The 231,759-nt window shown below is 40.5% G+C and overlaps 8 protein-coding genes across 21 annotated transcripts; 3 read left to right on the top strand and 5 right to left on the bottom strand.

Annotated features, from left to right (window-relative positions):
- Window positions 1-5,473: 5,473 nt before the first annotated feature.
- On the bottom strand, window positions 5,474-18,774 carry mcm7 (minichromosome maintenance complex component 7). Of its 2 annotated transcripts, none has more exons than XM_086024398.1 (15): window positions 18,549-18,774; window positions 16,894-16,973; window positions 15,220-15,384; window positions 15,024-15,148; window positions 13,821-14,001; window positions 13,606-13,743; window positions 12,911-13,060; window positions 12,701-12,815; window positions 12,482-12,613; window positions 11,556-11,639; window positions 11,248-11,459; window positions 10,902-11,167; window positions 9,553-9,721; window positions 6,232-6,341; window positions 5,474-5,928 (listed from the first exon to the last, which is right to left on the bottom strand). In XM_086024398.1, exons 1-15 carry the CDS (start codon window positions 18,577-18,579, stop codon window positions 5,712-5,714), a joined length of 2,175 nt encoding a protein of 724 aa, XP_085880524.1. In that variant the 5' UTR covers window positions 18,580-18,774; the 3' UTR covers window positions 5,474-5,711. The 2 variants fall into 2 exon arrangements, with proteins under 2 accessions (XP_085880524.1, XP_085880526.1); XM_086024400.1 differs by lacking the exon at window positions 18,549-18,774 and adding an exon at window positions 17,456-17,583.
- A 476-nt stretch (window positions 18,775-19,250) lies between these two features.
- On the bottom strand, window positions 19,251-33,691 carry stag3 (STAG3 cohesin complex component). Of its 2 annotated transcripts, XM_086024299.1 has the most exons (31): window positions 33,551-33,691; window positions 33,097-33,180; window positions 32,903-32,990; window positions 32,556-32,780; window positions 31,854-31,950; window positions 31,575-31,651; window positions 31,253-31,457; window positions 30,876-31,027; window positions 30,442-30,639; window positions 29,381-29,479; window positions 29,066-29,145; window positions 28,809-28,916; window positions 28,588-28,675; window positions 28,352-28,454; window positions 28,094-28,197; window positions 27,705-27,797; window positions 27,482-27,574; window positions 27,041-27,238; window positions 26,653-26,717; window positions 26,457-26,544; window positions 26,299-26,376; window positions 26,127-26,219; window positions 25,857-26,019; window positions 24,486-24,613; window positions 23,875-23,976; window positions 22,512-22,645; window positions 22,286-22,408; window positions 21,725-21,891; window positions 21,021-21,216; window positions 19,981-20,061; window positions 19,251-19,904 (listed from the first exon to the last, which is right to left on the bottom strand). In XM_086024299.1, exons 2-31 carry the CDS (start codon window positions 33,144-33,146, stop codon window positions 19,793-19,795), a joined length of 3,588 nt encoding a protein of 1,195 aa, XP_085880425.1. In that variant the 5' UTR covers window positions 33,147-33,180; window positions 33,551-33,691; the 3' UTR covers window positions 19,251-19,792. The 2 variants fall into 2 exon arrangements, with proteins under 2 accessions (XP_085880425.1, XP_085880426.1); XM_086024300.1 differs by lacking the exon at window positions 33,097-33,180 and having other exon boundaries at window positions 33,551-33,680.
- A 400-nt stretch (window positions 33,692-34,091) lies between these two features.
- Window positions 34,092-35,761, top strand: rnaseh2c (ribonuclease H2, subunit C). Its single transcript, XM_086016877.1, has 5 exons — window positions 34,092-34,144; window positions 34,547-34,701; window positions 34,787-34,899; window positions 35,007-35,126; window positions 35,554-35,761. Exons 2-5 carry the CDS (start codon window positions 34,548-34,550, stop codon window positions 35,575-35,577), a joined length of 411 nt encoding a protein of 136 aa, XP_085873003.1. The 5' UTR covers window positions 34,092-34,144; window position 34,547; the 3' UTR covers window positions 35,578-35,761.
- Window positions 35,762-35,921: 160 nt separating this feature from the next.
- zbtb3 (zinc finger and BTB domain containing 3) lies at window positions 35,922-41,785 on the bottom strand. 2 transcript variants are annotated; one of them, XM_086016772.1, is made up of 3 exons: window positions 41,625-41,785; window positions 38,732-39,546; window positions 35,922-38,326 (listed from the first exon to the last, which is right to left on the bottom strand). In XM_086016772.1, exons 2-3 carry the CDS (start codon window positions 39,541-39,543, stop codon window positions 37,390-37,392), a joined length of 1,749 nt encoding a protein of 582 aa, XP_085872898.1. In that variant the 5' UTR covers window positions 39,544-39,546; window positions 41,625-41,785; the 3' UTR covers window positions 35,922-37,389. The 2 variants fall into 2 exon arrangements, with proteins under 2 accessions (XP_085872898.1, XP_085872907.1); XM_086016781.1 differs by having other exon boundaries at window positions 35,922-38,323.
- Window positions 41,729-45,887, top strand: trpt1 (tRNA phosphotransferase 1). 9 transcript variants are annotated; one of them, XR_015082592.1, is made up of 8 exons: window positions 41,729-41,849; window positions 42,498-42,579; window positions 43,089-43,258; window positions 43,368-43,545; window positions 43,887-43,943; window positions 44,025-44,135; window positions 44,215-44,332; window positions 45,682-45,887. XR_015082592.1 is itself a non-coding variant. In XM_086016806.1 (8 exons), exons 1-7 carry the CDS (start codon window positions 41,793-41,795, stop codon window positions 44,303-44,305), a joined length of 765 nt encoding a protein of 254 aa, XP_085872932.1. In that variant the 5' UTR covers window positions 41,729-41,792; the 3' UTR covers window positions 44,306-44,332; window positions 45,682-45,887. The 9 variants fall into 9 exon arrangements, 8 of the variants coding, with proteins under 8 accessions (XP_085872932.1, XP_085872971.1, XP_085872940.1 ...); XM_086016806.1 differs by having other exon boundaries at window positions 44,196-44,332; XM_086016845.1 differs by lacking the exon at window positions 43,887-43,943 and having other exon boundaries at window positions 43,349-43,545; window positions 44,073-44,135.
- Window positions 44,531-56,693, bottom strand: fermt3b (FERM domain containing kindlin 3b). Its single transcript, XM_086016762.1, has 15 exons — window positions 56,416-56,693; window positions 55,642-55,766; window positions 54,799-55,032; window positions 51,911-52,027; window positions 51,451-51,619; window positions 49,799-49,901; window positions 49,576-49,683; window positions 49,277-49,411; window positions 49,120-49,166; window positions 47,811-47,935; window positions 47,503-47,609; window positions 47,196-47,417; window positions 45,901-46,025; window positions 45,630-45,771; window positions 44,531-45,017 (listed from the first exon to the last, which is right to left on the bottom strand). Exons 2-15 carry the CDS (start codon window positions 55,763-55,765, stop codon window positions 44,838-44,840), a joined length of 1,938 nt encoding a protein of 645 aa, XP_085872888.1. The 5' UTR covers window position 55,766; window positions 56,416-56,693; the 3' UTR covers window positions 44,531-44,837.
- A 915-nt stretch (window positions 56,694-57,608) lies between these two features.
- Window positions 57,609-218,700, top strand: macrod1 (mono-ADP ribosylhydrolase 1). 2 transcript variants are annotated; one of them, XM_086018155.1, is made up of 10 exons: window positions 57,609-58,120; window positions 59,057-59,152; window positions 59,250-59,357; window positions 152,184-152,213; window positions 175,458-175,574; window positions 204,944-205,065; window positions 208,727-208,757; window positions 210,935-211,008; window positions 213,845-213,926; window positions 217,677-218,700. In XM_086018155.1, exons 1-10 carry the CDS (start codon window positions 57,748-57,750, stop codon window positions 217,709-217,711), a joined length of 1,068 nt encoding a protein of 355 aa, XP_085874281.1. In that variant the 5' UTR covers window positions 57,609-57,747; the 3' UTR covers window positions 217,712-218,700. The 2 variants fall into 2 exon arrangements, with proteins under 2 accessions (XP_085874281.1, XP_085874291.1); XM_086018165.1 differs by lacking the exon at window positions 175,458-175,574.
- Window positions 90,348-144,267, bottom strand: flrt1b (fibronectin leucine rich transmembrane protein 1b). 2 transcript variants are annotated; one of them, XM_086018140.1, is made up of 3 exons: window positions 144,150-144,267; window positions 101,972-102,815; window positions 90,348-95,854 (listed from the first exon to the last, which is right to left on the bottom strand). In XM_086018140.1, exon 3 carries the CDS (start codon window positions 95,837-95,839, stop codon window positions 93,647-93,649), a length of 2,193 nt encoding a protein of 730 aa, XP_085874266.1. In that variant the 5' UTR covers window positions 95,840-95,854; window positions 101,972-102,815; window positions 144,150-144,267; the 3' UTR covers window positions 90,348-93,646. The 2 variants fall into 2 exon arrangements, with proteins under 2 accessions (XP_085874266.1, XP_085874258.1); XM_086018132.1 differs by lacking the exon at window positions 144,150-144,267 and adding an exon at window positions 135,728-136,556.
- Window positions 218,701-231,759: the final 13,059 nt, after the last annotated feature.

Genomic DNA, 231,759 nt, shown 5'->3' with positions numbered 1-231,759 from the left:
TATCCAATCAACTTACCATGCATGTTTTTGGAATGTGGGAGGAAACCGGAGTGCCCGGAGAAAACCCACGCAGGCACGGGGAGAACATGCAAACTCCACACAGGGAGGCCGGAGCCGGGATCGAACCCACGACCTCTGAACTGTGAGGCGGACGTGCTAACCAGTCGACCACCGTGCCGCCCTCATCATATTCCATTATAGTTCATTCAAATCTTTTAATATGATATTATTATTATTATTATTATTATTATTATTATTGAAGCCTGATGTGCTATAAAAAATAAAACAGGGCAGATCAGAATCAGCATCCAAAAAATCATCTAGAATAGTTTACTTGCATCTCTGATTAAAAAAATAAAATGTTGACCAGTCTCATCACCAACTTCAGACTTATTATTTTTTACACTTATGGGTGATTTCATAAGTATCAGATTTCTATTTTTATTTCCATTTTCCATGTATGTGGATTAATAACACAAAATAATTATTTATTTCAATTCACGTCGGGGTCATTGGTTTGAAAATTTCCCCACTGTGGGATCAATAAAGACACTCTTATCTTATCTTCTTAATGTTAAATTAACAACATCTTTAGATTTTCTTTTGAAAAATAAATTATAATCATATATATTAGGAACATGAATGTAGATTAATATAAAATAATGGTTTGTTTCAGTGAATGTAAGTCAAAAGCAACTTTATATATATTTTTTTAAAAACACAAAAAAATCATGTAAAAAACACACAAACCTACTGTCATCTTCTACTGTCATGTTTACAAATTCAACATGGGTAATTAAACATCAAACTTCTAATTTAAAAAATATATATAATAAACAAAGATAAATCAGATTAAGGCACTGCAACTTCTGCTTTAAAAAAAACTTTGAACTCATAGAATAACAAGGTTAACAAACATCAACTTTATGCTTTAAAATATATATATATTTATTTAAATCATATAGATTAATTTCACATCTACAAAAATACAGTTTTTTTTCCAAATCATGTAGTTTAATGAACAGCAGCTCTCTATTTTTTTCCATAAAAGTAGAGTATGATAATATACACATTTTTCTTTTAAAAAACATAACTTAATTAGGTAGCCTATAGCCGTCAAATGCTGTATTGTTTATGTAGTAATTAAATGGTAACTGTAGTGTTATTGTGCTAACTACAAGCACAATATTACACACATCGCTTGATGAATTATTAAATGCAAGTCAATAAAGTACAATAAACATTTTAAAAGCACTCACCTAGTGCAGAAAGCTGTCCTCACTGCTCGGACTGTGCCAGGCAGGTTAAATAGTGAGTCAGGGTCATCCAAAACCTGCAGCGGCTATCCAATAGGAGTGCTCCCACATTTGGGGGACCAAATCCTGCAGCACACCTCCCTTTTTGTCAGTACACCTTTATACACGAGGCCTTTGGCGACAATTAAAAGCAAAAAGCAGCCAGTAAAAGAGAACTCGTGGTGGAAAGGAGGCCATTAAAGCTGAGACCCCTGCTGAGAAAAGTGCAACTGGGAGGGAAAATGCTGTCGACTAACACGATTTACTTGCCAAGATTATGGGGCGGGGGGAAAAATCAAAAGATGTCGACCTCATGCTATTTCAAATTTATGGACGATGAGACTCTGCACCAAAAAGGTGCTTATTAGTTCTTGGACATGTGGCAACACCTGCTTTTGTTCCTGATCTTCGAGAGGGGGCTAACTTCATTTTTGTCTTTTTAAAGGGAAAGTCAAGATAAACATTTTTCTTTGGAATATGTTCTAGTTTAAATATGGCATTATGATTAATATTGCAATTGGGGAATAAGAATTCCAGCAATTTTCATAAAGCTCATGGTGCTGACACTTCATCCTGTACCGCCCTCTGCTGGGGACTGAAATTGACGCCATAGTGCATTTGGGCTCACCTGTTTTCTAGATTTGGTCATGTGATGTCGCAGTCCAAGGTCGCTTTAACGTCAATTTCAGACGGACAAAATGGCAGCACCCTGAGGGAAACTGATTAATTAATCTGATTAATTCTTACTCCACCAACACAATATCTATGTAACAATAGTGGTCTAAGTCCAAACACGAGTCTATCTCTAATAGGTCTCATACAGTATATTAGTGCTATAACTAATGATTATTTTAAAGAGGAAGTTAACCCAAACATTTTTTTCAAGAATATGTTCTATGCAGGCCCACTAGTGGAATATGAATTAAGCAGCAAAATTCAGCTGTTTTTAGCGATCTCGGAAGGGTGGCCATTTTGTCACTTCTGTTGACTGAAAATGACATCACAGTTGCTCAGGGCTCAGATAACGATCAATCATGGCAAAACTGACGAGCTCTAACGTCAAGACTTGAGTCACAATTTGTATTAGAAAAAAATGGTCCCAGCATTATTGGTCACACACGTTTAAGGTCCAAGAGAATTACTAAAAGCTACTTTCCAATTGAAGTATAAGTTTGTACAAACAATGTGTACTCCCAACTGTCATAAAATACAATAATGTGTTCTATGTAATTATCAGAGGTGGGCATTCCGTCAGACTGCCGGACCAGTCAGTCGCGCACCTTTTTTAAAATGACGGACTGACAAATCCGTCAGTGTAACCGTCACTAACCGCGTCCGTCGATGTTGGTCTGTCATTCCGTAACTGACTGACTGACTGTTAGGCACTGGCGGACGCCCGTTTTTATAACTTGTTTGGGGGGGAGGGGACTGACTATGACGGACCAACGGACTTCTAATAGACTTGGGCTGACGATTACAATTTAGTTCATCACGAAAAACGTCAGACTGACAAATGACGGACGGGTGCCCTTGCTGCTGACGGACCAGCAAAATTTTGTAAAATGCCCACCTCTGGTAATTATAATAGTGTCTATCTTTAAATTATTCATCAATCAATTATCAATAGTGCTTCTCTTAAAGTATTATTCCATTACTTTACGTATTTGAAAATGTTCATTCTTCTCAAGGCGATAGCAAACACACATGGTTACATTTTTGGGGCAGCACAGCTGATTAGTAGTTGACTGATTTTAAATATATTTTTTATACAGCTGTGCTATTACCTTTATAATTCACTAACTAGCTGGGATAAAACAAATTGTCCTACTTCCTGTATGTGGTTTTCATTTGAAGTTACCACCTACAGTTCTATAGAGTATATGGCTAAGGACCCAAAAAATGACTTTTATACACCGTCATGCTGTCTGCAAATAGAAGCAAATACATAACATACACCCAGAAATTTGGACTAATGTGTAACACGTTTACTTTTACATGTGTAACATCAAGTGGGAAGTTTCAATTTGTGCGTGAAAAAAAAAAAATCTACATACATGTGTGAACACGTATAGTTGGAACGTTTACATTTGTGAGTAAAAAGAAAACATCTGCCTTTTACATGTTGTTGGAGAAGAAGTGCTGCAGGGCATTTGAAACAGACTCGGAAATGTCATGTAATTGGTAGCTGCGACCACACGCAGTAGTGAGTTTTCTGCAAGCAGCCGTTTTGTAACAGGGTTCTATTTTGGGGCCCTTGCAGTTCTCGTTGTATTTGCTGCTACTGGGTTCCATCCTTTGAAAACACGGTATTTCCATTAACTGCTATGCGGATGACTGTCAAATCGATGTCTTGCTGAGCTAAAAAGACGCTTTTCCCTTAAAGCAGAAGTCAACCCAATATTGTATATTTTTTCAAGAATATGTTCCCAGCAGCCCCATTAGTTGAAACACGGCATTCTGATTAATTTTGCATTTGTGGAATATAAATTAAGCAGAAAAATGCACTCGTTTTTATCCATCCCTGGGGGCGGCCATTTTGTCTTCTCTCGACTGAAAATGACATCGCAACTGCTCAGAACGACCAATCACGGCTGACCTGTTTTCTGAATCTGAGCTGTGATAGGTCATTGTGAGCAGTTGCGATGTCATTTTCAGTCGACAGAAGACAAAATGGCCTCCCCCAGAGATGGCTAAAAATGATTAACACTTATTCCACAAGCGCAATATTTATCAGAATGCCCTGTTTCAACTTGTGGGCTTGCATAGAACATATTCTTGAAAGAAAAATGGTTGCGTTCTTCCCTTTAAGCCCACTTTTATCCTGTCTAGAGGACATCAACGCCTGGATGTCACCAAATTTCTTACATTTCAGCAAAAGGAAAACAGAAGTTATGGAGTTCGTTCCCAGTGGCTCTTCTAAATCCCACCCTGTTGATCCCTGGCTTCATATCTAAAGCCAAAAGTCTCAAACTTGGGTTTTAAGTTACGAACAGTGATCTTAAATTGGACCAGCCAATCAGCGCTGTTGTTAGGTCCATCTTCTTTCATCTTAGACAGCTGGCTAAGGTAAAGGCCCTCCTTTCTCATCAGCACTAAGAAACAGTAATCCATGCTTTTGTTCTATCCTGGCTAGATTACTGTAATCTAGCCAATCCTCTCTCAAGCTTCCCCAGTTGGTCCAAAATGCTGCTGCTCGCCTCCTAACTGGAGCTCGGAAGACAGAGCACACAACACCAATTTTGGCCTCCCTTCACTGGCTACCAGTGCATTTTAGGCAGAGCTGGGCACTTGACCCTTTTTTGCCGGTCCGGCCGCAACCCTCCAGCCTTAACCTGGGTACCCGTGCCCCCACGCCCTTATTCATAAAAATTATCACCCCTGCCGCATTCTGCCCTCTGCGACCTGTCGCCAACAGCACAATGCGTCGGTCAACGTGAATCAATGCGGCAGTTGTCGCTGGCGCCGACGCGGGAGTAGAAAGAAGTCTAAAAAGAAGCCTTTCGCTGAGTAGGCTGAGATGAAATTTGGCCGCCTCGCGACCACGTCAAACGCATGATGGCCGATTAGTGTGCCGGACTAAAATCCACTTCCGGCCAAGCTTGGTCCAGCCCTTTTCTAAAATTGGTCAGCCCCCGCCCCAAAAATGAGCATCCGGCCGGGCCTGAGGGTCCAACTGGTCCGGACTGCCCAGCTCTGATTTTAGGGATCATTTTAAGATGCTTCTATTTGTTTACAAGTCTTTAAATGGCCTCACCCCGGTGTACCTCTCCGAGCCACTCCACTCCACTCCTATGCACCTTCTTGGAGCCTCAGGTCTGGACGGGCTAAGCGGAGCCTAAGAGGGGATCGAGCCTTCTCTGTCGCTGGTCCTTCCTTTTGGAATGACCATCCATTGGATGTTAGGCAAGTCCTCTCTCTGTCCATTTTTAAAACACGTGTGAAGACAGTTCTATTCTCTGGCTTTTGATCCGACCAGAGACCGAAAGTTTTGGGCTGTTTTCCGTTGTCTATCATATATAGTGTTTTGTGTTAATTTATTGCTTTCTCTTGTATAATGACTGTTTTGTTGTTGCATGTAGTGCTTTTTTAAAACTGTAGCTGTTGTGAAATGCGCTGTAGAAATTAAATTGTATTGCATAATGTGAACAGTTTCCTTGTTAGTCACACACAAAGCAAAATAATGAGTGAATGATAAATTTATTATAGCTTTGCGTCACAACAGAATAATCATTAACATTGCAGTACAATGTTTAAAAATATACAGAATTGCTCAAAGAAGCACTGGAATGTAGATCCGACTTGGAAGTAATGACATATGTACAAGCGGAACTCCTTAAAGCGAACACTGAAGGCTCAACTCTTACTGGAGACTGTCGAAGGAAGAAAAACGTCTATTTTTTGTGTCTCCTGCTGATCTCAGACGAAGGTGATGCGGGTCCGAGCCTGGTTGATCTGCCACACGTTGAGCTCTTCGTACTCTTCCAGGGCCTCCTGGAACATGGCGGGGGTGAAGCCCCGCGACACGCAGCGTTGCTCGGCCTCCGACATGCGAACCACGGCGCCTCGACCCGCCGCGCCCTCTGTGGCCAGCTCGCGCACCAAGGAAAAGATGACGTCGGCCGGACGCTGAGTCCTGTGGACCAATTATGAGAAATGATTGCCTTAGGACCAAAATGTGGAGTGGAGGCAAAAAGACACTTTGCCAGCTAGCATTACCATAGAGCACCTAGAAGACCATCTAATTAAAACATGTCGACATGCTGCTCCTCCCATAAAATAACTTTACAGCTTCCTCCAGGACAGGCGGCTTCTCTAACTGGTATGCGAGAAACTCGTAAAAGATTTTTTTTTTTGAAGATCGAGGGACCTGCGGGCACTGATTATAAACGCAGGGTGCCTGCATTCGTTAAAAGTTGGGCATGTGTTGGCGACAAACCTTGTGTTGTTTGACTTGTCGGTTTGCAGCGAGTCTTTGGACATCTCCATCAGCCTCATAGCTTCGTTGACGTCCTCCTTCTCCACGCCGTCCATCAAGCGGAGGCGAGCCTGCACGGGGAGAGGGCGTTAAAAAAAGGAAAAATAGAATGTGAACTGAATGGCGAAATTTGATTTTAGAACTGAAGGGGTGGAGGAGAAAAACTACAGGAGTGCAGGTACCTCAAATCTCAAAAGTCAGGAAAATGTGATGACAGCATATTACATGACCCGAGTAGACCTTAGGATACTTAGTCGCATCCTAATAGATGGTGATGGCGTTTGGATTAAACTTCCTGTTTTTGCTCCCATTTACTTTGATAGGCCAAGAGTTATTATAGCTTGGGATTTTTTCATTATAGTTTTATGTCACTTCGACTTATTTTTTTTATTCAGTTAGTTTTAGTTTTTAAGAGTTGGTTATTCTTGTTCATTTTTGAAAATGCTTCATTTGAGCTTATTCGTCTTAGCTTGTTTTTTTTTAACTAATGTCCAGTGCAAAACATTTTTTTTTACTTAATTTATTTTTTTAAATCACTGAATATTGTGTAATAAAGAATTCCCAAACGACTGTTAGACTTTCCTTCTTTCACATGGCTGGACAGTAATACCAACAATACCAATATGGTAATACCAAAATGAACACATTTAAAATTAATTGAGAGTGGTTGTGTATGAAATTAACATTTTCACTGATTATAGTTATAGCTTTTCAAATGTAAAATGTAGATTTTACTTTTTGTTTCTTTCATTTACAAATGTGTTTTTTTTTTTCCAATTTAAGTTTTGCTACATTTGTTTTCATTAACTATAATAACCCTGGCTAGAACTAGCTCTTTAGATCATGCGAATTAGACAGATCTATGGGCCGGATCGGATGGTAATATATGTAGCATTTTTATGCAAAAACCGTAGTAGGCTGTAAAATCTCAAAATTTCCATGTGTTGAATATCAGCATTTTTTTGGAGAATTTTTAGGGTTTAATTATTTTTTCCCCATTGCAAGTGACGTACAACTCCATTTCAACAGTCAGGACGTCGCATGCAATGTTTTTAAAGTGACAAGAGCCTCACATTTAATCTGTTTTTATCTTACACACCATGTGATGTCTAACTAAAAATGTCCAAATTGCACAAGACGTCGCATTTTTTTTCTATGTAATCACTGCCTGGATAGCATATTGTGTCGTTTCACAATTGTAAATCAAATAATTCTTTTAAGCCCACTTGCACATTAATGTTGGGGTCAAAATTATACTGTAATTTTCTGACCATCGGGTGGGACTGTATTGTTAGTTTATTGTAATTGCACCATACGTGCATTTGGTACATTTAGCGCTACTATGATAGGTTCAAACTGCACACGAAACGTCAGGTAGCACAACGTCTCGCTGGCTTTTGTTCGCTATTCACCTACACTCGAGTTGCTTGGAGCAGAGGATCCTTCGGCAGAGGGGAAACAAAAAATGGGAACATCGCTAGTCGATCTGGCGACCGTTGTTTTTGTTATTACTTTGGCTTATGCTACATGCTATCTTGATTGACAGTTCAGTTGCAAACAAGTCAGTTCTACGTTTGGCGAACAAAAACACCCATTAGCGCTTAGATACAGATTATGTGAACATGATTGTTGAAGAGAGGGGAATTTAACTTTATGTTGACCTCTCTGTCCCATAGACCGCAATGATAGTCCCATTAACATTGGAATCGCATTGCCAGAAACAAGTAATCCTACTTCCGGCATAACAAAAATAGCCGCCTGCTCGCGATTAGATGCACGCCACTGAGAACGAATGTAATAGAAAGGAATTTGACTTAAAGACAAAAAAACGGAAAAGCTGACATCCATCCCTTCATATGGCGCCTTGGATAACAAGGGGCACCTGTAATTTTGGGAAAAAGTGAGAGGACTTTCAAGCGCGCCTTACGGCCGGGAAAAAAAGTGGTGCATGTTGCATATCTCAATTTTTTGTGTCTATTTGACAAAGTCATGCTACACTTATAAAACATTAAGTCACAAGTTAGTCACTTGTGTTTCTCCTCCCCATGTAGTACTCTTAATTATTCCGATGACTACATTTTACTTTTACTTGAGTAATATTATTCTCAGGTAAAATTACTCACAAGTGAATTTTTGGCTACTTTAAAGCCCACTGATTATACAATATGTTTAATGTTGCATTCTAGTGGTTGGTTTTCATTTTACATTTGTGTTAGTGTTATTTTACATTTGTGTTAGTGTTAAAAAATGAGACACATTAGCATACAGTAAATAATTTCTGATGGCGATCGTTTAAGTCAAGTGACCTTGACATCATTTCCCAAAAGTTAGCGACTTGAACAAAATCCAACGCGGTCGTATTGTGACTTTGGAGCTTCTTGATGACGGCTGCGCTGTGCCGGCACTGTCAGACCGAGACAAGTGCAATGCCCTCTGGGATGGCCGGCAATTGCCCAAGTCTCCGCCTCTCAACACCAGCTAGTCTCTCTGCAGGTCCCAACAAAGATTACGACGTAACCTCCGAACGCGCTCAGTTTTGCATGGGTTTGCACAGCTGGCACAAAGGCTGACTGCCCACCCTGCAAAGCTGAGCGTTGCTTGGACCATCGCTGAAGTTCAACGTCTAGGGAGAATGGAGGAAGTCTGACACCTGGTGGACACGCACATGCAGCACATCGCCGCCCATCTGCAGGAAGTGCTGCTTTTGCAGTAGGTCCATCATGCTACCTGCACAAACAGCACTTTTCGCAGCCAGAGGCAATCCAAATGTGAAAACATCTTGGGAAAATTGGAGGATTCACTTTACAACATTTGTTTTTGTCATGTTTTTTTTTTTTTTGTCCAGCGTGGGAAACAAGTGCTCACTGTGCAGTAGATTGGCTTTAACACTACCTGCACTGTAAGCACTTTAGCTCACACTGAACCAGTGATGAAACCAATTGAAGAATTGTCAAGTGTACAGCGAAGCTCTATTCTTTGCAGTGGAAATGTTCCAAATTCAGGAGACACACACACAAAAAAAAAAACCTATTGTACCCCCTCACAAATTTGTACGCAAGTCCAAATGCGCCATAGTGATCACTAAACTGTACTACTGTCACTAAACTGTGCTAGTGCAGTAGTAAAGTCTAATTACATTAAATGCATGAGAAAACCCTTCCAGGAAATAAATAAAACTTAACAACAGTTATACATGGTCCTAATTGAGCATTCTTAATTAGAAATGGGACCACTGCAAAATTGGACATCCTGTAACCAAAATTCTCCCAACAGTGTTCTCACCAGCGCGGTGGCGAGGCGGAGGATGGAGAGGAGGGTGCGGGCCGAGGTGAAAGTGGTGTCCTTGCTGACCCGCGCCTCCTTCCTCATCTCCACGTAGGCGGCGGTGATGTAGTCGGACAGCGACTCGGGTACCACTGGCTGCTTCTTCTTACACACAGAAATGTAACGTCTGCGGGGAATTGGACATTGGACAAAGACACAGATTAGTGATTTGTGAATCAAAACAATCCTCACTCCAAACGCTTTTCTATTTCCACACCCATCCCAAGACACAACCATGTGCATACATACCTCAGAGCAGGGGTACGGAACTTCGGTTCCTCGAGAGCCATATCCTGCCTGTTTTGGATCCCTCCCTACTACAACACACCTGACTCAAATGATCAGGATTGTTTCAGACTTCTACCGAGCATGCTGATGAGATGATCATTTGAATCGGGTTTGTTGTAATAAGGAGGGATCCAAAACACGCAGGATATGGCTCACGAGGAACTGAGCTCCCTACCCCTGCCTTAGAGTATTGCGTACACTTTTTTTTGTTTTAGCCAAAGTAATCTGCTGTTGATTTGGGCTACATTTGGGGGAAAAATGATTTTTTTTTTTAAACAAAGATTCACCAAAAATGGGAGGCAAAATTCAATTTCTAATAAAAAAAAGGAGATATTGGATTTGTGCATTTCTTTTTCAAGATAAAACCCTGAACTGAGTTACTTAATCCTAAAAACATTTATGATCAAAACGGGTAATTTTCTGAAATAAAAAAGGGGACATTTTCTTTTTAGATACAAATTAAAAATAGAAAGACATGCTTTGATTTGCTATCGAGTTAAGGGTTTAAAATCCGATGTTAAAAACTTTTTTGAGTGGTACATGCTTTCATTGGACAGCAATGATAGATGTGCAAAAATTAATCGACAACTGGTAATAAAATAGGTCAACAACTATTTTGACAACCGATTAATCATTTGGAGACATTGCACAATTAAGATATGTCCCAATCCTCAGATTTTCTTTAGCCTCTCAAAAGTAAATATGCTAAAATTTAAGTTTAAAATAAAAGTCCTCCATTATCGTTTTATGTGATCAAAACAGGACATTTGCAAAATTCTGTTTTCCCTTTGGAAAACAATGATGAATATTTTTTGCCTTTTTTCTGATATGCTCCAGGCCAAACCAGTAACTGATTCACAATCAATTTGTGCATTTTCCGCACTGCCAATTTGATGTCTTTCTTTTAAATATAGGGATGAAATTAAATAGGTAAAAAAAATTGATTAATTGATCATTAAACTCGTCAGACGCATCCCTGGACGATATACAACATCGCCAAAGCAGGTCCCCACACACACCTCATGAGCTTCATGTCGATGGGGGTGAAGTGCGTGGGAGGCTGGCGGCAGTGCTGGTGTACGTAAGTGATGTGCTGGGCCAGGCGCAGGTCGGCGTCGGCATCCGGCTTGTCCTGGATGAGCCAGAGCAGGTCGAAACGCGAGAGCAGCGCAGCCGGCAGCTGGATGTTCTGCTCGATGCTCTTCTTGGGGTTGTAGCGGCCGTACGCCGGGTTGGCGGCGGCCAGGATGGAGCAGCGGGCGTTTAGGGAGGTCATGATGCCAGCCTGTTTGGTGGGTCGGCCGTTAGGACTTCTCAAAAGCACAAAAGAAGCGAAATTCTAAAACAAGCGGAGCGAGGGCTTACCTTGGCGATGGAAATGGTCTGTTGCTCCATCACCTCGTGGATGGCCGTGCGGTCGGCGTCGGCCATCTTGTCAAACTCATCGATGCAGCACACGCCCAGGTCGGCCAGCACGAGGGCGCCGCCTTCCAGGGTCATTTCGCCCGTTAGGGGGTCTCGCATCACGGCCGCCGTCAAGCCCACACCTGACGAGCCTCGGCCTGTCGTGTACTGGCCTGAGGACGTCAATGAGAGGCGGGCGGGGTTACCGATTGTCATGCGTGATATTTGCTTGCTGACAGAACAACTTCAAAACGATGTTGTGCACTTACTGCGAGGCGCCAGGCGGTCGATGTAGGACAAGAGCTGCGACTTGGCCACGCCAGGATCTCCCATTAAGCAGATGTTGATGTTACCTGAGTGGATATGACAGGATGAGTGTCATGATGAAGCATGCATCTTTATGTACTGTATTACTTAAGCCTTTGAGAAAATATTACATCTGTGTCCTTTTTTTATGTCACGGAAAACCCATATTTTGTAGTACAAAATCTAAGCGAAGTTAACATTTGGCATTTTATAGGCTTTTCATCTTATTCTAGTCATTCCCTATAAAAGGATTTAACCCGAGGCACAACAAAACATTTGCAGCGCGTTAAGAAAATCAATGATGAATGATCAATTTAAGTGGATAAAGCTGAACAACATTGATGATTAAATATTAACAACGCAAGCAATGTGTTGATTTTGTCATATTAATTTGGTACTGGACTGGTTGTCGCCAGCGTCAGCGAACTTCAGGTGGCCCGACACAGTCATGCAGTGCCTTGGGCCACCGCTTTTGTAGAACGTTGCTCGGCTCGCCATGCCAATCCTATGTTTGGATTAAATATATAATGAAACACTACAAAAAGGGTTATGTTTACTGTTTAAAAACCCTTTAAAAAACAGCCACTGAAACATGGACTATTTGAACATTAACACTGCACTTAAATAGGGGGGAAAAATTATTGATTCAACTCAAATGCACAGCACAAAAAATGTGCATGAATGTTTAAAAACAGTTACAAGAAAGGCAATGCAAACATATTATATCGAACTTAAAAGTTAAATACAACTGAATTGTTTGCACATCACTAGAGGGAGCTATTGTACCACATGTTGAAAATTGCTCGGTGGCTTCAACAGTCTGAGGGAAAACCTTTCAAAAAACAGCTGCATTAGCGTAAACACGGCTTAAAAGTGAATGAGCGCTCACCTCTGATCTTCATGCCTTTAGGGGCTTGTTGCACACCTCCGACCAGCAGCAGAAGCAGAGCCTTCTTCACATCCTCGTGGCCGTAAATCTCCGGCGCGATGGATCCAGACAGTTTCTCGTAAAACCCTTCTTCTACAAATAAAAACAACAAAACATTTCACGCCCCGTTGCCTATCCAGTAACACGGGGCATGACACCGCATGGACGCAAAGTGTGCACCGGTGATGCTGCGCAGCTCTTCTTCACTCAGCTCCTCGTTTCCTAGCTCATCGTCCTCAGTCTTGTTCATGAGCGTGATGGCGTGAGCTTCCATGAAAGTCTCCGACAGAAGACCCTACGGACAAAATACATTTGAGGATGAGAACGCGTCGCCCAAAGAGATCTAAACCAACCCCATTGGTGGAAGTAATGATGACGTGCCCAATGTACCTGCATGGCCTGTCTGAAGCCGGTGCGCAGAAGTGGCAGGAAGATTCCCGTGATGGCCACGTGGTCGCCCGGTTGGGCAAGTCGTGTGTTTTCACCGCGTGCGTACACGGTCATACTTCTCGGGATGTTACCAACAGGCACCTGGTCACTCTGTAGAAAAGGTAATTATAGTTAATAAAAACGAACAAAATGAACTAAAATGGGAAAAACATTTTTGTCGATGAAATAAAGTAAAAAACAGACTCCAATTTTGGGGAAAAAAAGACAGTTTATAAAAGTAGGTAAAACTAATTTCAGAGAAAATGTCCTTTGTTTTCATCTTTGTCAAGTTCATACATGGGGTTTATTTTATGTATTCATTTGAGTATTACTGTTCGGCCGTACAAAAGAAAGAAGGACAGCAGTCGTTTGGGAATTGTAGCTTTCTAACCATACTTCCTATGACTTTTTCTGTAGTTTTTTTTTTTTTAAACCTTGCACTCAACAAAATATTACATACACACATACATACATACATATATTAAGAAAAATAATAAATAACAAACCGGGTCTAAAAAACAATTAATGCTGAAGTTAAAAAAAGAAAATCGCAATGAAATAAAAACTATGATAAAAAAAATTCATGAATTATAATAACCCTGCTCTGTAGGTGAAAAAATGCCGACGTCCCATTTAAGAGTCAAAAATCTCCTTACATGCTCCTGGATGCGAAGCTCCTGGAATTTGACGAACTTGGAGCCTCTGGTTTGCAAGTAGAGGCGACCTCCAGATTTGTTGGTGGTGCACTCTTGGCTGGGACACATGACGAGGGGCATGAAGGACGCCGACTGGATCTGGAGGGCAGCGAGACCACAATGAACGGAGGTGCAGCTTAGCGCCGACCCCGCAATTTGGGGAGAGCGGGTCTTACCGGCTGATAAGTCTCGGCGCCGCACTGGTCACACGTGTACGTGGCCACCGCCATCATGGGCTTGACCTCAGTGGCGCGCGTCACAATGCCTCGGACGGTCACTAGGTGCCCGATGCTGTCGGCCCGCACGTCGCGCACCACTTTTGGCTTTGCAGTGCTGGGCGGCTTGAAGTAGAGCTCACTGTGGAGAAAACATTGTTCATAGAACGTGTTCACTTGATTCGACTTTTGAATTACAAAGAAAGAAAAAAAAGTCTGGAATTTGAAAATTTGGAATATAAATGTTGCTGTATTATACAAAAAGTCCTCTGTTTACGATTCGAGGTTAACAATGGCAGACAACAAACTAGTTTACGCAGCATCACAAGAAGGCCGGCTTTATTATTATGTTATTGAAAAAGAACACTATCGTTAAAAAAAAGGACAGTTACAGGGCACATCGGTTTTTCTTTTGTTATATTTTATTAGCGCGATGGCATAACTGCCAAGGCCATTTTTAACTTATTGCCAAAATAATGTGGAAACAAAAAACACGCTTCGCAAATTTTTTTTGTTGTTGTCCAAAATGATTAACTTAGGTAATTATGCTATTAGGCTAACGGTTCATGTAAGGATAGCGGTACAATGATTAATCGACATCTACTTGATTATCAAATGAATGAATTACTTTGAGAATTGATTGATCGTTCTGAGACACTCTTTAACTTAATGTCTAAATCCTAAAATATTCAGCCTCTCAACAGTTGATATTCACAGATTTCTGTTGTCTTCCATGAAAGCAGACGGATTATCTTTTTGTGTCGAATCAAAATAAGACATTTGCAAACATCTGCTTTTACTTTGGAAAACAATGACCATTATTTTTGCCAATTTTAATGACACGATACAGGCCAAACCACTAAAGGAATAATAATAATTTGATGTGTGTGCATTTTATGCACTGTCATTTTGAAATAGTGTCCTGTTTTTGAATAAGGAGGAGAAATTCCGTTTTTTCCAGACATTCATTGATGAACAGTCTAAATAATCAGCATATTACTCAACTATTTAAATCATTAGTTGCTGTCCTAGGTAAAGCTAATTAAATAAGGGTATTTCATACAAATATTCGCTGTGATTATCCCTTTTCGGTGAAGGCATGCTCAGACAAATTCAGGTTACGTTGTACTTTTAAGGTTCCGCTGTATTCTCTGTGAAACGTACAATCTCCTCATGAGCTCCGCCGGGTACTGGTTTCGAGCGTCATGCGTGTCAGCAGGGTCACGTGATCTCTGTTCCATCATCAGCCGGTGCTCGATGTACACATCCAGCGCATCTTTGGCCACAATCTGTATACGTTAACTTATTAGTATGACTTATTAAGACACATGAATCAGACCGCTCCACTGGTTCCACTTACATCTCGTTCTTTGTACTCAGGCAGCAGTTCGTGCACGGCGTCTGCAAAGAGGCCCGTGTAGCGCTTGGCGTTCTCGCAGACGCTCTCCACCAGCTCTGGGTCTTCCTCAGCCACGTCATCCAGGTCCACATAGCAAGACACCTGCTCTCTGTGGGCCAGCGCCACCTGGAGGCACACTAACAATGAGTGACAATAACACAATTCCTCACAAGCATTGTTTTAAAAGCTTCTCCGGCATTTTTTAGCCAAAAATTAGTATTTTTTCATTATAAGGTTAGTATTATACTATACTAACGATTACTTTAATAATCGATTAATCTGTTGATTAGGGGTGTACGAGTCCACGAGTAATCCGAGCACCTCAATTTAAAAAAAAAAAGCTAAAGGAATTTTTTCTGCCATGTATACCCGTTTATTCTGTGTGCACTGCCGGGAAGACAAGCCAAACCAGCCGCAACATCAATTGTTCATGCTATACATGATTGTAACATGCTGCCAAGGCAGCGAGAAGGCCGCTGACTTGACTTCCTGATTGGAGAGGCTCGACAGATGGAGGCCGGTTTACTTGTTGCCACTAACTGTTGCCGCTAACATCACCCTCGAGTCAAATTCAACCGCTAATTAAGGATGCTAAAAAAAAATCTAAAGATATATGCTGACATTGTGTAATGCGGAACCTCTTACCAGTGTTAGCGGCTAATGGCTAGGAGCTAAACAAGTGCCTGAAATAGGCTGGTAAGACTACTGGACTACTTTTGAAAGGCAGTTTAATAGGCGAAAATGACTTTGCACACCTTGATGGTGACAGCCTGATGTTTTTTGCTGTTTTAACCTACCAAATTCAAGTAAAAAATGTTGATTATCGAAAAATGAAAACCAATTGGTCTGGTCGTTCATCAAGGTAAATATGTAAATTTCTCCTCCATATTCATAACTGTTCTTTAATCAAGCAAATTTTTTCATTTAATCAAAATACTTAATATTTGATAGTATTTTCAGTAGGCTATATGAATATCAAAATATTTTATGGCTGCAGCTGATTTTTAAAAAAAAGAGTTTAAAATCTATACCTTTATTAATCAAAAAACGGAATATTTCAAAGTGACAGTGCAGAAAACACTATTTACAATTCAGTTGCTGGTCTGGTCACTAACATGTCAGAAAAATCAAAAATGTTGATCATTGTTTTCCAAATTAAAAGCATGAGTTTGAAAATGTTTCCTTTTGATTCAGCACAAAGATAATCAGTCTGCTTTCACGAACGGCTCCAGAAATCTGAGAATATTTACTGTTGTGGGCCTGAAATTCTGAGCATTTGGCCAATTTTAAACAAGTTTTCTGAACGATTAGTTGATTATCAATATATTTAACCATTATTTTATTAAAGGAAAATCCTGTAAAATAGAGTATCTTTGCATAAATTTATGATCATGTTGCATTTTATTAACCACAAGCAATTAACAGGACAAAAAAATGTAATCACTTCAATCCAGGGGAGAGGATTCAGGTCTGTTGAAAGAATTCAGCTAACAGGTGGAACCTGCACGTATTCGTTTTAAGCAGCACTCCATTTTTCATTAAAAATGTTTTTAACACATATGTCCATTTTCTAATCACCAGACACCCTTTCACAATTTCTTTGAAATGTTCCATAACATTACCACATGTACTCACAAGTTGTGCGCCGTATTTGAACACCTTCTTCCCATTGTCATCTTCAGAGTAAAACTCCTGCAGGAATCTCTTGCATTTATCTGTAAAGGAACGTTTTGTTCTCATTACACACATTAAAGTCACACACGCACAAACACACACAGACGAAATGAAACACTGTTCACTTTTTTCATGTGCAGACATATTACAATGGAATTGGAGCGCTTAAAGATGTTGATGAGAAGCTGCAGTGGGCCTCCATGCTGGGAGCTAATTTGTTGTTCTGCGACGACAAGACCACCCCCCCCCCTTTGTTGAGTAACATGGCATCCTGTAATCTCGATGAGTCACTACCACATTTAGTGCCTTATAAAACTACCAACGAAGGAACAAAATCAGATTCCCAGCCACTGCGCTTTCTTTTATCGCAGGTTTCGAGGTTAAATAAAAATCATTAGGCTAAGAATCTGCTTCCGGATGAGGATGGCAATACATAACATGCGCGCTCACTTCGGTGTCCATGTTTTTTGGGCATAAAAAACACAGCGCGTACTTCTTCAAAGCGCCGCAAGTACAAACGAACCTTGAGTCCCGCGTCACAAGAGAGCGTCAACGAGCACGGGGCTAAGAATGGAAGCAGCTTGCTCACTTTGACGACATAGTTGGGATCTCGCCGCGCAGCTTTGGCGTTTCTGAGCTGGATGATGTTTTTGTAAACAAAGCAGCACATGGCTTTGGCGGCTCGTCACCACTGATATCCCTGCGCAGCTGCTCCGCGAGGGAAAATAGTGCTGCTGCCGTTTCCGATCCAAAACTGATTATCAAAACTCCTTTTTTTTTAACAAAGACCTCGCCAACACTCGAATCAGAGCGTGTATAAGTGTAAAACTGAGCTAAACGCAATTTTGGGTTGCATTGAATACATTGAATTTCTATTATCAACTGCTGCATTTATACGACGTTCGGGAAAATTATACTACTGACCAGTAAATTTTACTCAAAGTGAGTCTTTCAACCAAGGACAAAAAATTCCACCGCATCTAATGTTACAATATACACAAATTTAGGTGATTATAAGTGCGTAGAATTACACAGTTAACCAGATTTTTTCTCCAAAGCGAGTTTGTCAACTTTCAACAGGACACATTCGCTACCACGCTATATTTTTTTAATAGCAAGCGAACATGTGTTAGCCAAACTATTTTCAATCCAAACCAGACTATTTAGAGGGTCAAACTGGCCGACAAGTAACTTTGTGGCAAGTTACTGTTGAGGGTTGGACATGTGCTTGCTTGAACGCCTGCTCTCTTTGTTCCTGTGGCCTCATCCGGGTCACAGAGCAGTCACAACCCCCACCACACCACCTACCAAGCATGCCTGGCTACTAAACGTACTGGTGGTGGTCGCCAAGTTTGAGCAACTTCGAAAGACGCATTCAGTAATTTTCGGGCCGCGTACTCATTTTACAATACCCTTTTCTTTTTTAAATATCTTATGCGTGCTGTGCGCACGAGGATTGACTACAACACACAATTCTTGCTACCAAATCAAACACGTTTAAATTGGAATCTTGAAACCATTCCATTTCAAGTGTTGAAAGCGTATCGTGACAATGAGTTTCCAAGACTTGTTTAGGCCAACCTGTTGCACCCATGCGGCTGCTGAGCGACTCCTACCTTTCTCCGCCGCGTAATCTTTGCGCGCCATGTCTGCTGCCGAGCGGACTAAATTCCACAATCCCGGAGATCGAACGTTCCGATCTTTTCCACAAATTCCGCCGTTTAGTGCCGCACTGAGTGACCGCGTTGATGCTGGCGGAAAGTCGTTGGTTGTCCTCTGGAGCTCGCCGCTGAGAAGTGGCGCGAGTCTGACGTCGTCGTCGGCCAATCGCGTCGCAGGTTTCAGCGCGGAAGAGGCGGGTCTTCTCCGCGGCGGGAAAGTCGCTGGGTCACAGAGGAGTCACGTGACTCGTCCCACTTCCTGCTGGTTGCGAAAGGCGCGAACGGCGGCGATTGGGTTTCATACAAAGGGACAACCCGCAGTAAAACACGTTTGGCAGTTTTTTTTGGGTCATACAAATGCACACTTTCCAAATAACATAATCTCAAAGTCTTAATGGAACTCTTGCTTAAATACTTGAAAATTCCACATTTTCACCCATTGCCATACACACATCTTAATAAACTCCAAAGTTTTGAAAGTACGTCCAACTGTTGAATGTTACTTATTCCATAATTTGCTTTTCTCTAACAAGGAGCAGAATGGCAAAATTCAGTTAGCAAATATGGTTGCTTGCTTTATAAAAGGCTACTATCGTGTATATGATTGTGTTTCTGGTGTTGCTCGGTATTACAAAAACTGCAAATTTCAAATATGCCTCATTTCCTCATGCAACACATTTTATTTGTACATTCATATCAAACATCCATGTGCTGAAAAATATTATTTCATGTCATCTGTTTAATAGTTTGAACATGGTTTGTTTTTATACATGCACGACAAACATCTTCAATTCATTTGAATAACTAAACTTTTTGAAACGCATATGATTAAATTAGCAAGAAATGGCACGCATCCTCTGCCAAATAAAAAACTCACAGCAGCAGGGATCAAAATATAACATCTTTTGAACATTTTTCCTACAGTATCAAATCAATAACATTAGGATTTTTTTCTCTTATCCATTTCATTCTGCTTGTCAATGCTATGGCAATTCATGGCCAAAATCATTTAGGAACACGTCTTAACTTATAACATACAAAGTACACACGTTATCAAAAATTCATTGTGGTCTTGTGTTTCTTCAAACATTACAAAGGATACTTTCTTAACAGGGGGAAGGCTGCATGGAGCAAAACAACAACAACAAAACAAAAAAGCGAGGATAATTCAAGTCACATTGTCACACAGTATATGGCAACTAATTGATATTGTTTTGTTTTACTGCCATCAATGAAGAATCACTTTCGTATTCGTCAGACTCGGCTTCCTCCTGCTCTATCAAGTAATCCTCGTCCTCGATCAGCGAAAGTCTGCAGACACAAGAAAATATGCAGATGTAATAATTGTGGCGCGACACAATACTTAAGATTTCCCAAATCGCCTTACAAGGTGAGCTGGGTGTTTAGTTCTTTCTGATCTACGGCGGAGGTCAATCTCTTGGTGGGCATCAGGTCTGCCATCTCGGATCTGAAAAGCGTGGGTCAGTCTCAAATGAACACCAAGATCCATGTGAGCCATTTTTGTTTTTCCACTACTGTTTTGTCAGCTAACTTGAGTCTACTATCAGTCAACACCAGAGGTACGGACTGGGGAGCCACGACTGGGGGCCATAAGCAACCAGTCAGAAGATTTAACCCGGACTACAATACAATTCTAAAAACAAGCAAAACCTGATAAGAACTGTTGTAAATAAACACATATAACCCCTTGATGCCCACTGTACATCATACCTTTATTAATCACAATGTTTCATAAATGAATTTTACCTTCTAAGTTTATAAAAAGAATGAAATGGCCCCTGACTGGAAAAAAGGTTCTCCACCCAAGTCTAGACATGTATCCCCTTCTTCCCCATTTTCCTTTGCTATTGAGTCTTTTCTGGAACATGTCTTTTTTCCAGGTCTCAAATTGGCTAAAATTAGCTTTTAGCCATTTGGTCGTACTGCCTGCTAATCAGTGGTGCTTTTGATAACGTATTTTTCCAAGTGTTTTAGATATTGATGGACCTTATTTAGACCCATTACTGGGTACATATCGCTGGCGTTGGACCAAAACCTTGTACCTCCTAAATAGTAACTTTTTAGGAGACCCCAAAAATGGCAAGTTTGTTCAACCATTAGCATTGCATCGCGAAGTAGAGCAAGCCATTTTCAACACTTTAGACTGGTCAATAATACAGAAAAGTAACACCCACGTGTGTGCACTCGCCAGCAGTATAGATTTTTTTTTTAAAATATGAAATTCACCAAAATATGACTCATGAGGTTTTGGCCCGACGCCAGCGATATGTGAAATCAGGCCTTGGTGGCAGGCTATTTGTAGAATTAGAAATTCCTAACACAAAGTAGCTGTTGTGGCCAGGCTCTGGCATGTGGCTACTATTCAAGAAACAATCATGAGATTTAAATAAACAAAAAAACACGCACCCCAAGAAGAAATCATCCTCAAACTCCTGTTCAGTTAAACCGCTGCCAACATCGGATTGCATGACGACGTCTTCCCTGGGCCCAACCTTCTTGTGAGGTTGCTTGAGGGTAGTGGAGGTGAGGACTGGGGTGGGCAGCCCACTGTGGATACTGCTGCTATCCGACCAGAATTCTTTCTTGGAGCTGGCCACAGAACCTAAATGAGGCACAAGTGAGAGCCTTACCCACCTGTGTGTCTTTGTTCATCAGTCTTTTCAAGCAATTTCAATGATACATTTTCAAGCTTTTATTGTACATTTGCCGATTCATCCAAAAATGTGTTTGTACAAAGAGAAGCATCCACCGCAGTGGGTGGCTCCCCCATCTGCAGTTCAGTCAATAAACGCCCCGTGCCATTACAGTACTTGCGGCGTTGAGATTCTACATTTTTAGACCCAATCACAAAATTGAAGCACTTTAAATGACTATAAACTAAACTAAAATGTCAGGTTGATGTGAAACCGCAGCCAGATTTACTGTTGTGGGCTATGAAACTACCATTGACACTTTCAAAATAAAGTCATTCAGTGTTTGCATGCACCTGTGTGGAAACCCATTTGCATGCTTTTCTGCCAGAATGGTTCAGCTTTGAAGCAATTCTAAAAGCAGTTTTCAAATGAAAAATGAATGTCAAATAAACAGTATCAATATGATTGTTTTCCAACCTTGAGCACTGGTCTTCTGACGTTTGGCGACAGCGATGCTTTGTGGACTGACGGCTTCAACTTCCTCCCGCAACTTGGCAGGCCTGCCTTTCAAGGAGTGCTGATACATGCTGACTGGTTGCCAGGAGAGGGCAGCAGCGGGACACTGAGATTCCAGGAACGCTACCCTGAAAGGGGATAAAGATCTAGGTCTGCAGCAACTGAATATTATTAGTATCAAGCATCCTACCAATTAATCAAGTAATTGGATGACCACCGATTTTGAGTGTGTGTCAGCAAATGGCGATGGCTGTTAGCTCTGGTTAGGTGTTGAGGGACTGGGCATGAGTTGTGGCCGACTGCAGTTTGTGTAAAACGTTTGTAGATGTGGATGCAATCAAATAATTCGAGTAAATCAATTTATCATTTAGCCCTACAAAGACCAAATTCAATATTTGTATTTTACAATAGCATTTCTTTAAAAAGCGTTTTTCCTTCCTAAAACAGTATTTAATACATCTGAGCACACATGCAATCCACACTGAGTGTGGCGTGGTCATGCGTGTGAGGATGAGAGCTCACAGCAGGTCCTTGTCCTGTGGCAGCAGTTTAAAACTGAACACGCTGAGAATCTCCAAGAAGGCCACATTAGGGTGCTGCTCTTCGCCTTCTTGACGTGCCTGGAAGGCAAAACGTATGCCGTCCCTGATGGCGCAAATAACAAACACCACCAACCATGTGAACTCGCACCTATCACCAGGTTTATGGCAATGCTGTTTGTTGTTTTGTGCGCGTGTGTGTTACTCACATGTGCAGTGCTACCAGTGCTTTGCGAATATTTTGAAGGTTATTGTCAAAAGTCATGGCGAGCTTCCTGGCCAAATCTGTGATCTCGTCAGTATCCTTCCTACTGCTCCCCTCTGTCAGCATCTCTGTGAACAGCTGGATAAACATTTATGGGCAATCATCAAGGGATTGATCAATTGTCAATGCAAAAGTGTTGTCATACGTGATTTAAACATACTTTGAAATTGGTTTTATAGTCAGTAGCTGATTTCACACTGCCTGCAAAATTTTTCACCGGTAGTATGGAAGCTCTGACAGAGGCAGGATGCCGCCAGTGTGTACTGGAATTCCTGATGCTGACTTTTCCCAACAGCTCCTCTTTTATTGTCGTGTGTGTGTGTGTGTGTGTGTGTGTGTGTGTGTGCGTGTATATATATATATATATATATTATTAGTGCTGTCAAACGATTAATTTAAAAAAAATAATTAATCGCAAAATGTTCCATAATTAATCGCGATTAATTAAAAAAATAAAATAACAAATAAATAAAATAAAAGTATATTTTGATTCAAAGACTGTTCTAATAGCTTTCTCTGATCCTTGAAAACAATTCTTTTCCAGCTTTTGATCCGACGTGAGAAAGCATAAATCAGTGATCACAAATCACATATCTTGCACATATCACTTCATCTTTTCATGTTTCATTATACAATGATATGTAAACAGGTGGACGGCACTTGATCAATAAACGTATCCAGACACTAAAATACATTTAAAAAAGTATATAAAAAAAATAAAGCCTACCAACCAACTAAAACAAAGCATATTTTTCCTACCCCAAAATTGCATTCTACAAAAATTGCAATGTCCATTTGAATTTTCTTAATTGTTCAGCCCTTTCTCTGAACCATTCAATATTATTTTTAACATGTAATAATTGGTGCACCGTGAGTATCTTTAGGAACATTCTAAGGTGTGCATCTCTCCAAAAAAGACGATTCGATAAGTTACGTGCGAAACAATTCAAATACAGCTCGATCTGAAAGTGGCACGATTCGATTCGGTTCGACTCAGTGAGATTACGATTCGATTCGATATAGTATGGCTCAGTTCGATAGTGTATGATCCAATGACTATTTAGTTGTTGTATTACACACATTGGAATGAATTTATCAGTACTGTAAATGTGCCAATTCCTTCTGAGATACAGCTCTCCAAAAAAAGATGATTCGATATGTATCTCGATATATTTCAAAGTGAAGCGATACGATTCGGTTCAATTCGATGCACTTGCGCCTTTTAAATCAAAAAACAGTTTTCTGTTTTTTTGTTGCACCCCTGCTGCTAACCGAAACTGCTGCATGAGCATACATGCATGGGATACCTGCTGCATACTGAGGCAGAGAGTCCGGGCGCTCAGTACAGGATTGATGAGCTTTGTTTGCGTTATGGTATCTTTGATGATGTCACCAAAGTCCTTAAAATTCTGTGGGAAAAAACAGGAAAAACAGAAACTACTTAAGAAACAAAAACAAGAGCAGTCAGTAGAGCGCCGTCCTCCTCCAAGGCCTTAAACATTTGGCACCAAAGAATTTGAACATTTCGGTCTATTAGCTCTCTCCTACCATAATGAAAATGTTAAGCTTATTGAAAATGGATGAATCTAGTAAAGCCAATTACTGCCACCTTGTATTATTTTTTTCTTATGAAGGATAAAATGATTTATTTTTTATTTAACATTTATTATTATAATAGCTTTGTGACATCGTCAAAGTGCTGATTCTTAACAGCACAAACATTATTTTGGAAGAAACATGCCATCATGACAATTACAGGTGGATTCATCAAAAACAAAAACCCAATCCTATGAAGCATCCTCGGTAGATTCTGCGTGGCTTCTTTTCAGAGATCTTCAGATTAACATTGTCTCATCAGATTTGAACAACTCTGCATATTTACCGCACGGCCAATGAAGGATGTTTTTTGGAGTTGTACCTTGTCGTAGTACTTGAAGACGGTTGTGGCAGCGGTGAGGTCCATCACGCCGAAGATGACCAACTTACAGTAGCCGGCAAGCTGGTTGCGCTTCTTGTGAAGTTTTTTGATCTCCTCCTCCTGCTGTTCTGTTGATGAAAAACAAGCCACAGTGGAGTAGGTGTGAAAGGAGGAAAAAGGTTCAGACAAACCAAAAATACCACCAAATCAAAGAGGTAATTACAGACATCTGTAATTTTTTTCCTGAGGGCTAAAATAAATTTGTGTCTATTTGAGATGTGGCATTTATGTTCAAATTATCTTTCAAAGTGGAAAGAACTGGTCCACACTGGTCAACAACTTTTTTTTAATCAGAGATGCAGGTAAACTTTTGTAGATGATTTTTTTTAAGTGCTGATTCCGAACCTGCTCATGTTTTTTTCTCTATATAATATACTGTGTAATATAGTCATATTTAGTAATATTTATGAATCAAGGGTTGGGTTCAGCAATAGGTGGATTTTCGTTCTGAAATGTTATAGCTATGAATTACAATACATGTCAAAATATGTATTGCGCAAGCTCTTATAGGTCAAACTTAAAAAAAAAACGAAAATATCTCAAAAATCTGTTGTGCCAAAAAAAGTTAAAGACATTTTTTAAATCAGCGCAAAAATACATTTGGGAACACACTGTATCGTAATGTTAGCATTTATTTCAGGCAATAGCATTTTCCAATAGTAAACAAAGAGATAAACAATTACATACTGGTAGGTTATTTCATATTGTAATTGATAAGAAAGTGTTTCACATACAAAAGAGATAAAGAATATTGCCTGAAAACGAGTTGGAAGACAAAATTCTTATTGAATCCCAACCCCCTCTCACGCCAATATTATTCCAACAAGCTTCTTTGGCGTTGCTTACAGGATCTGGTTCCAAATTATAGCCTATGCATTGCTTGTCTTAAACAATAATAGAAAAACAATTTTGCGACTAAGATGTCCAAATCTTGTATTATTCCATAAAAAAATGAAACAATACCACCAGTGGTAAAACTAGTACGCCAACAAAAATGGTAGAAAGAAAGGGACAGAACCTTCCAGACCATGTGGTTAAATAGCAATTTAAATTTGAGAATATTTTGACATTGACTGTGGATAATGTTAATCACTTCCTTCCTTTATCACACATAAAACCATTTCTGATTAGAATTTGCCGTTGACCACTGTAATTGAAGTACGGGTCTATTAGAGTCTTCTCATTTTCCATAAATGACTAAAAACAATCAAGTAAAGCTTCTTGTTTCTGAGGCAAACACTAGGCTACCTGAATGTGACAGAGATTGGAGACATTTGGACACAATTTGGGCGACATACAACTCTGAAATACCTTCGAACTCGCTTTCGTCCGAGAAGATGTAGTCCAGAAGGAAAGCTGCCATCTGTAGACGCAAGGAGTGAGACGGCAGGTAGTACAAGTTTTGAAGGGCGGGTTGAGAGCGGACAGAATTGGCACTGTAAAGCACCAGGAGGTCACACAGCAACTCAAATGCCTATTGTGGGGGGAGCAAAGACAGTCCATTTGAAGAATTGTACTCATTCACTGTACTTAACTTGTACACATGTTATGTCAAAATAGTGGCGGTGCTGATGCTCAGACCTGATCCCTGATCTCAGCTTGGCCAAGAGACAGGCACACTTGGCAGATTTGGCAGAAGGAGTGCACCTCCTTCTTCAGGCGTTTCACTTCCACCTGAGACAGATAACAGGAAGCATTCGTAAAGTCAAATGGTAAGAATATTCTGAAAAATGCTTCGTTGTCACTCGAGCACCTGGGTTGGAAGAGAGGGCAGATTTACTTTGGCCCACATCAGGTGAAAGGCTGAGCACCTCAAAGCTGCCACCACGAGCTAAAACAAAGCCAACGGACACTTTTGATATTTACTGTTTTCATTATGACACAACACTGTGAGAAGAACTCATCACAGACTTCCTCGTCAAGATGTCTGGACTTCATCCGGCTTTGAAGAAGGTCCATGCAGGAATCAAACAGCCTTTCACCTGACAGGTTTTTGGCACTGAAACAAACATAATTGTGCGGGATTATATTTAGACCCCCCACACTCCCCACCATGCTTTCTTAAATGGCTAGCTGTTATAAGTAAATACTCTAGTGTGATCCATACCTGACTAAGGCTGCGATCCTTTTCAAGGCCATGGCAGCACTGAAAACATCATCGTCAGTTGGGGCCTGGGTCCAAACACAAATGCAAGCGACAGACAAGACAAGAGACAAGGGCGCTGCAAATTTCATCACCTCAAGTAAGTACACATTAACAGCAGACAGTAATGCAGGTTAATGTGAGACTAAAAGAGCTCCCTTGCCCTATGCTGACCTTCCTCCGATCCTGTGGTGGTGTAGTACACCTCATTCAAAAACATTTTCAAAATTCCTTCAATAAAGACAATATTTAACTTTGACTTGCAGCCTTGGGAGTGGTTCAGAATTAGCCACTTTTCTATTGTGCAACCACAAACAATAAATGCATCGAATGAAAGTGTAGTCTGTCCAACCTGCATCAGGTCACTGTAATAGGAGTTGAAGTGCTCAGTCAGGCTGTCAAACAGCTGACTAAACGCCAGGTGAGAGCGGGAGGAGGAGTGGCTGTCGGAGCAGAGCATGTCAACCAGTTTGCTGCACGCGTCCAACACGGCGTTATCAGTGTGCTTCTCTACAATCAGGCATATTTGATGCAGCAGCTGGTCCAGATGCTGTTCACGATCAACATACAAATGTGAGAAAAAAAAGCTGAGAAAGGAGAAGAATAAATCGCAGGTCCAATGTAAAAGAAAAAAGGTGTTTTACTAGAGAGCTTTCATGTAAGTGTAGCCTAGGAGAGGCGCAACAATTCAAGGTGATGTAACGAAAGAAAAACTGGCACAAAAGCCACGGCTCTTCGGGTAACACAGTTAGGTTAGGAGCTTTCGTTAGTTGCTAGTAGGAAAATGGGACACCTTCTCCATCCACTGTGCGCTGCTGTACATGTCCAGGTCGAAGTAGAGCGGCGCTTGGAGGAGGAGCCTTACTTTCCCTGTGTCTGCCGAGTACTGCGCAGAGGGAGCAAACACACATATAAATGTTCAATCTCGAATGGCAAATGAGCCGCAGCTTGAGGAAAATGCACAACATAATATCCCACGTTTGTTTTGGGCTCGACAAAGTAACCGCGACTGTTACCTTGGCCAGCAGCTGTGTCATTAAAGGGATGAAATGTGCCGTGATACGCTGCCTGTCTTGTTCCCGGGTCTTCTTTTGCTTTGCACTCAGGTCCTTAGTTGGAACAGATGAACACAAATCAATTTTGACAAAAAGTCTTCGCATAACTAGCTTCGAGTAGATTGATGCGGTGAGGGAAGACTTGTCTTGCGCCTGCTGCACACTGGAAACGTGATTGAACGGAGTTCAACTGTTGCACACTTAAACTATTTATTTGCAATTAGCTTTCATGACCGCTGGCAACCCATTTTGCTGCATTCCGAAAAGTAGATAGCACATGAACGGCTTTGCGGCGTCGCAGATGTAATAGCAAATGACAAATGGTATGTCTTTCCACACGAGGTCCCCACCTTCTTGACCGAGATTCTCCCAACGGGTGGGGTCGCCTGTGCTGCCCGTTGGATCGCACATGTCATCAATTCGATGAGTGCGTCCTCCTCCTCGTTCATCAAACCTGACCACACAAGAGCCGATGGTTTAGAAGCTCGAGAAAAAAAAAAAAAAATCTTTTTTGTTGTTGTTTTCATGTGTACTGAGGTGATCTCTCAAAAGTGGACCGGAGCACAAATTTGGGCTGTTTGTGAGTGTGTGTGATTTTAATTCCTCACCATCTTCCTGTAGCAAAAGATTTGTCATGCACTCCCAGTCTTTTAATTCGGAACCTGCAGCATTCCACAGGCTGTCCACCAGGTAAGTTCCATGCTCGTGGAACTGTCCACAAGTGGAAAATAGGAGTAGGTCAAGGAAATGTATTCATCCGATACAGTTTTCTTGTTAAACTAAAGGATAAAAAAAAAAAAGTCTGAAAAATAAACAAAGAGAAACAAAGAGGAAAGGAAGCTACCTCACTCTGGATGTAAAAGGCGATGAGGACTTGGAAAAAGGCAGAATTGGTGCCCCTCTCGTTCTCACTGTCAATTGTACTTTTCAGCCTACGACAAACATGCAACACAAACAACATCAACCACTTCTGGGGAAAAAATAAAATTTACATTGTTAAAACAGATCTTACTGTGGCTTTTGCACATTAATATAAAAGGAATTAAATGAGGGGGAAAAAAGTACTTCATATATAGGAACAAGCCGGCCGTGGACGCCAAACTGCGATTTGCAGCGTAAACTAGAGGATAGATTTGAGCACAGTCCTCCTCCTGCAGGCCTTCATCCGTGCCCCTGTACATGCACACAAATCAAGTTCAGTTGAAGTTGGACTCCTGTCAGGTGTACTGGCCTTTTTTTTTCCTTTTAAGAAGACACACGTAATGTGTAATTTCAAACTTTTGTCATTTTTATCAACAACACCCTCTCAATGTGCCACTCACTGATGGATTTGCAGCAACAGCTTGACCACTTCCACAGCAACCTCATAGTCCTTGTCCATCACCATGTTGAGCATCCTCTTCTACACACACACAGACACACGAACTGCATTTACCTGGCAAACCACAGTTAAAGTGGATAATTGACTTAATTACAGCATTAACATTAATTCACCCCTGATTTGAAGCCCGGCAGGAGGAGATTATAACAAGACATAGGGTCTTAAAAAATGTATGCAGTATGAATAAAATAAATCGTAGATAAAAAAACAAACATATGCCAAGCAAACAGCTAGTCAATCCAGAGGGACATCTCACTTTAAATCTTCTGGTGAAAAGTTCCAGGTGGCCAATAAACCCCTTCTCCTCATAGAGACGCTGTAGGCTTCGCACACACTGCAGACGCACCACACTTTTCTGCAGGACAACAGACAGAAGAGAATAACTAGGGTTTACTTTAAGAAACTCCAAACAAGAGCACTCTATTAAGGCTTAAAGAGGGAACTCAAGGCAAACATTTCTTTGCAATAATAAATTCTACTTGCCTCCACTAATCGAAACATACGGAAGAGGATTAGGGACAGTGGGGGGAAAAAAATAAGGTTGGTAAGATTCTCACTTTTATTTCTGAATTCTGACTTTATTCTCAGAATTCTGACTTTAATGTCAGAATTCCGACTTTAAAGTCAGAATCCTGACTTTATGCTCAGAATTCTGACATTAGATTCCAACTTTAAAGTGAGAATTCTCACTTTAAAGTCACAATTCTGATTTTATTCTCAGAATTCTGACTTTAAAGTGGGAATTCTGAAAAGTTGAGAATTCTGACTTTATTCTCAGAATCCTGAGAATAAAGTCAGAACTCTCACTTTTAAGTCAGAATTCTGAGGATAAAGTGAGAATCTTGCCAACCTATTTTTTCCCTAATCCTCTTCCATAGAAACATGTTATTTTGATTGTTGAAATGGTGCAATAAGAAATAAGCAGATTTATCCATCCAATTTCATCAATATGAGGGTGCAGACATTTTGTTCAGTATTGCCCACTACGGTCAAATCACATTGGCAACGTCATGGCTCACCTGCTTCTTGGGTTTGGTCATGTGACGTCCGCAACGTTAGCCCGAAAGCACTTTGACGTCATTTTCAGTCTTAATTCTTATACGACAAACATAATATTAATCATAATACCGTGTTTAGACTCGTGGGAGCACATAGAACATATTATTGCAGAGATCATTTTTGTTGTTGTTTAAACATTTCCAAATTCATTCAGGCTCCTATAATGTCTTAATTTTTGTTTCCTTGTATCCAAAAGAAAACTCATTTTAGTCATTTAGTCTTTCAAAAAAAGAAAGTGAAAGTGACTATAAGGCTCACCTTGTCGTTCATCATCCAGCCCAGATATTTGAGAGAGCCATCATTGAGGAAGCTATCAGGGTCCGTTTTGAGCCACACGCCCAGCTCCTCCATGCAAGCGGCCCTGAGCTCGACCAGACGGTCGCGGTAGCGGTGCACAAAAATGCCCCGAAAGGTGGCGTTCATCATAGACGACAGCTCCTCCTTGTTTTCCAGCAGCTAAGGTGCAATCATACAGTAGCGTAAACAGTACACATGCGAATGTGTTCAACCGGAGTCACCATTTTTTTTAGCCCTTACAAAGATCACAAATAGCAGGACTAAGAAACCAATCTTTTATGACGATCCAAAAAACTGGCACTAAATTGCGTACTCACAATAAGAGATGGAATGACTGTTGGAAACAGGTGTAAAAGTGGACCAGACCAGTGTGTGCGTGTGTGTGTGGTTGTCACCTCACTAATGGAAGCCTTGAGCTCTTCCAGTCGCTGAGAGTCTTGATCCTCCATGTCCTTGCCCTGCTCTAGGGTGTACCGCCGCTGGATGGTTTGCAGCTGAAGAGACACTGCCACAAGCACCTCCGCCATTCCTGACATCAGCTTCATGGCTAACAAGAAACAAAGACACATCTTTAGTCAACCTATCTTACTTGAGGTCATTGAGCTTGCACGCCACATAATAATCATCATACAAAGAATTGACTGGTGAAATTGAGTGACGATTGGGAACTCATCCGGGCACCATTATTATGCTTATATATTACTGTATAAAAGTTGCAAGTTGATACATGCTGCATCTTTTGCGAGAGTCGTTCCAGAAGCGATGTTCTCACCTATCAGGGTGCTGGTGTGTCTGAACGCTCTGACTTGGGAGTCAGACAGCCCGGTGAGGAAAGACAACAAGGAGGGGAAGAGGTAATCATCATAAATGAGACTATTTTGACACAAGCGCACCAGGATGCGGGCAAACTCGCAAAGGCCCGCTCGGAATCGCTTCAGCGAGGGGCTCTTTCTGGACAAAGGGTAGCTCGCTGAACTCTGGAAGAATAGCAAAGACATAGCTTTCATCCCATTCTTTTTTTCCCCCCTAACATATCAATATCCACTTAAACAAAATAACAACAAACTTGCCTAGAATGTTTCTTATTCCCTTACCTCATCAAACTGTCTGGTTAGCGTGGCGATGATTTCTGCATTTTGCATAGAGTCAAGCATCTCTCTGCTAACCACTCCTGGGCAAACAAAATAAGAAATAGTCAACCTTGCCCCTGGCGGGAAAAAAATGCCTGTATTGCCTCTGATAAGGTACCTACAGGATATCTATGCAAAATAGCCTTTGTTGACCCTTTTAAGTTTTATTCAACAATATCTTGGCTATCAGTTGACGCATAGCGCCCCACTTCCCATCATCTGGCCTCCCCCCTAATCCCCGACCTCTGCATCCACAGCACTGAACGATGAAGTTGATGAGCACCAGCAGTCCCTGCTCACGCCTTTGCTTGTAGTAGTCCAGCCATTCGTCAACCACCGTCTATAGAAATGGAGGAGGATAAAGGCAGCCAGATAACTGGATTATGAATAATGTGTGCGGGTGTATAAAACAATGCAGTTGAACCTCCAAAGTTGAAACAATCCATTCTGTGGTGTTGTCTTCACAGAGATGTGTCAAATTTACAACACATTTTCACTTTATAGCTACCCTAATGAAATCATGACTTACAAAGTGTTGAATATTTTACACTCTATTTAATTGTGTTCTTATTGTATGTTTTGTAGAGTACAAGCCTGTAGAGTGCTAGTTTTCTTCTTAAAATAAATGCATGGTACAATTTCTTTGGCCGGTTGGCCTTGGATGGCTGGAACAGATTTCCATTTATTTCAGTGTGGAAGATGATTTGAAATGGGTTATGAGCGTGGTCACAGAACATTTAAACTCACAAGTCAAGGTATATTTTTTTTAGTATGTTGCTGTGGGCATGATAGTTGTTGTGGGCCATCTTGGTGAAGTTGGGGGAATCACAAACTTTCCAGATTTCTGGAATGGAGAATTTTCATCCAGGCTGACAGCAAAAACTTCTCCTATCTCATAGTGCTGTAGCACATGACAACATTGGTCACGATGAAGTATTTGCTCACCACTAGGTCACTCTTTCCTGAACTGACAGCATTGTAGATATCTTTTGCACTGATAGCGTGGTCACCCCTGTTCCCTGCTCTTTCACCAGGCTCGAGTACGGCCTGCCCAGCTGTGCCTTGGGAAGACTCCCGCTCCTGAGAAGCTTCTGGTGTAGAGAAAATGGGGCTACGTGTCAGGTCGGGCGATGCTCTCAATGCATCTTTGCGCCTTGGCTTCTTGGGTTGCTTGTGATGAAAGAGAGACGAAAATTTGAGAGATTTGAAGACGACTGTTGAATCAGTATTAACTATGGCAGGATGAGGATTGACAATTGCTGAGAACCAAGGGTTTGAATTCATTTACTTACCAGTGGGCTCGGCTTGGTCTTTTTTTTACGCTTGGTGGTTTTTACTGGGAGCTCAAAGTCGCTATCTGAATCAGACATATCATCTAAACTGTAGAGGTAGAAGAATGCAAAATATTAAAATTAATGTAAATAGTGTAGGTATACAGTTACACAAGGGATGTCTTTTAGCCTTGTACGTCCATCATCACGCTTACCTAACTAAGTCGGTACTTGACATGGTTGACAAAGAATGTGGAATTTCCATTGGTTATAACTTTGGACAGTTTTGCTGATCAATGCTAACACAAAGCACAAAGAGAGAAACAGAAATGAGCTCGACCAAGGTTATGGGATGCAAGTCTTCCATTTTGTGGAATAACTTGACTTGAAGCTACTCAAGGAATTTACAATTGTTTATAAATTACGAGCACAGGTATCATAAAGCATTTTACTAAAACCGGAGTTGAAATACAGTACGGTACATCGTTTGGTTTTGCTGGAAGACATCACTTGCAGGCAACAATTCTTTGCCACTTCAGCTTCAAATGTATATTAGCTCAATAGCCACAACGCCAACATTACTCATAAGTGTCACTTAACCAACTTTCTAACCAGTTAACAATAATCGGGAAAATTATATCACTACTTTAATTTAAAATGTATGCTTACCCAGTTTACGTCCACCTTTACCCAACGACAGCAAGAGCGCGGAAAGACTACGATTAAACCTCGAGGCCCCGGATTGGCCATAGCCTCATCGGCAGAAGCCGTGATTGGTCCTTGGTCAATTAGTCTTGATTCCAATTGGTAAATCTTGTTACCTGGCAGTTTCCTAAATTAGGCAAACACAGTCAAGACACTCATGAATAATTATTTACAAAGCGTACCGCCCCCCTACTTTTAGACTCTTCTGTATACTCAATTCTGCCTTTACTCTTGACACACTTCTATTAAAAGTTTTTTATCGTTGTTGGTGTTTTTTTTTACAATACAAAAATATCATAAGCATCAAATTTACAAATGAATACTTTTAAATTCATCTCTAACATACGCTTAATAAAAGTAGCAAATATATGCACATCATTACAAAGTACAGTACAGTAATTTGATTACTCATCAAGAGGGGGAGACATTGCAACACTCAACTAAATTATGCCGCCAAACTATATTTAGACGTAGAAGAAGAGTTCCTCGTCCAATCAGAGCCCTGATTCAAATCGACCCGGAAATCACCCAGATTCAGTTCAAAACAACACGAACAAGGTAAAGTCTGAGAATTTTAGTAGACTGGCGTCATTGTATTTGATAAACATGGAATTAGGGATAATGTATTGTCGGAACGTAGTGATTGTTAAAGACACTACAAGTGAATTCGTAGAATATTATCGAAGATATGTTAAATATTACATGTACTATATTTAAAAGTGAGAATATTTATGAACATAACACTGTTAATTTCAGCAATGTCATCCAAATTAAATGTTTTACAAAAGCATAAATTTTATAAACTTAAATTGACATTCTCTAACCTTTTGAATGTCCAAGTGTTCACTATCAGTACTTTTTGCACATTTTGCTCTTCTCTAACAAGGAGTAAAAGGGCAATATTCCCAACAAGTGTTTGAATCGATCAATACATTTTAAGCATTTGTTCCCTGGTTGCAGGATGTCGTGTTACAGCAGTGTGACCCATGTTGATGCATCGTCTGCGGGCAAGGCACCTCGAGAACCGCTGCACTTGATGCCCTGTGAGATTGAACACAATGGAATTGCACAGATTTCGCAGTACTTCAATGCTGCCATGAAGGACCACAAACATGGTACAGTAAATAGAAGAGATGTCTGTGATTACGTATGCCTATTTTGTCATGTTAATCGACTTTGTATGCATGTTTCCCATCACAGAGAAGACAGTTTCATTCCGGGGTCGTGGCCTCAAAGGGCAGGAGCTTACCTGTCCACAAGGCTACACTGGTATAGTGCTAAAGGAGCTCAACAAGTCCAGCTCAGATCAGGAGGTAGACACGACCAATCTCACTGTTACGTTCATGTAAAGATCATGGAGAAGGATGGCTTGTTAAAACAAATGACTGTGCTTCTTTCATTCCTGTTTGTGCATGTTTAGGACAGGACCCTGAAGGTGTCTTGTGTGTTTGACAAGGTGACCTACTGGAACCTCGAGACCCCTCCTAACTCGGACGACGCGGTGGTGATGGCGATGGACTGGCCTGATCTTGCTGAAGCGGTGAAGATATTAATTCTATTTACAGTAAACTTTAATATTAATAAACCTGCGTCATATTCATATGTGACTCCACTGTGGGAGTAGCACATCTGCATTACTGTTCTGAGGTTTGAATTTCAGCTCTGGGCTTCCTGTGTGCAGTTTGCTTGTCCTCATCATGCCAGTTTGGGTTTCTTCTGGTTATGGCCACATTCCAAAAACATGCTTGTTTGGGTCATTGAAGACTTGAAATTGTACATTGGTGTGACTATGAGCATGAATAGTTGTCTCTATGTACCCTACCAACTGGTAGTTTAGAGTTTGCCCACAACCCTAATGATGGCACTCAGTATAGAAAATGGATGGGTGGATTCCATCGACTTCTATAATGTGGTTAGAAATGTTTTAAGTTGTCAGTAATGTTTGATAATGTTTTGTCTCTTTTCAGATTCATGGAGCTGTAGAAGACTAAAGGAAATCCTGCACCGGTGTGAAAGTTTGGCCGTACATGTGCATATTTGGATTAAAATAAGTTTGCTGGTGACTGGCCATAGTCCACAAAAAGTGGGTTACTGGTTGTTACAAAGCAAAAAGTAAATGCATAGTTTGTATTTGATAATTAATTTTGTATTGAAATAAAAAACAAAACTACTTAATTGGAATGTCTATAGTATTTCATCTTCACAGTTTTATTATATTTGTGGATAAACACAGTGCTTAGCTTGGTACCAACTAAATTGTCCATGACTAACCAGTGAATCATACTGTATTTTTTTCATGTTATGGAACATAAATAGCTGGAAGGACTCACACAGACACAGTCACTTATGTATATTTATATGGTATTCCAAAATTTCAGAGGGCCAACAAGACTGATATAAACTTAGGGCCCCTGGTCACATTAAAAAAATAAATAAAATGGCCTTTTTGTCTCATTGCTATCATGTTGATATTTTTTTACTTTGGCATATTTAGCTATTTAGCTGTAGTCTTGTACTCACTTGCCAACTTACTAAGCACACAGATAAAACAAATGCAGTGCAATACATCAGCTGGGTAATACAAATACATGATCTTTTTTGGTGAAATCAGGTATTCCTAATATTTTGTCAATCACATACATATGACCAAGGATTGAGAAAATGAAAGACACCGTTCATCCCAATCCAGTAAAAAATCAACAGCACAATGAATTACATAATCTAAAACTATCAGAATGACATTCACTGGACTGACGAAACTAGGAAGGTAAAAACAAAACACATTTCAAAGAGATGTCATAGTGGGAGGAGATACAATCCCCTCTAATTGTAAGAGTGAAGCCAAATGCTTTCTTTTTGAAGTTCAAAATATGTCAAGCTTGGTGCACGGTAAATGATTTATTCTCCTTCAATAATTTATAGCACAACAATTAAAACAGTATTCCATCACATTTTTCGTAACGCAACACAATTATACAGTCACAAACTTAAATGCATCTTGTACAGTATACACAATACAACAATGGTATATGTTTAAGGCTTCTGGTGCATTTAACCACTTGAGGAGAGTGAATTACATAGGAATATTTCTATAAATCAGAATGTGGCGGAAATCTTCATTTTAGAAGTTCCTTTCAAAAATTGAAACTCCTATATATATTAAGTATACTGAAATATTTCATGATGTTATATACGTATTTATATATTAGATGGAAATTTATCTGTATTTTCCCATGTCTAATGAATCTACAGTATGTAATCTTTAAGTTTTTGGACATAAGCTTTCTATATTTATTGAGTTATTGATTTATTGATATTCACAGATAAAATGTCTTTCATATCAATTCACGGTTCATTTGCCTTAAGTGTAAGCCAAACCTAAGACCAAAAAATGAATGCATTATAAAATTTTATATTGTTTATTTGACATGTGATACAGAATTTATTTCTATTAAAAAAATACATGGGAAAAGTACTTTGAAAAAATAATTGCATAGAAAACCACAACTGCAATATGTGTGGGCAGGGGGATTGCAATTACATTCTTTTTCAAAATCGTTCAGCCTTAATTCAGAGAGTCTCTTTGTCAGCCTGGTGCCGTCTAGCAGTGTGTTCAGTTCCCACTCGGTGACGGTGTGAATGAGAATGAAAGGTTGTCTGTCTCTAAATGTAACCCGGTGCTTGAATGGTGACCAGTCCGGGGTGTTACCCCACCTCTCGCTTGATGTGAGCTGGAATAGGCTCCAGCTCCCCATGACACTTAATAGTATAGGCGGTATAAAAACTGAACGAACGAGGCTCTGCTAGCTAAGCGGGGGTGGTGGAGATTGTGGCATTAGCGTGTGCTCCACATCAGTCTTGCTGCGTTTGGCTGGCAGCGTTTGGTCGTGAGCCTTGCGAATGTGTCGATAGAGATCTCCTGACTGGGTGTAACTGCGGTAGCAGTAGCGGCACTCGTAGGGGCGCTCCCTCGTGTGCACGATGGCGTGGCGTCTTAGCGTGTACGTGCACGAGAAGGTTTTGCCACAGACGCAGCACGTCGGTACATCCTCCACGATGCCCCCCATGGTGTCCTGAAAGTCTGCTAAAAAGGCGGAGTGCTCCGAGTGTTGCGTTGTGGACGGTGGAGGGAGTAACGAAGCGGCCAGCGTAGAAGACGCCGAAGGGGAGAGAGGGAAAGTGTAGCCGGAAGTCATTTGGCGGGAGGAGAGTGTGTTCAGCTCCTCATCCTGGATGTCATCTTCAAAGTCGTCGTCCATCGTCGGCTCGCTGTCTTTGCATTCCTCTTTTTCCTCCTGCTCCTCATCAGAAATGACAATGGCCTCCACTTTGACTTTTGCATTGTCACCATTATTGTCCTCAGTCCTGAAGTCTATAGGGCGGTGCGCACTCCCACTTGTCTCTCTCTGAGTGGCAGCTATGTTTTGAGGAGTCTGAGGCACAGAGAGGTGGCAGCTGTGGCCTCCACGCTGCACTGAGACGGCGCTCTGGATTTGAATTTGGGGACGTAAACATGAAAGTGACGACTCGTTTTGTGCATGCGCCACCAAGGCCGTGTGTTGTTCTTCCCCTGCAGTAGCCCTGCGATCACACACTAAAGATTCCGTTCGATTTTCTTTCTCACGGGCCCGCAGCAGATCTGGTGGCTTGTTGGATTCTGATTGAGGAGGAGCAACTACTGACGGATAGACAGCCTGGATGTCTGAGACCAGGGAAGATGAGGAAGGCTGCTGGTTGCTGCTGTGGTGAATAAACAAGACAGAAAAATGAGATTATTTGGAAATAGTAGTATATTCGGTTAATTAAAGGCCATGACACCTTTTTCAGCAGTCAGATTTGACAAAATATCTCTCCCTCTCCCTCTCCCTCTCTCTATGTGTGTATATATATATATATATATATATATATATATATATATATATATATATATATCCTGTCCTAAATTCACCACCTAAATCATTTGTTCCACGAAATTGTATTAATTCCTCTATTATTTTCATTTCGTAACGTTTCTCTTGGCTACACTGCTCTTTTACCCTAACATTTGAAAAAAAGATAAATCTGTTCTTGGGACTGAATGGCTGGACTGTCAACGGCAGTGAATGAATTAAGGCAACACTGAGGGTTTAGAATGCCGACTTGTACCTGTATATCTCGGTGGTGCTGCATGGGCTGCAGAGAGATGAGCCTTCACCCTGACTGCCAGCTCTCAACCTGTTGGGACCTCCCGACTCCTGCGTTGACTGCCCCACAGCGGGTCCCTGCACCAGATGATGAGGGCCATCCATGCCAGGCTGCGTGGTGTCAGCGACATCAGGACTCAGGGGGGTCTGAACTTGTGCCTCTGGTGAGCCCGCATCAATCCTGTACTCAGATTTGACATACTCAAACGTACTGCGTATTAGGGGAACTGATGAGGGGGTTGTCGCCATGGCAAGGGGAATCAAGCGATCTGCTGTCATGGTTACCACAGGCTCAAGGCCAACATCCCCCCCATCCTGCCTCCCTGTCTCTGTTACCTTCCTGGCCCCAATGCTCTCCTCGGAGCGAGTGCTATCCGCCTCAGCCAGAGGGCCTCGTCTCTGTAGTCTTCTTTTGCACACCCTCACAACTTCATTCATGTGGAGGAAGCTCGCCGCTGCCAATATATCCTCCAGCGGCGGCGACTTCTCCAGCTGCAGCACCCCTTCGTAAACAAAGTCAAGGAGCAGGCTGAAGGCGGCCGCCGTGACAATGTCGCTGTCAAGTGTGACAGAGCTGCTGGAAGCGTTTGCACCAGCACTGCAGAGTGAATCCGAGTAAAACATGTGGAAGAAAGGCGAGCTGGAGGCCAGAACAGCTCGATGAGCCAGGAAGCGGGATGAGCCCACCAGGACGGTGCAGTCGCACAGGAAGCCACGCTGACGCTGGGAGCGCAGAGCAGACAGCAGTTGCTGGGAATGTTGAGGAAACTCCATGATCTGACAAACAAGGAAGACGAAAAAGAGGATGAGAATATATGGTGAAAAATTATTAACTCATTCACATTGACGAATTTACTTGTTTTTTTGCCATTCAATCCCAGGAATTTATTTATATTTTTTTCAAACGTTAGGGTAAAAGAGGGTCTGAAAATGTCTGGCAGTGAATGAGTTAATTACACTCAAAAGATATTTTATGAGTAACACGCACCTGACATGTAGAGCTTTAGGCCTTCTCTGCACAATTCAATTACTAATGTGCACATTTTTTTGTATGTATTACAATTTCCAAGAGTTTACATGCACTGGACTTTTTGGGGGGACTTTTGCACTTTGTGTGCAAATTTTTATTTTCTGATGTTTTATTACAAAAAAATCAATATGACGTGACATGCCACATATGTTTACATGGCACGGTTAAAGATTTATGTAGTTTTACTTCTTACCGATTCAACATTGAATTGAATCACAAACCTGAAAAATGGAAATCGAATTGATTCGCAAATTAATGAATTAATCTAAGGTTCCAGGACCCAAACGATATGGATTTTTTGGAGATGATTTTTGGCAGGAAAATAAATACAGATACTGATCAATCGGCCCATTAATTAACTCATTCAGTACCAGACTTTTTCAGACCCTCTGGGAAATGACACATAAATACGTCATTGAGATGGAATGAGTTAAAACCTTTATAACGCATAAATTAATGTATTTCAATGGGCATCAATTATATGCGGATTTTCACTGAACGCGGGCCAATCTGGTTCCTATTCACCACTAATAGCAGGGGTCAACTCTAAATATATGGTAAAAAAAAAAAAATCCTTTTCGGTTCCCAGACTGCATTGCGTGGTGCACTGTGTTTAATTAATGACGTTATGTGAACATTGATCCTATGATTTTAAGTTGTGTGTAAAATAGTGACATTGGGGTCAAGAACTTGCACAACATGCTTTGCTCATCTAAACATTGTTTATAAAAAATAAGATATGTTTTGTTTTGAATGACATGTCCAAGGAATTACCTTATCAACATATTTCATTATATATATATTCTAGGATAAAAAAAAAATGTTTAGATTTATGTGTAATAAATAATCAAAACTGGGTTACTTGAATACTGTTGTGCTGCTGTAAATGGTTGGAGTACATAAAGGTAAAAACAATCAGCAAATATCGTCCATTTGACAATTGTGGCTCTCTGAAGGACCCTAATCGGCTGAGTTAATTGGCCAGCCGATTATTCGGTCAAGCCCTGTTATTTACAATGCCCAGGCCTAATTCTAATTGACTTTAGGCAAGAAGTGGGGTACAACCTGAACTGGTCACCATACCCTGAACTGCTGCCCGGGCGTGTGGTGTCAAATGCAGAGGTCAAATTTCTTGTACACGTGTACGTGACAAAAAAACAGCAAAAACATTTTCATAATAAATGGGAATCAGCAGACACCTGCCACCGTTCAAAGTTTCCCTTAAAGTGTCTAATGTGCTGTTACGTGAGTGTAAACAAAGTTAATTTAAGTCAATGTCAGATTTCGTCTTAATTTATGTTTGTTTTGTTTTTTTTTAAATATCAAATTTATTATTGTTTCTGTTAAAGTGATGCTTTTGGGCAAAATTGTAATTTCCACAGTCTCACTCTATATTTTTGTCTAGTTGGTTTGATAAAAACATCACAAGTCACACAGTTACTCCGTACTTAAGTCGTTGTAAAACTTGAATAGTTACTCTTAAGCAAGTACGGTACTATTACAATTTGTGGATCTTCTACCCACCTCTGCCTAATCAACTCTGCTAACGCATACCGAATGTGCTATACAGTACTGTTGTGGGCAAAACACCTAATGGAACGTAACCAAATGGAACACAAGACAAACCACTGCTTGGGCAACACGTGTAGCATACAAAAAAAACCGACAACAAACACAACCTAGTAATTTCCGTTAACATTTTAGCTACCTTTGTCCCTCCACCACTGGCTTCCCTAGTTGCCAAACTCTGCTTGGATAACACGCCAGCTTTTTAAAGTATGTTCTAAATGTGAATAAACAGACCGAGATGATGATCTGATCTTACCCCGCAGCAGCCGTTGTCTTCACCGACGACAAACCGCAGCTAGCAACCAGCAAAGACCTCCAGGCCGCGCCGCACACACTGGAAAAGCTAGAGTGTTGACAGTGTCACGTGACGAGGGCACCCTCTATCACGTGACCACTCTGGTAAGTGAACTGCGACTGCTCTAAAATGGATTCCTACGGGGGAAGAAGAAGAGGAAAGCAAGAGGGACGTGGTGGTGTAGAGGCGAGTTGCGACCACTTTCTTTGGAAGAGAGGGCAAAAGTACTCACAGGCCCAACCTCAATCCCCACACTTGCACCCTACGGTCTTCGCTGAAGTGTACACTTCGTCGAAGTGCACGATGGGTTCGAGGGCACAGGTTACAGTGTAAAAAATTGCAGAATTGGGCCACTTCGTGTGTCATCATCGATTTGTGCCCCCGCGTCGGCTAGAATCAGGCGACACGGGTTGTTGTTTTGGCAATGTTGGTATGGGTTAAAATTATATTAAAACTTCAGTAAAGTAGTAGTACAGTAAAACTCGAGCTCAGTCTTCCAGTCGAGTTTGCCATGGCTATGAACCTATGAAGCCACTTCGTGGTTCGAGTTTCGCGGCCTCAGTGTAACGCGGGTTTTCAAAAAGTATTCATCAAAAAATACAAATGAAAAATACAGCCATATTACAGAAAGACGCATTGTCTCAAAGAGATGAGTTGACTTTGTACATACCCACGGCACTCATAAAGGAGTGTTACTTCCTACCTCTCTTTTGGAATAGTGGCCAAACATTACAGGCTCAATTCTAACCAGTGGCATATGTTCTTTGGCCTTGTGGTCCAACTAAACAATATGATGTATTTTGATTTTAAAAATGGTTTGCTTTCCCCTCCCAGGACAGAGATGTCAGGTTGTCTAAATCCGTGTCCTATGTACTTCGCCATGGTGCCAACCAGATGGGTCTATATTTAAGTTCGGGTGAGTTGAAAACCGCTGCCTCTTTTTCTGTACCGAATGGCCCAAAACTGTGATATACCTGCACAATTTAATGATATCCAATACAAGAACTGGGTAAAAATGTTGTATTTATTGTAGCACGGTGGCTTACTGATTAACATCTAAAGGTTTGAATATAGGGGCCTACTCTATAAGACCAAAACAATTATGTATTGTAAATTTGTTAGTGTTTTTTTGTAATATGCATGAATGTATTGCTGGTGTTTGTTAAAACAATACATGGGAAAAATTTCTTGAATAGATAATCACATAAAGTTTTAAAGAATTGAGGAAGCCACGACCTTCGTGAGAATAAGCAGTTCAAATACTTGTAATTGCAAATTAAACTGCAATTAGAGTATTTTTTCAAAATAGTTCAGTCCAAATAAGCAGTGTAGAAAATCGATTTATGGATTTTATTTCATTGTACTAGTGGTGATTAGTAGACCTTCTGCTGTTATGTGTCCCAAAGTCATATTAACTTTTCATAGATGGCTACATGTTTGTGGAGGATCTCTTGGCTCACCCGCAGTTCCGCTCATACAAACTGGAGGATGTTGAGAGGGTAGTGGCCGGGAATGACAAGAAACGTTTTAAGCTTCGTCCTCACCCGGAAGATGGCCGCTTGCAGATTAGAGCCAATCAGGGACACTCACTACAGGTATGGGCTGAAGTCAAGCTTGGTTTCCTGCATATATTTGACCCAGGAATCGCTAGTGCCCCAGTTTTAATGAATGCAGTGTTAATACAGTTTGGATGTGTGAGGCCAGGTAACGGATTTGGAGCTGAAGCCGGTTTTGGCCGGTTCTCCCGACTGTCCTGCCGAGGCTGTTCACGGATCCTACATGCGCAACTGGAGCGCCATCCAGCAGCAGGGCTTGAGTCGCATGAGGAGGACGCACATTCATCTAGCCCCAGGCTTGCCACAAGAAGACGGCGTAATAAGTGGTACACTAAGCTTTACTCTGTGCCTTTCATCAAAAGACACACAAGATTTCAGATTAAAGTGTTTTTATTTAAAAAAAAAAAAAAAAAAAACAGGAAACTGAGGCACTCAAAGTGATTCTGAATGAAAAGGCCTTTAGTTTAACATGGCCAGTTGGAAAAAAATAAGGGCCTTTTAATTCAGAATCACTTTGAATGCCTCAGTTTCCTGTGTTTTTGAAGTGCTGCATTGATCCCTCAACTGAAGAGCACCAAAAGATATCTTTGAGAAAAACTCAAAACATCCGAGAAGCACTCCTGTATGCTTTGATTGTTTTTAATTTTTGGGGGGTATTTTTAACCAGGTATGAGGAAAGACTGTGATCTAGCGATATTTATTGACGTACCCAAAGCTCTTGCTGGTAAGATACACACAGTTGATTGACATCCATTACAGGTCAACCAATTCAAAAAAACTGACATGATTGAATGTGACTGCGCAGATGGTATCGAGTTCTTCTGGTCAGAGAACCGTGTGTTGTTGACAACAGGGAACGTCGAAGGGAAACTGCCCCCGTCGTACTTTACCCGAGCCATACAACTCAGGCCTACGAGTAAGACATTCATCAAATGGGTCAACTGAGTGCATTTTTTTCCATCCTCAATGTGAGCAGATGTGTCCTTTCTTTGTAGGGCGCATCCTGCCACTGTGATTCCAGCAGAAGACCGATCAACAATTCCATCCATTTTCTATATTGCTTATCCTCATTCGGGTCTCGGGTAAACTGGAGCCTACTCCAGCTGACTTTGGGTGAGGGACAGGTTACACCCAGGACTGGTTGCCAGTGTGTCGTAGGGCACGTAAAGACAAACAAACATTCACACTCACATTCACACCACGAGACAATAATAGTCTTCAATTGGAGTCATAATAATAGGCACAACTAAAATGACCTTTGTGTAAATGGCAATGACACCAGATGCCTTGACAAGAAGCCGTGAACACAAATGAGGATGGAACACGCTCAATGTACTTTATTTAAAGTGTTAGTGGTGAACATGTGATGTTGGTATCTGTTTGTCTTCTTACATGGAATTCATTTGCTATTTGTGTTGAGCTAGTAACAATGAGGTTGATGTTGGTGATGCGGTGTTTGTGTGTGTGTGTGTGTGTGTGTGTGTGTGTGTGTGTGTGTGTGTGTGTAATCTTTGTTGCTTATGACATTTGCCATACTGGAAGGAAAATGCCTATTGTCATGGTTTTCTGCCTACAATCCAAAAAAGATCAAGATCGTTTGGTGTACAGTATTTGAGTTCTAGAGCGCCTCGTGTCCGCCAGTGAGCTTGTGGAAAAGCTCCTCGTTGAGCTTGTCGCTCTTGGCGCGGCTGCGCGTCGACATGAAGATGTAGCCCCCGATGAACTCGTGAACGATTTTGCAGTCGGCCGTCATGCAGCTGAACGCGATGTTGATGTTGCCCTCAAACTCTATGGCTACCTGTGATGTGGTTGAAACCACACAAACAACAGCAGCGATGACATTTTTCCCACAGAATAAATCCTTTGCATTTAACTGTAATGTTCATAACCACGGAAGCGTATTGCTGCCACACCAGGAAAAAAACCCCCCAAACCTTATCATGTAAAACGTGAAAATTATCATGTTAAAACGTGAAAATTATCATGTAAAAACGTGATAATATCATGTAAAAATGTGAAACTTGTCATGTAAAAACGTGAAAATTGTCGTTGAAACAACACAGGATGGATAACACGGCTCATTTAAACGATTTGATTAAGTTCTATTTCATGTTTGGGTTGAGACATGGCGAGATTTTACAGTTATTAAGAACAGTGGATCACGTTTTTACATGCTAATTTTCACGTTATTACATGCTAATTTTCACGTTATTACATGCTAATTTTCACGTTTTTACATGATAAGTTTTACGTTTTTACATGATAAATATCACGTTTTTACATGATACGGTTTGTGTTTTTTTTTTTTTCCTGGTGTGGCAGCAATACGCTTCCGTACATAACTGCAGCGGTGGCTGGTGAACTTTTCGCCAGGTGGGTGGGGGTTTTGGCTATAAAATAAAAATCGCACCTGTCGAATATCCCAGTTGACGTTCCACTGCTTCATGTTGTTGTACCGCCAGGTCTTCACTACATCGCCCACACCCAGGTCAATCCGGATCAGACGGTTGGGCGCGATGCCCAGTACCTCGTCTTTACGGCTTCCTTTGAACCTGCCAGACAAGAAAAACAATTTGTTTCCTCCTCATATTGTCGAGCCCTTGTTGATTAGATATGTACAGTATGATAGTACTGTCTTTATTAAAATAATACAAAGGTATAAAACAAATGTGTGCCGGAACCTGACTACTACATATGAGAGGCCAAAGTCGGGCAGGGCCTGCCAGATCTGCAGGAAGCGCGAGACTGCATCCACCAGTGAGAGCTGAGCCACATTCTGGTACGCATCCAGGATACGAGGGGTCAGCTGCATGATACAATACAATACAACTTTATATAGCGCATTTTATACTAGCTACACCTGTAACAAAGCACTTTCCAATAACAATAGCAATAATATATCAAGAGAAAGCAATAAATTAAAACACAAAATACTATATACAATAGACAGCAGAAAACGTCGGATCAAAAGCATGAGAATAGAAATGAGTCTTCAAACGGATATTAAAAATGGACGGAGAGGAGGCTTGCCTAACATTTAATGGAAGGTCATTCCAAACAGAAGGACCTGCAACAGAAAAGGCTCAATCCCCTCTGAGACACCGCTTAGTCCTTGGCACCTCCAGCAGCGTCTGGTCCGCAGACCTGAGGCTGCGGGAAGGTGCGTAGGAGTGGAGGAGCTCGGAGAGTTACCCCAGGGTGAGGCCATTTAAAGACTTGTAAACAAATAGAAGCATCTTCAAATGAACACTAACATGCACTGGGAGCCAGTGAAGGGAGGCCAAAATTGGTGTTGTGTGCTCTGTCTACTGAGCTCCAGTTAGGAGGCGAGCAGCAGTATTTTGGACCAACTGGAGACGCTTGAGAGAGGACTGGCTGACTCCAAAATAAAGTGCATTACAGTAATCTAGTCGAGATGTAACAAAATAATTGATTACTGTTTCTAATTGCGGGTGAGAAAGGAGGGGCTTTACCTTTGCCAGTTGTCTAAGATGAAAGAAGCTGGACCTAACAACAGCGCTGATTTGCTGGTCCAATTTAAGTTTGACAGGTATCTTTTACTGGCAGTGGAAATAAGACTCTATTTTGAAGAGTAGTTTACCATCGGTCAAACTGCCGATTCTTGTGAATCCTTAAAAAGCATAAGAGATTCTAATTTATTATGGAAATATTATTACCAATGATGAGTAAGTTTAGTGTAAAATAAATACTATTATTCTAAAGTTGTATACAGTAGGGTTATCTATACACTAGTTTTAAGACGTGTGGTTTTTGGAAGATAGTTATTTGTTTTAAGAAATCAAATTTTCCTCTTCTCTTGAAAGGTAATTTTGCCATCATAAAGGAATACATGTAAGCGCGATTTTTATTTTTTATTTTACAGTGTATAGCATTTCATAAATTGACACAATGATTAAAAACATTTGAACACAGATGACAGGCAATCATGTTTTAACCTATTTTGCTGTTTTCCCACCTGTTTGGTTTTATACTTCTTATGGTAGCGGGGTGACACCAAACTGAGTGTGTTTATGCTTTCGTCTGTCGTGGCTGCGTTGCCATGAGAACTTGAGCTGGTGTTTTGCATCGCCAAGAAGGAGCGGATGCTGCGTATCTCGCTCTGGAAGCTGCTGTCTGCGAGGCTCTTCCCTTTGGAGGCCAGGCGACATGCAGCCATCCACCGTGCATACTGCTCCTCCTATAGGCCGAAGACAGAAATGTTTGAGACTGACACCCCCCGTTATAACCTTGAGATACACCTGGAGTCGATGGTTTGGTCTCACATTTTCACAGCGGAGATAGACTTCGTTCATGCCCTCTGGAGCTGGTATCAGCAACCTGATGAGGAACTTCTGAGCTGCCATGTTGACATCTGGCGCCACTTCACAGCCTGCGTGTCAAAGTGAACTACGACTTGATACGCATTTATGTGTGCTGTGCCAGGCTAACAATCAGGTTCAAGCGACACCGATGTCGAATTAACTAGAGAATGTACAGTGTGTTTCACGTCCTGATTAATTGGCATAAACTCAAATGCTTTTCTGTGTTTCTGTGTCAGAATTCTCTTGAACGATACAATACAGCTCTGTACCTTTGAGATTAATCTGTTGAATAGGCTCGCCGATGCTCTCCTCTTTGTTCTTGAAATAGGAAATGGAGGTGTCCTGGAACTTGAACCAGTGCTGCTTGTATCCCTTCAGAGTCAACCTCTTTGGTCTGAAACACATTAGCAGTATCATTTTGGCAATCCATTTTGACATAAGGTAAAAAAATATCAAGACATGTGAGTTTCGGATATACAGTATATGTTGAGAGAGAGAGAAATGCTCCGGGGTTTCCAAACGGCGGCCCGCTACTCAATTTTTAGCTGCCCACGGCATAGACTAAAATAAACAGTCTTCAAACGGATATTAAAAATGGACTGTGTCGTTTGCCTGCATTGTACAAGAGCGTTACTTTCTATACTGGGTCAGTGCAGTGCATTATTTTCGTGTGTTGCATAGATTAAAGATGTCAAAGTGGCAACCTGACAAGTGGCTGCCATCGTTTTGAAATTTTATCTAAAAAAAAAAAACATGCAAGAACAAGTCAAAGGCCACTAAAATCCTACATCACAAATCTAAAAAACAATTTATGACTAAAGTACATTATCATTTCTACTGCCCACATTGCTCTTCTCACGAATCAAGTTTAATTTGTGCAATTTAAGAGTTTTTAGGGAAAGTGACGCTGTTTCAAACACATCAACTAGGAGAACCCTGCAGAATTTTGGCCCTTATCAGCTTGGTGGATATTTTTAACTGAAACCTGTCAGCCAATTGGAGAAAGGGTTCCCCGGGTTGCAGAGGAAACTAAAGGGTTGATGTGTTTTTCGACCACATTTCCTATACGATATCACACAAAAAACGTTCATTTTTTTCACACGCCTAAAAAATCTATATCTGCAGAATCCATCATTCGATTTTCCAAATTCTTGGTGTGTTGTACTCCGATTAAAGTTGCCATTCCAACCAGTCAAATTCCGCATGTTTGTCAGAATCTTGCCACGTTGCTAGTCAAAGCGGCCCTTGCTTCCTTTGATTTTTTTTTGTATGTGACCCTTGGAAGAAAAAGTTCCGACACACCTGCCCTATAGGAAAACTTGTTTGCGGTTCACTATTGGCAAATTCACCTATTTGTGTTTTTTATGCTCGTTTCAGTAACACTCAAAGATACCACAAGACGGCCCCAGAGTCCTGTCTAAATTGGAGCTGGTCTCTTTGAAACTCTGTTGAAGTTTTGTATTTTGGGAGGAATCTTGGCTGTCATTTTCTCTCGTTTTTTAGTTATTGGGCTTGTTCCCTATCCCCACAAATAGTGGAGGATTACTTTATTGGGTTTGAGTTAGTATCGAAGCGTACCTGAAGATCTTCAGGTAATCATGAAGTTCTGGTGCGGTCATGTTATCCTGTTGAAAAAGAAAAGAAAATGTTTCAGCTGCCTGGCGTGAATTCTTAATTGCTCAGAGGGCTGATGACATTGAATGAAAGACAGCATTATGCATTCATCGTGTCTGACCAGCATTTCGGAGGCAGAGCTGCTCTCGCCCTCCATCTTAACCTCCAGGGATTGTAGTGCCGACTCAAGGTCGTCCATGGCTGCGGCCGAGTTCATCGTCTGAGGCTCTGACAGTGACACCTTGCTGACGTGATACTGCAGGAGCGGATTTGAGATGCATAAATCCATACACACACACAAACACACACACACACACACACACACACACACAGCAACATCCCATTGACACTGTTTAATATGGAAACATTATTATTCAGCCTTTCATGATTTTTTTTACACCCTGCAGCATTGTGCTCTACCTGTAAAGCTCCAAACAGCATCATCTCCTCCTCTGTGCAGTCGATGTCCTCCAACAGTATGGCCCAGCGAGCCTGTTCATACAGCTGGGTCAGACGCACCACATCGTACTGAAAATATACAAACATCTCTTCTGAGCATGGATTCTGAGAGACGGAAAGAACACTGCCAACACGTACAATTATTCTTGTGTTCTAGAACAACAACATGGACATGCCGATGCACCTTGGGTTCTATATCATAGAAGGCAAAATATTTGAAGCGAAGCCACAGCCGGTCATTTTCTTGGATGCCCTGCTGCATGAGAGAACGGGACGAATCCAACCACCTGAGGGAAAGAGTTACAGTATATCATGTCAAGGTATAAGGTCACCTGCATTTATTTGATTTATAGCAGGGATGGGCAACTGGAGGCCAGCCCCCAACCACACTTGGAATGGCCCTTGATTAATTTTTGAAAATAAAAATGTTTACTGTTTTTTTATCAGTTTTAAGTTGTAATAATAGTGTTCACCACTAGATGGCAAACATTGCTCAAGAGCGCCTCCAATACCAAGACTGTATTTCTTGCCAGGACCAAGTTAGGTGAAGAAAATCCTGTCTATTGGGTAAAATAGAAAGCAGATTATATGTTCACTGAATTTAAACACAAACCTGTCTAGGCAGTTTACTTAGAGATTTATCATCCCTGAAAGATTTCAGCCTAATTCGCTACTACAACATCGATCTCAAAAGTACATGAACAACGATTTATTTTTCATAAGAACCATTAAAGGTTAATTTGAAGGGCATGAGGAGAAATTTGTGTCCTCCAAAAACATGGATATATTCAACGCTTTTGTGTTACAAACACATATGGTGGCTTAATTGGACAAGTGGCTGTTGTGAGCATCACCCGCGATGCAGAGGGAACACATTAGGGATTAACTTTAGTGTCCTGGCTGTACTGCATTTTGTGAGTTTTGTAAAGTGAGTGAGCCAGCCTATTAATTTGGGGCATTAGTACTGTATAATATTAAAATCTTTGAGTGAGTTGATTTTTGTGAAAACATACACATGGTTTGCCGTTTTGTGCCATCTTTGAATGGGAATTTTTATGCAAGAGAGCCCTTAGCACAGGGAAAAGAAAATAGTATGTGGTTATTTTTGTTTGCTTCAAAGCCCTTGTTGTTGAGGAGTGGATCTTTTATATGCATTTGAGCATTAGACTATATTAAGAAACTCTTCTGTACATTCAATAAAACAAACAGACACGTTTTGTCTTTCTTTTAAGGAGAAGTCAACGCAAACATTTTATTTTCAAGAATATGTTCTATGCAAGCCCACTAGTTGAAACAGGGCATTCTGATAAATATTGCGTTTGTGGAATAAGTATTAATCCACTCGTTTTTAGCCATCTCACGGGGCGGCCATTTTGTCTTCTGTCGACTGAAAATGACATCACAACTGCTCACAAAGACCAATCACGGCTCAGATTCAGAAAACAGGTCAGCCGTGATTGGTCGTTGTGAGCAGTTTTGATGTCATTTTTAGTCGACAGAAGACAAAATGGCCGCCCCCCAGAGATGGCTAAAAACGAGTGCATTTTGCTGCTTAATTTTTATTCCACAAACGCAAAATTAATCAGAATGCCGTGTTTCAACTAGTGGTCCGGCTGGGAATATGTTCTTGAAAAAAATATGTTTGGGTTGACCTCCGCTTTAAATTGGAATTTTTGTCATATACGTTGCCTGAGTAGTAAGTGGGAGGTCCTGTTTGGGCACTAGTAGCGCTGATGAAAATTTGTGGCCCCCATTTGCAAATTGATATCTACTCCTGTGCCATATTCCATTCATCAATGGGATCAACATAGAAGCGTGCGTGGACGGTGAGTGTACCTGCCGTTGATGTGGGCCTTGTCCACCACGCTGGCTGGGCGGTACTGCTTGGTTAGGACTTCAGGGGCAGGAGGAGGCTGAGGGACCGACAACATCTTGTAGATGGCCTCCAAGTGAGGCGAGCCGGCAAAATGAGCGGGCATGCCATTGTACATACTGGGTCGGGATGCTGCAAACCAAGAGTAGTGAAAAAAGTGGTTCTGGTTCTGAAAATATAGTTGACAAAGTTCATTTTTAAGGTATGTTTACACAAGAATGAATGTTTTATTTCATTTTTTTTAAGGGAACAAGCGGAGAATACAAAAATTGAAGGGAACCTTGTAATTATTTTGGCTTTCTTTCTTACTTTTCTGTTAAGCATTAGTTTGTCCTCCACAGCGGGCGACTCCGCTACAGGCTCTAAATTCCCTATACAAATGGCAATATTGATGGACTAGGCTCCAGTACTAAAGATGAGTACCTGAGGAGAGGGGCACCGCAGTTAGGTCAAAAATCTCCTCTGTCGAATTTTTCTCCTTCTTCTTTTTCTTCTCCTCTACTGGCCGAAGGAGTGAGAGCTCCTCTGGGTGACGGATATCTGTGGAGGTCAAATGCGCCATAATAGAAAATTCATCTCACCTTTATCTGATTCTTTTTAAAAAGATGTCGGTGTCTGACTCCAGCTCAGATGACTGTTAGCTCACATCAGGGTCGTTTTTTTCTGCGCTCGTACGTATGCGTGCAGAGAATAATTCAATGTGTTCAATGAGCAGAAAAAAGTTACTTTAGTAAGTATTTCTTGAAAAGTTTCCTCACAACTGTGTGTTATATGTACAGCAGTTCTAATGGGGATACGGGCCATTGTGGTGTTACTTGGAGAGCTAAGTTTTATTTTTTATTTTATTTTATTTGTTCTTTTAGGTGGTACTTGCTAATGTAGCTAAAGTTACATTGGCCAGCGCTACTGATTCTGTAGGCTTTGGGCAGATTAGAGTAACATGGTAGCACATAGGGACTAAAATGGAATTTAAAAAAAGCAGTGCAGACAAGAGAAACACTGCAAAATGAAGAGAAAAAACTGTTGGTAATAATTAAAACAATTTCAACGAACAAAATGATTTAGGTCTGTCCCAACATGAATTTTTAACCTCAAACTGACCATGGAACCGTGAAATAACAGCCATCAGATGTATAGACACAAGACAAATACTTGAGGGAAATTTAGGCAAACATGTCCAACTGCTTGGTGCAGCTGTAGCATGTGTGACTCCCAATTCGAGGTTATGCGTTCAAGTCACATCATTGCCAACTGGGGCTCAAAACTATGCATATATAGTGCTGTTTAACATTCAGTCAATTGGCTGTGAAAAATCACAGCTGATTTTTCACTTGTTTGTTTATCAGCTCGCAAGGGAAGTCGGGAGCAACTTCTAACCTGTTTTGTCATGCAAGCTGTGTCTCCGATTGCGATCCATTTATTCATTTCGGTAGCTATCATCGTAAGCTTTATGCCGCAATCTGACTCCAGATCAGGAGGTTATATATTCAAGACACCTCAGGGTCATTGGAAATGAGTAGACAACAGAGGGCAGAGATAGGCTATTGCAATCAGGGAGGTTCTCAACATTCTCAAACAGCACAGAGTCTGAGGACAAAAGTGAAAGCATCATTTGTGGCAGCAATTCATCACCAAGATGCTGAATTACACTTGTCAATTAGTGTGCGGATCCCCTGCCTGCATGTTGACAACATTTAGGTGTGTGCCAGCTATCAGCTAATGCTGATAGCACTGTAAGTTAATGCTAATTATTTGTGCTAACACTAAAGCTCTGCTCACCATTAGGCTTTGACATGATTGTGTTTGTATGTGGTCTGCCAGCCCAACTCCACCCAATGCTTGAAAATAGTGGCTCTTTGCCCAGCCTAACTACCAAATAACGCCTTTAAGTGATTTAGTAATCTGCTGTAATATGTTTTCTTGAGTGAGGGTTAAAAATATATGCCTACGAGTACTGATATATTATGTCTACGTGTGTCAGAGTGAGGTAAGACCTCATCAAACACCAGGGGTGTCTTGAACGTGCGCATCAGACTCCACAGCCGAGTGTGGCCGCATTGGAACACACCATTTCGGCTGTTACGTTCCATTGGATGGCGTGTTGTCGGTCGAAAAACTGTGGCCATTCCTCATCCAAATAAATGTACACATCCACTCATTCCCACTTCAGTCTCTGTAAATATCCCGACTGGTGTTTCCTCGCCCGTCCTAACTGTGATCAGCAAAGAGGCAATGTTTTTATTTATTTATTTATTTTTTTAGCAAAGAAGCAGTGTGCGCTCATCCCAGCATAAATCTATGTAGCTCTGCTCACTTCCAAATGTCCTCATTCTCATATAAATCAACAACACAGAGGTTAATCCTTTTGATATGTTAAAGTGGGCATTAGTAGGGATGTCCACATAGATTTTGGTGCCAATTAATCACTGTTTTTGGACATTATAAGCAATGAAAGTACAATGATTTCCAATAGAGAGTTTGTAATTGGTTCCTCCAGTGACTCCGACCGAACAAGGATAGAACGGTAGAGGGCGCGGCCATTCTGCTCATTAACAAGGGGCGTTATTCATGGAGTCACTTATTTCCTAATTTCTCCAAAATGAATGGATAACATAGAAAATGACAACTCTTTTCAGTTTCCTGATTAAAAAAATATACAAAATGAACTTGTTAGTGAAAACAATGGCAAATCCCGGCCCCACCATCCCTCTAAGCTTCCTGGTTTCTTTCTGTCCTTTTAGGTTCATTTCTCTGTTGTCTCAGTTCATGTCACGTCAATTATTTTCCCTTGTTTGTTATTATTTACTTTGAACCTTGTTAATTTGGGCTTTTGTTAATTAAGTGTTTTTGAACTATCAAACCTTTTTTTGCCTTAAATCAAATTATTTTGAGTGCACACCTGCCCCGCCTCATTGCTTCCCTGAATTTGGGTCCTCATCCATGCCAATCCGTAACAATATATACCCTTTAATACCTTTTATAAAACATTTCTCATATTTGCAAAAATCTTGCAAACATATAATACCCCATCACCCGTCTGTTATAATAACTGGTAAAACAACAGAGATGTACATCAGGTGCTCAGTGGCCTCCCACAAGACCTCATTAGGTTTCCTGTGCGTATGAACATAAAAAAAAAAAAAATCTTACTTCACCTTCTCTTGCCATATAAAACTGATTTAGCGGTGCAAAATAAGCAAGATATTAGTTTAGTATTCACAGCAGCAGCTTTCACTATGTTGTGGAGATATGTTGATTATACATTAGAATGCAGTATCCGATAAATATCGGAAATAAAGTGACACACTCACTGAGCAGCGCGCAGATGCCCATCACAGTCTGGAAGACAGGATTGGAGAAGCAGGCACAAAGCCTCAGGGTGACGCCGTTGGGCAGGCCCAGCCTTAAGGGCTTATGCTGGGGCATGAAGAGCAAACGGGCATCAGCGTGAATGCCGTATTTCTCCAGGGTCCAGGATGTCCGCAGCAGCCATTGCTGCTTCTGCTCCCACCACAGCGCATGGTCCGACCAGTCACGCTGAATCTCTACAGGACACACACATACAGTATATTTGAATACATTCATGATGTTATATTTTCATCGCATACTGAATAATGAAGTTGTTTGATGTAGAGGAGAGGTAGAAAAATGTTTGGGCTCAATGACCACATTTGCTTTTTAAAACAGGCTGATGGGCAAGGCCATTCGAGGATGAGGTATGAGGTGATAAAGAATATAAGTATTTTACTAATGGACCTTTATTACAAAAATGCACTTTTTTGCACTTATAAAAAGTATTGCATGTGAATTGTAACCTAATAAAATATTTTGCATCAGTGTGAGGATAATACAATACAATACGATACAATTTTATTTATATACAAGATCTTGTTCCTTTCTCTTTGCTTTGAGACAAAGCAAATGTTTGTGGTGGGGTTGGGTGCCAGTTGCATGAGGCAGATGGTAACTGCCTGTTTATGTGTGTATATAATATATACACATACACATATACTATATATGTGTGATGCCGCCCAAGGAGAAATAGTAATACACTTATTAAAAGTAGCTAAAAGTGTGTATGTACTGTATTCAAGGTGTCCATTCAGTGTGTCTACTGTGTGAATGCATCTGAGACAAAGAGACAGACGACTCACCTGTCTTCTCCACCAGCTTGAGGATAACGCCTCCCACATGGAGATCAGAGGTCACACTGAGGCTGACAGGTGGAGCGTCAGGCCCCAGATTCTCCACTGTGATGGACAGTTCCCACACCGCCATGCTGGGTGACAGACAGGTGATTGAAGGGGACATTTTTGGGATACATCACATGGTATGTAATACATGTGTAAGCCTGGCATAAGGCATTCTTTTTAATATTACAACACCAACGGCGATTCAGCTAATAAAGTTTAAGCGCACATTTGAGGCTTGGTCTCACATGATACACACACTTGATGGGTGAGCCTGTCCAATATGACAAACGCTTCCTGCTTCTGCCTTAATCGCCAGGGAAACACACTTCCGCTTTTTTTTTAAGCCACAAAAGACGAAACGTTCATTCAATGGCAATAAGGTCATCAACTGCATGTGAATATATGAAGACAAATGTAAATACATGTGCGGAATGAAGGTGTATTTTTGTCTAAAGATTTAGGATGGTAAAAGACTGATATTGCTCATGACATGATTCACATACAACGAGTAGATGACACATCTAAGCCTCTTTTAGGAAGATTAAAATGTATCTCTGTTGATCTGTTTTTGAATAAAGATTAAATACGAAGGGTTTGAGGGAATTTGATCTTCTTGAATGAATCAAAAAGACAGACGTACAAAACAATTCATACACATTATCCTTTTTACTTACTCAATGTCAATGTCTGGCCTGCACACACATACACATTTATACAGATATATAAGGACAATACCGTCAGTCTCCTCTGTTCAATTTTGAGAAATGGAGGTCAGCAAGATAGCACCTCTGTCAGATCAGTGAAGAAGTCCAAATATGTCATGTAAAAGTGTGCTGAAGCAGTTTCTCCTCTCTTTGGCTGGGTGGGCTGTGGTCTGTAACTGTGTCTGTGTTGCATGTTCCTTTTTTTTCTCTTTTCGTTTTGTCAGTTTCCGTCTGGCGGAAATGTACAAGAGGTAAGCCTACAGCTTTTGATTGACAGGCTGGTCATACATAGTTTGCAATGTGGCCTGTGGATGATATACTGCATAGGTGTGGTACTGCATTACTCATGGATTCATACACAATATCTGATATGGCATTAAAATATTGAAACATAAGTAAAAGAGAGAGGGTAAGTGATGAAATTAGCATTTTTAAGGTGGTATAAATACTAATGAAAAACTATGTGAAGTGTTGTGCTCCGTGTGTCCTTAAAAACATAAAACTATTTAAGTATTCGTCAAATAATGTTTAATTATGACATTTGACAAATACGTTTGTTTGACTATCATAATATAACTAAGCGAGAAAATTGCCTACAAACTTGACAAGTTCTAAAAAATCATTGATGCACTAGGTCATTTTTCACCTCTAATGTCAAGCTGCATTTATTTGAATTCTAATGTTAATAAGACATTTTGCTTGACTAATCAAAAATAAGCAAATAGCCCACACCTCGATCAACCCCAATGTTATTATGTTTAAAGGTGTGAGTATTTCTGTTATTTCAGTTGGTTTTCTTAAGGATAATTAATGAAGTAGTTAAACCAGAGGTGTGCAAAATTTCATTTCCCCCCCCATCATCTCGGAATGACATGACCCATAATTGAAAAAATAAATAAATAAATAAATGCGGCCTTTGAGCAAGCATTTCCCTACCCGAGTTAAACAAACAAAGTGCACATTATTTTTAATTTTGTATTTTGTCAAGTGTCATAAAATCTCCTACAGTCCTTAAAGGGATCGCTAGTTTCTCATAGTTGGTCGCTTCGATTCAGAGTTTTGTTAAAAAGGATTTACAGTGTAAAGTGAGCAAATAAACACATTTCACATAAAATAGAAAATGTAGGTACCATTAATCGATAAATTCTGATCCCTGACGCGGCATTTTCTCCAAAACATTTCGCTACAATTTATTCTCCCCCACCCTATGAGTGTAATGGTACATTCCGTGTAACCAAAACAAAAATGGCACACGAGAAGTCGATGTAGGCTAGCGAAAGCGAAACCAGACACCTGCATTTGTATTTGACACAATCATAACCTCTGTGGAGCGCGGGTGAAACGTCCCACTACCGAATGAGACATGGCGATACAAATATTAGGCCTACTTTCACGTATCAGAACCCCGCTACTGTTCACAAGCGGGCCCGTGTCCCGTGTGGCCACCACCGGTGTCAGGTTCAAGCATATTATTTTAACTCCTGGAAGTGTCCAGCTGGGACGCAAGCCAGCGACAAGTATCGTCCACGGCCATATTAACACCGCGAACTTTACAACCACCACAGCAGTCAGGAGGTGCAGTCAGGGGAATTGTTTCTCCTCTCCGCCAGGGAAGCGAATTAGGTCGGACACTGTCATTGGCATCGGTGCGCTCACAGCGGCTCTCCACACTGGGGCGATGGCAGCCATGAAAGTTGACCTGAACTCCTCTCAGGGCGACTGGAAGGAGATCAAGGGTGAGGCTGACTGGTGCGCCTTTCACGATGTCATTATTTTAATGTTCTTGTCTGCATAAAATGTGAGTGAAACGTTTCCCTTTGGAAAATCATAGTCCAAAGTCAGATTGTGTAAAAAAGAACTTTGCCGCTATTACAGAAAACCCATGAGTAATTGAGCATCCCAAAAGGTTTGTAATTGCCTAAAGATACCACGAGATGGCAATAAAGCACAATATGAAGTTCTACAAATCACTTCAACATAGTTCCTTGGCACCAAGGCAAAGCCAGCGACACCACAAAAACACTTGCACCCCATATCTACCGACACGCTGCAACAGAAAAATTGCGACCCTGTATCTGTTATTGAAGCTTTACTTAAAGTGTACTGTACTCAATTAATATTTTTTTTATTAAACTGCAAAGATATGGTTCGCTTGTCAAAAAGCGATAATAAAGGAGAGAAAGTGCATGTTTTTCAGTGGCTGTTGGCCATGATTGATCGGCCCATTCGCTCACTGTTTTTTTTCCGAAAACAGACGTAAACCAGAACAATTGCAGTATGAAGCTGTACATGACGACAAAAACTTGACATGTGAGTCAGGCTCTTTCTACATTATGATGACTGGGAAAGTAGTGCTACACCCAGTGAGGAAGGGATGGAATTGGCAAGACTGGGAGTTGTGAATTACAAATACGTATGGGAAACATTCCATTGTTAATATTAATGTGTAAAGCAATTACACGTTCAATTCTTTAACAAAAATCACAAAGGCATGTGATTTTTGTTGCATGTTTCATTTTTTAAACCATCTTGTCTTAAGAGTCTTTAGTGAACCTAAATGCTTGTTTTTGGAATGTGGGAGCAAGCCATAATATGGGTACAACATTTTATTTGAGTGAAATCTATGCTGAAATTGCTCTAAATCTGATTATCTATTTCATTGTTTCTCTCAGAATTTCTACTATCTCAGCCTGTGGAGGTCAGACGTAAATACTACAGGACTGACTTTGCACAGCTGGACAACATCCCAGCTTGGACTCACGCTGGAGGTCTGTCACTAAACTGAATTCCTTTTATTACATTTATTACGCTATTGTTGGTGTAATTTACCAGTTTCATAATTGGTCCTGTCTGTTTCCGTGTCAGCTTGTCCTGAAGTGAGTCACTATCCCAGGAATCAAAAGCTTGATGGGAAAATCTCGGTCTACAGTGGTAACATCACAGTGCTGGAGGTAGATGCCATTGTTAATGCAGGTACGCGAGTCTGTAAATGTTGCTTTTAGCTCACTGAATCTGTATAAAATGTCTTCTATGTTTGACATACCACAGAGGAAAGTGTTATTCACAGTCATGCCAAATTTAAATGATTTAAAAAATTGCCATTTAAGGGATAAAATAAAGCTTTAAAATAATTAAAAAAAAAAAAAAAAAAAAAGCTCTTGTGGCCACTCTCAAATGTGGTGGCCGTGTCTGCCCTGCATGATGCCATGCCCTGATGAAAAATGGATGTTACACAATACTCAATGATTTCATGTTTTCAGCGATTACCTTCAATCAAAACTCTGAATTCACTTTACGGGGTCTTTGTTTTATCTGAAAAGAATTACTTATTTTCCACAAATAATGTATCCTTAATCATCTATTTATGCCAGCGACATATAATGACAAGCAAAACAATATATTGCTCGTCAACTAGATGGCAGAGGGTGCAAGTAATCTGCATATGCACCTGTTGCCAATCCTTGCAAAAGAATAGAAGCTTTGTGTTCAACTAAACAGGCCCCATTTTTGCGCTAAGTCAATTTGTGTGTAAACAGAAAAACGGTCATGATCGTCTCAGTATGTTTACTTTGTCAGTATGTATACTTTTGTGACATTTTTGTTTGGTGGAGTAGAGTTGAGCTTTTTTTTTTTCGAATGTAATGCTCAATTCAAGATGTGAAACACTGCCTTAAATTAACCTTTAGATGGCAGTGATGGACCGCTCATGAGCCGTTCCCTTTCCCCACAAGGCAGTTTGCATTTGAGAGAAATGTAATCTGTGTCTTGGCACAGGAATGTGTCAAGGGAGGGGAAAGGCAGGCCAACATGCCTAAATGATGCTTGATGATGAGACTGTAGCAGAAAATGATAGATCTCCATTTGGCAGCTGACTGTCAGCAGGTGCCAACATCCAAGTGAGTGTGTGGAGAATTCCCACTCATTTGCGGCATCACTGCTGCGTGTGTAGGCAAACATTACAAGTGCACACAAACAGAGGGGATTATGTGCTTGCATACAGCATGTGATGGTAATTTGTGTCCGCGATGACAACTTTTGTGTTTCGCGCTCGTTTTACAAGAGAGTTTACAGCGTGGCAAATGGCAAGAGCGCCAGTGAAGTTAAGTGTCATTCAGTTGAAATGCATTTCGAAAGAAAACATGTCTGTCAGACACACAACTCCGACAGAAAGCAAAATGGGAGATTGGAAGAGGGAAGACAGTAAGATATAAGTGAAGGCAGAGCGAGGCTCGCATGTAAATCACAGAAGGCATCACCATGGCAACAGGCAGGTACAGGGCGCCCTCAAAGGATTTTTGGGCTGCGGCGTTGAACCATCCTTTCTTTTGTCTGACTGATTTGCTGTCCCGCTGACATTCTCTGCACTCTCTTGTTGACTAAGAGGCCGACCTTTTCACGTGCTGACTAACTGATTGACTCAGAAGCTTTGAGCGAGGTCACTTCGACGCGTGACGTTCAAATGAGACAGTGGCTGGACAGTTAAGGACAAGAGGGCAATTATAAAAACAGTGAGTTATTTCAAAAATAAAAAAATAAACACCAGCAAACTTATTCTCCTGTGGCAGAGCTGCCGGGCAAGCAGGAGCGTTGGGAAGCAGTTAAAGTCGCAGTTGACATGCGGCTCGGACTGTAGTTGTTTTTGCGGCTGCATCATTTAGCCTAAGGCAGGCAGCAAACATTCACTTGAAGCCAACTGTGGCCAATTATACGCCATACTAGCTGACTGGTAGACCAATATAAGATAGGTTGAGTTCTTCATGGCCCGAGGACTCACAGAAACACTCCCAAATGTGTCCAATATTACACACCAGTGGTGACTATGCATTAAATGAAGGCAGAAGACACTTGCCTTAATAAATATTTTATATTTAATATAGAGAAGTGATTCAAATTGATGTGTGTGTGTGTGTGTGTATATATAAAACTGTCCAACAATCCTCATAGTGCTGGGTGTGTATTTTTGAGTGTGTGACTCTCTCCACTTGGCTTTCCAGGGCTCCATTACCGCATTTCCATTGGCAGAAATAGGCACCACAAAGTACGACAAAGTTATTGTTTAGGGTTGAACAATTAATTGAATTCAAATCGACATGGCAGTGTAGTAGAATGCCATTTTCAAATCGCAAAGGCTACAGTTTTAGAAAAAAAAAGTCATTGCGGTCAGTCGGTAAGCTTTATTTTTTTTATATTTTGTCAATATGTACTGTATATTTTATTCATTTATATAACGCCTAAATAAGTTTAGTGCTTGAAGTGGAAGTCAACGCAAAAATGTTTCTTTTTCAAAAATATGTTCGATGCAAACCCACTAGTTGAAACAGGGCATTCTGATAAATATTGTGTTTGTGGAATAAGTGTTAATCCCTCCGTTTTTAGCCATCTCTGGTGGCGGCCATTTTGTCTTCTGTCGACCTAAAATGACATCACAACTGCTCACAACGACCAATCACGGCTCAGATTCAGAAAACAGGTCAGCTGTGATTGGTCGTTATGAGCAGTTGTGATGTCATTGTCAATCGACAAAAGTGACAAAATGGCCGCCCCAGAGATGGCTAAAAATGAGTGCATTTTGCTGCGTAATTTAATTTTCCACAAACGCAAAATTAATCAGAATGCCGTGTTTCAACTGGAGGGCCTGCTGGGAACATATTTTTGAAAAAAATATATTTGGGTTGACTTTCACTTTAAGTGCAGTCCATACGTTTACATATCACTCTTTCATGAAACATGAAAAGTTGAAGTGATACAGCCACAGATTAGTTTGACATACAGTATACTTATGTTTGTCACACTGTTTGGTAAAATGTTGTGAAGTTGTCATAGTGAATGCTTAAGAGTGTAAGTCAAATTGTTTAGTAAGTTAACAACTGTAATTGAAGTAGATAGATAACTGTCTTTTACATTCATTTGTGGTTTATTTGCCATTATTTTAGTGTAAGCCTAACCTGTTTTTGCTTTGTAGTCTTTTATGTTATTGTAAGAATGCTTGGGAAGAGGACCTTGACAAAAATAAACGCATGTGAAATTGTAGTCGCAATACTGAGGAAAAATGTTTTGTTTTGCCATATACTGCACACACTTCTCAAGGTTTTTTTAATATCACAATCACTGGCCTGTTTCACTTTCTTGATAGTCATACATAGGCCTCTTTTACACCCCCCCCCCCCCAAAAAAAAAAAGCTGAAATACGTGATGCCTGAAGCTAATTCAATTTACACTGTGTGAGAGAAAAGCATAAGTAAGCGTTGGACGTGGATGTCAGGAAGCATAATTTATAAATCTGAGCAATATACAGTTTGTCTGGAAAGTTTGTTAACCGTTTTTTGTTAGTGAACTTAGATTCTACTAACCACCTCCACCTTAATTGCTCAATCGCTGGAGCTGTGGAGAGTGAGAGCCTGAAGCTTACTCATACTTTAACTCACATCACTGCTCACAAGTGAAGACAACAAAACGGCCCAGCAATGTCTTGGACAGTATCTTAAAAAAACACTTTATTTGAATCTGCATTGGTTTAGCCTAGAGAATGTTACATAAATATATTGTAGCAATATTTTTATTAGTCAGTGGGGCAGTTATGCTTGTGCCCTATGAATTCTGCCTAGCACCAAGTGTAACAGGTGGCTAGCGAAAGCAATCTTAGCAGTATTGTTGAATTTGAATAATCACAGGCTATCTTGTCATTGCCATTCACAGCATTGCCATTGGAAGAGAAAAGTGAGTCAATGGGAAATGGTCATTTTCACATTTGAGTGACAGCATCCAAAGATTTTTTTGCATTAAAACCTCACTGCATCATACGCGTCAATGATAGCACATTTCCGACATTTGTCAGCACGCCCTGATTGATCAGGTAAGCGGGCCGTTGCAGATATCTGGGCGGGTCCTGCATGTCATTTGTGTCGCTCTCAATAAAGATTGGATTTACAGTAATTTCCCACTCCGCCTCATTCTCCTCCTCCTGGCCCGCCCCCTCCCTCGTTGCTTCTACATTTTAACTGCCCCTGGCTTCTGCCCACGCCCATAAAACACTACAAACATAAAAACCCACAAGCACTTAAGAGCTGTCCTAGCGTGGAGGTGGGCGGCGGGAGGTGGGGAAGGGGAGGTACGGTGCGAAGGGGGAGGAGACGCTAGGCTAAAACATCCTCCTCTTTACACCCCTCAATCACTTGGTCCGTAGAAGGAAGGAGAGATGGAGGGGAGGATATATTGTCTTTGATGGGCTTGCTGATTAAGATGGATTGCACAATGAAACGTCGATGAAGTGAGGAGTTCTCAGGGATTGTCTACGTGAATGCGCGTGTGTGTGTGTGTGTGTGGGGCCACAACATCTAAAACCCCTTTCTAAAATTGATTCATGCAAATGTGGCCCGCAGTAATAAGCTATATTTTTAAATTGCAAAAGTTTGATTCCTTAATTGCATTCCGGCACTTACTCCTCCCAGTTCCCAGTGCAGTAGTTGGTGTATATTTGTGTTTGACGCTAAATGCCATTTATTGTGGCCTGAGCACCATTTGCATAGGATTAAACTTTAATCACGGAAAAAGATTTAAAAACTGAACTGTTTTCTCTGCTCTCTATTTTCATATAAAGCCCTCTTTTGCAGTAGCACTCTCAGTGCGTGTGTGAATAAATGCTATGGCAAAGTCTGATAAATCTTTCAGGCTAGACCATTAAAATGGGAAAAATGTGTCTCTAAAATTAAGCCCTGCGACATCAAGTGATAAAGAATATATCTTTAGTGCTGCTGCAGTGCTTCATCTTCACCATTTGAGACACAATATATGCTGGCACACTAGGGCCAAACATAAGTGATTGCAAACATTCAGGCCTGCCTTTATGCACATGCTTTTGCCGAGGGTGTGATACCGTTGTACATGGGTGTATTGTAGGTTTGTGTGCAGTTACCATGTTGCATGTGTGTGTATGAGATATGCTCCCTCTAGCTTTTCTCTGTAGGTAGCAGATAAAGCTGTTGGCCGCTGCTGGAAACCCATTCAACCTGGCAACAGCTGAGAGATACAAGATTAGGCCCGGTAGTTTTTTTTTTTCCTTTCTGGGCCGCAGGTGCCCGACAGGGTGTAGCGACAGCCACTGTCGGTGTGTGTGCTTGCACTCAACGCTAACGTCCTTGCTGATAAGAAGTCGAGAAAGCGAGTGCAGATGGGAGGATGAGGCGGGTCAAGGATTGCACTAAATGCACAGTGTTACAGGTACCTCCAGCAAGCATGAATAAAAGCGCGTCATTTAATACAACATGGTCGGCCAGAAGGACATTGTCAGGAAATTGACACTTTTCCATCAAAGCTATGAATTCGTGGGTGTGCATGTTCAGTTAGAAGAAGTGAATCTGACAATAAACATGTATTGGAAGCACTGGCAAAGCATGAAACAAACATTCATACCATTTAAAACTTTCTCATTCCCAAATTTTCTCAAAATTTAAAAATAAAAGCCCCAAATGAAGACTTGTTTTCCATATTTCTTCCTGTTACCCTATTTCTTGAACGATATAATACATTCTAACTTCAACTTTTCAACTCATTCCCATTCCAATTTTTAAGATAAAAGCCCATTTTAGGACATTTTTACATGTTGACTTCCCTTTTTCACATTTCTTGACCGATTCAGAGCATTTCAACTTCAAACAGCTAATTCAGCTAATTTCTGTGATTGTTTTTCATATTTTCAAAACAAAAGCCTAAAAAGAAGACATTCTATGTATTTACTGCTAATTTCTACATTTATTGATGGATTCTAACCATTCCAATTTCAAAGTATTCCTCTCATTCCCTTTCCCAAAATGCACAAATTTTCAAAGTAAAACACCTAAATAAAGACCGTTTCAGACATTTACCTTCAATTTCCCCAATTCTCTACCCATTCAAAACAGTCCAACTTGAATAAATTCAGCTCATCCAGGACCGCAAATGACATTCCATATCATTCCCTATCGTTTCACATAATCCCACAATTAACTCTGCAGCATTACAGGTCAACCTCAACTTTTCAGTATTCATGTGCAATTTCTATAGGAATTACATCATCTAGTTAATGTATAGCCTTCATGCAAAACATGTAGATCTGTTTTAATTATAATTGTAAAACACAACTGAATTCACCAGTCACATCATTAGACACACCTGAAATAAATTCAGTAGAACCATTTCACAATGGGTGCTTGATTAAAAGTTCAAGAATTTTGACCGTCGTAATGTAAAAGTGCATTATAATTCAGTATTATCCACCAGTATCAATTCATTTGTTTCATTTACAATCCAATAAATGTCTGCCAAATTTTTCATATTTATAAATATGATTATGTTTTAAATTTGACTAAATTAATTTGTGCAGGTTCAAATGTGGAAATGAAGGAACTTTGAAGTGCCTTAAAATCAAAATACAAAATATTAGATACAGAAAAAGAAAGGCCTCGAATAAAGACATTTTGAGTTGCTGCATTACAATTGTAATTAATATTAACTAAACAGCTTTAATGTCACTTTTCTTTCCTCAGTTTTCTGGTTTTAAACTACAGCATTGTGTTTGCAATGAATTTCCTTACCTTTGTTTCTCCACCACTTGCCTGTCTCACACACACCCACTCTTTCTGCTCACAAAGCTCCGAATTGATTGCGCTTGTATTGCAATGGATTGTGCTGGTGTACCTAATGTTTAGGCAGGTGAGTACACATATTTCACATGTATTGCAATTGCCAATATACTGTATAAGCCGTAATTGGATAAAATGTCACATTTTGAGTGACTGTCGAGAGTCAAGGCGTACTAATTAAAAAGGCTTTTACTGTGTGTACTAGTGCGTCTCCTTTAAGTAAGAAGGTCAGCAAGAGACTTCATCAAAGTATTGTTTTCCCTCATTTCACCGGAGGTGTTCTCTATTTCAGGCAGGTACGCCTACGTCGCGGCACAAGAGTGAGCGATAGATATTGTAATCAAAGCTGTTGTAAAGTGAGAGGGGGCTGAAATAAATACATGTTTAAAAATAAAATGCTTGCTTTGAAAAACATGTAATACAGCTGGACTTGAACATTTCTGTCAAGCTCAAGGAGTTCTGTAAAAATAAAAATACAACCCAAAACAGCAATAATTATGTTAGTTTCTCTTGAGTACAAATGCTCACGGCAATTTTGGACCATTTTGATTGAGATTATTACCCGTAATCCCTTTGAAATCTGCTTGATGCTTGTTATCAGATGTCATTGTGAAAGCGACTACAGTTAGTATTATTAAGGCAGAAATATGTAAGATTATTTTTGAAAGTAAAGTAATTGCTTTAAAAACTCTTCAATCAATATGAGCGGTATTAAAGACCAATGTCTTTTAGTTTCGACCCTGTTTATACATTGTCATTGTTGTTTAGCAAATTACCTCGTGGTTTAAAAAAGTAAACTCCAATTGCACAGCGCAAACTTCAGACAAGGCTGAAGGGTAATTTCTTAAATCTGTAACAAGATCATAACATTGTGAATTTCTTGTGGGACGATAACTACTGAATACAAAAATGATAAAAAGGGGCGGCAAAAATATCAATCAAATTGTATACCTTTATAGATAAGGGACATTTTTTAGCAAGCTAAATGTCTTATGATCTGAGGAATTATGTAAATTTGGTGAAAATTGTGTTTGCGATGTTATCGGGTAAAAAGAAATGACGGTTAACATGTTTGTCTTGACTGGCACCTTTTTTGGGCATAATCCTGCTAAGAAAAAAACAAACAAAAATGTTAGAAAAGTAGAGCATCACTGAGACAATTATACTTCACATTTGTAGGGTGCTTGTTTTAAAGTGCTACACAAGGATTAATGCTGTTTTCACCCTTGTAATTTGCTACTCAAAAAGAACAAGCAGACCCACGCCAAGTGGTCTCAGTCCGCGTGTTTGGCGTGCACCAGTGTTTGAAGGACAGCGTTCACACTTGACCCAGCAAATTGCACTGGTCAGAGCACATTGCATGAATCTGTTTTAACCGATTATGGTTGTTGTGGACCAATGAGGCCTTTTCTGCTGGCCTAAACACAATCATAAGCACTGACCTCCATTTCAAAGATGAATTCCTTAAATGTGTACCATGAAATTGTTTTAATTTATTCCCAACAGTCTATTCTCATTGTTTTGCAGTGTTTCTCTTGACTGCATATACTGTATGTGGATGTTTTTTTTTTTTTTTTTCAGTCAGATTTCAGCCTCTACATGCTACCTTGTCCGGGGCCTTCAGAATCAGTCATGCTGGCCCACGGAATGTAAATGAAACTATATTAGCAATGGGACTGATTCTCTCACCAATCAGATTTCAAATTTGTCCTCACAGCGCCAGCCTGAGCCAGTGAGCTGGCCCTCAAAGAAATGAGCATTTTTCTGTCCTCCTGTTAGTTGGTCAGAGCAAAACTTGTTACAACCAATGCAGACTAGCGAAACACATCTGTAGCGCTCTGCACATATTTAATCCGTTTAATAATTGGCACCTCTGGCAAGTGTGATATTTTTATGTGCATTTTATTTGGTCATGTACTGGGTCAAAAGTAACTCAAAAGTAATTCAACAGTGGATCCAAAAAATACTGGGTTATTTATACCCGGGGCTTTGGGTTGAGGATATGACCCAGCACAATTGGTCAAGATTGTGATCCATACTGACGAGTTAAAGCTACCAAGAAATGGTTTACCAGGTTATCAGTTTACACCAAAATCACTTTACGCCACACTGAAAAAAAAAAGGTCTTTTGTATGTACTTATTTTGAACATGATTAAAATTTAGCAAACCTATGTAATTTTCTGTCTGAAAACAAACAAGATTTTATGTATTAGCACATTTTAATAGTGTAAAACCGTGTAAACCCTGTAGTGTAAAACAACACAACATTTTTTCAATGTGTACATTGACTTAACACCTAACAACCTGACTTCCCCAGTCTGGTAACATTGTCTTGACCGACCCAAGTTGTCTCCAGTTGCAATATTTTCCACCATCTCAGCAAATTTTAGTATTCCTCAAGGTTGCGTTTTATCCTCAAATGACTACCACTTTGTCATCTGGTCACTTATCTGAGCTTTTAATCGCGTGGGGCATTTGTGATCCATCGGGCCGTCCCGCTAGTAACGCGGGTCTAAGTAGATGACGGAAAGCCCAGAAGAGAGACCGTTCGTGTGGCTGCGGTCCCAACGGGATGCTCAGCGTGCGCTCCCTATGCCTCTCTGCGCTGCACTTACCATACATCTACCCTCGAGCTCTTGTCAGCTCCTCTTAAGACAGTCTCACATTACAAGATGCAACATGTCATACCAAGTTTGCTACTCCAGACAAACACTATACATATCCAAGATCTAAGAAAGAAGACTTTATTTATTGATGCCTGTGTTGCGTGACGCGTTGAGATGAAACAAAAACCCTTCTTCCACTTTTTGATACAATTCACATGATTTCAATGTGTTTCTACTGCCCGAAGACTGCTGGGATAGGCCCCAGCACTCCCTGCGACCCTTGTGAGGATAAGCGGCATAGATAATGGATCGATATATATATATATATATATATACATATATATATATATATATATATATATATATATATATATATACACATATATATATAAAAACATACATACATACAGTAGATAGATATAGATATACGTATGTATGTATTACAAGATGCAAGTACAAATGCAGATCAAAAATAGAGAAGGAAAAAAAACATCGGAGTCAGGTACAGTATATCACATTGAGATCAGTGTTGAAAACCAGAGAAGCATTTCTAACATATGGCATTGTAAAAGTTCTTGAATGAGATGACATTTTATCAGACATTTGTCTGAATGGGTTAACCGTTTTTTATTTGGCTTGTCACTTATTCTAAAATGGTGGGAAATAGTCTTTCCTTAGCTTTCAATTCGACCTTTAAAGGCTATTTTCTATATCGGTTAATCTTCCGTCAATTGTTCACGGTTTGAAATGTCAGAAAACGGGATGAATGAAATACTGGGGGGGGGGGGGGGGGGGGGAAATGCCCCTCCCCTCAAGGGAAAGGTTGAGTCTAAAAAATGTTGCCAGTTGAAACAAGGCAGGACATCTGTGCAGGTAATTTGATCCAAAACAGACCAATGGTTCCATTGAGGGGGCCTTCAGAACAAAGCTAGGCTGTGTGCCGAGATGATAACACAACAGACATGCTGGCAAGGATACTGCAGAAAAGGGACTTTTAGAGGGTAGGTGCATGAAGCCACTGCGGTTACATGATGATTGCACCTACTGAGATGCAGCATTAGAGGGCAGATTGAAAGCAGCGAACACATCTAAATTTGGAGAGAGCTTTTTGCACACTTGGCTGCAATAGAGACAACAAACAGCATTCAATGTAACTCTTAACATTACCCTGGGCAAAAGGAAAGCTCTGAATGGTAACTGCAATCATTCTTAACTACATTCTGTTTACATATTAACTATGTCATCAAAACAAATTATGATAATAGATTTGACCATCCTGCCCGGTATACCTTGGATTTATGAGTCTACGTCAGTGATTTTTTTCTGTGTGTAGGGCACACAGCACACTTTTATTTGTTCCCATTTTTGTGTTTACAGTCAAATATAATCATGGCGCAAAAACGTTGATCTATTGAACCGTTTACACACTTTTTGGGTAAAAGGATAGTTAACAGTTCCCACACTACTTAGTACTCCCTGATTGTACTTGTGTCTGCTTGTAAATGAAATGCATGAAAAAATCCAGATGTTCTCTATGATACGTCGTATTTGTCTATGACCCTACTTTTCAATTCAAGTCCATTAAAAAAAGTAATTTGTCCGCAGGTGGTAAAACTAGAGACACAGAGAGTAGCTGTAGGTGAAAACAGACAAATCACATTATATCAAATATATTTAAAAAAGTGCCAGTCAAAGTATTACTTTTAAGTCATCCAGGTGTATTTGTCGTGTGAAGCCCCCTTTGTTCTCAATCGTGACTTTTCTCAAGTATAATACATTTCAAAATGTTACATTTATGGCCAATAAAATTCAGTCAATGTTTATATAATAGCCTGTAATAGGAGACGCGCTTTATGTAATGACCTGCGTTTAACCTCCTAAGACACTTGAGAACAACTCTTCTTACTTAATGAGCCTTATGATTGCAAAATATTAAATTAGTTTGACATTACACTTAATTACTTTGCTCTTAATTAACCACTTCATGGTGGTGAATATGATCATGAACGTGTATCACACTTAAGTTGTAGTTCTCAAAAGTTGTATTTTGCAAGTTTGCTGCTTAGCCGTGTCTAATCCTATTTTTAATCTACGTGCTCCAATCTTTACCACTTTACATCACAGCTCTGGAGTCATGTTGTTATGTCCACTCTGTCCTCTCGTGTCTGCGTCTTTGCCAAAGGCGCACTTCTGAGGCTGCGGTGGCTGTGTGAATTAGCCGCTGTATGACTTTAGACAAGGCCACTGCTCCACTTTTTCCAGTCCAGATCTGTCCGAGTTAATCACGCCACGACTGTCAGAAACATGACTTTACTGGTCATTTGGGCGACGGCGTTAATGTCCTCAGCGTACTGAAAATTTGGAGCTTTCAAGGTTCACTGCCCTGAGTTTGTGTGGGATGCTGCGGTGCCGTTTGTGTCAGGGAAGATGGATGAAAAACCACAATGCTTCACGCTGCTTTGCACGTCTCCAGAGTTTTGTTCGCCCCCGCCGCCCACCCCCTCAACGTCCCCCCTCTCCCACTTCCATTTAGACATCATCACAGACAAACGGTCTTGGGTTTACAGCTTGAGACAGATTTACACCCTGACATTGAGAAGTTAACGTATACCCTTGCGGAGTTAATCCCTAATGTTGTCCGTGTCAGTAAATAAATGAAAAAAAAACAAAAGACAAACTGTTGGAGTTTGCAAAAAAAGCTCATTCTTGCTAATTATTTTTCTCCCACTCCTCCCTTGTTAAGAGCTTTCCCACCCCTCCAATCAATGGGCACTTTAGCGAGCAGGAAGGTAAAATGGACGTGCTAGCCTCATTAGCCTGATTGCGCCGATACGGGAGATGGAAAGAGATGGAGTGAATCGGGGAGTAAACGAGAAAAGGAGTCGACTGGAACATCAGCACTTGGCCCATCAGAGCCGCTGTCATCGAGCGAAAACGTGCGTTTTAATGTGTTGATTTGTTTTTGCCCAGAAGATCATGCTATTGGGTCGGGGATTGATGAAGTGGGGCCTGGATAAACTGTCTATGTATAATTTGTTTACCTACGGCTGTTACTGTTGCGCTCTGGAGCCGAGCCGTGGCTTATATGCTCACCCTCTGAACTGTCACAACAAGTCGGACTAATAGAGGCTGCAGACATGTTGCCTGGGTAACACAAGAACTGAGACCAAGTTTCCCTTGTGATTGCATGTCGAACCACAATAGAACCTGCATTGTGTAGCTGCGGGATAAAGGTGTTAAATGCATGACACATTTTCCAGCCACATTTCTCATTCAAATTAAGCATTGTAATAATAATTATACATTTTATTTATAGTGCAACTCACTTTTTCATTCCTTAGAGTCGGAAAACTGCTACAATCACACAGTTGAAAATATACAGTAAAAATGTAAAAGATAAAATCATGAGGTGCATTAACGCATTCACTGCCATTGACGAATTTGTCTTTTCACAGTCGGCCATTCAATCGCAGGAACTTATTTATATTTTTTTTCAATTTTTTTTCAAATGTTATGGTAAAAGAGGGTCTGAAAATGTCTGGCAGTAAATGAGTTAAAGGTATCATTCAGGCGGGATGGTCCGTTTTTCACGAACAAGATAAAAACATTTTAATCAGGATTTTTTTTTATTTTGTTCCCTTTTAAAAGTCAAGAACTCATTTAGAAATAAAATTTACTCATTCATACACTCCCCCTACAGTTGCGAATTATAAGTGACTTTGAAGCCAAATGAAAAAAACAGCATATCATGATTTGTTCCCTTTTTGAAAGAGAATTACTACAAATTGCTGCTGTATTTGCTCAAAGCCCTTGTTAAAACCGGAATAAATATGGTCTATCGATCGTCTTTGTGCAGCCATATCAAATGTCATCCCAACCTCTGATGAAAAGAAAAAAAAAAAAATCCATGAATAACTGCTGCTGGACTGAATAACAAGCATGTCATTTGAAGCATTATTTAACATTAAAAATGCTCAACTCAATGTGACCTAGGTTTTTGATATTTTCCTTTGAGAATATCTGACAGTGTGACAGTCATGTGCACGTTGTAAAGCAGCCAAACTGTCAAACTTGTATTGTCATTCTTTGACTCGCTTAATGTACTCCCGGGGATGACTAATGATTTTACATTTCCTGCTCTTTGTAACAATAATAGTGAGCTGCCTGGCCGTCTTTGCATAATATTGGCTCTCCTGACAGCCACATAATCAGTTTAGCATTAGGATGCCGGTTGGGTCTCCAAAGTATTTGATGGCTGTGTTTCAGTTGTTTGAACTATGTGGATGAATTAAGGGGACGTCCTTGTGTAAAAAATATACGGTATCATTTATTTTAGTCTTTATCATAGGTTGATAAACTGACTTTATTCTGTATGTTCGGCGAAATTAGGGCATTGTAGCATAACAAGTGGTACGTTCATGAGTTACCCTGCCGGAGCCCAGATTTTAACCCTGAACCTCTGCACTGTGACCAATTGCCCATCACATAGATGAATCCATTATTAAAATAAACGTGCAGCCCAGGTTATGTTATTACTATATGTTTTAAAAAAGTGCAATTCTATTGACTGCTTTTTTTTTTAGGAAAACAATTTGGTTGGAACAGATTAAAGGGATGGTTGGGTCGGGATGGCCATGTTTTCACAAACAAGTTCATTTTATATATTCTTTGAACAGGAAAATGAAAAGAGTTGTCATTTTCTATTTTATCAATAAATTAGGGAGAAATTAGGAAATAAGTGACTCCATGAATAACAGAGACCGAAAAAATAACAAGCCGAGCTCCAAAAGGGGGCGTCCCAATTTGTTGAAAATCTAATCACAATAAAAAGCCCTTAAATCACTACAGAGTATTTTGGGGCGGGGTCGGGGGGATGGTGCATTTTAGTACTGATGTCATTTTTACATGCAAACCTATTATATAAGTGCCAATGTTAAGCTCATCCAAGTGTCACTTTAATGGCATCTCCATTCATTTTAATAGGGAAAAATGCTTTGAGATGTGAGTGTTTTAAGTTATGAATGTGGTCACAGACCGATTTAAACATCAATGCACTACTGTACACAATTACAGTACAATTTTACCACGGTCATAAAGTGGAACGTCGAGTTACAAACGCCCCTTTTTATGTACAATTTGAGTTACACACCAAATTTTGGTAGAAAAATTATCTGTATTTACGTACTATTTTCAACACACGAACGGTCTTGGCACGGACGAGTGGATGGATCTATGTTGTTTCTTCTCGCACTGCGTAACCATCATTGGCAACGGGCATAATGCATTCCTGTAAACTTGTAAACTACTGTACTGTAGTTGTATCCCCCCGCGGCATAAGGCGGAAACGGAAAGCTGTTGCATATACCATACAATACAATACAATTTTATTTATGTAGCGCATTTCACAACAGCTACAGCTGTAACAAAGCATTTTACATACAACAACAAAATAGCCATAATACAACAAGTGAAATCAATAAATTAACACAAAACACTATATACAATAGACACCACAAAACAGCCAAAAATCTGTCAATCTCAGGTCGGATCAAAAGCCAGAGAATAGAAATGTGTTTTCAAACGGGTTTTAAAAATGGCCAGAAGAGGAGGTTCCACCTCCACTTGCTTGATCATCCAATCACAAATGCAATAGCTGTAAATTTGTGAATGACGTGCAATACATTCACCAAATCACAGATGCCATGTTATAATGGAAGAAGAATTTTTTTCAGCGGAACACCTCTAGTCGTCCTCCCCTTTTCCCCTCCTTAGTTAAAGTTAATGCACAATGAGTATTTATCATGTTTATTTTTAAAAGAGTGTTTTATTTCTTTATAATAGAGTGTTTCACTTATTTCTAAATTGCATTCTATTTATTTTTAAACACACACTGGTTTTAAAAAAATATATAACGTAATATTTGAGCTGTAACGGATAAGTTGCATTTCTATTCATTCCACACTCCATTTCAATGGTAAATATTACCTCGACTTATGAATGTTTCATGTTGCAGACAGGCTCACGGAACCAATTAATTTCATAAGTTTGGCTTCCACTGTAGATTGTCGTATGGCGAAATCATATTCACACAATGAATGCTTATTCTGAAATCTGGTATAATCATATATAATATCTATTGCAGATGTGAAATGTACCTGTGTATCTGGGCAACCATGCTAAAACATGAATGGAAATTGCAAGCACGCGGTGGGGTTTATCCTCATTATTTCAGTAATGCATCCTAATGCATGGTGACAATAAGCCTGTCTCTTTGGTAATCCTAACATGTTGAACAAAGTGGCATGCGAGTTTGAGTGTAGCCTTCAAAGGCTTCAAACCAATCCCGAGGCCCAGCTTCCTCTTCCCCACTGCCGGCAGATCATTGTCATTGTCTGATCGCATGTCCTTATCGCAGACGAAGCCACCACATCACACACTCACATATACCTCCGTGGCGGCGCACAGGAAACACGACAAACACCGCACACAATTACCGTCTTATAATTGCCTATCCGCCTATTGTCTATCCGCCGTTGTTGTGAAGAGGCATCTGATAGAGGAGCGCTGTGCGGCGGCCCAGCTGCATTATCAGAGCTTAGGAAATGACATGACTATTTATGGGAGGCATTTATCCACTTATCCTATTGTCGCTATTGTCCAAAGCTAGAACGGGCAGCTCTGGTCGGAGGAGCTCTGACAAACATGCTGATGAATCATACAGAGCGCCCTTTGGTCGATAATGAAATGCTTTCTCATCAGGCTTTTCTCAAGCGTTACTTTTGTTCTCTGCCCGAACTTTTGTCTTTGTTCCGTTCATTTTCACACATCATTTGACAAGCGTGTAGTTTAGTTTTGTGGGTCCTCACGCTGTTCGCTCTGTGCCTGTTTTGTTCAGAGGAAGTTTTGAGTTTCAAGGCAGCGCATATTTGATTTGTTTATAGGGATTCATAATCACCTCCCTCATTAATGTGTCAAACGCCCCTTTTTTCTACATAATATATATTCAGCACGACAGGTCTCAGCAGCATATTTTATCCCCAGTTGTGATAAGAAAAACTTATGCATGAAAAATCCTGCCTTTGCAGCAATGCCGTATTTACTACAGATCAAAATGCCCAATTCTGATTTTGTGCCTACTATATCCGATTTGTTATTTTCAAGTGAAACAACTGAAGTGACAGTGTCAATGTCAATTGATAACAAGGCAGTAAACAAAATACATACGGTGGTGCCCCGACTTAATCATACACTATAGTATCAAATCATCTTACCACACTCAGTTGAATGGAAATGAGTGACATTAATCCATTCCAGCCCACCAAATACACCAACACAAATATTTGTATGTTTTTATAAATAAGAAAAACATCACTCTACAGTATTGTACTTTATAAAAACATACAGTAACAAGTAGGGCTGCAACCAACAACTATTTTATTACTTGATTAATCTGTCGATTATTTTGCCACTAAAAATACATGTATTAATTCCCATACCTTTATTCAAAAACAAGACATTATTTCAAATTGAAAAGGCATAAACGTAAAACTATGTTTCAATTACTGGTTTTGTCTTTAACATGTCAGAAAATACATATTTCCGCAGGCAGTTGAGTGGTTGTTGAGGTATATTCCTGATAGGGAACTAATCCCCAAAAGATTGGCGCGTGGTGCTGACGAATGTTCCTGATCGAGATGTATATGCACCGCTACAAGTATTTTTATTTATTTATATATCTATTTTAATCTACTTGTGCAGTTCGGTACTAGATGGACCACTACTATAGTCTATTTGAATGTGTTGCTGCACCGTTCGCATTCAAATATGTTACTTTAAGTGTTGTAAAAACACAGCGACATTGACGCTAGTTTAATTCACTCGTGTATGGCTTTTTGCATTGTGTGTTAGCATTAAGCTAGTGGACGTCTCTAACATAAGCTTATATGGTTTCTGTTTAATTTGACCATAGACTTCAACTGGTAGTGGCAACGAACATCTTAAAGCCTCTTTTTTGAAGAAATGTTCGCTGCCACCATGTAGTGCTTCGGTCCCCAACCACGGGTCCGTGGCCTGGTACTGGTCCATGGGGAATTATGTGCCGGACCGCAAAGACAGATAGAAACATGTTGAGCATGTACGTCGGCCCCCGCATCTGCCTCGCGTCAGCGATTACCTTACAAATTTTATTTCATTTGCGACAAGTAAGATCCCTCATTATGTTGCCTTGTAGTTCCACACCACTGCAAACAGTTAAATAAATACTTCTCTTACTGACAGTGCCAATCTAAACTGAACCTTGTTATCGTCATAAAGGCAGAACGTTTGACACAACTCTTGTATTGGTCCTCATTAGATGTGATGTTTTGGCGGCTCAGAGTACATCACAGCCTTGTGTAGGGTGCAATTGAATAAATATGTGAGCACGAATCCACTTACATGTTGTATTACGCCAAAGTAAGTAGACTGTGCCGTTGTATCGCAACTCACATGGTTAGACGACAATCCATTTGGGGATTACATTAGTCTAAAGCACATGCTGTACCGTTGTTAAATGTGACACACAATCCATTTAGAGATTAAATTAGCCTAATGTTGTTGAGTGAATAAAAGTGATTACAGTCTATAACATGCTGTACATTTTTCATCAGCTCATATCCAGCCATTTTTATACACACATTAAGAGGATTCCGTTCAACTTGTGTCACAATGTTTTCATTCATGCGCGGTGTTTGGTAGTCCCCCGGAATACGTACATTTGTTTTAAGTACCCATACAAGGACGCATCTCTGAGTTTAATCTTCACTCTTAACATACCGTGCTGTGATTAAAGAGGATTATTTATCCCTCTGCCCAGGGCGCTGTGCTCATCAACTAAACTGAAAGCAAAATGCAGGTGTGTTGCCCGCCATTAAAACAAATGAAGGCAAGGTGATGTATTGGGATTCCGAGGATGCCTCAATCACATTTGTGCCTGTAAGATGTAGTCATGTGATCTATTCATCTGCGTGCGGGCGTTCACATTGTCGCATTGTTGTGTGGTTGCGAGGAAAGTGAAAGTGCTCGGTCAGCATTTTGCAAGTGTTTGCGTGTTTTTATGTATTTTTAAAGATACTCATGCATTGTTAATATGCTTACAACCAGCAGAGGTTGCATAGCTGAAGGATAATGCTGCCTGCTGTCGATACACTTCTGAAGGTTACCAAACACTTGTGGGGGGGGGGGGGGGGGGAGCAAGTTGACAAAGTACCGCTTGTTCATTTCAACTGAGTGTGGATCACTACGGCGGCTGCATATTTTGACATTTATCCTGAATGTCATAATGTAGAATGTACGTATCGTACCCATACAATACTGTGTCCAATATTGTCCGACACAAAGATTTCTGCAGTGTTGTTTTTCTTTTTTCTTTTTTGCAGTATATCTTTGCTTTTCTCAGATTTGCTCTATTATAATAAATAATAACAATAATAATAATAATAATAATTTCACTCTAAATCAACTAAAGCTCGAGTAGAGCTATTTCCTCCAGCTGCATTTTTCGTGGCAGCAGTACAGTATGCATGTCATTATCCAACTACAATGTCCTTTTTGGTGGCACTTAAATTGTGTTTTAAACACAATACAAAACCTGAATGGATCCCCATTGCACTGACAAATAAACTGAGGTTAATAAAATTGACACAAAAAGATTTAATCATCCTCCAATTGTTTTTTTCCCCTTCAACACATATTAATTGGCATGATAACTATATTGCATCTGCTGCTTCTAATTAGATTTCTATGTTAGTCTGCGTGTCAGCAGGATAATGCCAAAATGAGCTTGCTGATTTTTATTACTTTTGACTTTTTGCTGTTATGAAATAAAGCAGTAAACCACAAGCCAGATCTTTCATCTCTAAAATTATCGGAGAATGTGCTAGTATTATTTTGCATTATTGCTTTATGCTGTTTTTAATTGGTTTCTCCAGAAATATTACTTTCTAAGCCATTACAGATGTTTTTTTCATTTTAATTTCTTTTCTTTGGCTCTTAACAAGTGGATGGTGATAAGTGTTGGGCAAGATACTTTGAAAAAGTAATTAGTTATAGTTACAAATTACATCTTCCAAAAAGTAACTTTTACTGCTTTGTAAAAATAATTAGTTACTCAGCTACGTAATTATATTTTCTATTATGTTATATATTTAAAATAGCTGAATGAAGAATAAGAATGATATATTTTAGAGCATTTGGTATTTATTCAAACTCAACAGATTGCAACTTGCCACATGCAAAGAAATAAAAAAATGTATAAAAATTAAATGCAGAAAATAAATAATATTCACACACTGAATTTAACTGCTAAACTAAGACACACAAATGGAAATTTCAATGTAAAAAGAAATAAAGGAAAATCTGGCCATTACACAGTGCTCTCTGGATTTGTATATTATTGCACAGTAAACTGAGCTTCATCCACTACTTTAACATTCAGTAGGGACAAACATGTTAAGTTATATTTATTTTACTGCTATAAAGTGTTCTCAAGGTTGTTTGATGATTGGGAAAAAACGGTCATTCACTTGTATCCAAATACATTATCTCTAGAAACAGCCACTGGCTTTCTTTTAAATTTTCACCAATGTTGGCGTCAGCTTGATGTTGGAAGCACACATCTGTATGATTGAGCCCATGAAGGCGTACACTTGTCCCCAAACTTGTGTGCAAGCACATACCTACTTTTACTGATGAGGCTCATGATACGAGGCTCATGGATTTAATCCGTCTGCTTTCCCTTACTAGGAACTCATTGTTCCCCACGCCATGCATAGTCATGGTTCCATTAAATAAAATTCACAGATATCCAGAACTAACACACAACAGATCTGCAAAACATGCAGGACCAAGTCCAACTAAAAAACAAGGTTTCGCTGAGTTTAATTTACTAGATAATGCCTTTTTCTTTGCCATTACCTTGACTTGTATCTCATGTACTGATTTGCATTTGCTGACTAACAGCCAATCAGAATAATTGTCACCGACACAACTTTGTATAATGGGCCTGGTGGCTTATTCATTCAATTCATATCGAAAAAGTACCTTGACACAAAAATTTACAAATTCTCCACAATTCTAAACACTGCTTTCTAATTTCGGTTTGTTCCCACCTTCGCCGTGAATGTGATGAGCAAGATTCTGGACACGTATGCATTCCACATTATGAAACCATGACTGAGGACCGCACATGAAACAATGACATCTGAAGCAGGTTGTTTATGAACTGTGATGTGAAGGAAATTGTGTTGTTAAGTACTCACAAAGTACATCTGAAGTACAGATGTAAAGATGGCATCACGATCCTTCATCCTGACAAGGCATGTTACATCATCAGTAACGGCAATGGCATTATCCTGATAATTTATGTAATTTAGATTACTCTGTTACTCAAAAATGTATGCTGTTATACTTAAACGCTGTTATTCCCAAAACTGTTGGTGTTGCAACATTTGTGTCTTTATGCCAGTACAAGGAATCCATTCCAGAAAGTCTGATTTAAACATAGACAATAATATGAATCCAATTACTCTGTTCCAGACACCCCCAAATCTTAACAAAAATACAATACATAAAAATAACTATATATAATCTAATGGCAACCCCCCCCAAAAAAAACAAAGAACAAAAAAAAAGTTTATCTGCACCCATATGTATAATGTGGCACCTTGCAGTAACACTTCAAAAAATGTGGCTCTAGCTTTAATAAATGAATGCTTTAACATGATATTAGTCATTCTTATTGTAACTCTTAACTTAAACTATGTTCTCTGTAAAAGACAGTGAGTCAGTTTAATTTACGAAATACATGCACCTCTTGGCGCATGGTCTGGATGGTACCACCTCTGCATCAATTTGAGCTAGGAAAAAACCCTGCAATGTGTTTGACTGATAATGTCAGGGTTCTGGGTGTGAGGAAGGCCCAATTGCAGAGACCTGAGTCGAGTTGAGAAATACAGTGATGTGTACCACCTCTGCATCAATTTGAGCTAGGAAAAAACCCTGCAATGTGTTTGACTGATAATGTCAGGGTTCTGGGTGTGAGGAAGGCCCAATTGCAGAGACCTGAGTCGAGTTGAGAAATACAGTGATGTGTTTATTGAAACAGGGATGAAGGTGTAGATCGGAGAGCAAGTCCAGAAGTTGTTTTGGGAACAGGCGGGATTCGCGGCCCAGCGTTGGCAGGCTGAGTGCAGGATAACCTGAGAAGCGATATAAAAACAGGTTCAAATTTCTGAAAGTACTTGAAAGAGTTCAGGATAGTTGCTTGGATGCACAAACTCTGAATCGAGAGTGTTGATCTGGCGACAGGGTGGTGGTTGGGCCCATCTTAAGTAAGATGCTGATGGTGATACCGTCTCGCCACACCTGCACCAAGACAACCATAGACACACATACACACACACACACACGGAAAGGAAGGGGCGGGGCTCAAGGAGCAGAACCAGGGAACCTAACAGAGAGCATGCGCAATCGTACTTACTGTAGTTAACATCCTCCTTAATTCCTCAGGGAATCATACATAAAGTATATCTTAATGATATAATTAAGGCATGAATGTGAGGCTAATTTCTTGTTGAGGCATCAAGCAGTGACACCAAAGTGACTGTTGGACATTCTTGTTCATGCAGTTTGTGTCCTCTTAATCCCTGGGGGTTGTCTTGTGTGTGCGTGTGTGTTTTTTATTCTCTCTCTACCTTGTTGATTCCTGTGATGTCCTCTCCAGCTATTGCTTCAGAGGATCTCAGGCCACAGCTTAATGTTTTGTTGTTGCTGGATCACTTCATAGCTCTGAGGTAGCTGGCCGTTTCTGTCTTTGTAGAGAGAATGAATCACTTGTTTGTTTTCCAGCTCGGTCCAGATCCTTGGGGACCATCAGTCCCCTGTCGCTCAGGGGTGAACAGGTGCGCTTGTTTACCCGTCCCTCTCGTTTGTTTGCGGTGGTAATGTCCACTTTCCGACGATAACTTCATGAAGGGATTGCAAATGCAGACTGGGGCTCCAAGACGGATTAGATTTAGATGTTTGAAAATCTGAGCATGTGTGATGAAGATTGATTTTTCTTTTCCTTATGGTGTGTGCCTTTTCGGCCAATGCGTGCTGTTTTAAATCACTGCTCTATATGTTATAGTATCATTGGGCTGTAATGTCCTTGCACTTTTATTCTTACATTGTGTCAAGCCACATTTCTCTCTTTTTTACCTTGTCTAGTCAGAGTTTAGTCACACTGATGAAAAATAGGCTGTCACGCTTACTTAACTTTGCCTTTCACTCTATGAATTAGATACCTTAATTACAGTCGATTTGGACTGTAAACTGACATGTTAAAGGTTGTGTGAAAACAGTTATGTGTGAAATATATGCATATATATATATATATATATATATATATACATGTATATTTCCTAGAATGCATATAATAATAGGAATGCATTGACCTTTTGCTAAAGGAGCATAATATATGCAAACACCCGAAGATGCGTCACTGCTATCCTGCTAAGTCTTTAAAGCGTGGAGAAGGTGAAGTGGCTGGAAGAAAAAAAAACACAACTGGAATTTATTAAAGTACATTTTATTGCACCGAGCTAAGACGAGCTTCTGTATTGAAAATGGCTGTAATCAATAGTTGGATAATAATCCCTTAAATGACAGTCTATAAAATCCCACCCAGAGAGAATTATCGCCCGGCTGCAGCTGCTTTCGGCTTTATGGAGCTTCACAGTGCGCTTCGTGTCATTGTTTAAGCTGCACTGAGGCAACTGAAGTCTTTTCTGCTAGTTGAACTCTGGGTGCCATTTTGGGCCTCAGCAGGAAGCTGTTCTTAGTAAAAGAAATGAGGAAGAATCCACTTTTCACCCTCACCTGCGGGGCACAGTCACAGTGGAACATGCAGTTGTGTAAGTGTTAGATGTTTCTTTCAGCAGCACATGAAAAAGAGCAAAAGAAATGGAATTTAACAGGTATATTACCTGCTAAAATATAATAAATGTTGACATGAAAATTGCTGTTATGGGCTTAACACCTAAACTTAAGTGCCTTAAGTATTATGCATTTTTCCCCTACTATTTGAAACAGTTCCCAGCTGTATGGTTCTCACGAAGTATGTTCTGGCCTGACACTTAAACACTGACCCACTTTGAGAATCAATATTTTTTTCCCTTTATAATCAATCACCAGATTTCATTGCTTGCTACATTGCACATCTGCAGAGATAAAATGAACAATCTTACTGAGATTTGTGCTGTTGTTTGTGTGTGAGTGTGTTTTGAGAGGTGAAAAATAGCCGTTGCGACCACTTCCTGTGCATGACATACCATGTAAACAAGAGCCCTTTATACCCTTAAAATGCATCAGTTTCAAAACAGTTGTTCCAATAAACGGGCAAAATGTCAATGCAACACAATTCCATTGAATCTGTGTCACCCGCTGTACATCATGTCACGATTGTCAGCAGAAAAGAATACGTTACGGTCGTTTCATTTTGTGTTCACGAGGTACCACTGATGATTTACAACTGTAATGTACTATATACAAATTGACTTTGGTAAGATGAACCGGAAGTTCAGTGGTCTCACTTTAAAATATGATGTTTACATTTAAAAAAAAACAACCTTTTTTGTTATTCCACGATGACCGAGTAAGCTACTTGTCGAGCGCGATGTCCAGTTTTATTGGTAACGACTGACAAATAAAATAGATTGATACATTTTTTCACTCTAGTTTAATGCACTATTACTTTAGTATATTCTTGCGCGTGGCTCAACAAGATTTGAAAGGCACACAGTTAATCTCTAAGTATTTAATATTTTGCGAAGTGGGCAGCTAAGACGTTGCGTTGTCCACGTGTGGCGTCCAACGCCGTGAAGCTGTTAAAGTGTAAAAATGAATTTCAAAATAGTTTGGTACTTGAGTGCTCAGTGTTCGGTACCAGTGTAACAACCGTACAAACATGCAACAACAGAGTAGAGCACAACGTTCAGCAATCTCCTGCGATCAAAGGGTTGAGTGAACTATATATCTATTTATTCGTAGCACAATGCAGGAAGATTTCATTTAAAAGCATATATGATTTTGCGCATGTTGAAATTTGGGCTCTCATGTCACACTCCTGGACCATGTTTGCTGAGAACCACCCTGCTGTCTTAGTATGTTTTCATCAAAATATCCAGAGAATTAAAGACATACATTTCTTGCCATGGTGGAATTGGCTACTTTTAGGGGCAGATCTGTCCCGTGCAATACGCCAGCCCTAATTCCACCCTCCCTGCATGTTGCCTTTTTAGAATGACAACCAGTAGGCTGGATCTTACCGGATCATTCCTGCCAGCTTTTGGCCATCCCCTCTTCTGCGGTGGCTCGCTGCATTCTTCTAATACTAGAGGCAGATTCCAGACCGTGGAAAGCAAGTGCATGCTCTTACTTTAAAGATAATGAAAGCATTTCTAAGGTGCATGAACACATCACCAAACACCACCACCCCCGCCAACAACTTCACGAAGCAATCAAGTGTTGTTTGTAAGAAATAAAAAGTTATCTCACTTAAAGCGAGCACCTATAGAGATTCCATTGAATTATCACTGATGGATACACAATTTCTTCACCAAGCAGAATTGAACTCGTAAGTAAGTAAGTAAAATTTATTTCTATAGCACCTCTCACAGAGAGAGGTCACAAAGTGCTTCACATAGTTAAAATACAACAATAAATCAAATGCAAGCATAAAATAATTAAAGAAACGACAAGAAAGTAACAATTTACAGAAATAATGCAATTAAATATTACTGGAACACACGCCTAAAGAGATGTGTTTTTAATTGCCTTTTAAAAAAATCCTTGTCAATTATTATATGACATAGCCAAAGACAGATACCTCCTACTCACACATTGAAAACCTAACTGGAGATGATCATAGCATTATTATAAGGAGCTAACACCGCTAATGGCGTTAGCTAATGCTAGTCTGCGCTAACACTGCAGCTCTGCTTGCTTTTTGGCTTTGACAAGATAGTGCTCTGGCTGCTGCGTCAAAGTGGTCCTTTTGCTCTGCGGCTATAGCCTAGCCGCCACCTCATTTGTGGGAAAACTGTGGGATGGTCATTATGTTAATTTGAACTGCAGAACTGCAGAAACTCACATTGTCCCAAATTATAGGTGGATAACGAAAGATTTATCGGTCGTTTAGTTTCACACTTGATCAGTGGGCAAGCGCTGCGAAGATGCAACTATTTTTTTTAGATCCAATTATTTTCATAAAAACATTGCAAACACATTTTCGATAGTATGTGTGCTTTGAAGCTGCTACATTTTGGACATTTTGAAAAATGTGCCTTAGAGGCTGTACATCAACGAGCTTAAAACGGCATTTTATTCATGTGTTTATTATCGAGAGACTACAAAAATCCATTCGATTTTTTTGTTTTGTTTGTAATGCCACCACAGAAGGGGACTAGCGATGCCAACAAGAAGAAATATGACAATGACTGTAGCACTGGAATAAAACCTAGCGGTCATGACAAAAGCTGTACAGTTCACTGTCCCATCAACACTGATATATTACTATATAATAATAATATGCCTAGCTGCGGCATGTCCCCATAAATACTATATAATAATATGCCCAGAAAGGAATAAGAGCAGAATGTACACTATAAGTAAGCTGTGCAAAGTCCTCTCTCCATATCCACATTCGCTATGCTTGATTTATTGTTGATCATGTCTTTTACTAAGAAAACGAAAAGTTAAAATGGTACTCACAACTGTTGATAAAGGTTGCCTGTGGAATAGATTAATATAATTGATCTTTCTGTGGGAAAAAATGGTTTCAAAATGGAATAAATCCAAGGACCTCAGAGGTCTCGCTACATACTGTATGTCGATGATTCAGCCCCATTTCTCTCTTGCAGTGTATTTAAATTTGAATGAATGACCTACTAAGTGATGTAACTCAATGGAAGCCTATCTGAAAACCCAACCTGGATCTCATTTGTCACAGTGGAAAGATAAAACCCAACAGCTAAGTACTTGAATCTCCGAGTATGCATCTTTTAGTTGCGTCAAATATGAGCATAATTTAGCTGAAAGGCCTCACAGTAGATAATGGATCGCAACAATGTTGCAGCTCCATAATGATCCCAGGTTATTGTGGGAATGAGTACAGGCTGTTCCCGCAAGACAGAGGAATTGCACTTAACATGGCCTTGGCATTGAAAATCACCTGCACGAGCCTACAGTTTGCATATAGAATGTACAAAAGATGCAATATTGATTGTGCTCCGCCTCACTGTCACCTCCGGAAAGGAAGATTACGGTAATTTAAAACTGTCTTATCAGAGATGCTGAGGTTGTCATGGATACGTACACCTCACCTGGGTCCTCAACCTTTTGGTGGAGAGGCTGCTGTGCCTCTCTGACTGCTAATAGAAGTCTAGAGCCAAGTGACAAATGCACGAAGATTCCTAATAAGCTCAAGCAATTAGAACCAGATCTGATGGCACATTAGCCTCTGAATACGTTTAATAGGATTTTCCATGTATAATTTGAATTTGGATCAAAGTCTAATAAAACTTGATTTGACCTTTGAGGATGACACTGTTCAAATACTGATTCTTCACCTTGAAATTTTGTATTTGCTTCATAAAAATCCTGTGAGTGGCAGAATTTCCATGTGTTGCCCTTCAAACTCTGCATCCTATTTACTCGTCAAACCCATTACACTCTTGTCGTTATACAATTGTGATAATGGTAAAGACATGACTCTTATACAAATCTACACATTTCCCAAAAAAGAACATTTGTTTTTTTGTCTGCTATTGTGTGAATGGAAAATGGCTGCCACACCCTGGCACTTTAGCTCACACATCCCTCTGGTGTATTGCGACATCATAATTAGGCTCTTTCCAGTGTCATTAAAAGTAAAGCCAGCTAGGTGAAAAAGATGGACCATTTGTAAAAGAACACAAAAAAGGAAACTCTTAGGGCACTTAAATGCAATTATGTTAGTTTCCAGTAAAAAGGCATATTAAAGTGGAAGTCAACCAAAACATTTTTTTCAAGAATATGTTCTATGCAAGCCCACTAGTAAAAACAACGCATTCTGATAAATATTGCGTTTGTGGAATAAGAGTCAATCCACACGTTTTTAGCCATCTCTGGGGGCGGCCATTTTGTCACTCCTGTTAACTGAAAATGACATCACAACTGCTGGGGGCTCAGGTAACGACCAATCGCGACTGACCTGTTTTCTGAAGATGAGCTGTGATTGGTCGTTACCTGAGCCCTGAGCAGTTGTGATGTCATTTACAGTCAAAAGAAGGGACAAAATGGCCGCCCCCAGATATGGCTAAAAAGGGGTGGATTTTGCTGCTTAACTCATATTCCACGAACGCAATATTAATCAGAATGACGTGTTGGGAACATATTCTTGAAAAATATTTGTTTGGGCTGATTTCCTCTTTAAGTAATAGGAAAAAAAATACTATATAGGGAACAATTGAATTATGATCTTCAGAAAACATGTTGCAAATCATAAAACTTCATTTTGGATATTTATTGGTAAGACATTTTGGCGTTGAAAGTTTAAAAATTTACTTTAGAATATATTTATTCTTAGAAACAGTTGTTACCATTTGAATGATAACAACTGCCAATAATTCAAATACTGTCTGTCTTAACTGCCATCATGTGACCCATATACAAAATATGGAGACTGGAAACAGACACACACTGAAGAAAATAACCTCAATTGACTTAAAGGCTAGCAAGATTCAATATTTACCATCAGTGGCGCATCGGAGGTTCATAAACATCAGCATGCCGAGTGCACACCTTGGCATACGACCCTGCCACAACCATTAACACCCTGACCGTGCTGTTAAAAAGACTCCATCCTCTCTAGAGTTTTTAAAGGCCATTTCCCCGATTCCTGCCACATGACCTTCCGCACGGCTGCCATAGAAATCCAAGTGCAGCTTCACGGTCCATTAACCCCAAAGCAAGCAAACAACATCCACTGAAAGGCAGAACAGCGAGACATTGCAAGACCTCGCCATGCTGAAGGTGTACCATTGCCGATGTCTTTTCAGAGCCTCCAGCATCATTAACGATGGCCGCCGCAGCCGTCCTCACATCCTCGCAATCTGTTTTCGCCTCTGCCATCTGGGGAAGCGGTTCACAAGCATCTGTGCTAAATCCAGCAGAATGCTAAACACCCATCAACTCACAAAGGGAATCAAGATCGGTAACAGACGGCGTTCCTCCCGCCATCGCGCTCGCCACCCACTCACCATATGACCCCCCTCAATCGGTGCCGGTCACTTTGGACTGTGAACTTTGGAATGTGAACTTCATTGTAGGAATGAAAAACATTACATTTAATTTTTGCTTACTTGCGTGGGAGGAACATTAGTTACCCCGACTCCCTGTTTTTAATGTATTTGTTGTGATATGAAATGAACATTTTTTTTTTTTTTTTTTTTTAAAGTACATTTTAAATGAAACCAGTCAAAACGAGTGTGCCTTCACAGATCATCAGGCATACCACGGACGATTATCCAATTTCACTTCATTGGTTTGAAAATAATTTATTTACCACAACTGTCTCTTTTTTCATCTGTTTGTCTACATATGATGGGATAGATGATACCATCAGTGGTATTGTCACTGTTGTGCTATAATTTCTCCACCTAAGATGACTTCACTTTGTTCGTGGCATATTTAATACCTTGGGAATTCTTTTTTTTTTACCCTTCTCCTGACTGATACCATTGAACAATGACATCCCTCTGATGCTATGGAAGCCCTCTGTCGACTTTGGCATGTAACTTAAGATGTGACTGTAAACATGTCATGAAAATCCTACTAGAACATCTGAACTTTGTTTGAAGTTAATCAGAGGCGCATGAAATGGTGACAGGTGCGTGCTGACTGTGCTGATTAATTCTAGAATGTGGTTAGTTCTAACACAAGCACGTCACCAGTTATAAGAGGGTGTGCACACTCAGGTAATAGTAGACAGTGAAAACTAAAAAAATAACTAAAACTAAAATTTAAAAAAGGTTGTTAATGAAATGAAAATAAAACGATTGCTTTTAAAAAAACGAAAAACATAACTAACTGAAACAATTTTTTACATACATAAAATAAATTTACTATAATTACAGTGAAAATGTCCTTCATTTTCATCTTTGTCAGTTAATTTCATACATGCTTTTGGGGTTGATTTGAAATGTATTAATTTTGGAGTTAGTGTATGGCTCTACGCAAGAACAAAGGTCAAACAGTCGTTTGGGAATTGTGGTTAACTTTATTACACAATACTTAATGTAACCTTTTTGTTTAAATTGTGGACTTGACAAATACTCCTTATATTAAAAAAAAAAAATTAAAACTAATACTAAAACTAATAAGAATTAAACAAACAAAGCTTTTTTGAAAAAAATAATAAATAAATACAAATAAAAACCAACAAGACCGCTCTAAAAACCAATTCAAAGTAACTGAATTTAAAATCAAAAGTCAAAGCGAAATAAAAAACTATGTGAATGAATTGCACATTTTAAGGTCACATTAATGAAATAAAAAGCTTTGACATTATTTGGTCTCCTTTTATGTATCACAAAATCTTCGTATTCGAACAAGGGTGTGTAGACCAGTGTTTTTCAAACACTGTGCCGTGGCACACTGGTGTGCCGCGAGATATTGTCAGGTGTGCCGTGAGAAATTATCTCATTTGTGTGCCTGTGCGGTCTAGCGCCTGGCAGCATAATCATGTCTTTACCACATTGTAGTACTCTTACATACCAATAGGTAGCAGCAGCAGCAGCAGGTAGCTAATTGTCTTTGTTTAGAGACAAGCGAATTAGTTTATCCAAACAGGCCCATGCTTCACACTGTGTAAGCATCAATATGAAACATTATAAAATACTTTTTTCTTTGTGTTTATTTAATTCCTATTCATGATTTTATAATATAATATCATTCTTCAATGTTAAAAAATGCTTATATAAACAATATAACACTTATATTGTTAAAATAAGCTTTTTTTTCACAATTTCAGCTGGTGGTGTGACACAGGATTTTTTTCAATGAAAGAAATGTGCCTTGACTCAAAAAAGTTTGAAAAACACTGGTGTAGACTTTTTGGACTTTCACTGTATAAATGCTTGAAAATATTTCAGCTTGGAATTTCAATTGGTGTCAGTCAATTCTTGTTTTTAGTCTCCATTCTCAAACAACACACACATGCACAATATTACCCATCCAGACACGCCAATCACAAGCACTAACACGAAGATGCACTCATACATCTCTCATATCGATCCATGCAACAGGCAAGCATTAGCACTCACTTGAATGCGACCCGGTGTCTTCACTCAGGACCATAAACGCGTCTGAACAAATGCACACTTGCGACTTTCTGGTGGACTCTGACACGCAAATGTGTCAGCATTAAGATAGATATGTCTGCTTATTATTTTCCGATTTTCCGCCAAACTCAATGGCCGCGTGTATCCGCTGATACATTCATCCAGTGTCATATAATGAGGTCCTCTTTGTTTCAGCACAAATCATACTAATAATCTTGTCTTTCCATGTTTTTTTTAGGCAGCAAAGTGATATATGGGGCCGTCTTGGTTTTAATGACACTCCTCCCACACACGTGCTGTATGTCGAACACACAAAGATAAGTCTTATAATCGCCCCTCTCGTTATTCAGTCTTTATTCATTCATGTAGAAAAAAGGACAACAGACCAATAACTGGAGTAGAATTTTGCACCCATTTTTATACATAACAGCGTTCTCATCATCACATTTTAGGGTGACATTTATTTTTTCAAGGAATAGAGATTTCTACAGAGTGAAAGGTAGCGTCAGTGCTATTAAACAGAAGCCTCAAAACAAGTGCAGACTTAAAAAAAAAAATCAAATTAAAACAACACAGTAGCTCTGCCAATATCGCTGCTCAACTGTTCCTCCTCCCTTAGAATATACCGGTGGGGGCATTTGGAAAGCAGCTGGCGCCCTCCCTGCTGTTTTCCTGTGTATGTTGAAGTGCACAGTGTGGCGGTCAGCCTGTTGTCCCTGTTGTCAAAACATCCCCTCGTGTGTCTTTGCTGCATGAAGGCTACTGAAACTGGATGATAGGCCCTGAGTCAACTGCATCTTTCCAACTAGTTCAACTCACTCAAGGTGGCAACTGATATCAACTATCCACTGAGTTAAAACAAATGATCACCAATTATTTTGCCTTTATCTATACTATATTTTATTATGTCTTAGACAAGTGTTATAATTGAAAATGGACACATGCATCAGAAGATATGCAATTGTTGAACCTTTTCAAATTTGCTTTTGCACAGAGGAGTTGTAGGACCACTTAAAAATGTAGGTATCGTATCGGGCCAATACGGGGCTTATTTTCAGGTATCGGGTCGCTGATACTAGCCACAGATACTTAAGGCAAATTAAATCTGACATTGAATAAGACCTCCTCAGCAGTAGTTGCCACTATGCTGCTGCAGTTTGACACATGGGCGAATCATCAGCTGAAGTCTTTGTTCCCAATTTTTCGTCATTGTGTTAAATTCAATTTCATATCAGAAGTACTAGCGGTATTGGTACTTGGTATCAGTGTATACTCTAGAGTGACTCTTTGAACTGCCATTTATCTGTCTGGAAAAAAAAAAGGTATCAAACCTCCCTTCAGGAAAAAAAATACTCCAAAATTATACTGTCATTGTAGTCATTGTTTAAAAAAATCTTCCAACTAGAAGGGATTTTAATAAATGTTAAAAAATAGAATAAATGGAGTAAATGGTAAATGGAGTGCACTTAGATAGCGCTTTAATATTAATTCTGTTGCCTGATTTATGTAAGGCAGCTCTTCAAAAGGAATGCACTGGAGCTGCCGAACTCAGACTGCTGGGTTTAGTTTGTTCACGTAATATTGCGACTCTTCCTGAAATAGTCAACTTTATTCTTGTAATATTACTTTTTAATCTTGTAATAGTGCAACTTCCTCCGTACCGTTGAGGCTTTTTTCTATAGATTTATAACTTTTTGCCCTGCAATTTTACAGTATTTTTCTTTTCGGTGTGGCCCTAACACTACTTTTTTATCATTCGAATTTTGTGTGCTTTAACAACAGCCACATATATCTTTTCATTTTATCCACAAGTGTCTTTTTATACCTAAATTTGACACTGATCTATGACAGTAGAATTAAACTGTAAATAAAACCACCAAAACCATGTGTCGTGTGTCATCTTCCAAACCGCTTATCCTATACGGGGTCGCGGGGAATTGCTGGAGCCTATCCCAGCCGTCAATGGGCGAAGGCAGACTACACCCCGAACTGGTCGCCAGCCAGTCGCAGGGCACACACACAGACACCGTCACAGAGCGGGAACCGATCCCACGCTGCCCGCACACAACTCTGGCGTGTGTACCACTACACCAACAGTGACCCACCACTTAAACCATACTATTTCATTTAGGTTTTAAAGACACAGTTCATTATATTGTTAATGAGTTCAACTTTGCAATGTAATTAGAACACTGCAGTTTTAATTTCCATCAGAAAATGATGAGGTTCTAAAACTTTGTTTCCGTTATTTAAGCAAGTCTCAGTCGGATAATTTGGGTTACTAAATTAAGCCTGCATGATGATGCAAAATGCATGAGTTGGTTTCTTTCTTATCGTTAGTGAAGTTGACTTGATAATGAGAAATCATAGAAATTAGACTGCTGGTTCTTCCTCATTTCAGAATGTCAGACAGAATAACCTTTTTTTCCTATGCGGATTATTTGACTGTATAAGGTCGAGTCCTTAAAAATAACTGTATTTATCATGTCATCACATACTAGGAATGAGAGTTCCACTGTTAACTGAAGCCAATAGTCCTCGTAATAGTTTGGGGAACTAGACTTTGTGGTTGCAGTAGTCACATTGATGGGGTGGGGTTCTGATGCATGTCACCTTCCTTCAGATGTCGAGCCATGTTTTGACTGCAACTACATTGTTACAGAGCCTTTTTAACTTATCTTCTTCCTCTTACGTGCCATCTCTGCTCCTGCTTTGCATTTAAACCAACACAATTCGTTCAGTCTCATTCCTAAAACAGCAGCCTTCACTCGCTTTTCTTCTTCATGTTTGCTCTTTCCATCCAAACATCTATCCATCCATCACAATGACTCTCTCCCCTCTTGCTCTCTCTCCCCCACTCATTAGTCTCCCCATGTGGCGGTTTGTGTCTCATGTCTTTGTCAGAACTGTTATCACTGCTGTCAGCTCCTTTGGCGAGAACAAAGTCGTCCTCTACTCACGGCACCACAAAAGACATGAGAAATGAAAGAGCCTCGGCTAAAAACAAAGAGTCAGGAAGGAGGAACAATTAAATTGGGTGAAGTAATCCAGGGGAAATGGAGGGGCGGGGGTTGCTTGAAACAAGTATTTTCATGTCAACCACGATTTACTGTCATCTGTGGATTATAACCATCAATTTCTTCCTCTGTCATCCCGTCATCTGCACAGCAAAGAGCATAGAGTTGGTCGAAAGATATGGGAGCTATCTATATACACATTAATTGCCTTTCCTGCGTATTATAAATATATCTCCTTCTACATCAGCTATACGCCTAGAATATCAACCTCAAATAAGTTACTGTGTATGAACAGCAGCTTTGAAAGACACAGAGATAGCCAAAAGAGAAAAATGTACCGGCGGTAACCATATATAAATAGCACTGAAAGAAGGGCCCGCTGTAATGTGTATTACAGTAGTAGAGTACAGTATAGCAGGACAATTACTTCTGTCACACAATAGCAATATCCAATCAACATGGCTGAAAACAGTCTCATCTACTTAGCAAACACATCAGACTTGAACCAGCTGAGGCACAAAGGGTACTTTGGAAACCAAGGACAAAATGGCCAGTGGCCACAGGGTCGTCATCATAGAAATGGCGCCAGGCATTCAAGGCTCAGGGAGTGCGGCCCTGTTTCATCACGTGTAGGCATAATCTATGTCGGGGATGCCGCCCTCTCTGTAGCCACGGTTGGTACCATAAGTGACATGATGGTGGCTGGTTTGGCTAAGGATGGTGCCATTGAGGCTGCCGGCTCTGTGGCTGCTCCTGTACGTCCCATTTGCATGGGAAGAAGAAGAAGAAGAAGAGGGGAAAATGGTGTGGATGTAGGTGACATCCTCCAGTTTGGGCTGCATTGACTGATGAGCCATGGCTGTCATCTGAAAGCCTGCAGGAGGGGCTCTGATCTCTAAGATGGAATTGTCTTTCTTGGTGCCCGACTCTACATAGTCATCATAATTTTTCACTCCTCGGCCTCTGTTGTATGAATTCGAGTCCCCTGACTTGTAACTTGTTCTTTGTCCATACCAGCAAAAAATACCAAAGATGAGCAGTAGGCTTACTAACGCTGTGGCTCCCCCAATGATCCCTGCCAATGGCAAGGCTGATAGCTCAGAGTCTTGTGTGTCCTTATCTGACCCCTCTCCCCTGGAGTTCACCACAGCCTCTCCAGTTTCTATCTGAGCACAGGCTGGAGATGAATCTTTATTGTTCGTTTCAACGCTGCCAACGCGAGCATTCCCCATGTTAGAGCCGAGAAAGGTCTCCTGTCGTAATGGCAGCAGGCAAATGAGGTAATGCGAGCGTGGTGTGAGTTGGTTAAGATGGTACTGCCTTCTCTCTCCAGGAACAAGAGTCTCTGTGATTGAACCGAGTGCCGCACTGGTACCTAACCTCAGCCATGATAGGCGGAACGAGGGTGCCGGCTGTGGGCACAACCAGCTAACCAGAACACTGTCCGAAGAGAGAGCTTTCACAGTCAGCTCCAGGGCCCCACCGGTTACATGTCCGTCCCCGCCTGCAGGCAGAGGCATAACCAGACCTGGCCGCTTGGCTCGGAGTGTGAAGAGGGAGCCTTGTGTGGGGACCAACAAAGAGTTAGTGGTGGTGCTGCCATGGGGAACAACTTGCCCATCCCCTCCAACACTATCGTCACCTCCTCCATTCTTTTCTGAGGGATTTCCCCCGACTCCAGTGGCCTGACCAGCTTGTGGTCCTTCACACTGTTCCATTAGATAGGTCAGGTCTTTAAGGGATTGGCCCTTCACTGCCTCGGGTCCTTGACAGGTCAAACCTCTGACTGTTACAGCAGCCCCCCAGCTATGAAGCCATGCATGGAGCCAGCGAAGGCTGCAACTACAGTACCAGGGATTTCCACGTAGCAGCAGCAGCTCCAGACTATCTGCGTCTTTCAGAAGCCCTCGAGGAAGACTGGTCAAATTGTTTCCTGAGAGGTCTAGCTTCTGGAGCCGTCGCATTCCGTCCAGCGCCCCTCGTGGTATGTGAGTCATCCCGTTATCCTGTAAATGGAGACGAACAAGATGAGCTGACGGTAGGTTGACTGGTGGAGACTGCAGGGCATTTCGGACTAGTGACAGTTCTGTCAGATTGGAGAGGCGGGAGAAGGTGTCATCTGCAATGCGTGTGTTGGCTAGCAGATTCCCATCCAGGACCAAGCGCCGTAAGGAGGAGAGCCCTCGGAAAGCATGTGTGGGGATGGTGTTGATTCTGTTGTCGTCTAATCGCAGCTCCTCCAAGGACGCGGGCAAGCCTGCAGGGATGCTTGACAAGTGGTTCCGAGAGAGAAACAGCAGTCTGAGTCGTGGAGTCCCAGAAAAAGCACGCTCCTGTATGCTAACTGTAGATATTGAATTATCATCCAAGTGTAAACGCTCCAGTAGTGGTAACTTGGCCAGAGATGATCGTGGTAACGTTCGTATGTTGTTATCCTGCAAATGGAGCTCTCGTAATGAAGGTGGAAGGTGTATAGGGAATTCATCCAACTGGTTGGCATACAGGTAAATCACTCGTATGGAAGTGCTGCGCTCCAGTGACGGTGGTAGGCCGGCATTACTCAGTCGGTTGCTTTGTAGGTAGAGGATGGCAGCCGTCAACGGTAGAGGAGGAATTAGACTGAGTCCGCGGTCATTGCAGTAGACAAAACCCTCATCGCAGCGGCAGACTGAGGGACAAACAATTCCTTCATCTCCCTCACCCGTCTCCAAGGCAATTGCGGCTGCCGCCAGTTCCAGCACCTCAGCCAATAAGGTGAGGCATAGCAGGAGCAGGAAGAGCCAATCTCGAAGCTCAGCAAGACTTTCAGTTGCCATGTTGGTGCCCAGCTCCTGTTGGGAAACATAAAATGAAAGACTGTTTTAAAACTACTGCAAAGTCTCAGTGAAGAGTGTGCTCTATAGACTGTATTATATAAGGTATTTTATTGGAAAACTATTCCCACTTCTGTTCCTAATCCTAATCCTATACGCAAAAATTCCCGCGACCAAACCCGGAAAACAGGTTAGCGGGCTTCCAATGCGGAAGTGCAAGTATGTTGTGCATATACAGGTGGTTCTCGGGTTACACGGTGCTCGACCTACGCTGTTTTGACTTTAAGACATCTGAGTCTCGTCCGCCATTTTGTCTCCAGCCAGATAGTGTGTGTGTGTAACAAAGAAGGCAGGATCTTCTACCGATGCTGGTCCAGCCAAGATGAAAGCAATTACAATGGAAATAAAGCTGGATATCATCAAAAGGTCGGAGAATGGCCAAACGCGGACGAACATTGGATATTTATGTAGAGATTTAGGGGGAATTAAAGCATTAATTCCGATTTACGCGAAAATTCATGTTATGTCGCCAGTAAAGGAACGGAACTCGTTCATAACCCGAGGAACACGTGTACCAGATTCCTTGCTCCCTAAAACACTGTCCACAATGTGACATGCTGAAGCAAGTGGCATTACATTTATATTTTTACTAATCATCAAGTAATTTTCAGAAACACTACTCATTTCAAGAAAACTTAATTGTTAAATAACATTCATCAACAAATTTTTACTACATTTTTTTTTTACATTTTTTTTCTACTTTTACCAGAGACGTAAGTAAACTTTCCTAGATAATTTTTTTGTACTGATTCGGAATCTGTCCTTGTTTTTTTTCTATAGCACAAAGATTTTCATAATACCAACAGCAGCAACAATAATAATATTAATACTGTACATCCAATATAGTACCGTATTTTCCTGACTATAAACCGGTACTTTTTTCCTATGTTTTGAACAGTGTGGCTTACATAAAGGTGCGGCTATTCTGTGGCTTTTTCTTCCGCCACTAGGGGCGCTCAGTAGCCGACAAACTGGAGTGGCAGCAGGCAGTGAAATTAAGATAAGTACTTTATTTTGTCTTGGTTCTGTTCGGTTTTAATCAGCAAAGTTCCTGCCCTGTTAAAAGGCACTGTTAGGAAAGAATAATTCTGTAAATGCAGTAAATATCTAATTTTTCAACATAGATAGGTGCGAGTTATTTCGTTTTTTTCATTATTTTTTTCTAAGAATTAGAGTGGGTGTGGCTTATATAAAGTTGTGGCTTATAGATCGGAAAATACGGTAATATATTTAGTAATATTTATCAGTTAAGCAACAAGTGGATTTTTTTTCTGAAACGTCTTTGCTATAAATGACAATGCATGATAAAATCTGTATTGTGCAAGCTTTAATATATGCTAGAAAACAAGTAAAGACATTTTTAAAATCAGCGTCAAATATAATTTACACATGAAACCATCACTGATTCAAATTTTTATATTGACCAGTGTAATTATCAGTGGTAAGCCCCTTTAGTGTGCCTGAAGGTGTCAAAGTGATCTAAAAAGTGTTTGTGTTTCTAACTGATCATTTCCTCATATAAAAGGAAGAGTTTTCTCTTCTGTAGGAAAATAATTCTCTTTTAACTCAATCACTGCCATTGACGTATTTATTTGTCTTTTCACAGTCCAACCCTTCAATCCCAGGAATTTATTTATAGTTTTTCAATCTTTTTCAAACGGTAGGGTAAAAGAGGGTCTGAAAATGTCTGGCAGTGAATGAGTTAATGCACCATCCCATGTTGCACTAAATTGCATGAAAGCTTCATCTGCTATGATTTAAAGTCATAAAATCTCATTGTGTGGCCACATTGATCTAATGATTTTTAAAACCTTTACTGTTTTGTAAAATGAACAAAAACAGTGTACCCCTAATAATCTGGCCTAATTAAATGACATCGCACAAAGGGTAAGATGGAAAATAGAAAAGCTGATCACAGTATTTTCAGTGACCTAAATGCAATTTTTGGAAAGTTAAAGGGCCAAAACACATTGACGTATAGAGTGAACTCCTATTTATCGCAGGGACTCCAGACTTCCAGACTCGCAGACGGTGAAAATGCATCATATAGAGACCATATAAAAGCCTTTAAAAATATGTTTTATCCCTTCCACACATTTCAAACCATTTAAATTTATTAAAACACCTTGAAACTCAGTTAAACACACTTTTTAAGCAGATTGTAAGCAAACACACACAAAATTGTAAGTATAAACTGTTTTTAAAATACTGTACATATTATAGTGTCTGTGTTAGATACTATGCGCCTTTAAGTGCCATGTGACATCGACAGGTCTGCGTATTGGAGTCCCTGCGTCTGGGCGTGAGCGCTGGATGACAGCGCTTTCTGTGTGAGTGTGTTCACATGTATTGTTCTGCTGCTCTCGCGGTGTTCATGAAACGTCTGAATGGCGCATCGGTGACCGTGGCTCTGCTTTCGTACATACGAGGGCATTACAGTACACTGGAAGCCTAATAATTTGGAAACGGTGCAATAGTAAAAGATTTTTGTTCATCTTAATGGTCAAAACACAATCAAGAATAGGCATTTTTAAAAGTACTTTTGTCAGTGATCGGCCTTTCTCTCTTGAATCGCTTGACGTAAATGCAGTTTTTACTATATCTAAATGTAAAGTTATTTTCTTCTTACTTCAGTAGGAGATCTGTGGATTGAATCGTGAAACATACTTTGGAGAGCCTCTCCATTATTATTTGGGTCAACGCAACCGAGCACAAGACAAATGGGCAATTTAGCGCAGAGAGAGATGTGAGGTGAAGTGATTGGCTGAAGAAGATTACGAGAATCAGGGAAACCAAATGGATGATAGGGATGGAGAAAATTGGACAGTGACAGAGATTAACTGAAATGGAGTGACTGACATGAAACTAAAATGGCGAAATGATTGCGAGGAGGAAATCCGATTAATTGCACGCGGTCCTGTTGATAGCTGTGAATACAACAGACGTAATAACCTTGGTGTGACAGCACTGCATGAAAAACCCCGCAGTGGAATGGAGCAATTGAAATGCTGAATTACTTCATACTTGGAGCAATGCTCACACAAACTATAGAAGCGATCATAAAATACGCACATACCATTGCCTCAATGAAAGATGGCATTCATAATGCACATCTTGTCTTCGTTTTTCTATTGTTTGTGAAATGTCTGCGAATTATTCTGGCCTGAAATACCCTGAAATGTAGTGCGCCATGACAGGGGTCCTATATTATTGTTTTATGATGTGTGCAAGTGAGCACCAATATACATAATATGAAAATAACAAAATAATTATCTGCGCGCAATTTCACTCGCTGTGAGTGAACTATTTTTAGAACATGAATAACATACAGTGGTGAAAGTTGTGTTGATTACAGTGTGGCCTCGCCTCGTTTGAGTCCTTTCTTTTTCTTTTGCCTCGGGCTATATATTGTTTTTTCCCTGACATGATTTGACAGCACATTTGATAAACAAATCCTCTTAAGGCAACAATTTTTTCCCTTTCCTTTCTGTGCAAATGTGCCCGCGTGCATGTGCTAGTATACAAACTCCAACTTGCTAGATGCAAACTTGCCCCTTAGCTGCAGTCAAAATCCATGCAAAGCAAACGAGACATGGCAACAATAGAACAGATAGAGGGGTGGGTTGGGGGTTTGAATGGGGGTTGAAATGAGGAAAGGAGGCAGATGGAGAGCAGCTCTGTCAGTCACATGAGGAGAGGAGGAATGGCTGGAAAGAAGCGCAAGAAAAGAACGCATTATTCGTTTTAGTGATTGTGAGTAGTTGCTGTGCAGGGGTGTGCCCAAAAATTTTCAGTCGGGTGGCCAGGGTGACAAAACATATCACTCAGTAGGGGCGGAGCTACTTGGTGGCCACACCTGGCCACCACATAGTTTCGGCTCTATTGATGTGCGCATTTGTGCTCGTGTTTGTAAAAGATGAACCACAAGCTCTGTCAGTGGTAGTTGGTACCAGTGGCGCGCCGTCAGGGCCTTCAAAGCATTCTCTGCAGGCCCAAACACTATCAGAAGCACAGACCTACATTTACAAATTACATGATATGGTAAATCATTTATTTCCAACAGTCATTTGTCTTCATTTCATAACGCGTCTTGCCACGCGGCTTCAGTAGTTTGTGGGTTATTATTTTTTTGTCAATCAGATTTCAGCTTCGATGTGTTGCCATGCGCATATTCTTTTTCCCAACGCCTTCAGAATCTCGATTGCTGGCCTGGACCACACACATACCGTTGGATTTGCACGCCCTTCTTTTAGCCAATTAGATTATAGATTCACCTCCTGAATGGTTTCTCTACTGCCTGGTGATGAGTGAATTTCTCCATCCTCTAATTAGGTTCAGCTGGTTTAGCTTCTAATTGGTTGAATTCGATGAGCATCAAAGCTTGATTTAAGATGGAGGATGATGTTAGACCATGATTAAAAATTCACTTTCAAGGCGCACTTTTAAAGAAAAACGGAATTTATGAGGCAAGGTCAACTAATAGTGTTGCTCAGAGTAGTTACTGTATGTATGAACGGAACAGCTATCTTACACCAGGGGTGTCCAAGCCCGGTCTTCAAGGGCCCCTATCCAGCATGTTCTAGATGTCTCCCTCCTCAACACACCTGATTGAAATGATCAGGATCAGGCTTCTCAGAGCTTGCTGATGAGCTGGTCATTTCAATCAGGTGTGGTGGAGGAGGGAGACATCTCAAACAGGCTGCATAGGGGCCCTCGAAGACCGGGGTTGGGTTTCAGCCCTACTAAATACCCAATGAAGGCCCAGGTCCAAAACTCACCCCCCACCACTGGTTGGTACTCAATGTTTAAAAAACAAACTGTATGCCATGTAATTTGGTCTGGACCCAGTTTTCTTTTCTTTTCTTTTTTTTCCTCTGAATGGAATTTCCAGTTTCTATTTTAGCATTCCAAGCATTGCCAGAATTTAAAAGGAACATATGGGCACAAAAGGGCCGCTCAGGGGAGAAAAACACATTTGGAACGGTCTACGAATATCAACAAGCGTATGCATCGATGCAACACTATAAAGCTTCTCCTTTTTGAGCTTTACTTTTTTTTTTTTAATATCTTCATAATGGTCCTCAGAATATGGTTATTTTTCTTTCCTGCAAATCTGTTTCCACTGACCTGCTGCACCCCATCTTACCTCCTGCATATCTTCCCATATTTCCCCATTCGTCTGTTGAATTGCACACACATTCGATCAATCAACTCCAGTTCATTTGTTTTGCCCGGATATAATCTGTCTTCACTTTTCTTTTCTTAATTTATCTGAAAAACACGATAGTCAAGTGTTTCACGTAGTTTTTTTTTCAGATTACACAGACTTGATTCTTTGTCAATACCCATTAATAATTTCAATGCGATTGATTGGCAAGTAGTATGTATACAGTACCTGTTAGAACGCCTTAGGAATGAATGGATAGGATTGTATCTCTTTTTTCCCTTATCTGCCTTACTGTTATGTATTTCCTACAATCCAAAAACTTGCACGGTAGAATTGGAGACTCGAAAATTGACCATACTTGTAAATGCTATAGACTGCAGCATCCCAGTTACAAAGTGAATGGATGGAATCACTTCTTAAATAAAACCTCTTTGCGGTTTTCAAACAGGGGCGGTGCCATGGGTGGGCCTGGGTGTGCACAGTCCCACCCAGACTGGCAGACTGCCCACCCAATGAGATGAATGAAAACAAAATTGTTTTTTTTTTTTGGGTAAATTATGAAATTATTTTTGAATTTGTGTTTTTTGTTTTATTGAATATTAAGAATGCCACAATTGGGTTGTCTAAGGAAGATCTGAACTTCATATCATTCAGTTGATCATTTTATTTGAATATTTGAATATACGTTGTGTCGAGATAGGAGGATCGTGCTCAGTGAGAGAAATATTCAGGCCCACCCGATTTTTCCAGGCCCACCCATTAGCCACATTCTGGCTCTGCCCCTGTTTTCAAATAGTCGAAAGCAAGATGGTGTGTGTGTGTGTGTGTGTGTGTTTGTGAGAGAGGATGACTTAGTGTGTGTACGAGGTCTTATCCACCTTAGGTATGATTGCTTAGGGTTTGCTAACCTGTTCAGTCTTTTCCTTTCACTTCTGCGACAGTTGTGTGTTTCTCGGTGAGGACTTGGTTAGAAAGAGTTTTAGTTGTTTTTTTTGAGCGACTGAGGATATCGCAGTGGGTCTCGGCGCTCCGTCTTCCTCAGGCCGTTCAGATATATCGTCTAGTTCCCTGAGGCCGTGGGATCTTCCTCAACTTGGACAAATGATGATAGGGATAATGATAGTCTTTGCTGCAGGGCTCCAGTAGCAACACCAGCATGTCTTAGGGCCACCACATTTGTGTGCTGTGTTTTCTTACTGCCAGGCTCTCTCGCTCTATCTGTGAATAAGGGGGTTGTTAGGCCTGCCAACTCAAGTCATCCTCACCAAGGGTCCAGAGGCCTAATTCAGAAAACACTCCTCCAACACCAAAAGGCGACAGTTTGGGCAGACAGTCCCAAGACTGGTGTTAGACTCTCGGGTCCTTTTCAGAAGTCAAAGACATTCCAGGATGCTCACGTTAGCAGTGGGTCTTGCAAAAAAAGTCTTGGACCACACACGCTTTTCAAGGTGTCTTTTGGTTTAACTTAGTGAGCTAAGCGAAGATAAATGTCCCAAAAAATGCACTTGAAGGAATTTCAATTCAGTGTTCAGTCATTTATAGATTATTTTTTCCTGTGACGACTTTCACAGAATGTTGTTTTGACCTTTTTTCTTTTCAGTTCGTGAATCGCTATTAAAAGTAGTCCGCTCTATTCAGGGCTTTGATGGTCAGTCCAGGGTAAAAAGTCTCCCACAGGTCTCTAGAACTGTTCTTCCGGGTATGCTGAAGGCGCACTTCACTGATGCTTGCCGCAGCAGGTCGTTATGTTGCCTGGAAGGACAGAGAAGAACAAACTATTTACACTCCTTGTTTGAAATGATTTTACACTACTTTCTTGTTCTAGTTCCAAACATACAATTAATGAATACAATTCATTGTTTTCCAACAAGGCCTAAGGATGGATTGGAATTAGTGATTCAGTGTTCTCACATCACATCACATCACAACACATCAAATGTCAGGCTCTCTTAATCCCAATCATTCCAGTAAATATATATACTTAACCTGACAACTTTTTAAAATCCACTACAGACAAGAGTGAAAATATTATCTGAAGTCTTGTTTGCAGTTCAGCCTGAAAACAAACCAAGAGAAAGCCTGAGTGAATCAAATTTAATTAGTGCGACGGGGCTACGTGATGAGGATGCATAAATGTCAGCCTTTTGCATTGGTTCCGGGCCAGTTCATTAACTGCAGTTTAGGGGAAGATCAAACTAAAACTGTTGGACACAGGAGCTCTCAATATTTCTGGCTCATGACACTCATTAATGACGGGATGCCTGCTTGCACTCCCAGTCACTTGCTGCTAATAGTGCAGTGCATCTTGCACAAATTAGGTTTCAAATGATGAACATCCTTTCACAAATGCGAAAGCAGTAATGCAATATTCAACTGGTTTAAAACCCACACGATTTAACGCTATGTGTTTTGTGAATGAAAAATCACCGAAGAAACTACAGTCGATCCATGTTAAATGAGAACCAACGAGAGAAAACAAAACATTTCTTATCATTGTCAGATGCCAGCGAGTTTCCATCCTAAAACAATAAGCCATACTAAAATTCACCAGCTCAATAATTATCCCCTTCTGATTAGTTACAGTCGAAATAAAGTATATCGTGAAAATACTTCCTGAAGGTCAACCCTTTATCTATGCAGCGCATAATTCCCAGTGAGCACAAGCATCCTATTAAGGAAACCATGTTTTATAGCTGTATGTGGATTTTTTTTTTTTTTTCTTCCCTTTAAACAAAGCATTGAAGCTTTCATTAAGCACCACTTGTTAAGTGTTTGTACCTGGAGTGCAGAATCGAGCTCCCAGGTGAACACTGGCTTTAGCAAGACCAAGTCCTCATCAGGAATGTGCAGAGACAAACTCATCAAGGCCATTAACTGCTCCGCTGCGCTCGCTCGCCTATTCACTTCATTCCGGAATAAGTAGACTGCATAACCAACTGGGACATTATCGTGCCGTTTGCTCAAACGCAAAGCGAGACAAATAAAGCTGTTCTCGTTTTCATTTTCAAAGGACGCACATGCTTAGAGGAACTTGATTAGCGGGCTTCTGTCTGGAGGTATTTTTATCTTTAAACCAAACTCTCGTTGCGGCCACAAACAGAAAGGAAACTGGTAAAATAGTGACGCTGTTTAGAGTGGCGGTTAGAGTTGCGTGTGATATGCTAAATTGTCCTTTTGATAAAACAACCCTGGGGTGAGATCTCATTTGTGGCATAGTAAACAGATTTATACTGTATTTGCAGAGCATGGTGAACATGTACAATGACAACCGCTTGAGATGAAACGAAATGCGGAACAAATTGCTGTCTGCAAAGCACGTCCACTTGTTGACTGGCTTTGGAGTAACGAGATGATGTCAATAATCACGCATGGAGCTTTGTGCTTTGCATCTCTTGTGCATTACACACTGACAAATCCATCCAAGCTCTCCATCCATCAATCTTCCAAATCAATACTTTGAATAAGTCAGTCTACTGATGTACTTTAGAGGCCAGCTGAACCTCAAAAATTGAAAATAACCAAGATTGTACGGTTTGGGATTTGACGCTCCCGTGGTTGGGACGAACGGTCTGGAAGTCAGCTTTTTTTGTTTTTTTGGGGTAGCGTGGTATAGGAGAGAAAGGATATGCAAAACGTGCTTACATACAGTGGCAGTGGTAGCACTAACCAATGAAATTCACACTGAAATACTGCCAATGTATCACATTTATGAGAGCGCCACCCATCACTCTTTGACAAATTCAAGGTAGCATTAATACATTATGATAACTAGAGGTGCAACGTTTAATCATTGTATAGACAATTTCACTTACATCAATCAACAACTATTTTGATTGATTTATTGTTCCGAGTCATTGTTTGTTCAGAATTTTGTAGTCTCCCATGAAAACAAACAGACTGCAGAAGAAAAATGTTTTTTTTAATCAGATTAATCAATTATTCAAAAAATTAAATCCAAAATGAATCCATTATTAAAATAGCCCTAATACTGCTGTCTTGAAAGGAACGTTTTCAACTAGCTACAAGAGTTGGCATGTCTACAATGTTAAATAAATACAAAAGACTTGGTACCAAGGCAGATAACTAGCTATTGTAACTAGCATGGCTAACATCAGCTCATTACTTTACAAAGTGAAAAACAGCACATAATTAGCTACTCATTTTTGGAGGAATTTGTTTTATTGTATTTAGTTACAATACCTCAATGACATGAAATTGCAATATTTTTGGTCATCGTTATCACACCTTCAGAATCTGATACAGGCCCATGTACAGCATCAACTACAGGTGCTGAGAAGTTACTTAATACAAGACTCGAGCATTGCCAAAATGTACCCACAAGTATTTCATTATTACCGGTGCATGGTCTTCTCCATTTACACTTGTGTGATAGTTGTGGCTCTGATGAAATGTGTGAGGTGCATCTACATCATAGTCCCTCTGTTTTAAAAATGCACATCTATGGACAGTTTAGAGTCTTGAATTAACCTGATAAACATGTTTTTGGAATGTGGGAGAAAGTGGGTATAAATAATAGTGTATACTATACTATACTATACTTACTGTAAAATTGCCCACACAGTTAAATTATTTCTGATGGTGACAATAGATTCATTTTTATTTGTTATTATTTTTTGCTAGGAAAATTGTCTCAAAATCTGTTTCAATTGAAGGTTGACCACTGTTCTGGAATGACCTTAGACAATCGACTGTATAAATGATCACTGAGGGGTTCTGATGACCTTCATTTACCATGCATGACCAGCAAATGCCACCTTCAATGAAACGAACAGTCAGTTTTGTGCCGGAGAATAAGCGGAGCTTGAGGCAGCGTGAATCAGACAAGGGATTTGGGAGGTAAAAGCTAAGAATTTTGGTAGAAGTGAAAGAACTGTAACTAGAAGTTGCAAGAACACTGGAAAGGATTTTCTGACACTTAGGTGTCACATCACACTGCAAGTGGTAACTCGAGGCTTTTGCAGAAGCTATCTTTCATATTATCAGACAACACTCGTCTATAAATCTCTTTCCTCATGCAGTAGAGGGTTAAGGTGAAATCAGATTCTTTTTCTTCAAAATGAAAAAAATATCACTACCATCCTACACCAAATGAAAGGCCGATATTTGTATTCATTTTATGATAAAAAAACAAATGTCTCTAGATAGGACCGAAATCAGTTGAGGTATTACAGGAAGATATCTTTTGTCAGTTCTCCTGATATTAAAATGCTGCAAACAATGATAGGCTTGAAGGAATAGGAGCAACGTTTCTCACTATTGTGACATTTATTCACTTGGATTTTACTGAGCAATAGAATTAAAAACAGCCCGCGTGCTATTTTTCACAAGTGTTGTTGGCAGTATCCTCTCAGACTGATCAATCATCACGGGTCACCCCCCTCACTCCTTCTGGTCACGTGTTTTGTCCTGTATAAAAGAGAGCATCTCATTGCTGAAGGGGACACAAATCTCTCTGCTTGTGTGTGTGACAGTCCATGTAACCTACTTGCACTATGTGACATTCATCGTGCTTTCTACCATCCATTGTGTTTCCTCTTCCTTAGCTAGAAAAATAACAAATACATGTAAAACTAAAATTCTCACCTACGAACAACATTGAGAGCAGGGCTGGGGCTGAAGAAAATGTAAATACAAAATATGCATGCGGAGGTCCAGTATAAGGCCACTTGCAGTCGCCATTCTCACATTCTACATTGTAATATTTGTGACTGCGAATGTATGTGGCTTTACAAGGTAAGACTTGGACTGGTGAGTGACGTGGGAGTCAGCAAATGAGTTGGCTGTTATGAGCTCAGTTTAGCAGCTGGCGGTTAACTGGCTAACCGTTTGTCACTCTGCGCAATGATTCCCTGGACACCAGTTGTGGCCATGCAGATAGTTTATGAATGTGCTTATTACGTCTTTATTTTGTCACCGTTTGATCAATAAAGCGATTGAACATGCTGAAGGCGGCGGCATTTACCTTTTACCACCTGTGGGGTATTACAAGAAGTTTGAACAAGTGGTGATAGGCTATATCAAATTATCTAATGATGTTTACGTTATCTTTTGTGGGCAACCGTAGACTTGCTCTTTTGTAAGCCAGTTCTGCTTTGCAGTAGATAAGTTGCACTGTTTGGTTTTTTAAATGTGAAATCCCAAACTTTGGAAATTGTTTTTTTTATGCACCCTTTTCTCCTGGCTCTGTGCCGTTGCAGCATCTTATTTCTATTGAATCTGAGTTTTTATAAAATGTTCCCTGCGAAGCTTCGACACATCTATTGCTTTGAGTTTTTTTGTGATTTGCAAACATTAGCAAGCAATGTTTTTTTTTTTTTTTTTTAAGCAAAGAAGCAGTGTGCGCTCGTCCCAGCCTAAATCTATGTAGCTCTGCTGACTTCCACATTTCCTCATTCTCATATAAATCAACCACGGAGAGGTTAATCCTTTTGATATGTTGAAGTGAGCATTAGTAGAGATGTCCACATACATTTTGGTGCCAATTGATCGCCGTTTTTGGACGTTATAAGCAATGAAAGTACAATGATTTCCAATGGAGCGTTTGGAATCGGTCCCACACGTGACTCCGGCCGAACAAGGATAGAACGGTAGGGGGCGCGGCCATTCTCCTCATTAACAAGGAGCGCTATTCATAGTCACTTATTTCCTAATTTCTCTCAAATTTATTGATAAAATAGAAAATGACAATTTTTTTCATTTTCCTGATCAAAAAATATATAAAATGAACTTGTTAGTCAAAACGTGGCCTTCCCGGCCCCACCGTCCCTTTAAGGTGTCCATTTAGCATTGAAGGACCTTTATTTAGGACAGCAAGATACCACTTCATTTGTAATTATGTTACACAGTACACCGTACAATGGACCAAGCCCTGCCAGGATTAGCAAACATAAGTAATTGAGGAATAGAGGTCTCCACTTAAAAAGCTTTATAATTGCAATTAAAGACCTCAAGATCACGGAAAAGCTCTACTTTTGTCTAAATGAAACTCCCCAAGTCTCTTCAACGTAGTTCCTTGGCACCAAGACGTGGGGATCCACTGTATCTGTGTTTTGTTTCTGTCACAAAACTTCAGAATCTCTTTTCTTTTTCAATGGTTTATTGTCATTGTTGCAGAAACGCTGACACATTACAAGAAGCACACTTACTGTGTGAGTAAAATACTCAGAGGGCAATCTGCCACTTAACACAGGTGCTTCTACCAGATTTCAATTTTCCCATAAGCTCAAGATGACCTTCTATTTGCATTAGCGCCATTTTGAAACATTTTAATAGACAGTGCGGGGAAATTAACTGTATCAAATCTCAATTTCCATCAAAGCTTTGCTCCATCGGGCTGTTGAGAAAAATAGAGAGCAAAGAAAAGTGACAGCTGTGATACTTGGCAATGTGCTCGCTCTGTAGGGAGCTAGGAGACAGGAAGTGAGGGGAGTAGGAGCTAGGGATTAATAGTGGGACCGAATTGTGAGCACTTTGTAATCATGGAGCTGTCTAACCTCGGTGTTAGCGAGGTTGATGAGCACGCGTCCCCGCTGACACACACTCTCTCCACATCTACTCTGCTGAATATTAAAATGGGGAGGAGAATTCCTTGGAGCCCCATTGTCAGGCGGGCCTATTGTTCTCTCCTGGCCTTTGGCTCGCTACGCGTCTGTGTGTTTTTAGTATTAATGCACAAATCGTGTCTACAATGTGTGCTTATGCATATAACGGCCGCATCTTCGCAGCATGTGGCGGCTGCCCGCAGCCGAGCAGCAGTTAAGAGCGGCAGTCAGGGTGATGGGTGGGGCATTCGTGGCCCGGCACGGCCCATAAAGATGAGCGGCTCGAGAGCAATCGAACCAGCCGTCGGGGCCAAATGCTGGCAATTATTTCACCTGGAGGCGCCATCTCTTAAAATGAACACTCTCATTAAAATTGGCCATGTGTGCTCACTGCGCACACGTGTGTGCATTTAAATGCGTGCTTGCAGTTTAGCAAAGTCTGCGGTAGCACAGATGCTCGTCTTGCAAACATCACAGTGTGTATTCACTTGCGTGTGTCTTGTCTCTAAGTCAGAGTTCTGCGTAATTGAGACTGCTTCGAAATGCGGTGGTACAAAATATGGAACACACAGGTGAAACTCAAGTGGAATAGTTCACCATTAAAATATGTGTAAGGCTGATTCCAAATCACATGCATTCATAGCATTATGCTCTTTGCGTAAACGTGCACATTTAGTTTCGTTCAAAGCTGTTTTTATGAAATGCTTAGTGGTGAATCTCACCCCTGAAAAAAGGTTAATTGGATATATTAGCTTTTCATTGCAGTGGAAAAGTATATTTTCCATCAGACTCATTCCACTTCTGTAATTATGTACGCTTAGTGTGAAAGAAATTACGATACATTTTATCTTGTTCGGTTACATGGATGTTAGTGACGGGCATAATGTCAGATTAGTCAATTAGGTCATAATTTAAAATTACGACAATTATATATAATGGATTGTTGAAGAATAGCATCTTGAAGCAATTGAGGCGAATTAAATTAAATTCAGTCAGAACTAGTTGGGCCTACAGAACAACAACATGACGCCAGCGACGGTCGAGACCCGCACAGAGTGTGGCACAACTCCGGTCAACATTGATGTCCTTAATACAAAACTGACATGGAAATATGAGTTCAGAAATTAACGAACCTTCTCTAAACTGTAATCTACCCTTGAATACAGTGATTTTATCGAGGTTAGCATACGACCTAGCAAATACCTCTGCATTAAAACAACGGTACATTTGCTGTACTGTACAGTCTGCAACTTTTAATGAGAGATGGCTTCATTTGATTTAAAAATTGTACTTATTTTTGTCTAGCACATCAGGTTTTTGAGTTATTTTCATTTTTTTGCAATGGTCCACTACATGTGCCAATTATGAAATTGGGACAAAGCCAGAGTACCCGCTTGGGAAAAACATGCAAACTCCCTACAGAAAGGACATATCCAAGATTTGAAGCTGGAACTTCAGAACTTCGAAGCAGGCATGCTAAGCATGCTAACCAACCACTGTGATGCTTCATAATTAATTGCTCTAAAATGTATCGATATGGAAGAACGCTCTTCCTTAAGTTATCTCAAATGAACATAGAAAAAAAAAAACGTAGAAATGCTTACAACTAGGCAATTGGTGCCCTTTTGAAAAATAACTGATGAATTCAGTGAATTAATTTATTGTCCTCATGATCAATCCATTTACGTATTTTATATTAATGCAGTACACGTTACAGTTAGCAACACTATCGCAAGTAACTTGGTGATTACAACCCCAGCATCTTTCAAATCAGGGTTTGCGTTTTGGTTTCTCTGGATTTATACCCGTGTAGGTGTGTGTAAGTGTGCGTGTGTGCGTGTGTTTGTGTGTGTGACTGTTTAACTAACCCGCACACGTAACATTCCCATCTCTGCCTCCCTGTTTCTCATTTATGGAGCAGGCGGCAGAAAGGAGTGTAGAGGGGGCCGAATGAGAAAACAAGTGATTGGGAAGGAAGAGAGGGATGGTGGGCTGTGAGACGGTGAAATAGAGGGAGGGAAAGGAGGTGAGGGTGCAAAGGTGCATGCAGGAAAAATGAAGTCTGGTTGGAGTAAAGTGGGGACTGGGGGTGCGGTGAGGACGACAGAAAGAAGAGCCTGAGAAGAGGCGAGATAGAGAGGCAGAGGCGGCAAGATGGGGGAGCGAAAAGGAAAAGAGGCGGAGGAGGAGGCAGCAGATTTATGAAGCCATTGGAATGTAATTTGGAGGCAGAAATTACTGTCAGCCTGTGCGAGGTTTAAAGTCGCTGAAGCCTGAATCCAGGGCCTGCCTCCATGTGTGTGCGTGTGGCAGGCGGCACAGACAAATGGCTCGCAAATGCGATGCACAACAACGCCACAGAAGCTCTGACCGGCAGCTACTTGTCTTTCATTGCAAATGCCTGTGCGTGCGCTGCTCCTCCATGCATGAGCGATGTGACTACATGGCATCGGAACACAACCCAACATTCATATTTAGCAGCTCATATTTCATCCATGCTTGAAGACACAGATAGACACACACACACACACACACACAGAGTCAAAGTGTTGTCAGCCTCCGAGGGCCCGGCGGAGTCAGTCGAGGGTGTCGGCGTGGACAGAATGAAGGTTGGGTGCAGGTTTGGCCTGGAGGCGGGGCGGCACAGTGCGAAAGAGTGACAAGGAGCGACCGGGAAGGTAGAGGTGAGAAATGGAAATGAGAGGGAGCGAGAGATTCTTAAGGGGGCTAAAAAGAAGAGTGTGAGGGATGTGACCGGCTTTCTAACGCAGAGACACACAGCTTCCATTTAGCGTGAGGCGGCCAGAGAAGGCGAGAGATGAGGGGAGCGGCCGAGCAAGGATAATCAGCAGAGATCTCAAGGCAATACTGTGTTCCTCCCTCCCCCTTGTAGCATTGCTGTGACACACACACACACACACACGTACGCACACAAACACACACACGTCAATGACGTGTGAGTCTCTAATTTATCCTCATCAAACAGAACCTGTGGACACAACCAGGATATTTTTTGGTTTTTTTTCCCCCTCCGCTACCGTTAGCAAAAAAACAAAACAAAAAGAAAAATACACTGCTAAATCGCTTGTAAAATGAACGTCCTCACGCGCATTCACCCTCACAGAAGATGTGATTATTAAAGAAGAAATCCATTGGCATGTGCCGCGTGATTTTATGAAGGTGCAAACGCTTGGAGATTTGTGCTCCTGATTATGCCTCTGATTCATTCACTCATGTGTTTAATGTGTTCGTGCGCGTGGTCATGTTCATTGTAATGACGACCCCATATGGCGCCACGCATTTACATACCGAGGCCATTGAAGTTATATGAGGCATAACCTCTTACCTGCGATTAGTGAAACGTTCTAGTCGCTGGATCTTATTAATGAAAGAGAAAATGCAAAACGCGCACAAGCATTTAATGACTTCTAATCGGTGAACTTGCTGCTTTGAATTCAAACCTTGAAAAGACTATTCAAGTGTGTGCCGCTAATAGGTATGGGGTACATTCAGTATACCTGACCAATCTAGTCCAATACAAGACCTGCGATAATGAGAGTATTTACAAATACAGTCAACCCACGTAATTCGCGGGGGACAGGGACTGCTGACCCGTGAATAGTGAAAATCTGTGTATAACTGACTCCCATTGAAAGGCATTGGGGAATATAAAAATTGAACCCCCAAAAAATCTACCTAGGGGAGTATGGAGGAAAAACTCAACTCGAATTCCGCACACATCCGACCCATATGTCATCAGAAGCCCAATATGCGCTCTGCGTGGGCGGGGGAGAGTGCTTGGCAAACTACTGACAATCGTCTATGAATCTGCAAAGTTGTAGTGACAGTGTTGATTTCATATTTGGCTTTAATTCAATCCCACTTGAAACATTATTTTAAAGTGGACATATGTGGTGATAATAGTAATTCAGCCACGCAAACGGTTCATTCGTTACTCGCGGCAATGCCGTGATGACATCTTTAGTAGACGCCTCCATGAAATGAGATCAAAAAGCATCGCCTCATTTCCACAAAAGTATTTCTACTTCCTCCCCACTCACTCCTCTGTCAATCTGAGATGAGCCCCTACACGGGGTACCACATTTCTTTCCGGAAATACTGTGCCATGTGACAGCGTTTTTTTCTGCGTGTCACCCGATGTCGTGCGTTCTGCGCATGCGTGACGCATTTGTTTTTTTCATGTGAACGAACACATAAAAAGATTAGATTTCACAAAAAAATCGGAATTGGGCATCATGCCCTGCATTGTGAATTAAGCCTGAGAGTTGATCAGGTTGTTGATTGTGTCATGTGGAATTGTGGTCCACTCCCGTTGCTCCGCTCCGCAGTTGCTGGATATTGGCAGGATCTTCAACACACTTTCATCTAAGCCGATCTAGAACATCCCAACATATGACATAACCGCTGAGTATACTGGTAATGCAGAAATTGCATACTGATCCTTGCAACATGGGGCTGTGCATTATCGTGCTGATCTTGTCATGAGAGCTCTCTGGTTTCAAAATGTCATTGATAAAATGCACCTGTGTTCATTGTCATCCACCTGCCATGTTCAGAGAAAACCAGGATTCATCCGTGAATAGCATACATCTGTCTAGTGATGCCAGATGTCATCGAATTTGAGCCTTTGCATACTCAAGTCAGTTACGATGACGAACTGCAATGAATTCAAGAGACCCAGATGAGGATCGAGATCATGCGGAGTTTCTGACGATTTGTGGAGAAACCGGTTTGGTTGTTTTGGCAGGTTGTTGGCTAGCTGGCCTCGGATAAGGTTGAAGGTGAAGAAAACTGCACATTTTAAAATTGCCTTTTTTTTGTGGGCAGCTAAGGCATACCTGAGCCTGATATTAATTGTGTTGTTTTCAGTGTTAAACAGGCCGAAGTATTTCAAAGGTGGACACAGTTATAAAATTTCCGTATTTATCAGTGTTCACACTTGGAAGTTATGCGTAAGTGTGAGCAGGATGGCTTCTTCCAACTCCTTTGTGGATAGTGATTTGTATGGTTTTCATGTTTTAATAAAAACAAAAAAAAAATCATGTTCAAAGAAATAATTCATTCACCCATTCATTCAGTCATTCCAGTGCAATAATGATCGTGTCTTTATATGCCACAGCTGTGAGGTAGATGTATTCTCTTGTCAAAGGAGAATTTCTCACTAACAGATTTGTGAACAATATTTGGGAGAAATAGGCCTTTTGTACGTAGGAAAAGTCCTAGATCTTTAAGTTCAGCTCAAATGGGAGCAAAAACAAAAGATTGCTTTTACATTTTTGTTCACTGTGTAACAATGCCTGGCGCAATATTAGACATCTTTGTCATTATGAATGTAATTTAGAGTGGCCTTGTGTCTCATATAGTTAAATGTGGTCTCCAAATAGAGAGAGCTCTCAGTATGCTTCAGTCCACAAACTGCAACCGCAATAATAAGCATGTTGTAAAATGAATACCTCTCAGTATTTGAAGAACACAGAACACACTTTTAATTAGATCTTTTTCAGGTTTTGTGTTTGGATTTCAGTGTTTCAGTTATTACATTTTACTCATCATAGATTCAGTGTCCTTCAAAAGTAATTTTTCTGACCTCATTCAACCATGATCTTTTTGGTGTATAATTGTAATCTTTACAAAGGCATAATTTGGAAGTCAGGTCTAGTATTGGTTTGCATTATTTAATGTGTGTGTGTGTGTGTGTCTCAAATGTTTGTGAAAGTTGGAAGACAATGGATTGAGTGCTGAAAGGGAACATGTACTGCATTGATTTTACACTTAATATTTCAACCATCTTGTATTTTATGTCATTATAAAATAAAAAATAAAAAGATTCTTGATGTGACAAATGAGAAAGAATCTTTGAAGGTTTGGCACAGCTGCATTTAAGGATTGTCACCTGTAGCTAAATCAAATCCTGTGTAGTTCCGTGGCTTCATGTGGACTACAATGACGTGCTTTGCAAAAGGATGAAAGATGAAAAGTGGACACTTGCACTGCTCAAAGTGGTGCCGCTTCAAACATAATCCAGGATTTGGAGCAGAAAATAATATCAGCAAAATGTAGGCACTAGTGTTCAACAACCCTGGAGTAAATTGAGCACTAATCCTTTCCTGTCAGAAATTGAATAAATGAGCGGGATGCAAGTGCACACAGCAGTGTACTTGCTTTCTTATCACGTTGAGTCCACGTTTGATCCATTTGACGTTCATTCTGATCGTCAAATGTCGGTGCCACTGTTTTTTGCCTTTTTCTTTTGCTATTTCGGGCAGAGCACTACAATCGCTGACAAAGGTCTGCGTGAATATGTCTGACATTGTCATAAACACGTTGGTATCAGCTGTTCCTCACAAATAAGCGCACACTCATGCAAACGTCGGCCGCGCGCTGACGGAAATCAACCTCGTCACCCCGCTCCCACAAACTTATTTGCTCTTCTCAACTTTCGGACTTTCTCACACAAACCAGCGTTCTTTTTTTTTCTTCCCTCCGGCGAGTAATAATCATACCCTTTTGCCCTGTGACAACGCAACCTCCCACTTACACTTTCGGCAAAGCTCCATCTCTCACAACTATGTGGAGGTCAATTATCTCTGGCTGTGCTGCCACGTTAGGGCCGTCTACTTATGCTGCAGAAAGGTTTAAATATGAAAAAAAAAAATGGATGTTTCAGCACTTCCTCCTGCTGACATTCGTCATCCTTCAGCACCTTATCTTGCATGTTTGCCATTCTCCTTTTTCCCCCCCATTAATTCTCACTTTATTGCTGCAACATTCCACCTTTTTTCTGCTTTTCTCACCTCCTGTTTTGCATCAAGACTCCATTTTTCATACTGTGTGAATTGGAGGCAATTATTGAGATACTGCAGTGGCATCATAATTAAAATGTTTAAAATGAATCAATTTCTTCCTGTAGGTTTGCCTCATGGGGATGTTTGTCAAGGTTTTCCTTCTCCTACATTTTCCTAACTGTAGAGATTGTTAAAAAAAAAACACTCACACTGTGACAAGATGAGAGCAATCATTGAGAAACTGTAAATAGGTTCTTAAACCTATTGTTAGATTGAGACGGATGAATAAATGGTGGGGTAAAAAGAGAGTAGGGAAGGATGGGAGCAGAGATGAGGACAGACAGGGAGACAAAGTGAGCTGTAAAATCTTTGCCCCGGAGGAAGTCTGCTTGCAAAGAGGGAAAGGAAGAGTTTGGGCTGCAGTGAAGAGAGCTTAAGAGGAGGAGGTGGAATAAAGAGCAGAGAGGAGTAGGGAAAGACAAGACAAGTGAAACGAGAGGAGCGATGGAAGAGGGGAAAAGACACGCACACAGTGTTGTCACGACAATGTCATACGCAAATAAAAGACAAAAAGAAAGGATGTATCACAAAGCACGTGTAAAAAACCTTTAGGACTGTATTCGTCAATATTATGCAGAAATAGAAACGCATGGTTTAATGATTGGTATTGGTCCAGAAAAAAACATATGCATCTGTCACGACTATTTGCGCAATCTAGCGGGGAAGTTTGTAAATAACAGTTTCCTAAACCTTTCATCAAGAAATGTCATAGTCAAAACATATGTCCAGTGGTGCATTGACTATATGATATATTTTGCTAAGATGATAAGAAAGTGTCTATCGTGTCACTTTTGCACTATCATCATTTAACACCTGCATTGTCACCTGCAATATAATGGGAGTAGTACGGATGACAGAGGAAGCTAGAATTGACAGGTAATAGCTTTAACTCATCATTTTTACGCTACAAAACTGCCACCAGGTGGCAGACTTAACAACTCCATGTGAATGTGAATCATATTACGTGATCATCATACATTTCAGCAGAGATGGGCATTCCGTACCGGACGGGTGGACTAAGTAAGGACGGAGGTGGGTTTTTGTCCGTCCCTCTAATCGTCCCTACCGGGTCAAGTACCGGCTGACGTTTGTGTTGGGTTCTTTTAAAAAGAAAGTTCTCTTCCGCGATACCAAGGAGCCGCCATGACTACAGCCTTGACAACACTACAGTGCTCTTTTTCATGTGCATTCCCTCCTTGCAGTATTGTTCTCACAAGCATAGTCTGCCCTCTAGTGGACGCCCAATTCACTGATGAGGAAAAAGGTGCAGAGCAATTTTGTTTTGTTAACTAACAGTTAACATTGAGTAAAAACCTTATTCATTTGCATGTGAAGTACGTTATGTCTTGGACATCTCTAGACTGTAAAAATGTATCCAAACCTGATGGGTCATTCCAACTCTCCGCGTACACTGAAAGCTATGACCCGTAAGTGGAAGTTGTTCGTTCTCCTCCTAAAATAGCATTGCGCTATTGTGCAATAATTCTTTTTATTGCAAAATAAAAAACGGGGAGGTTGCGGCGGGGAGGGGAAGAGGGACAGAAGGAATGTAAGGATGGAACCACTTTAAAAGGACGAGGACAGACGGGTTCAGAGGACGGTAATTTTTATGAATAAGGACGGAGGGACGAGGGCGGAGGAGGAGGAACTATCACTCTCTTAAGGTAGCCAAATGCCTCGTCATCTAATTAGTGACGCGCATGAATGGATGAACGAGATTCCCACTTCCACTCCCACGATCCGGCAAAAAAGGGTAAAGTGCCCATCAATGCATTCCAGACGTACGGTGCAAAAATGATATCTAACAGACCATGAAAATTGTGAAATAAGGTGGGTATATTCAAATAATGAATTATACCACATTGGCAAAGAATTAAGTAACAGCAACAAACCCGTAATTATTATTAACTACTTACAAAAAAAAATGGCAAGGAATGCTATGTACTATTTGAAGATACACACAGCTATGATACTTGCTAAGCTAACCTCATGTTATCAATCGTGAAAGACCAAGACCGTATTTGGGTGACTGAATACACTTCACAGAACCAAAACTAATTGCTGAAGGTCAGCCTCTCGTGAATGCTATTTGCAGAACCATACACTGCGCCACAGTTCTTTGGCTTTCAGTTGCGTCACCCGGTGCCTTATTGTGCTGCGCAAACTAGTTCACTGCACGCCATTCCTAAGCTCCGAACGGCTGAATTCCTGAAGCAACCTATACTGTAGTTTCAGAGAACATTGAATCCTCCAGTGTTTTTCTTTTGCCTGCCCTTCCGAACAGTTTCCATCATCTTTCCCAATTGTGTTTCTGAGTGTGTGTGCGTGTGTGTGTCATATTATCAATCCATGGTCACCAAACAAGATATGAACCAGAGCAATTCCACAATTCCAAAATGGACGACAATGTTGAAGTTGAATCACATAAAATGATTGGACTCAACTATATTACATTTTCTTTAGAAAATCAAACACACACAGTCGTAAATCAAACTAAGATAAAAGACAAGATTTAAAAAAAAAATGTGTCTAATAAGCTTATCGTAGGATATAAGAACTCAGGAGGACTGTCGTGAAATTGCCGATAAAGCCCTGCTTTCATCAAACTGGCATGACTTGGATTTGTAATAACGGCCCGTGATCCTAAAGCCTTGCATATATGTCCTGTCCGTGTATATGCCTCTCATCAGGCGCTGACATCGAGCCCTGTGCAGAAGCAGCAGGCTCCCTCATTGCGGCTCCCCAGGAGTGCACCCTCATCAGCATCATCAGGCCCCAGAGCTCCCTGCTGGGCTGTGTGCTGCTGAGGGGACAAACGATCCGCTTCTGACCCATATCTAAAAAGTTACTGTAAAAGACCACTTTCCTCAGATGTGCTTGGTCAAAAATGGGGCATAACTTGCATCACATAGTAATACAAAGTAAAGTAAAATGTGAGCGTAAATTAAGTATAAATAAGTATAAATGATGGGGTTTTTTTTCACCTTGGTATTGCAATTTAATATGTGATTATTTTTTGAAGGTCTTCCTTAGCATGAATTTTTTTTTTTTCAAACTCAAGCAACAAATGAATCGGTATTGCAATAAAGTATAAACAACATCTGATTTATTTTGAATAAATGTTTTGGTCGTATAGGCTAGTCTTACGCTAAAATAAAGGCGATTTAATCATGAATTAACTCTTTCAATGCCAGCCATTAGAAAAGAAGAACCTATTGAACGAAAGCCAATTTAGAGCATTCTGACTGATATTTCAATGCTCGCAGAATATTGTATTTGATAACCATGTTAACAGAAAATACCAAATGAAAGAGAAGACTCTCATCTTTCATCACACACAAAAACAAGTTTGTTTCTTCCTCATTCCATTTTTTAGTAATCAGCAGTAGAATATGGGTTGGTTTCACCCAAATAACCTATTTTGAATGCAGGATGCAGAAAAAAAGCTTTTTTGTGAAAATATATATTTTATGCACGACACTTTTATGCTAATATTTTTTTTTGTTATGCCTCAAACATATGAACAGTCCTTTTCTGTAAAATACCAACCGCAACAATGCAAATGTGTTTCAGATGGCAAAATAATTTATTTACAAGTATCACCAGTGCAGCCATTTTACATTTGACAAACTTTACAAAGTATTTGCTATTTAGTAGTAGTAGTAGTAGTAGTAGTAGTATTTAGCAGTGTGCGTGTGTGTCGGGGGTGCGCGCGCGCGTGTGTGTGTGTGTGCGTGTGGGTGTACATTACGTCATCTATTTTATTTTTAAATTTAAATAATTTCTATAATCTTTTCTCTCTTTTGTGACACTCTTTGTAGTAACGTTAAAGTGACAAACACTTTGATCAAAAGCTGCTTATAAAGGAAGAAACTTTCCAAATACGTCTGTTTGTGTTACTCATTTGCTAGCTTGTGCATTTAATATTAGAGTTACGCGACGGAGACAACTTGGCATGCGTTAAGAATCAGTCATAGATGGTTGTAAGGGAGAGGATCCGGTCACTTTTCAAAATAAAATGTTTTTCAGCCTCGGATAATAAATAACCCGGAAGTACTGTACTTGTTTCATGTGTGCGGCCCGCCGCGGCCCGCCGCGGCCAGGTCCAAAGTGGCCTGCGGCCCGGTACCGGTCCGCGGCCCGGTGGTTGGGGACCACTGGTGTACATTATTCAGGTAACAAGGACATACAACCATTTTTCATCCAGACGCATTATAGTTTACCAAGTTGTGTGCTGATGTGATGGAGGCCCTTAAGAAACATTCAACCCACGCAAAACGTTTTCATCTGTGAGCATTTCCCTGGTGCCCTGTGCTCTAACAGGCTTGCAAAGGCTCATCTGTCCTGCTTAGTATGACATGCTGCAGGAAACAGTCAATTACAGTATTTTGAACTGAGCTTTCTAAAAAATGTAATTCTTAATTCGGAAGGTACAACTGAGTGCACTGGTTAGCTGAATGACAAATTGGAGAGCCGGACTTATTTGTACATTTGCGTCACCCTTGAGAAAAGATGTTTTTATTGGGTCTTTGTGCATTAAGACTTGTTCCCTGCTGTTGTTTTCATGATTAGCTGCTGTGTTTAAAATGAAACTGACAGCTTTTATATTCTTCTTAAGCTGTATCTATGAAAAGAAAATTCCCCATGAGTGTATGTAGCATATTTTGAATTTTATTCAATAATTGAATGCCCAGTGCACCTGCAGTGATGCACGAACCAGCTGCACTGCAAACACTATATTTTACCACAAATACACCATTTATGTTATTACATACACTCCATTAACCACACAGATTCCTTGTGTGCATAACACAGGTCACGGTTGGTTTGGAACATGTTCACAATTTGTGTGTTAGTAATCGTACTGGAAATCTCAGAATGGACTAAAAATAACACAGTGGTACCATACAAATTTAATTGGTCGAATAAGAATCCAGCAGATTAATCCACACATTTTCATTCATCTCAGAGGGTTAGAGTTGGGGTTATCCTGCATTGTCCCCCTACTGTCAGTTGAGATTGTCGTCAAAGTGCCCTCAGGCACGCATTGTGAGTCATGGTAGGACTGGGCAATTTTGGGGGGAAAAATATGAATTAATTTGATTGTTTATTAATATTGAAATCACGATTGGTAAACACTATTATTATTGGTATTCTTTATTGATTTCAAGATGGTGTATTCATTCAAGTACCAAAACTCAACTTGAAATAAAACAAAAGAACAACCCAAAAATAAATTCGGAACAAGTAAAATAATAGTAATTAAAAACAATATAGAAAACAAATATCTGATGTGCGTGATTTGGCCTCTTGGGGCAGTGCACGTATATGGAGATATACTTACATGAAGCTAAACAGTGTAGAACAAAAACAAAGTGGCTAACTTAATTATCGTATTTTCCGGACTATAAGCCGCTACTTTTTTCCTAGGCTTTGAACCATGCGGCTTATAAAAAGGTGCGGCTAGTCTATGGATTTTTCTTCCACCATTAGGGGCGCTCTAACCAGAATTACAATACAATATAATACAAATGCCATTAACAGGATGGGACTGCAGGTGGAGGAGTTCAACAGGTGAGGGCGCTATGCACTACGTTATGAGTTGGCAGCGGCAACAGTGGCAGTAGGCACCTTTATATAAACTGCATGGTTCAAAACCTAGGAAAAAAGTAGCGGTTTATCTCCGGAAAAAAAATAAGGTGTGTGTGTGTGTGTGTGTATATATATATATATATATATATATATATATATATACACATGTATATATATATATATATATATATATATATATATATATATATACATATACATGTATATATATATACATATACATGTATATATATATACATATACATGTATATGTATATATATATATATATACATATATATATATGCACATATATGTATATATACATATGCACATACATGTATATATATATATACACACGCACACACACACACACACACACATATATATATATATATATATATATATATATATATATATATATATATATGCACATATATGTATATATATACACACGCACATATATATATATATATATATATATATATATATATACACACACACAGACGCACACACATATATATATATATGTATATATATACATACACACACACATATATATATATATATATATATATATATATATATATATATATATATATACATATATATATATATATATATATATATATATATATATATATATACATTCATATAAACTGACAGCTATATATACACACACACGACCTGGACCGACATCATGTCATGACGGTGTTTGAATAAATAATCCCATTAAAATGTGATTGAGAGTTTTTCCAGCTCAGAGAACATGTAGTCTCTCTCTTTTTCACTCTCTCTCTTGCTCTCTTTTTCCTCTTTTTCTGTGCCTCGCTCCTTTTCTGTCTCTGGCTCTGAATATGGTATGAACAGGAAATATCTTCAGACTGTCAATTATCACACGCACGCACACACACACACATGCAAGCACGCTACCCCCCCCCCCCCCCACACACACACACACAGACACACATACACTCATAGTTCAACATTACGTCAGAATAACTTTCTCTAGGTTTAACTTGGCACATATGCCTTTGGAGCCTTTGGAGCAGAATTCCTAGAGTGTGTGTACTTGAATGTGTTAGAGTGTGTGCGTGTATTCGTGTGCGTGCGTGCGTTTATGTGTGGGTGCATGCATGCGCTCCCGATGACAAACGAAAGAAGCCATTTTTTTTATCCAATGAGATGTGAGGTCTTTGTGGCTTCCAGGTGGCAGGCTGAGGTGGGATGCTGAAATTTGAAATGGAGCCGAGAAGCTTTGTTACTTTGCAGCCGCAACGCTTTATCTCTCTATTAGTTTCTGTCAGTTTGTGTTTCCTTATTATCCGTGGAAGGGGAAAAAAAAACCTGACACCGGAGCTAAACCATTAGAGAAAAGGATAAAAAAGTGTTTGGAGCAAAATATGCTGTTTTTGAGCAACTTAGAGGAACTAAAGCAAATGACGCTCCTGTAAGTCAAGAATTGTCTTCTTGTGAGGATATCATTCTAAAGTGACAGGCCTCTCTCTAGAGGAAAAAAATAAAATAAAGTTCAACACAATCCTTGTTACACTTGAGATATTTTTAACTGAATACATCAAGCAAACCAATTTAGCTGTCACATTTCCTCACATTTAAGCGTCACCTTGTCATGCTTTGCTTTGAGCGCAATTCAGCTTGTTTACCCTTTTCATTGTCTGCATTGATTTTGTGTCAGCGTTTGGTTTTGTTGCTGTGCTAGTTCGTAGAAGTTGGAACTGTGTTGCGTTGACCTTTTCTAACCGTTGCTTGGCCACAAAATTAGGTACGCCTGCTCTTTTTAATGAGATCCAATACAAGAACAGACTGCCATTCTGGAGGTGACAAGCCACTTATTGGTTGGTCAAGCATGACATAAAACATTACTAGAGTACAGAACGTGTTGTTTTTGGATTGTAGACTGATGCCTGTCATCCATTTTCTATGACACAAGTTCATTCAAGTTGACAGTTGTTGGTGAGCTCAGACCCGTCACCAGACCTCAAGCTTTAGGGGAGCACATGAAATGCATGGAGGCGGCCCAACAATTATTTTGACCATACAAGCAACTGCATGCGTACGTGCATGTGTGGCTTGAATGCAACAGTGCAAACATACATACATGCTTCGAACCTGTGCAGTTGCACATTAGATTCCCATCAATCAAACAAAGCACCATTGTTTCTTTGTTTCCAATGTCTGAGTGATAAACAACTCAACACTAGCATTTCCTAACCCCAAAATGGAAAATATGATTGTCTGGGAGTTCTGCTACTTATTCTTTGATTCCGGAAAATAAGCTGTGTCTTCACACCAGCGTGTTGACCAAACACCACGAGGCCAACTCCAAATGATTCACAATAAATATGCAGGACAAATGTTTTTTTTTTCCTCGCACTCTCTAGTTTTCCCCATTCACTTAATTTTTACCTTCATACAACACTGGCAACACTGGTACACTTTTGTGGGCTAGGGGTATTTGGGTATGGGTATGTGTTTATGTGGCTTTCCTAAAGAAAGACATCAAATAGACCAATAAACGTTTGTACACCACATACGATAACGCGCTTTCACTTCACAAGCCAAATTAATCAAAGCGTGGTTAAGCTAGCATCATTTAAGAAGCTCTTCCGTTTTTTTGCTCTTATTGTGACACTGTATTAGTGCCACTTCTGGTACCTGACTTAACCAACCCCAAATCTTTCTTGGACTACCTCTCCTTTCAAAAAATAGTTTTGCAGATTGGCTTAATCCTCCTAGCCACCCACCCAATTAGACTTGGCAGAGCTACTGGAAACTAGAAGTGAACCCAGTTGGAAGTCCCGAGGTCTGACCTCAAAGCGTTCCAGTCATCAGTAAACAAAAATCATAGCTAAAGACAAGTGTGTCCTTTAGCATTAATTAGAGCTACTGTACACAGTAATCTGTTCTCATTAAAACTAGAAGATATAGTGACATGAACAAAACTGTTTTTGTAAATGTCATTTTTTAAAACTAATTTAATACAGAAAGGATGCCAATTTCCAAGTAGAACAGGTTGTCATTATTATCTTCTTGTGTGTGGTGGAGTGGATATGAAAAAAAATCTGCACAGCCGTTTGAATGCCAGGCTTTTGTGATGTAAAAAAAAATGTGACTAAGATAAATCAAAAACCTTTTCAAGAGGGAGAATAAAATTGAACAAGTGAAATAATGCAGATGCACAAGTGCGCACTCCGTCGAAATGTCAAAATCCTTAGACTCCTTCTGGAAAGCAAAAACATGTTCAAAAAGATTCCTAGAGCAACAGAATCTTATTTTGGGGTTACTCAGAGGAACTTGAAATCATTGTCAGCCACATCTCAGTCTTAAGAAGGTGTCAAAACATGAGATGTTTTTTTTATTTGAGTTGTACAGGTTAAAGGTCACATAGACCATAAAAACCTGCCATTTGACAAGGGTGTGTATACTTTTTAATCCACTGAATGTCTCCCAAATTCATGAGATTTTGAGTGGTGTCTTTTTAGCTGGACATTTCTAACTTCTCAGTTTTGGTGGAGTGTAGCAATAATATTGAAACAATTTGTTTTAATTGCCGCCTTCCCAATGGTCTTCATTTGACATTTTATTGTGGTTGTTTATGTGGTGTTTAGCTGCACTGCACCAGAGCTGTTTTTAATATTCTGACATTCTGATGTAATGATAACCAAAATATTAGCAATACCATTCACTATGGTGCATAGTGAATTTCTGCACCACAGCAAACTACAAACTCAAGAATAAATATATTCCTGATTTAACACTTGACTTTCTTGTTATAAACATTAAGACTTGAATTCAACTGTCTGACAGTAGCAACAGCAAAAAGTGAATCGTAAGAACAAAGACTATGCCCACATTAAGTGTGAGTCCCAAAATCGAAAAGCGTTTTTAAAAAGGCAGCTTCCAACTGAATTAAACGCACCTTGCATCTTTTTTAACGCCGGGATTTGCTTCAGGCAAAGCACTCAATTGCCGCAACGTGTGAGCTGTTGTGCAAAGCAACTTTTTTTTTTCCCCATCCACTTAGATGAATTTCCCACTGATGCAACTGCGGTCCGCCAAAATCTCTTCCGTCTGGCCTTGCTATTGTTTATCATTATCCTTCATTAGCCGCCGAATAAAAGCCGAATGACAGAAGGTCATTTGTGTTTTGCAAGTGTGATGCAGTGCCGCTAATTATCTGATGACTTGCAATGATTAGTCAGATGGCACAATGCTAATGCGCGCTCCTTGTTTCGAAATGGCGGCTGATGCGAGACTTACCTAATATCACATTTATTTTGCAAACCATCGTGCCCTTTGTGCGTGTGTTTTCAATATACCACTTTGATGATTTCCCGCCGTCACATCCGTTTTCCACTGCTTATCGTTAAAATCAGGCAGCGGCGGCGCTAGTTATTTATTGGCTTATCAGGCACGTCAATGGCGCCGGCCCGTTTTGGATCAGGGAGAATAATTTCAATTTTAATGGAATAGAATGCAATTACATTTTGGTTTAGCTTCTTATCCCGCACCTCTTTACCGGTACCTGCTTAATCGGATGGTAAATTGCCTGCATTTGTGTGGCTCTTACCAACTCACGCCATGGAGGTATTCAACCAGTAACTTTCTGATTACCACAGAAACACTCGACCTTCTATGCACACATGCACAGTGCACACAAACAATCAGGAAACATAAAGTAATCTCTGCTGTTGTGTTTGTGTGTGAGAGAGAGAGAGAGAGAGAGACGACTACTAAATAATTAAAACCTTCTTTTGTGGTGCAATGCATCTCTTTATGACTCTTATCTGGCAGGTACTGTGAGGTATTTCCTCTCCATAATTTCTCTCCTGACAGCCTCAGACAAAAACGTGATATAACCTTATTTATAAAGCCCTATTTGTTTCAGTGCTATACTCCCTCCTGCAGTACTTTACCTCAGGCATAAACACATTTCATTTTAGACATCCCCTGCATAACTGTTGGTCTTCTATAGGTGTATCCCCCCCTCCCCCCTCCCCAAAGTAAAACAAAGGAACAACTTGACTTTTTGATTTCTATTCCAAATCTGTTTTTCCCCACAGGAAAATAATGAACATGGGATCAATGCCCTTCAGGGTTGAAATGTCACCATCCTTAAGACATTTATTAATTGCAGTAATTAAGTTGCATTTTACCATTATTCTTGGTCATGCAAGTGTAAAGGTAATTAATCGGTGTTCATGTTAGAATGTAAAAGTATCAAAACTGAAAGTAGTCAAAGTAAAGTAAAATGATCTGATGTTAATTATCATTTTTCCTGCACTTGTTTGCACACAAAATATGCTTTGTTTTTTGTTGTGGCAGTCATATGTAAGTCAGATATATATATATATTTTTTAATGTAACACAAACAATTGTTTCTGATGTTGTGGCCTACTGAAACATATTGCTGTCACATCTGAAAAAATAAAAAGTTCATAATCATGTTATAATGCAATAAATTTTATGTAATAAAGTTTCACATTATAACTTTATAAATGTTGCTTTTTAAGTTTTAACGTGAAATTTATCACATTAAAATGTGATAAGGTTCACGTTATAACGTGATCATTTTCACCTTTGCACATGATACCTTATCATGTAAAAACGTGATGAGTTTCACGTTTTAACGCGATATCATTCTTGGTTTTAATGTGCTAAGTTGTCACGTTAAAACATAATGAATTTGACTTCCACATTTGTCAAAGCAAGACAAAGCAATTCCTTCTGGTTCAAGTCACTTGCGGAGTCCTATTTGTGAGCAAAACTCAACGTTGCATGCTACGTTATTAATCTGCTTTTCTATAAATCTGTAAAACAAAAATGAGGTCAATAAAGATTTCAAGAAGACACACACAGCTACGTAAGGCTCTGCAAGCGACCTGAACTGAAAACATTTTCTTGGTTTGATTTTGTCCAATGTCAAATTTATCAAGTTAAACTGTGAAATATATCACGCTATAGCATGAACCTAGTCAAGTTTTCATGTGAAACTTACAACGTTGAAATGTAAAATTGATCACATTCAATTGTGAAATTGATCACGTTATAACATGACACAGTATTTTTTTTCTGGTATGGCAGCAATACATTTTAAAAACCGGTATAACCACCACCCATGCCAAAATCTCTCCATAAGTAGATGTAAAAATTCTGTCTGCAACAGAACACAAATCTTGATATGCAAGTGAAGTCTAATAGTCGTAACTGCCACTCATTTATTCTTTTTAAACGTCTGTCAGTGTTTTGTTGTCAAGGCAAAGGATTTGAATTACAGTTGCTTCACTGGAAATAACTCCAGACAATTGTCCATTTGAGGATTGCAGATAAAGGCACTATAATCTCGTGGGATTGAATAAAAATTTTAGGGACATTTTGTTTCTCGTGTAATGCAGTTTTATCTTTTATAGATTGCTAACCCGAGGAGATGCTGCCTTATTCTTTGAGAAGACACTTGAAATAATGTAGAGCTTGTACAGATTAGGATGAAGAATCCAAGCTTTAGTGCTCCGCTTTCACAAAAGACAACAAAACTAATCCGGGCAGACATTATGGTGACATGGTGAACACATTATCGTGATGCTTCGGGTTAGGAGATAAAAAAAAATAAACAAATCTCTGACAGCGGCAGTGTCTCTACATTTCTTTACAATTTCTCGTAGAAAAGGGAACCTTCCGGGTTTATCCTCTATGCAATTTGCATGTGAAAGGCTCTACACAATACGCCAAATGGACTGTGCTCGCAGAGTGGTGCTCCACTCCTCTGAGTGCTTTACAGTACTGTACATTCAGACATATTCAGAGATTGATTGAGGAATGTGTAAAAGGTTCCGACTTGCACGCAGTCACACACGGATCGGGCATTTTGGCCTGGGTTTCACTTGAGGCTCCAGGACACTAAAAAGCTGCTCCATAGGAACCATAAACCTCCTAACCACATTTTCAGCAATTTTTTAATAGTGTGGCATCAAATGCAAAATGCAAATAATTTAAGCAACATAAATGCTTATTATGTTTTCACTGACTTTGCATTATTTTGTTCATCTGATTTAGGATTACCTCATTTATATTTATGCCTCACTTGTTTGGTAGAATTTTGTGCAGATGTCATAGTGAACGCTATAAAGACTACAAGACAAAGTGTAGAGTAAGTTAACGTCTACGACAGAAGCAGAAGTAGAAAAAAAAACTGTCCTTCATATGAATTCATGGTTCATTTGCTTTTATTTTAGCACAAGCGTAATCTATGAAACCAAAACATTTATGTATAATACATCTGTTTTATTTTGTAATACATTTTAATTTCTTGCTTATTTGTTCTAAAATAGGGAAGAAGGAAGAAGACCTTTAAAGAGTATCACATATTAAATCACAATATTGAGTGGGGAAAAAAAATCTACTGTATTTATATAGGCAATTATTCCCAAAAAATTTAGGGGGGGGGGGGGGGGGGCGATTGTCGATTATTAACCCCCGCTAATATCAAGTGGTCACAGTACAATATTTTGTCCAACCCTGATTTACCATGAACAATATCTCATGTCATTCAATGATGACGTGGAGAAGATTCTTGTGCTGTACTATAATTCGTGATGGATGAAAAGTTGGCAATAATGCTGACAAACGCATTGTGGCTCCTGGTTCAGTCCGAACATCTGCAACAGACACATTGTTACATTGCTTTAGCCAAACGAGAAACAACTGTATCTCCTCAGCAGAAATACGCTAATTCCCTCAATATGTGGAATCTGTCATTTAAACAGCAACATGCCGCTGTGGTAGCGCACCTGTCTTATGAAAGCAAAAGAAAATGGTGAGCTCTATCCATCCATCTGCTGTGGTGCTTATTTGCCCCCAGCTGACACTTGGAGAGAGATCGAAACATCCCAGACAAAACGCCAGTCCATGTAGTGACTCACCAATCATTTTCAAGCACAGTCACTTCATACAGTCAATATTCAATAGTGCCTTGAGATACAAGGTTAATTCAGTCCATGATCACTCATTTCTCAAATAATTGTTCTCCAGTGTAATAAACGGAAATGTCATCAATCCGTTCCAGCCTGCCAACAAACACAAAAACCTTTTACAATGTGAATTTTCAGGCCAAAAAGCATCACGACGTTCCATCCCTTAGGAGGCACTGCATTAAAAAAAACGACATCATGGTGTAAAGGATATTGCCACACGAACAGAAACACTTCAGAAAACCATTAACAGTTTGTCGCTACATCTACAAGTATGAGTTAAAAATTCCACCATGCAAAGCGAAGCATTGCCAGCTTGAAAAAAAATCCAGTGTAAAAGTGTGCTGTGGTCTGACGAGTCCACATTTCAAATTGTTTTCGTATTATAAATTGCAAAATACGACCAAGCAGGAAGCAAGATTGGAAAAAAAGTCCACCTACAAAGCTTCAACAATTAGTGTCCTCAGTTCACAAATACTTATTGAGTGTTGTTAAAAGGAAAGGTGATGTATCACAGTCGTAAACATGTCCTTGTCCTTGCTTTTTAGGAATGTGTTGCAGGAATCAAATTCAAAATGAGAGAATATTTGCAAAAACAAACAACAACAACAAAGTTGATCAGTTTGAACATTAATTATTAAGTCCGTCGTATGTTCAATTGAATGAAACCCTGAGCATTGTCCTTACTAAGACAGAATTTTCGATGCGGCTTCTGCAGTGGGTATCATTGGATTGTGCGGGCATATCGAATGGCGTCCATATTCTTCTGCTTGTACTTTTGTCTTAACTTTATATTCCACTGTTTCTGAAAAGTAGTAATGTAATGTACAGTGCTCTCTGTATCTTACAGCTTGTACTTTACGTAGTTTAGCCGTACAAGCATTAAATCCGCGATTTTCATATATTGCGCACGCTATGCAGCTGCTTCCGAGGAGTGTGGCACATCTGTTTGTGAGGTCAAATGTCCTTTGTTGGAATCACATTAGCACCACATAAGCAGGCTTAGCCCGTTGTTTCTGAATGCTGCTATTAACGCTGTGCTCCTTCGAGTCACTTTAAATGATGACAAAGAGATAGTCAGCCACTACTCTCACGATACAAGAGCGTTCCCATTTCCTCTTAAAGAAAGTCCAATCAGGAATCAATAGGCAGTCATTCCAGTTGATAAAAGCAATGGGTTCAATATGCTTCCAATAAATTCCCTTCTCTTTTAAAGAGACCACGGGATCATAATGCAGAGAGTGAGCATCAACAGTATTTGTTGCGTCTCACTACTGACTTGGATGAAGACTAATTCTTGTTGTGAATCTTTAATAGAAGGAAATGTTAACAGCTTGCCAAAGAATGAGCATTGATATGCTCAGAAACTGCCCAGTCCTGCTTTCATCCTGATTAATTATTTACTTTTGCCGTGAAATATTCATGTTGAATGTCATGGCTTTAGGCGTGCACACAAAGCTGACAGTCTTTAAAAGGATGGAGCGCAGGCCGTGAAAAGGTAATTCCAGCACACTACTGTCTTGGAGCGCCTCGAGGTTTAGGAGGTGAGATTTTATTTGGGAAAATAATGAGCGGTAGACATCACAGAGTTGGATTTATTAGAAAAGAAGGTCATATAGCCTCAGGACAAGAGACGCACTGTTCAAAGTGCGGGAGACACCGACAGCATTCCTCTTCCTCTTGACAGCGTGCGGCGTCTGTCTGTGCTGCCGACTCGTGGCCTTAACCGTAACGTAGGAACAAAACTCCACCATGGGAACCACCATGGGAACAAGTGTCCTTTTGGAAAGGAAACGCTTACGTTTTGCCCCCTGTGATTGCCACTTTTCTATCTTTTAAGAATCACTCATCGCTGCATGACAAAGATCACGTGTCCACTTTGTGACGATTTAGACTTTTTAACAGCGTGCGTGTAATTATTCATCTCCGTGTGCTGTGTACTTTTGGCCAGCCTTTTGAACATTGAACAGCTGGTCACTGTACAGTATATACGTTGCAGGTATCTGTTATTCAGATTTGCCTGGTCAAAAACAGCTGCAACAGCTACTATCCAGTATGTCAGCAACATCACGCTTGCCGTTCTGTGTAATGAACGGGTTTGTCTTTACTGATATCTGCAACTCACATCTAGTAACTTTAGTTACTAGTTTTAACTGGACAAACTAAAGTAGATATCTGTAACAGAAATTAGGACTAGTCATAATGATTTTGGATATATGTAACCAGGGGCGGAGCTGTGAGACAGGTCCTCCCAGATTGACAGACTGCCCACCCAGTGAGATTCATGAAAAAATATATACTTTTAAATTTTTGTAATTTATGAAATTATTTTTGAATTTGTGTTTCGTTGTGTTTTTTTTAAAAAAAATTTTTTGTATTGAATATTAAGAATGACATAATTGTGGTTGTCTAGGAAAGATCTGAACTTCATATTATTCAGTTTGTCATTTTATTTGGATATACGATGTGTCGGGACAGGAGGATTGTGCTCAGTGAGGGAAATATTCAGGCCCACCACGTTCTGGCTCCGCCCCTGTATGTAACTGAGTTACACAATATCAGTTCATTCATATTCTGTAGTGGATATTTGCAACTCAATTGTATTGTTGAAGTTAGCTTTGCAAGTAACGATTATTTTAATATTTCCTCAATCGATGATTGGATTATTTTGTTGATTAATCAATGAATCAGATTTAAAAAAAACAATAGGACATTTCAAATTGAATGGTCAGAAAATGCACAAACATTGGTCAACAATTTTTTACAAAGTTTTAAATCATAGATGCAAATAAATTTACTAGATTTATTTGCACTGATTCCGAACCTGCCCTGATTTTTTTTCTCTAGCTCATCAGGTTTTATAATAATAATAATAATAATAATAATAATGATACTAATGATAATGACAATAACATATTAAAATAATATAACCGTCCCGGAAATAGATAGGCCGTTCAGGAAAATCCCCAAATGATCCTAAAATTCCCGATGGCCACCACTCCCCTGGTGGCCAGTAACTAAGTGTTACTTTTCGTGCGGCATGAAGACGTATTCGTAACGTTGAAATATCTGGACCATCATAAACCGACAACCTCTTGTTCTCCCGATACAAACGGAAGAGCTGAACCAAGCCTCGTGCACCAACGTCAAAATTAGGTTGTTAAATTATCTGTTTAACTATGAATACTAATTTCAGTCTGAAATATCAAGTCAAATTAGAGATGAGATGAGAAACATGCAAATGTATGCGTTCTGACACTTGATATTCATGTCACTATTGAAACAAATATTTGCTCTTCTCTTACTAAATCCGACCCATAAACCGTTTTTAGTGTCGTGTTTTTGTTATGTTTTTTTCTTGCTACGGTAATGAAATATACATGTTTTTCATTGGCCAGCGACAATCTTAATGTATCTTAATGTGATAAGTGCCCATCAACATAATCATCCCTCTCACTTTCTCGGATGTATCTTTCAAATAATTGTTTCAGTCAGCCCGTTTGCTTCCCTCGCTGCCATCATTGATGTTTGCAGCTGCGTCACCAGCTGTTTGCAGCAAATAAACTGTAATCAAGACCACCTTCAAGCCGACCCATTTGTTGAAGCACACTGCGGTACCGAACACAATGCGTGCATTCCGAGCACATCTTTTCGCATCCTGTTCTTACGATAATTTGTTCGGAACTCGTACAAAATGTTAAGTGCTGTATTGGGTTCGAATGGAACGATTATTTTCAACGTTACGTCTGCTGCCCTTGCTGTGATGTAGTCCTACCGTAGTGCATTCTAAAAGTATGGCTGCCATTGTGTGCTGAAATCTATTTTGCCATGAGGTATAAAATGTTGGGTCCTCAAACAATACCTTCAACAAACACGGCATACATTAAGGATCGTACTTACTAGTCGACTAGCATGACATCTACTTGTCGTTCATCGCGTTTTTTGCTTGAGGAGGATGCTGGGCCCTTCAGGCAACAAATGAGTGACCTAAATAAAATGAGTCCGTCACCTTCATTGATTTATATTGTCTTCTGTTTCCGAATGGGAAGCTTTGCTAAGTGAAGGAGAACCATTAAAATGGGGGGAAGAGGCAGGCTCAAGCAGGATTTTTAACAGTTTTCTAGCCCACACTATCAAAGTGGAAGGAGAGTAGGGAATTATTCCAGAGGTCTTTGGTTATTTGCAAACGCAGCAAATTCCCACCATGCAGAATCCGCTGCTGTGGTGGGCCTTGTAAGAGAACGGGTTTCCCCATTTGGCCAAGTTGTGCAAACGTTACCCGGCTGTCCCAGCAGCAAGCACGCCGATGGAGAGTTGTTTTCTTTTCTCTTTTGTGACTCTGGCTGGAACTACTGATTTGGCTCGAACAATGGATGGTAGTACAGAATAGCTGTACCAAAACATGTCAATGACATCATCGACTAGTCGCCGGACTTTCATCACACTAGCGTAGACTTAAAACAAAAAATCATACACGTCAATCAAGTCAAGCAACTCTTAGCGTACATGCTGTGTTTAAAATGCCATTTCTTCCCGTTTTTTTTCATCAGCTGTCATTTGCAATCTTTTTTTCTCCCCCGCTCTCCTCTCTCGCATCCTCCTTATACAAACTCAAAGCAAAAGCTCTGCTTTGAAAGACGCTCGAGAAAGATTGAGCCGGACTCGTCAGCTAAAGAGCCTTTGACAAGATGAACTTGCGGAGAATGTGGCACTCTGGTGCCCTGACTCATCTGCTCTTATAGCCATCGAAACCTTTACGGTAAAGAATTAGCAGACTGGCTGCCACCTCACGTCTACGAAGGCGAGCCAACCCTGAGAGCCCAAAAGACGCATCATATCTTTGATGACAGATAGATTTCCACTTCAGTTAAGTTTGTTTGGAATTTCATTGCTAAATTTTTTTTTTTGCTAAATTTGCTAAAATGTATAGTACATCAAATTCAGAATGCAGGACTACTATTATAGCTTTTTAGAGCATTTTTCATTATCATTATGAAGTAAACACTCCCACTTCTGGCCCACAACTCATAGTTTGGCGTTGTGTTTTGAAATATAGCTTTTATGACACCAGTCCTTGAACTTTTCTGACACACCCTTTGCATGGACTCCGATCCAAAATTTACACAGTACTTCGATATGCAGTACTGTATGTTGCTTTTGTGGCTCTGTTTGCTTAATCGCTGGATCGAGTTTTGCTTTCATGGTAAATTTTCTCCAAGACCTCCTTTTTATTAGTCAGACATTGACCTCATATATCCCCTCGGCAACCTAATTGCTCTGGCTAATTCAACAGTACAATAGTGCAAAGGCTGTTTAACGGCGTAATCTGTTAGAACTAATTCTTTGGCGGACAGTTAAGGACCACACACACACACACGCATACACATTAAGAACTGTCATCTTTATGTGTTTAACAGCCAGGACACCTTGCTGAACAATGTTTAAGGCCTATAGGGCATTAAAAAATGTCTTCAAGATGTTCTAGGCAGAACTGATTGATGTCTGCTTTGACTGACAAATGCAGCTGAATCCAATTTTTTTTTTAGTATCCTTCAATTTAGCAATCCCTGCGGTGCCTATTGTGCGTCTCCTTTTGGTTAATTGTGTTCGGAATGGAGCATTATGTAAGCAGCGCTCCTCTTCTACTGAATAAGAGGAGATCAAAAAGGGGGGTTGAGGCGAGGGGGGCATGGAGGAAGAGCGTTTGCTGCCATCTCCTCTTCTTCATTCTCACCACATACCCTCCACCGCACGACTTGCCCTGGATTCGCGCATTCTCCCCCCCTCACTCGGACATTACACCTCACCCAACTCATCTGGCCTATCACTCTTTAGCTTTTTTTTTTTTTTTTTTTATCAGTCCATCACACCACCCACCCATCCATTCCACTCTGCCTTTCTTCATTAATCCAGTGTCCTGTGCAGCTTTGGCGGGGGGAATCTCATTCTAATCTGGAGTCACACTACGGCCCGCGATGACTGCTAATCCTCTGATTGTACATCTGAGTGTGTGTTTGCAGCCTCAGATGAGTTGAGCAATGTGTGTGCGTGCGCGCGTGTGTGTAAGAGGAAGAGAGAGAGAGAGAGGTTGCAGGTGCTGCAAGTGGAACATAAGAAGGGCATGTCCATTGGGGAACACACAGACACAAACACACAATTTGTGTCACATGCACAAGCAGCAGCACGGATGAGAGAGAGAGAGGGGAAAAAAACCCACGCAATTGCTCAAAGTATTATCGCTCACTTTAATCTTCCCAACTGTCTCTTTTTCCTCTCCCCCCAGCCCTCCCTATATAAAAGCAGACGTGTTCCAATGCACGTTTCTCACGTTTAACATCAGTAGGTTGACAATAAAAGAGGAATAAAAGCTTCCAAAAAAGAGCAGCCTGCCTTCGGAAGCTCCATTAAGCCGACACGCATCTTACCTTCGCCCCCACGTTTCCCCCTTCACTTTGTGGCTCCCCCTGGGCTTCCCGTGTCAAAAGCATCCCCTAACTTAGCACACGTTCAATCGGCTCCTGCAAATCCCGATGAGCGACTTCTCTCCCGCTCCTCCGACCGCAGCACACGCAGCCCCGCGATGCGCACCATTTGTCACCCTCACCTTAAACCAGCACGACGTCGCAGCTGCGCTAAAGCGACATCAGTGAGACGCACTCACCTCGGAGGAAGTGTTTTCACAGCCGCGGTCCACTCGAGTCCACTTGGCTGCCCCGCAAGTCCACGACAGCGTCTCGTCATCGCGCACACCACAGTGCAGCCTCTTCTTCCTCCACCTCCTCCTCCTCCTTCTCCTCTTCCTCGTCAAAGGGCGCAGTGTCCCTCCCTGAGCGCAAAATAGCGGCGTGCGTGCGCCTAAAAAAACCCTCTTATTTTCTTCACCGGCTTCTTTAGCTTCGACGCGGATCACTTCTGGACCGGAACTTAAACCCGATGCGTTCAGGAGCAACTTTGGTCACCTTCAGCGCACTTTCTGCTCCTCCTCACTCGTCTGGTACCGGGCGAGTGCGCGCGCGTCCATGTAAGCGCGCTCGTTTTCCGCGCGTGTGTGTGTGTGTGCATTATGGACGCGCGTGTGTCCATGCGCGTATGCGCGCGAACCGTGCATTAACGTGTGTGTGCGTATGCACTATAGCGTGTACGCGTGTGCGTGCGTGCACTGTCCGGACGAGTTGTGTGTGCGCGCGCGCCTTAAGTATAAAAGTAATCCCCACTATATCGAGGTTCACCCATCGCTGCCTAGCTATATCGCAGATGTTTCAGTCAAACATAGTGTTCGTCTGTGGCTGTGCGCGTGTGTGTAATATGTAGTGCATGTGTGGACTGCGCATTGATGTATGTGAGCGTGTCTTTGTGTGTGAGTCAGGGCTATACGAAATTCAGAAGTGAATTTGAAAACCCTAAATTCCAATTCAAATCTTGAAATTGAATTTGAATTGAGGTGGCAAACAGGAAGCAGAATTGCAGTTGAAATTTGAATTGCAGGAACATCATGAACAAATTCATGATGCATGATTAAAGTGTATTTAACAATGACGCTTTACAGTGTATGAGCCTATATGTCATACAGATATTATTGTAAGGACTTTATGTACACAATACTTAATCATAGTAAAGAGTGGTAATGTTTTTTTTTTATTAACATTAAACGCCTACTCAGATCAAACAGATGATTCAAATGGTAAAAAACATTGAAATGGCTTGATATGATGCTTGGACAGGGAGTGTGAACGTGTAGTGCGGACAAGCTGTGTGTGTTTGTGTATATGTCTTTCTATCTGGAGTGTGTATTTGTACCTCTTGTGTGTGACTACAGTATGTTCAGCATGCATGTATGCGCCTTCATGTGTGTGTTTGTGTTTATAGTGCGTGTGCCTGAGTGTGTGTACGTACGTGTGCATCTGTGGGTCGCTCTACTTTTACTGGGCTCGATGAGCTCTGTTACAGGTTCAGCAGGTCGCCACGGTCTAGTGAGTACAACATCTTACTGAGTGTTAGTCTGACAGGTACACACGCACACACAAAGCGCACACACACACACATACACGAAATATCTGCTTTTAGGACTGACATGCAGCCAGTTTCGAGCCTCCGATGACAGTTGGTTTGAAGTCATATGGGATGCAATGTGTGTCACGCTTGCCAAAAACAATAGAAGACTTAATAAAAACACATATGCACTCGGTGACACTCTGCTGCAGCGGGGAAGTCATCTGTGGATCACTCGTTCGTTCATTCAGAATGGGAGCTTGATGATTTTTAGCTGCTGCAAGGACACATCAGTGTGCGACTTTAAGCCTTCACAAAAGCACACTTTGCCCCTTTGGGTGCTGTGTACTGTACACACAATACCCCACTCGCCAGACCAGGGTGTGATAAACATTCACTCCCATGCCAAGTTAAAAATAAACATATTTTAATGGGCACGCCTCAGAGCAGCCGTAGAGGCCCGAATGGGCCCCTCGGGGCTCGGCCCGGGTGCAGACTCATCACCAGCACCCTCTGGTGCTTTGCCTGGCTCAGCAGGACTACCAAATAGTGGTTTTCTGCATGTTTTTGTCACCCTGAGTGTGGGAAATGAAATCTTAGTCCCTGTAAAAATGTGTTTGCTGTCAAACACATGTCAAAGTAGCAGGTGGTGCGACAACCTCTATCCATTCGACCGTTGCCAATCAGGATCTTCAAGAAAGCCATTACCAAAGGCTGGAGGGCCAATTGCAAAGTTTCTCCTGATTATCACTTTTGAATAGAAAGTCAACCAATCAACAAACAAAACAAAAAATGAAATCTCATACACATGACTCAGTAAGCTGCAGTATAAGTCATTTTTGCAGAGGATACACAATATGTGCCTAAGAGTATTGTTATATATCATACATTCAATGAAGCACAATATGGCTTCAGAACAAAAAGGAAGCACATCAATGGCTCGGATTTAAGTAGTTGAACAAATAACAAAAGCACTGGATAAAAAGAATCATGCAATCGGAATATTTATTGACCTTGAATGTTTGAATTTGTAAAGCGCTTTGGGCACCATATGGTCTAGATAAATCGCTATGTAAGTGCATAGCATTTACCATTCAAAAAAGCATTTCAGATCATAAATCACTCACTTTTATTTAATAAACTGGATGATTACTGGATCAGAAGGGTAGCTGGGAACTGGCTAACTAGTTACATAGCAGAACAAACACAGTATTTAAACATGGGTGGGCATTTATCTGATGAACTTGGTGTCGCTTGTGGTGTCCCCCAGGGTTCAGGACTGGGTCCTCATCTGTTTGATATGTACATAAATGATATGATCAATGTATCAAAACTATTAAAGGTAATATTGCTTGCAGATGTACAAATATATTCTACAGTAGTGACAATTATAACAAACCTTGTGAGCCCAGTAACTGAAGAATTCAATACAATTAAAAAATGGATGGGTAATAAAACTTATTCTGAATCTAAATAAGACTAAACTATTGATATTTGGTAACTATAAAAGTAACCCTGCATCGATAATACATATAGATGGTGCACAACTAGAAAGTGTTAAGGACTATAAATTCTTAGGAGTAATAAGTGATAACAAGTTCTCATGGAATGCTCACATCAGACATATAAGAACTCAAATTTTCAAAAGCCTCTCAGTCATGAGTAAAGCAAAGCAATTCCCTTTCCTCCTCCTTTCATGATGCTCTCAGATCAGTGTACTGTTCCTGAGTCGTCCTTTACAGTATTAGGACTTTGTACTTTGTACAGATGTAACTTTGCCATTAGCGAAGCGAAATTAGTATGCCGTATTACATAAATGCGAGTTGGGGGTGGGATTTCATAAGTGTTCTGCCTCCCATTCCTTTTTTGAGCAGTAAATATAAGAGTTTTGTTGTTGCTGGTGTACATGGCGGTTGCTTTTTTGCCGCATGATCAGTTTAGCTTGATTAATGCATTTGCGCTGCTGTTTGGATTCTTGAATACATGAGATGTTTTGTTTTGTTCAAAAACAAACAAATAATCCCCCCCCAAAAAAATCTGTCGACATATGTTACTCACCCGTTTGTGTTCAAATATCCATTGTCGTGTTTGTCTGGGCAGTCCGAAAATGTTTGTTCAGTAGAATGTTGCTGTGCCACATTGAAGAGTTGTCATTGGTTCATCTGCGTGTTGATAAGATGGACTCCTTCAGGGACTTAACTGCCGTGAGTTATATTTTCATATCCTGGTGCGGCATTAAGAATCAAACATTAAATGAGGCTTCTAATTGTCATTTGAAATCGGGGTTGGTTCTTTCATTTGCTTCCACACTCCTCCTAATGAAAAATATGGCAGTCGTATTCCTACAGGAACTATTAGTGCAGTGACTGTTGCTGTAATTTATGGTCTAGTTATCCCTCACGGTATCAACTTAATGGCCCCGCAAAGGCAATTATTTTCTTAAGTAAAACTGGGTTAAACCATGTTTGTGCCACAATCTCCCAAATTCCAGATAAAAACACACGTCCTCTAAAATGATTTAGTGTCAAGGGGTAAGTCATTGCAGTACTGACTCTATGATGCTAATTGATTATGTAACTATCTCTGTGATCTAATTTCCCCCGCCAAGCATAAAATAGCAAAGAGTTTTTTTTTTTGCTGATTACCTTTTGTTGGTTGTTGCTTTTTTCATTACGAACGACGATGCAAAAAGCGATCAGCTGATTTCCGTGAAATTTTGTGAAGTGGTGGCACGTATGCTCAGGAAGAAACCATGTAACTGTATGAAAAAGTAGCTTGCTAACTTAAAAAAGTATTTATGGCACTCAGCAATGTTCTCACTTTTGTTCGAAGTATTTTCTCTTTGTTTCATTTGAGTCACCTTAAATGTATTCACTCTGCTACAGAATGGAAATGATCTGGTCGTGTCCCTCCATTTCTTGCATCTTACATAACTCTCCCTGATGCATAGAATAGACCTTGTGTTTGTCCCAAGTGTATAACCAAACATGCCAGCTTCCTTGTCAATAATGCCTAAGAAAGTGCGTTAACCTGGTGAACATCTACTGTAGGTAGATACGTTTGTTAGTGATCACCAAGTAGCAAATTCGTTTTGGCCATAAAGGCTGATATGCAGTCTACATGCAATAAAAGCAAAGTATGTCAACATGCTTTATTTGCAAGACAACAACATCCAAATCAATTATTTACTACTCTGTTCAGTTGCACTAAACTGCTTCAGGATATTTAAAGCAATATGAGCAGTCCTACCTCCTTGCATAATGGCCGTCAATCCAATAGAGCAAGCAGGCTTATAAAAGGAACAACTGAATTATCAAAATTATGCACACCACATAAATGGGAATATTGTGTATTTACTGTGACTGCCCCAGTAAGACTTTTAGCCCTCCTTGGCAATAGATTAACATTAGTTCAGTTATCCAGTTGCCACTTTATTGCTGTGTTTCATTCTTACACTGCCCAGGGTGTTGTTTGGGAATAAACAGGACAAACAGACACTATAGTAAATCCTGGCTGTTTGTGTCAAGTAAGGGACCAAGTCCCAAGTGTTACTCCTTCAAAAATATTTATATTTGCCAACAACACATAGTCTAAAACTATGGTCTCAAAACTTGGTTTTATCCGATCGGGGTTTTTGGGGTCAATCAGCGATCAGAAGTTTTGAAAGAAACAACACTCGATCACAGAAATATACCTATTTAAACGACTTGTGTATTTACTCTACAGTCGACCCTCGCTTTATCAAAAATGCACAAGAAAAAAAATCATTTAAAACCCCCAATATATTTAAAGAAACCACGATAAACATGTAATGTTGACATGTTTACATCTCCTTCTCTGATGTTATTGGAAAAAAATGCATTAACATGACCAGTCATTCGGGTGGCCAGGGCTTTTGTTGAAACTTTTATTACCTTGGTTCAGCAGCTGTAAACTAGTCCATGCACTTCCAAAGTACTTACCAGCTAAGCCAACTAGCCTACGTATGCTCCTTTTTGTCTTAAAAATGGTTTGCTCCACCTGATCCCTCCCACCGCTTCTCAATGGAGAAAAAATGTAGCTGATCAGAGTTCGGATTAAAATTATGATCGGATGCACTGTTTTCATGGACACAAAAATATTGATCCGATTAGGTTTTGCGTTTTCATGCAAGACACTTTTGAGAGGAATAAATTATTTTGACCAGAAGTAGTAGCAAAAGAAAAAGAAGCCGTAGCGACTTCCGTGTCAACAAAACATTGCTCTGTCCATTTGTGCTTTAAACATTAGTGTCATTTCGCATATTTTTCCCATTTGCGCGGTTACATCGAGTTAACACTTTCTAATGGGGCTGCAAATATACCAGTTCAGTCTTGCGCCTGCCATGTCTTTCGCTCGTTCTGCTTCGACTAGCTTCCGGAATAACAGAAACGCGTACACTGACATCACAGACATGCACGTTAAAGACGTTTTGTTCCGAAATTTCGAACTAAGTGTTTTCATGTGCACTGATCGGATTAACAATTGTCATAAACTACCTCTATCATTCGGAATAAAATATTGATCAGAATGGTCTTGATCGGGAAAGAATATTCCAAATGGATATCTGTCTTTGTGTATATTGTGAGGGAGGGAGGGACGGAGGGAGCGGGACTTCTTTTTATGTTGTATTTTGATGTTTTTATTGTACAGCACTTTTGAGTTGCATTTTTATGTGTGAAAATTGTGAAAAGTGCTATATGAATCAAATTTGATTTTATTTGATTTTAATTTGAATGGAGTGTGTATATAAACCATTTTATGGCAATCAATCTTTTAATCTGAATAAATGTGTCCATGTAAACGTAGCCAATGACAACATGGAGTAAAGACATGTGGCCCAGTTCTTAACTTCTACCACTCAATATTGATACATAATTATTATTACCTGGTGTAATTTCTGTTACTGTTCATGCTGTTAGGTAGGAGTTAGCTGACATGTTTTCTAGCTAGGAAAGGTTACAGGTAGTCAGACAATAACACTGTTCAATGTCATTGAAACTCATATTTTGTATGTGTGTGTGTATGGGCACGCTTTTTGAGTAGTTAAGTGTGAAATCCTCAACACCCCTCGCAGTCCGAAGGCCCCCCTATTGAATGTGCTCTGATACCCAAACTGTCAGCCCCCCAACTTCTGATCCTAGAATCGCGTCTGGTGTTTTACCATGAGTTTTTGCCCAATTACGACAATGCCCCGGTGCAAGCTTGCCCATATTTGGAAGTGCTTGCGGAGCATCCAACCAGTAAGTAACAGTAGGGAGTCTTTTCCCGCTTGTTGGTCAATTGCCGTTAGCTCTCTGAAACCACTCAGCCAGCACCTCTTCTATTAGATGCGTATTGAAAAAGGTTCAATTCAAGAGCAGCGGCGTTCCGTCCTTGTGGATTTGCAGCACATACGCCGCACATACATTGTATGCAGTGGACAACTTCCACTAACAATGCAGGCTAAACTTTGCTTTTGTGCTGCAACTGACAATTACTCTGGTTAAAAAAGTGTTATTATATTTTTTCAATCAGAGATGCAAATAAACTTTAGTACATTATTTTTTTTGTGCTGAGTCTGAATCTGCCATATTTTTTTCTCTAGCATATCATGTTTTCATAATAATGATAATAATACATAATAAATAATAATAATTTCTTTCAACAATCATAAACACATGTTTTAAATGTAAATAAATCACCTTCTGTGACTGGAATAACTACATTGATGTTGCTTATAGAACGCAACATTTCTCTGGTCATTTGTATCATGTGGAGCAGGAGTCAGATAATACGCACTCATACTGTCAGTAAATACTTTGTACAATGTATGCATTCATTAAACACACACACACACACACGCACACGACCGCCCCCCCCGACACACACACACAGTGCAGAAAGAATCAATCCTGTGACACTGTCGCTCTTAACCCATTAAGGCTGGGATCGCCTAACCGCGTTTGTACCACTAGAGCCGGGAGCACTGTTGCGTCTTTGTACCTTTACAGCCGGGAGAGTGGATACGTCTTTTTTTTTTTTTTGTATCCAATTCTCGGTCTCATAGTCAATAAAATGCGTCAGAATGTACACGTGGCGTTGTCGTGAGCCCTCTGAGTATGTCCTGGAATTTTTTCAAGCAGTAATGTGGAAGGGTAATTACCACTTGATTAAAAATTTAAATTAAAAATTAAAAATAGTGCTTCTCTTGCACTGACACCTCATTTTTACATTATGATTGAAACGGTAAATAATAATAAGCTGAAGCCTGTGTAAAAGCCACATGTCTAAAATCTCAAATTCGTTTGGAATTGTTTCTGCTACAGGGTCTGAGGTATCAATTATTTTGTAGGTGTTGAATATCTGGGAAAACGTCAGGTTTTAGAGGGTGATTCTATAGTCGCCCATAGGTTTTAGGGAGATGTTGAGACAGGCGCTTTAGGCCTTAATGGGTTAATTAACCTTAATTAAAAGTGGACGAGCTTGTCGTTAGCGTTTCTCCCTTTTCTCCCTTAAGGACACTTTGACACAATTGATTGACATTGTCAATGATGGCTAAAAAGCAAAGGTGCCAAAAAAAGTGTCGTTGTTTGGCCACCGAGTCACGGGGCGAGCAGGAAGCAGCAGGCACAAGTAGGAGTACACAAACAAGTTGCATTGGGGCTTTGGGAATAAGACGGAGGCAGAGGGAGAAAAATAAGGTGGAGGGCTGCACAATTGCAAAGAGAAAATGCTACTGTAGGAAAGCTTTGTATTAAGGAGATTGGAGCTTTTTTTTTTTTAAATGAACTATAATCATCATCATTATTCCTAATTTAATCCACTATTCAAACACACGCCCACACACACCCACACGCACGCACACACGCACACACATTGTTGGGAGCCAAGCATAGGATGAGTGTTTTGTCCCCTTCCATCCTCTTTGTCAAATCAACATCTTCCCCATGCTCCCTACCATGTTTAAGGTATTTAGCTTGTGTCCTTCACTGAGGCATCAATCTCTCAAGCCCCCCAGCCTTCATCCCTCCATCCCTCTTCCTCTGTACACCCCCCTCCCCACCAACCCCCACCACCTCATGGAGATTACTTACCTCCCGTGAAAGAAATACACTCCATCTTGTTGTTTTGTGTTCCAGGCAAATTTAGTCCTGCGTCTTCCTCTCTCCACTCTCAACTCACTTTCACTTCATCCCTCTCCCGCTCGCGCGCTGGCTCACTCAACCCCCCGCCCCACCACTACCACCACCCCGCCCCGTCCCCCGACACCTCTCCTCCCCTACTCGCTCTCTCTCCCCCCTCCAGATGTACTTGTATAACTTATCACCCTGATGCGATAATTGGTGTGTCTTGGCAGCACGCTTTATTTAGCCGCTGCACCATAAGCTATCCCGATTAGTTTCGTAATACTGCTAAAGGAGAAAAAGTGTTTAAGTGTTGTAGTTGCAGGCTACTTTTTTTCGATTTGTTGCGTGTACATGAAGCTACACGTGGATTTAAACAGATGCTGTAACACTTGCCCACCCCAAGAGTAATGGCGTTACTCCCTCTTTCTAATTAACTAGGTTTCAGTAACAAACCTTAGGGCTTTAGCGTTGCCATGGTTACCCACTGACACTGTCTGCATTTGAATGTACTGTATGCGTGTCCTGCAGTAGTCACTGTTTGGGTGTCTTTGTTTTCGCCCACTGGACTCCCAGGCAGATTCTGCCTCACACGCTTATGTTTCTGCACAAGCGGCCATTGATGATTGAACGTAAATCATCTTACACGTGAGTGCAGAATCTGGGGAACAAAACTATAAGAGATGGCTGAGAAAATCAGGAAAGGATCTTGATTGATTGGGCGAGCTTGATTCAAGCTAACACAGTAATATCTCACACAAAAACTGAATGTAAAATGATGCCAGACTAATAATTGAACAATATTTTTTCAAGTACAACATTGTAATATTTTAATCTTTTCATGTGGCTTCCCGTTTTACACCACTGCCGACTATGTATAACCAAAGTAGTAAATGAATAAATTAATTGCTCTGACATTGTCAATTAGGGATGTGCATAATAATTGGTTTGTCGAGTGGTTCCAACTTTTCACACCAGACACCACCTCAAAGAATACTTAGCTATCCAAGTCCTTCCATAATGGCCAACAGCTCAAGCGTACGTCAAAAACAAGACATTGGTTTTATTAGTTAAAAGTCTGTTCATTATTTTAAGTGACAGTAAGATTATATGCAGTTTGAATATTAAGACTTTATTCAAATATAGGAACTGAAAAACAGTACTTAAATAATTCAATTAAGTTATGTTGTGCATAAAATCTAAATAAAAAATGTACTACATACAGTTAAAGATTAAATGATAATGTATTGTACTATTGTACTACTAAGTTAATGTGACTTAACTGTACCTAAAAAATGTATTTTGCATGAAAAGTAAAAAAAAAAAAGAATTCAATTGTGTCCATTGTGTGATAATTAATTAAGCACAATGGAGTGCAATACTTTCCTATAACTAGCAAAGACGCTATTGATTGTCATCTAGTTTGTGCATTTACCATTTAAAGAAGATTAAAGTGGAATTTAAAGTTGAATTGGGGTAAATATAATTAAGATATGAGTGAGTGAACTCTATTAGTTGATTTTTATTTATCCAAGGAAATAAAATCCACTATAACACTGATGTCAATCTAAAGTTAGCATTATGAGCATACGATGCCCTGACCATTGTGAGTATGTCTCCAGTGAAACATCTGGACTGCTAAGTGCTGAATCTGAATTGCATGACTGGAGAAGGAGCTACGCAATAAAGAAAGATTCTGGCTTTGATTGAGAAAAATCTGCCACGATCTTTTCATCATTACCTCCTCTTCCGTTGGCACTTCACATATCTCCAGATTGTCTTTTGTGAGACGACTGCATGTTGCACATTGCCGTGAAACCGCACAAATGGGAATAATCCTCAGGCAGTCTGTCCTTGAAAGCTCTTCAGCTCGGATATATTTCTAATTGCTAAAAGGCGGTGGTTGTCTTAAGAATGACATAAGAGAGTCCCTAATGGTAATCACCATTCAACAATGTGCAGAATTCTTCCCCTCTCCACACCACCTTGACTGTAACGGCCTGGATAAGAATGCCTTTATTGATCCCAGAGTGGGGAAATGTTCAGTCTTACAGCAGCAAAGATATAGGTCACACAGGGACGGCGGCATAATGTAGCCATTAATGTATAACATTGACAGCAAACATTCAGGATCACACCTATGTAAATATACGCAGTAACATGTCTATATACACATGTATATACACACCAACATACATCTACATAAAAAGTATGAGGAACACTCATTTTAGCCTGTACATAGTACAGAGGAAAAATACAATTAAGTAAGTGACAGTGCTGTAGTGCTGTAGTGAAATGTAAGGAACAGCATTGGATAAAAATAAAACTAGACTAACAGTAGTGGGGAATGTTGAATATTGCACGGTATTACAGTAGTGGGGAATGTTGGGTATTGCACGATATGAGCTCAGGTGCAGGACTGCACAATTGCATTAATGTCCGCCAGTTTGTAGGGACTACACAATGTTCTTGTTAAAGAGTCTGACAGCAGCAGGCAAGAAGGAACGGCGGAATCTCTCCTTTGCACAGCGAGGGTGTAACAGTCTGTCACTGAAGGAGCTGTGGAGTGCTGTTAGGGTGCCCTGGAGGGGGTGGTCCGGGTTGTCCAGCATTGATGACAGCTTGGCCAACATCCTCTTGTCCCCCACCGAGTCCACAGAGTCCAGGGAGTAGCCCAGGACAGAGCCGGCCCTCCTGACCAGTTTGTCCAGCCCTCCTGCCCAGGTGACCACTCCCTGGAAGATGACCGATGCAACCACCAAGTCATAAAAGTTCCTGAGGAGTGTCCCCTGAACCCCAAAAGACCTCAGTCTCCTGAGTAGGAAGAGTCTGCTCTGACTCTTCCTATAGAGGGCGTCTGTGTTGTCGCTCCAGTCCAGTTTATTGTTCAGATGAACACCCAGGTACTTGTAAGTTGAGACTCTCTCAACATCTGTTCCCCGGATATTCACTGGTGCAGGTGAAGAGTGCTGGTGCCTACCGAAATCCACCACCATTTCTTTGGATCTCCCCGCATTGATCAGGAGGCGGTTCTGCTGGCACCAGTCCACAAAACCCTGTCTCCCAATAGGGCGGGTTGGATGGTGTTGAAAGCACTGGAGACATCAAAGAACACGATCCTCACAGTGCGCCCCGCCTTCTCCAGGTGGGAGAGTGAAGTGTGGAGGAGGTAGATGATGGCATCATCCACACTGATGCTAGGCTGGTATGCGAACTGGAGTGGAGTGGGTCCATTGAGGAGCTCACCAGGGGGCGCAGGTGGACAAGGACCGGTCTCTCCAGGGTCTTCATCAGGTGAGACAGGATTTGAGGGGCTGGGGGCTGATGCCATCTGGACCCGTTGCCTTCCTTGCCTTCATCTTCCTCAGCTGGTTCTTCTCCTGAGATGTTGTGAAGGCCAAGGCTGGGCAGGAGGGAGTGGTGGATATCTGGTGTAGCTGGGAGCTGGAGACTGTGGAGAAAAGGGGGGAGGGGGTGACACACCCAGCAGGAGGAGTAGGTGGAGGCTGCAGCAGGAGAGACTGAGTGGGGTCAGGCATCTGATGGAACCTATTGAAAAAGAGCTTCAGCTCATTTGCCCACTGCAGGTCCCCCCCAGTGCGGGTCTTGGGTTGTCCGTGGCCTGAGATGGTCTTCAGGCCCCTCCAGACTCCCCTGGCATTATTCTGTAGCAGCTGCTCCTGCATCTTCTTCCTGTAGGACCTTTATCCCTAGATAGACCAATCCGATGTTGGCCAACTGTGACGGACGTTTACCCCCTGTGGCGTCGCGTCGGCTGTCGGCACGTCACGCTGGAGGAATACACCGCAACGACAGGCAGCGAAGCTGACCATGCGTTACCTTCTGCGCATGCCTGAGATGTAATACCCCTTCATACCATCAGCGGCGGTAGTCACTATTTTTCATTGTTAGAAATATCCAACCGGGGGCGGATTATAAAAACGTAAACAATGCATTCAGCTATATTCTTCGCTCACGATGAACTCCCACGCGAAGTAAACCATCACGTTCTTGACACGGTATTGTGAAATACTTACATTGTCAACCCTCGGTCTTGTACTTGTAAGAAGATTAAGGCAGCAAAGGCATTTATCCGTTTATCTGTTTATCCGCATTTGTCACTTCCCTTTGGTTCGCAGCTAACAGCCAATCAGAGTGACCAAATGTCACGACTCACGACGCCGATTCAACATGCGAAAACGCCCACCAGACGCTTCCTGACGGGTTACGACGCTACGACATTGGTCACTAAACCAATCAGAAGGTGCAATCAGACGCCACGACACTTCACGACCTCCGACGTCGGATTGGTGTATGTAGGCCATAAGATGAGTGCCCCCCTCAATGATTCTTTTAGGCTTTCTGCTAATTTCGAGCCAAACACAGGCTGCAGAATCAAAGCACATGCTTTACTGTGAGATTGCAAACTTCTACACTAATGGCAACATTGCAGTTTATAAAGCTTTGAAGATGTTTTGAAAAAATACGTTTGAGAAGCTGTAACTGTTTGCTCTCCATAGTATACAGTATTGATTTTTTTTGGGGGGGGGTGGAGGGAGTGGTTCCTTTCCTTATACAGACATGGTTGGATGAATTTGGTGAGGAATAAATCAAACGTATTCCCACAGACACACTTTAGAACCATTTATATGGAGCTTGCGAAATTGTAAAATGAGATAGTGGTAGTTTATCGAAGTTGGTTGGCGGAAACGCTACCGGAAGGCCGTTTAAAATGATAGTCAGACCGGTCTATAGGCGATTACTATTTGGTCCGCCCGGACAAAAAGGCGGATAGAGGGATGGCGGAAGGGTACTGTAGGCGGGAGGCGATAAACGTACCGCCAATTTTTAGTAAAATGCCCAGGTCTGCCTGTGACCATGAGGCGAAACAGTAGCGGTGTGAAAAAAAATCAAAGTCTACATATATATTTGGTCGCATCAAACGTTAGACAGTCTCTGATTAATCTAAATAGGTATAAATTGGTGTTTATAGTTTTGGCCAATTTTGTCACCTGCTTGTCAAATTCAGTCCTATTACTCAAATGAGGAGTTTCGGCACAATACATCAATGATATAAACATGCCTGAGATGGATCTATGCATAGTTTTATAGTGAAATATGTGTATTAGCAGATTTAGAGTTGAAAAAGACTGAATCTGACATTTTTGTTTGAGAGAGTTAAGACAAGCAAATAAACCGATTTGGTGGAATCATTCGCTGTGGCGACTCCTGAGGGGATAAGCCGAAAGGATAACAACAACAACCAATGTAAAAAAACATTTTTCTATTGAACCTAATTTAATGTTTGTTTGTCTGTGTGTGCCCTACAATTGGCTGGCAATCAATTCAGGGCGTACCGTGCTTACTGCCCGAAGACAGTTGGGAACCTTGTTGGAATAAGCGGTTTGGATAATGGATGGATGGATGACCTCAAATTTTTCTGAGTTTACTGTTAATTCACATTTTATTGTACCTTAATTACCAGAATTTTACAGGTAATTCGCATTCTTCCGCATTGATATCCAAGCTTCCTATTGAAAAGTTTCTCCAACTATATCTGCTCGTCACCAGGGGATGAATGGGGCACTAACTAGAGAGGCTTTACGCTTTACATTAGGTTGAGCTGTACTTCATTGGATGTGGATGCTCCAGAAGAGACTGGACCTGAAATACAGTAATGTTACGCAGTCACAATAAATTCCGTCCATCCCCACCAAATCAAGCTGCAAATTAGAGCGCACGACGCAGAAAAAAAAATGAAGTGTTAATAAAATTAATGAGGCATGGGGAGGATGGTGAACATGGTAAAGAGTGGAGTAATTTGATGAATACAGACAGTGGTGGGATTTTGTCTTTTGAACTAACTTGTCTGATGCATCGTGGACGACTGGCAGCAGGCCTCCTGGCAAAGGGTGACTCAAACCAGGAGGCTCCCTTGTGAGTTTGCACTTAACCGTCCCATGTGGAGCGATTATCCACTTAACAATTGTCTGTTATTGTCGCGGCGTATCAAATTTAATCCACCAGCAACGTGGTAATTTAAGATTTTTCTAAGGGATGCGCTACAGCAAGTCTTTTTAACCGCAGGACTACTGCTGCCATGTTGTAATGATGGAAAATTACACTCTATTCAAATAGACTTGCTTTGAAGGAAGGAGGCAGTAGATGTACATTGGCCATTGGGGTCACTAGCCTCAAACCGTCATTGGCCTACTTGGGGAAAAAACCCTACTTGTGTCATTGACAAAATTGGCTTCTTGTTATTCCCATGAAAAAGCCGCAGTATGGCTATTGTTATGACCGCTAGACAAACTGAACAATATTGTTTGCCTTTTGCTTCTTACAGAGTTGTTTATTTTCAACACGTAGGCCCAGTGTGATTTTATTCATTAACTTTTTCGGCTCATATCGCGCATTGCTTCTCAGTACGCAGTGATGGGACGAGGAGCCTGCTGATTCTTATTACACTGAATTACACTAGCGGTGCCAGGTGATTTAATTATATCGCTGTGTTTGGGGGTGGACAAAACAGCAGTACTGTGGACTCTGAAGATCGGGGCTGGAAAATACTTTTACTTAACCTTTGCTGGACCTCTTGTGAAACATAAAAGAGGCTTGGTTAGGTTCTGGGGCTGCTCTGCTACATCTGGCGCAGGGTGCATTAAAAGCCCAAGACTGTCAAGGAATTCTGCAGCAAAATGTGCTGCCTATTGTTCTACCGCTTAGTTAGGTGACTTCTGTTCATTTAAATGTAAAACCAATAAAGCAGTGACACGTTTCTTTTTTCAACCTTAAATGTCACAAAGTGTAGCAAGAAGTTAAACACTTCGGTCAAAACAATAACACTCTGGAATCTTATGGCTGTTACCTCCTGTGCATTCTAACTCATTCGCTGGTAGCTGTTTTCAAAGCAGAGTTATTGGCAGGTGTTTTAGAGCATTTTGACTGTTCTTTCAAAATAGTAGACTCTATTCTTTCACTGTAAAAAAAATGTCCCAAACTTTTTTTGTTCTTTAGTAATCAGCTTCAGAACATGGGTTGGTTTCAGCAAAAATATCTCTCTTGTCTTAGCAAAAACTGGGGTGAAAAAACATGCGACTTGGACGATAAGATCTTTGCTTTTGTGATGCCTCAAACTAATAACAACAAAAACAAGATTGATAGAGGGATGGCAAAAGAATTCATTTATAGATAGACACCTAAGAAACGCAACATGAGCGTCGCTGACTCGCCACGTGACTAGAGTGTGCCTTTTTCACATGGTGGTCACCGTGAACCCCGTCATCTTTTCTCACGATTGCGATATCTTCTACCTGCTAAGAACACATACTTTGTTTATAACATACATATACTGTATATACTTTGTACAAGTGTAAGGTGCCTAAACTTGTCAGACGTCCAACTTGTTGGCGTTTCACGCCGTCAAAATTGATGACAAGCTGAGCTTCACCCCTATAATCTTTATTTTCTACTCAAAAGCTGTGCTGATCTCAAATCCAAAGAGATGCAACAGCGACATCTACAGGGATGTGTTAGTCATTACAGTGGTTTACTAACATTTCACAGACAAGCTAGACGGGACCCTCTTCAATGCCTACCCTTTGAAAAGCCCTGATTAAGTCCATTTGTGAGTAAACTGAAAGGAGATTCTTTCAGAATTTATATTTCTTGTGACATTGTTGTTGAGTGGTGTGCCGTCTAAATTTCAAAATGAGGGCCTTGGCTCAATAAATGTTGGTGAATAGTACTTTAGGGATTTTAATGTGCTCAGTAGAGTACTATAAAGTTGCACCAGTGCAATCTAACTATTCCAATTTGGAAATAAATATGAATTATTACATACAGGTTTTTGCATTTGATAAAACACACAATTTAGATCCAGAGAGCTTTTTTTTGCGCGATTAAACTCCAAAGATGCTTTGATCTACGATTGTTTGTTCTTATTTTGATGAATGGACTTGTATGACGATTAATGGTAATTGGTTCCCCTTGTCTGTGTTTCAGCAAACCAGACTCTGCTCGGAGGAGGTGGAGGTAAGTCATAACTCGTCTAAACTGTTTGTTTCAGTCATAAATCGTCTCAAGTGTTTGTTGGAAGTCTGATTGGCTTTGTGGTGAAAGCAGTCCATTGTGGGCACCAAATCATTCAAAAATCTTTTCATCTTTTCATTTGTTGATACAGTGCAGTTTACTCTCTGAGGATGCGTTTGGTGGCATTCTGCTCTTTGCTGTCCGTCTTTCCGCTCGAGGGTGCGTTCAGTCGATAGTCATTAATGGATGTGGAGTGTTGTGGTTATAAACAGTCATTTTTCAGTGTATTGTCGACTCAGTGCTTTGCGACGTGTGCGTAATGTCGGGAGTCTGTGGTTAATCGATACTTGTAATAAATCTCTTCTTCTAATGCGGCAATGTGCGCAATGGCTGTTTGGTGGGACTTGCAAATTTGGGAGTTACTGACCCTTTGAATATGTGTGTTGTCTTCATTTTGTCGTTTGAAATTTTGCAGCATCAAACCTGCATGTGTCTCTGACAATTTTATTATAATTAACAATAACTGGAATTAAAATTGAAAAAGCATTTTCATTCAAGAAACAGACCAGTTAAAATTCATTTTCCAGCATTCGATTAGTGGACATGTATAAAAATATGATAACTGTAGTCTGAAAATATTAGAACAAAACTCGGAAGCGTTAATATGTCTATGTATATTAATGTGGCAATGCTTGAAATGCGAAAAATAATGACATTCATAACCCGCATATTATTTTGTGGATTTTTCTTTCTGTTTTAAGGTTTAAAAAATACTAGGACAATACTAAGGACAAAGTAGTGTAAAACAGTCCACTGTCTTCCTGTAATTAATATATTTATCATTACATAAGTGTTAAGGGCCCAAAAAAGAAGTAACTTTATCCACACAAAATCCACATTGGTCAGGCCCCATTTCACAAATAATTACAGAATTTTTTTTTTTTAAATGTAGTATTACACTCTAGAAATACAGTAAATCTGCTCCATCATGGGGGGGTTACATTCCAGAACACCCCTGCAGTAAGTGAAATCTGTGTTATAGAAATACACCCCAGGTATGTATTTCTTATAGCATTTACGGCACTTAATTTTTTAAAGGTTTTTAAACACATATTAAACACGATACAAACACATTAAAACATGAATTATATATTAAGAGAGCGCAAGATACGCCGAACTAAAGCTGTCTTATTTGTCGTGTGAAATTGACCGTCGAAAAAGTCGCCCAAGAAACGACTCGTGTTAGGACACATAGAATTACATAGGATAGAATTACATCACATAGAGCATGGGAAACGCAAACGTGATCACAGCGAGGCAAGCAGCGCGCTATGCGTCTTCTGCCAGACAACGACTGACAATCAGCAACTGCCAAAACGATAGTGATTGGCTGAATCAGTGCATATGAATGTTTTATCGTGACTTGTGGGATTTAAACTCCAACAATGCCGCAAAATCCCGGCAAATCAGGTAGATACAAAATTAATAACATATACACACAAAAAAAAGTGAAATACCAGAACCGCAAACCTGGAACCCGCAATGGAGGTGGTTTTACTGTACGCCGTATTTGAAGAAACTGAAACTAATAGTAAAATTAATCCATTAAACTAAGACAAAGCATTATAAAAAACAACAACTAACCAATCTGCTCTAAAAACGAATTAAAACTAACTGAATTTGAAAAAAACAAATGATAAAATGAAATAAAAACTAACTATAACGAACAATCCAAAACTATTATAACCCTGGGCAAGGTGGTCGACTGGTTAGCACATCTGCCTCACAACGCAGAGGTCGTGGGTTCGATTCCGGCCACGGGCTTCCTGTGTGGAGTTTGCGTGTTTTCCCCGTGCCTGCGTGGGTTTTCTCCCGGCTACTCCGGTTTCCTCCCACATTCCAAAAACATGCACGGTAAGTTGATTGGACTCTCTAAATTGCCCCTAGGTGTGATTGTGAGTGCGAACGTTTGTTTGTCTCTGTGTGCCCTGCGATTGGCTGGCAACCAATTCAGGGTGTCCCCCGCCTACTGCCCGAAGACGGCTGGGATAGGCTCCAGCACGCCTGCGATCCTTGTGAGGAGAAGCGGATTGGTTAATGGATGGATGGATATTATAACCTTGGTCTGTGTAGGCTTCTTCATTAGCATGCTCCTACAAGTCTCGTGTGTTTGGTTGAAGCAGTAAGTCTTCATATATATACACACAAACACACATAAAGAACTCTCACTGATATATACCAGCCAGGCCTCGAGCCATAAAAACAGTCTCTTTGTTGGTTCGCACGTACATGCACGTAGATGCACTTGAGTGGCGTTGTTTGATGTCGTCTTGAAAGTCCCTGATGGGTCTATGAAGACAGATGGTTTCTAGAGGCCCACACACACAAACATAGACACCCACACTTCATTTGTGCCGTGTGAATTCATTAAACGTGTTTACATTCTTCGCTCTGGTTTAGTTACTCTCACGTTTAGGTACGTTTAGGTACGTTTAGGTTTAATCACTACATCTGTTTTAATTTGGCCGGACGAGACTCTGTTTCACTCCGCTGTATGTCCACGCATCACTCAGCCAAAATGTGATTTCTCTCGTTGCTTTCCTGATGTATTTATTTCCCTCTCTCTGTCTCTTATTCCACCTCCTGTCCTCGGGGGGTTGCGAAGGCAGATAGAGCCCGTGGTAGGTGTTAATTAGGCAGAGGGGAAGAATGGAACAAAAAGGAAGGATGGGGGGGAACGGGGGATGACGACAACAAACTCAAGGTCCAATCGCGTTTACGACGCAGCCACCGGGGACAGACGGATGCACAAGCAGACTCGGATGGGGAAACCAATAAAAATCACAACATAATCATTTGTGTGGGATCTGATTTTCTTTGGGGTTGAGGCAACAAAGGTCCTTGAAAAGCTTGACGCAGTCTAAAGGCTAGCTGGACAACAGCCATTCACAACAACCCACTCCTGCCAACATTATTTTGACACTGCAGCTAAGAGGAGGGCTGAGCTCTGTCTGCACTTGAACAAGCAAACTCAAGGGCAGGAAATTAACCTTTTTTCCATGTCCACTGGGTGCACTCGCTCATTTATTCACCATCTTATCTCCCTTTTCAGTGTCTCACTAGTTGATTGGTTTCTGAAGCTCGGGACAAAGCCCAGATGTCCACTGGATGTGCAAACCAGAGCTTTACCTAAGATAGCGTATATTGCACTCACACGCAAAAAAAGAGACACTCCAGATTTTTCTTAACATCTGCTGCGAGATGGAAATCAATACAACTCTTACCATTACAGGCGATTCCAAAACAACAACACGACCTTTATGTGTGTGCGTTTTACTACGGGGGATGGCAATCAAAACACATTTATTTTTAAGAAGTGATTCCCAGTTATTTGATTCCTCGGAATCGTTTGTTTACTTGCTTGATGATTCCACTTATCGGCTCCTCTTAGCATCCGAGATGGTAATCCAACAGCTGTTGCTTTTTTTTTTTAATTATGTCATTGTCGTGCCTCCCCCTCCAGGCATGACTAATCAACTCACGTCCATGATCGTAAATCCATCATGGCGCGCTGTTCCCTTGTGAGCTCAATAAGGTCATTGAGTTCAATAAATGACGTTTGTGTTTTTGTATATGCGTAACAGAGCTGTGTAACTGTACATTGTCAGAAAAAAAGGGTACTGTAGATGTCCATTTTTGTTCTACATGGTCCAACTTTTTGTAATGTACCCTACTGGGTTCACAATCGAAACCCTAGGTACAAGTAATTACTGTTTATGGTGAGACAAGGTCCAGAAATAGTCCAGACTGGCAAATGAACTTAGGCCTCTGTGAATGCCTTTCGAAAGAGCCCGCTGTTGTATGGAATTAAGTTTAAAGAAATAAACAGTACTGTAGTATTCGTAATCTCCTCCATCGGCCAGGACCAGGGCAACCTCATGCACTTCAAACGAACTGTCAACGGTTCCTGTGAAGAAAAAAAAAACATTGCTTTTGTTTGTGTAATTTTGTACTTTTTGGCTGCTCTTTGGATCCCAGGATGCATTGCGGCAGGCAATGCTGAACTTTTCTTTTATCATAAGGTAGTCAGTCATTATTATATAAGTGTATTTATATTACCCATAGTTCCTTGAATATACAGTATGTTTTTAATGGATTGTCACATTACATTTTATTTGCATGTTAACATAACTGTGACTTTTGTGCGAAACAGTAACAACCTGGTTAGCAGAGGTGGGCATTCGGTCAGACTCACTGACTGATGCCCGTTATGCTGACGATTGACGAATGACGGGACACTTTTTAAAAATGACGGACTAAGCACTGACGGAAGTCGGTTTCGTCGGTCAGTGTAATCATCACTAACCGGGTCAAGTACCGAAGGCCTCTCAGTCCTTCATTGCAACTTGGTTTCGGTTTCCACAACGATTTAGGATGCACTTTAAACCACCAGGATTGTACTTTTGGCAACAATACGGGATTCTGGTTATGGTAAGTAAAACTTTAGAGTAATACCTTTTGACGTTTTACAAGTTAAAATAGTGCACATTTTAATCACATTTAATTTATCATCTGGTGGACTATGACTTTTTTTTTTTTTTTACTGATTGACGGACTGGCGGACCGGTGAAGTTTACTGACGAAGCGATGACGGAAGTGCGGTTAAAATAGCATGACGGCCTGACAGACTGACGATTACAGTTTCATTTGGCTTGAAATAATGACGGACTGACGACGACAGACAGGTGCCCATCCCTGACCTACACATACTTTATACCACCTGTACAAGTGTGTACAAATTGTAAGGATCCTGATATTTACCCTGTTTAAGGGGCACAGTAGATGTACCCTTGAGGGTACTGCCCCAGTGACAAGCCATTGGAGCCTTAAAGGTACAAATTTAGCACCTTTTTTACTGATAGAGTACATTAGTCAAAGTTGACTCCTCAGGAACCTAAAGATTAGTGCCAGCTTTTTGCTGTGCGGGCTCCTAGCATGCTGTTTAACACACTCTACTATCAACCTTGGGGATGCTGTAGTAACAGTAAAGTTTGAGCGAGACCACGTCAGATGACCAGATAATAAATGTATATACAATCGTTTATTTACATACATCTTATAAATAAATGGAGAATCGATCAGAGAAAACTGTCGTTAAATTTATGTAATTTTATTCTGAAATACTGTTGGGATATGTATCGTCGTCACGATATACTGTACCATTTTGTTCTTAGCGCACTGCACTATACAGAAACATCTTTTGTATTATCTTGATTCATGTCATATGCAATAGTATTCTATACAATGACAACAATATCAATTATATACTGTTTATCAATTGTATTATTTAATTCCCTTGCCCAATGAGAATTGATAAGAGAATCGATCAAGGATCGAATCGATTGATCGTCCCGATAATAGAATCTGAATCTCTGAATTTTCATCAATTCCCCTCCGTACATATACTGCTTTGACTACTTAGGCACCGTGAATCTCTGCGCTACCATAAATGGTCCAATTAGGGGGTACCCGCACTGGGCAAAATACATTAATCATATGAAACGTCAGTGTCGCACGCTCGTGCATGAGCAGGCTGTGTGTGGGCTTTGACTTTCTTCAATGTGTTGCAAAAAGACACAGATTCACAATTTACGGCACCACAGAGTTGTACGATGTGAGTGAATGCGCTCTGTGTGGTGTAAGAATAGAGACACATGCAGATAATGAGAGATGTGTTATTTTCAAAATCTTTTAGTTGTCTGTAATGTCGAGAGTTGGACTGATTTCAGCCTCGTGGGCATGCTGGGAAATCGCGAGTGTTTTTATCTCTGATATAGTGTCTTCATACATGCTATTTGCTCAACTACCAAGAGAACCAGGCGTCTAACGGGGGTACGGTGTTTATTAGATGGTTAGTCCCGCCGCACTCTGAGCAACGCAGCTAAAACCCACTGAACTGGGTGTGCGGGGTTCAGGAACTGGTTTTATTATTAACCAATTTCAAGTGTTGTAAATAGACGGAGAACAAATCTATTTACTCTCTTGAACGCTTGTCTGTCTGAGAAGTGTTGTAAAAAACACTCTGTAGGAGCAGTGCGGCATTTTGTGACCCCAAGATTCTATTAAGAAAAATTACAGAAAAAAAATAATTGCTATAATGTTTCGGTGCAGAAGGAATCAGTCAGCCATCAAGGCAATGTTTACTGATTTACAGTATTTCAGCTCAATTTCATCTCTGATTAAAAAATGTTGTAAACATTTGTTGACCAGTGTAATGTAACCACAGTCGGTTGATTTTGTGAGGTATTAAAGTTTTTTGTCTGGTCGGTGTGTTGGAGGACGCGCAGACTTACTTGCACTGAAGCCGCTTACTAAAATTTTAATTAATGATAGCATAATATATTTGAGACTTTTTAGTGTATTAGCAGGATTTACAGGATTTTGGGGTGGTTCCATGTTAGTGCACAAAATAATATGGCTTTTTAAAAATTTCCTTAAAAGTAGTGATTTGAGGATGAAGATGCAAGGCTTTCGTCCAACAGTGACGATTTATCACCCAGTCGCTTGGTGTCACCAACTGTAATTTTTGTGTGACGCTCCAGTTCAGTCACATTCAGTCGTGTCGCTGGTTGTTTAAGGCCTTTAATGGTGCAAACTCGGATTTTTGGAATAAAACTTTATATAAGAGTGCATTTTTCCACAAATGCAGAGTAATACTTAACATGACTTACATGATGTGCCATAAGGTCTTTGGATATACTAAAAAAATGCATTGAATTTTTACGAAATGAACAGAAATCTGTGGCCTACCCTGTTTACAGGACAATACAACTGATGCACATGTCATAGTGAAATTGCAGAGAAACTTCAACCAACCTTGGCAGGCTCAACTGAGGCAAAAAAGGCCTAACTGAAATATACCCCACAACATAAAAATGGATGCACACAACACTGTCGAGTGAGCAGGGCGTCTGGACCACTAATCACAACATAATGATCATCATATTTACTTCTGAGCAGGAAACTCCATTACAACATCTCAGAGTCAGTTGTTAAGACTTCATGTAATTTGCATGCATTCAAAGGTGCTGCCGTGTTTAATGGCAACAAAGTTATTAACAGAATCCATTGGTCTTAGTAGCTTAAGAGCTCTTTTCCAAAACACTGTAAATCCATTTGGGTTATTCTGAGAAATTAACCTGACCTACAATTTTTACAAACATAGTATTTTATCCGACGGATTAATTGGCTCAGTCTGAACATGTTCAGTAAAGGAGAGTAAGAGTCGGTACACAATAGAATGCAGTGGACTTTTTTTTGTCTTGTTTTGGAGAGCTCTTTAATTCTAATTGTGTGAATAATAGCCATCCCCTAGCTTTTGTACTCTTTATGCATCTATGTAATAATAGTAGTTGTAATAATAATAATAATAATAATACTAATATTGATAATAACAACAACAACAACAACAACAACAATAGTAATAATAATAAGAATAAGAATAATAAGAATAAGAATAAGAATAAGAATAAGAATAAGAATAAGAATAAGAATAAGAATAAGAATAGCATTGCATTGCATCAAATTTTAATGTAGTGACCAAGAGCTGATTGTGTTGTTATAGGGGTATCAGTCATAAAAAAGTAATCATCTGTTGTTGTTTTTTTTTGGAGGAGAAAAAAAACAATACCAATCGGAATAAGCTACTTAATTGTTTCAAAGGTACAATGCACCTGCCAGTTGAGACATGGCATTACCAAAGCTGGGCAGTCCGTCCCTGGGCTGGACTGGTCGGACCCTCCGGCCCGGCCGGATGCCCATTTTTGGGGCGGAGGGGTGGGGGGGTGACAAATTTTTAAAAAATGGCTGGACTAAGCATGGCCGGAAGTGGATTTTAGTCCGGCCCACTAATCGGCCCTCATGCGTGTGACATGCTTGCGAGGCGGCCAAATTTCATCTCAGCCTACTCGGTGAAAGGCCTCTTTTTAGGCTTCTTTCTACTCCCGCGTCGGCGCGAGCAACAACTGCTGTTATAGGGATTGTGGTATTGCCCCCCCGCCCCCTCTTGTAATGGTACGCCCAAGTTGCAGGTGGGAGGCGCGGGTTACGTGATGTGACAATAAGGAAATACAAACACGCTTGAACGCACGTTGCTGTCTCACGTCTCTTCTTACACAGACAAATGCCGCATTGATTAACATGACCGACGCATTGTGCTGTTGGCGACAGGTCTGCAACACATGCCACGCACACATCAGGAATTGTTGCTGCTTTGATCGGTCCATTATGTCACATGTTGCGATGACATACAGTTTACCAACCGGAGAAGGATGCACCACGCAGCTCGTTGCTGCTGCTGCAAAGCAAACTAGTTTGGCAGCGGCGCGGGTGTCATGTCAAGAAGCAACTCACCCACGTTCCCCCTTAGCCGCCACCTTCCAGATCGTTTTCGCAAGAAAATTAAATGCATCGTCTAGTCATCTCGGTCCCTTTACGGTTGTAGAAGGCACATTATCCATTGTTGTCGCTGTCTTTTTGAAGCGACTTGGGACGTAACGTAAGCTGCGCGCAGCACTCAAGCATGGCGTCTTCCCTGCTTCCGAAAATACGCCATAGCAAACCTACTGTGTATAGTGGTTTGCTGGCACGCTTTTATTTTGAAGGTAAAACAGGGGAAGTGTGGAAAATAAATAAGTAACTTGTTGACTGCGACTTCTGGCCGTCTGTTGGAACCAAATAATTATACAATACGACAAATCCAACCCCGGGACTCGCAATGCAAGTGAGCACACGCAGTTGGGTAGTAGTAAAGTACTACTGGCGCATTTGAAGCATGTCCACAGCGGGTTTGAATTGTAAATTAGCCAGCTAATGATCTTTAAAAAGCATTGCCGTTCCATCTCTCCCACGGACGCTTTTTTTTTTTTTTTGGTCGGGTGGCGGAACGGGGTGGGGGCCGACAAAGTTTATGAATATGGCTGGGGGGTCGCGGCCACAAGGGTACCCAGGTCAAGGGTAGAGGGTCGCAGCCGGACCGGCAAAAAAGGGTCAAGTGCCCAGCTCTGGGCATTACACTCTTTTGTTAGCATGCACATTACCCGTCTCTTCAGTTTGTCATCAATTTTCCTCCTGCTGCCATTTCCAGGAAGGTTGGTTACAGCCCCGTGGAGCTTAGATTTCTGAATGATATGTACAACTGTCGTCATGGAACATGAAGCTGCATGGAGATGGTTTTATAGCCTTTGCTTTAAAGGGGAAGTCAACCCAAACATGTTTTTTCAAGAATATGTTCAATGCAGGCCCACTAGTTGAAGCAAGGCATTTTGATAAATTATGCGTTTGTGGAATAAGAGTTAATCCACCCATTTTTAGCCCTCTCAGGGGGCGGCCATTTTGTCACTTCTGTCCACTGAAAAGGAATCACAAATGCTCAGAGCTCAGGTAACGACCAATCACGGCTCACCTGTTTTCTGAAGCTGAGCCGTGATTGGTCGTTGCCTGAGCCCTGATCATTTGTGATGTCATTTTCAGTCAACAGAAGTGACAAAATGGCCGCCCCCCGAGATGGCTAAAAATGGGCGGATTTTGCTGCTGAATTCATATTCCACAAAAGCAATATTAATCAGAATGCCGTGTTTCAACTAGTGGGCCTGCATAAAACATATTCTTGAAAAATATGCTTGGGTTTATTTCCTATTTATATTGTTTATATTTTCTTTGTGAATGCCTGAGACAACTCTCTCCTTTGCTTCCTCTGGTCCATGTGTAGTGTGGTATGTTACCATGTTACTCATCATTACAGTGGCTACTTGTCACTCTTTAATCAATATTTCTTTAATCATATTTATGTCTTTTCACAGTCCAATCATTCAATCCCATTTGATTTTTTCAATTTTTTTTCAAATGTTAGGGTAAAAGAGGGTTTGAAAATTTCTGGTCCTGAATGAGTTAAATAAGTCAACTGACTGATTACAAGTCCGAAGACACCTGTGGTGCTAATTAGCGGACAAACCTTTGTTGATCATTTCCCTATGGTCAAACCTTTGTTGAACATATCCCTATGGTCAAATTTCAGTCTTTTTTAGGCCTTTTTTAAAAATAATTCTGTTGGACCACAATTTAAAAGCAATGTATGAATTTCATTGGTTCACTTTCATAAAAGTTATGATTTAAATTATTTCTGTGACCACAAATGTAATTACTGTAATGTGAAGGCCACTATTTGAAAGTAGCGACCGGACGTCACAAGCCTTCGCTGCATAGTTGTGTCTCCCGATCCCTCCAGTGCTACTCCAGCAGAGTCGAACCATCATTCATTTTTAGTTCATATGACCACGTGGGCTCAGCATTACTTTACTAAACCTTTAAAGCACTACAAGGAGTAGTTACATCCCAAATAAAAACTTTATTGTGCCAAAAGGAAGCCTTATGTTCGCTCTGCCTGCAATCAACTTTCAAGACTGTAAGCGTCGAGGAACATTGCTCCGTGGAAATGTGTAAATCACTGTTACTGGTCGTTTTTTCCTTCAGAAGAGATGGAACACCATTTTAATTTTATTTTAACTTACTGGTCCACACTTTGAATATGTACTCAGTCGTGATGTTTCATAATGTAGTTGTAGACCATGTCACATAATTCAATAAACGGCCCTCGCATGAATTGTACTTATCAATTTTTTGCTATTCTCGTTAAATCTGAAATATTTTAAAGATGGTATCCGATAAAACCACAGCTCTCTTCAGATTGGACACATTTTTGCTATCTTTTGTTGCACTGAATGAATACCATTTATGATTCTGGGGCAAGGACTCTCTCTTTGAAGTTTATATTTGCTTCATCTTCTAGGTCACCGTATGTCGATTTTTATCCCTAGCATGTGTGCTGCATTGCAACGATTTGAGGTTTGTGGTTTACAACATTCAGTGAAATACTCAACATGGCAGAGATGACAAGGTGTTACAAAATCACAGGAAACAATCATGTTATGCAAAGCTTGGAATGAAATCAAATTAAATAGCTCAGGTTTTGAAAATCATGGTTATTAAGTATTCACCCACAACTGTGCCGTATTCATTCGATTGTTTTGTCTCTGCCGTTGTGTTGTACCGGCTTAGCACCAAGCAGCAGACAGAAGAAATGAATGACTAACCGGTGAAACATTTAGAGACAAATAGACAGTTCTGACTTGGAATATTAGGCAAGACAAAAGGGCTGGTCTTGAAGCTGAGTGAGCATTGGACTTTTAATCAGAACAAGCTACAAACTCCCCAAAATTGTTAACCAACGCCTGCTGCATACCAACTGAAAACCTTCTGCGTGGTACTCCAAGAGTGAATGAAATTGTACCTGAATACAGTTTCATTCCTTAACTCATTGCGACATTTTCAGACCCTACGATTGATAAAATTTGAATATAAATAAATTCCTGGGATTGAATGGCTGGACTGTGAAAAGACAGGTAAATTCATCAATGGCAGTGAATGAGTTAAATGTTTTCTGTTCAGTGTTTTTTGCTGTGTCAAGGAACGAAGAAGCTAACTCATTCATATTATGATTACTGTATTTTTCCTGGATAGAGTTTTTTCCAACAATTCCCTGTTGGCATTAGAAGTAGGCCATGACCACACAAAAACAAGTTCAAGTGTATCCGCAAAGTGCACAGTGTCCACATGGAGCTAGCATTTTGAGAGTCTTTTTTTTTTGAAACAGGTCCCAGAGTGAATAAATCTGAAAACCCTGCCTTTGCGTTTCTCTATTTACAATAGATATGCATCTTTCCTGAGACAATGACGTGTAATCTCAGCTCTGGCATATGCGTGCATTAACACCGCCACCAACAACAACGGTGGATCACATTCCCATGTTGTGCTTGTGATGCACAAGCTCCTTAGCTTGGTATGGCTTTAACAGCAAAATCTTCTGCTCCTCTACTACCACCACCAGCATCAAGTGGGTATGAAGAATATTAAATGCCACATTTTCTTAAAACCACCTGTGATGAAAAAAACAATACAATACAATACAATACAATACCATTTTATTTATATAGCACATTTGGACCACTGCAACTGGGACAGTGTGGACCAGATATTCTAACACATCATGTGAATGCCAAATAATGTTTGCCAGATCAAACAGAACCAAACCAAAGCTTGCTGGAAGTTGGGCTCAACTTCATCTGCAAAGCTTCGTGATTGTGGGACTCCAAAACTGGTCACTCTCAATTCCCCTTCTGTGAAGGAAAATGCTAGCTACTTACAGAATATGCAACAACAGGTCTCCCATGTTAAACGCCTTCTTATTCATTCATTCATTCATTCATTCAGAACACTGCAGCTCAGGTTTGACCAGAACAACAGATCAGAACATATTACTCCAGTCGTAAAGGCTTTACTTTGGCCTCCAATCAGCTGTAGAATAGATTTTACAATTCTGCTACTGGTCTATAAATTGCAGAATGGGCTAGGTCATGATTACATTAATGCACTGCCAGACATTTTCAGGCCCTCTTTTACTCAAATTTTTGTAAAAAATAAAAATAATCTGCTGGGATTGAATGGCTGGACTGTGAAAAGACAAGTGAATTCGTCAATGGCAGTGCATGAGTTGAATAGATGTTAATGGAATATAAACCAAGTTGGCTCAGAGGTCTACAGCCTCGGGTCATTTCGTTATTTTAGCTAGCAAAATGAGTCAAATAAACAGACGTATTTGGAAAGCTTCTTTGGAATGGGAAAAAAGCCCAGTGAGGATTCATCACAAGGGCCTCTGCCCAAGAAGAAAAATAAAGGTGAATTTCACAGAAGAGCTACTTGATTATATGGATTTATGGCGCCAGGTAATTACCACGCACAAACGAAGCCCACTCTATACAATATTCAGCGAGCGCCTCACCAATGAGTCTATGAAGCCTTCAAAACTGATTCATCAACAAATGTGCCTTGAGCGCATCATACTTGGTGGCTAACCACATTGCTAAGGCTAAAACGTCATTCAATATTGGTGAAGCCACCCCCCAAAGCTCCCCACCCCCCAGAGAGTCGTTGCCGGTCCGCGAAGGGTATGCAGTATACTCGTATGAACCGGTCCGTGGCAGAAAAAGGTTTGGGGACCAATTTGGTGGAACCCAGAATTCAAAGCAAAGATGTTGAAGCAGTATTTAGCCTTTGTGCTGCACACAAATAGAATAAGAAGCCAACAGAAGTGAAGTCGGTCCCAAGTGTGAATGCTTTTAAATCCAGGTTAAAAACACTTATCTTTTCCCATACCTATATGATTAAGGTCTTTCAAAGCATTTTTAAAATCCTCTCCAAAATCATGTTCTGGCATTGTATGTTTGTTAGTAAGCTACTTTTATTTCTTTATTTTACCTTTAATATGAATTGATTAATATAGAGTTACCTTGTGCATTGAATGCGCTATATACTACTGTAAATAAAGCTGCCTTGCCTTGCCTTGTCTTCTGGGAATGTGCTAGATGTTCGACCCACAATATGAACATGGCTCTCGGCGCGCATAGAGACCATATGGCTTACGATTACGGCTCAGGTATGCCATATTACTGCACCACATGATTTCCAAGGCTTCATGTTTCACAAAACGCTTGCAGACTCCACGAGCACTGTGACCCCTGCAGAAGACTAGCAGGGTCCTCTGGACAATTGTCAGGATGTCTTGAAGATTACAAGATCAGGGAGATTGAGGAGTTTAATCCCCCTGTTGTGGGAACATGCACTCCGATCTCAATCATCCATCCGTTCATTTTCTATACTGTCACTCCTGCTCAGGGTCAGCCTATCCCGGTTGACTTTGGGTAAGACAGCAGCACATTTTGAACTGCTGTAAATGCCAGCATTTTTTCCCTGAGTCGCTGTTCTGTATAAAGAATGCTGACACGGAATGGCGACGATTCCGCCTTTGGTCATATCAGGGCTGTCATAGAAGCTGGACTGTGCTTACTTGTAGCGGCTATACAGGGAAGTTTCACACTCGAGACTCAAATCTCCTGTCTTTTGGTTTTGAAAGCATACATCGCTGTCCGATATATAAAATTTGCACTAATAGCCCGCCTTCGCTGCCATAGGTGCAGTAATGCCAGATGCGACAATTTACAGTATGTCCGATGTTTGCGTAAAAGAGGTTAGTCATTCAAAGTCTACTAGGCATCTTAGTCTTTCACTAACCTAATACACACAGAATTGAGATTCAAATCCGTCCGGCTGACCTGAAACTTCACCTTTTTCAGGCAAATCTCCTCTTGAAAATTGGGAGGCAACACCACATCTGTGTAACCTGCTAGCAAAATGTTACTACCTCAGAGGCCTCCGCCAGGGTGATGGGCGGGGTTTGCTAAGAGTTATTCAGTTTAGCTTCCTCCGTCGAGGGCTTTTCACTTGGCTTTTTTGAAGTTTTAATCCAGGCAACATAAAGTCACACTTCCACCGGCAGTGATCCTTTCCTCAAAGGCATTTATTTATTTAAATCAGTCCTTGCAGAGTTTTACTTTCATCAAGTCTGTGACGCTCAGATGGATTAGTCAAAAATGACCTGATTTTAAAGACACCATGTCTTTGGGCAGCAAGGGTGTTGCTGTACCTCGGCTTCATGGTCAGACTTGCTCACATTTGACCCGTGGGGCACAAACGGAGATGTGCTTTTCTAAATGTTTGGGTTATACTATTTTCTAATAAACCAGCCATCCGGCCAGCACTCGCAAGTCACAAATCACTTGAAGTGCGGTAATGCCAGGACTCTCTCATGTTGCCTCAGGCACTTACTTGCATTTCCTGGTTGGTAATCTTCTCTTGACTCATTTACCATGCATAAAGCATCAGAGGGTTTTATTGGGATACGGAAGTAATCCGGAGCACCATCTTCAAGCTTTACTACACAAATATATCTGTAGTCAGACTTGCAGCAAATCACCTGTTCAACCCACCAGCTCGCTCATCCTCCTCTTGTTAGGTACTCTACTGTATATCAGTAATAACCTCCTGATTAAACAGTGATACGCCACACTTTTTTCAGCATTTTCTTTTTAATCTGCGATCTTACTTGGGGTCTGAAGTCGCAAAGTGCTGAATATACAAACCAGTCGATAAGACTGTAGTTCCTGCATGATAGGTTTTATTTTTTGGTGGATTGGGAGATCCCATTTATATTTATTTTATTTTATTTAAAATTTATTCAGTCATAGAAAAAATATTCCGTTTCCCAAACCTCTCTTAAACTGACTTTACGCATTGACATTCACGATTAAGGTTTGATACCTAGCACTGGTTGCGCCTCAGCTGTCGTGCAACCTGATGTTTTCTACTTGACCGTGGGGGGTGGGCGGATAGGCTTTTTCTACTTGGCCTGCTGAAAAATGAACCAGAGAGCGAGAGCATGTATTGTGAATGAAGGAAGAGTGGAAGATTGCTTTTGGGATGCAGAAATGAAAGAATGAGCGTAACGGCAGTGCTTGTCAGTGTCTCACCCGCATACATAAATTTGCCTGTGACATCGCTGGGATAACATTGTGTGTGCGTGCGTGTTCATGTGTGAGTTTACCAAGTTGGGGCAAGTGTGTGTAGCATGCACGTGAGTGTTTCCACCACCAAACCCATCTGAAATGTTGCCTTGGCAACAGGCTGACTGAGCTAAATGAGTGTCCTGGCTCTGCTGAGGGATTGTGGGAAAGCAATATGCCAGTGTTCCGCCCCATTAGTTTGACGGACAGCCCGTGCGGCCTATGAGAGGTCAACTGGCAAGGGCAGCCGTATTAGTATTCCGCAGGAGGAACCTGAGGATTGGTTTTACTCTAATGTCAATCTACCTGTGTGTTGGAGTGTGTGCAAAGGTGGGAACTGGAGCTTTGCAGAAGGTAATGCTCATCCTGGCGTGTAACACTGCAGGCGGTGTGTGTGTGTTATTTGTATGTGCTGCCTTGGTTTGTTGCAGGCTTCTTGCCAGCTAAGCATATTGCCAATTATCACCTCTCTGTCCCCCGTTTCTTCGACTCCCTCCCCGCCCCCCTTCAGTCAATACCAAGCCAGTGAGACATGATTACACCTAAACTGGTCACTGGGCTTCCTATCTTAGATGCCAAAAACACTCATGTCTTCCGAGCTTTTTGTACGCATCCATTCATCCTTCGCTTTCATCCTCTCCTAATGTGAATAAATATTCATCTCATGCCTTGTTTATTTTTGTACACCTGCATTTCATCCCCTTCCAAGCCCTTTTGTCTCTGTCCAACCATGCCCCTCAAGCCCTCGTCTTTTGTGTGCGCCTCTTCATCGGCCCATTGTTTATTCCTAATATCCCCATCACTTCTCTGCATCCCAGGAGGACCAACCTTCAGTTGTACAAAATGTTGAAGCGATATTTTGTATGGTAATGGAGGCAAAATAATGAATTCAGTTTTTTTTTTTTTTTTTTTTTTTTTTTTTTTAATATGGAAATGAGTTTAACGCTGTCTAAAAGATTTTAGTGACTTGAAATTGTAAACGGAATTCATGACTAATTCATGATAATGCGTTGATGTGTGTTAGAGGCATTAGGTGAAGCCAATTATGGCTGATTGTCAACTAGTTCATGAGCTTCATTTGCATGCGACAGAGTCACTGAGGTATGAACAACCAGACTGCTTTGACACTGTGGTCATGCTAATTTGATATGGGCCGCACCAAGGAATGTATCAATAACAATGCATATATCAAGCCCAGTATGAACTGTGAACAGACACAACATGTAGCCTGGCAATGGAACGTCTTCAGGTTATGAACGCTGCTACATGTTTTTATACACTGCACACTGCAATTTTTCAGGATTGATGAAAAAAATTACTGATAGGATAAGCAATGTCCACCTTACATGGCACAATAAGAGAAACACCAAATATAAATCAAAACAATGTGGAATTGTCAAGAGGTCAACGAAGCCTCACCCCCATGAGCATTTGAATGAATTTGCGAATTTGAACGAGATCCAAATCACTCTTACTGACTCCTAGAAACCATACCGAATGAAGAGTTTTGCCGCACCTAGCGTTTTGCATCAAGAACAGTTGATTTCAATTCAGCCTTCGCAGCATGATCACGTTGAGTAAGGAGACATGATCCTTTGAAGCTAATAGCTTATATTGATGATGAGAGTCACAGGCCAGCCTTGAGGAGTAGCACACCTACATGGAGGCCAGCACCTGAGAAATACCACAGGACCTCAAACACATCAATCATTTGCTCTCCTCGCCGCTTGTGAATTCCTTCTTCATATCTCGAACCACATTGAAGTGACGCAAGCGTGTTCGAGGGGACTGAATAGTGTGTGGCCATCAAGCGGGGTTACTCCTGCTGAGTCCAAAGATAGAATGTATGAGAAGGGCCACTCTGTGTATAAGCGGAAAGGGCAAAGAGGCATGTAGATGCAGTACATTAATTTAGTCACTTACTGGGATTCAATGATTCTATTCTCTGTTTGATGAGTTTAAGTTCAACTTTCATTATGTATGACATCTAAAACTGTTGCAAATGGGGATACAGTGTGAATGCGTTTACAGTATAACCCCCAAGGTATAGTAGCTACACCAATGTGCCCCAAAGGCCTAATTATGGGGCTCAGTTTGTATCTCGGCAAAAAGGTCATGTGCATTCCCAAGCTGTAAAAATCAAGTGTCAAGGCAATACCTGTAAGGGTAATCCCTTTGTCTCCCATAGGAGATCATGTAAGTGGAAATAATCCATTCCAGGGTGAAATTGTCACCATCATACAACCTTCATTAACTCAACAGGAATTTTTAATTAACATTTTAGCTTTCTAAAACAAGTTAGCCGCTGTTAATGTAGGGACACAAAAATTGTAATTAACTTGGCGAAATGGCGAAAGATAAAGGCGTAATGGAAAGGCGAGTTACATCACAGATGCAACTCATGCATCTCATTTTTGAAGTCTTCATTTAAAAGTGCTTGACAACAAGTGACGCTGGAGACTTCAGCAGGGCCTGACCGATATGGATGTTTTTGAAACGGTTTCCAATATTTGGCAAAATAACATACCCATCACTGATAATGGCTGATTATAATGAATAAGATAACTTCTGTTTTGATCCCTTAACACTTAGAACAATAGGGGGTTTGAATGTCATTATTTTTCTTGTATGTGTTAATGCAGAAAAAAAAAAGGGCGGAAAGAGGATGGCACACACCTCTGTGGCCAGCGTGTCCATTTTTGCATCAGGCTGAGCAGGGAGCAGTGTCTTCTTAAACAAGTCACTGTATGTCATCTCTCGTGTGTCTCACTCTCAAAGCTTGGGACACTGAGCCACCACATCTATTAAGGCTTCTGCATTATGCTCATGCCTTTGACTTGTAAATAAGTCCACCAAAATAGCACAAAACCACTCCACTAGCTCCTCTCCTATTGGAGGAGCTTATCTGACATCACGGCAACGAGCATTTTGTCAAATTCGAAGCACCTCGGCATCGCCGCAGACGTCCTCCTACACCGCGGTGCCCGCCTCACATAAACAATGAATGGGTTTGTCGAAAGCATGTTGCGTGCTGGTAAGTGCAGTGTGAAAACAGCTTTGCTCAACTTCACTAACTCCCCATGCATAATGTTTTTTCTCGTGACGCACATCGTAAGGCCGCTGCTTTGTGAAGTGAAACAGACAAAGAAAAGGCGAATACACACAAGAGTTAACGCACGCCTCGCATGGTTGTAACTCAAACTTTTCTAGGCAGTATTTTTCCTGAAAATGTTGGTTGTGTTCAGATTTGTACAATCTTAGAGGCGTAGGTTCCAAAGTGTGTGCCACAAAATGGTGTACAATTGCCTGAGAGTCTTTTTTTTTTTTTTTTTACTTTCCACCATTTTTCGGTATTTAGTCAGTGGTTACATTTGTTGAAGAGAGCAAGCACTCCACAGATATTGATTGACATGTGATCCGAGATGCTAGAAGACGTATCATAACTGACACCGCTGCAGATTTTTCAGTAAAGTCTGCATTATTGTTAGAATTTTGTGTTTGGTCGCCAATGTACAGGTAGATAGTTTGTTATTATATGTACAGCTGTGCTTTGACATACATGTTTAATTTGTATGTCATTTGTATGTTACCATATTCGTAACTCAAAACGTGAATATGTCAAATCCGATTTCCTCACTGAAATGAATGGAAATGTCATTCATCCGTTCAAGCCTCAAAAAAATCAAACCAATGAAAGTGTTTGGAATATCTCACTATAATAGTGTACTATTAAAAACATACTGTACTGACAAAGAATTTTTAAATTTTTGCCACATTTTGCTTCAATTCATTTGACATTGTGCTCCTCGTTCTGGTATGTGCGCCATGGCTATCTGAGGGTAGTATGATACAGAAAGAGACACACAAAACGTGTTTCATAACTCAGCATGCTGCAGTGATATGACTTGTTTTTCTTAAAGGATAAAGAAAATATGCATTTGAGTAGGTTTATATTCTCTGTCTACATGGCTTGCACCACTGTTTATGTTCAAATAGCCAATGCTTTAAGGTTTTATAACACACTGAGAACGATGCTATTTTTTAGCCTGTCTATGACGTTTTGTATTGCTTTTTTTAGCATTAAGCTAGCAGCCTTTTGTGTAAGGCAAAGAAAACTATGGGGTTGTTTTAAATGAACATTGTGTATTTGTCTTTGTTTTATGTTTAATTTGACCGTAAACTTACAGTAAAAATGACAATCAACAGCTTGAAGCCAATTTTTGGGGAAGTTATTCACCACATAGCTAGCGCTCATCTCAAGTTTTTGCTCACAAATCAAAGCAAAAAAAAAAAAAAAATCCTCTGAACATGTGCTCGTATCTCGAAAAGCCCCTAAATCGTGTCACACTGTATTTTGAGGCTTTCTTTTTCTCTCGTCACTATAGCCTTCACAAACAACTACAATACATCAATCACATGTTTCGAGCCGTTAAAGCTATAAGCGTGGAAGAAGGGGTTAAATGTCACATGGACTGTAGATGTCATTCAACTATAGAATTGACTTTTTTGGAGCAGATTTTCTCTCAATGGCAGATGTCACTTAATCCGGGATTTTGCTGTGTTGAGAACAACACGTGGCGTAATGCTTATGTATCAGTCTTATGTTTTGAGAGTGATTTAGATGAGCCGAAGTCAAGCCAAATTACATTGTCAAAGTTGTTATGGAATAGATCTACGCAACACACACACACACACACACACACACACGCCTTGAAGTTGTGACGCACACGCAAACATTAGAACAGAATAGGAGCTGACTTCAATGTGCCCCCACCTCTCATTCTTTGCTCAGCACGGCACAGCATGACGCGGCCCGCAACAGTGTGACACCGCATGTTATACGCCAATTTAATACAGCTGGGACTGGGATGACATCAGACTACCTGCAGAGACCCAGTTGGGTGAAACACACCGGCACCGTCGACTGCTGGTCCGAGCACATCCACGGAGAGATGACGCACGCAGGCCAAATGGCTGAATTGTAGTATGTGGGTGAAAATTAAAATGAATGTTCGAGGTTCAATCCTTACTTTTTAGCAGGATAAAGCATTCTTTGTTGCGGTCACCATGATTCCCTTCTCTGTCTGGTGTAGCTGATAGTTGGCCAGGGTTCACAATATGTAACCTCTCCAGATGCCATTTTATTTTGCCCTGTATGATTTGGATTCTGGGTATTTTCTTTCGTTTTTGCTGTATTCAGTTTTGAGTATTTTTCTCTTTCCAGGCAATTCGGTATTCTGTGTTCAAAGCACTTTGTTACCATATTTAACATACATTTAAGGTATTCAAGGAAATGACTTATTCTTTGGCCAATTACATCACATTGCACGAGTGTAGTCTTTATCGTAATAGGAATATTGACCTATTGTACCATTAAGGTATGAAGACCGACTGAAGATAATTTGGTGTGTGCAGAAAAGCACGAAAGCCAAATTAACAGCGAAAGCTTATGGACGGAGCAGAACGTTTATTTTATTCGTAAAACCTCCATTGTGGAAAATTTTCCAAGACGGCAGTTAACTGTTGGCCTTGAGTAATTGAACATGAATATAATCTGGCATGCTCGTGTCATGTGACCTTGTCCTTTCAGCGCTTGGATAGCATGATACAATCAAATTATCATCTGTTACTGCACCACACAAAATGACAGCATTTTCTAGTGGTTAACAATCCTCTCCAGCTGGAAAGGTTCATCAGATTCCCAGAATTACATCTGCTTCTTCTGTCTCGAATTCTGCTGTTATGTAGTACACTGACTGGAACCTTTGGAAATTTGTGAACGTGATGCAGTATTTGCATGGTGTCTATGGATGCTTCTTGTACCTTTTTTGTTATTGTCCTCAATTCAGTTCTTCTTTTGTATATTTTTTGGGTGCAGCTACAGCATCTCTTATTATTCAGACACATTTTTTGATGGAGCTGAAATATTTATTTTCTGTGAGATGATTGTTATAAACAGTGTTATATCCAAGTCATATAACCAATCTTCAAAAATCTAGTAGAGGACAAATGGTACCGATTCACTCCAGCAGATCCAACAGCTGTGTAGAAAACCGCTATACATTTATGTGCGGAAAACACATCTGCCTGGGCTAGCGAGGCTAACCGCTATCTACCACTGGATTTTCGTACTCTTGGACGCACGCAGGTTTATGACATCCATCCATCCATTATCGATACCGCTTATCCTCACAAGGGTCGCGGGGCATGCTGGAGCCTATCCCAGCTGTCTTCGGGCAGTAGGCGGGGAACACCCTGAAGTGGTTGCCAGCCAATCGCAAGGCACACAGAGACAAACTTCCGCACTCACAATCACACCTAGGGGCAATTTAGAGAGTCCAATCGATTTACCATGCATGTCCTTGGAATGTGGGAGGAAACCGGAGAACCGGGAGAAAACCCACGCAGGCACGGGGAGAACATGCAAACTCCACACAGGGAGGCCGGAGCCGGGATCGAACCCACGACCTCTGAACTGTGAGGCGGAAGATTTGTGACAGCGTTGGCCAAACATTGTGTATCTCTACCAAGGTTGTTATAGTTAACAAAAACGAACAAAATAACTCAAACTAAAAATTATATTCGTTAACAAAACAAAATGCTTTCCCCAAAAAAATGAAACTACATCTTCTCTCTATGAAACTAACTTAAACTAACTGTAATAGTGAAAATGTCCTTTGTTTTCATCTTTGTTAATTCAAATAAGAGTCATATATATGTATATATATTTAGCGAGAAGCAAAAATGGAGGTCAGTTGGTTGAAAAATTTACTTTATTACACAATGAGTATTGACTTTTTTATCTTGCATTCAACAAATACTCCATATATTAAGAAAACCTAAACCTAATATTAAAACTAATAAAAAATAAACTAAAACAAAGCATTTTTGAAAAAAACCGAATAAAAAGGTATAACTTTTCTCAAAAAACTAACTGAGACTGAATTTAAAGTACAAAAGTCAAAATGAAATAAAGACTAACTATAATGAAAAATCCCAAACTATTATATCCCTGTCATCAGCATATAGGTGAGTTGAAGGTCCTCTGTAAATAGCCAACTAAGAAACATAATTCCAAAAACACGTGTTTAGAGATTGGTCAACTTCAGCGTGATTTGATTTGATGTACCGAATGAAGAAATCCCATTGATCAAAATAATAGATACTAAATGCTATGGTGTTTCACATTTTTTCTTTTTTTTCTTTTTCTTTATAACTCAATCAAATTTGAAGTAGAGCAAAATATTGCATGTGGAGCTGGGACAGTGCAGATATAGTACATATATAGTACAGATATACCACACATCTCTCTGTTTGAGAGATGGTCTTTAGCCCTAGCGCGTTTAAGGGATAGACACTCCTGAATATTATGTAGATTTATGAAAATGCCATTACCAAAGACTAATTGACCAAAAAGTCAAAGTCAGCTGAGTCCTTAATAACACATTAAATTGAGCAATTAACCAAGGCAGTAGCCCCCAAATCCATTAAGCAGACTGACATCAAGTGATCCAGATGCTTCTGCTCTTTAAAAGCAAAGAGGGGGATTACGGGTGAAGGTTAACACCTGCAAAAGGCGCTAAATTTGACATTACCGCGAGCCTTACAGCTCAAAACCTGCTGACACCCGCTTCAGTCGAGCAAAAGTCTCATCTGGACTTCAAACACATGACTGGCTGCAGGTGATTCCCGCAAGTAGGCCAGCTCTCTGAATCCCCTCGTCTCTCCCCTCCAGTGGACGGAGCCATCCACCGTGCTGCGGGGCCCCTCTTAAAGAAGGAGTGCGCCTCCCTCCACGGCTGCCAGACCGGACAAGCAAAGGTCACCTGCGGCTACGGCCTCCCCGCCAAGTGTGAGTACAAAATGTGTGTAACAGCCAGCTGTTCAATGGAAGCTCCGAAGCGTGCTCATCCTGGTGGGAATATGTCGCCAGGCAAGTGCGACAGGCATGCCGGGATGTTTTCATGCGCTAGAAATTGCAGAGATGGTTAAAGGTCACAAAGCTTTATGAATAAAATAGAAATATGGAAGCGGAGCGGTTTCCTTGTCACATAAATCATGCAGACGGTTAAATCTCAACATCAGCATCCAGAATCTCTAATAGTGTCACCTGCAGTTTTCCACTTATAGCAGCAAAGTGCACTCAATTATTAAATGGCACTTTAATATGAACATTTTGAGTGACGCAAAAGCTTTAGTCATTGTTTCAGGTTTAAAAATGTTTGTCTACAAGAGGAGTTTGACACACGAAAGAGTCACTTCAAGAGCTCCTGGACATAAAGTGATTATATATTAACAGGAGCCACTTGAGTCTAAAAAACGGTTTCTTTCAGAAGCAGAGCTTGCCCACAGTTCCATGTTTGGTGGAAATGTGCAGTTTTTCACGTGATACTAAAACCCTCATTAAACCTTTAAATTACTGCACAGGTAAGTACCATTTAACATTTTTCCCACATGTGTGTGTAGCATAACCTGATCACATTGTTGTTGGAAATCAGATGAAAAAAATGATCGCCATTTTGAGCAATTGGCAGCATCACTCAACATCAATGCAAAACACGGTGCACTGAATGCACCATTTTTACTCTAGCCATATTTGTTCCCATGAAAATTAACAAAATAATAGTTATAAGTTTCAATTACTAATTACTTGAGCTTGGACTCGCACCCAAAATTTGCCTTTGCTATTCGTTTACCGTTTAATCAGCGAGTCCCAAATCAACTCGAATGGGTTACTCATTGGAAAAAGATGTTATAGTCCAAAAAAATTTAAAATCCAATTTGATCTGAAATTGTAAATGGATATTGGAGTGTACTTATACAGTACAGCGCTTACTGTTGATTTAACAGTGTTTTCAAATATAATGTATTTAGAAACTAATCTGTGATACTAGTCCACCGTGCTTCCCGTGAATTCATTTTACAGGGGCTTTAGTGTGATTTTATTTGAAGAATATGTCCATAGCTTTTGTTTGAAATCCTCCTTAATTCTTGTTGGAATAGACTTGCCTCTGTGTTTTGTATGCACGAGTAAATACAGTATGTTGAGGAGAATGGATGAGAGGACGCTTTGAAGAACTGGGAGGAGATGGGCTCTTACATTTTCTGCTCTTCTTTGATGGTTGTTAGCATTTTTTTGGCTGTGTGTGCGCGCGTGTATATTTGCATGTGCGTGGCGTGTGCCCGATTGGATGTTGCACTGCTTGTCGCAACCTTGTCTCTGTGTAGTTCAGGTGCATGTCAAGCATCCTCACTGTCTCACCTGCTGACAGCCTATTGATGGACAAGCTTTATGACTACATGTGCTGTGATGTGCCTGTGTGTGTGTGTGCTTGTACGTGTAGTTTCTACCCAGCATGTGGTCACAAAGCGTCCCCTCTCCCGCTCCCTCCCCAACAAAATATAGAGCCCCAAGAATAATCAAGCAAGTGTCTGCTTCAGTGCTTAAATACTCACAACGGGTCTTGATTACCTCTCAGCAGGTAGAAAAAAGGAAAAAGACAACAACAATGGAGGTAAAGCAAAGCAGGGTTGACAAAATAGGCAGTGAGGAGACTTGGCGCGTCAGTGGTGCCGTGGCAAACAGCTTTTACACAGCACCGCTTTTAACTGAAAATGTGTAAAATAACAACATAAATCCTATTGTTTTGGATGTTTGTTTGCATGGAAATTTTGGGGGAGCCTGAAAATGCAAACTGTCTCAAACGTGGACATTCAGAAACAGTCATTTGTGTGACGTGTGAAACATGCACGAGAATGCGCAACAGTGCTTTACCACAGCCTCCCCTTATCATTCAAAACAGTTTCCTATAGAGGTTACAATAGTTAACGAAAACTAAATAAATAACTAAAATTAAAATTGAAAAAAGGTTTTCGTTAAAGCGGAAGTCAACCCAAACATATTTTTTTTCAAGAATATGTTCTCTGCAGGCCCACTAACTGAAACAAGGTAATATGATTGATATGAAATATGGGTTCAGCAGCAAAATCCACCCGTTTTTTTAACCATCTCTGGGGGCGGCCATTTTGTCACCTCTGTCGACTGAAAATGACATCACACACCCCAGAGATGGCTAAAAACGGGTGGATTTTGTTGCTTAACTCATATCCATACTCATATTAATCAGAATGCTGAAAAGAAATGTTTGGGTTGACTTCCACTTTAATGAAGTAAAAACAAGAGTGCTTTAAAAAGATACTACATTTAGAAAAGGAACTATAATTATAGCAAAAATATCCTTTGTTTTTTCCTTTGTCAATTCATTTCATACATGAACTTTCGGGGTTAATTTTAAACAGATTTATTTTGGTACTATTTTACAGCTGTACAGAAAAAGGTTCAACAGTAATTTAGAAATGATAGTTTACCTACTTAGTGCCTTTTAGTTTATCTTGCACTCCACAAATACTTTATTTAAAAACTTGAAACTATTGTACTTTACGCGCTACGAGCCGCTACTTTTTTCCCTCGCTTTTAACCCTGCAGGTTTGGATGTGATGCGGTTTATTTATGATTTTTTACTGGCGCGAGCTTCAAGCCGTCAGTAGATTTACCCATAGTCTCATTGCATCAGACCTATGAAATTACCAAACACGTCACAGTGGACCAAGGAAAATGTCAGAGTCCTCCATCATACTGAATATTTATCAGCCCTTTGCGGTTGGAGTGCGCATGCACGCATGAGGTTGGAGCGAGCTGCCTGAAGAGAGAAATGCGAGAGTCGGTTTGCGTAGCGGAAAGCGGGTGTTTAAGGAGCAATTGAGCGTATCAAGAAGAATCTCAAGTTGAGTTTAATGAGCATAGGGAACGAGTGCCATAAATACAGCCATCTCTGCGGTGCAAGCCCCATCTCGCTGTTGTTTGTTTGGCCATCGACTCCCACGATCACTGGCAAGTCCGGCCATGGAGTGACATCCGCTCATGGACTTATATATAAGTCGGTGCTTCCCTTGCGTCTCCCCAACACGTAACAAACTGGTTTCTAAAGGATGCGTTGCTGCGTGGTGAAGCTCGTCGGCGAATTTGCCTCGTGTGACAACGAGAGGCTGATAAACATTCTGGTACGTTACATTGTACTGTAGTACTATTTTTATAAGACCTGGTTGGACAGTTCCTCCATCTGTAGTGTGTTTCTTCTGCAATACTCGGTTTTTTTTTTTCATACGTGACCATTTCAAACTCAAAGGAATAATGCTTCGGACAGCCACCCATCCATTTTTTATCACGCTTGTCCTCATTAGGTTTGTGGGTAAGCTGTAGCCTTTCCCAGCTGACTATGGGCAAGAAGCAGGTTACACCTTGAATTGAAATTCACATTTATGGAGAATTTAGACTATTCAATTAACCTAACATGCGGGGGGTTGGAATACGGGAGAAAGCTGAAGTGAAACAGACAGACATCCTCACCACCAGTACCCTAGATTTTATTTGATTATTTTTAACCTGTCTTGATTGGTCATGCAGTAAGGAAGATCTGTATATCTTATGCCAGAGTAGTTTTGATAGTTTTATTGGAAGATGCAGTTGGACAGAATGAGCAAAACCAGAAAAATCGCAATGAAACTATATGACTACATGTTATGTGTATATATATGTATATAACAAAATATTACGTCGGAGTTGTGTTCTTTCTATGTTTTGAAAACTGGGAAAGTAGTACTGCAACCGCACAGAGTAAAATTAGGCAGGATGAAACAGGACAGCAAGAAGTTTCTACAGGTGTTTGCGCACATGCGCACGAATGTTGGTTTTTGGTCAGTGTTCGTTAAAGGTTGCAAAGACGTTGAGGAAGTTCATAGGTTGTGTATAACGACACACCAAGCAACTCAATCCCATGGGCGTGTCTATTAAGACATGCTAGTGACTCAACACTAGTTCAAGTCATTAGAAGTGTCGTGGCGTTGCTATGCACGATCAATAAGGAAGGACGGGCTAAAATTAAAATGCAACTCAACAGGAGAGAAGCCATGCCTCAAAAATGGACACGCTTTGATCTCGATTCTGCCGTGCTCGCCACCAGATGTGATTTCAAACGTTCCATATCTGAGAATTTGCCAAATGGTCACGTGGTCCTGATGACCGCCGTCCCTGCGGAGTGCAACCAGACGAGCCTGTCTCCACTTAAACCCGCAGCATCTCTGCGCCGTAACCTAGCAACAGCGCGCGGAGTGCACGGCCCACCACCACTGCTGTTTAGCAAGAGTCACATGCAATTTAGACATGTTGACAAATGACGTCTGGAAAACATCAAGCCGGTTTTGCTAAAGTTCATTAACATTTAAGATAAACTTAGCGGCAATGAATCAACAACCTGTCAGCTTTGGGGCATCTGAGCCGCCGCACCTGAGGGTTTGTTTAGGTTTGGAACAGGCTGACTGTGTGTTGGCGTGTATTTCTTGTTGCCTGACAGGGGAGCGTGGGCCCAAAGTGCTGTCCCGACAATCCCCACGCCCCAGAGCTCACTTGTGTACCGATACTACAAACCTGTTCCCCAGCCGGCCCTCGCTCCCCTGCGACTCACCGGCACAGAACATCAGCACACACAGGAGAGGCAGTGGAAAGAGCCAAGGACCGGCTGAAAGCAACTGAGTGGGGGAGGCTTGTTAGCGTGAGGTCAGATTGTGATCAAGTCACATTTTTTTGTTTTTGTTTTAATAACATTCCTGACATTTGAACTTGCTATGACGTTGTGAATAACTCAATTGAAAAGCTTTATTCACAATGTTTCCATACATTCCTTCTAGAACGCCTGGTAACACTTCCGTGCTTTGATATAATAAATGTGCTGCTTCAAGGCTGACATTTGAATGGAATAATCAGAAAAACGTTATTTATAGTATACTTTAACTTGTTTACTGACAGCCAGTTTTGAAGCAGCGTTCCCCATATTGTCAGCCGTTTTACAGTATTTTGACTGCTCTTTCAAAACCCAGAGCAATTTAAGCATCAAGCACCTACCAAAAGAAAGAGTAGACTCACTTCTTTCAACAGAAAAAAAAAAAGGTTGCTAGCTTTTTTCGTTCTTTAGTAAGAAACAAGAAAACATGGGTTGGGTTCACCCAAAACACAATTTTCTGACCGAAAAGTGGAGAACACAAGCATTTTTTGAAAACAAATGTCAAGCGAGACCCAAAAACCAAAGAAAAAGCCAAAAACACCTGAATAAGATTGCTGAGTTGATTTGGAAGGAGGCTCTTTTTTTTTCTTTTTTCTTTTTTTAATAGAGGAGCTGATGATCCTCCTCTCCTCAACAAGCGCAATTAGCACTTATGTTTGTTGAGTGTGTTATTTCTTACCCGAGCTGCTGCACCACCCGCCCTGCTTGCTAAAGCCCGGTAAACGCACAGAGAGCCTTGTACAAGATGCATGTGAGGTTATTAAAGACTCTAAATACGTGTGAATGGGAGTGTAAATAGATGTTTGTCTACATGTTCCTAGCGGGAGGCTGGCAACCAGTCCAGGGTGTAGCCTGCCTCAAATCAGCTGAGATGGGCTCCAGCTCACTCGTGGTCCTCATGAGGACAAGCACTATAGAAAATAGATGAATGGATAAGGATAGTTTGTAAATCGATCAATTTATATGCCAGCCAATATTTATTTGGAAATAAGTCTGACACATCAATTTGTACCAAAAAACAGTTTACTTTGGTACAGTTGAACCGTTATTCCAAGCATTCAGACATGTTAACTCCCTTCACAACAACACAGAAACACACAGACGCAGTTAATGAGTTACTTAGTGTCCCTTACTCTAAACTTGCCATTATAGCAACACAAGAAAATAAAGATTCCTGTCATAAAAAAAACCACAACATTATCAACAATGATTATTATAAGAATTAACATATTCTTTCTTGGTCACATTAACACATTAGCTACATTTATTTATTATTTTACAACATGAAAATTATTATCCCAAACTAACAAACTTGCTCAATTATTTATCGTCAAATCTAAAATTTGCTGAGCAAAACTTACACATTGGTCAGTGCAAACCATTTTGTAGGGGATGAAATCAGCATCCGTTGTATAAACCATTACCATATGCTTCCAGTATGAAGCTCAAAACTGTTAAATATATGTACAAGCATGCATACAATGTAACGGATAAATATAAATAAATAATATGTACAACAGATGGATATACCCTATGGAATTTTTAATGGCCTGTTCTATTTTACATACATACAAAATCTCCCAGAAAATAAATGCAGACCTCTTGAATTACTTATGCTTGTATGTTGCTTATGAATTATATATATGTTACATCTTTTTAACTTAGATTCCAGCTACAACAAAAACAAACCAAATGGTCGCACAAAGCTGTCTAACAGCAATCACATTTTTATTGAGTCTCAGGTCACAGTCTGTTGGTTTTTATATGCAGTACTTGCACTGCACTCTTTTCAGTGGTCTTTTCCACATTTACTGTTTTTTGTTTGTTTTGTTTCAGCATCCTTGTGGGTATATTTTTCCCCCTGTTCTGCTCTGCCATCATTGAATTTTTTTGTTTTTAACCCTTGCTTGTATTGGCCTATTGTTGGGGAAAAATAGATGGATGGATGGATGGATGGATAGATAGATAGTCGGGCACTAGCCATTAGTTATTTGTCAGATATGCTTAATTTCCATTTTCTCTTCCAATGGGAGCGTTATAATTCATACAGGCAATAAAATATGTTTGGATTTCATTATAAAACTTCACAGCCATGATAAAATTGTAACTCTCTTGTCTATGCAGCAACGTAGATCAACAGAATGGCTCGGATTCTTTTTCCTGGTCTGTGAGGCCGCCCGTTGCTAGGCAGAATTCATAAGGCAATTATGATCCATCAGAACAGTCCCGTAGGCCAATAGAAAATTAGCATATGCCCCAATATGCCCGCTAGGCTGTTTGACTGGTAAACTAAGGCACCAACTGACTACAAAAGCAGAATAATGAGCTGATTACGACTTGAATCACAGGCAGCACGGTGGGTTTGTGATAAGCACGTCTGCTTCATAGTTGTGCGCTTTGGGGTTGAATCTCAGTTTTGTCCTTCCTGTGATGACTTTGCATGTTGCCCACATGCTTGCGTGCGTGCCGTTTTTGGGGGACCCAGCTTCCTCCCATATTCGAAAAACATACATGTTAGATTCAGAACCTGTCCAGTCCAAATTTATTGCTAGGACACATTTAAAATAACAATGCTGACATGTTACAGCACTTGTCACTTTTGCTGGTATTTTAATCATTTTTTTCATCAAATTCCTTCACATAAATTGAATCATATTGGTAAGGATGAGGACCCAAATGCAGGGAAGCAGGGAGGCGATGCTACCTCAGGTGTGCACTTACAAATTAACAATGTCCAAAAAAAAAAGGTACAAAGTAACAAAGCAAAACCGGGAATAAACTTACTACAAAAAGATAGGAGACATGACTCGAGGAAAACAGGACTCACAGCAACAAAAAAGACATGACTAGGACAATGAACCGACCAGGACTGAAAGAATTAAATAAAAGCCAACTAATGAGACATTGAGAATCACCTGGACAAGACACTTAAAGCGGAAATCAACCCAAACATATTTTTTTTCAAGAATATGTTCCCAGCAGGCCCACTAGTTGAAACACGGCATTCTGATTAATATTGCGTTTGTGGAATATGAGTTAAGCAGCAAAATCCACCTGTTTTTAGCCATCTCTGAGGGCGGCCATTTTGTCATTTCTGTCGACTGAAAATGACACCACAACTACCCAGGACTCAGGTAACGACTATTCACAGCTCGCCTGTCTTCTAAAGCTTGAGCCGTGATTGGTCGTTACCTGAGTCCTGGGTAGTTGTGATGTCATTTTCAGTCGACAGAAGTGACAAAATGGCTGCCCCCAGAGATGGCTCAAAACGAGTGGATTAAATCTTACTCCACAAACGCAATATTTATCAGAATGCCTTGTTTCACTTAGTAGGCTTGCATATTGCATATTCTTGAAAAAAATATGTTTGGGTTGACTTCCGCTTTAAGTGTCTGAAGGAGATGATTGGAAGACAAGAACAGGTGGACACAAAAAACTAATGAAAGGCACACAGGACACAAGGAAAACATGATAAAACTAACTAAAACCTGAATCAACAAAAGCCCAGAACATAACTTTTCACACGATTTGCTAAGTGTTTCATTCATTGTTGCAAAAGAAAGCCCAGTCTTTGCTCATTTAAAAAAAGGAACATTAAGATGTATCTTTCAATGTTAGTGAATGCGCTTTATTCACGAAGGCTTCCTCAATTGTCCTCATGTCGTGACTTGTAAATAAGTCCGCCAAAATAGAAGTAAATCGCTTGCCAGCCTCAATCCTCTTGGAAACGCTTTCTTACGTCACAACGGCGCCGCCATCAAGTAAAATATGTTTCCATCCGAGGTCAGATCTGTGCCTTGCCACAATTTCTGTCTCTGATCACCTTAGACAGTTTCTTCGACCTCATGATTCTCCTTTGCTCTGACATGCACTGTGAGCTGTAAGGTCTTCTTATATAGACAGGTGTGTGCCTTTCCTAATCAAGTCCAATCAGTTGAATTAAACACAGCTGGACTCCAATAAAGGAGCAGAACCATCTCAAGGAGGATCAGAAGAAATGGACAGCATGCGAGTTATATGTAAACGTCGCTGCAAAGGGTCTGAATACTTATGACCGGATGATATTTCAGTTTTTCTTTTTTCATAAATGTGCAAAAATGTCTACATTATTGTTTTGTTTCTGTCAAGGGGTGCTGGGTGCACATTAACGAGAGGTAACATCAACTTTTTTTCATTTTTGCAAATGGCTGCAAGAAAGTGACACATTTCAAGGGGTCTGAATACTTTCCAGACCCACTGTAGTTGTATTTTTCATTGGTTTGCACCTGCCTCCCTCGACAAATACAGCGCATAGTAAATGTTTCATATTTGGGAAGGGAGTGAGATATTCCACGTGGGGAAGAACACAGTTGGAAGTGGATAGAGGCCTAGAAAGATGAAGTGCTGACGGAAACAGAGAGCTACAAAGAGAGAAAGATATCACTCTGTCAAAAACTTGCTTGCTGTCTTTTCTTCTCCCCCCCCTCCCCCGCCTCTTCCGTTCTGCTCCCTCAGTGGCCAATTACCGCTAATTAAAAAGCTCTCTCCCCTTCTTCCTCTTTCTTCAAGACCCCCATCTCACCGCCTCGACTGTCACCCTGACAAGCTCTCGCTCTCTTTTCTTTCTCCTCTGACAAATCAGTGTTTCTGCCTCGTGACATCAACAAGCCAAACACCTCGTCTTCACTTGTCTACCTTTTCTCTCTCAACTCCTCACACTTACGCACTTACATACGAGTCTTGCCCCTCCTCTCGTTTCTGCTTCCCTCCATTTTTCTTTCTTCCGCCCCACTAAGGCCCTGTTTACACGTAGCGGTTTTTGAAAACGCCGGTTATAAGCCTGCGGTTAGCCCTATCATCCACACGTCCCCGGAGTTTTTTCAGTGAAAACGCAAAACTCCGGCCGCAGTGGAGATTTGCGGATACCTCCGCATATCTCCGCATCCGCGTTTTGCTGCGGACGGTTACACCCGGAGATTTACGTCGACAACAATTGCTTTGACGTCATTGCGCGACTTGTGTTTTCATGTGAGTCAACATTCTCGACGCGCTTTTTGCTTACTTCTTTTCCCGCAACCAACCACTGCTTCTCATTGAAAGCTTTGAAAGCAATTCTACACCTCTTGTCGGTTCTCCCAAACGGGTTTGGCGCCGTGTTTTTGGTTTCGTAGAAGTGACGTCAAAGGACATACGTTCCTTCTGAACGGACAGTATTTGGCCAACTACTGCCACCCAGAGGCTTGGCACGCGTTTGAAAACGCACTTCCGCGGTTTCGTGTGGATGCGTTTTTTTAATGTGTATTCCAACGGGGGGGGGGGGGATATACGGTTGTTAAAAAACTCCGGCTACGTGTAGACAAGGCCTAAATCGTCTCACCCCGTCTCACCTTCTCCACGCCTCGTTGTTCCTATCGTCACCATCATCTTCGACACCCGTGTTGCTTTAAAGGTGACAAAAGCCTTGACGGTGCTCCCGGCTAAAGATCTTTGTGTCGTTGCCTTTGTTACTTTTTCTTTTCAGATTTTGACACCACTGACAATTTTCCTTGGCTTCTTCCTGCCACAGTATCATCAGTGCAACATGTGGAGGTGTTAAAATCCTTCAGCAAAGCTCCTGCTGATCCTAGTGGTGGTGATGAGAAGGAGGACTGTGATGATGATCACAGCGGCAAGCCTGGTGTTATTTCGTTGATTCATTCACCTGCACGATGAACAAAGGCTTTAGGCTATGACATTAGCCGCCATGTACAGTTGTACACACTTAGACAGTGTAAGTAAACCTGTATATTAGGGCTGCTCGATGAAGCGATTTTGAACCGAAACCGAATTTTCTGGATAAAACGATGTTAAAAACGCCACATTCAATGTTGTTATTTTTGGTGTATCTAAGCCACCGTATTTTCCTCTGCATTTCCGCTTCCTCCCACGAGCGTGCAGTCCGAAACAACGACAGCCTCCATGGCTACCGGCGATTCTACTATTTGTTCAGGAAAGTGGGCGTTTAGTTAATAAATCGGGCAAATATATTTCTGTAGTGTAGTGTGTGCCCCGCATGTACAATACAACTCGTGAGCAAGTAACTCAACGTCTGAAAGGAGTCCCTTTTTTTCTCCTCTACAATGGGCCTCTGGCCAGCCGGTGCATTGGCAGTGCATTGTATTATTGAGTGACAATTTTGCACTAATCATTGATTTATGTTGAAGGAAGACCAGGGAGAAAGGTGAAAGGCTAGTCACTAGCTGGTTGGCAAAATGACTTGCTGACAGACTGTTTGGTTTACAGAATTGACTGTCTACCTTCTCTCATGTTGATGATTTCATTTCAGATGGTATATGCACTTTCTTCTTTCATTATTGGTTTAATTAAGAACAAATCTGAAATCTATTGTGTAAGTAAAATGCTGTTAATCCCAATGGATTATTCTGTGTGTATTAAATTAAATTGACTGGCATTTAGTGTTCAAAGAAAGAAAAATTAAGTTTAAGACATTCAAAATACTTCATTTTTCATTAATGTTTTATTTTATAAAGAAATCCTAACCGTAATCGTAAAATTGGGTTTGAGAGAAAATAATCGTGAATTTATATATAAATATAAACCGATTATATATAAATTATCGGTATATATATATATATATATATATATATATATACGATGGATGGCAACATTGTTCCGATTTCTTCATCAATATGAACTCTGACTTTTGAGTTGGAGGTCTGAAATTTGCAACTTCCCAGTTTTCAGGAATATAGAAGTAACACACACCATCGAGTCGTCCATTTTTACAGATGGCTAGTTTCAAGGAGAGCATCCTTTTCAAAAAGCCAGGCTGCAAAACACGGTTGTCATGTAAATTAACATCCGTATTTCGTTACTGTTGCTTGGCTCGTTTAAAAAAAAAAAAAAAACCGAAAGCATGTTTGAGGGAGCGTAAAGAATATTGTGTATGTTTCTACTTGTATCCTTTCCATCTGTTCCCCTCCCTCGTTCTCCTTTTCTGACAAAGGTAAAAAGAGATAGATGGAGCTGAAGGGCCCAAACAAGACTTGAGCCTTCCTCCTCTTTTTTTTCTGAATTTAAGAGCTGTCTACGCTCCGCTGAGCACAAACTGAGGCGGCGTGCACAAAAGGCCAGCTCGCCTTTTTCCTGCCTCCTGATTTAAAGGCAGATGAAGAAAGGCGAGGGCCAGATGGAGCTATGTGATGAGAGTGGGCAGCGACGGATGGAGATTGAAAGGGGGGCCAGGGAGAAAGGATTGACGGCCGTTGAGTGTGAAAAGCAGAAGCTGCTACGCGTGGCCTCCCAGGTAAGAATGCGTGGAGGCCTCAGGGGAGGAGACGGGGAGGAGGTGGAGGGTGGACACAGCCCCAAAAAAGGGTGACAAAAACACAGCCTCGGCGGCAGACAAAGGATGGGTGTCACCGGATGGCACCTAGTCAAGCTCTCTTAAATCTCATGCCAGTGTGACGCCCACCTGGGAGAGGGGATTAGCTTCAATACACACACACACACACGCACGCACACTTTCTGTATATTCAATGTATATTCTGTGTGACTTTTTTCAGTAATGCGCAATGTAATTAATTACTTTTTCAATCATGCCGAATAACGCGGCACATTACTTTGACTATGAGATCACTGAAGCGATTTTCATCAGACTAGCGAGATCTGTAAACACAGGGGTATTTTATTTATTTTAACTCTTCTTCATGAGGGAACGTGAGGCAATCGCATAAGTGCTGATTGGGTGAGGTTGAGGACAACTTTATCGTAAGCCAATCAGAGGTAGAGTTGAGCGAAACGAAAGCCAGGATGGTTGCACAGATGCACACACAACCCGTTGGCAGGCTGAAGAGCGGAAGCTGGTTGCCAATTTAGACAGTTTTCTTGTGTACTGGAAATTGAAGTGGGGGAAAGCTGCTTCCACATGGAAAATGTTGCTCATGAAATTAGTATTATTTTTAAGCACCGCTATACTGATAACCTGGTAAGCCACTTCTTGGTAGCTTTAACTCATCCGTATGGGTAATTTGTACCCATTTTTGGATCAAAATCTTGATGTGCTGGCTCAGCTAGCCCATTTCACTCAATTTGGGTTACTTTTGACCCAGCAGTTTTAAGAGTATATGAATATTGTCTCTTGCTTGTTGCACAATATGTAGTTTGAGTTTACTGGTGACTCAAAAATCGTCCACAGATGTGAATATGGGTTTGAACTTTTTTTTTCTGTATGCCCCCTGCGATTGGCTGGTGACCGGTCCAGGGTGTACCCCAACTTGCTCAAAACCAGCTAGGATAGGCTCCAACTCTTAATATGAGAAGCAGTGGATGTACTGTAGAGCTGAATGAGTTGGGATCAAAATCGACATCTCAGACAACATGAATTTGTGATGGACAAAGCTGTACTTTAAAGCGCTCTTATCCCTCCAAGATAACCAATCAGAAGTGACATGCTACTCGTGGACAGGGCGTTGCGTTGCGTCCGGATCTCACAGTCACCTCCTTGAGGGTGTGCTTTCCCGGCCGGTAGCTGCTCACAAATTTTAGGCCAGGGCTCACCAGCTCATTTCCTCGAGGGCCTCTCTCCTGCATGTTTTAGATGTTTCCCTCCTCCAACACACCTGATTCAAATGATCTGAAGCCCGATAACGATCCCGATCATTTCAATCGGGTGTGTTTTAGGAGAGAAAACATTAAAATTCAAATTCTGGATCAAAAGAAGCAGAGAGAAGAATAAATATGATCCTTTATAGCACTTTTAACAGGAAATATTTAAATAACTCATCCAGAAATACTTCCATTGTGATCTGTCCATTTTTACACTCATCATTACTGTGAAGGGAGTCAATTTAACAATGATATGAATCTGAGGTTTGAAGCAGTTCAGTTTCTGACAAAAAATATGTAAAACAGATATTTACATGATCTTGCATCATCTGCACAACCATCGTGTATTTACCGCAACACTGGTCACGTTTTCTCTGCTTGTTGAGTCTCCACATTGTCTGTCAGCTATCATTGAGTGGTGCTAATGATACCCTTGCATTACGGAAAGATTTTCTATACTTTTCTATATGTCATGTGTCTTTATTTGTCATAGTTGCTTGTTAGATTAGTGTAGCTCATACTACCGGAGACAAATTCCTTGTGTGTTTCACTTACTTGGCCAAGAAAGATGATTCTGATTCTGATTTATCTACAAAGCACATTAGCACAAATTGTAAAACATTTTGGGTTAAAAATGTATTTCTATGTACACAATTACACATAATCGCATACTTACACATGTATGACGGCAAGCAGTAGTAGGTCTTGCTTTATTGAACCATTTTAAAAAGCTTCTTGAAAAAGGACTGCCTCCCTCACACAGCTTCTTTAATGTGCATGCATTATTTATAGTGAGTATTGGACTGAAGCTCGATGAACGGAAATCGTCTGTCAAAAATCGACTCTTTTTCAAAATTTGCTCAGCCCTGATGTGCCGTACGAATGGATATTTCAGTGGTGCTCATGTTGATACAGATCTTGTGGCTAATGGCGCAACACAACTAAAAGTTTTCATTTTGGGATGTTGTAAATATGTTACAGTCCATTCTCACAAGAAAATTATCCTGTATCAGTATCGAAAATGTTCATGATATTTATCCTTTCCGGGCCTATTGACCAATTTGCAAATTATTTTGGGCCTAAACTACAATGAAAATCGGTTGTGAAATGCATGGGAATTATTTATGCATGTCCACTGGCAATATTATTCATTGTAAACATTTTGGAATAATATTCCGCATTTAGGATTCAATGTAAACAAGTGCTGAACAAAGAACACATGAAGTTACGAGTATACACAATAAGCAAAGGCTGAATAAATGACAGCTAAATATTTTCTGTTCTGTTTCATGTTGTCACTTGTAGGACACACTTTGCAAGATGTGTCCCTCTGTCATTATAGTTAACAGTTGTTGTGACACCTTAATGAGAAACATGCGTTAAAAAAAAAGAAAACAAAAAGCAGCACCTTGGTGATAATCACACTCATCTAATCTAATTTGCCCACAGCGCCTTTGTTTGTTTATCTTTCTGAGAGTTTGTATTTTCTTCGTGGCTTGATTGTCACTGCATAATGCTCTTTGTGTATTTGGCTCATCCTAATAGTATGCTTGAATTCCTTTTTGGCATGATGATGGAAATTGTTTTTTTTTTTCCTTCCAAATATAGAAACAGGGAAAAAAAGGAGCAGCTGCTGTCATAAATGAAATATGTCAGATAATGCACACACCAAATGTGTTCACTTATCAGTGCACTGTAAATAGACTAAGTAACAGCGCTACAATGTATTTTCTTAATTAGCTCAAGACAATTTTCACCACACAGGAGTCTGTAAGCAAACAAAGACAGAGAGGGTGAAAAGTGCAAGAATCAAGTAGTCGGTGGGAACTTTGCATTTAATTAGACAACAATCAAATTCCCTCTCAGAAGTTCTCTGTCTCCCTTTTTGTAAACACGAAAATCACTTTGGCCTTCTTAGAGCTTGATTCACTCCTCCCACCCTCAAATGAGGTAAATGAGGTCATACAAGTCGGGATTCAAGCACTATTTTCAGGTAATATAGGCCTGTGAAGTCACACAAATCTTCACCACGAGAAGTCAGTGCGAACAGTCAAAAAAGTGTTTGGCTTTTTCCTTGGTATTTGTGTGACACTTATTTCATATCAGACCAGAGGAGGAGGAGCTTTCCCCACTGAATTGAAATGCACTTCATCCATTCCAGCTCCCCAAAAACATCACATTTATTTGTTACCTATTTAAAAAAAAAATTCAAATAGTTATTTATATACAAAAGCCACACGGGCACATTGTAGTATTCATCTGTTGATCACTTTAAGGGATGTGGCCTAGTGAGTGATGTCAGGAGCTTTGTGCTTAGCTGTTTTTCTGTCTTTTTTTTTTAACCTCACTCGATCTGTGGCTTGTTTGTATCTAACTCGCAAGGCAGCTTTATTTATAGATATTTATATTCATTTATATTTCATACACAAGATAACGCAATGTGCTTCACATAGTTAAAATGCAATATATAAAAGGCAAATGACAACATTTAAAAACAAAAGAATTGACATTTAAAGAAGAAATGAAAAGTAGTTTACAAAGCGCAATAACATTGTTTTGGAAAAGTGATTATAGAAATGCTTTAAAAGACCTTATTCGTAAGTATGGGAAAGCAAAAAAATCATATGGTTTGTAAACAAGACAGGGTGGGCCACTCAGTTTACATCAAGAGGACAATGTGTAATGTTTCAGATCCCCTAGGTCAGGGGTCAGCAACCCGTGACTCCGGAGCCGCATGCGGCTCTTTCATCCTTATGTTGCGGCTCTGCGTAGTTTGGGAAAATAAATTCTAAGTGTCCGATTGAAATTAGTGTTGTTCCGATGCCATTTTTTGTCCTCGATACCAATTCCAACACCCAGCTGTGCGGTATTGGCCGATGCTGATACTGTACCGATACCAGAGTTTGGGGGGGGGGGGGGGGAAATGTATATATATATATGAGCATTTTTTCTTGTAATTCTAAAGAACTGCATACTCACTTGGATGTAAAACCATTGCTATCAGCTTGGTCAGACTTAAAAACCTTTGTGAAACAGGAAAAAAGACTAATACAGAGTTAATCCAGTAGAACTTTATTGCCTACCTGGTATCGGTGAAGATAAGTGGATAAACTCTTCTGAAACCTCAGCGTTTTGGCTCCCTAATGCCAAAATAGTGCAATAATCATGTAACTTACATGTATAACAGTAGTGCAACAAGAAGTCAAATGAAATCAAAATAAGAAATAATATACACGAGGTATCTTTGAGAGAGATTGTGTCGGATTAATTACAAAAGGTATAGGACATTATTATAAAAGTTTGTTTTGAGTATGAGTGACTCATCGCAACAACCTCCGCTCCCAAATCCACTTTCAAAACCAAAAACAAGCAGTAGAAAAATCCAACAAGTTCAACTCCAAAATCCAAAATTGAGCAGGGTTTGTTGTTGCGGTCCATTCCCCTTGTTCATGCTCGCTGCCGCCGCCGCCGCAAGCTCTTAGTGCTTGTTCACATGTTTCGTCCTCAAATGTTTTATCGGGTTTGACGTATTGAACCTGGCCACTTTAGTTCCACCTCTCGCAACATTTTGCACTCAGCTGTTGTACTCGCTGGAGTTTCTATGTTGAAGTACAATAGTTCCATATCGCCGCCGACATTATTTCTCCTGTACCTCACTGTTTTTTTTTTTTTTCTCTCAACATGAAAAAGCAGCCCCGCTATTGGACGGCTAATACCGAACAGTCACCACACACCAGTGTCGTGAATGAGCAAGATACAAGGCGCTGCATTCAATGTACATTGAGCAGAGTTTGTTGATGCGGTCAATTCCCCTTGTTTCACATGTTTCGTTCTCAAATGTTCCATCACGTTTAACGTATTGAACCTGACCACTTTGGTTCCGCCTCTTGCAACATTCGCTCTAGCTGGAGTTTCTATGTAGTTACATATCGCTGACATTATATCCCCTGTACCGGGATACCTCCCGATAGCAGTATCGGTATCGGAACAACACTAATTGAAATGCATGTTATTTGTCTGAAAAACGTGCATCAAGTCTTCTTAGTAAGTCACAGTTGTTGGCCACTTTCATATGGGGTCCTATTTTGGATACCTATCTGATTTTCTTTGCAATGCGACCGCAGTCTGAACCTCCAGGTCGCATACATCCGACATTGACGTCAAGAGCCCAAAATGCGCTCCGCGCGGACGGAGGGATCGGTTGTTGACAGCGACTCTGCAGTTGTTTTGAGTAAAAGTATTGACTTTATATTTGACTTTCATTTAATCCCACTTATGAAGCATCCAGTGGACATTTACGGTGATGGTAGTAATTCAGCCTCGGCTCGATCATCTTATTTTTTGCACGCAGTTATGACGTGACATCATCTTTACTGACGTCGCCATGAAACGAGGTCGAAAAAGCCTCACTTCATCATTTCCCCCCCTCAAATACTGTATTTCTACCTCTGACCGAATCGCTCCACTGTCAAAATGCCCCGACACGCTGCACCGCATTTACTTCCGCAAACGCAACGTCGTGAGTAACGTCGACACTCTCTTCTTCTGCCTACGCGGGTGACTTTAGGGGCGCAATTATGTTCACACAAGAAAAGAGACCAAGGTCGCATTTATAATGTAATATGAACACTTACAGACACAAAATAAAATGGAGTCCTGCAGAAAGATGAAAATTACTTCCCAGCCTTGATCTGCAGACGCCGGATGTGCGCAAGAAGTCCCATTAACCAGGTCAAATAAATATTCAGGCAGTTATTTTGCAAATATTTTTTTTCATTGTTCAGTGAAATAGTGCTCCTTTTTCCACTGTGATTTTAAATGCAGGCATTTTTTGTTGTATTAAGTTCATGTTTGCTTCCTTGTTATCTATATTTTTACAAAATTCAGGCATTTTTGTTTGTTAGATGGATAATTTACGTGACGTCATCTGGCAGCCCTTTTGCATCATTGCTGAAACAATTACTTGAGTAATTAAACTAATACAAAAGAAATCAAATCTAAGCATTTAAAAAAAGCAAGCTCACTTTACGAACAAATCAAAACTAACTGAATTTGAAAAAGTTCAAATGAAATAAAACTAACAATAAGGAAATATCCCAAACTATTCTAAGTTTGCTCATAACTTGAAAACTAAACTTTTGGTGGCGACGCTGGGCCACATTTCATCTGTCTATAAATTCACATGAAGAAAGTACCTTCCAAATCCAAACAAACCGAAGGTCAGACACCTTCCTTGAACCGATTGATTTCACCCCAGATATTTCCCTAAGTATGCCCCTTAAACGAGGTGGCAAATCGATTGCTGCCGCGAGCGGACTGCGCAAACGCACCGCTCACGGGGCAGCATGCGACGTGTGCCGCAACAACCGCGAGTCGCAGCACAGTGATCCGGCATGCATAAAATGTCGCCTGCCCTTATGTTCAAATCAGCATGAACAGCGTGCCCTTCATCCTGAGCAAACAGCGAGTGCAACGCACTCACCCCCCGCACGCACACATATTGCTGCTCACATGCTCCATAACACACTCCTCGACTCACTCTCCTATTTACACATACAAAATATGCTCCGCTTGCTTTCCACCATCCCGACTCTCAATCTACCCCACAACCCAGAAGGGGGGGCCTGGGGAGTGACGGCAGCGGGGTTGGGGGGGGGTTGTTGATATATGGCGGAACTAAAGCAACCCTGCGGATCGATAATGTAAACAGGAGCAAAGAGAGGCGGTAAATAAGGCCCACTCCTGACAGATGTGTCAAGCTCAGGTGACGGAGAGAGAGGAAAAGAGCTGGAGAGGGGCGAGGGATATAGTGTGTGTGGGGGTGTGTGCTGGGGTGTGCATGAGTGTGTATTGCGAGGGAAGAATGTCGGGGTGAGGAGGATAATGGGGGGGATGAGGAAAGGTTGAGCGAGAGAGAGAGAGAATGGAAAAGAGGGCAATGGGGCCGAGAAGAGAGACGGAGCGACGGGATGAGCTAAATGGCAAGAAGGGAGGGCCATGACAAAGGACGCAGCGAGTGACACCGAAAGACGAAGAGAAGGCGCAGGAAGGGACGGATGAGTTAAGACGGGCGGAAGGATGAGTGCGGCGAATAGACGACACGGAGGAAATAAAGATGACGATGATCGGTTTAGCGGTGTGGAAACGTTTACGCGGCAATTAGAGATAATGATTCATGATAAGTGTACACGCCACTCGTGTGTATGTGCTCGTATAGGAGAGTTTAAAACAATGTAGCAGTGACATTTAGCAGATGACGCGCGGATGAATGACAAGATGAGATGAGCGAAACACGCGCGCACGGCAACAGCTCAAGGCCGGGGCCAGACCAAGCCCGTCATGTTATTTGATGCGGTCCACGTAAGCAAATCATGTGCGTCTACTTCCAGTTTTGGCAAAACATTTGAACCAAAGTTGCAAATTGTCTGCCGGCCACAGCTCACACACAAACACTCACACACAGACTCGCCAACATCCCACATCATCTGATTAAGCCCCGCCTCTAAACGGCTAGTCTAAACACTAGGGGTGTAACGGTACGCTAAATCACATTTCGGTTCGGTTCGGTTTCTTGGAAACATTGGTTCAGTATCTTTTCGGTAAAAAAAAAAAAAAAAAAAGGGATTTTTTTTTCTTTTAAATCAAAAAGATGACAAGTAAACGGTACATTTTTGAGAAAAAATAAGTAAAAGCTAACCATTCGGGTGATATTCTAAGAAATTACACCAGCATAAAAAAATAACAATAAAGATCTCTTAATTTTGTAAATTAAGACACTGAAATCTTTAAACACTCAGCAGCAACAGCCTATGACACATCTAAGTATTCAAGTTAAAGACAAGCTGTCATTATAGTACATGTATGCACTTTTTGTGATGAAAAATACATACAATAGCAGTTACACTTATTGCTAACTATATTAAAACTCTTTTTATAATGGAAAAAAATACAGTAACTTTAAAAAGTCTTTATGAAATTGTATACACTTTTTAGGCATTGAAATCTTTGAATGTTCAACAGCATATTGTAACGAATTGGGTTATCTGTGTTGTGGTCGGATTTATGTGTTGCTGAGTTGTGATGTTACCGAGGTTCATGAATGCATCGTACGGCTTGCGAGAGGAGGAGCGGAGAACCAAGAAGAGAAACAGCTGTTGTCATTTTGAAAGAAACGATTGTTGTACTGTTGTATTGTCGCGTCGGCTGCGGCCCACAGTAGCCGGTTGGATGAATAAAAACGTGATCATTAAACTGTACCGCTACGCCCCTACTAAACACACATATATGCTACGACAGGTGTAGTATTTCCTAAGACGTTGGTGGTAAAAACACACAGCACATATTTGGCTGCTCATTATAGCACATTTTCACCTATTACAGGACGGGTCTTTACGGACCGACCTCTGACTTAGCCCAACGCTCACAACGTGCCGCTCGACTGTACCGCAGCAGTCAGTGAAAGCAAGCACTCACATTTACGATGCGTCCAATAAACACCCTGAGAGCTGTTTGCACCACTTACGTCTTCGGAGAGTCCATTTTCCTTTATTGTTATTTCCTGCACGATGGCGGTGATTAAGCAGACAAATTTGTTTGTGTTAACCGACGCCTGCTTCTTGACAAGTCATCCCAGATTTCAATTATAAATAAACTGCACCTAATGAATCACAATAATGACTCATCCAGTCGCGATGCTCTCACTTTTACACCAGCGTGTTTTTTTTTGTCATAAACAAAACTAACACTGTAAATAGTGGGATGAGATCAAATCAATGTAATTAATGTCTGCCTTGATTCATACTGGCATGTGCTGCTTGCGAAACAGCTTTTGTTTACTAGTTAAAGGCTGTTAATTAAAAAAATATATATATAACATATATATATATATATATATATATATATATATATATATATATATATAATATATATATTATGATATTTACTGTTGATTTAAAATTACAATTTCAAGTTACCCATCAGTATTATATTGTTCAATGAATACTTTTCTAAACTGCTCTTTACAGTATCATGTATTAAGGGGTTTTGTTTTTTTTCATATGCCTCTTATATTGTAGTCCAATTGGATGTCCCTAAATGGCCTGACATTGTGGCGTATTTAATGAGTATTTCCTATTCACACATTGGAAATATAATTTAGCGCATTTCCATTCAGCCATCCAACATTAACACGATCAGTCCTTTGAGTGTGTTTATTTGTTTTCATTGAGACAGTCAATTTCTCATCCTAATTTTCCAGGAAGATGAATTGATACGCCGTAATTTAGTATAAGACTGACTGCTGATTCTCCATTGTGTGACCAAAACGATCATTTTCAATGGAACACAATTTATGGCACATAAACCGTGAAATCTTACAATAACTTTTAATTCCACATCACCCTCGTTTTTATTAACAAATAATTGTTTGAGTGAATGTCGCATCGCAGCACATAAAACTGCGCATTTAATACGGTTCATTTTGCACTAGTTTCATCAGCGAGTCCTAGGCTATGCGCTAATTTAATTTAAGCCAAAAGACATCATGGCTGATGTATAATTGCAATTTATGGCTCTTTGAATTTCCATCGTTCAGTGATTCTCGACACGCCATCATAATAGTTTATGATTAGAATCACTCTTCGGAGAAAGACATTAACCTTTGATAACACAAATAAGCATAGACGTTATCAAGTCTACACTTTCTGTCGAAAGATAGGATGCAGCCATGAATGACGTGAATAGAAACGTGTTTCTGAGAAGCATTTGTTAAGATGACATTTTGGCTCAAGTGAAACTGACTCACAAATTGCTGTCATACATACATATATATATATATATATGCTGTATAGAGACCAAATGCTGCAAGAAATAATTCAATAATTAGTTTAACGCTTTGTGGGCAACTGAATAAATTACTCCCAAATTCAAAATATTAATTACTGAAGTACAGCAATATATTGTGTATTAATATGGTTTCTTCGCATGGTAACTGTGGGCAATATAGTAATTTTCAAGTTTCATAAAAATATCATTATTGATACATACACACAGTCGTTCTCACACGAGTATAAGTAAGTTGCAATAAATTATGTTATATCATAAAAATAAAAATAAATCCCCACCAAAAAACATATTTCGAATTTTAACCATTTTTTTCCCATCAATTAAAAAACAAAAAACAACAACAAGCGAATTAGAATGGCAACGGTCGAGAGCTATTTCTAGTCTCCAATATATTCTTCAGCCATTGAAAGTGTATTTCATGCTAAGACCATATGTTGATGAGTGACTTCTTTAGCATTGTGGAAATGGTCTTTGGCAATGTTCAGCACAATCGACTCCGTGCCTACTGGGCTCCTTTCTTGTCATCGGTAAAACTGTGAAAAGGATTTCTGCTCGTGTGTTCTGTTTCTCAGCGGGAATTTTCCCTCGCGCGTCGCGTGCTTAGCGACATTTACTGTGGTGTGTCTCCGTATAAACTTCTGAAATAATTGAGTCTTTTTGCTCATTGCCAAATGACTGATGAATCGATCCCTGTCGAGTAAACTATCTCCTTGTTTTTCATCGCCATGTTTTCAGTGTAGATATTGCACGCTACCAGGCTGAGAGGCTTTTTTTTTTGTTTTAGTTTTTTTTTACTTTTGAAGAGAAAAAATCGTCCCTGAGCCAAAAACTTGATTAATCAATGTTATCATTATAAAATAACTGCCTTTGTAACATATAAATGAGCACCATGTCTTTGGAAATGTTCAGTGTGACTGACTCACACTGTGATTGCTTTCCATTGGGCTCCTTTCTTGTCTTTTGCAACACAATGTGAAAATGTTTCCACTCATGACGACTGTTTCTTAGCGTGAGTTAAACTCACATTTTTTAGAAAATAGTCACTCGAGCGGTTGGAAAAGTTGTAAATATAGTGACTAAATCAGAGGAGTGTAGTTACCAGTAGGCAAACTGAGGGCCCTAAACGTCTCTAAAAAAAAAACAGATCCATAGTTTTCTTCAATTCAAATCAGTCATTATCATTTTAATTTTATTTCATGCATTGAAAACTTGTTGAAAGGCTTAATCGATCATGGTTGGTTCGACAGTTCCCTCTTCCTTTTTTCACACAACTTCATCTTCTTACTTTGCATTTACAGAGTTGGTTCTCTTGGACGGCTGTAAAACAAAGTTGCTGGCACGGTTGGTTGAGTATGAAGTTGAGTTACTTGGGTGGAGTTGGGAAAGGTAGAAAGCGCCTGGAAACTACAGAGTGAGAGAATTAGCAATTATGTTGTGAGCAGCAGCGCTCATCAGCTAGCGACCTAGGATGAACACGACATTTAAATCAAATTCATTTGTTTAAACCTTTCTCGTTTAAAACACTTTAGGTGGAATTGTTAAAGGGGGAAATCAACCCAAACAATTTTTTTTCCAGAATATGTTCCACTAGTTGAAACATGGCATTCTGATTCATATTGCTTTTGTGGAATATGAGTTAAGCAGGAAAATCCACCCATTTTTAGCCATCTGATGGGGCGGCCATTTTGTCACTTCTGTCGACTGAAAATGACATTACAGTTGCTCAGGGCTCAGATAACGACCAATCACGGCTCAGTTTCAGAAAACAGGTGAGCCGTGATTGGTCGTTACCTGAGGCCTGAGTAGTTTTTATGTCATTTTCAGCCGACAGAAGTGACAAAATGGCCGCCCCCAGAGATGGCTAAAAAGTAAGTAGATTAACTCTTATTCCAGACACGCAATATTTATCAGAATGCCGTGTTTCAACTAGTGGGCCTGTATAGGTCATATTCTTGAAAAGAAAATGTTTGGGTTGACTTCTACTTAAAACAAATACCCGTAATTCCCACAGTAGCAAATGGTAGTTACGTTAAATACATGTTAGGATTATGAGAGGGTCTTGGAAATCCCTGGACACAAAAAGTTGCAGAACCCTGCACTATTGTTTTTGTCACGCTGCAAAGTTGTTGCATGACACGTCATTGTTGTTACTCTGAGTCGGTCAAAAGGCCTCATCAAAAACAAGAAGCAGTCTCATTTTTCCACAGAGCACAAAAAATCCAGAATATCGAAAGGTATGCATTGCTCAGAGTGGAGGCCGATTTAAAATAAAGGCCTTCATGTCTAATTGATCGTCCTATTGTGCATCCGGGTGCATCATTAAAAGAGGAACTCTTTCCACACGCGTCGCTTCAGCTACGTGTCAAGCAAGTCATCCGTCTACTGTAAAAAAACGTTCCTCTGGATCACGTGTCCCCGCAAAGCCAGAGTTAAAATTGGACAAGTGACACACTCTAAGAATATTAACGCGTAATATCCACATTCAAGTCTGTGATGTCTTTGAATGAAAAGCTCGCAACTCTGGGTGTGCGGCCGCTTCCAGTCCTGCTAAGTGATTTCTCGGGGACCGCTGCTCTTCTTCATCACGCCGCAGTTTGATGAAGGACCGCCGTAACTTTCTTTCATTCCACGTCTGCCGGCTCTCCTGTAAATGCGGCTCTCTCGCCGCACGCTTTCATGCGCAAGCGTCTCATCTCGGCGGGGGCAGCGAGGCGTCGAACATGAGAACATAAGAGATGGCTTGTTCATGCAGTGAGGCTGCATGGGAGCATGTGGAGAGTCTGCTGCTGCTACTAAGCCAGAAGGCAAATACGCCATGTGAAAAGACTACAACACCTTTACCGTCACTTTCAGTCCTGCACATTGAAATGTATTATTATTGTTTTTTTTTTGTAAAAGTCATTTATTCTTAGTGTAGTTGTAGTGTGTAACTTTTAAAATTATTGCTCGATTTACAGTGCAATTCTACACCGGTTTTAACATTGTCATTTTCAATTTTTTATGAACTGTAAATATAGAAACATGCTGACAAAGTCACTTTTTGACAATTCTGGACGATGGTGCATCTCCATTTATGAAATTGTATACAAAGATACAAGTATACAGGTGCAAGCTTATATGTGGGGAATAACCACCACAAATCATGGTTTATATGCATAAATATATATTAATTTCAATAAATCTAATTTCCTTTAAACACGTTTGTCCTTGGCAGACAACGTTTTTCTTTGAAGAAAAAAATGATTCAGAAAAAAAAAAAAGAAATGTTACTCAAACTTCCATCCATCCATCCATTATCTGTACCGCTTCTCCTCACAAGGGTCGCGGGGCGTGCTGGAGCCTATCCCAGCTGTCTTTGGGCAGTAGGCGGGGGACACCCTGAACTGGTTGCCAGCCAATCGCAGGGCACACAGAGACAAACATCCGCACTCACATTCACACCTAGGGGCAATTTAGAGTATCCAATCAACTTACCATGCATGTTTTTGGAATGTGGGAGGAAACCGGAGTGCCCGGAGAAAACCCACGCAGGCACGGGGAGAACATGCAAACTCCACACAGGGAGGCCGGAGCCGGGATCGAACCCACGACCTCTGAACTGTGAGGCGGACGTGCTAACCAGTCGACCACTACTCAAACTTGACTTCACTTAATTTCCAAATTACATTAATAATAGTGTTGCAGTAGAGATGTATTTATTAATATGTAAGGTGCAAACAAAACACCATACATTTTCCGGTAATTTCACTGACAAGCGTGTCAAGGCAGTAATAATAGCAGCTTCATGGGAATACAAGGTTCATGTTTTAGCGCAAATGTCTGTTGATAAGATAAGATCATGAGATCAGCATGTTAAGTGTCTTAAGTGTGTTTGCTGGCCGGCCGTGGTGGTCCTAAGGGGTGTTGGATTAAACAATGTCAGCAGAGCAGCTTGTTAACTGTGTGCGTGTTTGTGAGGGCCAGTGTGCTGTGTAAATGTCCATCTTAATTAACCAGAGATAAATTTGACCCATGAGGAAGTGGGGATAGCTCGGTCTTCATTTTGTCTGCAGCGCCACAACAGAGGAGATTAATTATCTGAGTTTAACACCAAATCGTTGAAAATCTCTCATTTCTTCCTCGGCTGTATTCATTAGGGCCATATTTGCTTCCTCATTCGTCTGCCAAAAGCCAATGATAGGAAGAAAAGTACATCTTGGCTTATTAAAATGATATCCACTTAGAAACTGCTGGGTTGTTTTCCTAACCCACTCGCTGGGTAGGTGTGGATTTTCAGCAGATTGGGTTGCTTTTACCCAAGGTTGGGCTCATCATTTTGACCCAGCAAATTGGGTTGAAAATTGGATTTGGGCTGGTGGAAGAGTTTTTGACGGTTGCTGGTCACTGAAGTTGAAGTCAATTTAAAATAACATTCTCTGAAAATGGTGGTGGCGGCTTCGATGGATCAGAGGGTAGCACTGCTGACTTTGGACACAGGAATTTGGGTTCGGGGCAGACAGCCCACCAACGGAAAATGAGTGGGGTTGCGTCAGGAAGGAGATGCGGTGTAAAAACGATGCCAAGCATAAAGCATCGTGCGAGTGACTTGCTGTGAACGTTGCTTCTTCTTCTTCGAAAATGTGGGTAAGGAAATTAGTCTTATTTTTAACCACAGCTACCCTGATAACCTGGTAACCCATTTCTTTTTATCGTTCACTCATCAATATAGGTCGTTTTTACCCTTTGATCAAAATCTTGACCCGGTGTGCTGGGTCCAATCCTCAATCCAATGTGTTGGGTATCAATAAGACAGCATTGTCTCAGTCCCTTTTAGGTGAGCTATTTCACCCAATTCGGGTTACTTCATCTGTAATTGACCCAGCAGTTGTTTTTGTCACATTTAAACACTTGGGTGAAGTTTCGCTTATTATTTACAAGCAAGATGAGTTTTGAAGGCGTCCCGTAGACAGGAAATCAAATTAAATATTGTTGCAGCGTCATCATACAAAGGCGACTTTATTCTGACTGCTGATTTATCTGTTGTGCGCCGTGCTTGCACGTCCTGTTTCCGTCCTGTCTCGCTCTCCTATATTTTCACTTCAATGCCCTTCTTATGCACTTTATTTAATCACCTTGTCCCATGAAACAGTTGAAATAAAGCACGCTATAAATTGATTTGTCAAAGAAAAAAGAAAACCATTTATTACTGTGGAAAGATCAGATTATTGATTTTCTTTATTTATTTTAGCCATTATATTGTATTACTTTGTTATTCAAATTGTATTTTACATTTCCTAATAATTATTTAATTTCATCATTTCGAAGAATAATCCTGATTTAATTTAGTTGGGTTACTGAAGTAGTTAGGTCAAAACGGAAATATTTGGGTTAGGCATAATAATAATAATAATGATAATAATAATAATATTAATAACAATGAGTGTTATTCAAACAGAGTGCATCAAGCCCTTTCTTGGATTGAAAGCATTTTTTAAGTAGCAAAGCATGTCCACCACATTTTGGCATGTGAAAAACACTTATCTCCATGTTTTTCATTTTTGTGAAAATTAAAAAAAAGTTTCCATAATTGTAGATAAGTGTTTTTCACAAGACAGTGACAATATATAGGTTTAACAGAATAGATGACATTTTTGTCTTCATTTTCTCCAACATTGTTGTGTCATTGGCTTCAAACCGTGTTCGAAAGCAAGACACAGCGACACGAACATGGTCACATGTTGAAGCATCCTCTGCATGCAGCGCTGAAGGTCAGCAGCTGGTAGCAACGGTAGCTTGGAACTGCTAATTTGGTTTGCTAGTAGCTTGCAGGCTAATTGTATTGATAGCTCAAAGCCACCAGCTGATTTTTTTGCGTTTGGATACAAATTGACCTTGCCAGGCTGCTGTGTTGGTGAAAATTAAATACAGTACACACTTCCTGGGTTTGCTGCCAGGATGTTATAGAAATATATATGTTCACCTGCTACCTATACCTGTAATACATACCAGATGGAACACTGATTACATCCGTTAAACCCTCCCTAACATGTTCATTTTCAATTCATGACAGGGGTCGTGCTTTGTTTTTATCAGTTATTTCTTTCAATTTATGTCAAAATGGAAATGGCATGTTATTTTAATAGATATTTTTGAATGAAAAGGACATTATGTTTGGAGTATTACCTGACCGACCTCAATGAATGGACCTTTAACTAATTGGAAACAAAAAAAAATCTTTCTGCCGCTTAATATTTGTATTTGAGTACTCCTGCTGTAGACCAAACCTTCAAAATGAAGAATGGCACACAACATGAGAAAGTATAAAAGATGTCAGTCTTCTCTCCCCACGTCTCACATCAAGAACATCCAATTTTGTCCGTACTTTGATTTAATTTATTATTTTTGAATCTTTAAAATGATCAATGTGCAAAGACCGTGAGAGACTACATCAGAAGGTTTCAACCAGCAATGAAGAAGACCTAGCGCTACAATGAGCTAAATTACAAAAGGCCGCATTCACAGACTGATCATAGTAATTGTTTCTTTTCAACAAAATTCTTTACTGTGGACACTGAGTATTTTTTTCTTTAGATAGCCTTGCTTAGCTGCAACGCCACTTAGGACAACAATTCATTCATGTTAAAGTGTTTTCAGTATTTCTGACTCTTGTAAAATAATTTGCAATAAATGAAACGTATCATTGGGGTGAAAAAAAGTTTATTTGTACAAAATTTATTCGACTTAACTTTTTGGATGAAAAAAAAATAATCGAATAGGTTTGGTCAGTCACTCTTTGACCCAAAGTGGGTTCATTTGACCCAACTTTTTGGGTTAAATAAATCACCCAAGAAGTTGGGTTGGTCCCTTATTGGCCCAATTTGGGTTATTTTTTTCACCATATACACAACAGTTGGGTTGAAAAAAGGTTTTTGCTTGGCTCAATTTCACCCAACTTTCTGTGTCATTTTGTACAAAACAACCCATTCATTTTTAGGTGGTTTTGTACAAAACTACCCATTTTTAGGGGTTATTTTGTACAGAACAACCCAGTAAGTTGGGTCAAATTGACCCGAGTATTGTTCGAACCCCTTTTGACTCATAATTGGGTTATTTATGGCTCAGCTGTTTTTAGCGTGTAGGTACTATATAACTGCCATGTTTTTGTTTTTTTTATGTGGTTGTCACGTGTGTGTAGATGTGATCCACACAGTGGGCCCGATAGTGCAAGGCAGCGTCGGGGAAGCGGAGAAGAGCGCTCTGAGGTCATGCTACATCAATAGCCTGAGGAAGGCGACGGAGAACAACGCACGCTCGGTGGTGAGATGAAAGAAAATGTGTCGATTGTTTGGACGAGTGAGCGTTGGTGTTGTGAGAAAATGAAAAGGTGCAGGAATAGGAGCAGTGCCGAAGAATGCAGATACAAAAAAAAAAAAAAGTCGATAAGAAGAAGGTGTCTGGACAGATTCCTCGCGTTGGACTCCAACTGAGATATGCTGAGCGAGAAGCTGGAGTAGGGCACTGCTGACTTGTGTGACGGTTTTATGAAACACTCGAGACGGGGGGGCTTGGCGACAGAATGAGGTGTCACAGTTGCAGAAAAATACTGATGTGAAAATGAAGATGACAGCAGACTCCAGAGTCAGACACAATAAGATTGGAAAAATTCCAGTTCACTTAAACTGTGTCGAAATACCAGCCAAAAAATGAATTGATAACCATCACAGCTATAGATAGGCATAACGGTCGAGTATTTATTCATCGGTAAGAATTCTGTCAGTGTGGAGTCGCATCTTGCAGCATCTGTCTATCTATTTTCTATAGCACTAACTCTCATTAAAAGGGAAGTCAACGCAAAAATGTTTTTTCCAAGAATATCTTCTATGCAAGCCCACTAGTTGAAACAAGGTGTTCTGATAAATATTGCATTTGTGGAATAAGTGTTAATCCACTCGTTTTTAGCCATCTCTGGGGACGGCCATTTTGAGGTTCTGTTGACTGAAAATGACATCACAACTGCTCACAACGACCAATCACGGCCCAGATTCAGAAAACAGGTCAGCCGTGATTGGTTGTTGTGAGTAGTTGTGATGTCATTTTCAGTCGACAGAAGACAAAATGGCCACCTCCGGTCATGGCTAAAAACGAGTGCATTTTGCTGCTTAACTCATATTCCACAAACGTAAAATTAATCAGAATGCCGTGTTTCAACTAGTGGGCCTGCTGGGAACATATTCTTGAAAAAAATATATGTTTGTGTTGACTTCCTCTTTAAGGTACGCCCTGGACCAGTCGCCAGTCATCATATGATAGACATTATAGACAAACAACCATTCACATTCACATCTGTGGACATTTTACTGCTTCACCACATTGATTAAAATGTGTTGTCAGTTTACAACCAGTTCCATTCCCATGTTACCGATTGTGTACGTCGCAACACGCCGTTATCTGTCGCTGACCTACGTGAATGCAGTAATAAACAATAAGTAGGAAAAACAAGTCTAGTCCATAAGCCTTTGGAGCCGCATGACAGCATACACTTACAAGTTATGCTACACAAGGTAGTTTTTGTGCCGTTGGTACTCTTCGGACCCCCTGTAATCTGATTGAACGCTTTGAATCAGTGTTGTGATGCTGCTTTTTCTATTATTTTGCTTAGCTAGCAGGAAAAGTCCAATATTGTTGGAGTGTTTGCATTGATTAAAGTCAGTTTAACACATTAGCACATTTTCTTCTTTGATGAACTTCTAAATTTGATAATGGGGATGAAGAGGGATGTCACACATTTTGGTTCAAAATCATTTGCGACCGCAAGCAGTTGATCTTGGCAGATCAGCATGTTTTAGATAATATCATGTCAACATAGTTCCTTTTACTTGTGCATTGATCCAAGTAAATTTCATGTATGTCTTTTTTTCCCCCCGTTTTAATCTATCTTTAGCTTGAAATTTGCCGCAACTTTCCGCTTGTTCCATCCGTCCTCAATTAAAAGGCTTCTTTCCATGAGCATTCCAGTGACATCAAAGGATGACTATTCACAGGCAGATGTGACATAAAGACAGCCAGTCTTCCTCTTATCACCCCATCCGCAGGTCGGTTACGTGACGCCGGCATATTGTCGCAGATTTTTGTGAATTTCAGGTCACGATGAAACCCAGATCTAGAAAATAATCACAAACACAAACACATCGCAAAATAAGCCCACCACAAACAGCTTTGGAGGCGAAGCTATCTTTTGTGGCACATTCGCTACGCTAGGCGGAAGAAAGACAACACTATCACTAGATTATAGTATCTTTTCTCTTGAGGGGTTATAATGAGTATGCTAAAAATAAGAGCAAGTGTATTATATTTCGGGTTTTATTCATAATAAATAGCATTGTTGATCTTTATTACTAGTTTATTTTTTTGTGTAATTAGGTTGTGAGTAAGCTTTTGAATGCACATTTACAGTGTCTAACTTATATGCTTCTTATGGCTTTCTTGGACCGAGATATTTCTTCCTTGTGTAAAATAAAATGGACCAGCAGAGTCGCAAAGGGATTGACAGGAAAGTCTGCGCATACATGCTCGGCCGCTTGTAAACATAGCTAATTGAACGAGGCCCCGCTAATCACAGTCCTCCAGCTGTGTCGGGGATGTGCAGTATTATGAGCCCTCAAGCGAAACAAACATTTCTGACAGCTGTCGTTTGCATCCAAACACGGAGAACCGGGAGGACGCAGCCACACAAGACGCAGTATATTTAGCATGGAGGTGACACTGCAAAGAAAGGAGGAGGGAATGTTTATAATAGGAAGCACAAGTGAGACCATCCATCTTCCTGTGCTTCAATGTTCAATTGCGTGAAAAATAATGAAAGTGCCTACAGGAGGGAGGCATTCATTTGATTTGGTATTTATTAAAATAACATAACAAATGAACAGCTTTTTTTGTGTGTGTGAAGATGCTCTCCACACAGACTTTTCCATCACTGGCACTTCCTATTGTTTTCTTCCTCCAATTCCAATTATTTTGAACATTTTTTTTTGTCACAATCATTGTTTTCACTAGAGCATTGATGGGCAAGTTAAATGATGGAAGGGGCCACAATTTTTCATCCGTGCAACCGAAGGGCCATATAGGACCACACACTTCCTAACCACATGTATGACAAAAAAATATTTTAAATATGGACAAAATATGTGCTCTGAATATATTGATTTTTGATAATACATTTTTCAATATGTCCGCTGATAGTGTAGTGGTACACACGCCTGAGTTGTGTGCGGGCAGCGTGGGATCGATTCCCGCTCAGTGACAGTGTCTATGTGTGCCCTGCGACTGGCTGGCGACCAGTTCGGGGTGTAGTCTGCCTTCGCCCATTGACGGCTGGGATAGGCTCCAGCAACTCCCCGCGACCCTATATAGGATAAGCGGTTTGGAAGATGACATGACATGACATGACATTTTTCAATGAATGTGTAACAGACAGCGGGTCCGAAGCAAACAAAATGCCAGCTGCCCACCCGTGCACTAGGGAATGATTACACTGGTCAAGAGCAAATTTTAATCAGAGATGGCTTTATGTGTCATGTCTCCCTAAATATTTTTTGACACTGATTTCAAAAGTCTTGAATTTTTTTCCTAGCACATCAGGTTTTTAAAATATTTTCAGTTTTTTCCTTATTAAGTTTAACGTATAAAAGCTTGCGCAATATGGATTTTATCATAAATTGTCATTTTTAGTTGTGACGTTTCAAAAAAAAAATCCACCTGTGGCTGAAACTACTCGTTAATTAAAAATATTACTAAATATATTATTATATTACATGTTGTTCTTATTCTACTATATTTATGAAAACCTGATGTGCTTGGGAGATTCGTAATGAACGCAAAAATTGATCCTGCAAGGTTTACTTTTAACTCTGATTTAAAAATGTAGTAACATTTTGTTGACCACTGTTCTTGACCATGACTGTCTTTTTTTATTGTGCAGGCCTTCCCGTGCATCTCCACTGGAATCTACGGTCAGTGTGCGTTTTATAATTCCCTGCTAGATATCTGAAGACAACAACTAGAGCAGGGGTGCCCACACTTTTTCAGCCTGAGAGCTACTTATGACATGACCGAGTCAAAATGATCTACCACCTACTAAAAATGCAAAACACATTATTTATAAATATATTGAGAATTATTTTTATATGTACCGTATATGCTGGTGTACCTTGCATGACTGCATCAACCTACATAGCACAATACAAAATAAAAAATGTTTTGTAATTACCTTACTCTGATCACTTGCACTGAACGGACTCAGCCAGGGACGCATAGTCCGGACAGAAAGCTGCTGATAGCCAGCAACAATCCGCCCATTGGCTGCATTCAGCGCGTTTAAAACAAGTCAACTTTTTTGCACACTATGCTAATGCTATCAATATTGCTGTCTTGGTAAAGTTCAAGAACTGTAAAAAAAAAAAAAAAAAAAGCCGCCGAGTGAACATGAGGCTGTGTGGCTGTGTGTGACGTAGGATGCCCGATGCTGATTGGTTGCCGCGCGGCAAAATGGCGAACAAACTTGACTTGTTTTATACGCAGCGAATGGGCGGATTTCCGGTGCTTCGCTCCGCGTCCCACCGCTCCAAACGCGTCATTCGCGCCGCCCCGCACGCAACCACGTCACCAGAAACGCTCCCAACGCAGTTGGTGTGAACGTAGCATGAACGTAGCAATACAGTAGTGAGGACGAATGATAGGCTGGCGATCTACCCACGATGCCTTTGCGATCGACCGGTGGATCGCAATCGACGTAATGGGCACCCCTGAACTAGAGTAACTGTTTTCTATGTCGCGCTTCTTCCCTGAGTCACCCAGCGGCTCTGTTCACATCATCTCGTCCCATCCAGAGGCGATTCCCAGATTAAGGCCTTGTATTGGGAGCAGCAGATTAAGGAAGATTAGTTCGCTGATGGTGTCAGATTGACTGTAATCCTCCATCACTCTCGCAGAGAGGGTGTTAAGAACAGCGCTGAGAAAGTCCCAGGGGGTAGTTTGGCGCTTAGCCTGTGTTCGATTGCTAGAAAGCACACCAAGTAATTAACATGAGAAATGTGTTGGCAATAACTGTTATATTCCTTGAAAATAACTCAAAGATCAGATATTTCACTCACAGATAACGAGATTAGGTGCACCTGCAAATACTGGTGATTCTGTTCAAATAGAGGGACTGGAAGAAAAAATATGGCTTTACAAAGATCCAGTAATAAGGAGAGGCATTGATTTTACAATACAGTGGACACTCTAGATCACGGGTGTCAAACTCGGGCCCGTGGGCCAAATCCGGCCCACCACATCATTTTTATGTGGCCTGCAAAGGTAAATCTTGTGCAACAACTTCCATGAGTTTTCTCAGATATTTTTTAGCATTTTTTTGTTCCCAAACCCCTTTTTACAGTAAGTTGAACAATGATTATTGATTTACTCCTGATTTTAAAATGAGTTATCCACCAATTGGTGTGTATAATGGCAACATTTATGTAAACATTTATGTGGTTTCACTACAATGTGGCCAGCCCACAACAAAAATGAGTTTGACACCCCTGCTCTTGATAGATAGATAGATAGATAGATAGATAGATAGATAGATAGATAGATAGATAGATAGATAGATAGATAGATAGATAGATAGATAGATAGATAGATAGATAGATAGATAGATAGATAGATAGATAGATAGATAGATAGATAGATAGACTAATAATTGTCTTGTGCATTGCAGGACAGCACAAGCAATCATGCGATTTATTCCAAGCTTTATAGCGGGCCCACTTTGGCATATTACTTGACATCTGTCTCTGTGTAATTGACATGCATTTCATGTATGTTTGCACAGTTTTCTCCCTCTGCTTTCCTATTTGGGTTCATTATGATGTTCTGTGTGTTTGGGCAGCAACAATCAACTTGATACATTTGCACATTCTCACTTGCCAACATTCAAATTGACGAAGCACACCGTGTAACAACAAGCCGATCTCGGTGGAATAGGTGACGTAACGCTGAGGCGAGAGTGTCACACCTGTGCAAAACAGAAGCCGGTCGCAATCAGGCTGTGCTGGTGACAAGCTCACCCCGGATACACGCGCACGCACACACATCTGTCACCGCGCCTTCTCTAAGCAAACTACGGTCATATCCTTTGATGTTGCAGGGTATCCACCTGAGCAGGCTGTGCATGAGGCCTTGGCAACCATAAGGGAGTATCTGGAAGAACACCACGACAAGGTGTGTGTATTTGCACGTACAAGTGTGCGGGCATGATTGGCAATTTTCCCCACCATTTCCTCCAGGTATTATTCCTATCATGGCTGTTGTTTTTGCATCGTGTTGAGACAGAGGAGAAGGTGTATCGGTAAAACTGACACGCCCTCGTGCTCGGGGCCGCGTCGGCCTTTTAATTGGCTCCTTGCGGGACTGAGACGTGTCCGACACTGACACGCGCATGCTTGCTTGCCGGAGAAGAGAAAAGACCAAATGATGCGCGACTGATGCAGTCGCTCGTTAAACGGGACCTCCCTTCTTCCGCCCCGACTCCTCCCACCCCTCTTTACACCTCCCAGAGAGGCTGTTGACGAGGTTATTGTTAGCTCAAACGTCCCCAGGGTCTCCCTCTGTGACTAAAGCTGCGTGCGCTGCGTGGGTCAGCGCTAAACTGCACACTGCACCCGTTTCACGGCAGCACACGGAAACATAGCAAAACACACATAGTATTCTTTAGTATTCCTTAAAGCAGAAGTCTAGAATAATATAGAAGAATATGTTCTTTGCAAGCCTACTAGTTGAAACAAGGCATTGTGATAAATATTGAGTTTGTGGAATAAGAGTTAATCCACTCGTTTTTAGCCGTCTCTGGGGGCGGCCATTTTGTCATTTCTGTCGACTGAAAATGAAACCACAACTACTCAGGGCTTCATTTAACGACCAATCACAGCCCACCTGTTTTTTGAAGCTGATTTATGATTGGTCGTTATTTGAGCCCTGAGCAACTGCGATGTCATATTTAGTCGACAGAAGTGACAAAATGGCCGCCCCCCTGAGGTGGCCAAAAGGGGGTGGATTTTGCTGCTTAACTCATATTCCACAAACGCAATATTAATCAGAATGCCGTGTTTCAACTAGTGGGCCTGCATAAAACATATTCGTGAAAAAATTATGCTTGGGTTGATTTCCGCTTTGATACCTATTCTCACTCTGTTTGATCTTCAAATAAGATACAAAGCATGCTTTCTTCATTTGTTCCTCCCAATTAGTTTACTGTAAAAATTGCGCATAAAAGACAGTTAAACACTATATATTCAAACGCTAAAATGCTCAACCAAACTATACAATTTCATCTACAGAAAGTCCACTAGCTTAATGCTAACACATAACGTGACACGTCATAAATGGGCTAATGAAAATTAGCCTAAAATTAACGGTAAGTATGAACAGAGCATACAGCAAATTCAGACTTGCCTGTATACTGTAAAATTCCATAAATAACAATTGTTATTGTCCACGAGGTAGTGCGGGCGTGAACGACACTGTAGTGGCAATAAAATGTTTAAATACTGTACAGCCATTGCTTTAAGTAACATGTTTATCAGCATTTGCAATTTAAGTGTAAAATAATTGACACCGTTGAACACCACAAGAGTACAGTTCACGACAAAGAAATGCATATCGCTGCCTTCATCAAATCATGGCCCAAGTCATTCATTGTTTTTACTTTTTGAGAAAACACAAAAGAAAAAACAAGTATTGATTATGAATCTCTTTTCATGGGTAGAATTTAATGAACTTTTTCTACAAAGGGCGCAGCCCATTTTAGCAGAGGTTGCCCGCATCATCAGGAGAGGTTTAAAAGTGTGTTTTCAAAATATGACTCAGAGGCTGACCATATGCAAATAAAACAAACATCTCTGTCCTGCCTGCTCAATCTGTTTTCCAATCATTATTGAGACAAGGCAAATATTTTGCATTGCAAAAATCTCACCGCACACCACCAAACAAAAATGTCACAAAGTATTCAGTGTACTGAAATAATGATAACATCGTCTCAATTTGCTCACAACATTTCTTACTTAGTGTTGAAAATATTGGACTTGTTTAGTTGAGCACAAAGCTTTTCTGTTTTATGAATGGCAACAGGTGAGTACAAATTGGTTAATTTCCCACTCCAGACCTCACGATTTCTCACAGCACAGTGGTTGGCAATCACTGAAATAAAAGTTAATCATAATAATGGATAAAGATCTGAATTTGGATTAGTCCGCTGAGTGAGTTATGGTCAATAATTCAGCCTCCGGAAAAAAATAGTCATCTCCATCTACATATTCGTCACAACTTATTGTTTTTAATTTCACATATTTCATGGTTATCGTCCTTTTATATTTTCATGAGGGTAAAGGATGTAAATATAAATATTAAAAAAATACACTGATTAAAACAAAGAAAGAGCGGCGCAATGATGAGAGGGAGTTTATTTCCATATTTCATGCTTGAATTTTGTAGGTGCACACATTTCATTAGAGGCTGTTTTGCTATTCTAAGAGTTTGAACTTTAGCCCACGAGGTGACGCTCTTCAAGTTCTGGTACAAACTGGTCATTGCACTGCTAGCCACGAGTATTAAAAAAAAAAAAAAAAAAAACATGTGTTGTGTGCTCCAAGGCTGCTGCACTGACTTGAACTCCCACACCGGGCAGAAAGCAACACTCAGCAGCCTAACTATAAATCACACTCCCTCGCCCACAACCCAAGAAACAATCCTAAAGTATGTTCAGATATTATGGTGGTGATAATGCACGGTCAGGAGCTGAGAAATAGCTAAAGGGGATAATAGCGCTGTAAGCATTTTTGTGCTGTAGTAATTTTCATGGAAAGACAGCGCCAAAGCACAGCATTGATAGATGACATAAACAAGAAGTACAGTAAATCCATACAAGCTCATGTAAAGATAACACTATCTTAAGAACAGCTCAAGAGCATGATGATTTCTCGTCGCTGCACTCATTTGACCAATGTCGTCATATGATTTAAAATCATTTGTGTGTGTGTGTTTGTGTGTGTGTCTGTGTCAGCTGGACAGAGTCATCTTCTGTGTGTTTTTGCCAAAAGACCAGGAGTTGTATCTGCAGAATCTCCCCCTCTACTTTCCCGTTGGTATGTGTACACAAACGCACGCACACATACTCTGATGATACTCCATGATACTCTAGTACTGCATTAGTCGTAAAGTAGTTAGCGAAAGACCATACTTTTATAAAATTAGTCGTGTTCTTAAATGCACAACAAAAGGGAAAAAATGACAACTAAGTTCAAGTCCTGATGTTCCCCCAAAATCTGTTTTCAGCAAATTGCAATGCTTTTTTTAACAAAAATATTTTGTTAAAGAATATGTTTTTTTTTTTTCAATATTATAGTTTTAGTCATTTCGTATGTTTTCATTAACTATAATAATGTTGGTGGTCTACAGTTTTCTGTACCTTACTTTTTTATCAAATCTTTTTTAAAGTCTTGAGGATGCACATGTATACACACGTGCACACTAGTGTGCATATTTCATTAAATGTGAATTTGTTTTTGTTTGTTTTTTTTAAACAAGTAATCCTGTGCTGCACGTTTTTTTTTTTGCCAACTTCTAATTTCTTGAGACAATTAAATAAATAAATAAATAAATAAATACATAAATAAATGAATAAAATGCATGAATTGAAAAAGATAAAAAGGGCAATATATGACTAATTACAGCGAATTTTTTTCATCAAATTCTACAAAACGAATATAGTGTTACGTAGGTAAATACAACCAAGGGTGACTTTGCCGTGGCAGATTGTTGACTGCAGCACTGCACAACACAGCTCCAAAGACACACAAACATTTCCTTGTTAAGGTGTCAATTCTGTCACACACGTACGCGTGCGCGCATGCACGCACACACAGGCACACACAAACACAACGGTGTGATGAATATCAGTCTTTCTCCCTCATGTGCTAATTGCATGTCCAGAACATTCCACCATTAAAAAACATTATTATGAAAACAATCCTTATGCACACTCATTTGCAAGTAATTTTGCCCCAAACTAGAGTGCAAGCACAAAATTAGACCAATAGTACAAGACAAACATTCAAGCATCACACTGATTGTTCTTTTCACTGATGACTAAAAGACAGGCAAGACCTGTTAATTAAAATACACATCAGCCAGTTGAATTAGCATAATGTGAAGGGTTTGATTGTCACTGTCAGTAAGATTTCACTTTGTACGCGTTTCCTTTTTTTATTATGTAGCCCGCTGAGTCTTAACAGCACATTCGATTCAGGTATTAAATTCATGTATCAGCATGTGTAGCTCAGACGCAATCTGTTTGGACTTGGCCATTAACCTCAGATGAGCATGTCATATTTCTGCAGCGCAAATTGTTTTTGGGGTGTCTACTAATCACAGCTACACTGGTTTATTATAACAATTACTTGACTGCGTTATAATAGTTTTGGGAGTTTTCGTAATGGGTTTGTTTTTATTTGGAGATCACTCGACAAAGCAGTGTCTAGGGATTTTTTTTTCAGGGCACACTACGCAAGTTAATAAAAGAGGGAAACTATTTTCTGTGCGGTTTTAGTTGTGTCAAGTTATCCAAATGAGTGTTGCATGTATTTGTCAGTTAAGGTGACAGTATATTTCAGAGTTTGTACTTAAGTAAAGGAGTGAAATCACCACTTCTGCTTTTACCAGAGGATTTTGTTCAAGTACAGATTTGTGTACGTTCGCAACCTCTTTTTAATAATAACAATAATAGTAATAATAATAAAGGGCAAGTTGTAAAACACTCCAATCATGTTCAGGGATTAAAACAGAGTATCAGCGGGAGCAGAACAGGACAAACGCCAAGAAGTCTTCACAAATTCTGCAGAAAAAAACACGACAGCCAGTCCGGTTAAAGACCAATTCATTGAAGCACGACTGGCACAGAAATCAAAGCAGGCGTGTTCAATTTTACATTAAAGACAAAACTTTTTTTTCTTCCCCGTGGCCACATAGTCAATGCAGCCAACAGAGAGCTGCCTCTGGGGTTAGATCGCTCACTGCATCATTAATATGCATGCAGTGTGGGAGACACATCATCATACCGTGTGTTCCATATGCAGTGGATATAAAAAGTCTGCACACCCTTGTTCAAACGTCAGGTTTTTGTGAGGTAGAAAAATAGACCAAGATAACACTGTTTTATGACTGGGGATGTGGCTGTGTTCACATTTATCCCTTCACGGGAGTCATCGCACACCTGTGCACTGAAAGTGCTTCTGGTTAACCCCAAATCTAGTTCAGCTGTTCTAGTTGCCTTTTCCTGACGTTTGTAGCAGAAGCCTGAACCGTTTGTGCTAACACCGACTGGTATTTTGAACTGTTCATAATTCCCTCCATGCAGAGGAAGTCAACCCAAACTTTTTTTTTTTTTTTCAAGAATATGTTCAATGCAGGCCCACTAGTTGAAACAAGGCATTCTGATAAATATTGCGTTTGTGGAATAAGAGTTAATCCACCTGTTTTTAGCCATCTCAGTCACTTCACAATGACATCACAACTGCTCAGGGCTCAGGTAACGACCAATCACAGCTCACCTGTTTTCTGAAGCTGAGCCGTGATTGGTCATTGCCTGAGCCCTGAGCAGTTGTGATGTCATTTTCTTTTTTCAAATGGCCGCCCCCTGAGATGGCTATAAAGGGGTGGATTTAGCTGCTTAACTCATATTCCACCAAAGCAATACTAACCAGAATGCCCTGTTTCAACTAGTGGGCCTTCATGGAACATATTCTTGAAAAAAATATGTTTGGGTTGATTTCGTTTAGCTGTTAGTGTGGCCAAAATGTTCAACCTTGGTTCTTTGGATGACAACACGTTTTCGACGTGTGTAGGAGATTTTGTTTTGTTTTTTCAACTGGACCTGGGTATTTGAACAAGGTGGATGAAATTATGAACAGTTCAAAGAAAATGTTCAGCCTTCTGATTATAATTGACTGGGTGTGTAGACTTTTTATAATCCATTGTACAGTAGGATTAACACTTCAACAACTGAACTAATAAACCAATAATAATGTTGTATGACAAAAGTCAAGTCAAAAAAGCTGAGACCTTTGTGTCTGTCCCCGGTTGAAGCACAGCAGAATCAGCTTTTCCTGACATAAAAAATAAATTCATCAAATCCCTTCTGCTGGAAACCAACATGTGGTCAAGAGCTTTATGATTCGTGTATCTGTTTGCAGACAAACACAGCAGTTAACAGTGAAAGCAGGACGGATTTTCTCTCACATTGTACTGCGCCGTTGCCTGGCAACAAGTGGAGACTCCAGGAAACCACTGTCTGCTTCATTAGCTCCATATAAACAAAAGATTTTAAATGGTCTGTTTTTATTTTATTTTTTAAATAGAATAAAGCAGAGAGTTAGCATGTTTATTATTAATGAAGCAGAGCAGATTTAGCTAAATAGAGGCTAAGCTAATGGCCAAACTCCCTAATGAGGAGGAGATAAATGCTTCAAGTTTAAAGCTCCGTCTGACAGGAATAATTTACGGTACCTGCCAATATCTGACCCATAACCGTATTTCAAATGGCCTTATCATCTTATCAAATCGGAATCAACACTAACATGCCAATGTCACTAGTTGCCAATGTTACATATTCACTATCACGCAAATGCAATTTTTATGATACACTTGTATATAAACACAAACAAATAAATAAATATGCACAGAAAATCAAAGTTAGTGAAAGAATGCTGTGTTTTTGCACTGTTTACTAATGTGATGGTTGCATATCACGTATGCAATGTACTATTACAAATAATCTCAATCCTGATATCCAATGCTCAATTTCCCTTGTTTTACAAATCTTAATCTCTGATTTGCAGAACCCACAGAGACCCCCTTGATGAGTGAACTGTGAGTGCAGCTATCCCCCCCCCCCCTCCCCCTCTTCCTCATTGTAGGCAGATGAAGACCTCCAGCAGCGGGAAGATGATTCATAAGGAGTGGATTACTTTTTTTTGTTTTGTTTGTTACGCCATCTGCAAGTTGCCATTTTTTTTCTGCTTTTCCTTCTCATATTTGATCTTTGGAATAGAGAAGTCACCATTATGGTCTTTGTCATCATCAGCATCAGCATGCACTCATCTGTACTTTAGTGGATCAATCGTAGGATTGCAGTGTGTGTGCGCACACACACGCAAGCTTATTAAAGCCAATCACACCAACTCCTTGTGTATGAATTGATTATTTATGAATTGATGTCACTGGACCTCCAATGAAAATAGATTCTTTCTTTTGTAGTGTGGGAGGGGAGGGGAAAAATGTTTTAGATTTAATTTCAACGTTTTACAATGAATATATTGATGCTGAGAATGAGAAACGAATTGTTTTAATATCAAACCATGTTTCCACAAAATGTTGGCCAACTGCTGTTGTTGCTATAGTGCACATTCTGGTCATCTTTTGGCAGTAGACAGTCTGTAGACAGTTTTATTTCTTATTATTTTCTTTCCCTGCTTTGAGAGGAAGTCAGGTCAAAAATGTCTTTACAACATGTTGTATGTGTGATGCCCACTGAGTGGGATGACACTGGTGTATGTTTTATTTATTTTGTCTAGACTTTTGGGAATAAATGGACTGTTGCATGAGCTCAACAAGATTGGTAAGATTTTCTACCTTCTCTGTTAACTGTAACATACACTGAAAATTACTCAGCATGTGAATGTCACATGATCACCCAGAAAACAGGTGAGCCGTGATTGGGCGTTACCTGAGCTCTGAAGCACTGATGTCATTTTCAGCTGACAGCAAGTGACAGTGCAAGGCAAAATGGCCGCCCCGAACATATTATTGTATGAAGAGTTTTTTTTAACTTGACTTCGTCTTTAAAGTTTGTAACTAACGTCAGTTCTGGTCATTAGCATAAATTAATAATTCATTGTTATGTTTTTTATCTTTCAAATTCCAGTCTGTTTGCACAATGCAGTGGTTGTAAACAAAACAGCAATAAAAAAAGATCTTTTTGTTTTATATACATTCTTTTCTTTTATTGCTAATAGCAAAGTCTTTCTACAAGCAGCAGCGGCATCCACTTACATTAATTTGTAATTGTTTTCGAAGACGGCGGCACGGTGGTCGACTGGTTAGCACGTCCGCCTCACAGTTCAGAGGTCGTGGGTTCGATCCCGGCTCCGGCCTCCCTGTGTGGAGTTTGCATGTTCCCCCCGTGCCTGCGTGGGTTTTCTCCGGGTACTCCGGTTTCCTCCCACATTCCAAAAACATGCATGGTAAGTTGATTGGACTCTCTAAATTGCCCCTAGGTGTGATTGTGAGTGCGGATGTTTGTCTTTGTGTGCTGGCAACCAATTCAGGGTGTCCCCCGCCTACTGCCCGAAGACAGCTGGGATAGGCTCCAGCACGCCCCGCGACCCTTGTGAGGAATAAGCGGTATCGATAATGGATGGATGGGTGTTTTCAGTGGTCAGCAGAGGGTATCTCCACTTCTTAAAATCAAATTTGAGTCATTCATTTGCTCCATTGGAGTGCAGTAAGCCATTAAACACCTCTTTTGGAAACTTGGAACATTTTTGATTCAAAGCAATAAATAGAAAAGATTAAAGTAATAAATGCACTTTTCGTGGGTTTTGGTTGAGCCCAAGGGTACGGTTTAATGTAAACAGTATATTATTGATGCGTTTTAAAAGCTGAAGTTGAAATTACAAAATCAGACAAAAATCCTCACCCTTGGGAAGTTGCATTACATTTGCATTAACGCAACCAAAATAGTTCAAAAGCAGGAAGTGAAGCAGACGCAAATATCCAGCATAGAGCCCAGAGGGTTAATATAGAAAATAAAGGGGCTACTTTTCAAATAGTACGCACACTTTTCCCCTGGTACTGAATTATTGTGTTATTCTCATTTTGTTTTATATGAGTGATGTTGAAATATTTTCAACAAATTATTGTCGATGTTATTAGAAAGGTTTTTTTTTTTTTTGGTAGTCGTATCAGTATCGGAAGTATTATTATATAACAGCTACTATGATTATTTTATTATTTGTTTTTACCTTATTGATCTTTCTTGTTGCCGTGTCACTGCCACATGCGCACTGCTCAGGTGCAATCATGTTGCACCTCCCCGCAGTATTTCTGTAGAAGCGTCTCATTGTTTGCTGCGGGATGTGACACACGTGATGAGTGTTCAGCGGGCAGCCGCTTCACCACTATCATCCGCCAACAAGCGTATTTATTGATCTGAACAATGCCATCCGGTGGCTCAGGCCCACAGAGGTGTTCTATCTCAGGGTGAAGCCCTCGCATAGGAATAAAAAATAAATAAATAAATAAATCATACAAGCGGGCATTGTGTAAGAAAAGCCCTTTTTCTGTAAAAGCCTCATTTGTCTCAAAGGGATTTTGAGCTCTTTGATTGTTCTCCCTGTCTGAACCTGTGCTTCCTCCTCCTCCTCCTCTTCCTCATTTCCCTTTTTTTCCTGCATTACAGCAGAGTGGAAAAATAAACAGATGGAGGAGAGAGGGAGGACGCAGTTCAAACTGAGAGGCAGGAAAAAAGGAAGGGATCAGAGGAGGCAAAGCCGGCGGAAAGATGAAGGGAGAAGCGGGATGGCGAGCCTGATGAACTCATCTAAGGGGACTCTGTTTTTTCTTTTTTTTCTTTTTTTTTTTTTTTTTTTAAATAAGCAGCAGACTGTGAAGCTAATCTCCAACCAGTCAATCTGAATAATGAGCACTAGAGAGGGAGGGGGAGAGAGAGAGAGACAGGATGGGAGGATAAAAAGAAAAAGAGACTCATTATCCCGCCACCAATTTTCATCACTGTCCTGTCTGTAATCTCTGTCTCTCCGGCTTTCTTTTCCTTGACACACGAAGAGCAATTATGCCAACTGTTTGGCTAACTGGAAGGCTCGACGGCTCTGTCGTATTCCACAAGCTTCTGTGGGGGGTGAAAAATGGCTGAGAGCCACCTTGCTGTTTAATGGGGAATTATTACCAACATCAAAAGGTGTGTGTATTTTTAACAGCCTTAGTTGGTTAGTTAGTAAGTTAGTTAGTTTGAGTCTATCGGGAAAGACATTTATTATGTGCACTGTACACATACATTTTGGAAATATAGTGCCTGCCCACATATTCATGATTTGCACCTATTTCTGAAATCTTAGATTTTTGAAGAAAAAAAAACACAAATAGTGCTTTGGCACAATCTTCTGGCAACTTGGTGCCCAAAAACTATGCTGATGACAAGAATTGAGATTTGATTAAAGTAGTGCTTTGCTGCCATTATCTTGCATTTTCTGCCAAGGAACTGTGTTGAAGTGAGTTGCGCTTCATATATTTTACATTGCAAAAATGGCATAAAAAGTATATTGGCCATTCCATCAAATGGGTGCGATTTGTTTCTTGTAGTAACTCCCTCCAAATTAGAATTATTCTATTTCTTGTTGAAGTCTAATTTTCGAAAGTGAACATGAATTTTTAATTGTTAACAATCTGCTGCAAAAATCAAGCTACTGTGGTAAGCAAAGTTCAACATCCTGTTTGACATTTATACGTGCTTTTTCTCTGTCCAATCACATCAGAACAAGTTGTGTGCATCCTAGGTGCACCATAACAACACTCAAGTCAAAACCATTCAAGCACTTTGACAGTGCTTGTTTTAGCTCGTCTCCTCCCTTTTCTGTTTAATTTCTGCATTTGGAACACTAGATGCTCTTTGGCAGTGTTTATATTCACCGTTTGACCTGATAAATTGTTTGCCTCCTGTGTGGTACCAGCCGAGGTAGTTATAGTTAATGGAAACCAACAAAATAACTACAATTCAAATAAAATAAAAACATTTTCCTTAATGAAATCAAGTAAAAACAAAACTGCTTTAAAAAACAAAAAATTGAAAGAAAACTAAGCGAAACTATTACGTTCGTAAAGTTCATAAAAATTAACTATATAGTAAATGTCCAATGTTTTTTGTCTTTGTCAATTATCAACTCTAACTCGATGTTCTTCCAGCAAATGCCCACAGGGACAGCAAAAAAGCGGATGAGTCATGCAGTATCACGCTTCACAAACCTGGCTGACGAGCCGCAGGTGTGCAACGCAAAATGCACATTTACTTCAGCTTCAATAAACAAAACTTTAACAGTGTTGATGATCCTTTTCATACCCAAACTTTATTTGGAATTTTATTGTTATAACTTGAAAAAAACTTGATTCAACAGTTTGGTTCTTTTGATTTGACAATATTCCCTCGGTGGTTTGCAAAGCTTACATTTTCAAGATTTCATTGTTATTGTTTGGGAAGCACTTGACCTTCAAATGAAATGCAATTCAAAGTGATTGCTGCCGTTTGGATTTCTTCACAACAAAAAGCTCTGACTGTCAAACTGAATCGCTTGCTTGTTTGATAATTGTTATAAACAGTGGATATACTATAAAGCCCACAACCCCCTCCGAACTATTTCCACCATTAATGTGACCTATAACCTATAGAGCTCAAATTAATTCATTTCAAGATCCAAAGTAAAAATATCCAACTGAGATGTGGTTGCACAAGTGTGCACACCCTCTTTTCACTGGCCTGCGTTCACAATTAACCAATTACATTCAAACTCATGTTAAATGGGAGTCGGACAACATTTAAAATGCTTCTGCTTAATTCCAAATACATTTCAGATGTTATAGTAGTGTAATTCTGTTGTATTTATTTATTTATTTATTTATTTATGTGCTAACGTTGACTGCTGTTGAGAACTGTTCATAATTCACAACAGGTCCGAGTTCCAAAACAAGCAGCATGATTTTTTTATTCCCTTCTCAATACTAGCGCTATATTTGTTTAGAAATTAATGAAAGAGGGAAGTTCATTTGTGTGCGGATAACGTTTTGCTGTTGTTGCCAAATGATCAAAACAGGTATTATCTATAATTGACAGTAAAGAATGGCTTTTTAATTTGGCGCTCGGTCCGATCGATTTGACTTCAGCACAGGAGTTGAATTAATACTCTACTTTTACCAGACTGCTGTTTTTTTGGGGGGGGGTTTTAACACTGAAGTACAGGGTATGATTACTTTTGCCACCTCTGACAATAATAGATGACAGTTAGACAGTCCAAGCTGTCAGCTGTGATCCAGCAGGCCTTTAGCGCCTTCGTGACACCTCCACTCGACCAGACTCCGCGGCTCTGGGACTGTTCCCTCCCCAAGGCCCGCTCACACATTGACGCTTACTGCTCCTGATAGTCACACGTTCCAAGTGGCAAACTGAGACTGGCCTTTATGTTGCAGCCAGCCAGCCAGGGTCGTTTAAAAGGGAGGAAAATAAAGCAGGAAAACAGTGCACTACAATAAATATTTGACTGGCTTTTTAATCACTACAAACATAATCACGCCCCACTGACATACTGTAGCTAGTAAGTGCTTCTCTTGACAATTAGCTATACGTGAATAACAATGCACGTAAAAACTGTCTGAATATGCCATTTATTAGGAATGAGCTATCACTAAGTTTAGAGTCCCATATGTTATGAGAGGATGAATTCAGAGACCATCAAAATTAGGGATATTCAATAGCACTTTTTATCAGATCGATGACAGTATAGTAACCAATGGCGATACTATTACTACTATTGGTCCGTAACATTTCAATTGACATGACAAATAATTGTAAACAAAGACCTTTCATTCTTTCTGATGCAAATAATTTTTCAATAATGTGTCAAACCCCCGCAGAGCAGCACCAACTATTGGTGAGTAGGACTTACTCAATGTCTTTTTTTTCTTTTTTTTTTTTTTCCTTATGTATCGGTGGTTGGTATCGGAAGCCTTCACGAGAACCTTGATTCCGTCAAATAAGGCCGATACTGGCCCGTTCCGGATACCTGGTATCGATTCTCACCAATCGAAAGAATTTTTATGATAAATTTGGGTAGGAATTGGCTTTCTGAAAAGTGCTAAAATCATTAAACTAGAAGTTTCCCTTTTTGAATTCAACAAGGGAAATAGAGAACTTTTCTAGGATATTCAGATTTATGGAGATGACGCTGTATGTTAATTTCCTGTTACTTAAATTAATAAATAATCCAATTTAATGATTTTCATTCGTGAATACAATTCATAATACACAGTACATGTGTTTTTATGAAAAAATGTTTTGCTCAAACACAAACTGAAATCTACTTTTTAATTAGATCCACACACCCATTTCGTTTATTTGTATTGCTTAAGAATAAAAAAACACATAAGCTAAAAGCAAACATTATATTAGGTTGTGACTACTCACTGAGTTAGGTACATGTGTTGCATCTAATCAGATCCAATACAATCCGAATAATAATACCTTCACAAGGGTCATGGAGCGGGGGTCGGCAACCTTTTTGATGCTGAGAGCTACTTAGTACAAAGTGATACCAGTTTGATACACACTTCTGAAATAACAAATTATATTTAATCATTTGTCATTATTATTATTATTATTATATATTGTTATTTTAAGTCGACCACAAAAATCGGTCGACACAAAAAATGTATGCCTTGAAACGGGGGCGATTGCCAGAGTAATCGCTGGAATATTCGATAGGATAATCAATTCTCAAAAGATTTGTGAGTGACAGCCCAGGTTATTCATAATTAATGACATTTATTTATGTGGAGACCATGTGAATGATTTCTCACAATAATTAGGAAACAGATGAATACCAAACCTTTTTTTTTTCCTTTAAGTGGTTGGAGTTTGCAGTGATGTAGCATTTGCGGTTTCTATTATTTTGCTCAACTATTTCGGGCAAATGTATGAGAAAAACAACAGCGTTCCCGCCGCGAGGATGAGATGTGCCGGTGCGACGGTTGATGTGTATGGATGAGAGGGCGATGGAGTGAGGAGAGTGATGTTTGTTTACGCATGAGGAGGTGGGGTCAGGCGAGCCAGTAAACTGCTAGTGAAATGAAAATGGCTCTTTAGCAGAATCCAGGACACTTGGGCTGGGCTGGATCAATGTCTCTGATTTAGTGTCTGAAAGCCTGTCAGTGGGAAAGAGCGGCGGCGGGGGTGGGAGGAGGTGAAGGCTGCGTGGGGGATGAGTGGACAAAGAGGAGTTTGGAGGTGGAGGAGTCCTTTAATGGAAGGAGGGAAAGGGAGAGGGCCGGATGACGAGTGAGTGACACTCCAAGGAGGCAAAAATCTGTGAGATTGCTCTTCAAGTCCTCTAGAATCAATCTGTCCAGGCCATGGGACAGGGGGAGGGGCCGTGGGGGAATTGGTACAGCCTTTTGGGCCAAAATCAATAGTGGACACAAGGTGCTTCTTAAATCTTCACTTTCCTACACAGGCTGAGTACATTGACAGACAGCGTGTAGGCAGCACAAGATCCTTAAACTGAGCTGCTTCAGGGACGGTTTAGTGATCCGTACACAGGTTTGTTCTCCGACGTTCCCCACTGTGGACCAAAGTAAAATAAATATAAAAAAAAGCACAGCAGTATAGTACCCACACAAACCCATCCATCCGTTTCCTTTGCCAGTTTACATATTTTACCTTGTTGGTGTGTCCTACCGCTGGACGCTGCAGTATTAAACTCCACATGGTCTCCGTTTTCCCGCTGCTCTCATTTTTCTCTTCAGTCAATGGCCAAATGCAGAGTGGAGAGAGCGTTCACACAACAACATAAAAAAAACAAGACCTACGGTGAACTCTAACCCCATTTGCAGAGGTTAGGGATTGACAGCTGCCGCAAATCACTTAACATAGAGAGACTCATAAAGCACCAAAATGCCATGCATGTAGAATGTGCACAATCACGAACCCATGTTACATAGACTACTGTATTTAGTAGTTACTGTAAATAATTCAACACACACAAACTCAGGCTCATCAATATAGCATTAGCTAGCATGTATTTGTTGTGTGCAAGATTATTTCAAATATATATATATATATATATATATATTATATAAAGTAAACTACTATCTCAAACGATTGTTTGGCCTTCTTTACGTACGGACTTACTGCAATAATAAAGTAAATACACTTTAAATCAACTCTGAACGCTCATTTTTGATATTATTTAATTGACAAAGATGAAAACGAACGTAATTTTTGCAGTAATTATAGTTGGTTTTATAAATGTTTTTTTTAAAAGCATTTTCATTTTTATTTTGTTAACAGTCGACCGGTTACCACGTCCGCCTCACAGTTCAGAGGTCGTGGGTTCGATCCCGGCTCCGGCCTCCCTGTGTGGAGTTTACATGTTCTCCCCGTGCCTGCGTGGGTTTTCTCCGGGTACTCCGGTTTCCTTCCACATTCCAAAAACATGCTCGGTAGGTTAATTTGGACACTCTAAATGCCCCTAGGTGTGATTGTGAGTACGGATGTTTGTCTCTGTGTACCCTGCGATTGGCTAGCAACCAATTCGGGGTATCCCCCGCCTACTGCCCGAAGGCAGCTGGGATAGGCTCCAGCACTCCCCGCGACCCTTGTGAGGATAAACGGTATAGATAATGGATGGATGGATTTTGTTAACAAAAAAGTTTTTTAATTTTAGTTTTAGTTATTTTGTTAGGGTTTTTTTTTTTTACTTGGTCTGAACATGATGCTCTGATTAATATTTTATTTCTGAAATAAGAAAGGACTAATTCATCAACTTGCAAGCAGCACCATTTTGTGAAAAAAAATCAAAACATGTTTTTTGTCAGTATGGTAAGATAAGTAAAAGGGCAACAAATTTATGTGCAAAGAATTTATTTTTCATTGTGCCAAGTTATCAATACTGGTATTGTGTAAGAATTGACCATGAAAATTAGAAGGCAATCACGTTTAGGCTACCTAGAAGGACCCTGGCTCCAAGTGTTTACAAACATTGCAAATTGGACGATTTCACTGGTTCTCAAAGTGTACGCAGGCTCCCTTACCCAATTGAATATGACAATCCAACATCAATATGACATCAAAATCATTAATTGGTGTCATATTGGTGTTGAATTTACATCAGATGCCCACTGGGTACGCAAAACGAATCACTGAATTCATGTCAATGATCAAACTGTGCAAAATGTTGCAGAGGCTTAAAGTTTTTAAAAATCCAGTACGACACATTTATTAAAGTACATTTCTAGTTTATTTAGCATTTCAGTACAATGAATTTTTAGTCAGTCTTTCAGTTTTTTTATTTTTTTTATTTTGAGCATGTACAATTTTTTAAAATTAACTCATCTTAATTGACGATTATTGAAGTACAGTTTTTCATGTTGCTATATTTGAGATCAGCGTGCATAACGTTACAGTGCCTTGCAATATTAAATATGCATTTTTATTTACATACTGTATTTTAATGTCGGTCATGACGGTGATACTTGGCCAGCTGTGCACTTTTCGAGGCGGCGCTTGGTGTGTTGGAGAACCGCTGGCCTAATTGAATTTTACTGTTATTTGTCACCGGTTGCCGAGTTGTGGAGTCAAGACCTGGGTCTGGTCCCCTGGTTGCTCGCTGCCCATCGCTACTCAGGTACGGCTTAAAGGCCATTATCACTTTGCATTGTTATACGTCACAAAATAAAGCAGCTGTAGCCTGTAGTCATCTTGCTTGCATGGATACGTGGGTGTGAGTGCCTCTCAGGAGGGCTTCGGCGTTCCAGCACAACAAGCAGGACATTGCGACGAGAGTGTTTTCGCGTACCCTTGGGACGCGGCGAGTCTATGTGGAAGTGGTGGTTAGGAGGGGCCGTTTTATTTTTATTTTGAGTGTTTAATGTATTAAAAGTGGCCGGGGTAATGAATTATAATCTTTAATGCAAAAAACGATCGATACCTCAGAGGGAATAAATCTGCTTTTTACTGAGTGCGTCAAAGTCCCTTAATACACTCGGGGAGAGGAAGGAGGGAGGGTGCGGCGGGGCTGGGGTGCGGCGGATGGAGAGATGGATGGAGACGGGGTGAGGGAGGAAGAAGTTATAGATGCACAAGCTGACCTCATTGAGTAAAAGCCCGCTGAGAGCTGTGACGGTTTTGTGAAGAGGCGAGGTCACGGGGTTACTTGTTGTTTTCCCTCCGACCGTCCTTCTGCCTCCCCGAGCAAAATATCATTAATTGAATTTACCTTGCCACACCTCTATCAAAGACTCGCCTCGCTTGTCTCCTGCCCCCGAAAGTAGCGAAGACAACAAAGGATGAATTACAACTTTTTGATCAATCCGCAGTCAAGGCCCGGTGACGCGTGCTGACTTGCGAACAGAATCGAGAGCCGTTATCGTCATTGTACGGCGCGCATCCAAGGAAACGAGCCAGACTGCAAAGACACGCCCGACTTAACAAACATCCAGTGCGGCTCCGAGTATTTATGATGCCTAACCTGCTCAGTTAGCGGGCTAAGTGGCCCAAGTGAGGTTTTTGCTCAGCGGAGGCCCTTTAGTGAGACACGGTCATTAAAATGTGATGGCTCTGGAAAGGACTGGGGCTAAACGGGCAGAGGGGAAAAATGAGGACGACCAAAACATGGGGAAGTTGGCTTGGAAAAGTGATGTCGGCCAATCATGTTGCAGCCCTCCGGTTCTCATTAATGAAGGCAGCGGCGCCGCGTCTTCAGATCCGCACTGCGATGTCAACCGGGGCGCACATCCATCATTCATCCCTCTAGGAATCAAGAGGCAACAATGGCATCTAATCGCTCATTTTAGTTGTTGTTTTTTTAACTTCCTCGATTTACTTTCTCCCAGGCTTTTTCTTGAATGATTTCTCGCTCGTCGTCTTGCTTCAGCGAAGAGTGTTGGCTGAATAAACAAAGGTCAAAGTGAAAATTGATCATCTCCCTCCTCCTCCTCCTCCTCCTCCTCCTCACAACAGCCGGCGGTCGTGAGGAACTTCTTGACACACTGCTAGGAATTTTAAATTGGAATACGCAGCTTTTGCTGTACTGGTTGCCTCACGCACATAACACAGCTCAGCGTGACTGACAAAAGCAATAACTTTCCGCAGCTTTGTCCTTCCTCAGTAGAAGAAGACTTTGTTTGGAATGACGTCACCATGTCAACTTCATAATTGATGAGGTGGATTAGCAGTCCATTAGTCATTAGCTGATTGGCATTCTGGGTTGTGTTGTGAGCTCATCAGCTGTTCTCTTGTGTCTTCTACAAACAAATGCAAAGACCTTTAAGGAAAAGAAAAACAGTGAGGTCATCCATCAATCCATTTTGGAAAGCGTTTGTCCTCATTGAGGACCGGAGGTGAGCTCGCGTCTATCCCAGTTGACTTGGGGCCTGGTCGCCAGCGCAGGGCCGCAGAGGCTGAGCTGAGATTCAGACACAAAATCTCTTGACTGTGAAGTAGGTGTCATGGAAAACCTCTTAGAGTGGTATTTTGACTTACTAAGTTTAATTTGTTGCGTAAACAAGCTTTTAACTTAATGTATTTATACAGTGAAGCCTCGATTTAACGGACTAACTGGGGGGGGGGGACGGTCTGCCGTGAGAGCAGATTGTCCATTAAATTGAAGTATGTTTTTTCGCGGCCTAAAAACAACCTGAAATAGTACAAAATTATTGTTTTGTACTTTTTATTGTGGCCTAAAACTGTCCAGTACAGTACAAAATGATTGCAAATAGCCAAAGCAGCTTTATTTATACAGAACATTTCATACACAAAGATGCCTTGTGCCAAAAAAAAAACAAAAGCACATCACTTGAAAGCATTTACACACAAAACAGCTAAAGACATTCAAACACAAAGTCAAGAGAACAAATGCAGCTAACTAGAATTACTAAAACAACGTACATTGACACCACGCACATTTACAAACAAATCATTTGGTGACATTTAAAAACAAATTAAACTAAAAAGTATTTTATATATATAATTTAGTTTGTAGAGAGGGAAAGAGAGACATGTAGAGTACTACATACATGATGAGAGCTCACGCCCGTAAACAGCCATAAATATGAACAGGTAGATACGGTACAACATGCTCCTTTTTTGGAACTAGCAGACATTGGCAGCTACTGTACGAAGGGACTCTTTAAGTGGACTGGGGGACACGTCTTTCTGTCTATTAAATTCAAGAAGCGTTGTGCTCGTGTCTGGGACACCGTATCGTGCACGCTACTCCTACAAAGCTGTCAGGACAAAAAAACATGTCAGGGAATATGTCAGGTAGATGATGCACTGGATTGTTTTTGCCGTCTACACCGCGGTGGAAACCATCGCTGACCTTACGCTGGCACTGGCATTTCATTTGTACTATGAACTGTCTGTTAAATTGCGGTTCCGCTGTGTAATAAATCAGTTTTCCATCAATCAGTCCCATTAAAATGACTTCAAATGCCTTTAAATCCGTTTCAGCCCAAAAAACACCACAATGATTTTTGTTGCATTTTCAATAAGAAAAATAGCCTTGTAGCCTTGTATTGTATAAAACGTAATAAAAGAAATGTGTGTTTTGTAAAGTGACATTACTGTTGTGTGTAATGTAGTATTTATGAGTTGGATGTGTGCCTTTAAGGGGCGTGACCTGGGGAGTGAGTTCAGGAGTGTTTAAGCATCTGGCCATGAGCCGCGGCCGACTGCAGACCCTTCTTTCTTATCCTTTTTTGAGAGCTGTCTTCATCCCGCCGTGAGAAAACGAGGCTTCTTGAAAAATGTCTCTTTGGTAACTGCCCCCTCCCAGGTACAGCTCCATAATGACACAACCCCCCCCCCCCCCCCAGCCCCCACCCGCATCTGCCTGAGTGTCAGCTGTGCACTGGAACCACTTGGTGCAAGTGAGCCATTAGATCATTTAGCATTAGCCTGCTGACTGGCATTACAGTGAACAGCTAACAGCTAAAGTGAACCACATGTGAGACAGATGGCCCAGGTTTCTCCCCGTTTATCCAACTGCACGCTCGGTATATAAGATAAGAAAAGAGAGACGAAGAAGAAAATGTGTCTACTCCTTTCATGCCTGTCTGGACACATTTGAATCAAGCAGCACAACCTTTATTCGACATTTCACTTTCACAGATCTTCACTTCTCCTTGTTTCTGAGTTAATATTGCCCATTATGGGTAAGCGCACCTGCGCTCTAACAGGCTTCCGCTTTTTGCCTTGAAGTGAGCCAACTTGGAGCAGATCAATCAGCGGGAGCAGCCGGGACATTTGAGATAATCCTATAAAGGTTTATTGCGGACGAGATGACGCAGTGCAAGCGCGTCTTAAGTGCACTTGTCTACTCCACTTGAATGCTTTCACTGCTTGGCTATGCTACGAAACACTTGACGAAGACCAATATGCCGCTTTGAGCACTCAAGTTTCTTGTCCTCCCAACAATCACGATGAGCTTTTGTATGGAGGATTAGACATGAAAAGGAACTACAAAAAGCTTGGAAAACAATATACTTTCTACACCCTTATATTCTTAAATGTGTTCCATTAAAATCAAACGATTTTTGGGGGTCTATAATCACAAGGCCGTTCATTGGATGCTTCTACCGCCTACTGGCTGACTTCTTTTAGTTTGTGATTTGGCATGACAGCACTGCATTTTTCCTCTGCAAGTTAGCTAAAGAAGATAAGCAAAATATTAGGAACATCGATCACTATGATGCAGTACAGCTCTACATAATGTCAGATTTAGGCCTCTTTGGCACAATTAATCAATCGCAGGACACATGCAGACTAACCCACTTGCTAGGTAGCTGTAGATTTGGAACAAATTGGGTTGCTTTTACCCAGAGTTGGGTTCATTATTTTTGACCCGGCAGATTGGGTTGAAGACTGGATATAGGAAGGCTGAAGAGCCAAAGGACAGGTCAGTTGTGCACTGAAATTGAAGTCAATTTAATGTAACATGGAGTATTTGTTGAGTGCAAGTTAAAAAAAAAAAAAAAAGGTCATTAACTATTGTGTAATAAAGTCAATTACAATTCTCAAATGACTGTTTGACCTTCCTTCTTCTGCATGGTTGTACAGCAATGCAAAAATAAATACATTTC

This window comes from Filicampus tigris, chromosome 2 (genome assembly GCF_054856515.1).
Source record: "Filicampus tigris isolate MCC_2025a chromosome 2, RoL_Ftig_1.0, whole genome shotgun sequence".
NCBI classification, from domain to species: Eukaryota; Metazoa; Chordata; class Actinopteri; order Syngnathiformes; family Syngnathidae; genus Filicampus; species Filicampus tigris.
Note: the sequence above shows the minus strand (reverse complement) of the source record. Positions and strands in the feature narration are given on the sequence as shown.

Bases quoted from the DNA above. Each gene is read 5' to 3' on its own strand.
- mcm7 (XM_086024398.1), bottom strand. From the start codon at position 18,579: ATGGCGCGCAAAGATTACGCGGCGGAGAAAG. The intron at 13,744-13,820 runs GTAAGACCCGCT...GCTGCCCTCCAG, and splicing joins GCGCCGAGACTTATCAGCCG to ATCCAGTCGGCGTCCTTCAT. The intron at 12,816-12,910 runs GTACATTGGGCA...TTTTGTCCGTAG, and splicing joins GCTTCAGACAGGCCATGCAG to GGTCTTCTGTCGGAGACTTT.
- stag3 (XM_086024299.1), bottom strand. From the start codon at position 33,146: ATGGAAATTCCACATTCTTTGTCAACCATGTCAAGTACCGACTTAGTT. The intron at 28,917-29,065 runs GTGAGTGGCACA...GTGCATGTACAG, and splicing joins CTGTTGCTGCAAATCCATCA to GGGCACGGATGAAGGCCTGC. The intron at 27,239-27,481 runs GTGTCCCATTTT...GATCGTGAACAG, and splicing joins GCGCACAGTGGATGGAGAAG to CATCTGGACCAGCTGCTGCA.
- rnaseh2c (XM_086016877.1), top strand. From the start codon at position 34,548: ATGTCGTGTTACAGCAGTGTGACCCATGTTGATGCATCGTCTGCGGGC. The intron at 34,900-35,006 runs GTAGACACGACC...GTGCATGTTTAG, and splicing joins AGTCCAGCTCAGATCAGGAG to GACAGGACCCTGAAGGTGTC. The intron at 35,127-35,553 runs GTGAAGATATTA...GTCTCTTTTCAG, and splicing joins GGCCTGATCTTGCTGAAGCG to ATTCATGGAGCTGTAGAAGA.
- zbtb3 (XM_086016772.1), bottom strand. From the start codon at position 39,543: ATGGAGTTTCCTCAACATTCCCAGCAACTGCTGTCTGCTCTGCGCTCC. The intron at 38,327-38,731 runs GTACAAGTCGGC...TATTCACCACAG, and splicing joins AGCACCACCGAGATATACAG to CAGCAACCAGCAGCCTTCCT.
- trpt1 (XM_086016806.1), top strand. From the start codon at position 41,793: ATGGATTCCTACGGGGGAAGAAGAAGAGGAAAGCAAGAGGGACGTGGT. The intron at 41,850-42,497 runs GCGAGTTGCGAC...TTCCCCTCCCAG, and splicing joins AGGGACGTGGTGGTGTAGAG to GACAGAGATGTCAGGTTGTC. The intron at 42,580-43,088 runs GTGAGTTGAAAA...AACTTTTCATAG, and splicing joins GGGTCTATATTTAAGTTCGG to ATGGCTACATGTTTGTGGAG.
- fermt3b (XM_086016762.1), bottom strand. From the start codon at position 55,765: ATGGCGGTGTGGGAACTGTCCATCACAGTGGAGAATCTGGGGCCTGAC. The intron at 49,412-49,575 runs GTAGAGCACAAT...CCGCTCCTGCAG, and splicing joins TGCTGTTTGGAGCTTTACAG to TATCACGTCAGCAAGGTGTC. The intron at 47,418-47,502 runs GTGAGACCAAAC...TTCGGCCTATAG, and splicing joins TCTATCTCCGCTGTGAAAAT to GAGGAGCAGTATGCACGGTG.
- macrod1 (XM_086018155.1), top strand. From the start codon at position 57,748: ATGGCGATACAAATATTAGGCCTACTTTCACGTATCAGAACCCCGCTA. The intron at 152,214-175,457 runs GTAAGTCATAAC...TCTCCCCTCCAG, and splicing joins TCTGCTCGGAGGAGGTGGAG to TGGACGGAGCCATCCACCGT. The intron at 211,009-213,844 runs GTGTGTGTATTT...TGTCTGTGTCAG, and splicing joins TGGAAGAACACCACGACAAG to CTGGACAGAGTCATCTTCTG.
- flrt1b (XM_086018140.1), bottom strand. From the start codon at position 95,839: ATGGCAACTGAAAGTCTTGCTGAGCTTCGAGATTGGCTCTTCCTGCTC.